This window comes from Schistocerca cancellata, chromosome 4, assembly GCF_023864275.1.
Source record: "Schistocerca cancellata isolate TAMUIC-IGC-003103 chromosome 4, iqSchCanc2.1, whole genome shotgun sequence".
In the NCBI taxonomy this organism is placed as follows: Eukaryota; Metazoa; Arthropoda; class Insecta; order Orthoptera; family Acrididae; genus Schistocerca; species Schistocerca cancellata.
The window spans coordinates 157,695,571-157,983,928 of NC_064629.1; the positions used below are offsets into that span (position 1 = coordinate 157,695,571).

The 288,358-nt window shown below is 44.1% G+C and overlaps 1 pseudogene; it reads right to left on the reverse strand.

Annotated features, from left to right (window-relative positions):
* Positions 1-163,951: 163,951 nt before the first annotated feature.
* Positions 163,952-164,069, reverse strand: LOC126185467 (5S ribosomal RNA; annotated as a pseudogene).
* Between the last annotated feature and the right edge of the window lie 124,289 nt (positions 164,070-288,358).

Below are 288,358 nucleotides of genomic sequence, written 5' to 3' on the forward strand. Positions count from 1 at the left end.
AAAACCACTTAATGTGGCAGGACAACGATCTGAACCCTCCTTCTCCACAATTCGATTCCATTCCCTTAACCATTCCGATCCCTCGTAACATTCACATGAACATTATTGTTTGTATGGAACGGACTGATGGACTTAAGACAAAGTCACACCCAGGGGTACATACGGGCATCCCACATTGCCGCCCTCGGAACGGTCCCAGTAAAAGTAAAGTGCGCAGCATGTTGATGATTGTATTAAGGGCTTGTTTTTTTCTGTATTGTATTTGTACTGTAATGGATGATAGGATGGGAGGAGTGAATCACGGGCTAGCGCATGGCCTTCTTAATAAGAGCAAGCAGAGCTTAACGCCCTAATCCTACGGAGTACTCACCGTCGACAATATCATATAACTCCACTAGACGGAACGGTGTCGAAAGGTTTGGGATTCAGCACGGGAACGGTGGAACAAGGTCTGGTAATCTGCAACCCAACGTCACCATTTTTCTTCCCCTCGCCGATCCATTGCTGGTCATGGAAGCTTTCTCTACATCTGAATTCTATGCGACTACCTCCAAGATAGGAGCTGCCGCGCAAGCTTGCGTCAGCATTGTCTGCTTGGGAAGCAGATGGTTTGTACTAAAGCAATTTAAAGTGTTGCACTGCTCTGTGCGTAATACAAAACACAGATCTCTTCTAATTTAACAGGACAGAAGTTTTAAAAACTATGTTTGCCGTTCTCCAAATACGAACTCAGAGAGCATTTTTTGCAATAAATCTGTCAGTTTCTGCCAATAACGAACGGCAGGGGATTCGTAAGATACAGTGTTACAGCACATTCTCGCAATAATCTTACCAAACGGAGAGAATAAAAGCCTTATTGTCCTCTATGTAAATCTGCGCACTTTGTTTGTTAATATCTAGAGCTGGGTGAAAGACAGCTTATGAAATTTTGTTCACTACTGTCGCAGGAAACGCCTAGAACAGTCGTTGGTCGAGGTTTCATACAAAGGAGAAAGTGTTTTCTGGCGGAGTATGCAAGTAGGTCAGCTGTTGCAACAGTGGATCTTGACTTTGCCACATACAGCTCGTTTCAAAGACATTGACACTGGACTCTGAGCTTACATTCACGCTTTACACAGCTGCTTCAGAACGTCCCCATTTCACGGGGCTGACGTATATTTGCTGCGAGATACTGCAGATAACTCATCGTTTGCTCGTCTTTGAGACGAGAGAGCTTTTATGACAACAACGCTACAACCGGAAAACAATGGCATTCATCGGCTACATTCCCGACTAAGAAAACATTATCCGGTATTATTTTAGACAACGATACTATGGGTGGAAACGCTAACCACGTTAAACTTATCCATTTAATTTCCGTATTGTGTTAATCCCTACATTCTCAACTGTATTACATTTTACAGTATTTATGAATTCTGCTGTTGCTGTAGCTTAGTGAACGATTTCACATTCTGTGTAGATATTTGATCAAAGTGAGTGAATCCTAAAGCAGACTACTAATTCTGTACTCAAACGCTACCCAATCTTGCTTCTAATTCATGCAAATTTCCTTTTATTGATAGAACTTTAAGGTAGACAGGTGGTTTAAGTGGAACTGGCTGAAACAAATTGGATAACTCCCTTCACATAGCACTCCTAAGTGTTGCCATGCCGGAACGTCTATTAGTAAACTTCTTAGCTGCTTACAGATATGCTTGTCGTCCTCTTCACTGAAATAAGTTAAGTACGTATCTCCCACATCAGTCCTACTGTGTATCGATGTTTCAACAGACTTCCGGTTCTCAGGGACCGCAGCCCCAGAATCCAGAGAGGTTTCATGCAGTTCGGTTAAATATATAAAATCTGACTCCTGTAGTGGCATTTACTCCAACGCAATTCATGTAATGGCAATTACTGATAAGGAAGGGACACGAAAATCGCTTTTCTTAAATGGTATGTATGTTCAGAATTCAAATGTTAATTTCCCAAAGCAGTTCGACGCAACTCTAAAAAAATCTCGAGGAAATCGACTTTGAAGTTTTTCGATCGTCTTTAATACCCTACAGTAAAGTCACTTTTTCTCCAAAAGCAGCGTGTGAGAATGCCCACTTACCATGTGGGTGGCCCAATTCGACTTTTGGTTGTACCATCAGCGTTTCTGTGAAGCGTAAAATACGTAATAACGAAGAAAAATTTAACTTGTGTTTTTCTCCATTTGAACATGCTTCATTAACAATCTTTCATAAAACATTGATGATGAAGAATTTGTGATAATAAATAAGAATTTGTAATCATAAGTAAAAAATCGTCCATTTAAAAAAATTACAATTATATATGTTTTAATTAGCATATGATTGATGAATTTTGTATTAAAAGTAACGTAGGTTTTCGAACTGAATGGAAAGAGAATGGAAAATATAATGAATGAATCGTGACACTTACAAGCGACTACCAGTCTCTAGCACTGCATATTTTTTACCCATCTTTATGAATTTTGCGCTTCCTGGAAATACTAGAACATTCACCAGATGAGAACCGAACCCAGAAGCGCCACGCGGTGGCATGGTCGGGGGGGAGGGGGGGGGAGGCATTCTATGACACAGCCACGCTGCCTGTTGAGAAAAGGCATTAAAAAGAGTCGGGAAACTTCAAAGTCGATTTTGCTAGAGAACTTTTGAAAATTGCATCGAACTTCTATGGAAGACTGATATTTGAATTCTGAACATCACGTACCATAAATTTAAAAAATTAAAAAAAATCTGATTGCCATTTGGCCTCCTTATGAGACGAAAGCGACATTGCATCTGACTGAATGCCAAATGTTTCCTTCTTACACTACCGTAAATTACAAGCTATTATACTTGACCGAGCAACGCTGCACTTAATAACTCTAATATTTTGGATGCATTGCAATTATATCTATCCGTAATGCAGTTTGTGTCAACAATTTCATGTCACTGTCGTCGCTCGCCTATGGCTCTGGTCGTTCGCCAGGAGTTAATTGTCGTGGGCTGCTTTCCGATAATCACGAAAATATGTAAATGATATGGTTAATAGTGTAGCATCAGCACGTGGCTTTAAGGGATCACATTAGCGCTTAACTGCAACAAAGCCAATACGTACCATTTATGACACTGAACTCTGGTAAAAGCAAAATTTTAATGTCCAAGGCAGGTCAAACAGTCAGTGAATACAAGCATCTGAAGATTTTAGATCGGGTTGATTTGGGAGGAGGAGACCCAACAGCGAGGTCATTGGTCTCATCGGATTAGGGAAGGATGGGGTAAAAAGTCGGCCGTGTCATAACAAAGGAACCATCCCGGCATTTGCCTGAATCGATTTAGGGAAATCACGGAAAACCTAAATCAAGATGGCAGGAAGCGGGATTGAACCACCGTCCTCCAGAATGCGAGTCCAGAGTGCGAAGGTTTTAGGACTGACGGTGATGCAAACCTTTCTTTGACGTTCAAGATCGTTCGAGAACTAAACGCTGCTATCTTGACTGTAAGAAGATATCCGCTGCCCTGACGCTGAAACGCGAAGCTTATTTACTTTGTGACAGTTTGGAGCATCTCTGTGAACTCACCAAGAGTATTCTCAGCTCAGAAAAGAGCGGACATGCAGATCCGCTGTGTCAGTTCGTGTACTTGCTGTAGGTCTTTGTTCAGGTGTTTCAGAATTCTAATTCTTCCACCCCTGTACATACACTCCAACACGAGATTTTTTGTTGGTGGTATTTACTTATTCATATGAAACTGCCACGTTCTTTCATTGAACACTATGCGGGAAAACGACTTACACGTGGATAAAATTTCCTTCAGCGTTATACAGAAAGGTGCACACAATTCATTTTAAACAGGCTTCTAACTAAACTGAAGGAAGTTGAGTGATAAACCTCACTTCTTCTAATATAAGCAGAAAGATTTCCTTGTGGCACCCTCCTTCTATTCTATAAAGAAGTTCCTCGCAGTTGTTGAGAACTTTTATCTGTAATGTGTTATTTATTCGTAGACTGTCTCACTATTTTTCGTGTTATATTAATCCTTTACCGTATTTTGTTTATAACATCTGTAATTAGCGTTCTGTAAAATATGTACAGACTCCTTCCACAACCAGGTAGCTTTGGCTGGCATGGTCCCACGGAACTTGATAAATAAAGATAAAACAATATGAAGATATGTTGTCTGAGATACGAGTGTGGCTCTTGAGCATAACCAACTCATTGTTTTATTAACCTTCTTGCCACAGGGTGGAATGTTAGGACACATGTAATAAGGCCGTGTCGTACACGAGATTTACCTAAAAACTGTTTTTCATTTTATCAATCAGGTTCATTTGGTTGACCTACATAACACACACTAGCGTACACTAGGACTGTTTCCTGTGCAATCGAAAACAAACAAGACGTGTCGGATCTAACACCGTCTTGTGGTAGGAAGGTTAATTTAGTCGATAAAGATTTCTCTTCATGGACACTCGGGTATTCTGTCGCAGTATATATTACTGTAAATGTGAAATTCCCCTTCATAAACTCCGCGAGTTTCAGATTTCTAAAATGACCTTGACTTAGCCTTCTCCTCTGACAAATGTTGATCTGTGTCTGCGAAACGCAGCAGCAACGCTGAAGTTTCAAGTGCCACCTTCAGCTGAACGCCCTACCATGTCTTTGCGAATGCCAGTTAAAACAGAAGGATCAGCGCAGTGAGAGTGGCAAATAACCTTCAAAAGACCTTGCCAGAGGCGGCTGCAGAGAATCTCTACCAGAGTGTAAACTGCAGCTCAAAACAGATATTTCGCACTATATTAATTGTACTGAAAAGCTGAATGAAGTAATGATTGTGCATTTCAGATGAGCATCTAAATTTAACAGTAGATTAGTCAAAAAATTAGGAGCTGTTTATGGTTTAAATTTTATAAATAGTTACAGATGACAGGAGAGTGTACTTAAGTGATAGCTTTTTTTTTTAACGCACAGTAGTTGCAATAGTTCGACACTGAGTCACTGACGAGACGCGGCAGGCAGACCACGCGAGAGCCTCTACGAGGTGGGCCCGTGGAGTGAAAAACAGAAGCGAGGTGAGCTGTGCGAACGTGTGCCAGCTAGCGCCGGCGCGGTGTCGCAACGTGTTGTCCGCGAGGCCTACAAAACGGTCCTTGACATCCGAACCTAACCTAAACCTCCGTCTGCGCAATCGCTGCGCCGGCGAAACCGGGAAATACGAGTATGCTGCCCATTGCCCGCTGCCCGCTTCCTCGTGCGAGGTGACCACCGTCAACTTCGTCCGGCACATAGCCATTGGCCGGTGTTCACTGTCCACACATACTTGACTTCTGAGTCGACAGTACACACCTTATTTCAGCAGTTTCCTAGCGACTACTGCTCTAATTTTTGCACACGATGTTTTTACCGAGCACTCTACTCAAAGTATCATCAAGTATTTTTTGATTTACAGGAAAGATATACGCAGTTGCGAGTATGAACCACCTTCGGCTGTGTATTAGAATGACGACAGTGCGGATTTGCGCTAGACCGGGACTCTACCCCCGGATTTCCCGCCTTAGCGAGCGGTCGCCTTAACCTTTTCGGCTATCCGTGCACGTTTCATGGCCAGTTACAATCTTCCATATGTCGTCGTCCTGGTGTCACAACCTGCACTTGTACGTTACGTATATTCCCGTTCATGACGGACATATTTATCAAGAGTGCATGTCCGAATGAACATCGAATCGTACTTCATAACACAGGCATTGCTCCTTCGTATTTATTCTCCAATACCTGAGGTGGCAGGGATAAATACAGGGAGCGAAAGGCTATTTACAATTTGTACAGAAACCAGATAGTAGTTATAAGAGTCGAGGGGCACGAAAGGGAAGCAGTCGTTGGGAAGGGAGTAAGACAGGGTTGTAGCCTCTCCCCGATGTTATTCAATCTGTATATTGAGCGAGCAGTAAATGAAACAAAAGAAAAATTTGGTGTAGGTATTAAAATCCGTGGAGAAGAAATAAAAACTTTGAGGTTCGCCGATGGCATTGTAATTCTGTCAGAGATAGCAAAGGACTTGGAAGAGCAATTGAACGGAATGGACAGTGTCTTGAAAGGTGGATATAAGGTGAACATCAACAAAAGCAAAAAGAGGATAATGGAATGTAGTCGAATTAAGTCGGGTGATGCTGAGGAAATTAGATTAGGAAATGAGAGCTTAAAGTAGTAAAGGAGTTTTGCTATTTGGGGAACAAAATAACTGATGATGGTCGAAGTAGAGAGGATATAAAATGTAGACTGGCGATGACAAGGAAAACGATTCTGAAGAAGAGAAATTTGTTAACATCGAGTATAGATTCAAGTGTCAGGAAGTCGTTTCTGAAAGTGTTTGTATGGAGTGTAGCCATGTATGGAAGTGAAACGTGGACGATAAATAGTCTGGACAAGAAGAGAATAGAAGCTTTTGAAATGTGGTGCTACAGAATACTGCTGAAGATTGGATGGGTAGATCACATAACTAATGAGAAGGTATTGAATAGAATTGGGGAGAAGAGGAGTTTGTGGCACAACTTGGCAAGAAGAAGGGACCGGTTGTTAGGACATGTTCTGAGGCATCAGGGGATCACAAATTTAGCATTTCAGGGCAGCGTGGAGGGTAAAAATCGTAGAGGGAGACCAAGAAATAAATACACTTAGCAGATTCAGAAGGATGTGGGTTGCAGTAAGTACTGGGAGATGAAGAAGCTTACACAGGATAAAGTAGCATGGAGAGCTGCGTCAAACCAGTCTCTGGACTGAAGACCACAACAACAACAAAATGGTTCAAATGGCTCTGAGCACTATGGCACTCAACTGCTGTGGTCATAAGTCCCCTAGAACTTAGAACTACTTAAACCTAACTAACCTAAGGACATCACACACATCCATGCCCGAGGCAGGATTCGAACCTGCGACCGTAGCGGTCGTGCGGTTCCAGACTGTAGCGCCTTTAACCGCTCGGCCACTCCGGCCGGCCCCACAACAACAACACCTGGCCCTTGACTCTTGATAAATATGTCCTTCCTGGACGGGCAAATACGTAATGTACGAGTGCAGGTTATGGCAGCAGGACGACGACATATGAAGGTTTGGGTCGGGCTACGTCTCGTGAAATGGGAAGTCCGGGCTCGACTCCCCGTCGAGTACATATTTGCACTGTCGTCATTCTAATATACAACCGAAAGTGGTTCATATTCGTAACTGAGAATATATTTCCCGTATTTCTCGACGGCTGTAGTCGCTGCAGTGCCTGTTTCTTCGGACATACACCGATGAGCCAAAACATTAAGACCACCTGTTTAATATCGTGTTTTTTCACCTTTGGTCGCGCGGGATTAGCCGAGCGGTCTTAGACGCTGCAGTCATGGACTGTGCGGCTGGTCCCGGCGGAGGTTCGAGTGTGTGTGTTTGTCCTTAGGATAATTTAGGTTAAATAGTGTGTAACCTTAGGGACTGATGACCATAGCAGTTAAGTCCAATAAGATTTCACACACACAAAAACATTTTCACTTTTCAAACACAGCACAACAGAGATTCTGTTTGGCATGGATTCGACAAGCCGTTGACAGGATTCCAAAGTATGTGGCGCCACATGCCTACGCACAGGTCAATAAATCCCCGCAAATTACGCGATGACGGTGTACGGGCACGCAGCTGGCGCCTGATGTGTGTTCCAGTGGGTACAGATCAGGCACATTTGCTGGCCAAGACATGAATGTGAGTGCGCCATAATCCCCTCAAACCACTGTAGCACGATTCTGACCTTGCAACACGGACACTTATTCTGCTGGAGTATGTTATCGCCGTAGGGGGAGACTTGGAGCATGAAGCGATGCTGGTGGTCCGCAATAGTGTTCACGTAGTTCACTGCTGTCACGATGACCGTCACAGATTCTATGGAAGCCGTAGCATAATTTAGCCTTCACCGGCCTACATCTATGACGCGGTGCGTGTCTCATACAGCTATTCGCCTGGATGACGGCGTGTAACGATCCAGCCATCGACCTGGTGTAACAAGAAATGCAATTCGTTCGACAGGCGACACGTTTATATTGATCCACGGTGAAAACTCAGTGTCGCCGTGCCCACTGCAATCATAACTTACGACGTCGTTGGATCAACACAGGACCACGCAGGGATCGTGTGATTTGGAGCTCCACGTTCAACAATGGCGTTTGGACGGTGTGCTCCGAAACAGTTGTGCCTGCACCAGTATTGTACTCTGGCGTCAGATCTACCACAGATCGCTGCTTATCCTGGATTATACAGTGGGGGATTCTCCAACCTCTACGTTTTGTGGCCGGCCGGAGTGGCCAAGCGGTTAAAGGCGCTACAGTCTGGAACCGCGCGACTGCTACGGTCGCAGGTTCGAATCCTGCCTCGGGCATGGATGTGTGTGATGTCCTTAGGTTAGGTTAGGTTTAAGTAGTTCTAAGTTCTAGGGGACTGATGACCTTAGAAGTTAAGTCCCATAGCGCTCAGAGCCATTTGAACCATTTTTACGTTTTGTGGTGAGACGTGATCGTCCAATACCAGACGGCCTACTCGTTATTTCACCGTTCTCCAACCACTTTCTGTAATTACTCACAACAGTAGTACGTCAACAGGCGACCAGCTTCGCCGTTTGAACTATTCTCCTTTCCAGCCGCAGGGTCATTACAGTGTGCCCTTTGTTAGTGGATTTCCGCATTTGCAGCCCGTACCTTCGCTATAATGACTGCCCATTCGTCTCTCTTCCGCTTACATTCTTTCCTTACTGCGTCACGTACTCGCAACACCACCAGGAGGCATTTAACCTCCCTGTGGGCAGTGGTCATTGTTGTGACTTCACAAGACAGCCAAGCTACTAGGAGAATAAGCCGAAAGGCACGCGTTTAAGCTCACGCATGCTGGCGTGAGGTCTGGAACAGGTAAAGTAATTATACTAGCAAAAAAGGTACGTTGCTTCTGGAATACTTAACTTTAATCCATAATTGGTGAACATCGGTCTGACGGTACATGCATCACAAGATAAATAGCAAATGATAATGGCGCCTTGCTAGGTCGTAGCAAATGACGTAGCTAACTATCGTCTCGGCAAATGAGAGCGTAATTTGTCAGTGAACCATTGCTAGCAAAGTCGGCTGTACAACTGGGGCGAGTGCTAGGAAGTCTCTCTAGAACTGCCGTGTGGCGGCGCTCGGTCTGCAATCACTGACAGTGGCGACACGCGGGTCCGTCGTATACTAACGGACCGCTGCCGATTTAAAGGCTACCACCTAGCAAGTGTGGTGTCTGGCGGTGACACCACAGTCATAATGTACGAAGGAACAGAGCATCGTACTTCTTAATAACGCAGGCTCTGCTCTTTCGTATCTTTTGAGTTTTGGATGACATTACTCAGATTTAATAGCCTCTTGGTCAGTATTTATCAAACGAAAAGGTACGTCTCGTTGAAATATCGAATGACAGACGATGCCTCCTCCTTTCAGAAAGGTTAAATCCAAAAAACTAGAAATAAACCAGTGAACCCATAAACACTGAGCCACAAGAACAAAGATATAGAAAACTATCGGCATCATATGGAATTAGGCAACGGCCTTGCCGCAGTGGATACACCGATTCCCGTTAGATCATCGAAGTTAAGCGCTGTTCGGCCTGGCCGGCACTTGTATGGGTGGCCATCCAGCCGCCATGCGCTGTTGCCATTTTTCGGGGTGCACTCAGCCTCGTGATGCCAATTGAGGACCTACTCGACCGAATAGTAGTGGCTTCGGTCAAGAATACCATCATAACGACAGGGAGAGCGGTGTGCTAACCCCAAGCCCCCCCTGTCCGCATCCTCCTCTGAGGATGACACGGCGGTCGGATGGTCCCGGTAGGCCACTCGTGGCCTGAAGACGGAGTGCTTTATCATATGGAATTACCGGGAAAAAGACAGAAGTGTCCATTAAAGAAATCCTAGCAAGAGAACAAGTCGAATTAAATGTTACAAAACATAAATGAAAGCACCCAGAAGACACGTTAAACAATGCAAGAGAAGAATATCAAGGAAATCAAGAGTAAAATGCAAAACGCCACAAATAGAAACAATAAGACAAAGTATCAAAAGCTAATGAGCAATTCTGACAGGGAAGTTTCCTGGTGGTTTAGTCATATTGACAGGAAAATGCCAGAACTTTTCAATCTCGCAGTTTAGATTGATCGTGTCACTGCGGGAAGAAATTAATCCTCGTCTTACGACTGAAAAGATTTGCTACACATACTACAGTAGCGGTCGCCCCCCCCCCCCCTCCTTTCAGGCGTAGTAGCAAACAAAATTGTAGTTACAGCACTAGGCTCGTGTTCGGAAGAAGAAGGGCTAAAATGCCTATCCAGCCACCCTGACACAGCTTTCCTGCTTTTATCCAAATCACTTGAGGCCAGGCCGGCCGAGGTGGCTGAGTGGTTCTAGGCGCTACAGTTTGGAACCGCGCGACTGCTACGGTCGCAGGTTCGAATCCTGCCACGGGCATGGATGTGTGTGATGTCTTAGGTTAGTTAGGTTTAAGTAGTTCTAAGTTGTAGGCCACTGATGACCTCAGAAGTTGTCCCATAGTGCTCAGCGCCATTTCAACCATTTTTGAACTTCAGGCCAGTCTTGGGACGATTCCTTGAATAAGCCAGTCTTGCCCTATTCCTGTCCAACTGAGCTACTGAAGCTAATATGAGGTCTTTGTTGTGAACGAACCGTTAAACTGTAACTTCCCTGCTTCAATATTTTTAGGAAGCAACGTGCTCCCAGCCCTTCACGCAGTTCTTGTGTAGACGCCCGGTTAACAAGTGTGCGGTAAAAACATTTATTTGTTAAAAAGTTAATGTTTACTAACACTTTTAGTTCATTGTGGTAAAAGTTTGATTCTCTTTCAGTGTATTCTTTATTATGTTGCAGCTTTTTTTCTCGTTGTTTTACGTAAAAACTCATTTTATGCTCTCTTTTCAGCATGATCACTGGCTTTTACGTTCCCGACAATTGTTCTCTTCATCCTCCTTTGTCCCCTTGCTAAATGGTACAAGACTCCATTTTTCATCATGCTGACACGAGTAATCTTGAGACCTAATAATATTCACTTTCAGTCTGTCTGCTTGTAGTTGGAATATTCTCTTGTACAGAGCATCCTCATTTCCTCTTCTCTATCATCGCTACCATCTGTTTTCATTTGTATTTCCCGTAAGATACTGAGATAAAACTCGATAGTGTCCTGTCTTTATAGATTGGACACGAAGCGTTAAGAGAACGTAAAATACCTGGTTTTGCTAACTGTTAGATATGTTCAATTTGATTTCTATAAAATAACTCTCTCCTCTTCCAGCTGGAGAATTTACCAATGAAGTTTTCTTCAGCACATTTATCATCGAGGATGCTGTTTGATTTCCAATAGCTCTTACCGTACTGAACTTGTATCTGGAATTTAATTTTAATGTTATGAACAGTCGAACTTCATAGCCATGTACGCCGATATTTTCCGAAATGCAAAACCAACCGACAAACTACGGAGACTTTTTGCGATTATGAAAGAAGAACAATCGGAGCTTATTTAGGTTCAAAGTCCGCCCCCGTTAGCTGAGTGGCCTCTGTAATAAAAAAAAACTGAATTAATGGATCAACGACGAAGTGAAACGGGTGTCTTGCGACGTCCGCCCCGAGCACATGAAAAGAACGAAAACGGACAAAATGAGATTTTAAAAAAAGTGGTCAGCGTGGTGGAATGCCACGCCAAGGGGCCGGGGTTCGATTTCCGGCTGGGGCAGGAGATTTTCTCCGCTCAGGTAGTGGCTGTTGTGTTGTCCGCATCATCATTTCATCTCCGGCGTGCGAGTCTCCCAATGTGGCGTCGAATGCAAGAAGTACTTGCGGCCGATCTTCCCCGAATGGGGGACTCCCGGCCCACAATGCCGTACGCTCATTTTCATTTTTTTTGTAGTTAAAATGAAGAGGTTAAAATCTGTGTCCGGTTTCTCTGATTTTGCTTTTACATCAGTTCCCTAAATCGATTAAGGGAAATGCCGAGTTAATTGTTTTGTAAGGGCACGAATGATTCCCTTCCTCTGTCCGAGCTTGTGCTTCGTCCCTGATGATCCCATCGTCGACGGTGTGTGACGCCCCAGTCTTCCTCCTTAAGTTTAGAAGATACTGGCTCTCTTCGTCTGTGTAACAGAACCAGAAAACTGCGGCGGCGAAGTATCTCGTTTCTAGGTTAACAGCTCTTAAAATATCTTGATTGTTTACTGTTCCTTGAACGTGGCAGGTTGATCTCGTGCTTGTGATCATCACTTAATATAAACGTTTGACTCATTGTGTTTTGCTTCCATGCCACTGTGAACTCTATCACGTCTGTCTCCGAAAGTTTTAGTAGCAGCTTAACTGATTACAGAATGAAGTCGGCAAACCTCACTTTAAGTCTCTCTTGTAGTCTCGTCGGCTCTTCCGTAAAGGTCTTCTGTTACAACTCTCTAATTCAAGTCGCTCTTGTTCCTTGGCAAAACGACAATCTAGTTGTAACACAGCAGTTACGCACTTTGTACGACATCTGCGTGAAGCAGTATCCAAGTAATGTGGACAGAACTGCGCCAACGGAGACAGCTGTATTTTAAAATGATGGGCACATAATGTGAAGGGATATGCTCCGGGTCGCCCCAGATATATCAACGAGGATCGAGTTACAAAAACACGTCCCATCATACCGATTCGGATATTCCGTGCTCTTTTCTAAAACATTTCAGGTGGATTTCGAAACGATTTTGTATGCAATTTTCTTATCCATCTATTCAGACTGATCTACTGCTCCGAGTCTAATGGCATCGATATAATAAGATTTCAATAGGACGCCAATGAGATGACTTACATGTCCACCCAGCCCGTTCGCCGAGCGTCTTAACGCGCCCGTTTCCGGGACGGGGAGGTGTACTGGCCCCGGATCAAATCCTACCACGCGGATTAACGACGAGGGCTCAGTGTGTCGACCAACGTGGATACAGTTTTTAGGCGGTTTCCCATATCCTACTAGGTGTATACCAGGCTGGTTTCCATGGTCCGCATCAGATACACGCTACGTAAACAATTAAAACACTTTTTCACACTTGCACACAGAATTTACTCAACACACAGAAAGATTGGGATTGGATTGGATTGTTTTGGCGAAGGAGACCAGACAGCGAGTTCATCGGTCTCATCGGATTAGGGTAGGATGGGGAAGGAAATCGGCCGTGCCCTTTGGAAGGAACCATCCCGGCATTTGCCTGGAGCGATTTACGGAAATAACGAAAGATTGGGTACACTGCTTCTGTCGTGGGAGGTGAACAGGAGACTAAAGACCTTGGCTGTTTGGTCTCCTTACACACATAATCAGCATCAGCACTAACATGTCCCTACCCCACACCAGATATCCTGCCGCGGAAAGTGGACCTATAGTTTAATGTGAAATCCAAACCACACGTCGTCGTTGGTGAATCTTCACTGCATGAAGAGGTGAAGGCTAGGGGCAGATAGAAACATTTCGCGGTCCGACCGAGATTGAAACCGAGAGGTAGCATATTGGACTCGCATTCGGGAGGACGATGGTTTAAAGAAGCGTCCGGCCATCCAGATAAAGGTTTTCCATTATTTCCTTAAATCTTTCCAGGCAAACGTCGGGATGATTCCTTTGAAAGAACACTGCCGATTTGCTTCCTCATCCTTGACACAAACCGAACTTGTGCTCCGTCTCTGATGGCCTCTATGTCAACGGGGCGTTAAACCCAATCTTCTTCCCTTCCTTTTCGAGATTCGATACCGCAACTTCTCTCTTTCCAGGCTCGCGCTTTACCAATAGCGACTGACATTACACTACACCCATCAAAAAAAGTTTTGCATCACCCCGGTTCCCAGAACTCCTGAAGACAGACGTTGACTGTGGATATTGTATCACAAACACAGTCCCTTTGACTGCTCAGAGACGTCAATAAACCCGCATAAAGATGTAAACAATCATGGATAATCAGCGCCTATTAGACGGAGAGGGTCCGACAGCCGATCAGTTCCAGTCATTCCTCCAGGAAGGCGGTACACGGCTCGTGTTGTCTGTAGTTCAACCATGCCTAAACGGTCAATAACGCTGTTCGATCGCGTCTGCATTGTTACTTTGTTCCAGGAAGGGCTCTCAACAAGGGAAGTGTCGACGCGTCTCGGAGTGAACCAAAGCGATTTTGTTCGGACATGGAGGAGATACATACAGACAAGAACTGTCGATGACATGCCTCGCTCAGGCCGCCAAAGGGCTACTACTGCAGTGGATGACCGCTACCTACGGATTGTGGCTCGGAGGAACCCTGACAGCAACGCCACCATGTGGAATAATGCTTTTCGTGCAGCCACAGGACGTTGTGTTACGACTCAAACTGTGCGAAAAAGGCTGCATGGTGCGCAACTTCACTCCCGACGTCCACGGCGAGGCCCATCTTTGCAACTACGGCAGCATGCAGCGCGGCACAGATGGGCCCACCAACATGCCGGATGGACCGCTTAGGATTGGCATCACGTTCTCTTCACTAATGAGTGTCGCATATGCCTTCAACCAGACAATTGTCGGAGACGTGTTTCGAGGAAACCCGGTCAGGGTGAACGCCTTAGACACACCGTACAGCGAGTGCATCAAGGTGGAGGTTCCCTGCTGTTTTGGGGTGGCATTATGTGAGGCCGACGTACGCCGCTGGTGGTCATGGAAGGCGCCGTAACGGCTGTGCGATAATTGAATGCCATCCTCCGACAAATAGTGCAACCATATCGGCAGCATATTGGCGTATTCATGGACGAAAATTCGCGCCCCCATCGTGCACATCTTGTGAATGACTTCCTTCACGATAACGACATCGCTAGACTACAGTGGCCAGCATGTTCTCCAGATATGAACCCTATCGAACATGCCTGGGATAGACTGAAAAGCGCTGTTTATGAACGACGTGACGCACCAACCGCTCTGAGGGATCTACGCCGTTGAGGAGTGGGAGAATCTGGACCAACAGTGCCTTCATGAACTTGTGGATAGTATGCCACAACGAATACAGGCACGCGTGAATGCAAGAGGACGTACCACTGGGATTTAGAGGTACCGGTGTGTACAGAAGTCTGGACAAGCATCTCTGAAGATCTCGCTGTATGGTGGTACAGCAAGCAATGTGTGGTTTTCATGACCATTGAAAAGTGCGGAAGTAATGTTTACGTTGATCTTTATTCCAATTTTCTGTACAGGTTCTGGAACTCTCGGAATCGAGGTGATGCAAAACTTTTTTTGATGTGTGTAGTAAGGCAAGATTCCAGTCATAAAAATGTGACCACTGCATATGTTCGACATAAACATGCAGTAACCGGTCACAGACAGCAAGTGGCAATACTAACATTGAATGGTATATAAAGCGTGTCGGGGAGAAGCTGAAATCACTGCAGTCGTTGTCGTAATGCGGGAACAGAGCGATTTATCTGACGTCCAAAAGGCCATAAACATTGGCTTTAGCCCCACGAATGCAATAATTTCCGAAATGCGTAAGTCTGTAAACTGATCGCGTCCTGCCGTGGTTAAAGTGCACCACGCATGACGAAATGCCTCTCCCTGAAACCGGCGACCAGGTAACTGTGGTGCCCAACGAGCCATAGATGCCAGGGGTGAACGACGTCTGCTGGGATTAGTACGTGCGAATAGACATGCAGCTGTTCAGCAAATGACCGCTCATACCAACCAAGAGACTACCAACAGTGTGTCCTCAACGACTGCTGAGCGAACGTTGCTCCGTATGGGCCTCCACAGCAGGTACCTGCTTCAAGAGCCCACGATGACTGCTGTCGTCGGCGACGAAGGCTGGTATTTGCAAACCAGTACCTCAACTGAAAGTCCATTGAGTGGAGACAGGTAACCTTTTCAAATGTATCATATTTTATGCTCCATCGGACAGATGGCCGTTGGCGTGTACTACCGGAACGTCTGAAAGCAAACACACTATAAAAATCCTCAGATGGGTCAAGGCCAGAGGAAGGAGTATTACGGTCTGAGGAATGTTTTCATATCATTCGCTGGCTGATCTCGTCACTGTTGAAGGCACAATGGATCGAAATAAGTATGCATCCCTCCCTGGGGACCATGTTCACCCTTACATGCAGTTTGGTCTTCCTCGGAATGATGCCATCTACCAGCAGGACGATGCAACTTGTCACACAGCTCGCAATGTACGTGCGTTGTTCGAAGAGCACTAGCACGAGCTTACCATACTGTCCTGGCTCCCATACTCCCCGGATTTAAATCCAATCGGGAATTGTGGGACCATATCGATCGGGCTGTCGGACAGTAAACTTATTTAAATTTTCCTACTTTTTCCTTAAACGTTCCAGGCCGATTTCACTCCTGATAAACGCCGAAACAGGGAAGCATCCCATTCCCTACGATTATTTTACGCAGAGTGGCGTATCTATTCATTATAAAGTCCCCGCCGCATTTATCTGTCTGTATGTGAAAAGCGATGTTAGGGCTTAACGTCCCATCGACAGCGCGGCCACTAGAGACGCAGCACGAGGTCGGATTACGAAAGAATGAGGAAGGAAATGGACAGTGCCCTTTTAAAAAAAACCATCCCGCTATTTTCCTGGAGCGATTTAGGGATATCACGGGAAACCTAATTCTGGATGCTCGGGCGGGGAGTTTAGCCGTCGTCGAGATTCGTGTGCCGGCCGGGGTGGCCGAGCGGTTCTAGGCCCTATACAGTCTGGAACCGCGCGACCGTTCCGGTCGCAGGTTCGAATCCTGCCTCGGGCATGGATGTATGTGATGTCCTTAGGTTAGTTAGGTTTAAGTAGTTCTAAGTTCTAGGGGACTGATGACCTCAGAAGTTAAGTCCCATAGTGCTCAGAGCCATTTGAACCATTTTAAAAGCTGATGATTTTGATGTGATGATGACGACTTCGATGGTGATTAATGTGGAGTTCTTGTTTTACTGCTAACTAAAATGATATGCGCTGTTCATTTGTCTGAGGATGGTCTTCAGAAGTCTGATGACCAGGTCCCTGTGATGCAGGATTATGGAAAGAAACAGTGAGAAGGATCGAGGAACTGAGATGAATAAGTAGCTGGTTTTAGGGGTACTTACTGAAGTAGGAGGCGTTTATAGTTGCGAATGTGAAGGTTAGGTTAAGAAACAAGATATGTTGTACGTTGGAGGAGACTGGTTGCAGTAGGAAGGGATGTACTGCACAAGGTTAAGAGAGGTAATGATTATACAAGTGCGTCTAGGTTGGTGAAAACGAAGCAGTGATGGTTTCTATAAAACACAGCGGTGACATTCAGATGTAAAATGGGACAGGCGTCTACTTTTTTAGAATTGTGGTGACTAAGCGGACGATGTCTTCGGCAGTGTATTAGGGACGTAGGGAGTTGGCTGGGTGGAGTGACGTTTAAATGGACTGATAGAGGCTGCGAATTCCTGTTTCGTGGGAGGTGTTTTAGCCTAACACTTATAGGAAGAGATTGGGAGGGACTGATTACAAGTATTGCGTTGGGCAACTCGCTGGTTTTGAGCGTGAACATAAGCGCCTGCTCACGTTCTTGCTGGCGGGCAGAGCAGTTGCGGCGTGGTGGGGAGTGAGAGCATGGTTCATATGGTTCAAATGGCTCTGAGCACTATGGGACTTAACATCTGATGTCATCAGTCCCCTAGAACTTAGAACTACTTAAACCTAACTAACCTAAGGACATCACACACATCCATGCCCGATGCAGGATTCGAACCTGCGACCGCAGCGGTCGCGCGGTTCCAGACTGTAGCGCCTAGAACCGCTCGGCCACTCCGGCCGGCAGTGAGGGCATGCGCGCTTATCATTTGGTGGGGCAACGCGGGAGGAGCGCCAACTTGGAAGTAGGGGATGGCCAGTATCGACAGCGGTGCCATCTAGTAGCAGCAATGGAGAGTTGGAATTGTCTAACACAGACAGTATCTTCGCACTTCAATGTTTAGTACATCGTAAGACGATTAGTGTACAAAGATTTCGGAAAAGGAAAATGTGAAATACAATTGCGAGTACTAGAGATTTAAAAACTTACAAGGAAGATGTCTGTGCAGGAAGAAGAGGAAGAGAAATCAAGCTGGTGTGCCGTTCGGATAGCTACAAAATTGCTCTACTTTTAAAAAAACTGGCGCCCTTTCACGGGTAGTGTTTTAATAAAAGAATACTTGGCAGTTGCAGCTGAATGCTTACATCCACTTCAAGTAACACAATTTTGCGTGATGCCATTATCAAAAATACGAGGGGCGTTTAATAAGTAATGCAACACTTTTTTTCTGAAAGCAGGTTGGTTTTATTCAGGATTACCATATTATTACCCATTCTTCTGGCTACAAAACCCTATTTTTCGACATAGTTTCCTGTCCATGCGATTACTTTACGCCACATTACTGGGAAGGGCTGTATGCCCGCATAGTAATCTCTCCATCATTCACATTCTACACTATGTGATCGAAAGTATCCGAACACCCCCAAAAACATACGTTTTTAATAGTAGGTGTATTGTGCTGCCACCTACTGCCAGGTACTCCATATCAGCGACCTCAGTAGTCATTAGACATCGTGAGAGAGCAGAATGGCGCGCTCAGCGGAACTCACGGACTTCGAACATGGACAGGTGATTGGGTGTCACTTGTGTCATACATCTGTATGCGAGATTTCCACATTCCTAAACATCCCTAGGTCCACTACTTCCGATGTGGTAGTGAAGTGGAAACGTACAGCAAAAAAGCGTACAGGCCTACCTCGTCTGTTAACTGACAGAGATCGCCGACAGTTGAAGAGGGTCGTAATGTGTAATAGGCAGACATCTATCCAGACAGAGGAATTCCAAACTGCATCAGGATCCACTGCATGTACTATGACAGTTAGGCGGGAGGTGAGAAAACTAGGATTTCATGGTCGAGCGGCTGCTCATAAGCCACACATCACGCCGGTAAATGCCAAACGACGCCTCGCTTGGTGTAAGAAGCGTACACATTGGACGATTGAACAGTGGAAAAATGTTACGTGGAGGGACGAATCACGGTACACAATGTGGCGATCCGATGTCAAAAAAAATGTTCAAATGTGTGTGAAATCTTATGGGAATTAACTGCCAAGGTCATCAGTCCCTAAGCTTACACACTACTTAACCTAAATTATCCTAAGGACAAACACACACACCCATGCCCGAGGGAGGACTCGAACCCCCAGCGAGACCAGCCGCACAGTCCACGACTTCAGCGCCTCAGACCGCTCAGCTAATCCCGCGCGGCGATCCGATGTCAGGGTGTGGGTATGGCGAATGTCCGGTGAACGTCATCTGCCAGCGTGTGTGGTGCCAACTGTGAAATTCGGAGGCGGTGGTGTTATGGAATGGTCGTGTTTTTCAGGGAAGGGGCTTGCACCCCTTGCTGTTTAGCGTGGCACTATCACAGCACAGGCCTGAATTGATGTTTTAAGCACCTTCTTGCATCCCACTGTTGAAGAGCAATTCGGGGATGGCGATTGCATCTTTCAACACAATCGAGCACCTGTTCATAACGCACGGCCTGTGGCGGAGTGGTTACATGACAAAGGGTGGGCCAACACCATACTGAATTTCAGCATTACCGACGGAGGGCGCCACTATCTTGTAAGTCATTTTCAGCCAGGTGTCCGAATACTTTTGATCACATAGTGTACATATCAGCAGTGGTAAATGAGAGCACCGTGGGAGGTCCTGTGATCGATGGATGAGGGAAGTTCAGAGACAATGCGGTGAAGTAATAAGAGCCTAGTTTTTCTAATCGAGGTTTCTGGAATGCCACATCTTTCGTATTTCGTTCATCTGGTAGAGACATAAACGCGTGGAAACGTTTATTCGAGAGGCGGACGCTTCCCACGGCACAGCGGCGCCGGAGGACGACACTGTTGTGTATCTGCATGTTGCAGAGCGCTGTGGGAGCGCGTAACTGCAATTTGCGCAAGCGAAAAAGAAACCGGCCGCGCCGGCGAAAGGAGCGCTGCCTGGCGGCGGCGGCGGCGGTGGCGGACACTTTCTCTCGGCCGGGTTTCAGCCGTGGCCTTGCTGCGCAGCGCAGGCCGTACACCTGCGAAAGCGCCGCATCAGCCCACACGGTCTGTTCTCCGCCAATACCAGGAAGCAGGGCTCACTCGCAGCGGGACAACTGCTCGCCTAACGATAAGTGGTTTCGATAAGGAAATCGACTGAGACCGTACCACCGGAACTGTCCAAGAATTCGGCTCAAGGAATTTGAGGAAACCGTGGAAATTTTTGCCGCGTCATGTACGAGCTAGAACTCTTATCTTTCGCAGATGTTCACTATCTTGTTCCTCAGCAGCTAAATGGCTGCAAGGACTTTCTTTTCTTTAATGTTACACTGTCTAACAAAAAAAGTGAAGTACCCGGAAGATATGGTCCAATGTCCATTTAAATTCGTATAGCAGAGCGGTTCTAGGCGCTGCAGTCTGGAACCGCGCGACCGCAACGGTCGCAGGTTCGAATCCTGCCTCGGGCATGGATGTGTGTGATGTCCTTAGGTTAGTTAGGTTTAAGTAGTTCTAGGTTCTAGGGGCCTGATGACCTCAGATGTTAAGTCCCATAGTGCTCAGAGCCATTTTAAATTCGTATACTTGCACATCTTCGGATTGTATGAAAATGATTGAGTTGAAGTTCTCTGTGAGAGGTAAACGGCGACCACAGTGCATTAGGTTTGTTCGTGTTTAGTGTTGTTACCAGGCCTGGTAGAGTATATAAGGGGCGTGAGTAGCGTCAGATGTAGAGTGATCAGTGTGCAGGACGCAGAGATGATGGCAGCCGTGTGAGACAGCATTGTCATTACATGAAAGAGTTTGAAAAGGGTCTCATTGTGTGTCTCCAATCGGTCAGCTCGTCGAATGCTGCAGTATCCAGATATATTGAATGTTTGGATGTGTCTGTGGCTATACTACTTTATCTTTTTTTAGTTATATATATCCTCTCTTATTTGAAGAAAGCAGAATTTCTTTTCGAGAAACATCCGTAAAGTATGAAGTTGCTAACGGAATGCTTGTGATAGTTAAGACCAACCTTCTACATCTACATGTACATCCATACTCCGCAAGCCGTCCGACGGTGTGTGGCGGGGGGTACCTTGAGTACCTCTATAGGTTGTCCCTTCTATTCCAGACTCGTATTGTTCGTGGAAAGAAAGATTGTCGGTGAGCTCTAATCTCTCTGATTTTATCCTCATGGTCTCTTCGCGAGATATACGTAGGAGGGAGCAATGTGCTGCTTGACTCCTCGGTGTAGTTATGTTCTCGAAACTTGAACAAAAGCCCGTACCGAGCTACTGAGCGTCTCTCTTGCAGAGTCTTCCACTGGAGTTTATCTGTCATCTACATAACGCTTTACTAAATGATCCTGTTACGAAGCGCGCTGCTCTCCATTGGACCTTCTCTATCTGTTCTATCAACCCTATCTGGTACGGATCCCACACCGGTGAGCAGTATTCAAGCAGTGGGCGAACAAGTGTACTGTAACCTACTTCCTTTGTTTTCTGACTGCATTTCCTTAGGATTCTTCCAATGAATCTCAGTCTGGCATCTGATTTACCGACGATTAATTTTATATGGTCATTCCATTTTAAATCACTCCTAATGCCTACTCCCAGATAATTTACAGAATTAACTGCTTACAGTTGCTGACCTGCTGTATTGTAGCTAAATGATAAAAGATCTTTCTTTCTATGTATTCGCAGCACATTACACTTGTCTAAATTGAGATTCAATTTCCTTCGTCTAGAATGATAATCGATAAAATGTAGTTGTGGAGGTCTTCAGTCTAGACCGCCGGCATGGAATTAGATGCGTCCTCTTCTCAGCAATAAAACTGTGCGTCTCGAGTCAGGATCGTAATAAAGTTTTAGAGCAGAGATGTAGAGATTTTGACATTTCCTTCGCCAGTGCAACATCGGGGTGGTGTCTTTTGAAAATGGGTTATTTTTGGGGGAGGGAGGGGGGGTCAGAGTTCTGTTCCCAAACCCGGCCACGTTGTCCTCTCCCCCAGCCCCACCACCACCAGCCTATCCCATAAAATGCCTCCGACTGTGGGAACGAGGCTAATGGATCTTTAAAATCCAATTAAAATCCAGTCTTCATGAAAAATTATACACGAAAAGGTTTACGACACCGGCCGAGAAGGACAACAATGGATTAAGTGCCTTTATTTCTCGCTCAGGAGCTCTTTGCGTGCCAATTTAGATACAGAATAAAAACAGAATGGGGATTCAACATTTTCCACACCAGGGCTAAATAGGGAGAGTGCCTCGCTCGGTCCCGCATACTCACCTTCCGCCATTCCTAAGCCTCCGCTTGGAGTAGTCCTATCCATAATGTTTCTCTCCTCAATGTCTCCAGACACTACTGTACTGCTATGCCGTGTGGTTGACAAGCCTCGTACCATAGTAATGAGTGTACAAAGGCCATCTTCACGAAGGAAACGGCGAACTGTTTGAGTACTACTCTGCATCGTGTTTCTGGTTGAAGGTCCCGACGCAAATGAATTGGTTTCTGTCATTTATTCCAAATGGTTGTTTTCAGTATGGGACGATTGTCGTAGGCAACAGTTGTACACGGGCGACATTGCCCGATCTCGTTCGAACACCTCCCGTTGTTCGTAAGCTTGTACGTAGTTGGTAAATCATTCTTTGATACAATACGACGTCACTCACTACCTCACGCTACAAGTCACCAGCTGTTATAAATGCTTGGAATGGGAGTTATTCCGTTGGTAGCATTACTGAGACGCTGAACTACATTCACTCGTGTCGAAATTAACAAACAGCAGCTCTGCGCACCGATGATTTCTGGAGCTTAAACTCCTGAGGGAACGTTAAGTTATCAGTGAAAAGTGTATCATTTGACTCCAGTGACATTAATGAATCCTAAATACAGTCAATCGTGCCATGCAAATATGTGGGAGTAGCATTGTGTGCATATATGAAGTTGAATGACCACATACCCTAGTAGGTAAAGAAAAGGGCATGCTTCGATTCATTGGCGTGATTCTGAGAAATTTCAGCTTCCTGATAAAAAAAGGAAAATGCATACAGAACACTTGTGTGGCCCATACTGTAATACTACTCTAATTTATGGGATTCATATCAGGTAAGATGAACTCTGCAGGTCTAGCACGTACAAAAAAGGGCAAATCGTATCAGCGTTCATTGATTGGTAAAAGAGTGTGACACATGTGTTGAGAAATCTGAACTGTAGAACACCTGAAGATACACGCTTTACATCTCACGAGAGACTTCTAGAAAACTCGAAGAACTGAGAACTGAATTAGAGGGTAGAAAAACTTCGAATATTCTCCAGCTCCCTGCATATCGACCCAATAGAGATGTTAGGGGAATAACAGCTAACACAAAGACGTATAAGCAGTCATTATTCACGCGCTCATCCGTGACTGGAACGGAGAGGAACCTTAATATACGCTACAGGAAAAAGTACTCTCTGCCAATCACTTTATATTGGTCGCAGCGTTGGTGTATGGAAATGTCTTTTTTTCTTCCTATTGTACATTGAACGGCTAGAATCCAGGATACTCCAAACACTACATCCTCAGCAACAAACGGGGTGAACACTGTCAAAATTTCGAAGGTTGTTCAGACATATTTTCAGTGGGATTTGGTATGAGGTTCTGTTGTCGGTGGTCGCTCGTTTCAGAGTAAAAGTTATTTTGCTTTCTTCGCTTTGTTACCTCAGATGCCTTTGTTTCTGTGCAAACACCTTCGCAATATTGAAAAAATATGTATTATGCAGTCACTAAAAAGTACAACACAACTCAGAGGAATCCACAAACCTCAGAAAAAAAAGCAAGTAGTAGTGAATGCAAGCTTGTGGGCGAAGAGTTATGTAGGCAGTACTGTTTTCAACAACAGATACCGTGGCTGAATGGAACAAACTTGCTGGTCAAATATTGCAGTGGAGCGAAACACGACTTTCTAGAAATTACACGATGGAGTTTTGTTCGAATTTTCATAACCAAAAGGAGAGTGTGAAATAGACAAATGGGGTATAAAATTGACCAGCATGCGGTCTAGTTTTGCGAGGAAAGATTTAATTGCTTTAAAGTAATCACGGTAATTTAGAAAAATTTAATTAATAATTTGAAGGAAAATTACACTATGTATCTTTGTCCAGTTTTTCTATCCAAGCGAAGAATGGTAAAAAAATGGACAAATGGGGTATCAAACTGACCAGTGTGAGGTCTATTTTTCCAAAATAGGCTTAATCGCTTGAAAGTAATCAAAGTAATTAAGGGAATTTAATTAGTGGTTTAAGGGAAAAATTAAATATTCCACGAACAGCTCCTGATAGCTATGTTAATGCAGTGTTAAATAGTTCATCTCCTTAAGGTCTACTATTTTGCACATAAAAAGTTACACTGGAATAGATATTGTGGCGGTCTTTCTTCCATTTTGACAAAAAAAAAACTACAAAATTACAGCATATATTGAAACTTCTCTGCTTTCCCTTAATCTACACGAGCGACTGATATTTAAATATATTTCCTGACTGCTGAAAACAAATTGGAAAAATTTAAAAGACAGTGAGTCAAATGTTTCTAACTTTTAAATGGGCTAATAAATCGAACGAAATGCAACTACTCTGCAACAGACCACCAGAGATCTCGGGTCCCTTACACAAAAATACTCAGAAAACATCCCTAAAAAACCTCAGAAAATGTATATATCAGGATATCTCCGCTCGTCATCTAATTGATTTTACTACTGTGTGAAGAACATTTTTATAGACTTTGGTATTTGCAAAATTTGAGAAGATAAACTCTTCGAAAAGACTGATTATTTGTGTACTGTCTAATCAAAAGTACCCTAACACCCCTATGTCATCGGTTGAAGGCGCTTCAGTCTGGAACCGCGTGACCGCTACGGTCGCAGGTTCGAATCCTGCCTCGGGCATGGATGTGTGTGATGTCCTTAGGTTAGTTAGGTTTAATTAGTTCTAAGTTCTAGGCGACTGATGACCTCAGAAGTTGAGTCGCATAGTGCTCAGAGCCACCCCTATGTCATGCGGAATTGAACACTAGATACCACGAGAGACGGACGCGCTAGTATAAAATGAGGCGAGGAGTATTGTGTAATTAGTAGACAAGCAGTAACAGCAGAATGGGTTGGTCAGGAGAGCTCAGTGATGATGATGATGTTCGGTTTGTAGGGCGCTCAAGTGCGCGGTCATCAGCGCCCGTGCAATATCCCAGTCTTTACACAGTCTTATTTTAGCCATGTCCACGAATGACGATGATGATGAAATGATGGGGACAACACAAACACCCAGTCCCCGGGCAGAGAAAATCATCAACCCGGCCGGGAATCGAACCCGGGATACCGTGATCGAGAGGCAGCATCGCTAGCCAGTAGACCACGAGCTGCGGATAGTGGAGCTCAGTGACTTCCCACGTGCACTGGTCATTGTGTGTCACCAGAATAACAAATCCATCAGTGAGATTTCAACTCTTCTAATGCCACCCGAGTGGATACACCAGTTCCCGTGAGATCACTGAAGTTAAGGCCGCCATATGCTGTTGCCATTTTTCGGGGTGCGCTCAGCCTCGTGATGCCAATTGAGGAGCTACTCGACCGAATAGTAGCGGCTCCGGTCAAAGAAAACCATCATAACGACCAGGAGAGCGGTGTGCTGACCACACGCCTCTCCTATCCGCATCCTCAACTGAGGATGACACGGCGGTCGGATGGTCCCGATGGGCTACTTGTGGCCTGAAGACGGAGTGCAGTGCCACCCGAGGCGACTGTTGGTGATGTGATTGTGAAGCAAAAACGCGAAGGGGCAGCCACAGCTAGACCAAGACCAGTGCAGGCCTTGTATACTGACGGACGGGGATCGCTGAGCATTGCGGAGGGCGGTTGTAGAAAACCGCACCAAATCAGCGGGAGGAATCACTTTTGAGCTAAAAAGTGCTACCAGCAAAACAATGACTGTGCATAGGGAGTTAGAAATAGTGTGGTACAGCGGTCAAGTAGCTCCTCGCAAGCCACACTTTCCTGTGGCCACTGTTAGGCGACAATAGTGGGTGATGGAAAAGACTGATTTGGAGTGATCCATCACGCTGTACCTTGTGGCAATCTGATGGAAAAGTGTGGTTTTGCGAATGCCTGAAGAACTTTACCTGCATGAGTGGTTGTGGGGGGGGGGGGGGGGTTGTTTGGGGAAGGAGACCATACAGTGAGGTCATCAGTCTCATCGGATTAGGGAAGGACAGAGAAGAAAGTCGGCCGCGCCCTTTCAAAGGAACCATGCCGACATTTGCCTGGAGTGATTTAGGGAAATCACGGAAAACCTAAATCAGGATGGCCGGACGCAAGATTGAACCGTCGTCCTCCCGAATGCGAGTCCAGTGAACTTTACCTGCCATTATGTGTAGTGCCAATAGTGAAATATGGAGGACGTTACTGTTACAGTATGAGGGTGTTTATCGCGGTTATGAAACGGGCTCCTAACTGTGCATAAGAATGCGCTAGACGTTGAAGACTGGAATTCATTTTACAGCTTTGTGTACTGCGTACAGTAGAGGAACAGTTAGGATACGAGTATTGTTCGTTTCAGCATGACAATGCACCTAGTCGTAAAGCAGCATCTGCCAGGCAACTGTTTGTGGGCACAACGTTCCTGAAATTGACTGTCCTGTCCAGAGTACTTTTCTGAATCGTATGGAATAGCTTCAGGACGAACTAGAACGTAGATTTCGCTTCAGAACCCAGCGTCCAACATCGCTACCTCCATAGACATTCAGACAACTTAGTGAAAGTGTCTTCCCCCCTCCTCCCCCTCCCCCTCGCACCAGCGAAGTTCGAGCCATCATAAGGGCGAAGGGAGGTCACTCTTCATACTAATATCAATTAATATATGTCCAGATACTTTTAATTGAACAGCTTACACCATAATGTGTCAAAGTGGTGGCTCATGTGACAGCAGAGGTGCCATTCGACAGCAGTAAATGGCAACGACGCGTCGTTAGTCGCTGCACCGGAAGTCTAGTTTGCCGCCGGAAGCGAGAGTCCACCTCCACCTGGCGACTTTCCCCCGGGTGCGCCAAATACTCGCCAATTAAACGGTCCAAACGTCAGAGGAATCACGCTGAGAGGCCTCGTTATCTCTCATACTACGTAACTGCGACGCTCTTTGTGTCCCCGTGTTACAAATGACCACTGCACTCACCTTTGCAGAGGTTACAGTAGGTACATTACAATGCATGGTTTGGTTCTCGTGAGTTGTATGCTGATCTCAGGTGAGATGATGGATAACATCTAAAGCTCTATGAAGCTATTCGAGGGTAATTGTTGTATATTGGAAAGCCACAACACTTAACAATTTAGTGACATGCAGAGGATCGACTATAAAAAAAAATGGCTCTGAGCTCTATGGGACTTAACTTCTGAGGTCATCAGTCCCCTAGAACTTAGAACTACTTAAATCTAATTAACCTAAGGACATCACATACATCCATGCCCCAGGCAGGATTCGAACCTGCGACCGTAGCGGTCGCGCGGTTCCAGACTGAAGCGCCTAGGCCGGCCGCGGTGGTCTCGCGGTTCTAGACGCGCAGTCCGGAACCGCGCGACTGCTACGGTCGCAGGTTCGAATCCTGCCTTGGGCATGGATGTGTGTGATGTCCTTAGGTTAGTTAGGTTTAAGTAGTTCTATGTTCTAGGGGACTGATGACCACAGCTGTTAAGTCCCATAGTGCTCAGAGACATTTTTTGTAGCGCCTAGAACCGCTCGGCCACTCTGGCCGGCGATCGACTTTCGGTACAGTGGCTAGCAGCTGACCAACTATATTATATGATATAGGACCGGTTATTATTTGATCTCATAACTTTGAACAATCGTTGCAGTCAAAATCATTAAGTATGCAGTGATACGCATGCAGAAAGACTGAAGGTGGAACGACCTCATGAACAACTACTTTTAAAAAAGGCAGGTACAAATGCAATTCAACTATGAAGGAGGTACTTTACAACTCCCCTGTTCCACCGGATGCTTTAGTCTTTGTATGTCCATCTTTGTAGGAGATGATGGTTGGGACGTCGGCTGATCAATTTGAAGTAAACAGCAGTACACCTTCAGCAGTAAATTTTGATCACTTTATTAAACTACCAATTTCGATGTTACATTGCATCGTCATCAGGCCCCTTGACAAAACTAGATCGGATAAAATCCAGTTGCATGCAGTCATTATAGGAACCATAACAAGATAACCGATGTCAGCAGATCTCAGAGGGGCCTAAGGATGATATAATGTAGCATCGAAACCGGTAGTTAATCAGGAGTTCAAAATTTATGCCTGAAACTGTACTGCTGTTTCCTTCAGATTCTTTAGTCATTATACGATCCCCACCTGGTGGAATTAATAGAAGAGACAGAAAAGAATCAACGCAGGGATGAAGATTACGTCACGGGATCATTTAATTAGAGCGAGAACGTCACCATTTCCAGCGATAGAAGCTACGAGAGCGGCGTTCTGTGTGATGGGGAGTCGTAATGTTAAAATTCCGAGAGCGCTGTTTGCCGTAATTCGAGCGACATACGAGTATTACCTCCTCCCACATACTGGTCTACCTTACGAAGCGACCGTGAGGCTAAGATCGTAGAAAATGGATTTCATTCCGAGGCTTTCCTGCAATAGATTCCTGAAAGGATATTAAAATAGGGGGATGTAGTTACAGTTCAACTTATTAAAATTCATCCTTCTTGTGGACCGAGCCGGCCGCGGTGGTCATGCAGTTCTAGGCGCTGTAGTCCGGAACTGCGCGACTGCTACGATCGCAGGTTCGAATCCTGCCTCGGGCATGGATGTGTGTGATGTCCTTAGGTTAGTTAGGTTTAAGTAGTTCTAAGTTCTAGGGGACTGATGACCTAAGATGTTAAGTCCCATAGTGCTCAGAGCCATTTGAACCATTTTTTTCTTGTGGACCTGGAACAGTGGCTGACAATACAAGTAATGGAACTGGTACACCACAGCCGTATTTTCAACGCATTTATTATTCAGTTTCAACGCTACATTTGCGTTCTCTTCAGGTTCAAATGGTTCAAATGGCTCTGAGCACTATGGGACTTAACATCTGTGGTCATCAGTCCCCTAGAACTTATAACTACTTAAACCTAACTAACCTAAGGACATCACACACATCCATGCCCTAGGCAGGATTCGAATCTGCGACCGTAGCGGTCACGCGGTTCCAGACTGAAGGGCCTTAACCGCATGGCCACACCGGCCGGCTCTCTTCAGGTATTACTATAAAACACATATGTACTTCCAACCGTTGGCTTATGTTTCATAGCATCCATACAATAATTAGGTGTCGTGTACCATTATTCGTCGGGAGTGTATATTCCGAACGTGTAGTCCCACGTTTTCCTTAACCGGCTGCAGATTTTCAAAAACAGGAGTATTTTCCTGTTATAACAACACTTCTTGTAGCATATCTAAGTAATTTTCGGAACTAACAATACTGTAAATAAATAAGGCGCGATTAGCCCTCTGCTGAAAATCCCTGCCCTAGACTCACGCCAGAAGGGTTTAACTCTCGAAGGCCACATGGAGTTTTATACAATCCCAGTAAATATATAAGGGGCGTTCAAAAAGAAACGAGCCGGAGTCTGGAATGCGCAAACCTGTGACAGAAGGGTAATATCGTGGAAGTTCACAGCCCGTAGCTAGGGGGCACGCGTGCACGTCACGTGACTATACAAAGCCAGGCAGCAGCATGCATCAATCGTCCAACGCTGCCAGTCGCGTTGCAAACAGTGACATGGAGGCGTCAAAATACGAGCAAGGAGATGTTCGTTTTCTGACAGCGGAAGGAGTAGGAGGAACGGACATTCATCGACGAATGTCACTAGTGTACAGCGAAAACTGCATGTCCCTTGCAAGGGCAAAGGCGTGGTACAAGCGCTTCAGGGAAGGACGGGTTTCGTTAGCCGATGATGCACGGTCTGGAGCACCACACTGCGGAAAAAGATCCTGCAAGAACGGGACAATCGACGGCTGAAGAGAGTCGCTAAACGTGACAGAAGTGCAACACTTCCGCAAATTGTTGCAGATTTCAATGCTGGGCCATCAACAAGTATCAGTATGCGAACCATTCAACGAAACATCATCGATATGGGCTTTCGTGAACCTTTGGTGACTGCTATACACGAAGCTTTACGCCTCGCCTGGGCCCGTCATTGGACTGTCTGGTCGGACGAGTCTCGTTTCAAATTGTATCGAGAGAATAGGCGTGTTCAGGTTTGGAGACAACCTCATGAATCCATGGACCCTGCATATCAGCAGGGGACTGTTCAAGCTGGTCGGGGCTCTGTAGCGGTGTGGGGTGTGTGCAGTTGGAGTGATTTGGGACCTCTGGTACGTCTAGATATTACACTGACAGATTGTACATTCAGCCGGCCGAAGTGGCCGTGCGGTTAAAGGCGCTGCAGTCTGGAACCGCAAGGCCGCTACGGTCGCAGGTTCGAATCCTGCCTCGGGTATGGATGTTTGTGATGTCCTTAGGTTAGTTAGGTTTAACTAGTTCTAAGTTCTAGGGGACTAATGACCTCAGCAGTTGAGTCCCATAGTGCTCAGAACCATTTGAACCATTTTTGATTGTACATTCCGACAGACTTGGGTAATACCAGTAGTACAATGCGACAACCCCCACGTCTAGAATTGCTACAGAGTGGCTCCAGTAACATTCTTCTGAGTTTAAACGCTTCCGCTGGCCACCAAACTCCCCAGACATGAACTTTATTGAGCATATCTATGTCTTGCAACGTGCTGTTCAGAAGAGACCTCCACCCCATCGTACTCTTGGGGATTTATGGAGAGTCCTGCAGGATTCATGGTGTCAGTTCCCTCCAGCACTACTTAAGACACTAGTCGAATCCATGACACGTCGCGTTGCGGCAGTTCCGCGTGCTCGCAGGGACCCTACACGATATTAGGCAGTTTCTTTGGCTCTTTAGTGTATAATGTTGAAAAATGCTCAATTTTCAATTATCTATCGACCCCGTCAATTCTAATTCGATTACTCATCATGAAATTTAGGGGTGGTTTCCTCAGAACCAGAGGAGTGTTGACTCAAAATACTCCTATGTTAATCATTCGTTTTAGGTTGTACACAAGTGGTCTGTCAAATACGAGCCGAGTGGTTGGCCGCGTCTGAGGACTTCCCATTGTTAGTTGGACAAAATGAATAAACTGACTGGGTGCTGCAAACAGATACGCAGGCGAGACTTTACGCACGACCTGATAATTTTCTCGTATATATTTAGTTAGACTCGTCTGTCGGAAGACAGTAGCGAGGACAGTTGCGAGGATACGGAGGTGTCCCACAGTGTGCTGGGACAGCCGCTCGCTGCGCTGATCGTGAGGGAGACCCTGACCTGAGGGTGTTGAGACACAGGACATTCACCCACGCCCACGCTGCCGCGGCCGGTGGGAACCGCGCCGTTGCTGGCAATGGGGGCCGCTTTCCCAACTACGCCGCAGCCAAGGCTGATGGGAGGACGCCCGTGCTACGGCTGCGGCAGCTCCGGCGCGCGCCAAAGGCCACCCCGCAGCCGGCACCCGCCTCACATCTCTCTGCACTGCCGATCCAAAACTACACTAGTGGCCATTAAAACTGATACACCAAGAAGAAATGCAGATGATAAACGGGGAATTCATTGGACAAATATATTATACTAGAACTAACATGTGATTACATTTTCACGCAATTTGAGTGCATAGATCCTGAGAAATCAGTACCTAGAACAACCACATCTGGCCATAATAACGGCCTTGATACGCCTGGGTCTTGAGTCAAACAGAGCTTGGATGGCGTGTACGGGCACAGCTGCCCATGCAGCTTCAACACGATACCACAGTTCATCAAGAGTAGTGACTGGCGTATTGTGACGAGCCAGTTGCTCGGCCACCATTAACAAGACGTTTTCAATTGGTCAGAGATCTGGAGAATGTGCCGGCCACGGCAGCAGTCGAACATTTTCTATATCCAGAAAGGCCCGTACAGGACCTGCAACATGCGGTCGTGCATTATCCTGCTGAAATATAGGGTTTCGCAGGGATCGAATGAAGGGTAGAGCCACGGGTCGTAACACATCTGAAATGTAACGTCCACTGTTCAAAGTGCCGTCAATGCGAACAAGAGGTGACCGAGACGTGTAACCAATGGCACTCCATACCATCACTCCGGGTGATACGCCAGTATGGCGATGACGAATACACGCTTCCAATGTGCGCTCACAGCGATGTCGCCAAATGCGGATGCGACCATCATTATGCTGTAAACAGAACCTGGATTCATCCGAAAAAAATGACGTTTTGGCATTCGTGCACCCAGGTTCGTCGTTGAGTACACCATCGCATGCGTTCCCGTCTGTGATATAGCGTCAAGGGTAACCGCAGCCATGGTTTCCGAGCTGATAGTCCGTGCTGTTGCAAACGTCGTCGAACTGTTCGTGCAGATGGTTGTTGCCTTGAAAACGTCTCCATCTGTTGACTCAGGGATCGAGACGTGGCTGCACGATCCGTTAAAGCCATGCGGATAAGATGCCTGTCATCTCGACTGCTAGTGATACGAGGCCGTTGGGATCCAGCACGGCGTTCCGCAACGCCGGTCAACTGCTGTTTGTGTATGAGAAATCGGTTGGAAACTTTCTTCATGTCAGCACTTTGTAGGTATTGCCACCGGCGCCAACCTTGTGTGAATGCTCTGGAAAGCTAATCATTTGCATATCACAGCATCTTCTTCCTGTCGTTTAAATTTCGCGTCTATCGCACGTCATCTTCGTGGTGTAGCAATTTTATTGGCCAGTAGTGTATGTCTAATGTTTAACTACACCAAAACGAGCTGTAACTGTACAAGGGACGTTCGATATGTAACCCAACGCATTTTTGATCTCACCCAATTTCAGTTAAAGAAAACGCGGAATTTGTTGTGGGACATCCTGGAATATTTCCGCTTCAGCCCCTACAGTTTCACAAAGTTCCCCTAGGTAGCGGAGCTATACGTAGGCTTCAAAATGGCTTCACCAACGAGGCTGTATTCCGAGCAGAGAGCTGTCACTGAGTTTCTTTTACCGGAAAAGCAGAGCATCACAGGTAGTCGTGGGGGCTTGCAGAATCAATTTACGCAAACCAGGTAGTCAACAAAAGCACGGTGAGTCGTTGGGCGAGGCGTCTGTCATCATCGTGACAAGGTCGCACAAACCTGCCCGATCTCCCGCGTGCCGGACGGCAGCACACGACCGTGGCTCCTTTAATATTGGAACGAGCACAGAAAGACCAGTATAGTGGTACCTTGTGGCCATACAAGATCCCTCAGTAAGATGACGTAAGGCCGTCGCATTGGACGGAGACTGTGTTCAAAAATAGGGTTTTATAGGCAAAAGAGTGGGGAATAATATGGTTTATTGGAATTCTGAATAAAACCAACCTGATTTCAAAAAAAAGTGTTGAATTACATATTCAACGCCCCTCGTAGTCAGACGGTGGAAGGTTTTAATTGCCATGCTACTTTGTCGAAAGTTGACATTTTGAGACTGTGACTGTGTAAAAAATGCAGACTGATTCTTGCAGAGGATAAAACAGCAACTGTCCACTTTATATAATGCTATTTTTCACACAGGTAGTGCCGTAAACTCTTTCGAACCGACATGTGCTCCATCAGACGCTGTTGACGTTAAGATACACATTTGTTGTTGTTTACATTTCATTTCAATTCTTATTCCCCTCGTAGTGAAAATTCCTTAGCGTGATGGTGCAGTCGAAACTCCTGACTCATTACATTGCAATTGGGACTGTTCAGGCTGTACTGAAGACTGCAAGAAGCAGTTTTGTATGTTTATGTACGCACGTAATGTAAAGGACCGCACAGACAATTTGCAAAACTTAAGGTGTGTGTGTGTGTGAGAGAGAGAGAGAGAGAGAGAAAGTGTGTATGTGTGTGTGTGTATGTGTGTGTGTGTGTGTGTGTTTGTCTGCGAGTGGTGCTTGTGTGTGTCTATGGGTGGTGCTTTGCACGATGTGCGTACATATATCGGGTATCTGTGCCATTGCGTGTGTGTGTGTGTGTGTGTGTGTGTGTGTGTGTGTGTGTGTGTGTGTGGTGGGGGGGGGAGGGGTTGCAAATAAAATTATTTTTAAAGAGAAATTTTGGGTCCCATTCGATAGAGCAGTCCAAGGTACCCTAGTGCGACATTTTTTATCGGTATGTGTTAACAGGGAGAGTAAATCACGGAAAACAAACAGCAATCCAGCAGCGATACAGTAGCGTTGCATGAGTAGTGGTGGTAGAGAGCAGTGAGCGCGGGCAATAGCAGTGCCGGCGCTGCCGGAGTGCTAGTTTTTCGTCGAGTTTTACTGCCTCTTAATACGTACGTATCGATGGAGCAAATGTCGCAGCACACTAATCTCGGATCGATCTATCGAATGGCATTTAAAATTCCGCATTAAGAGTAATTTAGTTTGTAACGGGAAACTGCTGGCTCTGGGCGTCCCATGAAGGAAGCGACGAGCACTGTTTGTTTGGGCTGACTCCACCTACACAGTGCAAAAACGAAATTGCAAATATTCTTTGACATTGTAGAGCAAATGTGCCTCACGACTTTTATAAGAGCCGAGGGGTAGCCGCGCGGTCTAAGGCGTCATAGGCGTCATAAGACGGTACGCCCCCCCCTCCCCCCAACGTAGGGGGTTCGAGTCCTCCATCGGGCATGTGTGTGTGTGTGTGTGTGTCGTCCTTAGTGTGAGTTAGATTAAGTAGTGTGTAAGATAACCTCAGCAGTTTCCCATAAGGCCTTACCACAAATTTCCAATTTTTTTTAAAGAGAGATGCCCTGTATATCAAGGAAGTGCTCCATTTAGTCTTTGTAGTGTTGCGCAAAAAAAAAAAAAAAAACGCTTGAAACACTTGCGCCAGAAATTTAGTGGGTTTTAGCAAGCCTAGATTTACTAATGGAGGAGATCGAGCGGATACTACAACGCACACAAAATATTACATCATTTTATTAAAGGTTGAAGAATATAAAATACTTAACTTGGAAACAGTTCTTGTCCACAGGAATGTCTACATATTTCTTATTGTCACCGAACACTGTACCTTATCATTTGATACAACACAGAATTATAGTCACCTCTTAACGTACAAGTGACTATAAACTTCGTCGTGTAGTTCTAATTTCCAATACAGCTCGCGCTGCTGGATCTGCCTAAGACGATGCTGGTGTCGTAAGAAGACTGGGGGGAGCGGTGCTGTACTCTGACGTGGGCAATCTCGTGGCGCCGTGGCGTATGGAACCTTTTAAGGGCGTGTCGGTGCCAACGTCTCTCATATTAGCTGCGTCAGCCAGCGACTGTCCCTAAAGTTCGCGGAGGATACGGTAGCCGATGCGCAGTGACCAGTTACGTCTACATGCATACTCCGCAAGCCACCTGGCGGTGTGTGGCGGCGGGTACCTTGAGTACCTATATCGGTTCTCCCTTCTAATCCAGTCTCGTATTGAAACTTCCTGGCAGATTAAAACTGTGTGCCGGACCGAGACTCGAACTCGGGACCTTTGCCTTTGGCGGGAAAGTGCTCTACCAACTGAGCTACCCAAGCACGACTCACGCCCCGTCCTCACAGCTTTACTTCTGCCAGTACCTCGTCTCCTACCTTCCAAACTGGGGGCTGTGGCTAAGCCATGTCTCCGCAATATCCTTTCTTTCAGGAGTGCTAGTTCTGCAAGGTTCGCAGGAGAGCTTCTGTGAAGTTTGGAAGGTAAGAGACGAGGTACTGGCGGAATTAAAGCTGTGAGGACGGGCCGTGAGTCGTGCTTGGGTATCTCAGTTGGTAGAGCACTTGCCCACCAAAGGCAAAGGTCCCGAGTTCGAGTCTCGGTCCGGCACACAGTTTTAATCTGCCGGGAAGTTTCATATCAGCGCACACTCCGCTGTAGAGTGAAAATTTCATTCAGTCTCGTATTGTTCGTGAAAAGAAAGATTGTCGGTATGCCTCTGTGTGGGCTCTAATCTCTCTGATTTCATCCTTATTATCTCTTCGCAAGATATACGTAGAAGTGAGAAATATACTGCCTGACTCCTCGGTGAAGGTATGTTCTCGAAACTTCAACAAAAGTACATACCGAGCTACTGAGCGTCTCTCTTGCAGAGTCTTCCACTGGAGATTATCTATCACGTCCGTAACGCTTTCGCGATTACTAAATGATCCTGTAACGAAGCGCGCTGCTCTCCGTTGGCTCTTCTCTATCTCTTTCAACCCTATCTGGCACGGATCCCACACCGGTTAGCAGTATTCAAGCAGTGGGCAAACAAGTGTACTGTAACCTACTTCCTTGTGCGCAGCTCGTGGTCATGCGGTAGCGTTCTCGCTTCCCGCGCCCGGGTTCCCGGGTTCGATTCCCGGCGGGGTCAGGGACTGGGTGTTGTGTGTTGTCCTTAGGTCAGTTAGGTTTAAGTAGTTCTAAGTTCTAGGGGACTGATGACCAGAGATGTTAAGTCCCATAGTGCTCAGAGCCATTTGAACCTCCTTCCTTTGTTTTCGGATTGCATTTCCTTAGGATTCTTCCAATGAATCTCAGTCTGGCATATGCTTTACCGACGGTTAATTTTATATGGTCATTCCATTTTAAATCACTCCTGATGCCTACTCCCAGATAATTAATGGAATTAACTGCTTCCAGTTGCTGACCTGCTATATTGTAGCTAAATCATAAAGGATCTTTCTTTCTGTATATTCGCAGCACATTACACTTGTCTACATTGAGATTCAATTGCCATTCCCTGCACCATGCGTCAATTCCTTGCAGATCCTCCTGCATTTCAGTACAATTTTCCATTGTTACCACCTCTCAATATACTACAGCATCATCTGCAAAAAGCCTCAGTGAACTTTCGATGTTCTCCACAAGGTCATTTATATATATTGTGAATAGCAACGGTCCTACAACACTCCCCTGCGGCACACCTGAAATCACTCTTACTTCGGAAGACTTCTCTCCATTGAGAATGACATGCTGCGTTCTGTTATCTAGGAACTCTTCAATACAATCACACAATTGGTCTGATTGTCCAAAGCGCTGAGCAAGTTCATTCGTTTGTTCAGAAGGGGAGGTCTATAAGTGTTCTCTACCTTTCGGTCGATCACCGATGATAGAATTGAGGCGCGCACCTAGCAATCTTTCTCAAATGATTTTACAGAAACTATTCAATAAAAAATTTCATTTTTGCTTTACTTACAGCTTTATATGTCAGGATCATGATGACGTGTCCATCATTTTGTTAATGGTCATAGTTATTACGATATTTACGTTGAAGTAAGACACTGCGCGAGATTCGGAAAAGTGTGTAATGAAAAACAGAGGTCACTATGATTTTGCGTTCGGCGCTTATTACATAATATGTTGTTGCATATGAAATGTAGGTAACATTGAATTTTTCTTTAGACGTGGGTAGAGATACCTATCTGTCACCGACCACGAGAAAACTGATCTGTTGTAGTACATTCATTTGCGATCGCGCCGCGCCAGCGATGAAGCCTGAGTGAAATATCCGCAACGTTCCTCATATTTCATAAACGGTTTCATATATCGAAACGAGATTTTGCCAAATGATATCCTGCAAAGAGGTGAGTTTTTTACCATATCGTTACAATGTAAAACTTTATCATCTACCGTGTTATTCCAATAACTACCGACTTTTTTCGACTTCGAGATATTGCAGTGCCGTCTGTTATTCTGATTACGATGGGAAATTCCTTTGGACATGCATGCATGTTCAAAGGAATAGGCACTGCAGCGATACAGCCGGTATGACATACATTAAATGAATTCGCAGCTGCGAATAAGGACAACTATCAGCTGTATAATGGAATGACGACAGTGAAAATTTGTGCAGGACTGGGACTCGAATCTGGATTTCTCGCATATCGCGAGTTTTTTTTTTTTTTTTTTTTTTATTACAGAGGGTAGCTAACCATCTGACCGAACATCATTTGGCCATCCAGACCCAAACTTCCATACGTCGTTAACCATGCGTAGACGACGTATGGAAGTTTGCGTTCCTTGAAAACAATGTCGCCTTCTCTCCATGGATTCCCGTTTGAATTCCCAAAGCATCTCTGTGACACTTACATGTTGTTCGAACCAACCGATGCCAAATGTAGTAGCCCGTCTCTGAATTGCTTCGAAGTCTTCCTTTAATCTGACCAGGTATGGATCCCAAATACTCGAGTAGTACTCAACAATAGCGTCCCATTGTGGTCTCCTTTACAGATGAACTACACCTATCCAGAATTCTCCCAGTATACGAAGTCCAACATTTCCCTTCCCTATCACAATCCTCACATGCTCGTTACATTTCATATCGCTTTGCAACGATGCACCCAGATATTTAAACGGCGTTACTGTGTCAAGCAAGACTCTACTCTACTCTATTAGAACATTGTGGTTTTTCTTTTAGAAGCCGACCTCGGGGAAGATCAGTTTGGGTTCCGTAGAAATGTTGGAACACGTGAGGCAATACTGACCTTACGACTTATCTGAGAAGAAAGATTAAGGAAAGGCAAACCTACGTTTCTAGCATTTGTAGACTTAGAGAAAGCTTTTGACAATGTTGACTGGAATACTCTCTTTCAAATTCTAAAGGTGGCAGGGGTAAAATACAGGGAGCAAAAGGCTATTTACTATTTATACAGAAACCAGATGGCAGTTATAAGAGTCGGTGGGCACGAAAGGGAAGCAGTGGTTGGGAAGTGAGTGAGACAGGGTTGTAGCCTCTCCCCGATGTTATTCAATCTGTATATTGAGCAAGCAGTAAAGGAAACAAAAGAAAAATTCGGAGTAGGTATTAAAATCCATGAAGAAGAAATAAAAACTTTGAGGTTCGCCGATGACATTGTGATTCTGTCAGAGACAGCAAAGGACTTGGAAGAGCAGTTGAACGGAATGGACAGTGTCTTGAAAGGCGGATATAAGATGAACATCAACAAAAGCAAAACGAGGATAATGGAATGTAGTCTAATTAAGTCGGGTGATGATGAGGGAATTAGATTAGGAAATGAGACACTTAAAGTAGTAAAGGAGTTTTGTTATTTGGGGAACAAAATAACTGATGATGGTCGAAGTAGAGAGGATATAAAATGTAGACTGGCAGTGGCAAGGAAAGCGTTTCTGAAGAAGAGAAATTTGTTAACATCGAGTATAGATTTAAGTGTCAGGAAGTCGTTTCTGAAAGTATTTGTATGGAGTGTAGCCATGTATGGAAGTAAAACATGGACATAAATAGTTTGGACAAGAAGAGAATAGAAGCTTTCGAAATGTGGTGCTACAGAAGAATGCTGAAGATTAGATGGGTAGATCACATAACTAATGAGGAGGTATTGAGTAGAATTGGGGAGAAGAGGAGTTTGTGGCACAACTTGCAAAGAAGAAGGGACCGGTTGGTAGGACATATTCTGAGGCATCAGGGGATCACAAATTTAGCATTGGAGGGCAGCGTGGAGGGTAAAAATCGTAGAGGGAGACCAAGAGATGAATACACTAAGCAGATTCAGAAGGATGTAGGTTGCAGGGAGATGAAGAAGCTTGCACAGGATAGAGTAGCGTGGAGAACTGTATCAAACCAGTCTCAGGACTGAAGACCACAACAACAACCCATCCGTATTAATATATATTTTTCTACATTTAGAGCAATCTGCCGTTCACCAAACCAAGTAGAAATTTGGCCTATGTCATCTTGTATCCTCCTACAGTATCTTAACTTCGACGCATTATCATATACCACAGCAACGTTAGCTAACAATAGCAACTTCATGCCCACCCTGTTCGCCAAATCATTTATGTTTACAGCCCCGACCCCTTATGTACAGCCCAAAGCAGCAGCATTTCTGACAGTGAGTTGTGTATGAGGCACTGCGGCGTTGTAGAGCGAGAGCAGGACTAGGCGACTGCAGACACCATATGGATTGTACCGACACAGCTGCAACATTTACGATGCCGCATCGATTCGTCGGGTTACTTGAGTGGGTACGAGCAGTCGCCGAACCCAGCGAGCGGCGCTCTTCCTCATGTTCGAAATGTCGCTCAAGGAAAGTGACCCAATGTTCACATTTCTCACGATCTGCTCGATTGTGATACGCCGGCCTTCGAGCAGCAGGGTCTTCACTTCTCTGGCGATTACCGGTTCTTCCCAGAGAGACGGTCTGCCACTTCGTTCTTCTCACTCGTACTTCTTTGACCACACTGGAAGCATCTGTGGCGTCACTATGTCATATGATGATACATTGTCGGCGTACATTTCCACAAACTCAGTGTAGGGTGTTGTAGCGGTGTTCCGCTTCAAATATAGAAAATGATTTACCGCACGATACTCCACTTTACCAGTAGACAGCAACACTGTTTTACTTCCTCTAGCAACATGCTACAGTTTTGTGGAACGGTGATTTCTATCTGTACCAGGCCGACAAACAATTAACTGCAAATGAAAACAAAAATAATAAATAATCCCCAGTCTTGCGTTATTACTACAATAATGACTTTGAAGCTTGTAAAAATTTTAAAACGTCTTTAGCATATGCGGGATTACTCAAAGAAAGTAAAATGGCGCGCTCATAGGATATTCTGCTCTCAGACGATGTAATTCTTGCAAAAACTATTGCTTATGCCTCTCCCATTTTGTATATGCAAAGAGGATGTGATTGATGTCACCTTTGGTAGTCTTTAGTGCAGTCACAGAACGGAGTTGGAGTAATTCCAAGGCGGTGAAAGTGCGACGAGAAACGTCCGTGGTTGAATCTATCTATCACCCACCTACGTAGGCGAACATCGCGAAACCGGAGTCTCCTTGAAATAACAGGCTGAACACAAATATAATACCTTCTCCTGAAGAAGTGAGGGTGAGAGGGGGGGATTACTAAACGAGGTGCTACAGCGGTTGATGCACGGGACTAATTGACGGGAGGACTAGAGTTCACGTCCCCGTCTAGCCTTCAAGATTTAGGTTTTCCATAATTTTCCTAATCAGTACTAACTACTTCCTTGCTCATCCCATTGAATAAACCACTACAGATTATCTTGTCCAATTGAGAGAATATAATTAGTGAAATTCGTGGTAGGATACACTGATGAGGCAAAACTTTATGACCAGCTGCATGATAGCTTGTTTGTCCGTCTTTGGAACGAAATACGTCACTGATTATTCGTATCAGGGACCCGACAGCTTGTTGGTAGGTTTGTGGAGGTGTGTGGCGTTAGGTGTCTACGCACAGGTCATGCATTTGGCGTAAATAACGTGCTGCTGATTTGCGTACGCTGTGATGGCGCCGGTACGTTCCATATAATTTAAATCAGGCGAATTTGGTCGCCAAGATATCAACGTGAGTTCACCATAATGCTCCTCGAACCACTGTAGCACGGTTCTGGCTCCGAGTCACTGACAATTATACTGCTGAAAGATGACATTGCCGTCGTGGAAGAATCGAACATGAATGGATGCATGTAGTTCACAGCTGACAGCGTGTCTTCCTTTACTGCCACAGGTCCCATGCAAGCACAGCAGAATGTCTCTCGTAGTATAATACCGCTTCCACCAACCTGCGCCGCGCGGGATTAGCCGAGAGGTCTAAGGCGCTGCAGTCATGGACTGTGCGGCTGGTCTCGGCGGAGATTCGAGTCCTCCCTCGGGCATGGGTGTGTGTGTTTGTCCTTAAGATAATTTAGGTTAAGTAGTGTGTAAGCTTAGGGACTGATGACCTTAGCAGTTAATCCCATAAGATTTCACACATACTTGAAAATTTTTGAACCAACCTGCGTCTGTGGTGCTCTGCAAGTTTCCAGCCTCCGTTCACTTCGATGGCGGCATTTATGGAGACGACCATCGACCTAATGTAGTAAAAATGGGATTCGTCCGAAGAGCCGACACGTTTCCAATGATCGACGGTCGAATTCCGATGGTCCCGTGCCCACTGCAACTGTAACTGACGATGTCTGTCGTTGGGCCAACATCCGAATAGGTAGGTGTGGTCTGCTGCTGAACTCTCCATGTTCAACAATGTGCGATGAACGGTGTGCTCCGAAACACTTGTGCGTACACCAGCCTTGTGCTCTTTCGGCAGAGATGCCATAGATCACCATCTGTCCTACTTTACACAACAGAGAAGCCTCAGACCCCACGTTCTAAAAAAAAAATGGTTCAAATGACTCTGAGCACTATGGGACTTAACATCTGAGGTCATCAGTCCCCTAGAACTTAGAACTACTTAAACTTAACTAACCTAAGGACATCACACACATCCATGCCCGAGGCAGGATTCGAACCTGCAACCGTAGCGGTTGCGCGGTTGCAGACTGTAGCGCCTAGAACCGCTCGGCCACTCCGGCCGGTCCCCCACGTTCTGTGAAGAATCGATGATGTCCAACCATTTAGCACCTAGTGGTAGTTTCACTGTCCCTCTACCTTTCTCCATAGATGCTCCCGACAGTAACACGTGAACATTCAGCTAGCTTCGCCAAATTCGATATACTCGTTCACAGGCTCTGCTTAATAATAATCTGCCCTTTGCCAAAGTCGCTTATGTCAATGGATTTCCCCCTTTGCAGCCCATATCTTCGCTAGGATGATCCACCGTCCGTGTCTACTCCACTTATATGCTTTTGTTGCCGCGTCACGTGTCCGCAACGCCACTAGGGGACATCCAAAGTCACGGTGGGCAGTGGTCATAATGTTTTGGCTGGTCAGTGTATGTGTTTGGAATGTTATTATGAATGTGCGACAGACGACTGTAATACAGTATAGCTACATGAAAATAAGAGAAATTAAAAATTCCGAGAAAATATGCACAGTTTGACTGGCGTATAAAATATTTTTGTTAGTTCCGGACCTATAATGGTAATTATAATAGAGGATGCAGATCGTAGCTGTTTCGCCAGGAGGGTTGTATCTAAGCTGAAAAGCTCTTCGTGTTGCGCGAGAGAAGCCGCTTTCACAGCAGCAGAGGTCACGTGAATCGGAACAGCCGCAGCCTTGGCGCGCAAACCTAAAGGTTGTGGTGGATACCGAGGCCCAACTACGTCGTTGTTTTTGCCATTACTAACAAATTATTGGGTCAGTTCAACGGGTGTGGTCGCGAATTATCAAGAGTAAGACATTCTGCATTTTGTGTCCAAAGCTACAGTGGACTGGAGTGGGACTGTTTGCGCCGACTTCATGGCAAATGAAATATGTTCTGTAAGGACGCAAGATATGGTGATGCGTGAGCCTACTCCCGCTGTGGGAAACGTGGTAATACTAGGCAAAACAGAACTCAAGATCTGGCTAAAAAGGCAGCACAGTTGTGATTACGCCCGAGAAATAGGGAATGGAGTAGTAACAGCGTTCAATGTTTTTTGAAGTAATGTGCTGTCACCCACTGCGCATCTGTACGCTAACGTACAGCGTAGCACAAGAATTAGACATAAACGAGTACCTTTGTTTGACAATAGACGTCGCATACTTTGACAAAATGTATTAACGGTGCAATGTGTATCCACGTTTTATCAGAATAAACCACTAATGGCTGTAATTCTGATGCTTCGTTACCATAAAAATTTAATGTAGTGTGCGCCTGTTAGAAGGCAACGGCCTTTCCGCAGCGCCTACACCCGCTCCCGTGAGATCACTGAAGTTAAGCTCTGTCGGGCGTGGTCGGTACTTGGATGGGTGACCATCCAGGCCGCCATGCACTGTTGCCATTTTTCAAATGGTTCAAATGGCTCTGAGCAGTAGGGGATTTAACTTCTAAGGTCATCAGTCCCCTAGAACTTAGAACTACTTAAACCTAACTAACCTAACGACATCACACACATCCATGCCCGAGGCAGGATTCGAACCTGCGACCGTAGCGGTCGCGCGGCTCCAGACTGTAGTGCCTAGAACCGCTCGGCCACCCCGGCCGGCTGCCATTTTTCGGGGTGCACTCAGCCTCGTGATGCCAATTGAGGAGCTACTCGACCGAATAGTAGGGGCTTCGGTCAAGATTACCATCATAACGACCGGGAGAGCGGTGTGCTCACCCCACGTCCCTCCTATCCGCATCCTCAACTGAGGATGACACGGCGGTCGGATGGTCCCGGTAGGCCAATCGTGGCCAGACGACGGAGTGCTTTTTTTATGCGCCTGTTAGAAAGTGTACCATCTCGTTCACATACGTGTAGCAGTGGGGAGGGTGGAGGTTTGTCAACCGCAGATGGTTGACAAGTCTTCCGCAGTCTGCTGAATACGGGCCGTGTCTCCAGGGCGAGCCGAAGTCCTCTATTTCCTTCGTTGCTGTAAGTCGGAAAGTAATTTTGAATGGAGTATGGTTCTTTAGTGTGGTACCACGCCTTTATACGCCTATACAGATGAGGATGAGTATCGACCATTCAACTCGGGGAAGATAAAATACCTGAACCTGGTTCGTGGAATCTTTAATCAAACGGCTATTAAGGGGTGGACGGGGATTCCAACGCTGTGTTTACTTTCTAACGTTGGTGAAGTCGTTAACGATGCGTAGGCCTCTCCGTCATGTTTTACCCGATTTCGGACGCATCATTTACGGATCATGTAGTATGTAGCCTAATATAAAGATACATCTGTATGCGACTTCACTTTCTGTAAAAATGCTACATACTACTTTCCTCCTATGTTCTCTTTCGATGCATATCATTACCGCCATCAAGCGAATATCACACACATATTCGTGGTTTGTTCTATTACAAAATGCGTTTCAGTCCTTATGGATCCATAATCAGGCGTAATTTGATTTTCACATTAGTCCCCTAGCACATGACCGAGATGAGGGCGTAGGAAAGTGCGTACCTATAATGAGAATGTTTTGCGTTTAATTTTGGAAAGTTTCTTTTTTTTTTCGTTCTCTTAGATTCGCAGATTTCGAAATTGTACACATATCCATCTCGTTACAGAATCGCAAATTTCTATGACATCATCTCGCTCAAGAGTAAGGTAACTAATGTAAGAAGCTAATCACATTTACCGGTGGAATCATAATGACCGAAAGGCGTTCGATAACAAAATTAAGCACGCATATTTCTCCATGAAGGCGTTCGGTATTATACTTTCTGCTTATTCAGTACAGACAAGCCTTTAAATCCGAATTATGGACACGATTAGATACATTCGATGTACAGTACTAAAATTTGTGATGGTATTCGTTCCTTTGAACATAAAAAACGTTTATTCTTCTGTTTTAGAGACGATGTTTGGTTTGTGGAGCGCTCAACAACGCGGTCATCAGCGCCCCTACAAATTCCAAATTTTTACACAATCCAATTGTTACGCAGTCCAATCTAGCCACCGTCACGAATGATGATGATGATGATGAAATGATGAGGACAATACAAACACCCAGTCCCCGGGCAAAGAAAATCTCGAACTCGGCAGGGAATCGAACCCGGGACCTCACAGGCAGCAAATCTAGCCACTAGACCACGAGCTGCGGACTATTCTGTTTTAGACGAGCCTGTTGGCTTTCACATGACTTACCTGGTCAAAAGTACCTCTCCAAATCTGCAGGTTTACAAGTATTTTTTTTTTTATGTGGATGATTATCCACTTCTTTCATTGGACACCTAAATCTCAAACGCTGTTAAGGCTAAGAATAATATTTTAGTATGAAGTATCAATATTATGAGACAATCAGACCAGTGTAGTTGTAAAATGCTTGCAACATCAACACTTGAATTTCGTTGTTGGTATGATGAAGGTGGAAAAGAGAGGGTGGGAGGGCGAAGGGGGAATGGTAGTATGTACTCAATAGGTATCTGTTTAGATGTTCACAAACCCACCACCTCGTAGGCCTGTAATACATGAATACTTATAGTGGACGAAATAGTGGTCTTCATAGATACGAACATCGTGGCGATGAGAAGAAAGTAGTTAATGTGGAAGAAACTAGCGTCATAAAACCATCAGGACTATCAGTCAACTCAGAAAGACACTAGCATCTAAACGGGGTACGCATGTATTATGTTGTTCGTTAACAAGTTCCTGGAAGCTATAAAGATGTCATATTATTTTCTGTTTTTCTTATTTTCCCTTCTGTTATGTATTTAACGTAGTAAACTGTTTTATCTTGCTTCCCACAATAAAACCAAAAACTCTCAACGATCTTTAAGTGAGAAGATTGTTCGCTGGAATCTATAATTTAAATTTAAAAGTTCAGTGAAGCGACTTGATGGGTGCTAGAAATGTTGTTTCTAAAGAAACCTTATAGCGCCCCGCTGAGAGTAATTAAGAAGAAGAGATACAACACAAGAAAATAGTCGTTCTTCCATCCTGTTCATGGAGTCTTTTCCAAGAAGAAATGTATTGTGCTAGCGGTATAACTTGAGAAACGTTGTGAAAGGTCGTTGCATAAAGTACGAGTGAGGTACGTAATCAACAATACCTGTTCTACTGGTAAACTGAAACAGGACCGTTGGGCTCTCAGTTATGTGGGTGGCCCACGTGTCTGAAACACACTTTCGAATCAGCCATTCAAAGACCGTGAGCTTTTCCCGCAGTACGTCTCTACTGTACTTCCTAAGCCGCCACATGGTGCGTGGTCGAGGGAGCATTGCAGAACAGTTTCTTAAGTCCTTCCCATGTCAATCCCAACCCTTCCCTTCCCTGCTTCACTTTTCGATAGCGTGGAAGGTGCAGTACAAGTCCGACTCCTTGTGCGCCTCTCTCTAATTTTATCATCGTGGTCATGATTCCGGAAGGCGTTCGATACAGTTCCGCACTGTCGCCTAATAAACAAAATACGAGCCTACGGAATATCAGACCAGCTGTGTGGCTGGATTGAAGAGCTTTTAACAAACAGAACACAGCATTTTGTTCTCAATGGAGAAACGTCTACAGACGTTAAAGTAACCTCTGGCGTGTCACAGGGGAGTGTTATGGGACCATTGCTTTTCACAATATATGTCGGAAGTTCCATGCGGCTTTTCGCGGATGATGCTGTAGTATACAGAGAAGTTGCAGCATTAGAAAATTGCAGCGAAATGCAGGAAGATCTGCAGCGGATAGGCACTTGGTGCAGGGAGTGGCAACTGACCCTTAACATGGACAAATGTAATGTATTGCGAATACATAGAAAGAAGGATCCTTTATTGCATGATTATATGATGGCAGAACAACACTGGTAGCAGTTACTTCTGTAAAATATCTGGGAGTATGCGTTCGGAACGATTTGAAGTGGAATGATCATATAAAATTAATTGTCGGTAAGGCGGGTGCCAGGTTGAGATTCATTGGGAGAGTCCTTAGAAAATGTAGTCCATCAACAAAGGAGGTGTCTTACAAAACACTCGTTCGACCTACACTTGAGTATTGCTCATCAGTGTGGGATCCGTACCAGGTCGGGTTGACAGAGGAGGTAGAGAAGATCCAAAGAAGAGCGGCGCGTTTCGTCACAGGGTTATTTGGTAAGCGTGATAGCATTACGGAGATGTTTAGCAAGTTCAAGTGGCAGACTCTGCAAGGGAGGCACTCTGCATCGCGGTGTAGCTTGCTGTCCAGGTTTCGAGAGGGTGCGTTTCTGGATGAGGTATCGAATATATTGCTTCCCCCTACTTATACCTCCCGAGGAGATCACGAATGTAAAATTATGGTGATTCGAGCGCGCACGGAGGCTTTCCGGCAGTCGTTCGTCCCGCGAACCATACGCGACTGGAACAGGAAAGGGAGGTAATGACAGTGACACGTAAAGTGCCCTCCGCCACACACCGTTGGGTGGCTTGCGGAGTATAAATGTAGATGTAGATGTACAAGATCTGTATTTAGGAATCGGGTAGGTATGTTTCTTCGAGTCTTTTCTCAAGAACTGTGGCGGCAGAAAACAGATACTGCCACAAAGTTAACTAAAATAAATTTGCCAAATTATGAAAAATAGTTAACACTGAACTATGGGATGAAAGCTAGGAAAGGGAGAGACACTTCAGCCGTTCTAGCTTAAGTCATTTCTACTATGATGGTGGTATTGTTTTAAGTAAACGTTGTAGTCGCCTGTCGGTTCAAATGGCTCCGAGCACTATGCGACTTAACCTCTGAGGTCATCAGTCGCCTAGAACTCAGAACTAATTAAACCTAACTAACCTAAGGACATCACACACATCCATGCCCGAGGCAGGATTCGAACCTGTGACCGGAGCGGTCGCTCGGCTCCAGACTGTAGCGCCTAAAACCGCACGGCCACTCCGGCCGGCTCGCCTGTCGGCTTTCCATACGAGAACACCGAGCACGTCTGAGACAATGTCACTGTACAAATATTCGAGTAATGCGGTTTCATATCCCTCTCAAGACATTTTGATCAACACTTTATTTGGTTTCCTTAATCACTTACCGCGGATTCCCAGACTGTTTCATAGAGAAGTATACGCTCGATTTCCTTCACCATCCGAACTCAAATAGAGTTACCGTTTCTTCTCTGAACACCTTGACGTGGCAGGAATGTCAAACTCTACACTTCCTTCCATATGGGCATCCTAAAGCTATATCCTCCAATATCACATTTCCAGCTGCCTTCCTTTTCGCTTAAAGTGACGTTAGAACTCACTTACACAGTTGTCACCAGTGAGGTGGTCTTCTAAACTATGGTAGTGAGTTGCAGAAGAAATGTTCTTCACCAGATCTACCCGAAAAGGTCGAAAAGAGTTAATATACAGTGTACTAAGACCAGACGGCACAAATACCGGACGAGACATTCGTATTCGGGTGGAGCGAGTTTCAATCCTTCCCTCCTCACTTAGGTTTTCCGCTGTTTCCTTATACCAGTTATAGCGTTTCAGACCGTGTATCGGTTACTTCAATACGGAATCAAGTCATATGTCGGATAGTACGACACCTTTTGCTGTGGGTTGGGTTCTGCTATAAAAGTTGTTATTCTTAATTGTCGGCATACAAATCCCGGGAGTTAAATAATACAGTACGCGATAATTTTTTGCCACGTATACTTGCAAAATTTTAGAATATTCAGTTATTATTCTAACGATTAAAGAAGAAAATAAAAAATTTTTATCGAAGTGAAATTGCAACCATGTTTGCGACACGCAGATATTTAAAAAATAATAAATTGAGAATCCGAAAATCCGTCTAAACTATTACAAAATACGAACTGGACGTAATATAACTAAACACTTAGCTTCAGAATCAAAATATTTATAAAAATTTATTACCTGAGAATTTATAGCTCATCAGATAGCGTAGATGATGGAGTATTCACAATGCGATTTAAATTTTGTCGAACTTGTTGTGTTGGGTTTTAATCCAAGGACAAATATGTAAATTGCACCTTAAATAGAAAGTCAAAACAAAATAAATTTTCTCAGATGTTGAAACTAACGTTTTATTTGTATTTTTATAGAGCTAGTACAATATATAAAACTTAGAAAGTTACTTTCAGACAAAAGTAAACATTAGAAGGTTATCTTGTCTCCGGAGTTTGGAAACAACTTCTGAGTTGAAGCTCCTTGTACTGTTAAAACCAGCAACGATAAATTATATTTTTATAGGTAATGATCATTACAAAGGTGTAGAATTGTTACGTGAAAATCACAAACATCTCTTTTCTACAAATATTTAACATAAATCTTGTCTTTCGTTGGTGTCCTGTGCAAGTAAGTTAAAATGTAAACATTATACTAACTCTGGGTCAAGTGCCCCCTGTTTGGCACTGAAACTCCAGAGAATGAATGTATTAGAATGAAGAGGTGCTTCTTTCTTTAGCTCGCTGTGTTGCGCAGTATTGGCACCTATGGTGTGATGTTCGTTGCCTTGAGGTATATGTGGAATCAGATGCTTGAATAAACCACGAAGGTTACCTAAACCGATATTCGGTATTTTCTATTTCTGGCAACCGACTATACTATTTTAGGAGCCGCATCGTGGAGACTGCGAAATTTTAAGTGACAACTACGCTATTTCGACATCTCCAAGACCTCCTAGGTCAGAGGTAACTGACCTGTGACTACTAGTTTTCCTTCAACTATGTCGGAATAAGCACAGCTGATCTCCTGTCAGGTGCAACAGCACGTGCTAATTCCTGTCAGGAATGAGAGTTACTATCATACGATGCGTCCAAACGCCGTGAAAGGTTCTCCTAAAATGCTGCGGCCGGTATCTTGCACCATGGTTGCCCCATTCTAAACTTCATCCTTGTACTCCAAAATCGTATGCTAAATTCGAAACCCCCTCTGTTTTGTCTCACACAGGGCTAAAAAACTACCGAAGACTATCTAAGCACGCTAACTATGGTAGTTTTTGTCACTTAAAATCGTAAAAGCGTTACCTGTACATTAGGTGTGTTGCATACCTATCGGGCGTTACGTCATTTCGAACGCTTTGTTTGCATTTGTGATCTATGTCTTACTAGATTCCATTAGAAAATGGAAGCGGTGAACCGTCTAAAAACTGAGTTTGTGTATAGAAAGGGCCGCTTAACTTACGGAATATTTTTGTTCTACATTGTTTGACATTGTTTGTTCATGTAAACTTGTACTTGTATCAAAAGCAACTGATTTGGTTACGTAAATGTGCAGAAGTTATGCGAGCAGGTAATTGTTTTTGCTTATAAAATGCACTTTATATTTTGTAAGGATATAAAATACACAATGGACTAATAATGAACACTGTGTGTTTCTAACTATGTGCAAAGCAAACAGACGAACAAAAACCAGTTCCTCTCTCTTACATTCACTTATGTTTCTTTCCCTACCAGTGCTACCAATACTCTGCAATTTCTGTAGTGTACCAAAACTACAGAACCGTAGTTTTGGTAGAGCGCAACTCCAGTCTCACAGACAGAGAACACATGACAGTCGATAATCCGTCCGTCGGACGGAGCATTATGGTCGACAGCCTCTAACGGAACACCATGGAATTGCTCTCACTAACACCCCAATGTAATCTATAATACACAGTGCCTAAGCAAATAAACGGCAGCTGTAACGGAAAGACCTTTTTTCTGCCCTGCCGATTTCGACGGCTGTTCCATGAAACATTAAAATTTCTTTATATAATGAGCTTCTGGAGAATTTCTGCCCCGCTCCAGCAATTGTGTGTCAAGCCTTAGTAACGTAGCAGCGTGTTAGAAGGACGTGCACAACCTACAGCTGGCACTACGAATGTGGATGACTCTCTTTACACGCGGTAAAACACCGATGTCTCTTTAAAAGGTGTTGACAAAATCAGATTCTTCCCTTGAGATTAGAATAAACGTGTTTCATCAATAAAGGCTCCGCTGTGGAATGGACACAGACCCTCGGATTCGAGCGAATAAATTCAAACGACACAACAGTTGGAGCGCTACACTGCCATCACTTGGAGAATTGCTGCGAATACAACCAGAAGACTTTAACGAGCTGTAATAGGAGGTACGTGAAATGTCGGCTGATGTGAGCGCTTACGGGATCGAACCAGTGGTATGGCATCTGCAAGGGAGACTGTGTGGATGCGCGGTGGCTGGCGAACACGAGCACTGGCTGCGGTTCAATAACTTCCGTGCACACCGCATCTCACGCCGAGCACGCTTGCATGGACTTTGCACGCAACCGGAGGAATGGCGTCAGCTGATAGACACAAAACGAGTATCAGCTTTATTTATTTTCTGTAAAAAATTAATCTACTCTTCTTAGTTCTTTAAGATTCTACCATTCGTGTTTCGATACATATGGGCCCGGTATGTTATATTATAAAATACAGAGAGTAAAAAATCACCCACAACTTGTACAGAAGCTACAGTTTTAAGAAGCAGTCTTTGAGGAAGGAATGAGGACGGGTTGTAGCCTACCTACGATGATATTCAACCTGTACATTGAGCAAGAAGTGAAGGAAACCAAGGAGGGATCTGAAAAGATAATTAAGGATAGTGTGAAAAAATAAAATTTGTGAGGTTTTCCGGTGACAGTGTAATCCTGTTAGAGTCGGGAAATTACCTGGAAGATAAGCTGAACGGAGTGGATAGTTTCTTAAAAATAGGTTGCGAAATGAATATCAACAACAGTAAAACAAGGGTAATGGAATGTAGTTCAATTAAATCACTTTTTGTCGAGGGAATTAGATTAGGAAATGACACTAGAAGTAGTAGAAAAGTTTTGCTGTTTGGGTAGCAAAGTAAGTGAAGATGGCCGAAACAGGAAGGATATAAAATGCCGAACGGCTATAGCAAGAAAAATATTTCTGAAAAATAGAAATTATCTGAAATCGAATATGAATTTAAGTGTTATGAATTATCTTCTGAAGGTATCTGTGTCAAGTGTAACTTTGTACGGCACTGATACGTGGACGATAATTAGTTCGAACGGGAAGAGAATAGAAGATTTTGAAATATGGTGCTACAGAATAATGCTGAAAAATATATGGATAAATCGAATGACTAACGTAAACGTGCTGAATGTAACTGAGGAGAAAAGGACTTTGTACCATAGCGTGAATAAAAAAGGAATAGGCTAAAAGGATATATCATCTCTGTGCTCTGCTAGTGTTCACAGGGCAGTTCACTAGGTTTGCATAACGCATGCATGTACGTTTCATTACCTTTGGACAAATCAGGAAGCGTATACTCATCACACAGTGTCCTATGCCACCAAAGCCCTTACACGATAATTTACGAACGGAAGTATATAGATATACAACAGTTTCGTATTTTATTATTCGCACGTGAGTTCCCTACGAATAAATTCTATATTAGCTTGCTAGTTCGCCCGAATCATTAGAAATTACTGTTGAAATGTGTTAAATTTTCTTATACGACAGAATAAGAAACAGTAACGTTCATATCAGTTTACTAAAAAGTACTCTCTGCTATGGTACCTGAAGGGTGTGAAAATTAAGGAAACTATCAGTTTAGTAAGTAACGTTTGCAAAATACTAACACGAATTATCCACAGAAGAATGGAAAAGCTGGTAGAAGCTGACCTCAGCGAAGACGACTTCGGATTCCGGAGAAATGTTCAAAATTGTTCAAATGGCTCTGAGCACTATGGGCCTTAACTCCTAAGGTCATCAGTCCCCTAGAACTTAGAACTACTTAAACCTAACTAACCTAAGGACATCACACACACCCATGCCCGAGGCAGGATTCGAACCTGCGACCGTAGCGGCCGCGCGGTTCCAAACTATAGCGCCTTTAACCGCTTGGCCAGCACGGCCGGCTCCGGAGAAATGTAGAAACACTCGCGGCAATAGGTTAAGAAAAGGCAAACCGACGTTTACAACATTTGTAGACTTAGAGAAAGCATTGGACAATATTGACTGGAATACTGTCTTTCAAGTTCTGAAGGTGGCAGGGATAAAATACAGAGAGCGAAAGGCTATTTACAATTTGTACAGAAATCAAAAGGCAGTTATAAGAGTCGAGGGGCATGAAAGGGAAGCAGTGGTTGAGAAGGGAGTGCGACAGAGCTATGGCATATCCCCCATGTTATTCAATCTGTATATTGAAGAAGCAGTAAAGGAAACGAAAGAATAATGTAAAGTAGGAATTAAAGTCCAGGGAGAAAAAATAAAAACTTTGAGGTTTGCCGGCGATATTGTAATTCTGTCAGATACAGCAAGGGACTTGGATGAGTAGTTGAACGGGAAGGACAGTGTGCTGAAAGGAGGATATAAGATTAACATCAACAAAAGCAAAACGAAGACAATGTAATTTAGTCGAATTAAATCAGGTGATACTGAGGGGATTAGAGTAGGAAATCAGACACTTAAAGTAGTAAATAAGTTTTACTGTCTGGGAAGCAAAATAACCAATGTGTGGTTGAAGTAGAGAAGATATAAAATGTAGAGTGGCAATGACAAGAAAAGCGTTACTGAAGAAGAGAAATTTGTGAACATCGAGTATACATTTAAATGTCAGAAAGTCTTTTCTGAAAGTATCTGTATGGGGTGTAGCCGCGTATGGAAGTGAAACAGCCGGCCTCTGTGGCCGAGCGGTTCTAGACGCTTCAGTCCGGAACCACGCGGCTGCTACGGTCGCAGGTTCGAATCCTGCCGCGGGCATGGATGTGTGTGATGTTCTTCGGTTAGTTAGGTTTAAGTAGTTCTAAGTCTAGGGGACTGATGACCTCAGATGTTAAGTCCCATAGTGCTTAGAGGCATTTGAACTATTTTAAGTGAAACATGGACGATAAACAGAAACTTTTAAATGTGGTGCTACAGAAGAATGCTGAAGAGTAGATAGGTAGATCACGTAACTAATGAAGAGGTACTGAATAGAACTGGAAGAAAAGAAATTTGTGGCCCAACCTGACTAGAAGAAGTAATCGGTTGGTAGGACACATTCTGAGACATCAAGGGATCACCAGTTTAGCACTGGAGGAAAGCATGGGTGGTAGAAATCGTAGAGGGCGACCAAGAGATGAATACAGTGAGCAGATTCAGAAGGATGTAGGTTGCAGCAATTACTCAGAGATGAATAGGCTTGTACAGGATAGAGTAGCATGGAGAGCTGCATCAAAGCGCTCTTCGGACTGAAGACCCTAACGACAACATGTTGCGTACACTGCTTTTTGTCGATATCGAGCTTCGGAATGACGGTAATTAGCTGCATTGACGTCATGCATGGAACAAGCTGATATCGCCAAGAGAATGGAAATGATCGGTATGCCGCACGGGTTTACCGAGGGGTGTTATTAATCCGTGTGGTCTCCCTAGCACATCCTTTACTGTTGGTTGTATATGAATAGCACGTCAGCTAGTTCGTTGCCTGGATACGATGCCATTACATCACTACAGCTGTAAAAAAAGAAAAACAGTTAAGCGAGAGAATATTCCTATTGTCATTTAGAACCCAAAAAATTGCCGCTCTTACGTCGCTACTCCTTGGTCGTGATGCCGTCTCCTTACAATTACGTGTGCAGCAGTTACCGACGTGACTTCAGGTGTTGGAACACACAGGATGAACAAAATACGAGGGCTGTTCTGAAAGTAAGGTCCGATCGGGCGTGAAATGGAAACCGCAGTGAAAATTCGATGAAGCTTTGCACAGATGTGTTGGGCAGCGTCTCTAGTATTCCTGTAGATCGCATCACGTCGCTCTTTTTAGTTCTGAGCGCACAGTGAGCACCTAAAGATGCCAAAAAAATAGTGTCCCCTGCCAAGTATGACGGCGTGGTGGGAGATTTCACCTGATGGCCTGCAGCCCACGTAATATAACTGTCATGTTTTCCTTCTTCATGACAATTCTCGGCCGCACTCTGCAATGAAGACGCTCCTGCAGCGTTTTCGATGGGAAGTGTCTGATCACTCACAGTTGGCTCCCTCTGAGTTTAATTCTGCTCACATGAACCGCTGGCTATGATGACAGCATTTTACCACAGACAACGAGCTGTAGACCAACGTAGTAAATTGGTCGAATGCACAGGCGGCTTCTTTCTATGACTAGGGTATTGGAAAGTTGGTGCAACTCTACATAAGATGTCTAAGTCGGAGCAGCGACTATGTTGAGTAGCAGCTGGAGGGTGTACCTAACTGTTGCAAATAAAACATTTTTGATTTTCGTAGTGGTTTCCATTTCGCACCCGATCCGACCTTACTTTGCGAATGGAACTCTTACATCTGGTCCGGAAAATAATTCAGGAACCTACAGACAAGTTTCCGAACATACATCTTCCTTCCCCAGGTTACATGATGTAAGTGAGTAAATGTATAGCCACGTTCGACTCCCAGTATCCGTTTGCCCTTCGATGCTCATTTATTTTTCGGAGCCCGCGCTGTTTTCCTGTGAAACACAAATTCCCTCAGCATTTTGCGTCTCTAATAGATGAGATGGCCGACGAGATCTTAACAAATCTAGAGCATAACTCCAAGCCTTGCTTAAATTTAGATCTCCGTCCCAGTTTTTAAGTTCCCTGACACCTTTATTTCGACAGAATCCTCAATTATGATGTCCCGTCGCATTTAATTTCATTATTATAGTCTAGACGCACACAACTCAAGCAACCGGGCAAATCAACTGTCACCGAGCTCTGCCTCGATTATAATCATGAAATGAAATACGGTGCGACCAGAATCGTGGTGCAAAGGCCAAGTCTGTCGAAATAAAGACGTCGGAAAACCTCAAAAACATGCCTAGACACGGTGCCACTGCGTCACTACAGCTGCTTTTCTTTCTTTTTTTTTTTCAAAAAGAAAGTTAAGGTATGGAATGTGTGCGGAAATTGCTGAGAAAACGTGCCATTCTGCAGAAAATTAGTGCGGCGTCGACAAAACTAGTGAGCGTTAAAGTGTGTGGGAGGAACGCTAGGAATCAAACTCGCCCATAAACAGCGGTGCGAGAACAATAACACAGGGTGATTCAGAAAGAACGACCCGATTTCAAAACCCCATATGTATGGATAAAAACATATTACAAACGTGGAATGAACTGCAATATACTCACAAAAACTTAAAGTTTTAGCTGTGCTATTTCAAACGTTCTATGTGACCACCAGCAGCAGAACGAACAACATCTAGACGCTAGCTAAATTCGTCGTAAACTTTACACGATGTGTCTGATTTTAAAGAAGTTATGGCGGCTGTTATTCTGTTTTTCACTTCTTGTATGACACACGGTTAAGGAGAGATGAACCCACTTTCCTTCATATATCTCCACAACAAAAAATCGTTTTGCACTCAGCTTCAAATACCGGTTCTCTAAATTTTCCCATTAGTGTTCCTCGATAAGAACGTCACGTTCCTTCCAGGGATTCCCGTTTGAGTTCCCAATACATCTCCGTAATGCTTGCGTGTTGGTCGAACCTAACGGTAGCGAATCTAGCAGACCGCGTTTGAATTGCTCCGATATTTTCCTTTAATCTTACCTGCTGAGGTTACCAAACTCTCAAACAGTACTCAAGAATAGGTGGCACTAGCGTCCTATATGCGGTCTTCTTCACAGATAAACCACTCTTTCCTAAAATTCTCCCAATAAACCGAAGTCGGCCTTTCGCCTTCGTTACCACGATCCTCACATGCTCGTTTCATTTCATTTCGCTTTTTCAACGTTACGCCCAGATATTTAAACGACGTGACTGTGTCAAGCAGGGCACTACTAATGCTGTATCCGAAACTTTCGGGTTTGTTCTCCTACCTATCAGCATTAACTTACATTTTTCTTCGTTTAGAGCTGGCTCCCATTCATCACACCAACCAGAAATTTTGTCTGAGTCATCTTATACCATCTTGCAGTCACTCGCCTTTGATACCTTCGCGTGCACCACAACTTCATCAGCAAACAACAGCAGATTGCTGCTCACCCTGTCCGCCAGTTCATTTATGTATACAGGATGTTTCATGAGGAATGGTAAATATTTTAGGAGGTGCTAGAACTGACGAATTTCAATAAAAACGCCATGTAACATGTGTCCAATTTTTATTGACTACAGAGATACAGCTGTTAGTATGAAACCCAAACAAACTTGAAGTAAAGGCAAATGAGGATGTTCATAGTTAATTTTCAAAACTTCCACCGCCAGTTTCAATGCGCTTTTGATTTCTCTCGATAACAGCAGGTATAGCTATTCTGAGGTCGTCTTTGCGTTCTTTTAAGAGGGATGCACTACTCATAATCCGAACCATCAAATCAGCCCTGGCGGTTACATTTTCTTTGTAGACTTCGCCTGTCAACCATTCCCACAGGCAAAAGTCCAATGGGGTAAGGTCCGGGGACCTTGGTGGCCAAGAAACGTGCCGTATCTACCGATCCATCTTTCGGGGAGTCTTAGGTTTCGATGATCTGTCACTTGACGACTACAATGTGCAGGAGCCCCATGCTGGAAGAACATTCGCATTCTTGTAGCCAAAGGAATCTTTTCCAATAATGCTGGGAGATCATTTCCAAGAAAGTGTAGATAAGGGGGCCATGTAAGACGATGCGTTAACAGTACAGACACAATCAACTAATTGTCTATCAAACCACACCACACATTTATAGAGCAGCGTCCTTGAAAATGTGTCTCCATAAAGGCATGTGGGTTTTCTGCAAACCACTGATGTGAATTACGAGTGTTACTAATGCCGTCACGTGTGAAAGTGGCTTCATCAGTCAAGAGTAAAAGTAGGATTACCTGGCGATTTTCCAAGTATCCAATGACAAAATTCCAATAGTCTATCTTCATCTCTTGCTCGGAGGCGTGGAATGAGCTGTAAATGATACGGATGGTACTCGCGCATAAGTAATGTCCGCCATACTCTTGTATGTGGAACACCGATACGTGCAGAAATTCTGCGTGTGCTTGTTGAAGGACTACGTTAAACCGACTGAATAATGTTTTCTACTTCTTCCACAGTCTGTCCGTTTACACGTTCAGATGCGATATGACTGCTGGGCACTGTACTAATGTCCGCATTGTATTGAACACACGAGTAAACACTCTTGAAATTGGTAGTCTGCGGTTAGGAATTCGTATGCCCTATTCTTCAGAAGGCAGCGCGGGATTAGCCGAGCGGTGTAAGGCGCTGCGGTCATAGACTGTGCGGCTGATCCCGGCGGAGGTTCGAGTGACCTTAGCAGTTAGGTCCCATAAGATTTCACACACATTTGAACATTTGAACGTTCTCCAGAAGCAGCAGCAGTGTTTCCGTTACAAAACCCATACACAAATATCATATCGGCATACTCAGCATGTGTAAATACGTGCGGCATTTTTACACGCTACAGTAAAGTAGACTTGACCAACAAATCACAATGAAAACTTCAATGTAAACTAAAGCACAACTGCCGGCCGGTGTGGCCGAGCGGTTCTAGGCGCTACAGTCTGGAAACGCGCGACTGCCACGATCGCAGGTTCGAATCCTGCCTCGGGCATGGATGTATGTGATGTCCTTAGGTTAGTTAGGTTTAAGTAGTTGTAAGTTCTAGGGGACTGATGACCTCAGAAATTAAGTCCCATAGTGCTCAGAGCCATTTTTAAAGCACAACTTCACAACGTGAACATCAACATTCTACTGCTGACATTGGATAAATACGCACATAGCAATCGGTGTACCAACAAACGAAACGAAAATTCATTGAACTCAGCTGCATCTCTGTAAAAAATGGTTCAAATGGCTCTGAGCACTATGGGACTTGACAGCTATGGCCATTAGTCCACTAGAACTTAGAACTACTTAAACCTAACTAACCTAAGGACATCACACAGCACCCAGTCATCACGAGGCAGAGAAAATCCCTGACCCGCCGGGAATCGAACCCGGGAACCCGGGCGCAGGAAGCGAGAACGCTACCGCACGACCACGAGCTGCGGACTGCATCTCTGTACTCAGTTAAGTTGGAGACATACCATATGGCATTTTTATTGCAATTTGTCTATACTACCACCTCCTAAAATATTCTCCATTCTTCCTGAAACATCCTGCATAGAAAATAACTTCCCTGGGGCATTCTTGGCGACACCCTTGTCTCTGAGAAACACTCGCTGTCGAACGAACGTACTAGCTTCTATTACTTAAAAAGTCTTAGAGCCACTCACATATTTGGGAATCTGTTTCGTATGGTCGTACCCTCGTTGATAGTTTGCAGTGGGGTACGGTGTCAAATGCTTTATGGAAATCTAGAAATAGGGAATTTACCTGTTGCCCTTGATCCATAGTTCGTAATATATCACGCGAGAAAGCTTTGCGATGCTTTCTAAAACCGTGCTCATTCGTGGACATAAGCTTTTCGGTCTCGAAAATTTATTATATTCAAATTCAGAATATATTCTACAATTCTGGAATAAATCGACGATAAGGACATTGGTCTGTAATTTTGTGAGTCAGTTCCTTTACTCCTCTTATATACGGGAGTCACATGCGCTTTTTCCCAGTCAAATGGTTCAAATGGCTCTGAGCACTATGGGACCTAACTTCTGAGGTCATCAGTCCCCTAGAACTTAGAACTACTCAAACCTAACTAACCTAAGGACAACACACACACATTCATGCCCGAGGCAGGATTCAAACCTGCGACCGTAGCGGTCGCTCGGTTCCAGACTGTAGCGCCTAGAACCGCTCGGCCACTCCGGCCGGCTTTTCCCAATAGCTCGGTACTTTGCCCTTGGTGAGAGATTCCCGAGAAATACACCCTCTGAGCGGCTGATGAGTGAGGGCGCCAAGTCTGGAGAGACACGTGTCCACAGCCGCCGGACGTTGGGAAGGAGCGGACAGGCATTAACGCATCGGGAAGCTGATTATACCGGCGCCGGCCGTCTGCCACCCCGTTGAGAGACCATCCTGTCCGGCTTCCCTCGTCTGCGTGCACTGCGGTTTCGGCGACAAACAGAAATCTAGATTACTCTGAATTACCTTCCTCGAAACCATTCCGCCTATTCGAACCACCTGATTACTAGAAAAATAAAGATTGTACTCATTTATTCTTTTATTAATTACATTTTTCAGTTACACTTTTCTCGATTCAAAGCGATAGCAACATTTTTGACCCTTTCGCTGTCATGAGCGGTCTCCAGTAGTTTGTCTGTATCGTTCCTCACAAGAGTAAACATTATGTCCGGAAGCAATTCTTTTATTATCACTGCTATTGCATATTTTTACGTTCATCTGGATCATTGTGATTGTGTTAATTACTGGTTTGGATCCGTCCATCAGTATACGTCCGTACGCGAGATTTCCACACTCCTAAACATCCCTAGATCCACTGTTTCCGGTGTGATAGTGAAGTGGAAACGTGAAGGGACACGTACAGCACAAAAGCGTACAGGTCTACCTCGTCTGTTGACTGACAGAGACCGCCGACAGTTGAAGAGGGTCGTAAGGTGTAATAGGCAGATATCTATCCAGACCGTCACACAGAAATTCAGAACGGCGTCAGGATCCACTGTAAATACTATGACAGTTAGGCGGGAGGTGAGAAAACTTGGATTTCATAGTCGAGCGGCCGCTCATAAGCCACACATCATGGCGGTAAATCCCAAACGACGCCTCGCTTGGTGTAAGGAGCGTAAACATTGGACGATTGAACAGTGGAAAAATGTTATGTGGAGGGACGAATCACGGTACACAATGTGGCGATCCGATGGCAGGGTGTGGGTACGGCGAATGCCCGGTGAACGTCATCTGCCAGCGTGTGTGGTGCCAACAGTAAAATTCGGAGGTGGTGGTGTTATGGTATGGTCGTGTTTTTCATGGAGGGGGCTTGCACCTGTTGTTGTTTAGCGTGGCACTATCACAGCACAGGCCTACATTGATGTTTTAAGCACCTTCTTGCTTCCCACTGTTGAAGAGCGATTCGGGGATGGCGATTGAATCTTTCAACACGATCGAGCACCTGTTCATAATGCACGGCCTTTGGCGGAGTGGTTACACGACAATAACATACCTATAGTGGATTGGCCTGCACAGAGTCCTGACCTGAGTCCTATAGAAAAACTTTGGGATGTTTTGGATAGCTGACTTCGTGCCAGGTCTCACCGACCGACATCGATACCTCTCCTTAGTGCAGCACTCCGTGAAGAATGGGCTGCCATTCCCCAAGAAACCTTCCAACACCTGATTGAACGTATGCCTGCGAGAGTGGAAGCTATCATCAAGGCTAAGGGTGGGCCAACACCACACTGAATTCCAGCATTGCCGATGGAGGTGCTCGACGAACTTGTAAGTCATTTTCAGTCAGTTGTCTGGATATTTTTGATCACATAGTCTATGTCGTAATTACGGTGGAGAATATACAGCACATTATACATAAGCTCTGTCAAAAGTAAAACTAATTTGCAAGGCCTATGTATAATGTTCTGTATGTTCTCCATCGGAATGACAACACGGCATGAATGATAAACTAATAATGGAACACGATTTATAACCAAAAAAGATTTTTTGAATATCAGAAGATGAGACTTTCGGCTGTCGAAACCAATCATCAATACTAAACATTAATTAATTCGATCTTCACTATAAAAATTTTTGAAGTTTAATATAGATCGTTCCTTCCATTTTCTGAATACGAGAAATTTCAATGATATGTAGGGAATATATCCAATGAAATTGGATATATATCTTTCGTTTGACTAATGTTGCAGTAGTTTTTCACACCAACAACGCCATTAAATACTACAGTATGTACTATCAAAAAGCTCGTTTGACTAGTCAAGAATTTATAAGACTGGGTAAGACGTTTGTGGCGAAGTTTATATATGACAAATTGGTCGAAAAATGCATATACGACATAGAGAACATATTTGCAAAAGTGAAAACAATCAGTCCACATTCTGTCTCCATCTTAAAACGAATTACCGTTATGTTTCAACTACACAGAGTTCTCAGAGGCTGCCACATGGATATACAGGAAATTGGATATTTACACGCATTTACAGAGAAACCCTTGCATTGCTTTAAATGGAAAAACTTATTTAAATGTATGAGTTTTATCCAAGAGTTTAAAGAGATAGCCAGCCGGTGTGGCCGAGAGGTTCTAGGCGGTACAGTCTGGATCCGCGCGACCGCTACGGTCGCAGGTTCGAATCCTGCCTCGGGTATGGATGTGTGTGATGTCCTTAGGTTAGTTAGATTTAAGTAGTTCTAAGTTCTGGGGGACTGATGACCTTAGAAGTTAAGTCCCATAGTGGTCAGAGACATTTGAACCATTTTAAAGAGATACTTAACATTCTGTAACATTTCCAAGAAGGATATCTGGATAATAGTCTTAATTAAGGTTAGGATCCCATTATATATCACACTCAAAGACCTGTAACAGTAGGGTATAGTTTTATTTTAACCATTTTAAAATAATGGTTAAAGTAACTGCAATATCCATTTCGCCATGTTGCGTTACGCAGTTACATACATCAAACAAAATCAGGTTCGATGAATCAGACGTTATTTTGTTTAGAGCATTTTAGTGAGCAATCCGTGTATACCTGGGAGTGAACGTCATCTATTATACTGAAAATTATTTAGTCAGTTCAAATAAGTCTTACACTGTATGAACGATTATTTTATTGAGCGCGTGTGTGATGCAGTGTGAGCCCTCTGTTTACATAAGCCAGCAATTTCCATCTGTTAGATTGTCAAATACTGTCAGTTAGTCGTACACCGTAGCCATTCGTTATTTTAGCCATTAGGCTACACGATCACGCGTCATTGACACATGTCGTCAACTACGTGTCTACTACCTGAATTCTTACACTGACACACACAGGCACTGTAGTACCGTATTTGTCCGTCGACATCTGGCAAGTGACTTTCAGTTAAAACGTCTCTCCTCTACGGAGATATGCAATTAAGAACCAAAGAAACTGGCACACCTGTCTAATATCGTGTCGGCTCCCCGCGAACACGCCGAAGTGCCGCAACACGACGAGGCATGGACTCGAATCATGTCTGAAGTAGTGCTGGAGGGAACTGACACCGTGAATCCTGCAGGCCTGCCCATAAATCCGTAAGAGTACGAGGGTGTGAAGATCTCCTCTGAACAGCACGTTGCCAGGCATCCCAGATATTCTCGATAATGTTCATGTGTGGGGAGTTTGGTTTAATTCCGGATGTGTGGGGCGTCGCATTGGCCTGATAGAATTTCCCATGTCCGTCGGAATGCACAATGGACATGAATGGATGCACATGATCAGACAGGATGCTCACGTACGTGTCACCTGTCAGAGTCGAATCTAGACGTATCAGGGGTCCGATATCACTCCAACTGCACTCGCCCGCCCCCCCCCCCCCCCACCATTACAGAGCCACCACCAGCTTTAACAGTCTCCTGCTGATATGCAGGGTCCATGGATTCATGAGGTTGTCTCCAAACCCGTACACGTCCATCCGCTCGATACAATCTGAAGCGAGACTCGTCTGACCAGCAACATGTTTCCAGTAATGAACACTCCAGTGTCGGAGTTGACGGGCCCAGGTGAGGCGTAAGGCTTTGTGTCGTGCAATCAGCAAGGGCACACGAGTGGGCCTTCAACTCTGAAAGCCCGTATCGATGATGTTACATTGAATGCTGAATGGTTCGCACGCTGAGACTTGTTGATGGTCCAGCACTGAAATCTGCAGCCATTTGCGGAAGTGTTGCACTTCTGCCGCGCGGGATTAGCCGAGCGGTCTCAGGCGCTGCAGTCATGGACTGTGCGGCTAGTCCCGACGGAGGTTCGAGTCCTCCCTCGGACATGGGTGTGTGTGTTTGTCCTTAGGATAATTAAAGTTAAGTAGTGTGTAAGCTTAGGGACTGATGACCTTAGCAGTTAAGTCCCATAATTTCACACAAATTTTTTTTGTTGCAGTTCTGTCACGTTTTACGATTCTCTTCTGCCGTCGTTGGTCCCATTCTTGGAGGATCATTTTTCCACCTCAGCGACGTCGCAGATTTGATGTTTTGCCGGATTCCTGATATTCACGGTACACTCGTGAAATGGTCGTACGAGAAAATCCCCACTTCATCGCTACCTCGGAGATGCTGTGTCCCATCGCACGTGCGCCGACTATGACACCACGTTCAAGCTCACGTAAATCTTGATAACCTGCCATTGTAGCAGCAGTAACCGATCTAACAACTGCGCCAGACACTTCTTGTCTTATACAGAGTGTTACAAAAAGGTACGGCCAAACTTTCAGGAAGCATTCCTCACACACAAAGAAAGAAAATATGTTATGTGGACATGTGTCCGGAAACGCTTACTTTCCATATTAGAGCTCATTTTATTACTTCTCTTCAAATCACATTAATCATGGAATGGAAACACACAGCAACAGAACGTACCAGCGTGACTTCAAACACTTTGTTACAGGAAATGTTCAAAATGTCCTCCGTTAGCGAGGATACATGCATCCACCCTCCGTCGCATGGAATCCCTGATGCACTTATGCAGCCCTGAAGAATGGCGTATTGTATCACAGCCGTCCACAATACGAGCACGAAGAGTCTCTACATTTGGTGCCGGGGTTGCGTAGACAACAGCTTTCAAATTCCCCCATAAATGAAAGTCAAGAGGGTTGAGGTCAGGAGAGCGTGGAGGCCATCGAATTGGTCCGCCTCTACCAATCCATCGGTCACCGAATCTGTTGTTGAGAAGCGTACGAACACTCCGACTGAAATGTGCAGGAGCTCCATTGTGCATGAACCACATGTTGTGTCGTACTTGTAAAGGCACATGTTCTAGCAGCACAGGTAGAGTATTCAGTATGAAATCATGATAACGTGCTCCATTGAGCGTAGGTGGAAGGACATGGGGCCCAATCGAGACATCACCAACAATGCCTGCCCAAACGTTCACAGAAAATCTGTGTTGATGACGTGATTGCACAATTGCGTGCGGATTCTCGTCAGCCCACATGTGTTGATTGTGTAAATTCACAATTTGATCACGTTGGAATGAACACTCATCCGTAAAGAGAACATTTGCACTGAAATGAGGATTGACACATTGTTGGATGAACCATTCGCAGAAGTGTACCCGTGGAGGCCAATCAGCTGATGATAGTGCCTGCACACGCTGTACATGGTACGGAAACAACTGGTTTTCTCGTAGCACTCTCCATACAGTAACGTGGTCAACGTTACCTTGTACAGCAGCAACTTCTCTGATGCTGACATTAGGGTTATCGTCAACTGCACGAAGAATTGCCTCGTCCATTGCAGGTGTCCTCGTCGTTCTAGGTCTTCCCCAGTCGGGAGTCATAGGCTGGAATGTTCCGTGCTCCCTAAGACTCCGATCAATTGCTTCGAACGTCTTCCTGTAGGGACACCTTCGTTCTGGAAATCTGTCTCGATACAAACGTACCGCGCCACGGCTATTGCCCCGTGCTAATCCATAAATCAAATGGGCATCTGCCAACCCCGCATTTGTAAACATTGCACTGACTGCAAAACCACGTTCGTGATGAACACTAACCTGTTGATACTACGTACTGATGTGCTTGATGCTAGTACTGTAGAGCAATGAGTCGCACGTCAACACAAGCACCGAAGTCAACATTACCTTCCTTCAATTGGGTCAACTGGCGGCGAATCGAGGAAATACAGTACATACTGACGAAACTAAAATGAGCTCTAACATGGAAATTAAGCGTTTCCGGACACATGTCCACATAAAATCTTTTCTTTATTTGTGTGTGAGGAATGTTTCCTGAAAGTTTGCCCGTACATTCTTGTAACACCCTGTATAGGTGTTGAGGACCGCAGCGCCGTATTCTGCCTGTTTATTTATCTCCGTATTTGAATACGAATGGCTGTACCAGTTTCTTTGGCGCCTCAGTGTACATAAAGAATGTACGAATGCAGCTTGTAGATACATGGTTGACGACATATGGAAGTTTGGGTCCGGCCGTGAGGCGCGCTCGCATAGCTTAATTGTAAGGCGGCCGCTCGTGATAAGCAGTCCGACACAAATTTTCACTGTCGTCTTTCCATTATACAGATGATGGTTGTCCACGTTTGCAACTCCGAATACATTTCGTGTATTTAAGCACGCTGGGTGACGGGTGATCAGAAACCTGCTTGACCAGAGTGGGAGTCGTGTGTCGTAACGAGAACGCCGCCTCTCCTGGCGCGATCTTGAGGCTGCGCACTTTCTTCGCTATCCGGTCGGTGCTCTGAGGAAGGAGAGGGGCTGAAGTTCACGGGTGGCGGCCCGCGGGTTTTCCGCAGGGCCACCGTGGCCGTGACACGCCCGGGGAAAGCGGCGAAAGTGAGCCGGGCCCAGAGAAAGCGGCCACGAGCTCGCGAATTGGCCCGGGCCGCCAGCCTGCGGCGTTCCCAGACCGGCTGGTCGCCGCCGTCGGTAATGCAGCTACCGCCTGTCACGCACCAGCTGCCTCGCTGCAAAATCCCGCGCCGTCCTCCCCACACACCTAGCCGTCCACACGCTCTCCACTTAACAGAGAGGAAACAAGGTTAAAGACGTCGAGGTCATGAGGGATGGAACAGTTGCTCTATCGGAGAAAGTTGGCAGGAGGAAGCGGACGTGACCAGAGAACCATTTCACAACTTGTCGTAAGTGATTGAGGAAAATCAGAGAAGGCTTCAATTGAGGTGATCAGATGGGAACCTGAGCTCCGCTCCTGCTGATTAACAGCTAGATGTCACAACGGACTCATGGTCGAAAGGAATAGTTTTCAAAACCAGATCTTACAATTTATTTCCTTAATCATATCTACATCTACATCCATGTCCGCCCCCGGTAGCTGAGTGCTCAGGGCGACTGACTGTCAAACCACAGGGCCCGGGTTCGATTCCCGGCTGGGTCGGAGATTTTCTCCGATCAGGGAGTGTGTTGTGTTGTACTAATCATCATCATTTCATCCCCATCGACGCGCAAGTCGCCGCAGTGGCGTCAAATCGAAAGACTTGCAACAGGCGAGCGGTCTACCCGACGGGAGGCCCTCGTCACACATTTCATTTCATCTACATCCATACTCCGCAAGCCACCTGACGGTGTGTGGCGGAGGGTACCTTGAGTACCTCTATTGGTTCTCCCTTCTATTCCAGTCTCGTATTGTTCGTGGAAAGAAGGATTGTCGATATGCCTCTGTGTGGGCTCTAATCTCTCTGATTTTATCGTCATGGTCTCTTCGCGAGATATAGTAGGAGGGAGCAATATATTGCTTGACTCCTCGGTGAAGGTATGTTCTCGAAACTTCACCAAAATCCCGTACCGAGCTACTGAGCGTCTCTCCTGCAGAGTCTTCCACTGGAGTTTATCTATAATCTCCGTAACGCTTTCGCGATTACTAAATGAGCCTGTAACGAAGCGCGCTGCTCTCCGTTGGATCTTCTCTATCTCATTTATCAACCCTATCTGGTACGGATCCCACACTGCTGAGCAGTATTCTAGCAGTGGGCGAACAAGCGTACTGTAACTTACTGCCTTTGTTTTCGGATTGCATTTCCTTAGGATTCTTCCAATGAATCTCAGTCTGGCATCTGCTATACCGACAATCAACATTATATGATCATTCCATTTTAAATCACTCCTAATGCGTACTCCCAGATAATTTATGGAAGTAACTGCTTCCAGTTGCTGACCTGCTATATTGTAGCTAAATGATAAGGGATCTTTCTTTCTATGTATTCGCAGCACATTACACGTGTCTACATTGAGATTCAATTGCGATTCCCTGCACCATGCGTCAATTCGCTGCAGATCCTCCTGCATTTCAGTACAATTTTCCATTGTTACAACCTCTCGATATACCACAGCATCATCCGCAAAAAGCCTCAGTGAACTTCCGATGTCATCCACAACGTCATTTATGTGTATTGTGAATAGCAACGGTCCTACAACACTCCCCTGAGGCACACCTGAAATCACTCTTACTTCGGAAGACTTCTCTCCATTGAGAATGACATGCTGCGCTCTGTTATCTAGGAACTCTTCAATCCAATCACACAATTGGTCGGATAGTCTATATGCTCTTACTTTGTTCATTAAACGACTGTGGGGAGCTGTATCGAACGCCTTGCGGAAGTCAAGAAACACGGCATCTACCTGGGAACCCGTGTCTATGGCCCTCTGAGTCTCGCGGACGAATAGCACGAGCTGGGTTTCACAGAATCGTCTTTTTCGAAACCCATGCTGATTCCTACAGAGTAAATTTCTAGTCCCCAGGAAAGTCATTATATCCACACGAATGAAGTGCACGGATTAAAAAGCGTGTAAGAAAACAGATGTAGTCTTTCAGCGGTGTTGTTCAATCCATACGTCGAAGAAGCAATGGCAGAAATGAAGAAAGTTCCAAGAGTGGGATTAAAATTTAAGCTGAAGGATACCAATGTTAAGATCCGCTGATGACATTGCCATCTTCACAGAAATGAAGAAGAATTATAGGATCTGTTGAATGGAATGAACAGTGTAATGAGTACAGAATACGGACTGAGAGTAAATCGAAGAAAGACGGAAGGAATGAGAAGTAGCAGAAATAAGAACAGTGAGAAACTCAGCATCACAATTGGTGATCACGAAGTGTATGAGAAGGAAGTTTTCTATCTATGCAGCAAAATAAACTATGACGGTCGGAGCAAGGAGGAGTAAAAAACAGTCTAGCATTAGCAAAAAGCACATACCTGACCAGGAAAAGTCTACTAATATCAAACACAGGTCTTAATTTGAGAAAGAAATTTCTGAGAATGTACGTTTGGAGCGCAGCATCGTATGGAAGTGAGACATGGACTATAGGAAAACTGGAACAGAAGAGAATAGAAGCATCTGAGATGAGGTGCTGCTCAAGAATGTTGAAGTCAGATGGATTTGTTAAGATAAGGAATGAGCAGATTCTCCGAAGAATCGGCGATGAATATATGGAAAACGCTGACATGAAGAAGGAACAGAATGACAAGACATCTGTTAAACCACCTTCCATGGTTCTAGAGGGCGCTGTAGAGGGTAAAAACTGTAAAGGAAGACAGAGAGTGGGATCATCCATCAAATAATTGAAGACGTAGGTTGATGATGATGATTGGTTTGTGGGGCGCTCAACTGAGCGGGTATCAGCGCCCGTAGAAATTCCCAATCTTTGCTCAGTCCAAACTTGCCACTTTCATGAATGATGATTCAATGATGGGGACAACACAGCCGGCCGGAGTGGCCGAGCGGTACTACCCGCTTCAGTCTGGAACCGTGAGACCGCTACGGTCGCAGGTTCGAATCCTGCCTCGGGCATGGATGTGTGTGATGTCCTTAGGTTAGTTAGGTTTAAGTATTTCTAAGTTCTAGGGGACTGATGAACTCAGTAGTTAAGTCCCATAGTGCTCAGAGCCATTTGAACCATTTGGACCATACAAACACCCAGTCATTTCGAGGCAGGTGACCCCGCCGAGAATCGAACCCGCGACCCCGTGCTCGGGAAGCGAGAACGCGACCGCGAGACCACGAGCTGCGGACACGTAGGTTGCACGTGCTACTCTAAGATGAAAAAGTTGGCAGAGGAGAGGAATTCGTGACAGGCCGCATCGAACCAATCTGGTGACGCAAACAAAAAAAATCATCAGTATAATTGTCCGTCTTCATGCTATTTTTTTAAATTATACACCTTAATACGTTTCGTCTACCAGACCATCCTCAGTATCTGTGAGATAACAAATAGGACAAATGAGAACTAGTATTTTACAAGTATTACAAAAACATGTGCACAGGATGAAACCAAAACATACCACATTGAAAATCTCATACGATGTATCTCGTCGGTTCTCAAGTACACTACCGCCGTTTAGAGATGCACTCTATGTTAAATGACAATGGCCGTTAGGTGACGTTATATGCAGACAGATTTGTCACGTTCAAAATCAGATTAACGTCTATAGTGTGACGTATACGTTCCTTTCATGAAGAAAATCTAAAATATAATAAAACGGAATACAGTGACAAAAGCATAATTTAACTTATCGTTCAAAATTATACGAGGGAGAGCATAACGTCATTTATCCCTCTACTGTAAAGTATATGAAAGCTATTTTGTAACCTCCTTTTTTCTTTCGGTAAAATGAGGATATGAAACGATGGCGTTACTATTAAAATAGATAGTAACGACATTAAAATATTAATTATCCAAGGTTTTCCAGATGATTCCAGAATAATACACAAATTGTTTCCACGGAAAAACAGTTACAAGTTCGTCCCCTTATCTTCTATGCTTGTGGTCGCAGAACTGATGATTACTGGTAGCCACCGTACTTCAAGGAAAACACTGCTTTAATGGTTATAAGCCAAGCACCTTCAAGAACGACCGTCAAACATCTTCCTTAAGCATAGTGAGTATAATAAGCGTAGACCGCGTTCCGGCTAGAATGCGGCAATGCTATAGCAAGAATGAACACTTAGTGACTATTTATGGACAATCCAACAAAAGGGAGACTTTTGCAGATGATGCACTTCACTTGTTTGCGACATAACCTACAAAAATGACTATCGAGCCTTTAGGCCTAAAACTATTAATGTATTGCTACCGAAGAATTTCTGCTGTGCACATGAAACGCTTTGCTGTACATAAAATATAGACTGGACATAGAAAAAATACCACATACCGCATAGAACATAATACTAAATACTATTTCTCAATTCAATTTAAAAGTGACACCCTCTCTAACATGCATATGACAAACTCTGCTTTTTTTTTTAAGTAAGTTGGCACAAGAGTGCTGAAACGGGCCTCAGTTAGAAATAAGAAAACTTTTTTCTGCAAGAATTTCGACCCACAGTCATCCCCTGTGTTTCATCGGTGTCTAGCTTGTGTACTGTTTTGTCATTAGTGTCCGCTCTATCCCGTGGGGAATGAACAGTAACACCCCTCCGCCATATTAAAGGTATATGCCGGACGGGTACTCGAACCTGGGATCTTTTCCTTTAATGGGCAAGTACACTGCCGACTGACCTATCCAAGAACGTCTCACAACCACCCTCATAGCTTTACTTCCACTTATACCTCTTTTGCTCTTCGAAGAGCACATTTCCTCGAAAGAGCAAACGTCCTAAGATCGAGTCGCGGTCAGACACTCAGTTTTAATCTGCCAAGAAGTTTTAAATCAGCGCATCCTCGTCTACAGAGTGAAAATTTCATTCTGGAAATCTATCTCAGAAAAAAAAACTTCAGTGAATTTGGTGACAGATTTTGAACTTATCCTGCGGGTACTACATTCAAAATATCCTCAATCTGCAGAAGTAATATTTCCGTTGGCAGCTGATTGTTCAATTAAAGTCAGCGGGGAGAGGTGGGAAAGAAAACTAGACTGATAACTGCAAAGTATAAGCTAGTGACTTGGTGGAGGAAATGTTAGATGATTAAGTGAGTTGATCATAGTTAGTGACACGGTAATTCCAAAAATGAAGACACGAAGGACGTTACTCCACAATGCACCTTTTTTTAAAAAAAAAAAATCCGAACCTTACACATCCAGCGAAGTATAAGCTAGTGACTTGGTGTAGGAAATGTTAGATGATTAAGTGAGTTGATTATGGTTAGTGACACGGTAATTCCAAAAATGAAGACACGAAGGACGTTACTCCACAATGCACCTTTTTTGAAAAAAAAAATCCGAACCCTACACATCCACAGACGGCGGAAATACCTTCTTCGCATCCTTCACTAAAATACGAAAATTTTGACGCTAAATATTTTGTATTCCTATCTTCAAAAATGGTTCAAATGGCTCTGAGCACTATGGGACTTAACTGCTAAAGTCATCAGTCACCTAGAACTTAGAACTACTTAAACCTAATTAACCTTAGGACATCACACACATCCATGCCCGAGGCAGGATTCGAACCTGCGACCGTAGCGGTTGCGCGGTTCCAGACTGTAGCGCCTAGAACCGCTCGGCCATCCCGGCCGCCTCCTATCTTCAGTCTATATTTAAAATGTATACTTGTGATCTGATAAGAAGTGATGTTCCTGTTAGTTTACAAATATGAAACGAATCGTGACTAAGGGGAGCTACAACGTTTCAAATGTATCTTTGCAGTGTGTAATTGTTTTCCATTATCGTATAGAGATAACGTAATATCTTAGAAAATAGAAAAACACAAACATTGTCAGGCAGAACGCCGTACGTTCAAAACTAAGGACAAGGTACTGCTCATGGCCAGGGTTCCTCGTCTGACAATAGGAACACTACGTAAACATGTTTTTCAGACGTCAAGAGCATATCGGTGGAGGCGTTGCACAAATTACTCGCCTTCAACAGTCACTAGAACCTAAGTTCAAGGGAGAGACAGTCGCTGGAACTATCAACACCCAGAACTATTAGCCACCCTCAGACATTCTGCTAAACGACACTGGAAAATCTGCTCTGCCTTTTCTGTGTATCCTACCTTTATAAGTTCTATATTACGCTCGCGTGAGCAGCAGTGACAAGGAAGACCAGAATCTACTCTACGTTAAGTCAGTCTCAGGATTCAGTTCCTGTGCTTCACTTTAGATGTATAAAGAGCTGACCAAGAAAAAAATAACGTCAACCAATTTCTTTCCTAACTGCATTCTGGAATTGTCGATATTTCAAGTTTTGCTGATTGCTTGTGTTACCGAAGTGATTCTCCTTTGCATAGGTAACCGTAACGGAGCAGACCTTCCCACTTTGAGAGTTTGGAGCACTTTCGTCAGCCTGTCACATGTTAATTAGTTAAAAGGAACTGCCACACTTACCACGTAAACTGAAACAGTCCTGAACAGTACATAAGTAATGACTGTAAGGAATATACATATTTGTTTTCATTTATCTGTCAGAGAACTCTAGAGGGGCAATGAAGTATGAATTATTGTATGTTATTTGTCGACCGTACACAGTCTCACATCAACTCTCCACTCTCTCTCTCTCTCTCTCTCTCTCTCTCTCTCTCTCTCTCTCTCTCTCTCCATACCTAAACAGGAAGAGGCAGAACTGATTTTAACGCAAATGTGACGGACAAATATTCTCAAGAGAAAGAGAATGAAGAGAGTGGAGACAGAGCAGAATATGCGTGTGTTAATGCACCGTCATCTTTAAAAATACGTTTACTTCATTGGTTCTGTTGCCTACCAGAATTTTGAAACTATTGCTGGCCCGGTGATATTTACAGTTCTAAGGCATCGACAAAACTGACGTAAATTGTTGTTGCTGTTTTTTGGCGAGGAGACCAGACAGCGAGGTAATCGGTCTCATCGGAATAGGGAAGGAAGAGGAAGGAAGTCGGCCGTACCCTTTCAAAGGAACCATCCCGGCATTTGCCTGGAGTGATTTAGGGAAATCACGGAAAACCTAAATCAGGATGGCCGGACGCGGGATAAACTGACGTAAGTAGTTAATAGATACGGACTATAACTGAATGCAGTAACTGTATAGGACGCGCACTGGAATAAATGAACTAACACATTCTGATCTCATCCAATTTTGTTCTGTACAGTAGCTACTGCCGATTAGTTACTGAGCGAGTATCCTAATGAAACCTAAAACAAATTTGTAAGAATACGGGAATTTGGCATACAAAGTAGCGACAACGTGTAAAATAAAACGCATTTGATGTATTTCAGGTATACCAGCTTCCATTCCCCTTAGTACACTGGAGGTGAGACAAATAACTGCGCTATGGTTTATAGCGTGTCAGACACGTGATTCTGTGTAATTATAGGAATCAATAGTCTCTCTGATAAACGTGTACTGTCGAACTGGAACACGTAGTCATAACCACTTTAACGTTGATTGTAGGTCCCTCTTCTTTAGAGTTTGTTTTCTGCTTTAGTACATCATTTTCTCTTTACTCATCTGAGACAGGCGTACTGATTAGACAGAGAAGCAGTACGCGGGTACGGTTCCCGGCCAAATATCTTCTTCACATTTGCTGTAGTTTGCATTCCCTCTGTATTTCAATGCTGAGATAATATTCGTTGAAACGCTACGTCCTTTCTCGCAAAGAACCATTTCAGATGTGAGCGTATGGCCTCCAACTGTTTACGACGAGTTCAATACCAATCCGGAAAAGGAAGGACACTGGTAACAGAAATACAAATGCTGCTAGCGTAACTACGCAGTGATGGTCATCTATCCAATCGCCTGCAGATCCTCCTTAGCTGATTGCAACCTTGTTTTGCGTTGTGTTCATTCTTCGCCTCCTTAAAATTTATGTTTCCCGGAAGCCAATCCCGCTAAGCTATTCGAGTAAGCGGTATGTTCACCTCAAGGTCTTTTCTACAGAACGCCAAGAAAAAGCCTTGTTGATAGGCAACACAAGTACTTGTGTTGTCTGCGTGTTGCGTCGAAATATCTTGCAGGCGCGTCGCAGTTGAATCTTGATTTCTCACTTATGTTACTCGGAAGTTCACTGTACTGTTGGTGTTCAATTAGGAAAGCAGGTAATATACGTGCCAAGTGTAATGAATCATTCACCATGTTACCAAGATAAAATTACAAACATGTGATGGTATAAGTGGATGTCTAGGTTAAAAAAATACGTGAGACTACAAATACCCTTACTTTGTCTTCTTAATTCCCCAATGTAGTTATCACGTTTCCATTGAAGCTTATGAAGTTAATGAGTCTTATTCATTGTCGACATGGCAGATGTTTCCATGGCGGGGTGCGCTTTCTAAGAAGTACCAGCGTAACTTTAAGCGAAGGGAAGGAATGTCTGCGAATCGTGTGTACTCTGATCTGTAGTCATGTTTTTATTGTTAGCCTGTTGTATTTATAGGGCGTTAATTGGAAACTAGTCGCTCTTTTGAATAAATGTGTATGGGCAAATCCGTAAGAACCAGACTCAGGTTGGCAGATTTTCCAGACTAACAATAGTTCATCCAGCGCACTAGTTCGACCCAGGTCTAGCACACCTACCCAGTTCACAAGCTAGACTCCTCGCGTTACTGTATAGGAGTAGGTCACTGAACAGAGAAATTGGCTCGACCTGAAAGGAACGATCACACTATGGAGATGAAATGCAAAACGGTGGAATGAACGTGAGGATACACAGAATAAGAGAATTATACATTACGCTTTGAAAGCCATTAGGCAGATGTTAACTGAAATGAATAAAGCAGGAAAATGGAGGAGTGTGAGGGAACATACAGTAAATTCCATTTCTGAGAGTGTGGTAGTACTACATTTTAAAAAGTAATAAGTTGATCAATATACGAATGTAAAGGGAGCAAAACAAGAAAAACATTAACGCTATGCAAAAAACTGTTCGTATGTAACAGTTTGCATTTAATAAATTAAGCAAGTAAAATAAAAATAGTACCTGGCAGGACAACTTCAAGAGGTGTTAAACATGCAAAATAAAACAAGTACCAAATTAAAATCATTTCTGTTTATCTTATTGATATTTCTTAAGATCTTCACACATTCTATGGTTATATTGATAATTCTTTCTTTTCATTGGTTTGTTTCTCACTCTCCATGACATACCTCCTGAAGTAAGGATCCTCGTCAAGTACTAATTTTATTTTATTGGTTTTGTTTATTAATCTAACTGTTATGTAGACATGCTGCTCCAGTTTTGTGTTAAAGTTGTTTCCTGTTTACTCACTTTATATTTACTTATTGTTCAATTTTTTACTTTCTCATTGCATTACCACCACACTGTCAAATATACTGTGCATTTGTGCTTCAATCTAGATGTGTATCTTTTCCAATGTCGTTTACAAACATTGTAACAACTTCGGCGACAATAGTCTGAAGACGGACTTGTAAGCCGAAAACATAATACAATTAATGCTGCAGTACAAAAACAATCTAGCCCATTTCATTTAGCAATAGGCATATAATACACATATCAAATGGTTCAAATGGCTCTGAGCACTATGGGACTTAACATCTATGGTCATCAGTCCCCTAGAACTTAGAACTACTTAAACCTAACTAACCTAAGGACATCACACAACACCCAGTCATCACGAGGCAGAGAAAATCCCTGACCCTGCCGGGAATCGAATCCGGGAACCCGGGCGTGGGAAGCGAGAACGCTACCGCACGACCACGAGCTGCGGACTATACATATATAAAAAAAAACTTTTGCATCACCTCAGTTCCGAGAGTTCCGGAACCTGTACAGAAAATTGGAATAGAGATCAACATAAACATCATGTTCGCCCTTTTTATTGCTCATGAAAAACACACATTGCATGTTTTACCATCATACAGCGAGACCTTCAGAGGCGGTGGTCCAGATTACTGTACACACCGGTACGTCTGATACACAGTAGCACGTCCTCTTGCACTGATGCATGCCTGTATACGTCGTGGCATACTATCCGTTAGTTCATCAAGGCACTGTTGGTCCAGATTGTCCCACTCCTCAACGGCGATTTACGTAGATCCCTCATGATGGTTGCTGGAACCGCGCGACCGCTACGGTCGCAGGTTCGAATCCTGCCTCAGGCATGGATGTGTGTGATGTCCTTAGGTTAGTTAGGTTTAAGTAGTTCTAAGTTCTAGGGGACTGATGACCACAGCAGTTAAGTCCCATAGTGCTCAGAGCCATTTTTTGAACCTCATGATGGTTGGTGGGACACGTCATTCAGAAACAGACATTTTCAATATATCCCAGGCATGTTAGATAGGGTTCATGTCTGGAGAACATGCTGGCCACGCTAGTCGAGCGATGTCGTTATCCTGAAGGAAGTCATTCACAAGATGTGCACGATGGGGGCGCGAATTGTCGTCCATGAAGAGGAATTCCTCGCCAATATGCTGCCGATATGGTTGCACTATTGGTCGGAGGATGGCATTCACGTGTCGTACAGCCATACGACGCCTTCCATGACCACCAGCGGCGTACGTCGGCCCCACATAATGCCACCCCAAAACATAGGGAACCTCCACCTTGCTGCATTCCCTGTACAGTGTGTCTAAGGCTTTCAGCCTGACCAGGTTGCCTCGAGACACGTCTCCGACGATTGTCAGGTTGAAGGCATATGCGACACTCATCGGTGAAGAGTGGAGCCACTGTGTAGCAATTCTGGATGTGTAAGGTGTCGCATTGGCCTGCTGGAATTGCCTATGTCCGTGGGAATGCACAATGGACATGTATGGATGCAGGGATCAGACAGGATGCTGACGTACGTGTCACCTGTCAAGAGTCGTATCGAGACGTATCAGGGGTCCCACATCCCTCCAACTGCACACGCCGCCCACCATTACAGAGCCTCCACCACCTTGAACAGTCTCCTGCTGACATGCAGGGTCCATGGATTCACGAGGTTGTCTCCAAACCCGTATACATCCATCCGCTCGATACAATTTGAAACGAGACTCGTCCGACCAGGCAACATGTTTCTACTCATCACCAGTCCAGTGTCGGTGATGACGGGCCCAGGCGAGGCGTACAGCTTTGTGTCGCGCAGTCATCAAGGTTACACAAGTGGGCCTTCTGCTCCGAAAGCCTATATCGATTATGTTTCGTTGAATGGTTCGGACGCTGGCACTTGTTGATGGCCCAACATTGAAATCTGCAGCAATTTGCGGAAGGGTCGCACTGCTGTCACGTTGAACAGTGCTCTTCAGTCGTCGTTGGTCCCGTCCTTGCAAGATCTTTTTCCGGCCGCAGCGATGTCGGAAATTTGATGTTTTACCGGATTCTTGATATTCACTGTACGCCCATGAAATGGTCGTACGGGAAAGTCCTGACTTTATCGCTACCTCGGAGATTCTGTGTCCCACCGCTCGTGTGCCGACTATAACACCACGTTCAAACTCACTTAATTATCGATAACCAGCCATTGTAGCACCAGTTACCGATCTAACAACTGCGCCAGACACTTGTTATCTTATACAGGTGATGAAGACCGCGGGGGGGTATTCTGCCTATTTACATATCTCTGTATTTGAATACGCATGCCTATACCACTTTCTTTGGCGCTTCAGTGTGTTTGTTTTGTTATAAGTACAATGTGGTACAATAGCAGACAACGAGAGAATTCTGTTATGGGGGATAACATTTTCGATGGTTTTTTTCACTATGTTGTCACCTTAGTGAAGAGAATGCTCTCATTGCCATCGTTATCACGAATCGGATAGTCTTGCCTTTGCCGGACTATCTGTCCATGTTATTTTTTCGCTTCACAATTATTTTTCTCTTTGATAACATCTCAAATGGCTTGCTTTGGGATGGCATGGTATTCCATTCGTAAAACATATTGCTGTCATCCTTGTCTTTAATATTTTATTTTTTCATTAATGGCAATGTTACAGAGTCTTCTTCCTGTTGTGTTATTTCTTATGTTGCATAGCGTTGCACTTACCTTAACTAATGAACTTCATTTTACTCACCCGAGGACTTTACACTAATACAGCGTCGATATTTTTCTTATCAGACTTTTGCTACGATGTGGAAGTGTTTACATAGCCCCAATGGTCAACATTTACGTTCCTTTTTTTATCTGACAAGCAGTATCATCCCAAGGTATTTAAACCATGTGTTTCATTATAGGATGAGATTATCCCGACATATTTTGAATAACTACAATCCAGTATATCTAGGAATCATTCTGGATCCTTGACATTCAAACAACAGTGCATAAAGTTATCTAAGAAACTTGGCTCAAGACGCCAGCCAATACTCGACGGTCTGATGCAATCGCTCTTGTGCATTCTGCTGGAGAATATTTCGCTTCCGTGTGGGGAAAACAGCGCCCACACAACAAATACTGATGCGCAGCTTAATGATGCATGAATGTTATCACCGCTCCTGTCAGGTCTACTCTCAGTCAGTAGCTGCCTGTCTTAGTTCATATTGACCTAAAGAGGAAAGCAGCTATGATAAACTTGCTCAAAAAAGATTACTTCTCATAAAAACTCTCCTTCGTATGATGCCCCACAAGATCCAGCAACAACTCGTTTGAAATGACGCAGATCACCCTGGATTTATTTAGAAAGTATCGGTTCTTTTACATGACCTCAAATGGCGACAACGCTGAAACGATCATCCACCCAACAACGCTCGCCTGCTCCAAGATCCAACAAAGAAGGTGGAGGGATTCGAAAGACCATGCCACTTCTGGTCGAGGCTGAGTCGCTCTGGGACTTTTAACTTTTTTTTTTTTTAAATGTTAAGGATAATAAGTTGCCGTCTCTTCATGTAAGAATAGATGATGAATACAGCTAGCCGCTAACTTTGTGTAATGTCTTGTCTGTATAGACGTGTATCTGTTGCCTTTAAGATCCCCTCACCTTCACACATAAATCTATACAGTAAAGTAAGGGCCTCCCATTTGTCGGCTGATCCGTGATAAGACAGGCGAAAAGTTAGACTAATGGAGGGTTATTAGTATTTTCTCTATTTTCATTCGCTCTCTCTCTGTCTCTCCTTTATCTATGTACAGTTTTTAATATAATATTTCATTACATGAAATCAGCCAAATAGAATCTTTGGTGGAGTCCTTCGTCTTGGTATTCAGCGGCTGGCTTGCTGTAAGAGATCTTTATATTTATTATTACTGTTAAGCACTGCATTCAGTCGGGAGAATCAATCGTGTGGACAATTTGTTCCTTTTACGAAAGATTGCGAATTCCAGATGTGTACGAAGCCTTTTTGGACGATTTAACACAGACTCAGTGATTGCAGGCTCTCTTCGACACAGCTGAAACTTCCACACTAATTACAGGGCCAACGTGATCATCAAATGATTCAGAAAAAAACTCATTCGTTCATTCTCTCCAGAACAAAAAAGTCACAAACCTTATTTATGAAGGAAATTGTGTATTCAATCCATCTCCATTATATGTCCAGATCTCCGGTGATTCCAAGTCTTAATTATTTTCCGTTTACAGTCTCTTTCTCTTCAACCAAACCGCTAGCGGCACAAATGTTAATGGCTCGCTTTAGCGAGAAGAAAAGCAAAATATGTATCTCTCAGAAACACGTCAATCCCTCAACAGATACTACAGAAGCTGTCCTAGTTACCGCTCTAACAACCATGGAGAATACATATATGCATCTCTGTTATTTCAAAGAATAAACGCACTAGAAAATACTTTGGCGTCGTCGAGCTGTCGCCACATATGTTACGAGAAAATCAGATCAGATACTTTTCCAAAGTGAATGAATGTGGATGGTTTGATTGGCAATGATTAACTGGTGCGTGGTAGAGGGTATTTTCTGTGGGGACATTACAGACTGGCCACGGAAGACGTGGTTACACCACGAAGAAGCGGAGATTCTGTCCATCTGCTGACTGCGACTGCGGGCAAACAATAGATCACATTGTTAAGGAGTGCCCGCTTCGAGCATCTGACGGTGATTTGAGGACTTTACACTAAGTGACACAAATTGCTCTTGACTGGTTGTCACATTTTGACATTTCCATTTGATTGTAGGTACTTCTGTGTACTTGTAAAACCATACCATAAATAAAAAATAAAATCGATGTCGAATGATCTGCAGCTTACAATATCTGCGCTTTGGTTTTCGCTGTACGCATTTTGAAGTAGAAGCAGTTATTGCGATCTTACTTTGCATTTCGATAGCTGTACGCAGTTGAAACTTCCTGGCAAATTACTCGTAAAACTGTGTTCCGGGTCAAAACCCAGAGTCTTGGCTTACAAGTGCGTTGACCTATCCAAACCACTCACATCTTCGATTCCGCCAATAGCTCTCGTTCGTTTTCTAAATTCACAAGAGCTCTCCAAAGTAAGCAGCTGTACTGACACTCTTGAAAGAAAGGATATCGCAGAAAGTATGAAGACGAATCCGGCTAGAATTGAAGCTAGTGATAGGAGCCTGGAAAGCTCTGTTGGCAAAAATATTGTCTTCGAAAATTAAGGTCCTCGTCCACCACACAGTGTTTCACAATAGCGCATAAGCCGCTGTAAGAGTGAAGGATGTGTAGAGCTTTTTCGACTGGAGCCCAGTATGGCTTGAAGTCGGAGAAGAGTAGAGTGTTGAGTGAGATACCTTGGTTCAGCTCTCTACTTTTAGGTTCCGGTCTGTGAAATTTCTTAATTAAATCACCTGAATACAAACTAAGCAAAGACAGGAAGCCTTAAGACGGTAGCAATATAAAGAAGGGCTATACGAGGGAAACAGACTCGAAGGCAAGATTGTAGAAAAAGAAAAGGAGGTAGGTAAAGATGAGATGAGAGATATGATACCGCGAGAAGAATTTAACAGAGCACTGAAAGACCTAATTCGAAATACGGCTGTTCTGAAATGGTGCAACTTTATACGGAACTGAAACGTAGCCGATGAACAGTTTAGACAAGAAGAGGATAGAAGCTTTTGAAACGTGGTGCTAGACGAGTATGCTGAAGGTAAGCACTTACTAGAACTGATAAAATGAGAAATCTGTAGCACAGCTTGACTAAAAAAGAAAATCGATTGACAGGACACATTGGCCGACCGAGGTGGCCGAGCGGTTCTAGGTTCTACAGTCTGGAACTGCGCGACCGCTACAGTCGCAGGTTCGAATCCTGCCTCGGGCATGGATGTGTGTGATTTCCTTAGGTTAGTTAGGTTTAAATAGTTCCGAGTTCTAGTGGACTTATGACCTCATAAGTTAAGTCCCACAGTGCTTGGAGCCATTTGAACCATTTTTGGACAGGACACATTCTGAGACATCAGGGAATCGTCAGTTTGGTGATGGCTGAAAGTGTGTGTGTCGCTGTGTATGTGTGTCTGGAGGGGGTAAAAATTTTAGAGGGAGACCTAGTCTGCAATAGTCATATGGAGATGAAGAATCTTTCACAGGAAAGATTAGCGTGGAGAGGCGCGTAAAACCAGACTTCGCACTGAAGACCACACACTTGCAAAACTACAAACTGAATAAAGTAGATGACAACTTCGTCTGTACTTTATAAGCTCTCTTACATCAAATTATCAGTGTTCCTGAACAGCTCTTCAAGACATATCTCAGATATTTTGACTGTGGTATCTTCCTTAAAATGTTCCGGCATTTGAATATGATTGCCTATAAAAAGATTTGGTATAGGTTTTGAACATTATCTGTGATTCCAACCTCACAGGGGACGCACCCAACGATGCCATATGACCATACTTTCATTTTGTCAATTTTCGTAATATGTATTTTTTATCTGTGTCTAATTTATAGTTGTTATAGTGGAATTGCATACACATCTGAAGAATCAGTGTATTGTTTTAAGCCAGATAACCATCCGTTCGGTCAGATGAGCGCCTTCATTTTCGGCCACATACCCACTGATCAGCCAGAATATTATGACCACCTACCTAATAGGTGGTATATCCACCTGTGGCATGCATAAAAGCGGTGACGCGTCATGGTATGGAAGCAATGAGCCCTTGGTTGGCCGCTGGAGGGAGTTGACACCGCATCTGCACACGCAGGTCACCTTATTTCAGTGAATTCCGAGGAGGGAGCGATGAGCTCTGACGCCACGTTCAATCATATGCCAAATGTGTTCGATCGGTTTCAGATCTGGCAAGCTGGGAAGGGGTGACGGGGGCGACAGCACATCAAATGGAACTCGCCACTGTGTTCCGCGAACCACTCCCATCAGAATCCTGGCCTTCTACATCTACATCTACATACATACTCCGCAATCCACCATACGGTGCGTGGTGGAAGGTACCTCGTACCACAACTAGCATCTTCTCTCCCTGTTCCACTCCCAAACAGAACGAGGTAAAATGACTGCCTATATGCCTCTGTACGAGCCCTAATCTCTCTTATCTTATCTTTGTGGTCTTTCCGCGAAATGTAACTTAGCGGCAGTAAAATTGTACTGCAGTCAGCCTCAAATGCTGGTTCTCTAAATTTCCTCAGTAGCGATTCACGAAAAGAACGCCTCCTTTCCTCTAGAGACTCCCACCCGAGTTCTTGAAGCATTTCCGTAACACTCGCGTGATGATCAAACCTACCACTAACAAATCTAGCAGCCCGCCTCTGAATTGCTTCTATGTCCTCCCTCAATCCGACCTGATAGGGTTCCCAAACGCTCGAGCAGTATTCAAGAATCGGTCGTATTAGTGTTTTATAAGGGGTCTCCTTTACAGATGAACCACATCTTCCCAAAATTCTACCTATGAATCGAAGACGACTATCCACCTTCCCCACAACTGCCATTACATGCTTGTCCCACTTCATATCGCCCTGCAATGTTACGCCCAAATATTTAATGGACGTGACTGTGTCAAGCGCTACACTAATGGAGTATTCAAACATTACAGGATTCTTTTTGCTATTCATCTGCATTAATTTACATTTATCTATATTTAGAGTTAGCTGCCATTCCTTGCACCAATCACAAATCCTGTCCAAGTCATCTTGTATCCTCCTACACTCACTCAACGACGACACCTTCCCGTACACCACAGCATCATCAGCAAACAGCCGCACATTGCTATCAACCCTATACAAAAGATCATTTATGTAAATAGAAAACAACAGCGGACCTACCACACTTCCCTGGGGCACTCCAGATGATACCCTCACCTCCGATGAGGGTGACATAACACATTGTCTTGTTGAATAATACAACTTCCGGCAGGAAACATGATCGCCATGAAGGGGTGTACGTGGTCTGCAACCAGTGTACGATACTCCTTGGCCGTCGTGGTGCCTTGCGTGAGCTCCACTGGACCCATGGATGCCCAGGTGAATATTCCCCAGAGCATAATCGAGCCGCTGCCAGCTGGTCCCCGCCCTGCAGTACAGGTGTCAAGGAGCTATTTCAGAGACGACGGATTCGCACTCTTCCATCAGCATGATCATGCAAGCTCTCCCACTGTGCCAACGTCCAGTGCCGATGGTCAATCGCAGTTGCTGATGTGTAGTGTTAACATTGGCACGTGCATCGGTCGTCGTCTGCTGAGGCTCACCGTTAGGAATGTTTGGTGCACTGCGTGTTCAGACACATTTGTACTCTGTCCAGCATTAAAGTCTGATGTTCGTTTCGCCACAATTCGCCGCCTGTCCTGTTTTACTAGTGTTCCGGACCTACGACGTCCGACATCTGTTATAAGGGGTGGCCGCCCGACACCACGACGTCTGCCACGTCGTTTCATATTGGTTTCACCACGTGTTGAAGACACTCTCCACAGCACTCCTCTAACCCCCTACAAGTCGTGCAGTTTCCGAAATGCTCGTTCCGAGCTTCCTTGCCGTCACAATTTGTCCTCGTCCAAATTCAGATTGCGCGCCTTCGCCATTCTACACATGGACAGCACACACACCGTTACTACATGCACCGTGTGTTTGTCTGAGTAAAAGCCATTCCTAGGCAGGTGATGCTGCTATCGCCTGGACAGGTTTATACAGGGTGAAAAGTATTTAAACCGACAAACTCTGGGAGGTTGTAGGTGACATCAAAACAAATATTTTTCCCTAATGTCATTTTTTCCTATGAGGATTAATTAAACCGGTGGAGGCTGTATTACGCTCTTCAGTTGTTAGAGGCCGTATTACGATTTTCAGTTGTTAGAGGGCGTATTACGTTCTTCAGTTGTAGGCAACTACCAGTGTAGTAGTGCATTGTCTCTCTTTACTAATGGAGCGATACACCTGGAATGAGTACACTGACATGGTTGGTGCGTACTACGTAGCGCACCACAACGGACGAGCTGCACAGCGGGTTTATCAGCAGCAATATCCTAATCGCCGTATCCTGCATCATACGACCTTTGCTGCCGTGTATCAACGTCTGCGTGAGACCGGGTCATTTAGCAGATTACCTGGACAGGGACGCCGTCGCACGGTAAGAACGTTGCAATTTGAGATAGCTGTCTTGCAGCATATGGAGCGGGATCCTTCAATCAGCACTCGCGCAATTGCACGTAACATGGGGACGAATCAGACGAATGTATGAACAGTCCTTCGAGAGCAATTGTTACGTCCATTTCACTTACGGCGTGCCCACAACCTGGAACCAGCTGATTATCCACCCAGAGCACAGTTTACTCAGTGGTACCTGGAATAATGTGAAATGCATCCTACATTTCCATCCTCTGTGTTGTTTACCGATGAAGCAACGTTCGGGCGTGATGGAGTCTTCAACATGCACAGTTCGCATGTTTGGAGTGAGGATAACCCACATGCTACAGTTACTAGAGCTCATCAAGTGCGGTTCTTCGTTAATATGTGGGTCGGTGTTGTTGGGGACTGTTTAGTTGGGCCGTATCTCCTACTTAGGCCATTAAATGGCTGGCACTATTACAATTTTCTCGCCAGAGCATTGCCAGAATTGCTGGAAGACATCCCGCTCCCCACAAGACAACGCATGTGGTTCTAACATGACGGGGCGCCGGCACATTTCAGTCATCGTGTGCGTCGATTCCTGGACCGACGGTTCCCAGAAACGTGGATTGGCAGAAGTGGTCCTGTACCATGGCCTGCTCGATCCCCAGATATGTCCCCTCTGGACCTTTGCGTGTGGAGAGAGATGCGCAACCTTGTTTACGCAACTCCTGTTGCATCAGAAGAGGATCTGGTTGCCCGGATAGTAGCGGGAGCAGAAACAATTCGGGATACTCCTGGGGTTTTTGCCCGTGTCATACAGAACATGATCCGACGGTGTAACCTTTTTTTACGTGTCAATGGAGGCATTTTTGAAAATCTACTGTAATTGAAATTGGATTGTGTTCATGTGATGTCTCTTGGTCATAAGGAAATGGAAAAGTGTTTGTTGGTTTAGTTAATTTGCCGCCAGAGAAATCTTCCTCTGCCGGTTTAAATACTCCTCATAGGAAAAAATGACATTAGGGAAAAATATTTGTTTTGATGTCCCCTACAACCTCCCAGAGTTTGTCGGTTTAAATACTTTTCACCCTGTATAGATAGTAGGTCGCTGGTCATAGTGTTCTAGCTGATCAGAGTACGACCGCCATATGGGTTCCGCTGTCACAGAAAGGGAATGTGACGTTGGGCGGAGTGTCATCGTTGGTGAAGACTCAATTAGCGCGGACTTTGCGCGCAGCTCAGCTGTGACAAGCGGAGCGACGGCCTAACCCACATTTCGTCCCAGGGGCGCTGAACTCCGCCTTCCGAAATAGACGCACCCGTTTGTGCAACAGCGCTATGCACTGCAGCTTCCCGCTGTTAGCTTAACCCAAAATGCGGACGCTGGATTGCGAGGTGCATGCACTCACGGTGTACGATGCTCAGCTGCGTTAACTTACAGTAATTTGTTTTTAGATTTCGCTCTGTGAAGCAGAGTAAATCGTTTGTTAAGCCAGACTTCTGTGTGTTTCTTACCAAGTAGTATCATCTGACGCAATACCTCACTGAAACCTATGGTTTCTTCCTTGCCTGCGTCAAGAGAGCCAAAGGAAAAACGTTTGTTTTCAGTAACCCAGTGTCGTTGCGAAATTATAACCCCACTACCTAACTATTAATACACACTGCACATTTCCTTACCTAAGTTATACCGTATTTGCAGATCAGCAGAGAAGCAGCACTAAACAAAGGAAATAATGTTTTCAGATAACAGAGGCCCGGAATACAAAATCAAAGGATACATTTCTCTTGTGGCCGAGCGGTTCTAGGGGCTTCAGTCCGGAACCGCGCGACCGCTACGGCCGCAGGTTCGAATCCTGCCTCGAGCATGGGTGTGTGTGATGTCCCTAGGTTAGTTAGGTTTAAGTTGTTATAAGTTGTAGGGGACTGATGACCTCAGATGTTAAGTTCCATAGTGCTCAGAGCCATTTGAACCATTTGAATTTGATAGATTTCTCGACCTGGCTCGGAGATTGCTTTGATATTATGTAAATGCCGTGCATAACGTAATTGTGGAACTCTTTTGTTCATAAGACTTTTCAAGGATATAAGTGTAAAACTCAGCATTCTGTTTATTATACGGTATTAATTTATTTAGTTAACTGTTTTTCGAATTACAAACCAGTCATGAATGAAGCTGACTATCGTCGTCAAAAAGGACACAGTACTGGTCAACAATATTTAGAAAGTTGCACTTGGAGAGTGAGGTTCAAATACGGAGTAAATCTCATCTTTGATAAAGCAGTAATAACATAATTGGAAACGTTAAGGCTAAGCAAATGAAAAATCTAGAGAAGACAAACCAAAAAATGTTAAGGGTAAACATCGAAACATCAATGTTAGGAGTCTGTGTGTTTATAGGCTCTTAGGTGTACCTCTTCTCTTTTGTTGAGTATAATTGTTGCTCATGTCATCCTCATTTCTTTCAGTGTCTAGTGCTAATAGTTTCTGGTTTGTTCTCTTCAGATTCATTTACAGTTTGCATTTAACATTTTCAATTGCATTACTGTTACATCGTCGAAGATGACATTTACCCTGTGTTTGTACCTCACTGTCCGTGTGTACTATCTCTTTCAGTGTTGCTTAGCAGTATTCCATCCTCTATGATGACGACAGATATTTATAGTCTGATGATGAATTTGTGGTCGAAAACCGGTTGACCACACAAAATAATACTGTTGAACACCTATTATTTTGTGCTTTCAATTCATAATTATGTAATTGTTCTACCAAGCAGTGATGGAACAATCAATTACCTTTCTACGGCAATTATGTTCCTTGCCTATGGATAAACTTAAGTACATGTTATTGTGCTTCAAATTCCTTCACTTCGTCTACTTCTCGGACCCCAGTTTTGATTTTATCACTAATCCTATTTGTGCTACTACTCATTGCATTCTTCTTTCTCTCATTACTCTCAGTCCACAGTGCGTGCTGAGTAGGCTGTTGGTTGCAATCGGAAGGGCTCGGAATTCTTCCTAACTTTCACTGATGACAGCAGTGCCGTAACGAAACCTATCGTTGACATCCTTTCACCCTGTATTTTAGTCCCACAAGCTAAATCTTTTTTGTTATTTCTATCATTGATTCTTAGTTTTATAGACGCAGCAGCTGTCGTATACTATCAGAAGTAAAAATAAATTCCGGTGGTTTTCATTGTAGCTTTGGTCATTTAAGATCATAATCACGTTACCCGTACGTTAGGCGTGTTGCATACCTTTCGGACGTTACCTCATTTTGATTCTTTGTTTGCGTATTCGCTCAGTGTCTTACCAGAATCACCTGGTAACTGGAAGCGATGAACCATCTAGATAAATGAGTGAGGATATTCAAAGGGCCACCTAACTTACACGGTTACATAATTATCCTCCTGTCTATTACTTAAAAGTGAACGGTATTTATAGCAAAATTGAAACAGTTAATATTTAATTCAGGTTTTATAATGAAAATGATGATTTGTAACGTGTAACAGAGGGCTGTTGTAGTAAAACTAAAAACATAAAACAATACAGACTTATTACACAGCGCTACAAAACGTAATTTACTCGGAAAAAGGTAAAATTTCTTAAAAAGGCCAAAAATCAAATATCCCTTTAATACTTCCCCGAACGGACATAAAGCATGTTTCTGTTACCGCTAAACAACTTTCGCACGAACCAACTATAACAGGAATTCTTACCTTTGATCATGATGAAGAGCGTTCTGTTGAGTGCAAAAAACAACAATGATAATATAGTTTTAGTTATTTTTGGGCGTGTAAACTGTACTTGCAGAAGCGTAATTGCTTTGGCTACATAAAAACGTAGAAGTTACGCGAACAACTAATTTTTATTACTTATAAAATGCAGTTAATGTTTTGTAAAGATATAAAATACACAATGGCCTAACACTGAACGATGTGCGGTTCTAGTTTCTTGCGAAACAAACGAACGGATAAACAAAAACAAAGAGAAGTCGTCGGCCCCGCCTTTCTCTCTCACATGTTCATTTATTTTACATTCCTTGCCAATACTACCGGTAATTCTACCATTTACTACGTCGTTTATGTATTGTACCAAAACGACCAAACACTACTTCTGATAGAGCGCAACTCTGGTTAAGGCTACCATCCAACTGATAACCACTGTTCTTCATTTCAGTTACGGTTGTGTGTTACCTATACGTTAGTGGTTACTTTCCACGATCCGGTAATATTGTAGTCGTCAGATTACACTTAGAGATCACTGTTATGTACACTCTTTGACATAAAAATCGACCGGCGGCCGGTCGCTTCAGAGGCTAAGTCCGCTCCGATCGCGACATGGGACAAAAAAACTGGCCAACTCGCTAATTCTCTAAGTCCGGTTATCTGCACAATCTGGCAACACTGTAGACTGCGGCACTTTCTGGAGGAAAACTTCTCCCATGATAGAGAAACCCTAGGTTGATTACGCCTGTGGTCTAGCGGTTGCGTGCATTGTTTCTGTTCATAATGTCAGCGGATCAAGAGCAGTTGGCATAAAATATTTTTATAGCCTCTTCTGTCTGAATGCAGAAGACGTGAATGTAACACCAGAGCAGATTCAATCTATTTCGCTTTCTGACACACCGATATCAAAATTTTATCTAGTAACGATTTTGCGGCAGATTTCCTGCAGACTGTCCTCTGGACGCCGTATGCGACAAAGCTCCGGGATCCACTGGCTGGCTACCAGCAGCGGATGTGGCGACAGCAGCGGCGCTGCACTCCCCCGTTCTTTATCGAAAGCGCCTGCTACCGCTCATCGCTTTTGATGATTTAAAACGCGTTATAATTAAATGTTGCTCCACAGAAAATTTCTACAATCTCCATTCACGCTCAAAAGCAACGGAGACAGACGCCCTGATTAGTAGGCGGGTATTATATTACATTAATCGGCAAGAGCTGAGTATGGCCCGAAATTAATTTTATAGACGGGAACGAAATTAAACCACCTGGCTACATTCGATGAATTTATAAATGCTTCATACCTCGTTTCTTTTCCATTCCAACTCAATTATTTGTGCAACTTTTGGTCAATGTTCGGATGTTTTCGTCAAGCCAGAGTGAGTGTTTGTGGTGTAAAGTGTATTACAGTTCTTGTTTCATTCCTTATGGTAAGTCTATGCGATAAACTGTGTGAATACCTTGCAATGCAAGCTCTGTAGCAGTGCAGGAACACTGCACATTTGGAGTTCCATGTATGGGTTCATGAAGTATTTAATGTTGATCGGAAGTGATAGTTAAGGTCATCAGATTGAAACCGGAAAAATTTGTCTTTTTGGAGGTTTCAGAGAACGGAAAGGAATTGCTAACGCCGGTGTTAGAAAACGTCTACAGTTAAATCCTATTGCAAAAATTTAGAAGAGGGGAACTATATTAATCAACATGTGCACTTCATAAACAATCTTCTGACATGTAAGACCTATATGACGAACAAAGCTCAAATTTATATCGTTGACAGTCGGTTTGAATCTTTTCAGGATCTATTTTACATTGAAGCACCTTGGCATTTGCAAAGCAGACATCCATGGTATTAACTTAATTTACTAAGTCGAAATCGGACGGAGATTGATGTTTAAAGGCATTCATCAGATTTCGTATAAGGAATTTTTACTAGCAGTTTGCAACTCCATTAATTAAAATGGAAAATAAAAGGTTGTAGTCAGCGGCTTCTACCGTGAGTGGAACTGCTATGTCATATAGTACAAGCACTGCAACGCACAAGGGAACCTCTAACGACACACTGGCGGCAAGAGGCGGACTATCGTCACTGCGATGTTGCCTGAGCCTCAAAACGCAACCTTAAACACACAAACAGAGGAGGAGGAGATTACTGTTTTAACGTCCCGTCGACAACGATGTCATTAGAGACGGAGCACAAGCTCGGATTAGGGAAGGATGGGGAAGGAAATCGGCCGTGCCCTTGCTAAGGAACCATCCAGGCATTTGCCTGAAGCGATATAGGGAAATCACTGAAAACCTAAATCAGGATGGCCGGGCGCGGGATTGCACCGTCGTCCTCCCGAATGCACACACAAACACCTGTTACTTATGTGAAGAACGCCGTTCTTGGAGTCCAGAAATTAAATATACTTTCTAATTGTGTCATCTTACAGTGGATTATATCGTACGAGACCTCGATGTGGAAAACGAATGTCAAATGAATTTAGCGAGGTGATGCCGGCCTTCACCGGAAGTAAATGCACTATCAAAGTGTTGAAAAATACTTGCTACGACGCTGCCATTTCTCGGCTCTCTTACGAGGCAGCTCTTCAGCGAAATGCTTGACGTGATTCTCCGATACGGTTCTTCAGAGTGGAGACGCGCGCGCACGTTTGGTTTTTGTTATGTGTCGACAGAAGTGCCGACACAGTGTTATTTTGAAGGGGCCGAATAGGCACGCTATAAGCTCACCCAGAATATCGTGAAGTCTGAAACAGGATGCTCAATGAATGCTAATAAGAAAAGTACGTTGCTTTGGGAATACTTAACTTTAATCCATCCTTTTGGTATACATCGTTTATGGTGAATACAAGTAAGACTCTCTCCAGATATGATTAACTGCGCCTTGCTAGGTCGTAGCTATGGACTTAGCTGAAGGCTATTCTAACTGTCTCTCGGCAAATGAGAGGAAGGCTTCGTACGTCTAGTCGCTAGCAATGTCGTCCGTACAACTGGGGCGAGTGCTAGTCCGCCTCTCTAGACCTGCCATGTGGTGGCGCTAGGTCTGCAAGTACTGACAGTGGCGACACGCGGGTCCGACATGTACTAATGGACCGCGGCCGATTTAAAACTACCACCTAGCAAGTGTGGTGTCTGGCGGTGACACCACAGTTTTTATGCGGCGTTCTTCCCTGATGGTTTCTGACGTCGCCTTGTGGGCTATGTATACATTTGAGACATTCAATTGTCATTGATCCAGAATGATACAAGTTTCAGCTTCCGTCGTGGAAGAAGGCTGTTGACGCCGACATTATATCATTTCAACGTAGGGAAAGCAAAACGGATCATTCAATGTTTCTCATTCAACATGAAGTATGTGAGATAATTTTCCGTAACGTTCATAATCATCTAAAAATACAAACGAAGTAAAAATACATCGGAAGCTTATTCGAATTGAATATAATGTAAGATACCAAACGCTTTGCACCTCGATGTCGAATTTGTCCACGTGCAATCTTTTGCAGCATACACATAGAATGTCATGATTACCACGAGAATGAAGAAATATGTTGGTAAGGATGGAAGCAAGAAGAGACGCAGTCAACAAATATTCGATTCCTCATGGCATTCATTTCATCTGAGACGTAAGAAGAGGTAAAGCGGGATATTACTTTCGTTAACACTAAAGATATGCCGCACATATTGATATCGAGGAAGTCTGCGTCTTCATACGTTTCCTCCTTGAAATCAGTATGCTCTATTATATACTAAGTAGCCTGATCATTGTTTCTGTAATGTTACCCTCTTGTTTGACCCCGTAACGATGAACAGATTCCAAATGCATGTCTCTGCATGAAAGTAGCTGTTCGAACCCTTCCTGGGTTGTTTTTTGTGTTTTATTGCTTGGAATTCCTGAAGCAGACCACTGTGCCTTCCCCCCTCGTGGGTTAGGTGTCAAAACTAAACCGAGTTTTATCCAATGGCGTAATTTATTCAGACAGCATCAGCACAAGACTATCAAACAAAGCCTTACATTTACAGTTGCAACACTCTAACCAGCACTGACCGAAGTGTAATCCACGGTCATGGTCCGAAATTAGCAGCAGTCTGCTATTGTGGCAAAGTCCGTGCTACACTTTCGATTCCGCAGCACCATTTTATCTTGTAACACTGTGTAGTTGCAGAGTTGTGCCAACATGTCTGTCCTCACACTGTCAACTTTATGTATCTCACTTCTCCTGTAGCGTTGATCACGAGGAGCCGAAGTAAATGAGTGTATTCTGCATGACGTAACATTCAGTATTCCCTTCTTTATTAGCCACTCTTCATGTGCATCGATACCAAATAGGAATGTGAAAACTCTTGCGAGTGAGAGAATGACAATAACAATCGTAACAAGAACAAGCAAATAATGAATGATGTTTATTCCAACGCAGAACGTGAATGACTTTAAATATAAAAATCTATATCTATATCCATATCTATTGATCGTTGAGTTGGCACAATGCATATATATTCTTAGCATTTAGTTACTGAATTTAGTTCTGGATGTTTGCAGAGAAAAGGAAAAGTCAGTACTTCTCGCTAGTGTAATATAATGTGATGCAGAAACTACCCTTTCCTTAGAACACGAAACAAGCAGGTCCCCAAGTAGGTACCAAGGCACTGCTGCATTCTGTTCCCTGACATTGCTCTGATGACGGTTAATGCAGATAGTTCCGATTATGAAACGCAACACGTATTGCAGGTTAGTTCCTAGGATAGTAACATTAAATTTGCGTTGAAGACGGCACATGAACGTGACGACTATCCACATTACTCAACAATATAAAAAGACAATGTTATGGGAATTTAGCAGGATTACTCAACATGAATTCTGAAATTGGGTGACTGACCGCACAGGTGCTAAACGTCGTCAAGAGTATACGATATCCTAATCGCATTAGGAATATGAAGATCGTCTTCGACAGCTCGCAACTTTCACATTGCTATCTCCACCCTACTCCAGACAGCTCTCGGTGGAGTTGCACTACGTTGCCGATGTAATGCAAGGCCTTCAAACCGACTACAGACCACATATTGAAAAATACAAGCGAATTCTCTTGCAGCGTAAGCTTATTGTAACTAATCTAAAAATTATTGGAGAGGAACATTGTCCTATTCAAAAAAAGTAAAATGTTACACACTGTTGACGTCAAACGGACATTATCTATGTCCTGTCTTGTGTCCTACTTATCTATAATATCAAGTGTACTATCAAAATTATTATATATAATTGATGATAATGTAATGCATTGATACTAGATGGTGGGTTCACAACAGTATTGATGCGAAAATAAAACAGAAGTTCCCAAAAGTGCAGTTGTGCATTTTCGTACGTTTTCACCTCGAGATGTACGGTCGTGCTCAAAAGTATCCGAACGACCTGAACTGCATTTCGCCTCATTCGCATGCAACCGGCATAACGCAGCTGTCTGGCAGGTCCTTTAATCGTTCCTTGGTACAGTCGTTTGACTATTGAAAATGGTTCCAACAAGTCACCACTAGAAAACACTGCTCTGTATCGCAATAACTCAAGATGTAAAGTAATACCACGATACTACAAATATCAGGGAACACCTTAACACAGATAAGACTGTCCTTAAGGCTTATAAGCTCACATTTATTACAATAAATGACATACCTTAAATGTTACCACTCTCATTATTACGTCAGATTGGTAATGCACGTAGTAAGTTCGTCGTATTCATGATTTCCTCTTCAAAGTAACATACCGTACTTATTATTTAACACAAAATGACATTAAAAATTTAAGTTATTCACGAGCAGCTAGTTGAGAATATGTATGAACTTCAAATGACACGACGAACCGTCTTGCTCCGCATATGGATTCAAACCCAGCTCATGCAACTAAGCAATTTATATATATCAGTTATTTATACACGGCGTCTTCCTTACGCATACAATTATGGAACGAGGCACTAAGGAAGAAACTAAGATGATGCCCGGGAAAGCTGTATTTCACGGCCATCAATATCAAAGCAAGGTGGAGAAATCAAAATTATACAACTGACAAAGTAGAGTAGACGCTTCGATAAGAAGTAGAGCTTATCAAAGTAATGAATAAATCGTAGGAAAAACCGAAAATACTCTTAATTGTTCCACACGTCCACTGTTCATACATGCAGAAGATATATTTCACAGTCTGGGTAAGGCATTTCAGCACTCGGCTTCATAATGGAATTCAGTAAGTTAATGTAGGCCTCTCCGTTGAGAATTCCCTCTGTTCTCCAGAGAGGACCTGCCTCATGAGCCGAAATATAACTCCATACAGCTACAGAGAATCGTCCACTTCTTTGTCTTTCGTTAAGATACATTGGCTGGAAGCATTGTCCTTGTGGGCAGTGTACCTAACGCAAAAAATATTTGCGTGTTAATACAAATATTCACAAATTCAGGGGACATATTTACTTATCAGATGAGGGATCAACTTCTAAAATCATGATACAGGGAACTGTTTATATTTATTATTTTGTGCCTACTACAAATTTAAAGTCACTAACAGCATAAACTAATAAAGTTATGGAGAAAATTTAGTGTGACTCCTGAACAGGGGCGTCGCTACTGGAAGAAAATATTTTTTTCATTCGAAAAGGTTACTCTAGTCCAATCAAAGTCGATATATTCTGCTGCAAAAGCCATGCGATCAATCCTCTGATAGTCGGTCAATGGCTGCTTCATAGCAACTCTCCGACAATATAATCCGGCGTCTTTCAGTCTCCTCGCAACAGTCTTCCTGCTGCCGGGAAACTGAGATATCTCTTTCAGGCCACGGCAACTGAGGAATGGATTAGCACGTATATCCTCCAAAACACGTTGATCATCTGCTGCAGTAGACACACGGGGCCGGCCACTTCCTCTTTTCCGCCCTATATAGCCCCTTTCCTGGTATCCTTTCCACCAGCGTCTACCTGTTCTTGCCGGTACTCCACACTTTTCTCCAGCTTCTGATGCCGAGTAGTTGCCATGCTCAATCAGCGCAACCACACACACCCTACTCTCTCGATTCCACTGCGACTGCATTGCGACTGTCGCCCTTGTGACGTTACCACGCGTTTTATAAAGAGAACCATTTACAGCTCAGTGGAGAAACAAAGACTGAAAAAATAAAATAAATTATTTTTTCAGTTATTGGCACACAAAAATATGAACTTCGTTAAAATGCTTTGTCAAGAATCACTGTTAAGAAAGAAACGATAATCATTAGGGAAGATATTAAACGATGTTGTTGTTCATTTAGGTCAGACCACAAATAAGCAATGAAAGGTAAACTAAGGTTTATGTCCCATTCATGTAATCCATTTGACTTATTACTTGAGTAACATGTTGAAAAAACACCGCGCCCTCTTGACACTGCCACTCGCAGCATGTGACGTGATGAGCAGTGTGCCCAGACACGTGGTGTTTGTGTTGACGAAACAGGAACGCTGCGCCGGCCACTGTGATGTAGAAACAGCACTCGGTCTTAACCATGATCACATCACTCGACTACCCAAAAACTGATTCCCATTCTCAAATCCAACGGAACTAGTGAAATCTGCGTTACCCGACTTTTTATCATCATAAAACACCCTTCCCATACACTACCAGACTCGAAAGCCTTCATGAAATGAGTTTTTCGAAAAGTATATAAATCACTTCTGCATCTTGTGACGTAATACATGGGTATTGTTACTGCCCACAGTGTTGTATTCCAGGACCTGCTGACAGCAGGCCCTTGTTCAGAAGTGGTCTTCTGTATTTTCGAATCGCTGCTCAAATGATTTGATGCTCTAAAGCAAGTCAGAGCTTTATGGGTGTCTAACTTACGGTGTGACTAACACTCGATATAACGCTTTAAGAAATCTCTGAGGCCGGAAACATTGAGAAAAGTTCGAAAACATTTCAGTGAGACGATGGTAGTCTTAGGCGTGGTTTCCAATGTGGGCAGCAAATTAACTGCTGCGGCAGAAGTAAGAAGGATATGAAATGTTGTCTGGAAATAGAAACAATAGCTTTATTGAAAAAGAAAACCTGCTACATCCAAAAATGAATTCAAATATCAAGGCGTATACTCCGAAAGTATTTCTCTCCGTTTCTGCTGTTATTTGATGATGTAGGGAAGCACGAACAGTTCTAATACATGGGCTTTAACCACGATACGAGTCACAGAAGTGGGAATATTACTCAAAGAGTTAACAATTAGGTTTTCTGCTCTTTTAATACATGTAGGCATACCGCCATATCTGTCATTCGGACTGCATTGTATCCGCATCCGTTCGTGAAGAATTTCTGCTAAGGAAACGGAATCTTCTTGCTACTAACGTAGTCAAGGACCACAACGTCGTACGCCTTTCTAGGCAACTGTGTTGGTATGAGAATGATTTGCGGTTGTGGGACTACATTGTATCTGCTACATCCAGTTAATATTTTCTTGTCATTTCGATCACATATTGTCAATAATTATCACAGAAGGAGTGGTTTTGAGTTAGGAAACTTATTTCAGTTCAAAATGGTCGCTTCATGCAGAGGTGGTCATACTCTTCATGTTTCACGTTGGGAGCTGTATACGTCAGCTACGATTATGGTAAGGGTAGTATTTACTACTGTGCGAAAAAGGCAGTGCTGCAGTAAAGTGCTCAATTTATATAACTATAGCTGTTTTTTTCATTAGTTCCAGTTTTTCTGCGGAAGCTTGATCTTATCAATTCCTTCCGCAAGTGCTCTTTTTTAAGTTCTAATGCCTAAGGGACCAAATTGCTAGGGTCATCAGTCCCTAGACGTAGAAACTACGTACACTAACTTAAATTAACTCATTCGAAGGACAACACACACATCCATGTCCGGGGGAGGACTCGAACCTCCGGCAGAAGCAGCCGTGAAATCTGTGACACGTCGCACCAGACCAAGCGGCCACACCGGGCAGCAACTACTACTCTAAAGGTCAAAACTGAGAGACTATTCTTAACTCTCCGTATCATATGTGTTTCGAAAACCTCTCAGGATTTGCGACAGTAGTATTCTTCGCGAATACCAATTTACAACAACAACAAAACAAGGCTAAGTCCCTGAAGAGACTAGAATTATCTGTCACGGACCCGAATTTGTGTTGTTTACATCATCTTGGTGTCAAACAAGACGGTAACAGTCACTGAAGCAATAAACGAGGTTATTATTGTTGTATTAACTATGGCAGCTATATCCTAGTCATGTATAACAAATTTCACTGAAGCTGATGAGTATAAGTACACAATTCATTGGTAGATTTCAGCGGTGTAATGTGCTATCGGGTTGGCGTCTGGCAGCGCAGCTTCACTAGGGCGACAGAAACAAGCTGTGGATAGCTGTGAGGCCTTTCTGTCCAATGCCTTACTCATATTACTGCTGTTTTTGGTACTTGGCAGACGTTTAGAAAGGGTTTGGCACGCCTGTGGTCATTCACTGTCTCTCAGGACTGGTGCCGAAGGACCATGCTCAATTCCCAAAATATTTTCTTTTTATATTGACGAGTAACCTGGGTGGTCGTATCACGTTCATGTGCCATCTACATCGCAGATTTAATATTGTGATCCTAGGACCTAACCTGCAACACGTTTTGTATTTCATAGTCGGAACTATCTGCATTAACCGTCATCAGAGCAATATCAGGGAACAGAATGCAGCAGTGCCTTGGTACCTACTTGGAGACCTGCCTGAGTCGCGTACTAAGGGTAGTTGCTGGTTCACATTGTATTACAGCAGCGAGAAGTACCGACTTTTCCTTTTTCTCTGCAAACATCCAGAACTAAATTCAGTAGCAAAATGCTAAGAATATATTTGCATTGTGCCAACTCAAAGATCAACCCATTTTTACAGATTTTTATATTCACAGCCATTCTCATTCTGCATTGCAATAAATTTCATTAATTAATTGCTTGTTGTTGTTACGATTATTATTGTCATTCTCTCACTTTCAAGAGTTTTTACATCCCTATTTAGTATCGATGCACAAGAAGAGTGGCTATGAAAGAAGGGAATACTGAATGTTACGTCATGCAGAATACACTCATTTACTTCGGCTCCTCGTGATCAACGCTACAGGAGAAGTGAGATACATAAAGTTGACAGTGTGAGGACAGACATGCTGGCACAACTCTGCAACTACACAGTGTTACCAGATAAAATGGTGCTGCGGAATCGAAAGTGTAGTACGGACTTTGCCACAGTAGCAGACTGCTGCTAATTTCGGACCATGACCGTGGATTACACTTCGGTCAGCTGCTGGTTAGAGTGTTGCAACTGTAAATGTAAGGCTTTGTTTGATAGTCTTGTGCTGATGCTGTCTGAATAAAATACGCCATTGGATGAAACGCGGTTTAGTTTTGAGACCTAACCCACGAGGGGGGAAGGCACAGTGGTCTGCTTCAGGAATTCCAAGCAATAAAACACAAAAAACAACCCAGGAAGGGTTCGAACAGCTACTTTCATGCAGAGACATGCATTTGGAATCTGTTCATCGTTACGGGGTCAAACAAGAGGGTAACATTACTGAAACAATGATCAGACTACTTAGTATATTATAAAGCATACAGACTTCAAGGAGGAAACGTATGAAGACGCAGACTTCCTCGTTATCAATATGTGCGGCATATCTTTCGTGTTAACGAAAGTAATATCCCGCTTTACCTCTTCTTACGTCTCAAATGAAACGAATGCCAGGAGGAATCGAATATTTGTTGACTGCGTCTCTTCTTGCTTCCATCCTTACCAACATATTTCTTCATTCTCGTGGTAATCATGACATTCTATGTGTATGCTGCAAAAGATTGCACGTGGACAAATTCGACATCGAGGTGCAAAGCGTTTGGTATCTTACATTATATTCAATTCGAATAAGCTCCCGATGTATTTTTACTTCGTTTGTATTTTTAGATGATTATGAACGTTACGGAAAATTATCTCACGTGCTTAATGTTGAATGAGAAATATTGAATGATCCGATTTGCTTTCCCTACTTTGAAATGATATAATGTCGGCGTCAACAGCCTTCTTCCACGACGGAAGCTGAAACTTGTATCATTCTGGATTAATGATAATTAAATGTCTCAAATGTATACATAGCCCACAAGGCGACGTCAGAAACCATAAGGGAGAACGCCGCATAAAAGCCAATCGTGCGCGCGCGTCTCCACTCTGAAGAGCCGTATCGGAGAATCACGGCAAGCATTTCGCTGAAGAGCTGCCTCGTAAGAGAGCCGAGAAATGGCAGCGTCGTAGCAAGTATTTCTCAACACTCTGATAGTGCATTTACTTCCGGGTGTAGGCCGGCATTACCTCGCTAAATTCACTTGACATTCGTTTTTTACATCGAAGACTCGTGCGATATAATCCACTGTAAGATGACACAATTAGAAAGTATATTTAATTTCTAGACTCCAAGAACGGCGTTCTTGACATAAGTAACACCTGTTTGTGTGTGCATTCGGGAGGACGACGGTGCAATCCCGCGCCCGGCCATCCTGATTTAGGTTTTCAGTGATTTCCCTAAATCGCTTCAGGCAAATGCCGGGATGGTTCCTTAGACTGGGCACGGCCGATTTCCTTCCCCATCCTTCCCTAATCCGAGCTTGTGCTCCGTCTCTAATGACATCGTTGTCGACGGGACGTTAAAACAGTAATCTCCTCCTCCTCTGTTTGTGTGTTTAAGGTTGCGTTTTGAGGCTCAGGCAACATCGCAGTGACGATAGTCCGCCTCTTGCCGCCAGTGTGTCGTTAGAGGTTACCTGGTGCGTTGCAGTGCTTTTACTATATGACATAGCAGTTCCAATCACGGTAGAAGCCGATGACTACAACCTTTTATTTTCTATTTTAATTAATGGAGTTGCAAACTGCTAGTAAAAATTCCTTATACGAAATATGAAGAATGCCTTTAAACATCAATCTTCGTCCGATTTCGACTTAGTACATTAAGTTAATACCATGGATGTCTGCTTTGCAAATGCCAAGGTGCTTCACTGTAAAATAGATCCTGAAAAGGTTCAAACCGACTGTCAACGATATAAATTTGAGCTTTGTTCGTCATATAGGTCTAACATGTCAGAAGATTGTTTATGAAGTGCACATGTTGATTAATATAGTTCCCCTCTTCTAAATTTTTGCAATAGCATTTAACTGCATTTCTAACACCGGCGTTAGCAATTCCTTTCCGTTCTCTGAAACTTCCAAAACAACAAATTTTTCCGGTTTCAATCTGATGACCTTAACTATCACTTCCGATCAACATTAAATACTTCATGAACCAATACATGGAACTCCAAATGTGCAGTGTTCCTGCACTGCTACAGAGCATGCATTGCAAGGTATTCACACAGTTTATCGCATGGACTTACCATAAGGAATGAAACAAGAACTGTAATACACTTTACACTACAGGCGCTCACTGGCTTGACGAAAACATCCGAACATTGAGCAAAATTTGCACAAATAATTGAGTTTGAAAGGAAAAGAAACGAGGTATGAAGCATTTATAAATTCATCGAATGTAGCCATGTGGTTTAATTTCGCCCCAGTCTATAAAATTAATTTCGGGCCATACTCAGCTCTTGCCGATTAATGTAATATAATACCCGCCTACTATTCAGGGTGTCTGTCTCCGTTGCTTTTGAGCGTGAATGGAAATTGTAGAAATTTTCTGTGGAGCAACATTTAATAACAAAGCGTTTTAAATCATCAAAAGCGATGAGCGGTAGCAGGCGCTTCCGATAAATAACGGGGGAGTGCAGCGCCGCTGCTGTCGCCACATCCGTTGCCGGTAGCCAGCCAGTGGATCCCGGAGCTTTGTCGCATACGGCGTCCAGAGGACAGTCTGCAGGAAATCTGCCGCAAAATCGTTACTGGATAAAATTTTGATATCGGTGTGTCAGAAAGCGAAATAGATTGAATCTGCGCTACCATTACATTCACGTCTTCTGCATTCAGACAGAAGAGGCTATAAAAATATTTTATGCCAGCTGCTCTTGATCCGCTGACATTATGAACATAAACAACGCACGCTACCGCTAGACCACAGGCGTAAACAGCCTAGGTTTTCTCTATCATGGGACAAGTTTTCCTCCAGGAAGTGCCGCAGTCTACAGTGTTGCCAGATTGTGCAGATAACCGGACTTAGAGAATTAGCGAGTTGGCCAGTTTTTTTGTCCCATGTCGCGATCGGCGCGGACTTAGCCTCTGAAGCGGCCGGCCGCCGGTCGAGTTTTATGTCAAAGAGTGTACGTTATTTAACAAAAAAATCAAAATAATATTCACTGTCTTAAGCATCAGTCTTTGTCGTCCGCAGTTCGGTACGAAAGAGTAGCGCGTGCGTGGGCTACAGCAGTGAGAACCACGCAGAGTATACCCATATCTGCTTTCGCGCCAGATACCTGATACTTCCTTTCTTCGCACCTCGCGTGTCACTTACGCGAAGAAGCCGCGAGGCGGAGTGTAACGCCGTCGGCCGTTGTGAGCCGAAAGCGAGCAGCTCGGCGATCAACTTTGATGGCTGCGCACGGCGCTCGTCAGTGACGTCTGATTCGCAGACCCGAACTGGGTCACGCCGACTTCCTGCTTCTCATGTGAGCTCTGCCCACCGCGCCACGCTCCTAGCTGCACTACCTGCGTATGTCGCGTATCGCTTCCTACATTCGCAAACATCAACTGTTTGCAGTAGTTAACACACTAACGTCTGTGAAAAATGAATTACCGAGTAACAATGGCTGCAATAAATCCTGTCTGACACAGTCGTGTCGATTATCTAAGGGTAACTTTGCAAAGTCTAGATTTCATTATAACTTCATTCTTCGAGAGCTCCAAGATCACCAGTGATATCTGTACAGATATCAGCTTCAAAAGTGAAATTCTCGTCCGGTCCCAGTGATTTACGATGTCCGTGATTCTCCTGAGTAGCTTCAGACCAATGCTGAGATGGCTTTCTCTCCGTAACACCCTCATAACATCTAGTGACGTATCTGTCCAGTGAACGTCACATCATAGCGTAATCACTCACAAAAAAAAAACGGTTCAAATGGCTCTGAGCACTATGGGACTCAACTGCTGTGGTCAGAAGTCCCCTAGAACTTAGAACTACTTAAACCTAACCAACCTAAGGACATCACACACATCCATGCCCGAGGCAGGATTCAAACCTGCGAGCGTAGCGGTCGTGCGGTTCCAGACTGTAGCGCCTTTAACCGCTGGGCCACTCCGGCCGGCTAATCACTCACAACTAACCGAATTTCATCTACAGGGTGAAAAGTATTTAAACCGACAAACTCTGGGAGGTTGTAGGGGACATCAAAACAAATACTTTTCCCTAATGTCATTTTTTCCTATAAAGAGTATTTAAACCGGTAGAGGAAGATTTCTCTGGCGACAAATTAATTAAACCAGCAAAAAGGCCAGAGGGGACATATCTGGGGATCGAGCAGGCCATGGTACAGGATCACCACTGCCATTCCACGTTTCAGGGAACCGTCGGTCCAGGAATCGACGCACACGACGACTGAAATGTGCCGGCGCCCCGTCATGTTGGAACCACATGCGTTGTCTTGTAGGAAGCGCGACGTTTTCCAGCAATTCTGCCAATGCTATGGTGAGAAAATTGTAATAGTGCCTGCCATTTAATGGCCTAGGTAGCAGATACGGCCCAGTTAAACAGTCCCCAACACCACCGACCCACACATTAACGAAGAACCGCACTTGATGAGCGCTAGTAACTGTGGCATGTGGGTTATCCTCACTCCAAACATGCGAATTGTGCACGTTGAAGACTCCATCACGCCCGAACGTTGCTTCATCGGTAAACAGCACAGAGGATGGAAATGTAGGAGGCATTTCACAGTGTCCCAGGTACCACTGCGAAAACTGTGCTCTGGGTGGATAATCATCTGGATCCAGGTTGTGGACACGCTGTAAGTGAAATGGACGTAACAATTGCTCTCGAAGGACTGTTCTTAGATTCGTCTGTTTCGTCCCCATGTTACGTGCAATTGCACGCGTACTGATTGAAGGAACCCGCTCCACATGCTGAAAGACAGCTTCCTCAAATTGCAACGTTCTTACCGTGCGACGGCGTCCCTGTCCAGGTAATCTGCTAAATGACCCGGTCTCACGCAGACGTTGGTACACAGCAGCAAAGGTTGCATGATGCGGGATATGGCGATTAGGATATTGTTGTTGATAAACCCGCTGTGCAGCTCGTCCGTTGTGGTGCGCTACGTAGTACCCTCCAAGCATGTCAGTGTACTCACTCCAGTAAACAGAGACAATGCACTACTACATTGGTGGACAGCAGTTACCTACAACTGAAGAGCGTAATACGGTCTCTAACAACTGAAGAGCATAATACGGCCTCCAACGGTTTAAATACTCCTCATAGGAAAAAATGACATTAGGGAAAAATATTTGTTTTGATGTCCCCTACAACCTCCCACAGTTCGTCGGTTTAAATACTTTTCAACCTGTATACTCGCTACCTTGCGGTCGCCATCCTCATTGTTTGAATCCTGAATCATGGTTGTTCGCCATTACATGCGCTCTGCGAGTTAAGTTAACGAAGTTGTCGATTTTGCACTGCTTACGGCGCCGAAAGCGAGCTTGCTGCCCTGAGACGAGTACCAATCCAGACTTCCCTCGCGTACGATCACCTATCCAAGGCCGCAACGTGCACTTAACAGCAGTGAAAGTGCGCCGCTGCACTGACTTGTCCCGTGAAACCTCTCTTTGATACAACTTGTTCTCGTTGCATCGCGAAATGTATCTCCGCATCACGTTCACCTCCCGTTTTCTCGAGCACTGAATTGCAAAAAAATATTTACTTTGAACTGCTGGCATATTTCTCATCTGTGACTTTGATGTCAGCAGTATGACGTTAACAAGGTCTGGATGTATGGCTCGGAGAAGTAATTTAGGATTCATCTACCTGCTACGCTCATTGCACCTTATTACCGATGGAATACTACTGATTTATATATACGAGTAATGCCGCCACATGCCTTTTTTATTTTCATCTTCTCTATTTTTGAAGTATCGCTTGATTCAACTTCCGAAGTAGCACTAGTCTTTCACTTTTACTGAAGGAATTCTACGTGATTTTTCAAAATTCTGTATATTTCAAGAAACTATTTTATTATGAAATTTTTTTGATGTTCGTAAAAGCTGGTTATCATCAACTAAACCCTTATGCGTAGTATCGTAAAAGAGATCATAATCACTGAATCTTGTATTCTCCTGAACTCAACCCTTAACTGTTTGAAAAATTAGATTATCACATTTACTTCCTAAAATTTGTTTCATATAAGTCCTATATAAAACAAGTAATCATTACTATGTCATTTTCAACCTCTATTTTCATAGACTGCTTTCGTGAACATTTTACTTCCAATTCAGGGTGTTTTCGTAAGAGCGTGCAAAAATGCAATAGGACATAGAGAATGCTCCACTGAACAATTTGAGGTAGGGAACCTGGGGTCGGAGAAGCCAGCTTAAACAGATATGGAAGTAAATTTGTCTACCGCTTTGTCAAACATTACTGTTTTCCAGCTTATTTACAACTAACATGCGTACATGTTTACACATATTGTGCTGTTTATTTACATGCACATTCTTTATTTCCTGCAAGGAACCAGAAGGACGAGTCTGATTAGCAGGAAGCCGTGATGCAGGTTTTGTGTACTGTACTTGTCCATAAGGTGCCTCTGTTGTATAGTATTCACATTGACCCATGAGAAAGGGGACGGGCTGACAGCAGATAAAAACCGCTTTTCGGTAAAAGGTCACATGTCCTTGAAAGAGGTTTTAAAATACACAAAAAGAGATGAAAATATGTTTTTTTTTTTTTTTTTTATTTACTATCGGGCTCCATGGAACCGTAGGTAACGACTCAAAGTCAGTAAAGTGGAGGAAGTGGGAGAGAGAAATATAAATGGATGGTGTAAGGGGTAACGTTGTGACTAGGTTTGGAAAGAGGGGTCTGTCTCGGGGAGGATTTCATTATTGGGGAGTGGGAGTTGGTTGAAATGCAGGAAGGAGATGGTGTATAGGGCATGTAGGTGCATGCGAGGTGGAATGTAGATGTAGTGGCGCAACACGGCACCGGGAATCGTTGAGGAAGGGGCACAGATTTCTTGTTCCCAGAGGGCATGTTGATATTTTTAAAACTATCGGGAATCCGATATCTCGATAATTATAAAATATTGTGGGCTCTCGATATATTGAAAGAAATTATCAATATATTGAAAGAAAAATATCGACGTACCCGCCTATAAAAATATCTGCTGCACATTGTAAATATACTGCCGGTTTTAGAGTTATACATTTAAGTATCGATGTATTATTAGGTATTCTGTGCGTCAAAAAGTAGCAGCCTGCCTGCCCCCTTAGAGCAAGAACACTTTGCTGACAACGGTAACTGCATGTAAGTGGCACAATAAAAGGTGTTCGATAGGTCTGTCATTCGGTTTCGTCACATATCGGATTTCTCCGGAACACTTCATGTCGGATTCCCTCATTTTTTCATTTCTGCCAACGCCAATGACCTAGCAGATGTAGTGTCAAAAGTATGTGGTGAAGCAGTTTCTGTCGGTAGCGACGGGCGCCTATTACGGCAGCTTCACGTCCCTCCCCCCTCCCCCTCCCCGCCCCCCCCCCGCCCCTTCCCAGTGCAATCGCACTTCCTCTTTTATGCCAGCAATACTTGCTTCACACAGTGAAAGAGAGAGAATCGGCGTGATGAAAGGTCAAAAAGTAGTAAGACTCCTTCACACAATGAAAGTAAAATTATGTTCTAGTACAGTTTCAAAAGAACAACTTCAAATTTTACCGAAAACTGTGAAAAAAGTGCAATATAAAATTTAAAAAAAAAAAAACGCCACTGGATATTGCCATTTTGATATCGATGTATTGGATGAAAAATATCGGCGATATTTATTGATATCTTTTGGGAAAAATATCGGTATATCGATTTGTCGATATTTTATCTGCGTCCCTAGTACGGATAAGATGATGTCTATTGGATAGCACGGAACGGATATTTCGATATAAGATGTCTCTTGCGTCATTTTCAGCTAAACAAGGAGGTGTTTGAGGGGCAGGTTTAGATGAGTAGTTCGAGGCGATCGAAAATGAAATGGGCTTGATTTTGATAATGGATGACGTAAGTATTGAAGTGGAAAATAATGCGGGTGTCGAGGGTTATCTGCCGTGGGAAGTGCGGTCTTTCAAAACTATATGTGTTTTGCAGGACTAAGGTTACGTACGGGTATTCAGTGGTGAGTGAAGGGCGGAGGGAGTTGTTTGCGTGGAGCGGTGTATCTACAGTTCGTACTGGGCACAGTGATTTCAGGTTTTTGTGGAGTACAGGTTGCACTTGTGGGAGTACGTAGGGTGAAACTGGTTGCAGGTCTTGCAGGTAGATGGGGATTTTAAACTAAACTCCGCCCGAACAGGCCTTGGAAGGCCCAACGGTACCGACCGGCCGCCATCAGCCTCAGCCGACAGGCGTCACTGGATGCGGATATGGAGGGGCATGTGGTCAGCTCACCGCTCTCCCGGCCGTATGTCAGAATATGAGACCGGAGCCGCTACTTCTCAATCAAGTAGCTCCTCAGCTTGCCTCACAAGGGCTGAGTGCACCCCGCTTGCCAACAGCGCTCTCGGCAGACCGGATGGTCACCCATCGAAGTGCTAGTCCAGCCCGACAGCGCTTAAGTTCGGTCATCTGACGGGAACCGGTGTTACCACTACCGCAAGGCCTTTGGAAGATGGGAAATTTAGGTTGGGGCATAGTTTGTAAAGGTGGTGTTGCTTGCAGTGAGGACAGTTTGGTGGGCTCTTGCAGTTTTCGCTTAGGTTTGAAATGGTTCAAATGGCTCTAAGCACTATGGCACTTAACATCGGAGGTCATCAGTCCCCTAGAACTTAGAACTACTTAAACCTAACTAACCTAAGGACATCACACACATCCATACCCGAGGCATGATTCGAACCTGCGATCGTAGCAGCTGCGTGGTTCCGGACTGAAGCCCCTAGAACCACTCAGCCACAGCGGCCAGCTCGGTTAGGTGGTTGTTATGTTGGAGGCATCGTTGACATAGATACACTTCTGTAGTTATCGAGACGTTTCTACAGAATGCTTACTGTGGTAAATGAAGGACTCACTTTTTTATGAGTTTGTCTGTGATGTCGTGTGATTATGAGACTGCTCTTACTAAGAATCGAGGTCCTTTATCATTCTGAATGCGTAATGCCTTGCGCTCGTTGAATTCTGATTGAGAGTTCAATTCACTTTCCATTTCTTCGTCTGTGTACTCTGGCTTACCCTTACTGATTAATACCTCAAACTCTGGTGTCGGTGTGGAGGCTGTGGTTGTTTTGGTGGACGGTTTGTGAGGCTTGTTATGGTTGCATTTACTGTAAAAGAGGGGATAATTCGGAGTAGGGTTGAATGGGAATGTGGTTCAAAAGTGGTTCAAATTGCTCTGAGCACTATGGGACTTAACATCTGAGTCAATCAGTCCCCTAGAACTCAGAACTACTTAAACCTAACTAACCTAAGGACATCACACACATCCCTGCCTGAGGCAGGACTCGAAACTGCGACCGTAGTGGTCGCGCGGTTCCAGACTGAAGTGCCTAGAACCGCTCGGCCACAGCAGCCGGCTGGGAATGTGGCTCGTTCATTTTAGCGGTTATGGAGTTTCGCTTGGGGATGAGTTGCTAGATGTGGATTGATGGTATGTATCGCTGAATACGATTGAGAAGTGTCTTGGGGTTTAGAAATACGGGTTCACATCTGCTTAACAAAAAGGAAGAGGATCGTACTGTGTTTCGTCGTTCTGAAATAACTTCGACCTGCATGCCGTCAGTGTCTGATAGAGGTAACTGAGTGCTTTTGGTTTCACCCTCACGCCCAGTTGTTCTGAGCTGCATGTTGATTTTTGTAATAGGTTTGGGTAGTGTTTGGAACGGAGGTTGTGCGATGACTGGAGGTGATAATGTTTTCTTGCGGGTAGCAATATGAGCGTCGTAGTTGCTGTTGTGACTGGCGGCGTTGTGGCTGCTTCTGGTGATAGCGTGACTGCCGCCGTCGCTGATGATGTTGCGGATGGTTCTGCGATGTCTGGCGATGATGTTGCTGTTCCTGGGGACCGTTGATGGTGCACGAGTGTTGTGAAAAGCCCTGCGAACGTCCGACAGTTAGTCGTTGCCCATGTTGCTGTCCAGGTAGCTGGTGGTGTCGTCTGGATTGCGGCTTTTGTTTCTGTAGCAGCAGGTTCGGGTGATGTCCTCATTCAGATGGGTTGGTCGTCTTAGCTCGATCAGGCGATGAAGGTAGCGTTCGCCGCGCGTGATTAGCCGAGCGGTCTGAGGCGCAGCAAGTCATGGACTGTGTGGCTCGTCCCGGCGGAGGTTCGAGTCCTCCCTCGGGCATGGGTGTGTGTGTTTGTCCTTAGGATAATTTAGGTTAAGTAGTGTGTACGCTTAGGGACTGATGACCTTAGCAGTTAAGTCCTATAAGATTTCACACGAGAAGGTAGCGTTCGTCCGCGGCAGGAGAAGCTGACCACTTGGCGTCGGTGTGAAGATGGCTGGCGATGAATATAGTGGCGATGGCGACAGTCCGACGCGATGATAGAGCGGTTTTAACTAACAGATTTCGAATATAGAAGAATAGTTTCCAACTCTTCGGCTACTGAGAGTTAAGCGACTCCAACAGTTGCCGCGGAGATTACTAGTGCACGTCGCTAACTTTATTCCAAAAGTTGGCGCCGAGTCTCATGCGCATAGGTTGCAGCCTCATGAGCGCTTTCTGTCACGTTTAGCGCCATCTTCGAACATCGCTCTAGCTGTGGCGCGCAGGCGCATGCGTGATTGTAATACTAAACGCAGGCCCTCTGTCGGAATGCACGCCTGCAGAGTTGAAATTCAGGTGTCAAATTAATGAAATTAAATGTAGCTAGACGTTTCACTAGGGATATTTGTTTTCTTTCTGATGATATTAAAGAAACCATGCTATGAGACAGGCGAAATTCCCTCAGACTTCAAGAAGAATATAATAATTTCAATCCCAAAGAAAGCGGGTGTTGACAGATGCGAAAATTACCGAACTATCAGTTTAATAAGTCACAGCTGCAAAATACTAACGCGAATTCTTTACAGACGAATGGAAAAACTGGTAAAAACCGACCTCGGGGAAGATCAGTTTGGATTCCGTAAAAATGTTGGAACACGTGAGGCAATACCGGCCCCTACGACTTATCTTAGAAGAAAGATTAAGGAAAGGCAAACCCACGTTTCTAGCATTTGACAATGTTGACTGGAATACTCTCTTTCAAATTCTGAAGGTGGCAGGGGTAAAATACAGGGAGCGAAAGGCTATTTACAATTTGTACAGAAATCAGATGGCAGTTATAAGACTCGAGGGATATGAAAGGGAAGCAGTGGTTGGGAAGGGAGTGAGACAGGGTTGTAGCCTATCCCCGATGTTATTCAATCTGTATATTGAGTAAGCAATAAAGGAAACAAAAGAAAAGTTCGGAGTAGGTATTGAAATCCATTGAGAAGAAATAAAAACTTTGAGGTTCGCCGATGACATTGTAATTCTGTCAGAAACAGCAAAGGACTTAGAAGAGCAGCTGAACGGAATGGACAGTGTCTTGAAAGGAGGGTACAAGATGAACATCAACAAAAGCAAAACAAGGATAATGGAATGTAGTCGAATTAAGTCGGGTGATGCTGAGGGAATTAGATTAGGAAATGAGACACTTAAAGTAGTAAAGGAGTTTTGCTATTTGGTGAGCAAAATAATTGATGATGGTCGAAGTAGAGAGGATATAAAATGTAGACTGGCAATGGCAAGGAAAGCCCTTCTGAAGAAGAGAAATTTGTTAAAATCGAGTATTGATTTAAGAGTTAGGAAGTCGTTTCTGAAAGTATTTGTATGGAGTGTAGCCATGTATGGAAGTGAAACGTGGACGATAAATAGTTTGGACAAGAAGAGAATAGAAGCTTTCGAAATGTGGTGCTACAGAAGAATGCTGAAAATTAGATGGGTAGATCGCATAACTAATGAGGAGGTATTGAATAGAATTGGGGAGAAGAGGCGTTTGTGGCACAACTTAACTAGAAGAAGGGATCGGTTGGTAGGACATGTTCTGAGGCATCAAGGGATCACCAATTTAGTACTGGAGGGCAGCGTGGAGGGTAAAAATCGTAGAGGAATATCAAGAGATGAGTACACTAAGCAGATTCAGAAGGACGTAGGCTGCAGTAGGTACTGGGAGATGAAGAAGATTGCACAGGATAGAGTAGCATGGAGAGCTGCATCAAACCAGTCTCAGGACTGAAGACTACAACAACAATAACACTCCTTAATAACTAAATCCCAGAAGGGTCCCATCGTGGCTGCGATTTCCATGACAGAGTAATTCATAGAGGGTCCTGTGGGACATACGATGCTTCGCAATGGCTCACATATTGTGTTGCGAAAGGCGAGTGTGGGGATCAAATATTGTGCATGTGGTGTGACCAATGTAGGCTTTGCCACACTGGCATGGTACCCTGTAGACTCCAGCATTCTGCAATCTCAGATCATCCTTTACCAAACAGAGGAGAACACAGGACTTTGTAGGTTTCCGGAAGATAGCTGTAGCGTAATGTTTCCTTAGGATTCTGACTAATCTTTACGAAATGTTGTTGATATATGGGAGGAACGTCCTGGAATTGCGCAGCTCCTTCTCCTCTTGATCTTGAGTGGTCACGTTTCTTCCTCCTGAAAGCAGAGCTGGTCTGATATGGAGAATATCCAATACCTTTGAAAACATATTTGCAAGGCCTTCTATATCAAACACATGTGTCCTGTGTACCAACGTTGGAGCGCGGGATTAGCCGAGCGGTCTTAGGCACTGCAGTCATGGACTGTACGGCTGGCCCCGGCGGAGGTTCGAGTACTCCCTCAGGCATGGGTGTGTGTGTTTGTCCTTAGGATAATTTAGGTTAAGTAGTGTGTATGCTTAGGGACTGATGACCTTAGCAGTTCAGTCCAATAAGATTTCACACACATTTGAATATTTTTGAACCAACGTTCGAAGGACGTCCAAAGTTCGTGAAGGGTGGTGACAGTTAGACGCCTGAAAATACAGGCCCGTATGTTTGTGCTTACGGTAAACCACAATAACCTATCTGTTTTCCAACCCACCAGGACTTCAATATACGGCAAACATCCTCCACTGTCATCGTAAATTCTAAGTTTTCGTGGAATGAATTCTGTTTCTGCAAAAATCGTAACAGTTCTTATTCACCATGGGGCCCACAACAAAAGTATCATCCACATATCTCCAGGAGACTTCTGCCGAATAGAGTGCCCTCTCCAATCCTCAGAGCCTTCCATAGAAAAGTTTGCCACCAGAAGGAAGTAAGGTATAGCCGTAGCAACACCATCAATTTGATCAAAATATTCACTGTTGATGGAAAACTGGTTTGAGGAAAGGCTTAATGTAATAGCGCTGTTATGTCGACTTTGAACTTGCAGCCAATGAGTGACAATGACTCCACGATAGAAACCCTAGTGAAGAACAAGACAGCACCGAAATTTACTAACAAGTGCGATTTATTAAGTTTTAGTGACTTCAGTCTATAAATAAAACCAACAGAGTTGCGAATATGAAGCGAGCACTTTTTCACAAAAGGTGTCGTACGTAAAAGGTATCGTTCTAGAATAGGGGTCAGATTCCACTGGATTACTCACATATTGTTACCCAATGTCATGTGATACATAATAGTATACATTTTGAGCATAGGAATATTACTTCATAATAAATGTATCCGCATTAAGTCGTCTTTTATTTTGTCGTTTTATGCAACAAGTAAACGACCTTTGGTCTCACACAAAGTGAAGTAAACAGTATACATTTTAATGTGTTTTGCATTAAAGTTCAGATTGCTATTGTGAAATTGTAAATTAGGCTAACCTGATAATAATGTATACCTGTTGTTATAGTGTACACAAAATTATTTTTGTTAAACGTGTACGAAATTATGAACGCTATTAACGATTTTTCTTTCCTTTCTCAGGTACGTAACTTTTCACCAAAGTGCCGTTGTAACTGACTCTCCGGTGGTAAGTACACAGAATTTTCTGACAAATATACAGGCAGCGGGTGCCAACTGTCCTCGACATATTAAATAAGCATTGTGGTAGTTCAGGAAGCGGTCGCACGGTGCTTTATTATGATGGGTCATGACCCATTGTGGCCATTATAAATCGGGGAAGATTGCTTGAGAAAGTATTTAGTTCACATAGGAATTCATGACCATAGAAACAAGGCGAAAATTTCAAAAGATAAAGTCGGACTACACTGAATCAATCACATAATAACTGATAGTTTACCTCAAAGAATGAAAAAAAATCGGGTTTGTGCCGGGTATATCGGTATTAAAACCAATAATAATTATTTGTAGAATATCCACAATTGCATGTTTTATGCTCTTTAATATCAACGTTATCAAGATAGTTCATGGTTTATGTATGTGTTTTTAATTGTAAAATGGTATAAGCCTAATGGTGAGTATCTTCCTATACGTTCAATAATACATTTTCTTTGTATTTCTTCATATCTAAAAGCGGACAGATGGAGCACACTTATGTGAAATAAATCACTAACATTCAATTCAAAGATGTGTTTATGTACTAAGATTTCTACACAGCGGGTGCATACACATTAGATGATCGCTTTTAATGGCTGTTTGTTAAATAACTCACATGCATCAGTGTAGTAACTAAATAAGTCCTAGAGATCGTATTTGCGGGAAACATCGACGAGAATGTTAGCTGGTAAACACGTATAATAACAAATCCAGATTATTATAAGGTGTCTTCAGTTCCAGTTTACGATGTACATAATACAGTCCTTTGGGCTGCTGGGCCTCGTTTCTCGGATAATTCACCGCTTAAACAGTAATTTTTTGTTGCAGAGACGTTGTACTTAGTGCACTGGTCCTCTTTAAGCAGTTAAGGAGAAGAACATTGACTTCACAGAATATTTACTATTTCTCATTGATTCCCCGCCCCCACCTAAAAACAGTAATGTCGTTCAAATAACAACATTAAAATGTGACTTTTACCCTGGTTCGCTGAATATGCACTGGCCTCAAAGAAGGCTTACACGGTATTCAAATGTATTACATGAAATGCCCACGGACGCAAAAGTAACTAAAACAAATCTACCTCTACACAAAATGTTATACTACCTTGATGATTATTCAAAAGAAATATGTAATTTGACGGAAAGACAACAATATTAACTTAAACATGTTTCACAGCTCGAACCGTGCACGACAGAAATGTTGCCAAATATTCGTTTGAAACACAAATTATCAGCATATTCTGTATCTGATATAAAAAGAGAGAAATGAAACAGTCAGTAGGCCAAACACTTTGGTAACATCATGGTTAGTCCAAGCAGTTTTTGTAGCAACTATTTCAACATTTTGAGCACTTGATCCTGACCAGAGCTCTGGAGTATCTAGGTAGTTATCCCATTCAAACGTAATCTACGCCTCGTGCTACGGTACAGAACAGTTACTTGGGGTGAGATGGGATGAGTCCTTAGCCACGTCCCAACAGTAAGACATTTTAGCTGTTATCTCTCTATTCATTGTGTGTAATATAGCGTCACGCCTCCAATAATAATAATTATGATAAATTATCTCCACACTTATACCAAATAAAATATATTTTTTGCCTCTAATTTTCCTTTCGCCTAAAGTCATTGGTACTGAATTCCAGTAGACTTCTCAAATTTTTATACTGTGGTAGCTCTTCTTGCAGCGCTCGTTAACACTGTGAATAGAATGCCTAATGTAGTTCGCACCACATTCGGACGTAATATTGTAAACGTGATAGACTCGAAGCCTAGGTCGTGTTTGGCTGGGCGTAATCTGTTCGTATTTATGGAAAATGCCTGAAGATTAGTTGATCCCCATGGTTCATTAACATCCGTCAGCTCCGTCTGGAGGCCGATCCAAGGAAAGGGAGAGAATCCAAAAGTCTATCGTTATCTTCATTATCCTGAGACTTCAAACTGTGTCATGTTCATTGAGAAATGGAGTGAATACGATGTTAAAACAGGCTTAACCTTAATAAATGTAACAAAATTGTTCGACAACGGAAACAGGACAAGACTTTGGGTGATATTACGACAAACAGGATACACAAAACCTCTGGTAGAAGACATAAAACGACGTTATCAGATCACAAAAGTCATGACTAAAAGCCATTCGGACTCATCCAAACAATAATAACTAATAAAGGATTAGGACAAGGCTGGAGATTATCAGTGGCACGTTTTAATATATACATAAACAATGTAATGAGACCCTTGGAACGGCTAGCACAATAATAACTTTAAAGCGAAACACAATAAAACAGGCTGCGCGTGTAGGCATTAAAGAGAACTTGCGAAGAGCCTCATTTGAACAACAACAAACAACATGCGAAGACTTAAAATTGAAAACATCTCAATAGAAGACTAGGACTTTACAATGACAATGGTAGAGGTGGGCCTTACTTTCGCCTCTCCTTCTCCCCGCCCCTACCCCACCCCGCGGGGCGGAATTGGTTAACTATACATATTTACGTCTACGATTAACCCATATGAAAGAGTGAAAGGGTGTTCGAATCGCTTGCGAGACATGGAATCGACGTGGGACGTGGGTACCAGGTCCGTTTTCATCTAGTCGGATGTCGTAAACAACCCAAAAACCACCTCCAGTCTGACCGGCACATCGTCAGTATACCGAGCATATTCGATCAAGGATGAGTGCGCCTCCCCGAATCCCGGAAGCGGGGTGCAAACCCACGCAGCTATCCTGGCAGATTTCTAGATTGTAGACCGTGCCATGTTGTAAAATGTTGTACCAACGGTTCAGTTGTGGGTTGGCAGGAGAGCCAACACCGTATTATTAGAGGAAGCCGAAAGGCACGCGTTTTATTAGACTTCAGAAAAACGAACGTTGCTGGTGGAATACTTAACTTTAATCCATTAATGATGAACGTCGCTCTTGACTGTACATGACTCAGTATCAATAGTAACTGGTAATGGCGCCTTGCTAGGTCGTAGCAAATGACGTAGCTGAAGGCTATGCTAACTTTCGTCTCGGCAAATGAGAGCGTATTTTGTCAGTGAACCATCGCTAGCAAAGTCGGTTGTACAACTGGGGCGAGTGCTAGGAAGTCTCTCTAGACCTGCCTTGTGGCGGCGCTCGGTCTGCAATCACTGATAGTGGCGACACGCGGGCCCGACGTATACTAACGAACCGCGGCCGATTTAAAGGCTACCACCTAGCAATTGTGGTGTCTGGCGGTGACACCACAGGTTCTGTATCAACTACGCTTGACATTCATCAGGATATTTTATATGATGAAGGCTTGAAATGGTGGCTGAATCGTTGGTATACCATTTTACAACATAAACGGTCTACAGTCCAGAAGCATTTTACGGGAAGAGTCATAGAAGTTAAACTAAGAATTTAGTTACAAAAGTAAACCAGGCGGGAAGATCTAAAAATATCATCCAAAATGTCAAATTCAGAGAAAAAAAGAGTCAGAGAAGTTATATTAAAAGATATATATAAAAAATTCGAAACAAGGAAATGCTTACTACCTGAGCCCCCATCTTACTGTTACACGCTTCTGTGAACGGGAACGCGTTATGCAGATCTTGGTGCCTCTCGCGTCCATCTAGAAAAGATAACCTGAAGATGCCTAAATAAGGCGAAATGCGTCGTTGAAAAATAAGAAAACTAAAATTGCAACCTAGACTGTTTTTAACCAATACAAGGAAACACTCTAAAATAGAAAAAAAGTTACGGACACAATGTGCAAAAGCAGAGTTCGGTATTACGGCCACGTAATATGGATAGATGATTCCAAATCGATAAAACATGTCTTCAACACTTTTGACTCAAAACTGAAAACAGGAATGCTGCATGAATGTCACAAAGGATCTAGAGGAAACGAATATATAACCGAAAGTCGCGATAAACCGAATCATATTCAGAAGAGCTGTAGTGACGTTTGAATCTTTCCGAAAAGAGAAATCGTCAGATGAACGCCACGCTAGACATCGTGAATCTTAAAAAATAACTGGCGTAAACGAGCAAAACTGGGACAACAGTCATAATGGTTATAAGTTGATCAGAGAAATACCGGGTGATCAAAAAGTCAGTGTAAATTTGAAAACTGAATAAATCACAGAATAATGTAGATAAAGAGGTACAAATTGACACGCATGCTTGGAATGACATGGGGTTTTATTAGAACCAAAAAAAATACAAAAGTTCAAAAAATGTCCGACAGATGACAATTCATTGTATTAGAATAGCAATAATTAGCATAACGAAGTAAGACAAAGCAAAGATGATGTTCTTTACAGAAAATGCTCAATATGTCCACCATCATTCCTCAACAATAGCTGTAGTCGAGGAATAATGTTGTGAACAGCACTGTAAAGCATGTCCGGAGTTATGGCGAGGCATTGGCGTCGGATGTTGTCTTTCAGCATCCCTAGAGATGTCGGTCGATCACGATACACTTGCGACTTTAGGTAACCCCAAAGCCAATAACCGCACGGACTGAGGTCTGGGGACCTGGGAGGCCAAGCATGACGAAAGTGGCGACTGAGCACACGATCATCACCAAACGACGCGCGCAAGAGATCTTTCACGCGTCTAGCAATATGGGGTGGTTTTTTTTATTCTAATAAAACCCCATGTCATTCCAAGCATGTGTGTCAATTTTTACCTCCCTATCTACATTACTCCGTGGTTTATTAAGTTTTCAAATTTATACTTTTTGATCACCCGGTAAATAAGTTAGGAGATCGCTTAAGATACAAAACCATTGAGTTCGATAAAAAAAAAGTCTATAAATGGGAAAATCGGAGGAAAAGAGAGTCAGAGGTTATATCAAGAGATCAGTTACGAAAGTAAACAACATGGGAAGATCTTTTAGAAAAATAAAAAATAAAAATATCTCCATTAATAGCACAAACGGGAAAATAGAAAGAAACAGGAAACTCATCCAGAAAAAAAAATGAATAATCAAAGATACCCGAAATAATTACAAGTATGTGGACCTACAGAAAAAAGAAGCAGCGGGAGCCCCTTAAAAAGAGGGCAGGATACGGAAGATGTATGAAAACCGAACAGACAGTTATGCCCACACCTTGCTTATGTACCGCGGAGTGTTCATTAATAAAGGAGAATGCAGCGTGTGTGCAGGCGGTGGGATCCCGTGCGTGCAGTTGTTTACTGGCGCTAGCGCTGGCAGTGCAGCACGGTGCAGGCAGCTCGGTGAGTAGGCCATGGCGGCTGTGGGTCGCGGAGGCAAGGTTCCGCAGCCCAACCAGCTGGCCGCGAAGGCCGCGCCTCCGCGCTTGCCTCAGCTCCGGCCTGCACTGTACGTACACTCCACTGCCTTACTATAATCACGCTACTACTGACTTACTGTCACAGTTTACTGTTAAGTCCTTCTGACGCGAAACTATTTTTCTCTGAGCGTCAGATGACCACCGTGTCATCGGGAACGTTTTCCTAGAATCACATCTCTACACCCTCAGAGTCGCGCTGTGCCAGCACCTAACACTGCGTCCCCGTCCAACATATCACGAGCAGAGTTTTAAGACTACCGTAGGCTACCGTGAACTATCGTCAGCAAGCGTACACCACCGTAGTCTTCCAAGAAAATTTTTTCAGTTGAAGTCGTACACGTGTTACTTATATGTTGTGCGTATTGCATACCTGTCGGGCGTTACCTCATAATAATCGCTTTCTATACGTATGCGATCAGTTTCTTACTAGACTCCTCTAAAAACCGGTAGTGATGAACCGTCTAGAAACTGAGTGAGGATACATAAATGGCTGGGTAAACTACAGAACTTTTTGTTCTACATAGTTATCTTCCTGTCTGTTACTTAAGAATAAATAGTATTTATAATTATCAACGTTTAATTCAGGTTTTATTCGAAAATTGTTCATTTGTAACGTGAAACAGAGGGCTATCATAGGAAAAATAATGAAAACAATATAGATTTTTCATATAGTGCTAAAAAACGCAAATTTGCCAACAAAAAGGTTAAATAAAAAAACGAAGTACAAAAATATATCAAACATCGCTTCAATACTTCCTCTAACTAACATAAAACGTGTTTCTGTTATTCATAAACAACTTTAATATTTATCAATAATAACACGAATCTCTTGCCTTTTATCATGATGAAGAACGTTATATAAAGAACAAAATAACAACAATATTTATATATATCTTTTTGTTTGTGCATTTAAATTTTACTTGCATCAAAAGTAATTTCTTTGGTTACATAAAAGCGCAGAAGTCAAGTGATCCTCGAATTTTTATTACTTATAAAATGCAGTTTATATTCTGTAAGGATATACTATACGCAATGTACTAATACAGAGTGATGTGTGGTTCTAATTATATGGAAAAAAACAACCAAGCAAACCAACAAACGAAGAAAAGTCATCGGCTCTCAGTTTGTCTCTTACACATTCATTTATATTCCTTTCCCTACCAGTACTACCGGTAATCCTATCATTTACTTCGTCATTTATGTAGTCTACCAAAACTACAGAATCCAATTTTTGTAGAGCGCAGCTCTAATCATTTCCCTGGATTTCTTTCGAGAACGCAGCATTGGACACCAGACCTCGACACCTCAGCTCTTCTCACAGACATTGTCTTTCGTTAGCTATAGTTTTGTCTCTGATCTTCCGTAAACTTTTAACTACTCTTACGGATCGAAAGATCACACTTTTATCTTGAAATTGTCATAAAAAGCTAAATCCCCATTTACTGGCCCTGTTGGGGGAATTCAGTACCGACCGGCCTCCGCGTAATCCTCTGAAGATGGCGTTTTTCGGATACGGTATGGAGACACATGGAGTCAGCTCATCACACTCATGCCTGATGTCAAATACCCAGGTCTTTGAAACGCTAATCCCATAGAAGTACCTGCTCAGTTGGCATCAAGAAGCTGACTAAACCCTGTCCCCCTCCCCCCATCCCTGGCAGTACTGAGAATCTAGCTGGATCCTCCACATAACAGACATGCTCATCACTTAGCTATGGAGGCAAACTGATTTTGTCATCCCTCCATCTTATATTTTTACGGATTTATTCCATGCCGGACTAGTAGTTGCACTATTACTACCAGCCTATAATACCTATATAATGAGTGATTCAGCTGCCGCTACACATGGGCTTTATGCAACACCGACAGAAACCACGTGCGAGGTTATCGTATTCTCTCGCTCGCTACGCGCGAACTGTTAGTCTTACAGAAAAAATAAACAGGAGCTTTCGCAGAAAATTTAATATACTTAAAACGTACAAAAATAACCTTGAATAACTCGAAAACCATGGCTTCAATTTTACACAGAGTACGCGAAGGAACTTGCCCCCCTTCTTGCAGCGGTGTACCGTAGGTCTCTAGAAGAGCGTAGCGTTCCAAAGGATTGGAAAAGGGCACAGGTCATCCCCGTTTTCAAGAAGGGACGTCGAACAGATGTGCAGAACTATAGACCTATATCTCTAACGTCGATCAGTTGTAGAATTTTGGAACACGTATTGTGTTCGAGTATAATGACTTTTCTGGAGACTAGAAATCTACTCTGTAGGAATCAGCATGGGTTTCGAAAAAGACGGTCATGTGAAACCCAGCTCGCGCTATTCGTCCACGAGACTCAGAGGGCCATAGACAGGGGTTCACAGGTAGATGCCGTGTTTCTTGACTTCCGCAAGGCGTTCGATACAGTTCCCCACAGTCGTTTATTGAACAAAGTAAGAGCATATGGACTATCAGACCAATTGTGTGATTGGATTAAGGAGTTCCTAGATAACAGGACGCAGCATGTTATTCTCAATGGAGAGAAGTCTTCCGAAGTAAGAGTAATTTCAGGTGTGCCGCAGGGGAGTGTCATAGGACCGTTGCTGTTCACAATATACATAAATGACCTGGTGGATGACATCGGAAGTTCACTGAGGCTTTTTGCAGATGATGCTGTGGTGTATCGAGAGGTTGTAACAATGGAAAATTGTACTGAAATGCAGGAGGATCTGCAGCGAATTGACGCATGGTGCAGGGAATGGCAACTGAATCTCAATGTAGACAAGTGTAATGTGCTGCGGATACACAGAAAGATAGATCCTTTATCATTTAGCTACAAAATAGCAGGTCAGCAACTGGAAGCAGTTAATACCATAAATTATCTGGGAGTACGCATTAGGAGTGATTTAAAATGGAATGATCATATAATGTTGATTGTCGGTAAAGCAGATGCCAGACTGAGATTCATTGGAAGAATCCTAAGGAAATGCAATCCGAAAACAAAGGAAGTAGGTTACAGTACGCTTGTTCGCCCACTGCTTGAATACTGCTCAGCAGTGTGGGATCCGTACCAGATAGGGTTGATACAAGACATAGAGAAGATCCAACGGAGAGCAGCGCGCTTCGTTACAGGATCATTTAGTAATCGCGAAAGCGTTACGGAGATGATAGATAAACTCCAGTGGAAGACTCTGCAGGAGAGACGCTCAGTAGCTCGGTACGGGCTTTTGTCAAAGTTTCGAGAACATACCTTCACCGAAGAGTCAAGCAGTATATTGCTCCCTCCTACGTATATCTCGCGAAGAGACCATGAGGATAAAATCAGAGAGATTAGAGCCCACACAGAGGCATACCGACAATCCTTCTTTCCACGAACAATACGAGACTGGAATAGAAGGGAGAACCGATAGAGGTACTGAAGGAGCCCTCCGCCACACACCGTCAGGTGGCTTGCGGAGTATGGATGTAGATGTAGATGTAGAACGCATCCAAATACAAAATTAAATGACATTAAATTTGCTACAAAACAGTCCTGTTGATTTTTTCTACAGGACTAATAGTTTGCACATAGCGAGCTAGAGAATATGAAAATGTCGCATGTGGTTTTTGAAGGTGTTGTGGGTTGCATGAAACCCGTAGCCAGGATCATCTGAATCACCCTGTACACGGGACAGCCACACGAAAATGAGACAGATGGAAAGAAGTAAGTAAACTGTTCGTTATATCAGAAGTAATTGCTGTAACTGTTGATACGTTTATCCCACTGTGAGACAAGATGGTCAATGCCTTCATGGAAAAATGTTTTGTGGTTGCCTACGGAACCATGACGGCACCTAGGCGTGCGCCTCTTCGCCCGAAACAAATCAGTCGCCACGAATGTCTTTCTTCGGTGCTCCAAAAATATGGAAGTCGCACGGGGAGAGATCGGGACTGTATGGAGGATGTGTAAGGCCTTCCATCAGAACTTCTGCAGCGCACTCGAAACAAAATTGGCGACATGTAGGCGGGCAAATGGTTTCGTAGGCAGCCCCGACCATCTTTCCGTGAAGTGACTGACGGTCTTGTCTCACACTGGGATAAATATATAAAGGCCATGGCGATTACTTTTCAAATAATAAACAGTTTACTTACATTTTTTCCGTCTGTCTCGTTTTCATTTGACTGCCCATCATAAAACGGCAAAAAGTGGCTTAACACAATCCTTATATATAGTTTTGAGGTTTAGGTGATGGATTCTTGGGATGGGTTATTGTACGTGTAGCAGATATATTGAAACCTGTGTAATAACTCCATGAATGTATTTTTTAATGTTTGACACGCTTACGAGTTGTGTTATACACTGGGCTGCAAATGGTAAGGACAAAAGTAACTTTCGCATGATTTGTCATTGCCAAGTTACATACACTATGTGATTAAAAGTATCCGGACACCTGGCTGAAAATTACTTACAAGTTCGTGGCGCCCTCCATCGGTAATGCTGGAATTCAATAAGGTGTTGGCCCACTCTTAACCTTGATGACAGCGTCCACTCTCGCAGGCAACCAGGTGGTGGAACGTTTCTTGGGGAACGGCAGTCCATTCTTCACGAAGTGCTGCACTGGGGAGAGGTATCGATGTCGATCGGTGAGGCCTGGCACTAAGTCGGCGTTCCAAAACATCCCAAAGTAGTTCTACAGGATGCAGTTCAGGACTCTGTGCGGGCCAGTCCATTACAGGGATGTTATTGTCGTGTAATCACTCCGCCACAGGCCGTGCACTATGAACAGGTGCTCGATCGTGTTGAAAGATGCAGTCGCCATCCCTGAATTGCTCTTCAACAGTGGGAAGCAAGAAGGTGCTTAAAACATCAATGTAGGCCAGTGCTGTGATAGTGCCACGCAAAACAATAAGGGGTGCAAGCCCCCTGCATGAAAAACACAAGCACACCATAACACCACCACCTCCGAATTTTACTGTCGGCACTACGTACGCTGGCATGTGACGTTCACCGGGCATTCGCCATACCCACACCCTGACATCGGATCGCCACATTGTGTACCGTGATTCGTCACTCCACACAACCTTTTTCCACTGTTCAGTCGTCCAATGTTTACGCTCCTTACATCAAGCGAGACGTCGCCTGGCATTTACCGGCGTGATGTGTGGCTTATGAGCAGCTGCTCGACCATGATATCCAAGTTTTTTCACCTCACGCCTAACTGTCATAGTACTTGCAGTGGATCCAGATGCAGTTTGGAATTCCTGTGCGATGGTCTGGATAGATGTCTGCCTATTACACATTACGACCCTCTTCAACTGTCGGTGGCCTGTCAGTCAACAGACGAGGTCGGTCTGTGCGCTTTTCTGCTGTACGTGTCCCTTCACGTTTCCACTTCACCATCACATCGGAAACAGTGCACCGAGGGATGTTTAGTAGTGTGAAAATCTCACGTATAGACGCATGATACAAGTGATATCCAATCACCTGACCACGTTCGAAGTCCGCGAGTTCCGCGGAACGCCCCATTCTGATCTCTGACGGTGTCTAACGACTACTGAGGTCGCTGATATGGAGTATCTGGCAGTAGGTGGCAGCACAATGCACCTAATACGAAAAACATATGTTTTTGGGGGTGTCATCATACTTTTCAGTGCATTGTGTAGCTCGTTAAAACTTGGAACATATATAGAAAAAACTTCTAAAGTATAGTACAACAGGTTACTCCAGGAAATACTCAACGAGACAAACAGAAATGACCCTTTTATTCAAAGACAATAATTACACTGAAGTCATTGCAGATTATGATGGTCCTCTCGACATTACAAAGGGCGTGATGTGGTGCTTAACAGGGCGTGCAACACGTCCCCCCAACGCATCCCACACGTGCTCGATGGGATTTAAGTCGAGGGAACGGGCAGGCCAGGTCATTCCCAAATAGTCCTCGTTCCAAGAGCCGCTAATCTGCACTATTCTATGAGGTCGCGCATTGTCATCCATAAAACGGAGACGTGGTAGAATGTACGAGGATGAGTCAAATAAAAACGTTAAATATTTTTTAAATATTATTTATTGTGCAGAAGTGGTACAAAGCTGTATCACTTTTCAACATAATTTCCCCCATGCTCAATTCAAGTCCTCCAGCGCTTCCTCCCATTGCGTCTTTGAGTCGTCCAAACATATGGAAATCACTTGGAGCGAGGTCTGATGACTATGGTGGATGAGGAAGACACTCAAAATGCAAGTCTGTGATTGTTGCAACTGTTGTACGGGCAGTGTGGGGCCTTGAATTGTCAAGTTGCAAAAGGTCACCTGCTGACAGCAATCCCCGTCGCTTTGATTTGATTGCAGGCCGCAGATGATTTTTTAGAAGATCTGTGTATGACGCACTGGTGACAGTGGTCCCTCTATGCATGTAATGCTCAATTATGATGCCTTTTTCGTCCCAAAAGAGAGTCAGCTTGACCTTCCCTACTGATGGTTCTGTTCGAAACTTCTTTGGTTTTGGTGATGAGGAATGGCGCCATTCTTTGCTCGCTCTCTTCGTTTCCGGTTGGTGGAAGTGAACCCAGCTTTCGTCGCCAGTAACGATTCTTGCAAGGAAGCCATCACCTTCTCGTTCAAAGCGCCGAAGAAGTTCATCACAAGCATCAACTCGTCGTTCTCTCATTTCAGGAGTCAGCTGCCGTGGCACCCATCTTGCAGACACTTTGTGAAACTGGAGCACATCATGCACAATGTGGTGTGCTGACCCATGACTAATCTATAAACATGCTGCAGTGTCACTCAGTGTCACTCGGCGGTTTTCCTTCGCTATGGCTTCAACCGATGCAGTGTTCTGTGGAGTCACAACTCGTTGTGCCTGACCTGGACGAGGAGCATCTTCCACTGAAGTCACACCATCTGCGAACTTCCTACTCCATTCGTAGACTTGCTGCTGTGACAAACATGCAGCACCGTACTGAACCTTCATTCTTCGATGAATTTCAAAAGGTTTCACACCTTCACTACGCAAAAACCGAATAACAGAACGCTGTTCTTCCCTGGTGCAAGTCGCATGTGGGGCGGCCATCTTTATACTGATACTGCGACGGTATGTGTGCATCTGCACTATGCAGCCACCTAAAGGCCATTCTGCACGCTGTTTGTAGCACGCTTACCAACTTATAGGATAACGGCGAGAAATTTCGATTTGTTATTACAAATTTAAAGTTTTCATTTGACTCACCCTCGTATATCTGAAAAGACGCACCTGGGGAATGAATACAGGGTTATTACAAATGATTGAAGCGATTTCACAGCTCTACAATAACTTTATTATTTGAGATATTTTCAAAATGCTTTGCACACACATACAAAAACTCAAAAAGTTTTTTTAGGCATTTACAAATGTTCGATATGTGCCCCTTTAGTGATTCGGCAGACATCAAGCCGATAATCAAGTTCGCCCGCATCTCGTGGTCGTGCGGTAGCGTTCTCGCTTCCCACGCCCGGGTTCGATTCCCGGCGGGGTCAGGGATTTTCTCTGCCTCGTGATGGCTGGGTGTTGTGTGCTGTCCTTAGGTTAGTTAGTTTTAAGTAGTTCTAAGTTCTAGGGGACTTATGACCACAGCAGTTGAGTCCCATAGTGCTCAGAGCCATTTGAACCATTTGATAATCAAGTTCCTCCCACACTCGGCGCAGCATGTCCCCATCAATGAGTTCGAAAGCATCGTTGATGCGATCTCGCAGTTCTGGCACGTTTCTTGGTAGAGGAGGTTTAAACACTGAATCTTTCACATAACCCCACGGAAAGAAATAGCATGGGGTTAAGTCTGGAGAGCGTGGAGGCCATGACATGAATTGCTGATCATGATCTCCACCACGACCGATCCATCGGTTTTCCAATCTCCTGTTTAAGAAATGCCGAACATCATGATGTAAGTGCGGTGGAGCACCATCCTGTTGAAAGATGAAGTCAGCGCTGTCGGTCTCCAGTTGCGGCATGAGCCAATTTTTCGCGGGCTACGCGTGAAACTTGCCCGCACGCGTTCAACCGTTTCTTCGCTCATTGCAGGCCGACCCGTTGATTTCCCCTTACAGAGGCATCCAGAAGCTTTAAACTGCGCATACCATCACCGAATGGAGTTAGCAGTTGGTGGGTCTTTGTTGAACTTCGTCCTGAAGTGTCGTTGCACTGTTATGACTGACTGATGTGAGTGCATTTCAAGCACGACATACGCTTTCTCGGCTCCTGTCGCCATTTTGTCTCACTGCGCTCTCGAGCGCTCTGGCGGCAGAAACCTGAAGTGCGGCTTCAGCCGAACAAAACTTTATGAGTTTTTCTACGTATCTGTAGTGTGTCGTGACCATATGTCAATGAATGGAGCTACAGTGAATTTATGAAATCGCTTCAATCATTTGTAATAGCCCTGTACATTATCACAATAACGTTTTTCCGGCGAATGTACCCTGCTCTAAGACTTAGAGGTCAGTACACCCATTCAACATCATGCCTCACCACACCATAACACGACGACCACCAAATCGATTATACTCGACGATATTCCTGTGTGTATTACGTGTTCGCACCTCTAGTCATTTGCGAGTACGTCGATCACTGGCCTGTACATTGAGAAAGGCCTCGCCTATAGTTCGGAATTATGTCACAATGGTTCAGTAAACACAGTACATTTATGTTGTGCTTGATCAGAGAAGCTGCCGAGAGAACTGCAGCATTTCATTAAAAAAATGGCTCTGAGCACTATGGGACTTAACATCTGAGGTCATCAGTCCCCTAGAACTTAGAACTACTTAAACCTAACTAACCTAAGGAGATCACACACATCCATGCTCGAGGCAGGATTCGAACCTGCGACCGTAGCGGTCACGCGGTTCCAAACTGAAGCGCTTAGAACCGCACGGCCACACCGGCCGGCTGATTGCATAGGACACGCGTAATGAGCGTGACAGATGGATTGCTGGAATCGCATTGAGACTGATTATGCTCAAGAAATGCAAAAATTGTCAGATACTTCATGTGTGTACAGGAGCTAGACAAAAACATGCAAACATCGCGAGAAATATGTGCTTGAACATAAATGTAGATGCTGGCCAAGAGTGCAGGTTGCGCGTAAGAACAGTGTTAGTGCATCATGTCAGCGCTAAGTGAATTCCAAAATGAGCAAATTGTTGGTGCTCGTATCGGGGTGATTCCGTAATCAGGGTAGCTAAAGTATTTAGTGTCTCAAGAGACACTGTAGGGAAGATCTATACCGCATACAGGGAAAGCACAAAAACATCATCCGGTAAGGCACAGCGCATGCGAAAATTTCTGTTGAGTGATCTTTACGGATGGTCATTGAAGACGATAGTGACAACAATTAATGAACTAGAGCTGTAAAAGTCACTCTAGACCCGAATGTCTCACTCGAGGACCAAAACAACACGAAGGGTGCTCCATAAATAGGGAATTGGAAGACGAACTGGAAATCCAGAATCATTCATCAGTGATGCAAATCTCCGTAACAGGAAAAGGTTGTGCTGAAGCTGTGAAACCTGGACTATGGAGCAATGGAAGAAAGTCATTTGTTCAAATGAGTCTTGTTTCGCATTGTTTCCAACTTCTTGACGAGTTTACGTGGCGGAGCTTGGCTGATTATTTGGGCAGCCATATCGTGGTATTTCATGGGCTCCGTGGGTACTCTGCAAGGCCGTATTACTGCCTAGGATTATGTGACCATTTTATCTGTTGTGATACTTTGTGTTTTGACATCAGAACCCCTTTTCTCACAAACGCGTGATGCTATCTGCCTCCGTCATCGTTACCTAAACTTACCACTGTTTTGCAGGAAGAATGGTATATGAGTCCCTTGGAAAACATACAGGACCTGTATTTATCCACTCCGAGACAACTGTAAGCTGTCTTGAATGCCAAACGGTTCCCTACATTGTACAGGAATGATAATGTGTCGCGGTTTTCGTGCTTCCATATTTTTGTCGAACTCCTTGTAGTTATGCGTGTCTTTCTAGGGTTGACAGTGTTGGATATAATAACAATGCCAGGCTATCTGCGTTATCAGAAAATCTTTCCACTATGGCAAACAAAAGGATGACTGGAAGAGATGGGGCGCTATGATTCGGAGTGGTAGCTTCCGTCGCCGAGTGATCATTGTCAGTGATGGTCTCACAAGTGATCCCCATCTGCGTTCACGGAGAGAAATGGCCCTTTGGTTACTACAATGGACTTGTATGCGGAAGATCCCTATTCAGCCAACCAGATTTAGGATTTCGTTATCCAACTCATGTAAGGTCAATGGTAGTACGGTTACTTCGAAAAGGCCACGGCCGAATACCTCCTTCTTTACTTTCCAGGCTAAGCTTTCGCTCGGCTCCTAATGATTGCTCATTAATTGTTATCTTCGTTCTTCCTCCTATAAAATGAGAGTGGTCGCAATATTGAAGACAGTCTGTTAAGTTTTTTGTTTGTTTCTTTCAATGAGAAATCCGCAACAGAATTGACTTCCGAAGTCAGTGCAGAAAGGCAAGGGAAAAAAAGGAATTAATTATTTTATAATGTAAGAGAGTGAATCATGGTACCAGCGATTTGAGATTCCGTTTTAACCTCTTACGCCTTGATATGACGCTGAAGAGCGTCCAGTATCTTCTATACCCTCTAAATGAACGATGTGAGCATTACACATTGAGTTCACAGCCCCAGGTGGATACTTGGTTCACAGTCACGGAACTGTACTCGGGCGGACGTGTATTCGTCTCGCCATTGTTCCAAGAGCGTATCGAATACTGAATGTCTCACTGCAGGGGTAGGAGCGTACTGCAGGGAATACCATTCTCTCCGTACTGTAGAAGCCTTCAGGGATTAAAAAAACTGCAACTGAAGTAGTTTCTCACAGGCAAATTCACTTCTGCGTCTTCATCGTCATCATCTTCATCATCATCACCTATATTGTCTTCTTCTTCTACTTATTTTTCTTCTTCTACATCTACATGACTACTCTGCAATTCACAATTAAGTGCCTGGCAGAGGATTCATCGAACCACCTTCAAGCTACTTCTCTACCGTTCCACTCTCGAACAGTGCGCAGGGAACAAGAATACTTAAATCTTTCGGTGCGAGCTCTGCTTTCTTTTTTTATGATGATGATCATTTCTCCATATGTAGGTGGGCGCCAACAAAATACTTTCACACTCTGAGGGGAAAATTTTTGACTGGAATTTCAGGATAAGATCCTGCCGCAACGGAAAAAGCCTTTGTTTTAATGACTGCCACACCAATTCGTGTATCATACCCATGGCACTCTCTCCCTTATTTTGCTATAATGTAAATGAACTGCCCGTCTTTGAACTTTTTCAGTATATGCGAGTGCAGTCTTTCTCGGCGTATTCCAATGATGAATTCTTCTCGGGTTGTCAGCCGAGTGGTGGCGTCGTCTTGTCGCAACGTTTCGATGAGTTTCGTACCCACCATCTTCTGGCGAAGTGTCGGGATGCTGTGTTCTTCATATCTATATAGCTGCTATATGCGATTTTTTTACATGCTTCTAAATGAGTTCTAATTGCGTTGTTTAATACATTAATGGCATAATTTAGTGGGAATTCCTCTTGGATATTTTTCATTTGCACACGCTTCACGTTTTTCCGGTGGAGAGTTTTGTTAAGTTATCTGTCTCACACGAGTACGCGCCATTGCCGCATCATACGCGATGATCACTCAACATCTTACGGTATGCACACCCCTTGTATACCCTACCAGACCTGGTAACAACACTAAACTAATGGTCTCTGGTTGCTGTTCTACCTTCACAGCAACTCATCATTTACATACCCGCCGATGGTGTGTACCAGTACGAAGCGGGTGCTTCACTTTTTTATTAGGCAATGTATTTTCTTTTGCATGGGTATTTAGCTGTGGTTAAGACCTGTCTCCAATGGAATCCTCACAATTTGACCGAATCTCAAAAACAGTGTAGTATGAACTCGTGTAATGTAATGCTCAAAAAGTTCGGCCGAGAAAATACAAATGCCTCATACAACACAGTAACAGCTGGAGAAACTCGGCTATATTCACAAGAGGCGAAAAGTAAGCGACATTCAGTTCGTAGGGTGTCCACGGTGAGTCAAACCCAGCAAAAGTCGCTGGCTCGTAAAGTATTTCCAAGTAAATGATCGCTTCTTTAGACTAAGTATGTCACGATAACTGCTCTAGACGATGACGTAACAGTTAATGCTTGATGGCACACAACAGTTTATTTCCATAAGTCGTTGATGAAATCACGAATAAAAACGAAACTGTCTCATCGTTCTACATAATGACAACGGCAGCTGTCGCACAGTGCGTCGAACAGCAGCTTATTTTACGAAGAAACATTGAATTAATGTTTGATTGCTCATATCGGGGCTCATTTCGAAGCGGAAGTCATCCATGAAGACAATCCTTCTCCAGTCAATGAGACTCCAGGTTCCGATGACCAGCGAACACGTTTCTGGAGACGGCCTGGACAGCGGTGAGATGTCAACCTGGCTGTCACCCATCATACGGTCCGACAATCAGGAATGAGGATCATTTGTTTTCATAGCAGAACACCTTCGGTTGTCACCTGCGGGATTCTTACAGCACAGAGGTCTTCGACGATAGTCTACGCCCCGTTTGTTGCCCTTCATAACAAGCCATCCTGGGCTTACATTTCAGCAAGATAATGGCCGCCCGCACTCCACGAGAGTTTCTATTGCTTGTCTTTGTGCTTACCAAATCCTACCTTGGCCAGCAAAGTCGCCCGATCTCTCATAAACTGGGAAAATTTGGAACATTATGGTGGGCAGTGCCCTCCAAAATCTACCTATTCCCATCCCATTCGGGTAATTCCTGTTTTTTTTTTTCCAGTGTATTTCTTGAGTTAGTTCAAAGGCATGCAGTAGTATATAAATTTTAGAGGCGGATATTTTAAGAAGCAATAACACGACTTGTACTAGCAAATGAATTTCTTTCGTTTCTTTTATCAGAGACTCCCTGTTTTAGGGCAGGAATTTCTCCTACGGCTGGGGTAAGTAGCCACAGCTGTAGATAAATAATCACATTGGACAAACCATTAGTCATCCCGTGGCGACATGCCATTATTAACGAATAACACTGCCTCTAGGTTTTATAACGGGCTCGGTTCACTGAGGAGGATATCCCGCAGGTTTCTTCAGGAATGCTCTACCCAGGTGAAGCCACTCATTGTTAATTAGATGCCTTAGAGCTACCTAATTGCTAGCATGTTGATTACTGCGTTGGACCCGCTGTGCAAACAGTCTCGGACATTTTGTGGGATTAAGGTCGGGTGATGTAGCGGGTCAGTCGACGTGCGGTAGAGCAAACTAGGAATGTATGTGTGCATCTCTGCAGATACAACTGCTGTCATCTTGAAAGACGAGAGTTTCCGCACGATACCCATCATGAAAATGAAGCAGAAATGGCAGCACTTGGTCACCGGGAATACTGAAATTGACATTATGGTTCATTTTTCACTGTGCCGTAGGACTGAAACTATACTTTCGTAGCACACAAGTTATAAGACCAAAAACATCAATTGCAGGAAGCCGTTATCTACCGATATGTAGTTCCCTGTCATTTTATTATAACAAACCGTAGATAAAACGACGCGTTTTCGCGAGATCCTCAATTTTCTGATCCTTTAAATCAGTTTATATTCGTACCACGTACTCTATAGGAAATAAAGCCCACCACATATGATGTTTAACGCCATTCGATATGGCGGCTGCCATGTTCTGCTTGTGACGTAAAACGATGCCGCATCACATTAGCCACGTTCCTCTCCACGGGGCAAAATTCTGACATGGCAGATTCACGCTGTAGCGTCACCAGTTACTCATACACGTGCGTTTTAACGTCCCGTGAGAGGACGGGTTAAAGGAACTATGAAGAGACGATGATTGTATCAGCACGACAATTAACCCTGTCATGAAGCAGCATCTGTGATGCAGTCGTTTGTGGACAGTGACATTCCTGAAATGGACTGGCCTGCCACAGTCCAGATCTGAACCCAATGGAACACTTCTGGACGAGTTAGAACGTCGTCTTAACTTCAATCCCCAGTGTCCAACATAACTACCGTCTTTGTTTTGGGATATTCAGAAAGAATAGACTGCCATTCTTCCACAGACGTTCAGACACTTGATTGAAGGTTCCTCCAGTAGAGTTCAAGCCATCATAATGGCGAAGGGTGGACACACGCCCTATTAATGCCCACTAAAAGATGTCTGGATACTTTTGATCAGATAGTATAAGGGTGGAAATAAGACGGATATATCTCCATCTACATAGACCGCCATTCGGAGTGTGACGGAGGGTACCCTATACCACCAATAGTCATTTCCTCTTCCACTCGCAAATAGAGGGAGAAACGACCATCTACATGTCTCCTTATGAGCCCTAATTTCTCATATCTTATCGTCGTGGTCCTTACGCGTAGTGTATGTTGGCGGCACCAGAATCGTTCTGCAGTCAGCTTCTAATGCAGGTTCTCTAAATTTTCTCAGTAGTGTTCCTCGCAAAGAACGTCATCTTCCCTCCAGGGATTCCAAATTGAATTCCCGAAGCATCTCCGTTACACTTACATGTTGTTCGAACCAATCTAGCAGGCCGCCTCTGAATTGCTTCGATGTCTTCTTTTAATACGATCTAGTACGTATCCCAGACACTCGATCAGCACTCAAGAATAGGTTTCACCAGCGCCCTATACGCGGTCTCCCTTACGGATGAACCAAACTTCCCAAAGATTCTCACAATATACCGAAGTCGACCATTCGCATTCCCTATCGCAGTCCTTACATCCTCGTTACATTTCATATCGCTTTGCAACGCTACGCCCAAATATTTAAACTACGTGACTGTGTCAGGCAGGCCACTAATAGTGCTGTCTGTATACGAATATTACGGGCTTGTTCCTCCTACTCATCCGCATTAACTTATATTTTTCTACGTTTACAGCTATCTGCCATTCATCACACCAATTAGAAAATTTGTCCAAGTCATCTTGTATCCTCCTACAGTCACTCAGCTTTGAAACCTTACCGTACACCACAGCATCATCAGCAAACAAGTGCAGATTGCTGCCCGCCAAACCATTTATGTACAGGGTGATCAAAAATTCAGTATAAATTTGAAAACTGAATAAATCACGGAATAATGTAGATAAAGAGGTACAAATTGACACGCATGCTTGGAATGACATGGGGTTTTATTAGAACCAAAAAAATACAAACGTTCAAAAAATGTCCGACAGATGACGCTTCATCTGATTAGAATAGCAATAATTAGCATAACAAAGTAAGACAAAGCAAAGATGATGTTCTTTACAGGAAATGCTCAATATGTCCACCATCATTCCTCAAAAATAGCTGTAGTCGAGGAATAATGTTGTGAACAGCACTGTAAAGCATGTCCGGAGTTATGGTGAGGCATTGGCGTCGGATGTTGTCTTTCAGCATCCCTAGAAATGTTGGTCGACCACGATACACTTGCGACTTCAGGTAACCCCAAAGCCACTAATCGCACGGACTGAGGTCTGGGGACCTGGGAGGCCAAGCATGACGAAAGTGGTGGCTGAGCACACGATCATCACCAAACGACGCGCGCAAGAGATTTTTCACGCGTCTATCAGTATGGGGTGGAGCGCCATCCTGCATCAACATCGCACGTTCCAGCAGGTGTTTATCAGCCAGACTGGGGATGATGCGATTCTGTAACATATCGGCGTACCTCTCACCCGTCACGGTAGCAGTTTTTATGTCCAGCGCCATCTGTCGGACATTTTGTGAACTTTTTTTGTTCTAATATAACCCCATGTCATTCCTAGCATGTGTGTCACTTTTTACCTCTCTATCTACATTATTCCGTGGTTTATTAAGTTTTCAAATTTATACTGACTTTTTGATCACCCGGTATACAGGGTGTTACAAAAAGGTACGGCCAAACTTTCAGGAAACATTCCTCACACACAAAGAAAGAAAATATGTTATGTGGACATGTGTCCGGAAACGCTTAATTTCCATGTTAGAGCTCATTTTAGTTTCGTCAGTATGTACTGTACTTCCTCGATTCACCGCCAGTTGGTCCAATTGAAGGAAGGTAATGTTGACTTCGGTGCTTGTGTTGACATGCGACTCATTGCTCTACAGTACTAGCATCAAGCACATCAGTACGTAGCATCAACAGGTTAGTGTCCATCACGAACGTGGTTTTGCAGTCAGTGCAATGTTTACAAATGCGGAGTTGGCAGATGCCCATTTGATGTATGGATTAGCACGGGGCAATAGCCGTGGCGCGGTACGTTTGTTTTGAGACAGATTTCCAGAACACGAAGACGTTCGAAGCAATTGATCGGCGTCTTAGGGAGCACGGAACATTCCAGCCTATGACTCGCGACTGGGGAAGACCTAGAACGACGAGGACACCTGCAATGGACGAGGCAATTCTTCGTGCAGTTGACGATAACCCTAATGTCAGCGTCAGAGACGTTGCTGCTGTACAAGGTAACGTTGACCACGTCACTGTATGGAGAGTGCTACGGGAGAACCAGTTGTTTCCGTACCATGTACAGCGTGTGCAGGCACTATCAGCAGCTGATTGGGCTCCACGGGTACACTTCTGCGAATGGTTCATCCAACAATGTGTCAATCCTTATTTCAGTACAAATGTTCTCTTTACGGATGAGTGTTCATTCCAACGTGATCAAATTGTAAATTTTCACAATCAACACATGTGGGCTGACGAGAATCCGCACGCAATTGTGCAATCACGTCATCAAAACAGATTTTCTGAGAACGTTTGGGCAGGCATTGTTGGTGAAGTCTTGGTTGGGCCCCATGTTCTTCCACCTACGCTCAATGGAGCACGTTATCATGATTTCATACTGGATACTCTACCTGTGCTGCTAGAACATGTGCCTTTACAAGTACGACACAACATGTGGTTCATTCACGATGGAGCTCCTGCACATTTCAGTCGAAGTGTTCGTGCGCTTCTCAACAACAGATTCGGTGACCGATGGATTGGTAGAGGCGGACCAATTACATGGCCTCCACGCTCTCCTGACCTCAGCCCTCTTGACTTTCATTTATGGGGGAATTTGAAAGCTCTTGTCTACGCAACCCCGGTACCAAATGTAGAGACTCTTCGTGCTCGTATTGTGGACGGCTGTGATACAATGCGCCATTCTCCAGGGCTGCATCAGCGCATCAGGGGTTCCATGCGGCGGAGGGTGGATGCATGTATCCTCGCTAACGGAGGACATTTTGAACATTTCCTGTAACAAAGTGTTTGAAGTCACGCTGGTACGTTCTGTTGCTGTGTGTTTCCATTCCATGATTAATGTGAATTGAAGAGAAGTAATAAAATGAGTTCTAACATGGAAAGTAAGCGTTTCCGGACACATGTCCACATAACATATTTTCTTTCTTTGTGTGTGAGGAATGTTTCCTGAAAGTTTGGCCGTACCTTTTTGTAACACCCTGTATAGGGAGCATCAGCGGTCGTATAACACTTCCCTGGGGCACTACTGACGATACCCTTGTCTCTGACGAACACTCGTCGTCGAGGACAACGTACTGGGTTTTATTATTTTAGAAGCTTTCGGGCCACTCACATATAGGTGAACCTATTCCATATGCTCGTGCCTTCGTTCACAGCCTGCAATGGCTAGATGACAGACTGGCACTTAGTGACGAGAGGTGGTGAACTCTCACTTGATGACTGGTGAGGTGAGGTGGGCGGCCCTAGTGCGCGGCCCTGCAGCGAGCGCGGGGGCGTGAGGTGGAGCGCGCAGCGGGCGCGGGGTCAGTGGCCGCGCTCTCGTAAGCGCGGGACACCGTGTTTCCCTTCCCTGGCCGAGCTGGAAACTTTCACTTGAGCGCTGCTGGCTCCTGCCGCCACGGCCCCACACTTCGTCTGCGGATCGAGGACAGCTGCCGCTGGCACTGCACAGCGGATACAGGCCTGCTACTCTCGCGGACGATTGATGAAGACGCTGCTCGCACTTTTCTCTTCGGAAACTAGATATTTCTCGGCCTGGCACAGTGACGGCATAGGTGTGAATCAAATTTTGTTTTTGTTACGTTGGTAAACCTAATGCAACAACGTAATTCCTGTGTCAACGTCATTAGCGGAATAATTTTTTGTACGGCTTTTAAAACTGTTTTCCATATTTCGTTCAAAAGAGCAGTCATAGAATTATTTATCCGCCTCTGTAGCTGAGTTCGTTAACGCACGTCTGTGCGGGGAAAGCCGGTTCGAATACTGGTAAAATATAAGTATTTACGTGAACCCGTATAATGCAATTAGTCCAATTACGCAGCTGAGCGGTCTGCACAGATCGCCACCATGAGGAGGACCTGGGTTCGTTTCCCGGTATTGCCAACGATTATTCGTTAGTTGGAGGACTGGTACAGGGTGTACTCAGCCTCTTGACGCCAACTGAGGCGCTATTTGAATGATAAGTAGAGGTTGCAAGGTCTAGCAAGTCGGCAACACAGCCGGTAAAGCGGTGTGCTGACCACACGCCTCCGTATCGCATGTGAATGAGGCCGAACAGCACAGGAAGACACAGCGGCCGATCGACATCCCTTGGCCCTTCAGGCCACGGACGAGGAACTCTTATAACCTTGTTCGTACCAAAATCATCCTTCAAGTGTAAAATGTATTAACCCAGTCAAATGTAAAATACATGAATAGTGTTAAATAATCTTCATATACTGCAGTATACATAGTGGGATCAAAACTGGAGGATGGAACCTGAAAATAAACAGCGTAGCAGGATTTTTTAAAACTATGTTAATGCATTCTATTATTGAAGGCACTATTAGTCACTTTGGAAGGTTTTGATTTAGTTTTTTTGACACAACAGTAAGAACGGTAGCCGGCCGGAGTGGCCATGCGGTTCTAGGCGCTACAGTCTGGAGCCGCGTGACCGCTACGGTCGCAGGTTCGAATCCTGTCTCGGGCATGGATGTGTGTGATGTCCTTAGGTTAGTTAGGTTTAAGTAGTTCTGAGTTCTAGGGGACTGATGACCACAGCAGTTAAGTCCCATACTGCTCAGAGCCATTTGAACCATTTTTAAGAACGGTACCATACAGGCAGACGTAAATAATTTTATGTTATCTGACGACCTACTGATCTAAACTAGTAAGGATGAAGGCATATTTCATCTGCATCTCTTGGCAGCTCTTAAATATAACCTTTTTCGAATACTTGCCAGCTGCAGGGCACACTTGCACACATAAATCAGACTTTATTTCTTCAGTGCTCTCCAGAAAAGCTTCCACTACCACTTCCTATATACTGTCCACACATAACATTTCCAAGTTGTCCCGCTCTCTTCTTGTGTAGCGCAAAAACTCTACCAACGGTGGAGCACGTTCCCTATGCCGCTAAACAGTTCTTTTCCCTTCTGATTTAGATAAATACATCTCATGACAAGCATACGTTTCAAGTCTGTTATGAACTCTAGATGTTATAAAAGAGGGGTCATTGTCACAAATTTCGCAAAAAATTTCCAATTTACGAACTCATCATAAAGATAATGACCGCTGTTACTACTATAAACTAACGCTTAAACTTAGCTACACGATATGGTAACATCTATTAAGCAATAACTAAGGGATTTTCTGCTTTAGGGAGGAGCTGTCAAATCATATAAACTCCATAATTTTGTACATGAGTTGCATACGTTCAACCAGGTGCTGGAAAGTTTCTTGAGGAATGGCAGCCTGTTCTTCAGGGAGTGCTGCACTGAGGAGAGGTATCAATGTCGATCGGTGAGGCCTGGCAGGAAGTCGGCGTTCCAAAACATCCCAAAGGTGTTCTGTAGGATTCAGGTAAGGACTCTGTGCAGGCCAGTCCATTTCAAGGATGTTACTGTCGTGTAACCACTCCGCCACAGGCCGTGCATTATGGACACATGTTCGATAGTGTTGAAATATGCAATCGCCATCCCCGAATCGCTGGCAGATGACGTTCACCGGGCATTCGCCATACGCACACCCTGCCATAGGATCGCCACGTTGTGTACCGTGATTCGTCCCTCCACTGTTCAATCGTCCAATGTTTACGCTCCTTACCCCAAGCGAGGCGTCGTTTGGCATTTAGCGGCGTGATGTGTGGCTTGTGAGCAGCCGCTCGACCACGAAATCGTTTTCCCACTTCCCGCCTAACTGTCGTAGTACTTGTAGTGGATCCTGATGCAGTTTGGAGTTCCTGTGTGATGGTGTGGATAGATGTGTGCCTATTACACATTACGACCCTCTTCACTGTCGGCGGTTCGTGTCAGTCAACAGACGAGGTCAGCCGGTACGCTTTTGTTCAAAATGGTTCAAATGGCTCTGAGCACTATGGGACTTAACATCTGAGGTCATCAGTCCCCTAGAACTTAGAACTACTTAATCTTAACTATCCTAAGGACATCACACTTTTCCATGCCCGAGGCAGGATTCGAACCTGCGACCGTAGCGGTCACGCGTTTCCAGACTGAAGAACCTAGAACCGATCGGCCACAACGGCTGGCGGTACGCTTTTGTGCTGTACGCGTCCCTTCACGTTTCCACCTCACTATCAGATCCGAAACTGTTACCCAGGGATGTTTAGGAGTGTGGAAATCTCGCGTACAGACGTATGACACAAGTGACACCCAATCACCTGACCACGTTCGAAGTCCGTGAGTTCCGCGAAGCGCCCCATTCTGCTCTCTCACGATGTCTAATGACTACTGAGGTCGCTGATATGGAGTACCTGACAGTAGGTGGCAGCGCAGTGCACTTAATTCGAAAAACATATCTTTTTTGGGGTGTCCGGATACTTTTGATCACATAGTGTAGCTGTGCGTGCATACGTCGGAGTTAAGCGAATTCACACGTGGGCTAGTTGTTGGCGCTTCTATCGAGGATGTTTCCGTAGCAAAGGTAGCCGAAGTATTTGGTGTTTCAAGAGCATCATATCTAAGATTTATACCGCATACAGGGAAAGCACAAAAACATCGCGCCAAGTCTCATCGCCGACAAAAGTGTGCCTTCAGTGATCTTGGCAGACGACGAAGAGGATTGTGACGTAAAATAAGAGGACAACAGCTGCAGAAGACACTGCAGATCTGAAAATCGCACTCGCGAACCCTTCGGCACCAAAAAAATACGAAGGGAGATCCATAAGCAGGCAACTGCAGGGTGATCTGGAATTTCAAAACCTCACGTTGGTAGCAGAAATACCGGTAACAGGAAAGCGTGGTGCCTGGGCCATAAAACATGGACCGTGGAGCAATGGGAGAAAGTCATTTGGTTGGCTGAGTCACGTTGCACAGTTTCCAACATCTGGACGAGTTTACTACCCAAGAGTGAACCAGGGCGGGGGACGCGGTGGTGATTGGGGCTGCCATATCTCGGTATTCCCCGGGCCCCATTGTTGCTCTGCAAGGCTGCATTACTGCGAAGGATTATGTGGCTGATCAGGTCGATCCCATGGTACAATTTGTTCCCCAGTGGTGACTCTGTGTTCCAAGACGACAGAGCTGCTGTGGACACAGCTAGTATCGCCCTGGAGTGGTTTTGTGAGCACGAGGACGAAACGTCGCATCTCCCATGGCCACCATAGTCACCACATCTCAGTATTATTAGGCAATCGTAGTATCCTTTGAAGAGAATTGAACGTAATAGTTCTCCTTCTCCTTCATCATTGCTTGGACTTGCCATTATTATGCATGTAGAATGATTTAAGTTTCGCTTGAAAACCATAAAGGATCTATATTTATCCATTCCGAGACGACTTGAAACTGTTTTGAATGCCAACGGGCTTCCTACATCCTATGAGGCATGCAAACACAGTCCACGCCAATACGGAGTCGCCACCAGCTTGCCTTGCTGGCGACTTTGATCCATGACTTCGTGAGGTCTGCGCCACGCTCGAACCCTACCATTACTTTTACCAACTGAAATTGAGTCTCATCAGACCAGATCACGGTTTTCCAGTCGTCTAGGGTCCAACAGAAATGGGCACGAGCACAGGAGAGGCGCTGCAGCCGATATCGTGCTGTAAGCAAAGGCACTCACGTCGGTTGTCTGCTACCACAGCCCATTAACGTCAGATTTCGCCGCACGTCCTAACTGATACGTTATTCGTACGTCCCACATTCATTTCTGCGGTTATGTCACGCAGTATTGCTTGTTTGTTAATACTGGCGACTCTACGCAAACACCCCTGCTCTCGGTCGTTAAGTGAATGCCGTCGGCCACTGCGTTGTCCGTCGTGAGAGGTAATACCAGAAATTTGGTATTCTGGGCACATACTTGACACGTTCTGTCTCAGAACATTCAATTCCCTGACGATTTCCGGAGTGGAATGTCCTGTGGATCTAGCTCTAACTACCGTTGCGCACTCAAAGTCTGTTAATTCGCATCGTGCTGCCGTAATCGCGTCGAAAACCTTTCCACTTGAACCACTTGCGCACAAGTGACATCTCCGCAAATGCACTGTCCTTTCATACCTTGTGTACGTAATGCTGCCGCCGTCTGTATATGAACATATCGCTATCCAATGACTTTTGTCTCCTCAGTATAATTCGACTTTATAGGACGCCTTCCGTTTCAGTAGTGCACCAATTGAATGGATATGTGAGCACTTGTGGTAGCCGGTTGAGATCTTCATCGTGGCGTTAACGGTTTCAGAAGGATCCTTCAAGGAAATAAGCCAATACCGCATTGTATGTTAACAGCCGTGTAATGGGCACACCACGACAGATTTGTATAAAACTAAAAGAAAACTGATCAAGTCCTTTTGCATGTCATCAAATTGTTGTCATGTCATCAAATTGTGGTTGTTATTCTGCAATCTCTGTAACGCTCGAAATTGCTGTCTTTTGGCCGGCCGGAGTGGCCAAGCTGTTCTAGTCTCTACAGTCTGGAACCGCGCGACCGCTACTGTCGCAGGTTCGAATCCTGCCTCGGGCGTGGATGTGTGTGTTGTCCTTAGGTTAGTTAAGTTTAGGTAGTTCTAAGTTCTAGGAGACTGATGACCGCCGAAGTTAAGTCCCATAGTGCTCAGAGCCATTTGAACCATTTGCTGTCTTTTGGAACCCAAAAACGTACCCAGGCCTTCTTATAAGAGTCCAACGGGATAAAAACGTGTTGATTTTAGGAAGGCACTATTGGGGTGAGAAGCACGTGTTCTGCGTTTTATCTAGCCGGGTTTGTATCTGCAAACGACCAGGAAAAGCAATGTGTGTGCAAGCCTAACACCTGCTAGGAAAATAATCAGAATGTCAACGTACCATGAAGCAGGCCACAGCGCCAGCTGACCCATTCCGGCAGTTCTTTACTGTTAATCCTGTGCCCTTTTTTCCTATATCTAAGAACAAGAAATTTCGCGTAAATTATAACGCGTAAAAATTAACGACACAACGTGAAAACAGCGGTTTCTACGAAATGTAATAAAATTTTCTCACCTCCCGTTTAGAAATGTCGTAAATCTGCGGAAAATAATTTATTAATATTGGTAATTGATACTTATTTAATGTTGGCATTGTGCCACGACCTTTTTTTAACGGGGATAAGATTATTATTATTTCTGCAAAATTACGAGTGTCAGGAAATGTGACATCGGTAGTTAAAACTGTTACCTTTATTCCAAGAAATTTCCAGTTATGAAACACTTGAGTTCACTGATTAAATATTTGTCTTAGATTTAGTAGATAAATGATTGGCCAAAGGGTAGTGTGCGGACATTTTTTAATTTCATTTTTATGTAGATACATATTTTTTCCCTTAGATACAATGATTCTGAGTTATTCTAATAGAATTAAAATTTTATGTTCAAATATTATGTGCTACATTCATATATACCAATTCATGTGCAGCATATTGCCTGTTCTTGTATCTATACAACAGACTGAAGGATAATAGTAAATAAAATTTAAAAAAATTCAATTATTCAAAAACAGTCTTAATCGCATTTATAATCATCATACCGCCAACTGGTTTCAATCCGACGTAGGGTTCATCTTCTGAGTGTTTACACTGTGAAATTATATATATCCGTCAGACAGAGTCCATTATACATCAGCTAAAATTACGTAAATTTAAAATATGTTACCCATTGATCGACTGCTGGTGGTGTCACTCCTGTATAGTAATAGGAGATGTTAAAAACGAGATGCTTGCTAAATCAGGAATTTATAAATTGACTTGTAAAGATTGTAGCAAAATTTACATCGGGCAAACAGGAAGAAGTTTTAATACCAGATTTAAAGAACATACTGCTGGAACAGCACGTAATAAATCAGTCTTCGGACAGCACTTAGAATGATGGATATTCTAGAGAGCCTGGAAATTTTTATTCATAATAAACGGAATCCGGCAGCGATGCTGAATGAACAAGTACAGAGTCACGATAAAAAATTCGAAAATATTATTTGTACACAATGATGCTACTTTTCCTTTTATTATTTTAATACTTTAATTCCTTTAATGAGTAATACAGACGTGTCGTAAACTTTTATCCTATCTTTAGATTTTTAGGTTATTCTTGATTGTCGATAACCTCAAATAAGTGACAACTTCTCTGTGGATGAAGAGCCATGACATACCACTACCACGGCAACGGACGCCGTGGCCAGGGCAAAGATAATACCATACGAACACACCAGCTGCTACCATGACGACGGCGTCCTCGCTACACAGACTTGAGGGCGCCTGATATATGCTTTATAATCCATGGCAACGGCGTCCTCAACACAGGGAGTAGAGGGCGTTTTAGTCCTTCCATATTAGCCGTTTTAGTAAATTGACCCAATGCTTTCTACGTAAATGTACCAATAGATATATTATAATACAAGACTACGCCAGTGTTTGTGTGTCACAAATTGTTTTACTTTATGTTGTGGCACATAATGTAATATACTTTTACGAATTTTACGAGTTGACTACGGAACATTTGTTATTATTTTATAATTAACACTATAATTGTAACTCTTTTTAAATGAAATGGTTCCATTTTCTGTTATTTACTGTCACTTAAATTTATGTTAAACCAAGATGACTAGTAATTACGTACAATAAACTGTACTAAATGCCGTTGATCGCCGCTGGGGGTGTTGTCATCTATTCACGTGATCTCAGCACGCTATTTAAGCCCATACGAAGGGTTAGTCTCGCATAGTTTCCTGCCGTTATGTAGACAGGAGTGACACCTCCAACAGTCGACCAATGGGTAACATATTTTAAATTTACGTAATTTTAGCTGTTGTATAATGGAATCTGTCTGACGGATATCTATAATCTCATAGTGTAAACGCCCAGAAGATGACCCCTACGTCGGGTTGAAACCGGTTGGCAGTATAATAATAATAAATACGATTAAGACTGTTTTTGAATTGATTAATCATACTAATCGCTGCTCCATCTCCACAACCATGTTGTCCAAAAAAAATTAAAAAACTGAGAGAAACTTAATCATGCATCACCTTATAACAACAAAGACTGCTTGAATCAAAAGATTAGTAGTGGAATAACTGCTTTAAATATTCAGGTGAAGATCTGAAATGCTTTAAATGAACAGAATTCCTTGTTAATACACGACAATATGACACTAAAGTTCAGTGAAGGATTCAGAAAAGGAAACTATCCCAGGTAGTATACGCAAGGTAATATAGGGTCCACATTGCTTTTAAGTTAACACTGTATATTGAATCCAAACATTTAAAAACTGCCTTATGCCTTACAATACTAAATGAGTAGTTTGCGTCGCAGATCGCCTACATAAGGACGGCCGTTGGGAATCAGCCTTGCTGCTCACCATCAAAGCTCATCTTCACCGTGATCCTCTTTGATACAGAACCATATCCTTGCAATGGTTTCCCGAGTTACATTCCTTTGATAACGGTACAAATTCACCCAACCGCTTGTTTTATTATTCTTGAATAGTGAAACATACATGTGTGTGTCAAATCCTATGGGACTTAACTGCTAAGCTTACACGCTAGTTAACCTAAATTATCCTAAGGACAAACACACACACCCATGCCCGAGGGAGGACTCGAACCTCCGCCGGGACCAGCCGCACAGTCCATGACTTCAGCGCCTTACACCGCTCGGCCAATCCCGCGCGGCAGTGAAACATACACTGGTCAGCTAGAACATTATGACCACCTACTTAATACACTCCTGGAAATTGAAATAAGAACACCGTGAATTCATTGTCCCAGGAAGGGGAAACTTTATTGACACATTCCTGGGGTCAGATACATCACATGATCACACTGACAGAACCACAGGCACATAGACACAGGCAACAGAGCATGCACAATGTCGGCACTAGTACAGTGTATATCCACCTTTCGCAGCAATGCAGGCTGCTATTCTCCCATGGAGACGATCGTAGAGATGCTGGATGTAGTCCTGTGGAACGGCTTGCCATGCCATTTCCACCTGGCGCCTCAGTTGGACCAGCGTTCGTGCTGGACGTGCAGACCGCGTGAGACGACGCTTCATCCAGTCCCAAACATGCTCAATGGGGGACAGATCCGGAGATCTTGCTGGCCAGGGTAGTTGACTTACACCTTCTAGAGCACGTTGGGTGGCACGGGATACATGCGGACGTGCATTGTCCTGTTGGAACAGCAAGTTCCCTTGCCGGTCTAGGAATGGTAGAACGATGGGTTCGATGACGATTTGGATGTACCGTGCACTATTCAGTGTCCCCTCGACGATCACCAGTGGTGTACGGCCAGTGTAGGAGATCGCTCCCCACAGCATGATGCCGGGTGTTGGCCCTGTGTGCCTCGGTCGTATACAGTCCTGATTGTGGCGCTCACCTGCACGGCGCCAAACACGCATACGACCATCATTGGCACCAAGGCAAAAGCGACTCTCATCGCTGAAGACGACACGTCTCCATTCGTCCCTCCATTCACGCCTGTCGCGACACCACTGGAGGCGGGCTGCACGATGTTGGGGCGTGAGCGGAAGACGGCCTAACGGTGTGCGGGACCGTAGTCCAGCTTCATGGAGACGGTTGCGAATGGTCCTCGCCGATACCCCAGGAGCAACAGTGTCCCTAATTTGCTGGGAAGTGGCGGTGCGGTCCCCCACGGCACTGCGTAGGATCCTACGGTCTTGGCGTGCATCCGTGCGTCGCTGCGGTCCGGTCCCAGGTCGACGGGCACGTGCACCTTCCGCCGACCACTGGCGACAACATCGATGTACTGTGGAGACCTCACGCCCCACGTGTTGAGCAATTCGGCGGTACGTCCACCCGGCCTCCCGCATGCCCACTATACGCCCTCGCTCAAAGTCCGTCAACTGCACATACGGTTCACGTCCACGCTGTCGCGGCATGCTACCAGTGTTAAAGACTGCGATGGAGCTCCGTATGCCACGGCAAACTGGCTGACACTGACGGCGGCGGTGCACAAATGCTGCGCAGCTAGCGCCATTCGACGGCCAACACCGCGGTTCCTGGTGTGTCCTCTGTGCCGTGCGTGTGATCATTGCTTGTACAGCCCTCTCGCAGTGTCCGGAGCAAGTATGGTGGGTCTGACACACCGGTGTCAATGTGTTCTTTTTTCCATTTCCAGGAGTGTAGAAGGTATGTCCACCAATGGCACGGATAACAGAGGCGACGCGTCGTGGCATTGCTTCCAATGGGGCCTTGGTAGGTCGCTGGAGGGCGTCGGTACCACAACTGCACACACAAGTCTCCTAATTTCCGTGAATTGCGGGGACGGGAGCTATGAGCTCTGACGCCACATTCAATCATGTCGCAAATGTGTTCGACCGGGTTCAGATCTGGTGGGCTGCGGGGCCAGGACATCAACTGGAATTCGCCTCTGTGTTCCTCGAACCACTCCATCACACTCCTGGCCTTGTGACATGGCGCATTGCATTGTTGAATAATGCCGCTGCCGTTGGGAAACACGATCTTCATGGAAGCGTGTACATGTTCTGCAACCAGTGTACAATACTCCTTGACCGTCATGGTGTCTTGCACAAGCTCCATTGGATGCCCACGTGTATGTTCCCCGGAGCATAATTGAGGTGGCACCAGCTTGTGTCTGTCCCGCAGTAGAGTTGTCAAGGAGCTGTTTCGCTGGAAGACGACGGACTCTCGCCCAGCCATTGGCATGACGGAGAAGGTATCGGGATTCATCAGACTGTGTAACTCTCTGCCACTGCGACAACGTCCAGTTCCGCTGCGCCAACGTCCAGTAACCTATGAAGTCGCACCGTGCAGAAGGCGTAAGGCAGTTTTAATGAAAGACTGGGGAAGTCCAGCCGCCACAGCACCTTCTCAAGATAGTCGTAGCATACCCAATCGAAAATATGGTCTAAGTCCACTGACGCCAAAGTCCTGCACTCCAACAGTGCGATGACACCACGGTAATCAACGAGCGCCAACTGGATGTTTCTGTTACCACCAAGAGACGTCTGATCCATATAAACAACAGGACACACCGAATGTGGGCAGCCAAAATCCTCGTAAAGATCTTGAAATCGCTGCTGAGCAGCATAAGAGGCCGGTAACAATCAACTCCGCCATCCGACAGACTGGTTGGGAACCGATATAAGGATGCTGTTGACAAAGGCAAGTGTCATCTACGCTGCAGGGATCATCAGTTCTCCGTGCAGCGTAATCCATCGTGGAATCAGAACTCTGTGGGACGTCAAATAGAACTCTTATCAGGAGGCCATCTGGGCCCGGCAATTTGGTGGTCGCCTCTGTGCAGAGGGTGTCGGCGACTTCCTCCATTGTAATGGGGTCCACGAGGAACGCTGCCGATCCTCAATAGATGGCCTAAGGCAGCAAGTGGAAGACTTCACTCGTCTCCAGAGCGTTGCGGTCTTCTGTCGTGTAGAATGTGGTGTCACCGTCAGACACCACACTTGCTAGGTGGTAGCCTTTAAATCGGCCGCGGTCCGTTAGTATACGTCGGACCCGCGTGTCGCCACTATCAGTTATTGCAGACCGAGCGCCGCCACACGGCAGGTCTAGAGAGACTTCCTAGCACTCGGCCCCAGTTGTACAGCCGACTTTGCTAGAGATGGTTCACTGACAAATTACGCTCTCATTTGCCGACATGATAGTTAGCATAGCCTTCAGCTACGTCATTTGCTACGACCTAGCAAGGCGCCATTATCATTTGCTATTTATCTTGTGATGCATGTACCGTCAGACCGATGTTCACCAATTATGGATTAAAGTTAAGTATTCCAACAGCTAAGATCTTATTTTGCTAGTATAATTACTTTACCTGTTCCAGACCTCACGCCAGACTGCGTGAGCTTAACGCGTGCCTTTCGGCTACCAATCATAGTGGCTTGGCTGTCTTGCCAAGTCACAACATAGAATATCTCAGTAGTCGGCATCAAATATTCGGTGATGAGGACGAAGATGTGGAGAGCAAATGGAAAAAATTCAAAGGCATCGTTCAATATGTCCTAGACAATTATGTTCCGAGTAAGGTTTTAAGGGATAGGGAAGATTCCCCATCGTTTAATAGCAGTGTTAGAAAAGCGTTACTTAAACAAAGAGCACTTCATCTCATATTCAAGAGAAGTAAAAACCTAGCTGACAAACAAAAGCTGAACGAAGCGAAAATGAGCCTAAGGTGAGCAATGAGAGAAGTATTCAATGATTTTGAAAGTAAGACGTTGTCAACCAACCTGAGTAAAAACGCTAAGAGATTTTGGTCATATGTAAAATCAGTTGTGTTGTTGTTGTGGTCTTCAGTCCTGAGACTGGTTTGATGCAGCTCTCCCTGCTACTCTATCCTGTGCAAGCTTCTTCATCTCCCAGTATCTACTGCAACCTACATCCTTCTGAATCTGCTTAAGTGGGTCAAAATCATCTATTCATTCTCTCAGCGACCACATCGGCACCGAAATGGAAGATAACGTAGACAAGGCCGAAATATTGTATTCGATCTTCCAAAGTTGTTTCACCGCGGAAGATCGTAACACTGTCTCACCTTCTAATCGTCGTACGAACGTCGAAATGACAGATATTGCGATAACCGGTCGCAGAATTGAAAAGCAGCTACAATTGCTTGGTAGTGGAAAGGCGTCAGGACCGGATGAGATACCTATAAGATCCTATAAAGATTATGCCAAAGAACTTGCTCCCCTTCTAGCAGTAATTTATCGTAGATCACTTGAGCAACTAAAGGTACCAAACGACTGGAAAAAGCGCAGGCCATTCCCGTTTTTAAGAAAGGCCGTAAGGCAGATCTACACAATCATAGACCTATATCGGTGACGTCAATCTGTTGTAGAATTATGGAACATGTTTTATGTTCAAGAATTATGACGTTTTTGGAAAATGAACATCTCCTATATAAAAATCAACATGGAATCCCCAAACAGAGACCCTGCGAAACTCAGCTCGTTCTGTTCCTCCATAAGATCCACAACGCAGTGGACACCGGCCCTTAGGTTGACGCCGTGTTCCTTGATTTCAATAAGGCATTTGACACCGTCCCGCATATGGAAAAAATACAAGCTTAGGAGTATCGGAGCAGACTTTCTTGCAGATAGAACTCAACAAGTCGCTCTTAACGGAACAAAATCGACAGATGTAAAGGTAATACCCGAAGTACCACAGGGAAGTGCGATAGGACGGTTGCTGTTTACAATATATATAAATGATCTAGTAGAAAAGGTAGGATGCTCTTTAAGGCTATTCGCAGATGATGCAGTTGTCCATACCAAAGTAACAACGTCAGAAGATAGTAAGAAGCTGCATAAGGACCTGAGGAGAATTGATGAATGGTGCAGGCTCTGGCAGTTGAACCCGAACATAAATAAATGTAACATATTGCGCATACATAGGAAAAGAAATCCACTACTGTACAGCTACACTATTGATGACAAACAGCTGGAGACAGCGTCTGCGGTAAAATATCAAGGCTTAACTATCCGGAGCGATCTCAAGTGGAGTGACCTCATAAAATAGATGGTGGGAAAAGCAGACACCAGACTCAGATTCATCGGAAGAATCTTAAGGAAGTGTAACTCATCCACGAAAGAAGTGGCTTATAAGGTGCTTGTTCGCTCGATTCTTAAGTATTGTTTATCGGTCTGGGTTCCCTGTCAGGTAGAAATGATAGAGGAGATAGAGAAGATCCGACGAAGAGCGGCGCATTTCGTCACGGGATCATTTAGTTGGTGAGAGCGCGTTACGGAGATGCTAAACAAACTCCACCGGAAGACATTACAAGAGAGGCGTTGTGCATCATGGAGAGATTTACTATTGAAATTTCGGGACACCACTTTTCAGGAGGAGTCGGACAACATATTAATTTTCCCCACATACATCTAGCGTATTGACCACGAGGAGAAAATTCGAGAAATTAGAGCCAATACAGAGGCTTACCGACAATCATTCTTCCCACGCACTATTCGCGAGTGGAAGAGAGTTGGAGGGATCAGATAGTACTGTCCGCCACACACCATTATATGGGTTGCGGAGTATGTTGTAGATGTAGATGTGAAATTTCGGTAATGATCCAAGAAAGCATGGCAATATCCTTTTGGGCCATCAGGCACCAGCCATCTGGTATATCCAGCATGGGGATCAATGGTCTTTCACACTGCAACGTTCACAGGTAGTGTAATGCATGGCCAGTAGTTCACCCCCTATCCAATATCGACTGTGTGCAGACACAAGCATTCCCTCAAAATGGCGTTGTGTAAGGTGAGTGATCTTTTCTTGCGATCGCTGAACCACATGCTGCCGTCCTTGCGGCGAGGCGGTGGTTCGGCTTATAATTCCCATAGCAGTATAAAATGATATTCCATGTTGTGTCATAGACAACACATGGCCTTTCGATCGTGTGCCATACTGCTAGAATCGTAGATCTTTCGAAGCAATAACACATTGACTTGTTCCACATCATATCGATAAAATAATCGGGTAAATGATCTACGGAACATGCCATTACTAAAACTAAACTAAAACTAAGACATCTTCTTAAGAGAAAAAGAAAGAAGCTTCCATGAAATATCTAACTTTTCCTGTAGACACGAAAGTAATAACCGGTGTGCACAGGTAATTGTAATATAACCATCCATAATCATGTTGTGCATCAGATATTCATTGAACAGCATTACTAACATTCCCAGATGTAACTCAGATGATGCGATTATTTGCCGGGAAATTTTATCCTATAAAAGATTAAGTAATGTCAAGTAATGCCTTGGTAGAACAACGACCTGGTGAGAGGAATGTCAACTGGTTCTTAACGTAGATAAAAGTAATTTTGTGTCCTCCATGAAACGTAAAAAATGTAGTTACATTTTCGTAAATAGTTATTAACGCTAGCAATATGAGGGCATTTTTCATAACGTGCATTACCAAGGGGAAGAGAGGAAGTTTATGACCGCAATAAAAAAAATAAAAAAATCGTTAATTGTTGTTGACTTATATTGACAACATAGTTTTTGAAGAGGTGCTGATGTGTAGGTAGGGTCTAGAAACTTAACATGTATTTTAGCACACTCTTAGCAGTATCATCGCGTTTTTAGCAACGTGTACTTCCAAACTGGGGGGTACATCATGAACACCACAAAAGAATTTAAAAAATGCTAGTTTCATCAGTTGTTGTTGACTTTTATAACATACTATTTAAAGAGATATTGATGAGTAAGTATAGTCCTGAACCTTAAAGAATTTAATATAACTTTCGTTGTAGGGAAAGACAATAAACATTTTTTCAAAATTTTAAAATACAAAGTAAGTGACTAGATTATAATATTTTCAAAATGTGTACACAAAGAACCCCCACCCCTTCCTTGATGTTGCGAGGGTTAACCATAAAGTAAGTCAGTCATGTCATACAAGTACCTAAGAGGAACTATGCAGAGATAAAATTGCAATCGGCCGGCCGGAGTGGCCGCGCGGTTAAAGGCGCTACAGTCTGGAACCGCACGACCGCTACGGTCGCAGGTTCGAATCCTGCCTCGGGCATGGATGTGTGTCATGTCCTTAGGTTAGCTAGGTTTAAGTAGTTCTAAGTTCTAGGGGACTTATGACCACAGCAGTTGAGTCCCATAGTGCTCAGAGCCATTTGAACCATTTGAAAATTGCAAACATCACGTAAACTATTCACAACCCTTGATTTATTGGCAGGATATTGGAAAAAATCTAGTTTGTTCACGAAAGGCTTTACATAGAAAACACTTGTGTAGCCTATAATGGAGCGCTGCTCAAGTACGTGAGGTTCATTACACGTTACATTGCTGGGGAATATCGAACATACCCCACAAAACTGAAGTATGATAGGTGTAGGTACACGTAACTGGTCTTATCATCCGTAAAAAAAAAATGAATTTCACAAAATCGTAAGTGTTAGTAGTTCATTTCAAGAATATTTATTCTGACTGCAAAAGTTGAAATGCAACGTTTTTTCGGTTGCGTGGGCGAAACCGATATGCCAGGAGTACAAATGGAGCTCAATTTAAATTTTCTCTCGATTAGTAGTTTTAAGCTCTTTCAGTCTTATTGGGCGCTCGGGTGTCAACAGAGAATTGTGTGCGTTGGGTCAAGAGCCCTGAATCAAAGGCGCCTTTTCGTAGCGACAGCAGCCCAAACTGCCACAGCGCGCGGATGCGCAGCGCAGGTTGCATACGCACTCTGGCGCCAGGAAGCGGCTCGCATTACAGTGGGGTGGCGCCTGCAACATCAGCAGCTGAGTCCGGCCGCGCCGTAGTAAACGCGGCCATATGTTGTCAATGAACCCGGATCGAAGTAGGCGTGGTGTGTTACCATAGCGACGGCTCGGCCGGGCGCGCCGGGGTCGATGGCCCGACTTGTAAACACGAGCAAGGGGCGCGCGCCGCTCTGACGTCACGCGGAGGGGTGGACGACCTTGCGCAGCAGAGTGACCTACACTTCGCCCACGCCACGTGCACAGCCCACGGACCAAGGAAAACTGCCGAAGCTCGCAGGAGATGATGCCTGCCCGCAATACTGCACGCCCTTGTCGCCATCGACAGATCATTTTAAACATACGCTACGAGTCTTTTACATTCATCTAGACCAGGGGTTCCTACACTTTGCTCTGACACAACACTTTGAGAATCCTGGTATTTTGATGGAACTCCTTGTATATTTTGAAAGATAATAATTTTTTTTTAAAATGAGAGAAAACCTTTTTGATTCAGTTATAACGTCAATTTTAGATCGTAACTAACAACACAGAAATCATCATAAAACTTAAAAAAGTAATCAGTGACCTCAAAATATTTAAAAGGAATAACGCCATATTATAAATAATTTTTGGTGGAGCACTTCCCACGGGACAACAGTTTTCTGCGGAACACAGTTTTGGGAATTCCTGAATTAGGCAAAAAAAATCAGCATTCGTATGTAATCATTTCATCGAGAGAAAATGAGATGTCATGAAACTTTCAGTTGTTTTTACGGTGGAGCCATAACTCATTAATAGCAAGGTTTAACAGAAAGCAGTTACTGCCGGCCGGTGTGGCCGAGCGGTTCTAGGCGCTACAGTCTGGAACCGCGTGACCGCTACGGTCGCAGGTTCGAATCCTGCCTCGGGCATGGATGTGTGTGATGTCCTTAGGTTAGTTAGGTTTAAGTAGTTCTAAGTTCTAGGGGACTGATGACCTTAGAAGTTGAGTCCCATAGTGCTCAGAGCCATTTGAACCATTTTTGAAAGCAGTTATTGCATAGCAAAAATTTTTATGGTCTACTATAAACAATGAAGGAAAAATTCGGAACAATAATTTTTATTTGAGTGAAACTGTCATGTCTTACCACCAGCAGAGAATAATCTCTATTTGTGTGTTTCATCTTAGCCCTTCCAATGATGAGCCGTTTAGGAAGGCATGCATGTAACTTCTTGAAACAAGATACAAAACAATGTAATACGAGTCTGTAAAAAGGATACTGACAATTAGGCACTCTTTAGTTACCTTCGTGACCACAACCGAATATCAACAAACTTAAAAAAAATGGTTCAAATGGCTCTGAGCACTATGGTACTTAACTTCTGAGGTCATCAGTCCCCTCGAACTAAGAACTACTTAAACCTAACTAGCCGAAGGACATCACACACATCCACGCCCGAGGCAGGATTCGAACCTGCGACCGTAGCGGTCACGCGGTTCCAGTCTGAAGCGCTTAGAACCGCACGGCCACACCGGCCGGCAACAAACTTAAAAACATGCATGACTATCATCATAATAAACAATGTCTAGAAAATTTCCAGATATGCAAACGACAACGGAAAAACGCACTTAATGGCCAGGCTGACATTAAACAGTCCTTATCTGTTTTGACTGGCCAAAGATCTAGCACCAGAAAAAAATTACACCTTGGACACACACCACCATACCAGCACACGTCCTAACGGAAATGTACTAAAACATGAGAAACAGATGATAGCTCGGAACAAACACACAAATCCCCAAAAAAAGAAGCTCCAGTACTCGTGAGTTGACAATACTTCAGACCGGTGTATAAATGCGGCAAACATCGGACACAACAGAAATGAAGATAATTGATAAAACCACCCACAAACTAGTCACTGACCAGGAGGAAAAGGGTGAGACAAGATAGAAAGAGTGAGTAAAGGGGCGACGTAAATTGCCAATAAGTGGTAAACCAACCACATACGTGTACATCCACGCAGTCTGCTAACAAACAGTTATTAAACTGATGCCTTGTAAATCTTATAGGTAACCACTACCGTCCGTGTTTCCACACAAATAGCGAAATGTGTCTGGTTATAGCACAGAAATAACTAAGCAGTCGCATGCAAACGCTTTTTCTAGTCTCAACCTGATTATAAAATAGTTCTCCACCATATTCTAATTCGGAAAATATAGTTTGTATGAAGGAAATGGAATAATAATGCCACTTAAGAAATGCGAGTGACTGGAGGGAAAAGAACTGAATGGCGCATCGACTGTGACGCCAACAGCAGAACAGAGGTCGTCGACCCTACAGCAGCCGCACACGCAGGGTGCGACGTTCTGACGGGAACCACTCGTGTATCGTTTCATTTTCTGACTAACAAAGGAGACGATTATGGAAGTGCACAACAAGATTAGTAAAGAATATGTGAAAAGAATAACTCGTTGACAGTCATCAGATAAGTAGAAAACCGTTACACCTGTCTATAATTTTTATTTTTATTACTATTATTGTTACTAGTACAGGTGTAACAGAAAGAAATGATATTTTTTGCGTTTCACGTTTAATTTCATATGTATGCAGTTTAATTATAACATGAATAGATTACTAGCATCTACAAAAAATTGAAACAAATCACTCGTACCATTAACATGCATAGCGTTTGTTCATTTTCTTTTTATGCACGTGAAACAATTCTTTTAGAACAAAAACTCTTGAATCCTGTAGCAATTGTTGCAATTCTGCTGATTAATTTTTCCAGTTCACATATAAAAGCATTTCAGATAATATATAATGTATCATAAAGAAAATGTTTTGCAAGAATAACTAAAAATAGTTCACGCTTTATAAAAAAATGTCCCTCAGGATACAAAATGTTTACTGCTATAATCGGACTTTTTATCATCATATTTTATAATTATTAATTCCTTGTTTAGTGTTAATAATTTGAAGGACATAAAATTATGCTTAAGCCATGCATCATCACCTGCAACACCTTGTAATTCTTGTATTTCAATTCAACCAAATATGTAGTTCTAAAAAGGTAAAAAGGTAAAAAAAAGAAAAAAGCACTGCTAGCAATAAAGCACAGTCCATCGTGTTTCTTACACACATTTCTGATCGCACTTATTTTTAACTTTTGTGAAACGGTGACACGATTAATTCAGCGGAAGGCAGTAGTTTTCTGGAGAAGAGGACGCATGAAAACCTCTCATGCAATTCACATATACACGACCTCCAACAGAATATGTATCTTGCTATCGTTACTGTTGAGACTATGTTTCCTGGCATCTCCGTTGAGGGAGAAAGAATATTTACCCCAAACGGGAACATTCCGGGTCGTAAGTGTTGTTAATTCGTGACATCATCCGGGCTGAATTTTCTGAAGATACAGGCGATGTATAACACAGATGTTGTAGTCATCAATAATGTATACGAGCCTCGTCGGGCTAAAATGACAAAATATTTGTCTCTGTCTGTTCGGGAATCACGAAATGTGCATAAGGGTTGTGGACTCGGTGACATATGGAAGTTTGGACCGATCTTGGAAGCGTGTTCGGATAACCGAAGTTGTTAAGGAAACCGCTCGCTATAAGCCGGAAATCTGGGTTCGAGTCCCGATCCAACATAAATTTTCACGAGCCACAAACAGCTGAAGTCAATCCAGATTCGCAAAATGCGAATCTATTTCGTGAAGTGGGTAGAATACTAGACACTGTTGCAGCGATTGATATAGCACGCTGGTTGGACTCACAACTCACATTCGGGAGGACGGCCGTTGAAATCCCCGTCCGCCATTCGGAGTTAGGGGTTTTTGTGATTTTCCCAAATCTTTGAAGGCAAATGGTGGGATGATTCCTTTAAAAAGGACATGGCCCATATTAACCCCCTCTCTTGCACAGTCAAAACTACTTCTCCGTCTATAATAATGACATAGTCATCGACGGAAGACTAAACAATAATTATCTTTCCTTGCAGCCACGCAGTTATCTGCTATGTGCAGATAAAGTAAGCAGGTTGCAGCTCGGCTGTTTTGCATGTTGCAGTTTCGCTACTGCGGCAACATGTTCATTCTTCGCACCAGTTACTTTAGTTTTCCTGAGCTATAGCTTTTTTGTTATTTTTTCGATTTGTGAAATCCACTTCGAGTAGTTGAGAAAGAAAATCATTTATTTCTGGTGACTGTATACGATGAAAGAATACCATGTGATCTCCAGTAGTAAGCTATCTAGCTACACGTGTAGACGCACTGACGATCCTTTCTTGCATTGTCTCTTATTTGCAAGTGAAAGCGCTTCATAACCAGGCTCACGGTATTCACCAACATGGAAACGTAAGCAGTACGGCCTTTCGTTTACGTACACTGGCCCGGGAAAGAGCATGTTACTCTGGAATGCGGTAACTGATTTCTATTTAGATACAAAACAGGTGTTTTCTTGAGTTTCATGTCCTGGATCTGGAAGGCTTCGTAAAAGCTGCCCCGTTGTCTTGTGAACTGTAGCTGTAAAGAGAATTGGGAGAAAGCGCTACTGGCAGGTGTTATTAGCCGTTTATCAAGTTTTGTAGCCCCGAAAGGGGCTCAGTAAGAGAGATTATTTCTATAACTACGTTGTCAGCCAGTCAACGCGTGGTCACGATGCATATTCGTTAGACTCACAAAGCACCTGATCCTTGTCTCTAGTGTCTAAACCAAGTACAGCTTTATCCCTGTGACAGCCTACGTCTTACCTGACTGTTTACGATTCGGAGAGACAACTCTGTCTCTAATAATGTCGCTGCCAACTGGAGATTTTACTTACTAGCAAATACTTGACAAGACGAAGTTGTATGAAATGAAGTTAAGCATTTATGGAATACGTAGTTCAGTACGTGCCTGGCGCAATTCTTATTTAAGAAAAAGAATGCAGAAAGTTAACGTAGACTGTTAGAGTAGTTCAAAAAACGACGTCACATCGTATGTATGGGGAGAAATTACAGAGGGTGTCCCACAGGATTAGATAATTGGCCCTCTAATGTTTCTGCATTGTGTTAATGATCTACCATTTTATTTGAACGAAGAAGCAGAATTAGTCCCGTTTGCAGCCGATACAAGCATTGTTGTGAAGCTGGGAAAAGAAGTGTCAACAGAAAAACCAGTAAATTTTGTTTTTGTGAAAGTTACTGGCCTATTTTGCATAAATGGTACAGCTTTCAACATTGAAAAAATACATATCATCATGTTTTATACTGTAAAAGTATCGCATCTCCTACTAACTTAACATACCAACAATAAAGAACAAATAGAGTAGAAAGTTCTAAGTCCTTAGGTGTGTATATTGACGATAACGTTAAATGGAAAAACATACAGTAGGCATGCTAAAATGTTTAGGTTCGGTTACTTTTGCCATAAGAATAATTGCGAACTTTGAGAATACAGTTGTCTATTAGCTAACATATTTTGTATATTTTCTTTCACTGACGTCTTACGGGGTAATATTCTGGCGTAGTTCCTCACCCAGGCAAAAATTATCCATTGCATAAAAAAGTAATTAAAATTGTATGTGTGGTTTTCGCACGTACATCTTGCAGGTATCTCTTTAAGCAGGTATGAATATTAACTATATCATCACAGCACATTTATTCACTTATGAAAGTCGTTGTCAACAATGCATCTGAGACTGAGACTAACAGAAATATTAAGAAGTGCAACACAAGAAGGAATGATGATACCTACTAGAAATATGTAGCCATAGATATCTTTGACAATCTATCCATGAAAGTAAAATGTCTGATAGATAGCTGTAGTGTCTTCAAATGTACATTCAAGATGTTTCTTCTTGACATCTGCTTCTATACTATAGAGGAATTCTTGAATAGAAATAATTTGTCATTTATACAGAGAAAAATTTGTAAACGGGCATCATGTTACCATATAAATACTTGCCGTCACATACAAGATATTATCAGCTTGTCTTCTTGAAAGAACACAAAAACTGCTAGAACCCAAAATCTCAGATTTCCAAGCTGGTTTCAGACCAAACAGATCATGTCCAGAACAAATTTTAAACTTGAAATTGATTACAAGGATGAGACAAATGCGATGGAAGCCTACAGTATATGTCTTTGTCGACTTTAAAAAGGCATATGATTCAATTCACAGACCCACACTATTTAAAATTCTTGAAGAACAAGGACTGGATAAGAAGACACGGAACATCATAGAGCAGACATTAACAAATACAAAATGCAAAGTGAAATTCATGGGAAAACTTTCAAAATCATTTGAGATAAAAACTGGGGTTAGACAAGGTGATAGATTATCACCTCTGTTATTTAACTTAGTTCTGGATAGAGTCATGGCAGAATAGGAAAAAGAACTCAAAAAAGAAAAGTACTGGAAACCAATATCACTGGGAACCAAAAAAGATGACCTACAAATCCCCTACTTAGCCTACGCAGACGATCTTGCAATAATGGCAGATTCTAGTGAAATGGCAGTCAAACAGATAGAAACCTTAAAAGAGTGTGCAGAAAAGTTGGCCTACAAATATCTTTTGAGAAAACGGTGTTTACAACAACAAATCTAGAAATTTCTAAGTTACAAACCAAATATGGAGAAATTAAGAGGGTACCATACTTTAAATATTTAGGAGAGATAATTTCTGAAAAATACTCACAACAAGAAAGAATATTAAAAGCTCGTAGGGGTCTAGGGCTGGTCCAAAACATTTACAATAAAAAATGTCTATCTATAAATACAAAAATTAAACATTATAAGTCGGTAATTAAACCAATAATGCTATATGCCAGCGGAACCTTGACACTTAAAAGAAAAACAGATATGGAAAACCTGAAGAAAGAGGAAAGGAAAATCATTAGGAAAATTCTGGGACCAAGATGGACCAAAGAGGGGTATAGATTACAGAAAAATTCTAAAATTGAAGAATATTCTAACATAGAGATAGACATGAGGAAGAGGCGTCTAAAATTCTATGGCCACATAATGAGACTTCCCGATCACAGACTTACAAAAAGAATAGTAAGATACGTAGCATCCCTTGTTAATGGAGGAGAATGGATCAAAAATGTAAAGAAAGATCTGGAATTAGCCAACATTACTACTGAAGACATGAACAAAAGAAACAATTTCAAACTTAAAGTTGACAAATGGGAGGTCAAACCAGAGACAAAAGCGCCGAGAACTGGAACAAAATGGAGCGAAGAAAGAAAAGCTGAATTCTCGCAAAGAATGAAGACCTGGTGGGCAAACAAGAAGAATAAGAAGCCCCAGAAGTGGACCATCTTTACTTAGCGTCTTCCATGTTGGGAGCTTTACGACTAATAATAATAATAATAATAAATACTTTTTCATTTTTTATATCCTGTATGATGTTCAAATGAAACATTCACGTCATAACATTTATCGTGAATGCGATCTGTGAAACATTAATTGTGCATTGATTAAGGAACAGCACTAGTATTCAGTACTGGCGAACTCTAAATTGCCGTCCTGCCGTACTCGACCTCTGGAGTGATATCTGGAAGAGTTTCTTTAATTTTAGCAAACTGGCACCTCACTTCTGTTGTGCCTTACGAGGAACTGATTCAATTTTGATGATTTTGCGAAATATAGTGTTTGACCTCCGCTGTTGATGAGAGAGAAAGGAAAGAGTGAAATGCAGTGCTGCCACGGACCCATCAAAGGGTTACCGAGTTATACGTCCCTTTCCGACTGAAAGGCTCTGCTGAAAGTATCTTTTTCCCTCACTCCATGAACTACTGTAGGAAGGCTCTGAATTTAATCACTGATATTTGCGCACAATATGGTGATCAGGAAATGTATGCAGACTCCTCCGAATTACTTGCGGCAAAATCCTACGGCTAATAATTCGTTCCACCACGAACCAAATTCTTTATCTCCGGGTCTAGCTCTTCAGTGCTAATGACCTCAGAACGAAGGCAGCCAGTAATACTGAGTTCCGTAAACATCTAAAATTTTCAAATACTGATGACTGTGAAACATTTAAGTAAAAGGGAAATAATGCAGAAGGAAGTCACTCGCTTGAAATGAAAACTGGAAATTCGCCAAACGCCGCAATCGTGTTAGCTAATGAATTCCATTGAGAATGTCTAGACATTGAGTATCTTTTAGTCGGAGAACTCTCTTAGTCGCCTGCTGTGTTGCTATTTGTAAATGTGTTGAGACATCTTATCACAAGGACAGGAGCACTATAGAACTACAGACTTATGAAATTTGGAAATTTGTGGTAAGTTCCTAATAGACCAAACTGCTGATGTCATCGGTCCCTAGGCTTATAAATTACTTAATCTAACTTAAACTAACTTACTCTAAGGACAACACAAACACCCATGCCCGAGGGAGGACTCGAACCTCCGACGGGGGAACCGCACGAACAGTGGCAAGTTGCCTGAGACCGCGCGGCTACCCCTCGCGGCAAGGATTTTTGATTTTCATGATTCCCTGAAATATTTTATTGCTACCCATCTTTCCTTAAACAAGCGAGAGTTACACCTCTAATGATCTCGTGGACGACGAGACGTTAGACATTAACCATTTGCAAAAGTTCAAAGACATTAGTAGTAACATTCGAGAATATATTTTTAAAGAATTACAAAGTACTCTCTTTAAGCGCCTTGCGCCAAACTTGTTAACTTGTATCACGATTCAGAATCGAAGAGTGTACTTCCTTTTATTTCAGTTTTACACTAACAGAGTTGATAGGAAACGTTATTACCAGATTGCTTCAGTCTGTGCTGAATCATTTAAGACAGGCAACATTTCAAGTGGGCTAACAGTTATCATCTGCCACGAAGGAACTAGTCGAAATAAATTCTCAGCTTTAAGATCCAAAGGAACACCTTAACGCGGGTTGTAGTTTTTCACACACACACACACACACACACACACACACCAAAATTATTAGATATTCTACGGTAACGAATGTTGCCCTACAGTCCATTTCTTTCAATAAACATCTGTTGCCAATAATGTCGGGAATGAAAGAAACTCCCATAAATTTTAATGATCATTTTCAGTAGTAAGGTGTTCCAAAATCTCTGCCTATAAAACTGATGTCGTATCCAAGCACTCGCACTAATATCAGTGAATCTTGAGTCTGCACATTTTTCTTAACCATTTCATTTACATAGAAGCTCCCAGAGATATATGTACATCTGAAACTAGTGAATTATTCATGAAATTCGAAGGTTACTTTTCGTCGCCTGCGAAGATTTATATACACGCTCTGTTCTTTGTTTATTCACATGAAAGGAAGAGGAAACAAGCACATCTGTACAAGGCCGTTTGTCCTGAGCTCTGCTCGTCCTGAGTTACACAACAGGAGGGCAATAACAAATGAGAGGCAAACCTCATTTACAGATTTACGCCCTCACCGTCTCTTTTTCATGTAGGAGTGCTACTTCGACACTTTCCTGTCGATTCTCAATCACAGCTGTGCATAGCGCCGAGAATATTCTTTTGGGAAAGAAATGAAGAACTGAGGGAAGAAGGCGAAGTGGGAAAATGAGCTTCGTTCAGAGGAATTGGCATCTTAGTGACAGAATCAAACAGTCCGCATTGCTTCTTTTTTTCCTTTTTTTCATGAAGATAAAAGCGTACACACGACCAGGGTTTCGGGCAGTAAATCACATTTCCAGGCGCTAAAGAAAAGGGGAAAACTGAGAGGGATTCTTCATAAAATTAATTAACATTAAAAGGGCCCGTACAAATGTGAACATCAGATTATACCTTGATTCCGTACCAGAAAGTCATGCCAATCATGTAAAAAATCCACAGATTGATCAAGTGAGTCAACCAGAACCACAATGAGTAAACGGGGCCTAACTGAAGAAACATAAATATAGCGGCGAACACGCACACATTGCCACCCTAATGTAACCTGTGAACCAACTGCGAACGGTTAGACATGTGGCATGGGCTTGACAAATTAAAATGAAGGCATAAAAGCGGTAGAATGATAATTTGTGAAGCTCAAAAGTAGCTTACCATATAAGTGCCCAGCCTGCCGTATATCGAGGAAGTCCAGCAAGACCGGTCAACAGATCTGCACTGTTTCGTCAATCTTTGATGACACCGAACGGAATGATACAAAATTCAAGATCCTAAATCTTAGATGATACTGAACGGGATGATACAATATTCAAGAGTCTAAAGTACAAGGATAAACATCGCCTTCAAATTACCAACTCGAAATAATGAGGCAGCGACCAAGAAAGGCGGTGATGATATTAGCCCTTCTCTACATATTTGTCCTTCAATGCGAAAGGTTCCTTCCGAACGATGGATGACTTAGCTTAGAGCTTGGTTATAGAAGTTTACGTTTTAGCTGTTCAGTCGCGTCCCACCTCGAAAATTATCTCGTCATCATTCTGGAAATACTTACCACGCAGTGGCTTTTTTATCCGAGAGAAGAGGGAGCAGTTAGTGGGTCCACGTCAGGAGAATACGAAGGATGAGGCCAAATTCTGCAGTCCAAAGGGGCAGCATGTGTGACTGTCCTGAGCAGAATGAGATGGGGCGTTTTCGTGGAACAGAAATACCACCGTTGGGTAGCTTACCACAACCTTCGTCAGGAGATTTCAGTAGCATGTTCCTGTGACGGCTTACCCCTTGCAACCAATAAACTGCCAACGCCGTAGCATTTCAGTCATAAAAAGCACTCAGCATCGCAATGATCGATGGTAGTTGGTCTTTGTAATTTTCGGAGGGTTCTGAACCCACTTATTGCCATTGCTTGGTCTGCTCGTTCATCTAGAGATCACAGAGACACGCCTAGCACTTGTCAATGTCAAACAGGCGGCTAAAAAATTAATCTGGGTATGCCTTATTCAACTGCAATATTTCCGAAAAAATGGTTCAAATGGCTCTGAGCACTATGGTACTTAACACCTGAGGTCATCAGTCCCCTAGACTTAGAACTACTTAAACCTAACTAACCTAAGGACATCACACACATCCCTGCCCGAGGCGGTTCCGTACTGAAACGACTAGAACCGCTCGGTCACAGCGGCCGGTCAATATTACCGCTGCAGCCCGATGCGGCGGGTTTTTTTAATATAAGGGGCGATCAAAAAGTTGTCGTTGGAAGGCCACACAGTCCATAAACGGTATGCCAATCAGGCAAAATCGCCGTCTCGTCTCCTTCTGCGTGAAGAAGACCTAACTGCCTGCTGCTATTTTAGGAGTCCGGAGGCGTGATAATTGCATGGGAGGAGATCACTACTGTAGGACTGTTGCTCTAGTGTCTCTCACTTGAGTTGGAGTAACTTCTGCGTTACGATATTTGCGATATGGGGACGTACGTTATCACCCGAAGCAGCAGCATACGTTGGCGTACCATTTAACAACGGTGGTTTTCGACAGACATGCTGTTCCATACACATTCTTCATTCTCTGATGGATGTGTACCGGTGTTGGTCATGTTCCGACGCATTTGGTAATAACGACACCACTGTTCACGTTTATTTACCGCACGCACGCTAGAAGAGTATGAATGCCACACTAATCCCTTGTCTACATGTCGATGCTTATATACCCGAATCTAAGTGCGCTACGTCGGATATACACTGTACCAACGCCCTCAAATGGAAACTTTTTGATCGCCCCTTCTAGATGTGAATACCTACGGAATCCAGTGGCCGGCGACCTTTTTCATGTCCAATATGTCGTTCAAGATGTTGAAAACAGATCAGTGACTGGTTTTCACTTTTCCCCCTACCGTCTCGATTACGATAGGATGGTCTTCCAGCGCCAGGGCCTCTACAACTGTTCGATTCCTGGTGCTGCACAGAGAGATTGCACTCCGTCATCAGGCCCCAAGTGGTCCATCGGGTCCATCCGACCGCCGTGTCATCCTCAGATGAGGATGCGGATAGGAGGGGCGTGTTGTCAGCACACCGCTCTCCCGGTCGTTACGATGGTTTTCTTTGATCGGAGCCGCTACTATTCGGTCGAGTAGCTCCTCAAGTGACATCACGAGGCTGAGTGCACCCCAAAAAATGGCAACAGCACATGGCGGCCCAGATGGTCACCCATCCAAGTGCCGGCCACGCCCGACAGCGCTTAACTTCGGTGATCTGACGGGAACCGGTGTATCTACTGCGGCAAGGCCGTTGCCCCACAGAGAGATTGGCTACACTAATATTTCGCTCACGACGTTTCTTTTCCCAAAGATGAAGTTTCAGTGTTATAACAAGGAATAATGTTCGTCGACCGAGCGAGGTGGCGCAGTGGTTAGACACTGGACTCGCATTCGGGAGGACGACGGTTCAATCCCGCGTCCGACCATCCTGATTTAGGTTTTCCGTGATTTCCCTAAATCGCTCCAGGCAAATGCCGGGATGGTTCCTTTCAAAGGGCACGGCCGACTTCCTTCCCCGTCCTTCCCTAATCCGATGAGACCGATGACCCCGCTGTCTGGTCTCCTTCCCCGAACCAACCAACCAACCAACCAATAATGTTCGTCAGTATGTTCAACTTTATCTTGTAGACGACGGGTAATGGTTCTGTTGGGCCTTATAATCTATAAATAGTCCGTTTTGTTCTCGAAATCTAGATGAGTCATGGGGAGTCATTGTCATCGTATTCTTCGTATGCAGTTAACGTTCATGTTTTGCGTTATGTTAAATCTACATCTTCATTTACATCTACATGCATACTTCGCAATCCACCATACGGTGCGTGGCCGAGGGTACCTCGTACCACAACTAGCATCTTCTCTCCCTGTTCCACTCCCAAACAGAACGAGGGAAAAATGACTGCCTATACGCCTCTGTACGAGCCCCAATCTCTCTTATCTTATCTTTGTGGTCTTTCCACGAAATATAAGTTGGCGGCAGTAAAATTGCACTGCAGTCAGCCTCAAATGCTGGTTCTCTAAATTTCCTCAGTAGCGATTCACGAAATGAACGCCTTCTTTCCTCCAGAGACTCCCACCCGAGTTCCTGAAGCATTTCCGTAACACTCCGTGATGATCAAACCTACCAGTAACAAATCTAGCAACCCCCCTCTGAATTGCTTCTATGTCCTCCCTCAATCCGACCTGATAGGGATCCCAAACGCTCGAGCAGTACTCAAGAATAGGTCGTATTAGTGTTTTATAAGCGGTTTCCTTTACAGATGAACCACATCTTCCCAAAATTCTACCAATGAACCGATGACGACTATCCGTCTTCCCCACAACTGCCATTACATGCTTGTCCCACATCATATCGCTCTGAAATGTTACGCCCAAATATTTAATCGACGCGACTGTGTCAAGCGCTACACTGCTGATGGAGTATTTAAACATTCTTTTTCCTATTCATCTGCATTAATTTACGTTTATCTATATTTAGAGTTAGCTGCCATTCTTTACACCAATCACAAATCCTGTCCAAGTCATCTTGTATCCTCCTACATTCACTCAACGACGACACCTTCCCGTACACCACAGCATCATCAGCAAACAGCCGTACATTGCTATCCACCCTATCCAAAAGATCATTTATGTAGATAGAAAACAACAGCGGACCTTCCACACTCCTCTGGGGCACTCCAGATGATACCCTCACCTCCGATGAACACTCACCATCGTGGACAACGTACTGGGTTCTATTACTTAAGAAGTCTTCGAGCCCATCCCATATGCTCGTACCTTAGTTAGGAGTCTGTAGTGGGGCACCGAGTCAAACGCTTTCCGGTAGTCAAGGAATATGGCATCCGTCTGATACCCTTCATCCATGGTTCGCAAGATATCATGTGAAAAAAGGGAGAGTTGCGTTTCGCAGGAGCGATGGTTTCTAAAGCCGTGCTGATGCATTGACAGCAACTTCTCTGTCTCAAGGAAATTCATTATATTCGAACTGAGAATATGTTCGAGAATCCTGAAACAAACCGATGTTAAGGTTATTGGTCTGTAATTTTAAGGATCCGTCCTTCTACCCTTCTTATATACATGCGTCACCTGCGCTTTTCTCCACTCAAGGAGATCTATCGGCTGATTTCTCGATATTATGCTGTAAGACAAAAAAAGAAAAAAGAAGCAACACTAAGGAATTATCCGAAAGAGATGGGAATCGGTGTACACGTATAGATACTTTCAGAAAAATTGGATGATTTATTCGAGAGAAAGAACTTCACAAATTGAGCGAGTCAATGACGCGTTAATCCACCTCTGGCTCTTATGCAAGCAGTTATTCGGTTTGGTTTTGATTGACAGATTTGTTGAATGTCCTCCTGAGGGATGTCGTGCTAAATACTGTCAGATTGATGGGTTACATCGTCAGAATTCCCAGATGGTTGGAGAATCATCTCATAATGCTCCAAACGCTCTCATTTTGGGAGAGGTCCGGAGACCTTGCTGACCAAAGTAGGGTTTGGCAAGCACGAAGACAAACAGTGCTCTCGCCGTGTGCTGGTGGGCATTATCTTGCTGAAATATAAGTCCAGGATGATTTGCCATCAAGGGCAACAAAACGGGGAGTAGAATATCGTTGACCTACTGCTTTGCTGTAAGGGCGCCGCGGATGACAAAGAAATGAGCCTTGCTGTGAAAAGAAATATCACTCCATACTATAACTCTTGGTTGTCAGGCCGTGTGGCAGGCAACAGTCAGGTTGGTATACTACCACTGCCTGGGGTGTCTCCAGACACGTCTTCGGTGGTCATCGGGGCTCATTTCGGAGCGGGACTCGTCACTGAAGACCATTCAGCTTCAGACAATGAGATTCTAGGCCAAAGGCGTGTCTGGAGAGGCCGCGGACACCGGTCGGATAGTATCTTGACTTTCTCTCGCCATCACGAGGAGTGATGGTCGTTGTCATTCGCGGCAGCCATACAGCTCTGCTGTACGTCGACGATATGCGAGGGTCACTCCAAAAGAAATGCACACTATTTTTTAATCCATCTTTTATTCTAGATGTTTGAAAGTTTTTCAGTGTGTAGATACCTCCTTTAGGAACAATATTTTCATTTCTCCACACAATTTCCATCCTTCTCAACCGCCTTACGCCATCTTGGAACCAGCGCCTGTATACCCGCATGGTAAAATTCTGGACCGACCGGTTGGAGCCACTGTTTGGAAGCGTTCACAAGGGAGTCGTCATCTTCAAACCTTGTTCCACGAAGAGAGTCTTTCAGTTTCCCAAAGAGATGGTACTCACATGGAGCCAAATCAGGACTGTAAAGCGGGTGTTTCAGTGTTGTCCATCCGAATTTTGTGATCGCTTCCATGGTTTTTTGACTGACATGTGGCCGTGCATTGTCGTGCAACAATAAAACATCCTGCTTTTGCCGATGTGGTCGAATATGACTCAGTCGAGCTTGAAGTTTCTTCAGTGTCGTCACATGTGCATCAGAATTTATGGTGGTTCCACTTAGCATGATGTCCACAAGCAAGTGTCCTTCGGAATCGAAAAACACGATAGCCATAACTTTTCCAGCAGAAGGTGTGGTTTTGAATTTTTTTTTTCTTCGATGAATTTGCATGATGCCACTCCATTGATTCCCTCTTCGTCTCTGGTGAAAAATGATGGAGCCATGTTTCATCACCTGTCACAATTCTTCCAAGAAATTCATCTCCACCACTCTCGTACTGTTATAAAAGTTCGCTGCATACCGTTTTTATTGTTTCTTTGTGAGCCATTGTCAACATCCTGGGAACCCACCTGTCACAAACCTTTTTTAACGGCGACGCTTTCAGTATTCTGCAAACACTTCCTTCCCCTATCCCAACTTAGCGTGACAATTCGTTGACTGTTATGCGTCTGTCAGCAGTCACCAATTCGTTAACTCTCTGCACATTGTCTGGAGTGTGTGCACTACGAGGCCTGCCGCTGCGAGGACAATCCTCAATATTGCCGTGCCCGCTTTCATCACGTAACCTGCTTGCCCAACGACTAACTGTACTGCGATCGACGGCTGCGTCTCCATACACCTTTTTCAACCTCTTGTGGGTGTTTCCCACTGTCTCGTTCTCACAGCACAGGAATTCTGTGACAGCACGTTGCTTCTGACGAACATCAGATGTAGCAGCCAACTTGAAGACATGCTCTGACGGCGCCACTCACGGGAACAGGTTGAACTTAGTTTGTAAACAAGCGGGGAGGATGTATCTACACACAGTAAGACGTTCACACATGCAGAATGAAAACTGTATTTAAAATATTGTGTGTCCGCCGCTCGTGGTCTCGCGGTAGCGTTCTCGCTTCCCGAGCACGGGGTCCCGGGTTCGATTCCCGGCGGGGTCAGGGATTTTCACCTGCCTCGAGATGACTGGGTGTTTGTGTTGTCCTCATCATTTCATCATCATCCAGGAAAGTGGCGAAATTGGACTGAGCAAAGATTGGGTAATTGTACGGGCGCTGATAACCACGCAGTTGAGCGACCCACAAGCCAAACATCATCATCACATCATAAAATATTGTGCATTTCTTTTGGAGTGACCCTCGTACTACGCCCCATTTGGTCGCCATTCGTGACAAGCAATCCTGGGCTTATATTTTAGCAAAATAACGCCCGCTTAGACATGGCTAAAGTCTTCGCGCTTGCCAAGCCTATCTTGGCCAGCAAGTCTCCGGATCTCTCCCCAATTCAGAAGGTTTGGAAAATTATGGGTAGGCTTCAACAACCATCACGCACCTACTGGACAGAATTTGGCACGATATGCCACAGGAGGACGACCAACAACTCTGTCAATCAATGCCAAGCTGCATAACTGCTTGCTTAAGGGCCAGAGGTGCACCAGCGCGTTATTTATTTGCTGAATTTGCGACACTCTTTCTCTTGAATAAATCACGCAATTTTTCTGTAATTATAGTCGTTTGTTTGTCTCTACATGTGCATCAATGTTCAAATGTGTGTAAAATCTTACGGGACTTAACTGCTAAGGTCATCAGTCCCTAAGCTTACACACTACTTAACCTAAATTATCTTAAGGACAAACACACACACCCATGCCCGAGGGAGGATTCGAACCTCCGCCGGGGTCAGCCGCACAGTCCACGACTGCAGCGCCCCAGACCGCTCGGCTAAACCCGCGCGGTACGTGTGTATCACATCTACCGATTTCCGTCCCACCTTCGTGGTGCGGATTCTGTTCCGAGACACTTTTCTCTTTAACGCTGGACTACTAACGCGTTGAGCCAAAGTTCGGAAACAGTGCTCCAGCAGATCCAATAAATACTTTGGTGGCACATACCACATATATACTCTGCCATTGCACACTGCTTGGCGGAGGTTACATAGTACCATCATTATCGATTTTCCTTCCTATTCGATTCACGTACTGAGGTAGAGGAAAAATGACTGTTTATACGTCTCTATACGTGTCCGTCGCCGGACGCGGTGGTCTAGCGGTTCTGCCACTGCAGTCCGGAACCGCGGGACTGCTACGGTCGCAGGTTCGAATCCTGCCTCGGGCATGGGTGTGTGTGATGTCCTTAGTGAAGTGTCGGCAGAATTGGCAACACTGTTTTTAGAGGAGGCCGAAATGCACGCTATAAGCTCACGCGGGCTGGCGTGAGGTCTGAAAGAGTATACGTAATGAATGCTATAAAGAAAAGTACGTAGCTTCTGGAATACTTAACTTTAATCCACATTTGTAGAACATTGCTCTTGATGATACAGAAGTATTATAGCAATTGAATACGGCGCCTTGCTAGGTCGCATAAATGTAGCTGAAGGCTATGCCAACTATCGTCTCGGCAAATGAGAGCGTAATTCTCAGTGAACCATGGCTAGCAACGTCGGCTGTACAACTGGGGCGAGTGCTAGTACGTCTCTCTAGACCTGCCGTGTGGTGGCGCTCGGTCTGCAATTACTGACAGTGGCGACACGCGGGTCCGTCGTATACTAGCGGACCGCGGCCGATTTAAAAGCTACCACCTAGCAAGTGTGGTGTCCGGCGGTGACACCACACTTAGGTTAGTTAGGTTTAAGTAGTTCTAAGTTCTAGGGGACTTATGACCTAAGATGTTGAGTCCCATAGTGCTCAGAGCCATTTGAACGTGTCAGTCGTATTTTTTTATACCTACGCGAAATGTACGATGGTATCACAATGATGGTGGTATAGTCTACTTCGAGCACAGGTACTCTAAATGTACCCTATGGTGTCTCGCGGGAACTGCGTCGTATTTCTTCCAATGATTCGCATTTAATTTTCTCGAGCATTTCTGTTACCCTTTCGTGTGTACTAAGCCGACTTATTACGTTCATAGCAGCGCGTCTTTTAATTCGTTCGCTGTCTGTGATGCCTACTTCATAAGAACTCCAAACACCGGAACAATTCTTTAGAATTGGTCGCGCTAGCGTCTTGTATGCGATTTCCTTTATAGATGCATCGCATTTTCTCAGAACTCTTCCGACAAATGTCTCATTACTAAAATATAAAATTCATCGAAAAAGCTACGATTACAGTGCTATAGCGATTTTATGTCCTTTACTTCCCAACCTTGCGAAACTCTTTCCCGTCCTTACAACTATTTTTTTTAATTACATATGAACAGCTGTAGAATATCACTAAGAACGCGGTGTGTATAGAGTTGTCTCAGATTTGTGTCTGTTGAGGAGGAGGTAGGAAGGCGCAGGACTACGTTATCAGGACGGGAAGCGTGCCGTGACGTCCCCACAAAGCGTGAAGGCTTCTCCGGCGGAGTTCAACAAACCCTAACCTGCGCTTTCGCTTTCCTTTCTGGCGGCTTGCGCAGTAGGCGGACAGCCCGCTCGTCCAATTGTCACCGTCTCCCTCCCGTCTCAGCTGCTCGGAATTCCCGGGCCCGACACGACAGGGTGCGTGTTACGGCCAATTCAGAGTGGAATGGCGAGGAGAGCCTGCTTCAGACGAGAATGAACATGAGAAGTTTTGTTGGCGTTCCCTAGCAACCCTCAGGAAAGCGGTTCGTGCAGTAAACGTAGAACCTGTCTGTCTTCTCACTATTACACCACTGCAACAGTAACAAAGGTTCATTTACTTTATTATTTTATCTGTCAGTCTAAACCCTCAAAGGAACTTTTTTCAGTTAAGGGTAAAAAGAAAATAACGATAATTTGAAAGTCTAAAATGTATTACTTGACCTAGTAAACGCGTTAAATTATTTGGGAACCTTCTTCAATGTACCAAACAATCCAAAAGACGAGATTTAGAAGGTGTTCCAAATAAAAAAAGTCATATTATGCCCTGACATATTCCTTAAAGAGCAGAGCATAAATGTCTCTAGGCGCCGGCCCGGGTGGTCGAGCGGTTCTAGGCGCTACAGTCTGGAACCGCGCGACCGCTACGGTCGCAAGTTCGAATCCTGCCTCGGGCATGGATGTGTGTGATGTTCTTAGTTCTTAGGAGAGTTAGGTTTAAGTAGTTCTAATTTCTAGCGGACTGATGACCGCAGAAGTGCTCAGAGCCTTTTTTTTTTTTTTCTAGGCAGTGCTTGATTTGTGACGGTACACATCAGTGCTCCTTACTGGTACATGTGACGGAAAAGAAAATCACAACTGCAAATTTTGTGCTGTAGTACGATGGAACTTTATTTTTCACCAGTAAAAATTCTGTATTCAAACTCCGAAAATACGCAGAAAAGAGTAAAAACGATTTTTTAAAAGTCTTAAATTTCAACCCCCCCCCCCTCCCCCTCAGAAGATCTAAGTACTGGAACCCTCTGTTTTGCAAATCAAGCACTGCCTCTAGGAAAACCAAAATACACTTCTGTAAGTCACTCACACAACTAGTTCTGTAATATCCATGTGAAAGATGGAATATGACAAAGAAAGATGAAGAATTCCTCAAGATATCGAGAGGAAAGTACTACCGAAAAGTTTTGTAGCAATGACGGTCTCTGAGAGAGGAAAATAAGAATTTCGATGAAATAACTAGAACTGCACGAATTATTTAAAGATACTAGTATCGTAGCTAAACTAAAAGCTGAAAGGATTAAGTATACTTGTCATGTGATGAGATTATTAGAAGAGATAGACAACAAGATTGGGGTAGATGGCAGGAAGACAAAAAATGTGATTTTTTTGAGCATTTGGAAGAGGACTTCATTTTTTTCTAAATTTACTAATTGGAAGGGAATTTTAAAAAATAGACAAGTTTGGAAATATTGGTCAGAAGCAAAGAGCTTGCATAGTTTGTATTTTTTGTAATAATAATAATAATAATTACACTCTAAGAAAAAAATTGCGCACCACTAAGGAATTATCCGAACGTGATGGAAATTCGTAAATGTGGTGTATATGTATACACGAACAAATGATTACGATTTCAAAAATTTGGATGATTTATTCAAGAGAATGAGCTTCATAAATTGAGGAGGTCAACAGCGTGTTGGTATACTTCTAGCCCTTACGCAGTCAGTTATTCGGATTGTCATTGACTAATAGAGTTGTTGAATATCCTCCTGAGGTATATCGTGCCAAATTCTGACCAACTGACGCGTTAGATCGCCAGAATCCCGAGCTCGTTCGAGGGCCCTGCCACAAAGCTTCGAATGTTCCCAATTGGGAAGCGATCCGGCGATCCTGCTGGCCAAGGTAGGGTTTGGGAAGCACGATGACAAACAGTAGAAACTCTCGTCGTGGGTGGGAGGGCATTACCTTGCTGAAATATAAACCCAGGATAGCTTGCCATAAAGGACAACAAAACGGGGCGTAGAATATCGTCGACGTACCGCTGTCTATAAGAGTTCCGCGGATGACAACCGATGGTTGTATCTCACCACTGTCCGGAGCGTCTCCAGAACGTCTTCGGCCTGTAATCTGATTGACTGGAGTGTAACTGTCTTCAGTGATGAGCCTTGCTTCGAATTTGGCCCCGATGGTTTGGGAAGACGTGAGACGCCCCGGAAAGCGATGGGACACTAACCTGATTGTCGACCGTCATATGTGCCAACAAGGAATGGTCGCCTGTGGTGCCATTTCTTTCATAGCAGGACCCATTTGGTTGTCATCCACGGGACCCTTACAACACAGCGGAAGTCTACGATATTCTACGTCCCGTGTTGTTGCCCTTCATGCTAAGCCATTCTAGATTTACACTTCAGCAAGATAACGACCGCCCGCGCAGAGAAAGGGTTTCTACTACCTGTCTTCGTGCTTGCCAGATCCTGCCTTGGCCAGCAAGGTCGCTAGATCTCACCCCGATTGAGAACGTTTGAAGCATAATGGGCAGGACCTCCTACCATCTTGGGATTTTGACGATCTGACTCGCCAGCTGGACTGAATTTGGAACAAAATCCTTCAGGGGGACACCCAACGATTCTGTCAATCAATACCTATCTGAATAACTGCTTATGTATTGCCCAGATGTTGACCAACGCGTTATTGACTTGCTCAGTTAGTAAATGTCTCTCTCCTCAATAAATCATCCATTTTTTTAAATTGTAATCATTTGTTTGTACATGTACATCTCATCTATCGATTTCCTTCCCATTCGGATAATTCCTTCGTGGTGCTACGCCTTTTTTGTCTTTGATGATGATGATGATGATGATGATGATGATGATGATGATGTTTGGATTGTGGGGCGCCCAACTGAGCGGTTATCAGCGCCCGTACAAATTCCCAACCTTTTCTCTGTCCAATCTTGCCACGTGCATGAATGATGATGAACTGATGAGGACAACACAAACACCCAGTCATCTCGAGGCAGGTGAAAATCCCTGACCCCGGCGGGAATCGAACCCGGGACCCCGTGCTCGGAAAGCGAGAACGCGACCGCGAAACCACGAGCTGCGGACTTTTTTGTACTGTAATAACAATAAAAGTAACAGTAATAATTATTATTACTTATTATTATATTTTATCATTTACTTCAATGTCTCTTACTACTCGATAGCACTAAGGGGGGAAGGGGTGAAGGGTAGATTTTCGGAGTTCAACAGAACGTGCGCTCTCGCTACCTTCCAGACGGCTTGCGCAGTAGGCGGACAGCCCATCTCGTGAAACTGTCATGGTGTCTCTTCCGTTTCAACTGCTGTCTCAACATGACAGCGTGCGTGTTACATCCAATTTCGTGGCAAAATGGGGAGAAGAAGCTGCGTCAGATGAGAATAAATATAAGAAGTTTTGTTGTCGTTTCCTCGTAACTCACAGGACAGCAGTGCGTGCGGGTAAATCCAGAACATCTTTCTGCTGTCTGTCTTCTCAATGTCACTCCATCACAGTAGTAACAAAAATTTATTTACTGTGCTGTTTTATCTCTTAATCGAAATCCTCATAGGTCTCTTCCAAACTTCGCCGTTTCTCACTCGTCTCGACTACTCGGAATTCCCGGCCCATCACGACAGGGGGCGTGTTACCACCAACTTCGGGGTAGAGTGCCGAGAAGCTGTTTCTCGCGAGAATAAACGTGAGAAGTTTTTTGTCGTTCCCTCGCAACTCACAGGAAAGTGGTTCGTGCAGTAAAAACGGAACCTACGCCCACTGTCTGTCTTCCCACTATTACTCCATTACAGTGGTAACAAAAATTTGATTATTGTATTGTTTTATGTGTTAATCAAAAGCCTCAGAGGAACTTTTTCCAGTTAAATGTAAATAGAAGATAATGATAATTTGAATGTCTAATACGTATTTCTTGAGCCAGTAAACGAATTAAAATATTTGGGACTTTCTTCAGTGTACCAAATAATTGGAAAGACGATATTTAAATTAGTATTCAGAATGCAAATAAATCATATTATCCCTGCCAGGTGTCTTAAAGAGCAAAATTATCTCTAGGATAACCAAAATATTTTTCTATAAGTCACTTATACAACTAGTATAACTGAAACCTGGAATCTGACAAAAGGAAATGAATTGCTCCAGACATCAAGAGGAAAGTACTGAAACGTTTTTTGATGCAGTGAATGACCCTTGCAGAGGAGAAGGGCGAGTGCAGTAAAAAAGTTAGGATTGCAAGAGCAGTTTAAAGTTTCTGCTACAGTAGCAAAGGTAAAAGCCAAAAAGATTACGTATACTGTTCTTGTGATCAAATCATTAGAAGAGAAAGTCATCAAGACTGTGGCAGATAAATTCCTCAGAAGGAGGAAAACCACAATGACGATCGAGAATGTGATTGTCTGAGCATGTGGAAGACGACTTAATTACTAATTGGAGGGAACATTGTAAAAACAAGAAAGTTTGGCTAAATATTGGTAAGTGAGGAACAAAGAACTTGCATAATTTGTAAGTCTTTTGTAATAGTAATGATAATAATAATTACTATTATCATATTTTATCGTCTATCTGAGTGCCTCTCACGACTCGATAACGTTGTGGGAGGGAGGAAGGAATGTTAGACTTTAGCTTTCCGACAGTGCCAGCTCAAAAATAAATGTCCTCAGTCATTCATTGATGTTATACGAGATCATACAGGATGTTTCACATATGACGCGAGCCCAGTGTCGGGTGTTGATCGGGAACCAATAGCAGTGCGGCAGTCACCGATCGCTGGTGACGTTCTGGTCTGTTCTTCGGACTTTTCCCGGTGGTGTAGGGGAAGGTCGGGTAGTACCGACACGTAAGCTCTCTCCAAATTATAATTTTCACTTATGGCTGTATTGGAACATTATTCACAATAAACAGTACTGTGATACGTTATTTATAGAACTGTAAAACTCCATCTCGTAAGAATAAACGATCGAAGAGTTTTTAATACTTTTGCATGTTGATCGTTTAAATTTTTGGATGGTTGTATCAGATATGAAATTGCAGTGAGCAAAAAAAAGTAATTTTTGTTACGAAAATGGTTTACTTGGACCGTACATGGTTATAAACTAAAACGTGTTCATTAACTGATCTAGTTTGTCCAAGAATCTGTCAACTTGTCCCTTGCTGAACTTACTGTTCGTTGCAAACTCGTGGATTCAGCTGTTCTCAATCTTAAGTTTTCAGGAAGTTTCATAAAATCGTAGTAAAAGAATGGAAATTTCCAATTCTTCAGAGAGATGCACTGTGTGGTCTTCATTTAGTTTACACATTATGGTCTGTCTTGCCGAAAACATTCTAACCATATTAATGAAACTGGGCATGCTTTTAACAATATAGAAGATGATCTAACAATACTTCGTAAACTAAAGAAATGTCACAAAAGGAATCTGTTTTAAGAGTCGAAAATTTCATTCACAGCAGAAAACACGTGCAGAACGTACTCGTAGAACGTAAATGAGGCGACGTAAATGACCGTACACCACACTAGGCACAATAACTTTCATTGTCGTTTATATTATATTGTACACAGAGGGGTTTAACATATGCAATCAGTATTTTCTAGGCAAAAGAAAAAAAATTAATGGAAGTTAACAGAAAGTATTCATGGAAATCTAGGAAATGTTGCTCTCTTTATGGGCCTTTAATTTCTTTTCATCCCTGAAATGCAACATATAAAAATTTTTCATGCCAGGGCCAATATTCCTCAGTTTTTGAAGCAGTGCTTCCTTCACATGAGTCGTGTACTCTACATGGTGCTTCCAAATACGTGTGTCGACTTCATGCCTCAAATGTTCATCTGCGGTGACTGGCTTTTTTGTGGAATCCCGAGCGTGTGATAGTCCTTCTGACATTTCTTGATGGACCAACAGACTTGCGATGCTGCGCCAACTTTTTAACAAGGTTTACCACTTACCTCTGTCCGCTGGGACAGTACCTCATCTTTCCCCATTTTCGAGGTAAGCTGGAACTCTTAGCCGGCCGGCGGTGGGCCCCAAAGGTTCTCGACATCTTCTTACAACTTTGCCAATCTCACTAAGAGATATTCCTTCCTCTTGACAGCGCGAAATAATCGTCCTCATTTCTGCTGCCGTGTTCAATTTTTCTGTCCATTTCTGCTCGTCCACCTGCAATTCCCGCAGCTATGAACTTACAGCAGGTAACTGATGCCGATGAGATCTACAGACTTCCCTCTACCGTGCTGCTTTCCTCGTCCGCGTCGTGTGTATGAATACGTTTAATCACGCTCGAAAACATACGACCGGACAACCTTTGAATTTCAGACAGATTTTTTATTCTGTTACCGGGCTGTGGTCAGAGCATAGTATCGCTGCCTTGAAAAGCAGAGGTCGAACCTCTCGTCGGCAGTGGTTTTGGTTTGTAAATGCGCTGGTAGGCCGTTGTTGTTTCTGCATACAGAAAGAGAACTTAAGGGGGGACGTACGCGAAAGCGACCAAAATTGAGAATAAATTTTTTATTGTATCTTCATTTACTTGATGGTATTGAAATTTCGATTCCTTAATATTACGTTCCAGTACAACTGCTAACTGTGATAAAAATAATTATTAACAAAAACTTGTACGGTGCCACGACCCCTTTGTTGTTCTGTATTTCCTCATATTATTTATTCCTACAGCGTCTTCTACCAGTTTTATGCAGTCACAATATTGGGAATATATCTGTGTTTAGCAGATCCAGAACTTCTAGAAAGGTGTGTGCATGGAAAACTCAAAATCCTAATGAAAGTTACAACTCTCTGATAGGAAAATCATACCCCAAGACAACATTTGTTTCCACAGCTGCTGATGATATTGCAGCGAATGATGCTTGTTTAGTTTATAACTGTGTTAATCTCGCAGACTACGGACTCTATGGAGGCTAGGATTTGATGCAAGAGCTTTCAGACTGTCGATATTGAAGGAAATCGATAACGGAAGGATTGATGCAGCTGACATTATTGTTACTTAGTTTGAAAATCAGGTTAACCTAAAAGGACAGGCAAAGAAAAGACTGCTTGAGGTTGAAGAGGAGAATGCATACGGTTTGCTGTAGTTCACCCACATAAGGTGAGACGTAATACAAACACTGTCAAATCTTTCATTCAGGTTTCCCGTAACTTGTCAACTTTATGTAGCTATTCCTCACAAAACACTGACATTATAGTACTTAAACTTGGCATGCAATTATTCAATGCTATAGTGAAACATTCTGTGGAAGGAATTTCCATTTACTATAGTAATAAGGTATTCATGTAAGAGAAAATCCCTACGATATACGTTTCTTCTCACAGAAATTTGGAGAGCTGTAAAAATCTAGCTAAAGAAGATATCAATATTCTTTTCCACAGATATCTGTAGTAATGGTATCTCAAACTTTGTGAAAAAATAAGTTAATTTCGTTCTGACAGATTTTACATAAAAGGTACGTATCTACTCAGCTTGTTCAAAAAATCTAGTTCCTTATAATAAAAAAGTTTAACTTCGATAAACATGAAAACGTATGTTTGTATCCATATAACATCCCTTAAAAGCTGTGCCAAATTTAATTACACTGCCTTGAAAAGTTTGGATTTTATAAGGTTTTTTTTTTTTTTTAATGGTTTAATGGCTCTGAGCACTAGGCGACTTAACATCTGAGGTCATCAGTCGCCTAGAACTTAGAACTAATTAAATCTAACTAACACACATCCATGCCCGAGGTAGGATGCGAACCTGCGACCGTAACGGTCGCTCGGTTCCAGACTGTAGCGCCTAGAACCGCACGGCCACTTCGGCCAGCATTTTTTTTTTTTTTTCCAAATTATTGCAACTTCGTATACGTCTCCCCATTAAATTGAGATAAATGGGCGCGGCTGCATTATCAGCTGTGAAAGAAGCAATAAGTGACAAAAGGAATTGTTACCAACTTTTGACTGAGTAAAGAATCTGATCATTGGTACTGGTGCATTGACAAAAGCGAATGGGACTGGCTAAATGGATGCGCAGATAAAACTTGCAAAAAAACCAAAACCAAAAAAAACTGTGATCTTGAGTGTGTTGACTGCATGTTTACATAGTTCGGAACAGTCAAACCCTTTGGCAAAATGGACAGAGGGAGACATTGTTAAGAAGTAAAGCTAAAATCGTTGGTAATATTACAGATTTGTTTTTTGAAAAAGCGGTGTCATATGCACAGAAATACTAGCTCCACATACCAATTGAAATACATATGCGAGAAATGCACCGAATTGTTCCTGCCACGCTCCAATATGCCAGGAATAACTTTCGCGGAGATCAGCTCGCGAGGCAAGGCCCGGTGAGTCCCGAGCAGTGAGGCTGAAAGTGACGTCATCTACACGCATGCAGTCGCTCGCGCAGCGGCCCTGGAGCTCGAACGCCGCAACACGCTGCCAATATCTGCAGCTATTTGCCTCCTGCACCGGAATATAAAATACCTGCACTGATTAGCCTTCACTCTGGTTTGCTCCGCAGACAGTGGGTGTCGAAAGATACTATGTTTAAATGAAGCGATGGGATCTGAGGCTACAGCGTTCCGCCAGACCGTGAACGGGTCGAAGGTCGTAGACAGGCTGGTGTCGGAATCCGGGTTCCGTTTCTGATAGTGCTCGCTTCTCTTTCAGTGGAAATTCCTCAGTCACGCCGAAAGAACAATAAAATATGCTAGGCTATTAGGACAGATTTCATCTTCACCGAAAATTTCGTCTTATATACTGTCTCTTTGATCCGCCAAAAGTTTCTTCATACCTCGGTCAATAAAGTGAATGGGTGAAAGCAGTATATCACGTCCATTACGTAAGAGTATTTGAGTAAAAAAAAAAAAAGCCTGCATTCCTCTAGGTGGGTGCTGGATAACGGCTATAATAGCATTTCAGAAATTTGTATTCAGTCTGTATCCTTAAAAAAAAGCGTTGTAACTTTTCCTTTTGGAATGAGGCCATCCTCCTAACATTAAACAAGTGAATTATTAAAAATGTAGGTTTTATGTGGTGAATATTTTACCAATGTGTGTTTCTTAAAGAACAGCTGTCTGCGAAAAATATAACTTTTGAAAAGCTACAGCTTTTATACCAGCCATTTTAATCTTAGCTGCTATCGACGTGCTCTGCAAGTCACATTATATATATATATATATATATATATATATATATATATATATATATATATATATATAACCTTGAGTGCATAAAGCATGGTATGGGAAATCATAATCGGAAGCTTTTGTGATCATATTCAAAGTTTATTTCCGCAATTCACCTAATATAATTAAGGATTTGATAACGTCGCAGAATTTCAAAGCAGCCACTCGAAAGGGAGCACAAGTAGATTTTTTCAGAAGTATACGCTTTCAAAGTCTACAATCATTTATCATTCTACAAATAAATGGTCGGATTATTGTAGTCTAGCCGCATACTCTTTGCAGCAATGTTAGCGAATAGAATCTTGTGAAGACGTGCGTTTAATGAACGCTAATTATGGCTTAGTTAAGTTACTTAATGTAGGCTATTGTGGCAATGTTTTTTATGATGCATAGCGAAATAAGCAAAGCTGCACACAGCCCTAAAAGCCCGCATAGCATTCTTTCCACGCAATCTACGTGCTAAACAAGTAAACCGCAAGTACATTTTGCGCACTGTATTTGTTCTTTAAAGATCATAACTGTGCGTGATTTCTCCCTCTGCTCGCGTTTCGAAGAACTGATTATATGGTTATCTGAATTACGAAAAAAATGAGAACAGAAAATACTTAGCGAGCGACTCCAAAAACAAAGAAACACGATTAAAGTTAACATTACCGTTCCTGATCACAGCACGTTAACCTACTAATTTCCACTATTTGCTAAGGGATCAACTTTTTTTCTTTTGTTTTTTATCACCTGTGATGATATATCCTAAACTTGTTATGTTTTTGTGGAAGTAGAAGTGTTTTGCAATCCTACCTACATGGTAAATTTTAACAGGAAAGTCATCATTCCAGATCCTTATCCAATGTCTTTAACAATACAGTTGTGCTCCAGCACCGTGTATATGTGCCAGGAAAGTAGCGCATGCAAGCCGTTTGCCACACAAACGCTACTTTCGAACAATTATTGTAACAATGTTTTAGCTGTGGGATTCACGCTAAATGCGTGATGAGACCCTTTCTTTGCGCGAGGAGCAAGGCTGCTCCTGCATCTGTAAGACGGCCATTGTCTGCTTTTTTTTAACGACGGTTCCGGTCTTTGTGCCGCCGTCTGTCGTAGTTTTCTCACAGCCAATAGTTCTCCATCGTAAGGATAGAGTCGGTGATGAAGGTTCATGACTTGTCGCACCGCATCGTAGTTGTAAGATTAACTACGTTTATTATAAGAAAATATTGGTCTTCAACATTCTTTTAAGTGCTGCTATGCCAAGCATTGTTACTAGACATCATATCGACGGCTTTTGTGTCCCATCAAGGGTGATGTGTCAGATGACTAATTGAATGTGTGCATTAATTGCATCTGTCATAACATCAAACTAATTTCAAATGAGACTCATTATAAAACTACGTAACATTCTACAATACAAGATTAATATACATGAAGAGCGTATGCGAAGTATTTATCGTCAACTCTGCTTCCCTTATTCGCACAATTTTACAACCAAAGTTGCTTTGCCTGTAGAAATTTAAGTCAGGAATAGAGGGTTCTTGTAGAAATAGTGGTCTCTTCAATGATACATCCGTTGTGAAATTAATTACTATATGCCTTTAAGAATCGAGAGCTATTACTTGACCATAATACTGAAGAAAAAATGTACAAAATAGTTTTTACTATAGTGATTAATTTTAAAACTCTGTGATGCTCGTCTGGCACAAATTTTCATATGCTACTGTTCCCATGCCTAATACGGAGCCGGCCGTTGTGGCCGAGCGGTTCTAGGCGCTTCAGTCCGGAACCACGCGGCTGCTACGGTCCCAGTTTCGAATCCTGCCTCGGGCATGAATGTGTGTGACGTCCTTAGGTTAGTTAGGTTTAAGTAGTTCTACGTCCAGAGGACTGATGACCTCAGATGTTAAGTCCCATAGTGCTTAGAGCCATTTGAACCATTTTTGAACCTAATATAGATGACGTCAGAAACATTCACAGTTGTGACAAAAATTTCGGAATATACAAATAATTTGTGATACAGCTGTACGGAAATACTGACATTACTTCTCGAGTATTTGTGAAGATCTTTAGGGGAAACGAGTAAAATGTACATCAAAAGTATCTTCTCCATGAAAACCAGCTAAACTCTGAAAACATCGATATGTGAAACCCAATTGGAAATTTTCTCACACGACATATTGAAAGCGATGAATAACAGCAGTCATGGAGGTACAGTACTTCTTGATTTGCGAAAAGCTTTTGACTCAGTACCACACACACATTTACTACTGAAAGTACGATCGTATGGGGTAAGCGAAACTTGTGACTGGACTGAGCATTTCTTGGTAAGGAGGAGGTAGTACGTTATCTTGAACAGAGAGTCACTGACAGGTGTAGAAATACCTCAAATGTGACCCAAGGAAGTGTGTTGGAACCCTTGCTGTTCATGTTGTATATTAATGACGTGGTGGAGGATATACAGTGTTACTAGTAACGTGACTTTTCGCAGATGATGCTGTCAGATCTTGATAAGATTTGAAAATGGTGCAAAGATTGCCAGCTTACTTTAAATGTTCAGAAATGTAAACATCTTTATTTCGCATCCCGACGTGCTAACTTTAAGTATTGAGTCTAGAAATATAGTACAACCCCAAACGTATCGCTCCCATAGGAATCGCGAAGACAGAATTAGACTATATGAAATGTATTCGCAGTTGCGAATACGGACAACCATCACCTTTATAAGGGAATGACAGCAACGAAAATTTGTGCCTGTCCGGGAATTAAACCCGGATTTCTCGCTTTACGCGAGCAGTCGCCTTAACCGCTTTGGCTACCCATACGCGAGTCACAGCCACATCCAAACTTTCATATGTTGTTGTTCCTGTGTCACAATCTGTGCTGGTACACACATTATGTACTTCCCGTACAGGGGAGGGCATTTTAACTGAAAGTCGCTGCCCAGTGTCGGCGGATAAATACAATATTCCATATCCTCTGCCGTTAAGAAATGGTTCAAATGGCTCTGAGCACTATGGGACTTAACATCTGTGGTCATCAGTCCCCTAGAACTTAGAACTACTTAAACCTAACTAACCTAAGGACATCACACACATCCATGCCCGAGGCAGGATTCGAACCTGCGACCGTAGCAGCCGCGTGGTTCCGAACTGCGCGCCTAGAACCGCTAGACCACCGCGTGCCGTTAAGAAGGTCGATGCAGTGTTCCTTCGAACAAGCATGCATGAGCTACGAAAAAGAGAAGAAATTGGCAAAAACTAAACAATAAATTGTTTTAATGAGGTGGTTTACCTTTGGAACCGATAGGACATACAGTTTTCAACCATCATGTAATATATTTGAAAACAAATTACCGTTTTTCCCAGACAAGACTCCATATCTCGAAACTTCCATGAACAGATTATAGTCCTACATAACAAGCAAAACTGGCCTAAAATTTAATAAATTTTGTATCAAAACTACATACTGGACCAGTTGATTCATTTTGAAACCACTCGTAAAAGCAGTAGCGCAAACTCAGATTCGCATTACAATAACTTTAGATATAATTACTTGCACTGTCAGTTTTCTCCTCAATGTGACCCCTATGTCCGCAGCTCGTGGTCTAGTGGCGATCGTTGCTGCCTCTGGATCACGAGGTCCCGGGTTCGATTCCCAGCCGGGTTGGGGATTTTCTCTGCCCGGGGACTGGGTGTTTGTGTTGTACTCATCATTTCATCATAATCACTCGTGGCGGTGGCTTGATTGGATTGGGTAAAAAAATTGGACTGTGTAAAAATTGGGACTTTGTAAGGGCGCTGATGACCGCGCAGTTGAGCGCCCCACAAACGACACATCATCATCATCATCATCATCATCATCATCAATGTGACCACTATACGTAAAACCGCATGTCACAGTCACAGAGCTCAGTCTACTTGCCGACTGATGCTTTGGACGCTGTAAGTGAATGCTACAGTGCACTACATTCGTAGAAGTTCCTCAGCGTACCACTGTGTCTTGCAACAACATCGGTGGTTTCCTGCTAAAGGCACTGGTAGTCCAAGAAAATTTAATAAAGTGGTGGTTTCAGACAGAAACTACTGGTATTCAGAGGGTTAAGCAATCATTCTTCCTGCGACCCATAAATGAATGGAACTGGTTCAAATGGCTCTGAGCACTATGGGACTTAACTTCTGAGGTCATCAGTCCCCTAGAACTTAGAACTACTTAAACCTAACTAACCTAAGGACATCACACAACACCCAGTCATCACGAGGCAGAGAAAATCCCTGACCCCGCCGGGAATCGAACCCGGGAAGCCGGCCGAAGTGGCCGTGCGGTTAAAGGCGCTGCAGTCTGGAACCGCAAGACCGCTACAGTCGCAGATTCGAATCCTGCCTCGGGCATGGATGTTTGTGATGTCCTTAGGTTAGTTAGGTTTAACTAGTTCTAAGTTCTAGGGGACTAATGACCTCAGCAGTTGAGTCCCATAGTGCTCAGAGCCATTTTTTGAACCCGGGAACCCGGGCGCGGGAAGCGAGAACGCTACCGCACGACCACGAGCTGCGGACTGCAGAAAGTACTCAGAATGGGAATAGTGCCTGTTACGGATGGCGGTTATCGCCGAAACAACCGTTTTTCATTTACATCGGTTTTTTCCACGCCAATGTACCCTGCCTGTTAAAACCACTCAAAATAACTGGTTTCTGAAATAAACGAATTTCGGTTTTTTGTCCCTATAAACATAGAAATCGAACAAATATTGAAAAAAATTTGACTCTCTCAGATTCGAGATACATAGAATCAAATTATTCAATTAAATAGGCAAATGAAAGAAAACTTTTTCCTTCCAGCGTTCGTTGTTTTTCTCGAAAAGTGATAAGTGGCTGGATACTAAAAAAACAAAAAGTCGCAAGTAATCTCCTACTGATTCTAATTTTTTTGAAACTCTACTCTAACACCGTGTTGTAATCGGGGATCATACCATTAATTGGGCATTAAGAATAGTCAGTGCTAAAGGGTGAAAACAAAGGTTTAAGAACTCTGTTTTTCGTGTATAGCTGTGCGTTTTTAATGGCTTCAAGCAGATAAAAGCATATATGTACACACGAGCAGCTGATCAGCTATTTTCTATTGTTTTTTGTGCACTGTGAATGAATTTTTTATGTTTTGATTTATTACTGGTACCATAATTTCGTTTCTCTTTTACTATTTCATAGAAACGCCAGACAAATCAAAAATGTGTGAAATCTTATGGGACTTAACTGCTAAGGTCATCAGTCCCTATGCTTACACACTACTTAACCTAAATTATCCTAAGGACAAACACACTCACCCATGCCCGAGGGAGGACTCGAACCTCCGCCGGGATCAGCCGCACAACCAGACAAATCTTTAATCTTTCAAGGCAAATGAAGCATTGTACTTCATTGCTACATCACTTCTTAAAAATATTTCCAGTGTAGGGTTAGTGCCATTCTGCAGTACAGAAGACGTCTAGTGACGACGGCGAGCCGGCCGGGTTCTAGGCGCTTCTAGGCGCTTCAGTCTAGAACCGCGCGACCGCTACGGTCGCAGGTTCGAATCCTGCCTCGGGTATGGATGTGCGTGATGTCCTTAGGTTAGTTAGGTTTAAGTAGTTCTAAGTCCAGGGGACTGATGACCTCAGATGTTAAGTCCTATAGTGCTCAGAGCCATTTTAACTTTTTTTTTTTTACGATGGCGAGAAATTTATCTTATAGACCAGGTGGGAGCAAGTCTTGCACACTGCATATACGCGTTCGTTGCTCGTTTCTGTCGACATTCTTAATAGTATTTCCTGTAACAAGGACTCCCATTCGGGAGGACGATGGTTCAATCCCGCGTCCGGCCATCCTGATTTAGGTTTTCCGTGATTTCCCTAAATCGCCGGGATGGTTCCTGTGAAAGGGCACGGCCGGCTTCCTTCCCCGTCCTTTCTTACTCCGCTGAGACCGTTGACCTCGCGGTCTGGTCTCCTTCCCCAAACAACCGACCAACCTATAACAAGGTAATATTTCAAACGAATGCAAATTTTAGGAATTACAATTAGTCCTTTTTTAAACAAGATTTATTTAATAACGAAAAATTTTAGCACTGCCACTGTGGCTAATTGATATTTGGGATTTTTAGCTCGGTTATTAGTAAAAAATAAAAGAGGCTTGTTACAAGCGACACCACGTACCGAAAAATACCGGACATTCAGAGCTAAAATACCAGTATCGGTTTGAACCGTCCGTAATGGGTGTGCGCAAGTGGGTTGAAGCCCCCGGAGGCTGCGGCGTGTCATTTGGGTCGCGCGCGGCGCGTGGGCGCAGTCGGGGTGCACAGACGGGCGGCCGTTCACCCCGCACACGCCGCGCCGCGCCGCGCCGCGCCGCGCCGCGCGCTTCGAGAGACGCCGCTTCCTACTTCCTGCTTCCTGCCCCGTCTGACGCCGCCCGCGTCGCCTCTCTGCAAATGAGCCCACACACCGCTGGGAATACGCGACGCGCCGGCCCAGAATCGCCTGTCGCAGCCTCCGCCAACGCACGCTGACCTAACGAGGCACCTGATACACCAGCCGAGCTGACTGCAACATCGAGTACAGCACGTATGACTCGAACTGACTTTGTAATGCAGGCTAGACACAGTGGACACGTAAATGGTTAGGCTCATACAGCTGTACACGATCTACACTACTGGCAATTAAAAATGCTACACCAAGAAGATAAGCAGATGATAAACGGGTAATCATTGGACAAATATACAGGGTGATTCAAAAAGAATACCACAACTTTAGGAATTTAAAACTCTGCAACGACAAAAGGCAGAGCTAAGCACTATCTGTCGGCGAATTAAGGGAGCTATAAAGTTTCATTTAGTTGTACATTTGTTCGCTTGAGGCGCTGTTGACTAGGCGTCAGCGTCAGTTCGAGCTGAGGGAACAGCCAATTCTCTAACATCTCCAGATACTGTAGTCCAGTTACAGTAACACCTTCGAAGAAAAAGGGACCAAAAACTTTATTGGCTGAAATGGCACAAAAAACGTTCACCTTAGGCGTAACTACCTGAACGTCAACTACCCGAGGCGATGGATAGGCCGCCAGGCAGCCCGTGACAGAGCACTTCATCACTGGCCTCCAAGAAGCCCTGATCTTACCCCCTGCGATTTTTTCTTATGGGGGTATGTTAAGGATATGGTGTTTCGGCCACCTCTCCCAGCCACCGTTGATTATTTGAAACGATAAATAACAGCAGCTATCCAAACTGTTACGCCTGATATGCTACAGAGAGTGTGGAACGAGTTGGAGTATCGGGTTGATATTGCTCGAGTGTCTGGAGGGGGCCATATTGAACATCTCTGAACTTGTTTTTGAGTGAAAAAAAACCTTTTTAAATACTCTTTATAATGATGTATAACAGAAGGTTATATTATGTTTCTTTCATTAAATACACATTTTTAAAGTTGTGGTATTCTTTTTGAATCACCCTGTATTATACTAGAACTAACATGTGATTACATTTTCATGCAATTTGGGTGCATAGATCCTGAGAAATCAGTACCCAGAACAACCACCTCTGGCCGTAATAACAGCCTCGATACGCCTGGGCATTGAGTCAGAGCTTGGATGGCGTGTACAGGTACAGCTGCCCATGCAGCTTCAACACGATAGCACAGTTCAAGAGTAGTGACTGGCGTATTGTGACGAGCCACTTGCTCGGCCACCATTGACCAGACGTTTTCAATTGGTGAGAGATCTGGAGAATGTGCTGGCCAGGGCAGCAGTCGAACATTTTCTGTACCCAGAAAGGCCAGTACAGGACTTGCAACATGCGGTCGTGCATTATCCTGCTGAAATGTAGGGTTTCGCAGGGATCGAATGAAGGGTAGAGCCACGGGTCGTAACACATCTGTTAAAAAAGTGCCGTCAATGCAAAAAAGAGGTGACCGAGACGTGTAACCAGTGGCACCCCATACCATCACGCCGGGTGATACGCCAATATGGCTATGACGAATACATGCTTCCAATGTGCGTTCACCGCGATGTCGCCAAACAAGGATGCGACCATCATGATGCTGTAAACAGAACCTGGATTCATCCGAAAAATGACGTTTAGCCATTCGTGCACCCAGGTTCGTCGTAGAGTACACCATCGCCGGCGCTCCTGTCTGTGATGCAGCATCAAGGATAACCGCAGCCGTAGTCTCCGAGCTGATATTCCATGCTACTGCAAACGTCGTCGAACAGTTGGTGCAGATGGTTGTTGTCTTGCAAACATCCCCATCTGTTGACTCAGGGATCGAGACGTGGTTGCACGATTCGTTACAGCCATGCGGATAAGATGCCTGTCATCTCGACTGCTAGTGATACGAGGCCGTTGGGATCCGGCACGGCGTTCCGTATTACCCTCCTGAACCCACCGATTCCACACTTGCTAGATGGTAGCCTTTAAATCGGCCGCGGTCCGTTAGTATACGTCGGACCCGCGTGTCGCCACTATCAGTGATTGCAGACCGAGCGCCGCCACACGGCAGGTCTAGTCTAGAGCGACTCCCTAGCACTCGCCCCAGTTGTACAGCCGACTTTGCCGGCGTTGGTTCACTGTCTACATACGCTCTCATTTGCAGAGACGATAGTTTACCATAGCCTTCAGCTACGTCACTTGCTACGACCTAGCAAGGCGCCATATTCAGTTCCTATAAATCATGTCTTCAAGAATGTCTTCTGAACAGATTATATTGTGACTCATGTACCGTCAAGAGCGACGTTCATCATTAATGGATTAAAGTTAAGTATCAAACTAATTTCGTCCGCTTTCTGAATTGTCATTCGTTGTCATGTTCCAGACCTCACGTCAGTATAGCTCTTCCCTCCTCACGCCAGCCTGCGGCCTCCACTCGTAATACGGTGTTGGCTCTTCTGCTAACACAAAATTCATGACCTCAGATGTTAAGTCCGGTAGTGTTCAGAGCCATTTGAACCATTTTTGTCATATGATAGGGGACTCTTATTGACGCACCTAATTTGTACGACTGGTAAGTGAATGAGATATGCCTCCTTGCCCGATATAGGTGTTCGTATGAACGTGAATGTGATCACTCTCAGGGAAATGATGAACACACAATGGTTCGTCACATAAGCTGAACAAGTGAGCGCAACAGTTTCACAATCACATAGCGCTGTGAGAACGTATGTTTTTAACGTTTTTGATGTTGCGTTTCGTTTTGGAAGTCTCGACTCTTGAATTCCTTTATTGTAACATAGTTCTCACCAGTTTATTTGTTGTTTCCGTTTCTGAGGGACGTCTGTGTGCTATTCGCCTGCTTTCACTATTCATCATATTTACTTGTGACTGTAACGTATTCTTACCATATGACTCATATTCTATAACCAATGTATTGTATGAACCGCCAAGGCTACAGAAAGAGAACAAAAATTTCAGTGAGCAGACGGACAGTTCATAAAATTCTGGAAAAAAAATGGCAGGTGAGAGTTTTGAATACGGATCGGCCGCTTGGCAGTCCAACACTACGACCACTTACCCACGACGCCGCTGCTATTTTGAGGCTGCTCCTTATAACACTTCCCGTTCTTGACCGTTCACTGTTCCTATTTTGCTTTTTTTCCTGTTTTCATGCTTGATCTGTGTTCAGGTTTTGACGGGCTATCCACTGGGGCCTCTTACCACTAAATCTGAGGGGGGAGGGTGGTGTGTGCGATGGGGCTTTCTTATGTATTTGTTCAAAATGGTTCAAATGGCTCTGAGCACTATGGGACTTAACTACTGAGGTCATCAGTCCCCTAGAACTTAGAACTACTTAAACCTAACTAACCTAAGGACATCACACACATCCATGCCCGAGGCAGGATTCGAACCTGCGACCGTAGCGGTCACGCGGTTCCAAACTGACGCGCTTAGAACCGCACGACCACACCGGCCGGCTATGTCTTTGTGTTATAAGAAAAAAGAACATAGTATCAAACACCGTGCCGCCTCGAATATGTGATGTCATGAATGATCAATACCCCTCTGTAAGAGTAACACGTGTATGTATGAATATATCGCATCGGATTGATGATAAAGATTTCGCGAAGCGAGTGCAAAAATCTCGACCGGTGAGGTCGGCAACCCTCATTCGACAAAGGTCATAGGCTACGGCAAGACTGCACACAGTTGTTCACGGAATGTATACTATGTCTGTTCCTGTGTGAAGATAAAGCTATATGGAAGGAGCGACGTGTTTCAACCACGTCAGAGACGAAATGTGAACCGTGGTCAGGAGATTCTAATTTGGGACACACGTGTTATTATCCCTTCTGGCGAAACTTGAACGAAATACACATTCTCTGTCGTCTTTAAATAGAGAGGCTATGGCAAATCTTGAGCACTAGACTCTTCATTCCTCCAGATGTACTGGAGAAACATCCACACCGGGAGTAGAGTCGCTATCGCAACTGACTGCGGTCTTCTTGAGGCACGAACGCCGTCAGAATTACGAGGAGCCTCCCTTAGACAAACTGGCGCCGGCGCATCTTTAATCGCTCTCTTCGCACGGTCCGCGTGGAGGTGTTGTGATTGACGTCCAGGGAGCCATGCCTACGAACCCAGCTATGACGTAACAGCAGGGTCAACGCCCGTTGGCCAATCAATACTCGCTTGTGCTGAGCCGGCACAGGCAAACCAGGGTCCACGTGGCCCGTTGCTTCCCGGCCATCCCCTTCAAGCAACACCCGCACCATACCGCCACCCCACGCCCCCTCTATCTCTCCATCCGACACAGAACGTCATTTGACCACTGACCTGCCTTTCATTATTTGGCAGAGGTAGACTGATAACACAACGAATAAATTTATTGCATTTTAATGGATCAGTTATTTTAAAGACACGGATGTTGCTATGGTGTCTGTGGCATGTAAGCGTCTAGACAGTAAATAGTCAAATTTACGCTGTTCTGGCTACCCGCAAGTAATAAACAAATGAGCATTGTATCTACAACGCTATTTTGGTAAACCCGTCGAGAATGTTTGTGATTTTCTCTCAAGAACTGATTTTCTCCTTGTTAATTTTCTTTCATAACCGGAACACTCAGGGATCTAGCCCATTAACAATATTTTTAATGTTCGTATACTATCGCTTTAACACTAGAACAAACAGGCGATAAAAGATTGATACACTAATTCAACTTAGGCGTAGGACATACTACTGAATTTTTAGACCGGTATCTTTAGCCTGAATCTATCCAACCATGTACTATGAGTTATGTCGAGGACAAAAATCATGTACAGTTCTTTGTTGAAAGAGCGGGGGAAAAGATATGGTAATAAATAAGGCGGGGGAAGCTGTGGCGTACAGTAGTGTCGTTAAAGGACACGTGTCCGGTTATTTGGGAGACACCCTGGAATCTGATAGGATGTGATTAAAGATAAACTAGCGATAACTTTTTAATGAAAATTTTAATCAAACTCCGCGCCGACCTATAATGACGTCGGAATTGACATCGGTGAGTAGCGTGCAAATATCGTTACGGCAGCTATCTTAGCTGATAATGAGCAGCGGTTAGACTCATTTATTGACCAAACAAAAATCTATATATTTTTCTCCTTTTATTTTCTGTAAAGTAACATGTGAGTCACTGGCGGGCCAATATAGCATATGAAAAGACATAGGCAGATTTGCTACAGAAGAAACAACTCGTATCGGCTTTTTGTCAGAACAGTCATATCATTGCAAAAGAGCGCATTTGTTCTTGATGCGTGTCTGAGACAGACGTAGGAAAACTTGTTAGTATAACTGAAACGTACATGTTTCGTACCTGAACAAATAGAATAATTGCGAAAAGACGAATTCAGTAGCCCGAGGTGAAATTATACACAGTCCTCAAGAGACATAAATCATCTCGTTTTCCATTCAGCCCCTTTTTCATCCGATTCTGAACCTAGTGCTCTTCCAATTTGTCCCAAGCCGTTGAACTGTGTAGCCAGTTTTTTTCTTCTAGCTATACAAATTTCACCCGGCGCATTGGTGGAATGGTTAAGACATTGGCCACCTTTCGGGAGGACCTAGGTTCCGAACCCCGTCTAGCCACCCAGAGTTAGGTTTTCCGTGGTTTCATTAAACTGCTAATGAGTAAATGCTTGGATGTTTCCTTTGAAAACCAGAAGACCAGTTTCCTTCAACATTCCTTATAATCCGGGGCTCGAGCTCAGACTCTGACGGTCTCGCCACCGAGGAGACGATAATCTCTCGTCTTTCTCTTTTTCTTTTTATTTCGCCAGCACCGCATCGTGGAAGGGGTCTTGCTTATTTGTATTGTACACGTTGTCGAAAACGTTGTTGCTGTATCTCGCACCGTTTGTTAAATATCGTCTCGCTCCAGAGAGAACGCCTGTGCGAAAATGGCAATGGTTAAATTTCGCGTCTGTAGCACGTCATCTTCGTGGTGTAGCAATTTTAATGGTCAGTAGTGTACATAGAACCAATAGGTGATGGAGATTACAGAGAGATGGCGTACGTGTGTGTCCGCCGGGACCTTTTCTTGTCTGACAGCAAATGTCGTAGTAAATGTAAGAGTCGTCAAACGAAAACATAAAATCAAGTGCCAGGACGCTTCTACGACGTGAAAAGGTGCATATGCTCGTGCACCCGTAGGTTCCATTCACACATCACTCTCCTAGCAGCATGCCCTGTGCCTGCGCCGAGACTTAGGGTTCTGTCTCATTCGAACGAACTCAAATGCTACTCCGTGACCGACGCTCTGTGGATCAAGCAATTTCAGCACATTATCGGAGAACATCCAACCTTTCCGCGTGACTAAACTATGCAGTATACCATCGATCGGCGCCCTCGCGACGTTGGAGGACTGCGACGTGTTGACATGTTTCTGACGTTTGCTTCGTACTAGAATTGTGGCATGCCTGCCAATGAATGGGATTACAAGTTGTAGACATCGGAAGTGCCTCAGAGTGCAATAGGCATGTGCACACCGCAGCTGTTGTTTTCGGATGAGTCAACTTCAGCATGTCTTAACGCTCATGGTCTCACGCATGTAAGACGCTACTGTGATGACGTAACTTAAAAGTTTGTTGTGACCGAGCGACGTAGTGCAGTGGCTAGGGGAATAGGCTGGGGAGAGCGGAGCCATTTTAATTTAGGTTTTCAGTGGATCCTTAAACCGCTTACGGAGAATTCTGGGGCAGTCCCCCGTAATTCTGTTCCGTCTCTAATGACCGTGTTACCGATAGGACTTTTAGCCATAATCTTTTCCACGCGTTGTTGATCAGCATTACGGGAAAAAAATTAAAGGTGATGGTTTGCGGTAGGGCTTTTGATAAAATAATGATATAATAGAGATTTCCCCAGAAAATATCGATATATATCGAAGACATTCTCTTCCCCTATATATCGATGTGTCAGTATCAAAATGGCAACATCGATTTTTATTTTGTATTACTTTTTTTTTACTATCGTTGGTAACTGTTTGAAATTGTAGTAGAACTTTTTACTTTCACTGCGTGAAGGAGTCTTACTACTTTTTGACGTTTTATCACTCGCAGTCTTTCTCTTTGACTGTGTGTAGCAAGTATAGGTAGCACAAAAGAAGTAGTACGATTGCAGTTAGGGGTGGCGGTGTGAATGGAATAACAAGATTTCTGGTGCGGAGAAATAGCACACCAATTGCGTTGAAGAACAGTTTTAACGCACACATCGGCATTCTTCAAAAACATTTGCTGGAAATGTTGAACAAAGATCTAAACGACAAAATTGGTCATCACGGCGGGTGGAGAGGTGTGAGGGGCGATGCTGACGTAATCAGCGCTCGGCGCTACCAACAGAAACTACGGCGTTTAGCATCACCATCCAAATTTTCTAAATCGGCGTAAAAAAAGGTTTATTTGGACATGTAGCCAATGGCAAATTGAGAAAATAAGGTATGAGAGTTTAACTGGAATGAAATGCTGCATGAAGTGGACAATGTACACAGTTGTTGAATAACAACACAACAGTTGACCAAAAATGTATTGTAATACAACCTTTTCATCTGCACAAAGTCCCATTATTAACTCCCAAATTTTCAAATTAAGTGTTTTTCTTTCAGTTCTCGCTCTAAGAGGGATGGGTAAGCTGCTAGCTTGTTGATGCACAGAATATTCAATAATAAATCCATACTTAAATATACAACTTTAAAATCGGCATTATATTTTCAATGTACAGGCAATATTTTTATAGGCCGATATGTCGATATTTTTGCTTCGGTATATCTACACTTTTTGTCGCTATATTGAGATCTGATAATGATGTTCTTTGAATATCGATATATCGGATTCCCGATATTTTTAAAGATATCAACAGTACTAATCTGGGGCGCTACTAGATACAATATACGAGCTACACGTCTATGTATGGAGAACAATCTGAACAGGCTAGTTATGACCCCGAGCAACAGTCCCTCATTGAGGCAGCTCTACGTGTCATATTTCAGCAGAACAAAGCCCAGTCACACGTGTCAAGAAATGTGCAAACTATCATATTATTAACGTAATGTTGGGTTGGCAGAAGAACCAACACCGTGTTACTAGAGGAGGCCGAAATGCACGCGTTTTAGGTCACGCAGGCTGGCGTGAGGAGGGATGAAGTATACTGACGTGAGGTCTGGAACATGACAAGGAGTGAGTATTCAGAAAGCGGACGTAATTAGTTACATAGTTAACTTAAATCCATTAATGATGAACGTCGCTCTTGACGGTACATGATTCACAATATTATCTGTTCAGATTATAGTAACTGAATATGGCGCCTTGCTAGGTCGTAGCAAATGACATAGCTGAAGGCTATGCTAAACTGTCGTCTCGTCAAATGAGAGCGTATGTCGACAGTGACCCATCGCTAGCAAAGTCGGCTGTACAACTGGGGCGAGTGCTAGGAAGTGTCTCTAGACTAGACCTGCCGTGTGACGGCGCTCGGTCTGCAATCACTGATAGTGGCGAACCGCGGGTCCGACGTATACTAACGGACCGCGGCCGATTTAAAGGCTATCACGTAGCAAGTGTGGTGTCTGGCGGTGACACGACACGTAATATCAGCCCACCTGATTCCTACTACGATGCTCATAGAATAAAATATCACGCAAGAAACAGATGTGTCCTAAATTTTTGCGTGCACGCTTCAGCAGGTAACAGTTCTTTTCGTGCTGTCCGAATGACACGATATTGCGGTGGTGGGGTCTTCGTCGAAATTAGCGCTTATTCTTCTCGTGGGCTGACGTGAAAAAGTGGTACCGGCACACGGTGCCATGACTCGTTTTCGGCGGTGAAAGTGCGCCGCGAAACGGTACGAGTGGGCAGGCTTTCTCCCACAAGGCCATAGGTTATCTGTGTTTTCAAATGAACCGGCCTACTTACTCTGTGGCGATTAACACGCGCGGTTGACGAGCAACAAAGCAGGAGAGCTGTGTCAGAGCCAGCCCTGTATCAAACCTCCTGCAATAGAAAGCAGAACGTGCCAGCAATTCGCCATCGGTGCTGCTAATGCCTTTCTTTCATAAGTTAAGAGAAAGGTAACCGCTGCAGAACGCCCTAGTAGTGAACTAATACTGGTCGTATTTCTATCGCTACTTACAGACGGCGTGTTGAAGGACAATAATAATTTTTGAGAATAAAACAGTTTTAATTTTTGAGTGTATCCACTGTGTGGATCACTTGCGACAAGTTTTAACGGTATAACTGTGTGCCGGACCCGTAGTTGAACGAATTAACCGCGCGGGATTAGCCGAGCGGTCTGGGGCGCTGCAGTCATGGACTGTGCGGCTGATCCCGGCGGAGGTTCGAATCCTCCCTCGGGCATGGGTGTGTGTGTTAGTCCTTAGGATAATTTAGGTTAAGTAGTGTGTAAGCTTAGGGACTGATGACCTTAGCAGTAAAGTCCCACAAGATTTCACACACAATTTTTTTTTTTTTTTTTTTTTTTTTGAGCGGCTGGCTGGAGTAGCCGAGCGGTTCTAGGCGCTACAGTCTGGAACCGCGTGACCTCTACGGTCGCAGGTTCGAATCCTGCCTTGGGCATCGATGTGTGTGTTGTGTGGTGCCACCGCCAGACACCACACTTGCTAGGTGGTAGCCTTTAAATCGGCCGCGGTCCGTTAGTATACGTCGGACCCGTGTGTCGCCACTATCAGTGATTGCAGACCGAGCGCCGCCACACGGTAGGTCTAGTCTAGAGAGACTCCGTAGCACTCGCCCCAGTTGTACAGCCGACTTTGCTAGCTATGGTTCACTGTCTACATACGCTCTCATTTGCAGAGACGACAGTTTAGCATAGCCTTCAGCTACGTCATTTGCTACTACCTAGCAATGCGCTATATTCAGTTACCATAATTAATTCAAGAATGTATTCTGAACAGATAATATTGTGAATCATGTACCGTCAAGAGCGACGTTCATCATTAATGGATTAAAGTTAATATCAAATTAATTACGTCCGCTTTCTGAATTCTCATTCGTTGTCATGTTCCAGACCTCACGTCAGTATAGTTCTTCCGTCCTCACGCCAGCAAATGTTGTCCTTAGGTTAGTTAGGTTTAAGTATTTCAAAGTTCTAGGCGACTGATGACCTCAGCAGTTAAGTCCCATAGTGCTCAGAGCCATTTGAACATTTTTTTAACGTATTATCCAGCCTCCCACTGACAGTGTCTCTAGATTCAACATATCTGACACGTCTACAAAAGAAAACACGGGCATACGGGACATGTACTTAGGTTTGGTACTTGATTTAACGCAGCACATTTTCTTGGATAGAGAGTGATCCAAAGAGACAGAAATGAGTGTTACGGGGAGTGTAACAGCTTGGTTAATGTCAGTGTTGTATGTTACTACTATCAAGCATCGGGTAAAGGCCCAACGGCACCGACCTACCGCCGTGTCACCTCACCTGACAGGCGTCACTCTGTGCGGATGTGGAGGGGCATGTAGTCAGCACACCGCTCTCTCGGCCATTGCCAGTTTTCGTGACCGGAGCCGCTACTTCTCATTCATTTAGCTCCTCAATTGGCTTCACAAGGGCTGAGTGCACCCAGCTAGCCGACAGCGTTCGGCAGACCCGGTCGGTCACCCATCCAAGTGCGAGTCAAGCACGACAGCGCTTAACTTCTGTCATCTGGCGGGAACCGGTGTTACCATTGCGGCAAGGCCGTTGACAATATTATACGTTAACGACTAGGCAAACTGTATCAGTTATAGTATCAAATATTTTAGCAGACGGCGTTGTTACTTCGAGTGAATGTTGTATACTTCAAATTGCCGTAAAAATCAGTCGCATCTTGACAAAATATCAACTCGAGATACAGAGTGGAAACTAGCTCTTAATGTGGAGAACTGTCAAGCAGCACACTTGGCGAAACGGGAAAATACACTAACTTTCAGCTGAAAGATTGAGGCACAATGCGTGGCGAAATACAGGATGGATCCGAACTCCACCGACAAAATTTCGGACGTTGTTTCTGAATGCTTTGGCATAATCGACCTGTGGTCTGCAGTGATTTCATGCCTCTGTGTATCTTTGTACCTGTATTGCATAGCAATGCAGCTGTCGAAGGAATGGGCTGAGAGTCTTGTTTAGAAACAAACTTGTTCCATTTACTCACTATGCCTGATGTTGACGACGTTAATGCCCACGTTACTCTTCGCTCTCAAGGTAGTAAACAGCGTGTGGTGTCACCGCCAGACGCCACACTTGCTAAGTGGTAGCCTTTAAATCGGCCGCGGTCCGTTAGTATACGTCGGACCCGCGTGTCGCCACTATCAGTGATTGCAGACCGAGCGCCGCCACACGGCAGGTCTAGTCTAGACAGACTCCCTAGCACTCGGCCCAGTTGGACAGCCGACTTTGCTAGCGATGGTTCACTGACAAAATACGCTCTCATTTGCCGAGACGATAGTTAGCATAGCCTTCAGCTACGTCATTTGCTACGACCTAGCAAGGTGTCATGTTCAGTTACTATTGATATTGTGAATAATGTACAGTCAAGAGCGACGTTCACCATTTATGGATTAAAGTTAAGTATTCCACCAGCTACGTACGTTTTTTCTAAATTCTAATTTCCGTGACCTGTTCCAGACCTCACGCCAGCCTGTGTGAGCTAAAACTCGTGCCTTTCAGCTTCCTCTAGTAACCCGGTGTTGCCTCTCCTGCCAACCCACAACACAGCGCTACACAACAGTATGTATAGGCTTACTGATGAAGAGCTGGCCGCTGTACACCTCCTACGTGTCTTCGCTGAATCCAGTGGAAGAGCAGCACGACGATATGGTGCTTATGTGAGCTGTTTCTACACCGACGGAAACCACGTCACAGAACTTCTGCATCTGTCTGAGGATTGTTCCATTAGTAGTAGTAGTAGAAGGGTTTTGTGGGCGCACGACAGCAAGGTCTTCAGCGCCCGTTCAGTATCATAGTGAGACGGGGGTCAAGAAAGAAACTCAGAACATTTACATCAAACGGAACATAAAACACGGGGAACAATCATGGAAAAATATGTGCTCACCCACACCGAAGCGTGGGATGAAGCAGGGCGTCAGCAGTAAAACATGGACAACAGAGGAAGAAAAAGGTAGAGGGAGCTAAAACAATGGAGCAGATGGAAGTGGCTGGCTGACCGCAAGGAAAAAGGGAGGAGTCAGCCACTCTGTAATACACTAAAACCGCCAGCCTAAAAGTTTAGGCCAGTTTCCAGACACATCACAAAACTTAATTTTCACAATGAAGAAACTGTCATGTGCATTCGTCAAAACGTTCGTGTTCCGTTAGTCCCTGTTTTGTCTCGAACGTTTTGACGAATGCACATGACAGTTTCTTCATTGTGAAAATATTTTCGCTGAAGCAGTTAGTTGGGGGAAAAAACGAATAAATCGTAATTAATTTATTTCTCTGTAAAAAAATCCACTCTAGAGCACGGATCCTGAAAATCCAAATACTCAGAAACTGTCCTTCAATTTGCAGATTTCGGCATACGGATCGGAACAGGCGAGACTAGCCTGGGGTTTTCGGGGAGGGGGAGGAGGAGCGTGAGGGAGAGGTTCAGAATATTGTATGGGGTGCGTCTTGCAACCTGTGACACACGAAAGGAAACAGAAAACGTCACGACAGGCAGGTACCTACGGTAACGTTACTCGTCTACTTGCTGGAGTTGACAGTAAACAAATGGTAATAGAAGGAAAAACGCACACTGGTCTTTTTTTTTTCTAATTTATTGGCTTTCGGGAAGTGCCCATACAGCCCTCTGAATAGCATATGTAATTTATGACGATACGAACGTAATGACAACAAACACCAAGTCCTCGAGCGGAGAAAATCAACGACGTAACCGGTAATCGAACTCGTTTAGCAATCCAACGCGCTGACCGTGCTGCTACCGAGGTGGACGCCAATGGTCTACAGCTGAAGTTTTTGAGTGCAGTGTACACGAACGAAGAGAAGATAGAAGTGCTAATCATCTCTGGAAAATGCAGGGTGTTCGGAAATTCAAACGTTACAAACTTCTAGGACTCGTAGAAGGGAGTGAGTACATGATATTTTCAATAGGAACCCATGTCCGGGAACGTGATCCAACGACGTTACAGAACGTATGTATATCCGGCCGCTGTGGCCGAGCAGTTCTAGGCGCTTCAGTCCGGAACCGCGATGCTGCTACGGTCGCAGGTTCGAATCATGCCTCGGGCATGGATGTGTTTGATGGCCTTAGGTTATTTAGGGATAAGTATTTCTAAGTCTAGGGGACTGATGACCTCAGATGTTAAGTCCCATAGTGCTTAGCGCCATTTGAACATATATATATATATATATATATATATATATATATATATATATATATTCTGATGCTCTTATTTATCACTGCACTGCACGTATCACTGGTTCACGGTATCAGTGACGAAATTGAAGAAACAATACAATATTCATAATTATCGAAGTGTATATATATATATATATATATATATATATATACGCGCGTTTAGTGGCATCTCTGTGTCTGTGATACAATATCCACAGTCAAGGTCTATCTTCAGGAGTTCTGGGAACCGGGGTGATGCAAAACTGTTTTTGATATATGTATATATATCAAAAAAAGTTTGGCGTCATCCCGGTTCCGCAGATCGCCCCATTCTGCTCTCTCAGGGTGTCTAATGACTACTGAGATCGCATATGGAGTACCTGGAAGTAGGTGGCAGCACAATGCACCTAATATGAAAAACTTAGGTTTTTGGGGATGCCCGGATACTTTTGATCATATAGTGTAGATGGGATATCGTGTATGTAAACATCAACTGAAAAGCCATTTCATATAAATGGCTAAGCGCGTGTGTCGAATTTAAATACCAATAATGGAGCAAGAAGTGGCGTTCCGTTTTCAAGCGAATGTTTATGTAGTCACGCAGACAAACTTGTTAAATGTTCTCTTTGCAAAACGCGTAATAGTTCTTTGGATCCTGGGGTGTTTTGACCAGCACATTTCGTCATCCTTAGCGCGCTGTCAACACGTGCGTGAGAAGGTCAACGTCACGGCCAGCATTATTTATTGTGGTGTGCCAGCGGAGCACTCGAAGGAATACGGAGGCGCAGCCTGTCGGCTCGAGGCCTGCCGACCCGCCGGCCATGGCTAGGAAGGGCACGCGCGCCGCTCAAGGAAACCTCACCACCGGAGCTTCCTCTTCGTACCCAGCCCAGTCCCTTTCTCCAGATCACCAACGTCATGCTCACTTCCCTCCTGCAGCCGATTGCTCCACATCGCTCTCCGAGCATTCTGCAAAATTACGTTTCCCTGGAGCACCAACTTCTCGCGTCCTTTGTTCTCTTCCGCCTTTCGTTGTGCCGCCGGCGAGCAATTGCACTGCAGTGCTCAATGCCTCAACGCCGCGGCTGCCAGCTGAGGGTTGCAGCAATTCGCGCTGCCCGTCCAGTCTGGTTTCGAGAAAGCTGCGATGTAAATCGATTGTCGGAATGTACTCTGCATCGCGATGTAGTCACGGAGCAGTATGAAGACGATATCCTCTATGTGGTGTACAGTGAAACCATTTTCTGCAACAATCTTCTATTTAATACTGCACTAAGCGACTCAGATACTCACATCCTTTTTTTCTCTTCGAAAATATTAGAGTGTGGTTCTGTATGGAACGGAGACCTGTACAATTAACATGAAGCACATAAAAAATTACAAGCTTTATACATGGACTTCTGGAGAAGATCGGCAAGAATCTCCAGGAAAGAAAAGATAAGGAACACCGAGGTAATAAGGAGAATAGAAATAAAAGAAAGAATATAAGTCGTAATGGATAAGAAGAAATTACAATGGTACGGGCATGTACGACGAATGGAGAAAACCAGAATACCAAAATTGAAACAGGGGTGGGAACCGGATGGGAGAAGAAGAAGAGGACGACCTATGGCCAACTGGAGCCAAAATGTACAGCGCACAATGAGGAGAATGGGCGCAGAGGAAGAGGACACACAAGATCGAAACACCTGGAGGAATATTTTGAAAATATGGTTTAAGAACGTTTATTCTTTGTATTGTAATTTCCGAGTAAATTATTATGTTGGAGACAAGCCTCTGTAATGAGGAAGAACTCAAAATAATAATAATAATAATAATAATAATGAGTATTGTATAGTTTCTTCAATTTCGTCACTGATACCGTGAACCAGTGATACGTGCAGTGCAGTGATAAATAAGAGCCTCGGAATTTTTTTCTTTTATATCTACACTCAGGCGTCAAAGAAACTGCTATAGGCATACGTATTCAAATACAGAGATATGTAAACAGGCAGAATACGGCCCTGTGGTCGGCAACGCCTATGTAAGACAACAAGTATCTGGCGCAGTTGTTAGATCGGTTACTGCTGCTACAATGGCAGCTTATCAAGATTAAAGTGAATCTGAACGTGGTGTTATAGTCGGCGCACGAGCGATGGGACACACCATCTCCAAGGTAGCGATGAAGTGGGGATTTTCCCGTCTCACAATTTCACGAGTGTACCGTGAAAAACAGGAATCCGGTAAAACGTCAAATCTCTGACATCGCTGCAGACGGAAAATCCTGCAAGAACGGGACCAACGATGACTGAAGAGAATCGTTCAACGTGGCAGAGGTGCAACACTTCCACAAATTGCTCCACATTTCAATGCTGGGCCATCAACAAGTGTCAGCGTGCCAACCACTCAACGAAACATCATCGATATGGGCTTTCGGAGCCGAAATCCCGCTCGTGTTACCTCGATGACTGCACGACAGAGCTTTATGCCCCGCCTGGGCTCGTCAAGACCAACATTGGACTCTTGATGACCGGAGACATGCTGCGTGGTCGGACGAGTCTCGTTTCAAATTGTATCGAGTTGATGGAGATGTACGGGTATGGAGATAACCTCATGAATCCATGGACCCTGAATGTCAGCAAGGGATTGTTCAAGGTGCTCTGTAATGGTGTGGGGCGTGTGCAGTTGGAGTGATATGGGACCCCTGATACGTCTAGATAGGACACTGACAGGTGACACGTACGTAAGTATCCTGTCTGATCACCTGCATCCATTCATGTCCATTGCTCATTCCGACCGGCTTGGGAAATTCCAACAGGGCAATGCGACATCCCACACGTCCAGAATTTCTACAGAGTGGCTGCAGGAACACGCTTCTGAATTTAAACACTTCCGCTGGACACCAAACTCCCCAGACACGAACATTATTGAGCCTATCTGGGATGCCTTGCAACGTGCTGTTCAGAAGAGTTCTCCACCCATACGTAGTCTTACGGATTTATGGACAGTTCTGCAGGATTCATGGTGTCACTTCTCTCCAGCACTACTTCTGACATTAGTCGAGTCCATGTCAAGTGTGTTGCGGAACTTCTACGTGCCCGCGGGGGCCCTACGCAACATTAGGCACGTGCGCTTTCTTAGGCTCTTCAGTGTATATCCCAAGGAGAATGGTCACACACTTCTTATTATTTTTAGCTTATTTAGCGTCAAATGTTGTGCTGCAGACGAGGATATCTATTAAATAATTGTAACCAATAGGTGTTTCTGTGGTGTGAGGGGACAGTTGCGAATATAAAGTTTATGTTTATATTACAAAAAAATGGCTCAAATGGCTCTGAGCACTATGGGACTTAACATCTGTGGTCATCAGTCCCCTAGAACTTAGAGCTACTTAAACCTAACTAACCTAAGGACATCACACACATCCATGCCCGAGGCAGGATTCGAACCTGCGACCGCAGCGATCGCGCTGTTGCAGACTGTAGCGCCTAGAACCGCTCGGCCACTCCGGCCGGCCTTTATATTACACTGCTTACCATAGAATGTCGTCTATCCTCAGTATAGTTCAGTAACTGCACTCTACTACACTATCCTTACTTGTTCTGTTAAATAAAGCAGTGTCTTCATTTCTATTGCATTTCGTTCCCTTTCCATGCATGATTCTGAAAACAAAGGACAACCGTCTACACTGACTAATTTTTTCCCCTACCCTAAGTTTCAGGATAGAAACACATTTTCAGGTGGATCCAGATTTGCTCATTTTATTACATTTACGTCAGAAGAGTAACCAGTATGGACGCTACCAATTCTGATACAATAAAAATATAGTATTCACATTCGTCGTTTTCTTAAGCATACACGTGTGCCGCAACGTCTTGAGTTATCTCTCTTAATTTTCTGTCCGTGCTACGAAATTTGCAGACGATGTATAAAATAAATGTGGGCGACGTTCACTTGGTGTTAGTCGTTCAGACTGCGTAGTTCCAGCACATGATTATAATGCATATCCCTTACATACCGTAGTAGTTTTGAAAGCATCTGTTGGCATACGCAGCTCATACCTATATATAAGTCGTTGTCTCATCGTATCTCTGCTGATGTCACCCAAAAAGTTGATATAATATTTTAGGTATAACTATTATCTTAACAAGAGAGAAAACACAAAACAGTGTTTTCACCGTACTGTATTAATAGGAGCAGTGCCTTGTGTGATCCCATTGCAGGAAAAATACAGGCGCGTAGTCCTAAAAGATATTAAGGAGAAACATCATTAGTAAACACTTTAGGCAATTCCTAGTTATAATTATTTTTAGAGCACAGTTAGCTAAAACTGTAATAAAGCTCCGAAAATGTAGCAAGCATCTAGTGATTTTTGAAACGTGTTCGTTTTCCCTTAATTCATTCATACATGTTCTATCAATTACTGTCATCATCTCAAGGCAGTTTATATCTATTAGGTTAGAAGATACAAAAGCCATTAGAACGCACGTATAACGATGCCATGGTGACATACTTATTTTCGACGGCCACTCGTATATAGAACCGCATTTTTTCACTGCTTGCGAAGACAGAATAAATTTCCATTCTGAAACTGCCGCAGGAAAAGTTAATCGCAGCAACAAGCAGAGAATCATTACAGGTAATTTCATTTTCAGCATCTATCTCACGCTAATATTTAGTAAAAGAAAATAATCGTTTCAAGCGGAAAACTTGTCTAATGAAACAGCAGCGCTACAGTCATCCGTGGTGCAAATTATTTGCCAGCGCGTGATGCAAGTGACGGCTTGTTCCACAGACTGTACCCCAGACGGGAGAAAGTTCACAACTGACCTCAATACCGCGTATACGTCACGATCTATGAGGCGCATTGGTTCGAACCCTGCTGCAAAAAGTCTACTGCCGCTTGCAGCAGCGCAAATCGACACGCCGGTCTCAGCAAATCACAGTTGTAATGGCAATCAAAGCAAATACACTCGTCTATTCTCTGTCTTATCCTACTAATAAACTTAACTCTTTACTTGAAAGATATTGTTACATTCGAAATAACGACTGTGATTTCCGGAAATAGCTCTTCCACAGCTGCCCACTATTTCCTCATATATTTGGCGACATTTGGGATAATTTCAAAGCCAAAGCCCCAGTGTCATTGGTCAACCATTGAGGAGATTCATGTTAGATATGCAACATCGTAACCAAATAAATTGGGAAGTAAGAGTAGCTGTGAAAGAGTTAATTTATGACATTTTATCAGCTACCTACCCATGACTTACTGAAAAAATGTAGAAGATAATGTAGAATGTGATGTTTGAATTGTTTGTGCGTACTGGTTGTTGTTTTGGTAGCAGTAGCAGTAGTATTAGTAGCAGCAGCAGCAGATATTGAAATTCTTTACTTCTGGTGAAGCATTACCTTATAAACTTAGTGCCAAATGGTAAGAGTTGGAGAGAAACAGTTGAAGAGCGAAAATGTCTAACTTTTAAGTGCCAAATATTACAATTGTCAGGAAATTCAAAAACCGATGTATCTCTTTTTCTACGTAAGTTTTTTGTATCTAAGAGATTGAGAAGGTATAATAATGCCACAGAATTATGCTGCTCACCTCATCATTGCAAAAAAATAATAAGAATAATTAGAAAATAAATAATGCATTAAGAGCGTTCTAGGTGCTATAACAGGAAATCGACTGGTTCTGAGTGAAATTGAGAGTTTTTTAGTTTCAAGTGCCGCTAATACTGAGGCATTATTTTTTTATTGAAGGTGATAGAAGTAAAGAAATAAAGCAATAATGTTTCAATTAGCAGAGCTGTAGTCAACAAAAACCATATCTCATATCTTATAAAAATTTTACAAAAGAATAACCAAGTTAAATTCAAGGAAAAAATATTTCAGTTCTGTCTTCTATTTCTCACCCAACTCCTATCTTGTGAGCAAAGCAAAGTTTACTGTAGAACTCACTGTGCTGTCCAGGCAAAAACGGCATTTCATAACATTTTCTAGGGGCAAGCTGTTTCATCTGTTCATTTCTCAAATACTTTTTTTCTCTTTTGAGACTCAAATTATCTCTTCCGTTGACAAAGATGATTTACTGAGTCGGCCGCTGTGGCCGGGCGGTTCTAGGCGCTTCAGTCCAGAAACGCGCTGCTGCTACGGTCGCAGGTTCGAATCCTGCCACGGTCATGGATGTGTGTGATATCCTTAGGTTGGTTATATTTAAGTAGTTCTAAGTCAAGGGAACTGATGACAGATGTTAAGGCCCATAGTGCTTAGAGCCATTTGAACAATTTTGATTTATTGACATAAACGAAAGCTCACATTTACTCTGTTTACAACACAAACTGTTCATCAACAAAGTGAAGGGGAGCTTGACGCATGACACTTGGAACTTCATAGGGAAGCATTACGTGGCACAAAGACTATGCACCATCTAGCAATGCATGTTTTAAAAATTTTCTCCATGATTTGGCAGTTGCAACAAGTCTAGGAACATGCAGCAGAGTACCAAGAACACAATAGTACAGAAAACGCGTTTTGTGAAAAAATAGCATTGACATTTCCATTCTTAAGCTGTGCAAAAGTACGCTTTCTTCACTAAAACTCCGGCCAGGGTGGCCGAGCGGTTCTAGGCGCTACAGTTGGAACTGCGCGATCGCTACGGTCGCAGGTTCGAATCCTGCCTGGGGCATGGATGTGTGTGATGTCCTTAGGTTAGTTAGGTTTAAGTAGTTCGAAGTTCTAGAGGACTGATGACCTTAGAAGTTAAGTCCCATAGTGCTCAGAGCCATTTTTTTTCACTAAAACGTCAAAACATCATTCCCAGGTGTAACATATATCAGAAAACATTTGTTTCAGTGTGGGCTACCTAACTGCCAGTCGTTAATGTCCCATAAGCCATAGGCGTGTAATCAACAACCTATGTGTGTCAGTTCATTGGATCCATATTGCAATCACTTCTGCTAATGAATTTTGAACGTCTGCTTATGCTATTCTCCATTTTCCAGTTGTTACATCAAAGCATATGTTGAATTAATCTGCCTGGGATTGGCTTACGCGAGTTCTGACACCTATGTTAAATATAAGCCTTGATGACCGGACGGAGATTTGAAGAACAGTGCTCTCGACTTCAAATAAAGCGTTTGACTACCGTGTCAACTCACTTGATACCAAATTCTTATACTTTTAAGCTTAAAATGAGTTTTGCAGAACTCTGTCTGCTATGCATCATGTTCTAAAGCCTTAGAAGCCTATTAAGTCAATTTCAACTGGTGAAGGTGATGGAAACACAGCAGTCGTCAGCATAAGTAAAATGAAAAAAAAGGAAGCCTATATGGGTAATGACAGCATTCATCACATACACCATCGGTACATAACACATAAAAATAAAGGTCATGAAACTGAATTCATGGTTTCTACAAAAGTCAGCAACGTATACCCTATTGGCCCAAACAGAAGGGTACCAGCTTCAATATATTTTCATCATTTCCATATGAAAGTTGTCACTTCGGCTCTCGTCTACTTTGATAATGCTGTTACCGTTAAGGAAGTCTGCCACTTTTTAGTTTTCCTCTGCCACTGATATAACATTCACTGTACTACCTGTATCGGCTTTGATGACAATCGCGTTGATCGCATTCAGCATTGTATTAACGTCTTTCACAGTTTTTTGATCATTGTCAATTATATATATATAACAGCCGGCCGGGGTGGCCAAGCGGTTAAAGGCGCTACAGTCTGGAACCGCGAGACCGCTACGGTCGCAGGTTCGAATCCTGCCTCGGGCATGGATGTGTGTGATGTCCTTAGGTTAGTTAGGTTTAAGTAGTTCTAAGTTCTAGGGGACTGATGACCTTAGAAGTTAAGTCCCATAGTGCTCAGAGCCATATATCACAGTTAATTTTCTCTTGGGCTGTCTCATTATATTAATGTTGGCAACTGCTAAATTTTCATCACCTTAATCATTTGAAAATGAGTTAAGATTCGATATAGTAACCATGGGAATCACAATAAATAGTGCAGTCAGTGGTGAAAACGTTGTCACTTTAAAAAATCTGTGAGACTGCGAACCAACGATAAATACAATTGCGCACTAAAAATTGTGTTTCTCCCTATATAAATTAGCAGTAAATCCATGTAGGCAACTACTCCTTAAACGTACATCGGTGGCTTAGGGTTTCAGATATCTGTTGCGTAGAAATTTGTTTTTTTCCTTTTGTGTCGTGCCTCCGTGTTTCTTTGCTTCAACTACTGTAAGTATACATTAAAACACATTAATGCAACAAGAATATAAACAAGTTACCAGAAGGAATCGATGTAGCAAATTATAAGGTCTTAACAGCTCTTCATTCCATCTGCTTCCTACGCTGGACCATTACCCTATGTCCTGAAACAGTTATAGCAATCCAACTTTTTTGTCCAGTATTGATGACGCTGACGTTTCTTTGAAGTGGATAAACATTTGAAAAAATGGTAATGATCCCCAGCGCTCTCAGATGGTCGCAGATTTTAATCTAATGTCGCCCACACGTAAGAACACATAGCCTTGCTGCAACTCACTTGCACGGATGAGTGTCACAAATCAGCTAACAGAGCCTTAAATGGCAGTTCAGTAGTCATTTTGTAAAAGGCTTGTTATATAATTACGTTTTAGTTATATCGTTTTCCTTTCTTTTTGCTCCTTCTAAGCGTACGGAAGAGGAAATAAGAACGAGATGAGACGTACGCTTTCTCTGGTGGTAAATTATTTATTGCAGGAAGCGACAGCTTTTCCATCTCGAGGCGAATGTCGTAAAAGCGTGAGACTTTCAAGACATTTAATAGTTACAGCAGTGTTTTGGTGCGAGGAGCAGCAGAAGAGCTTCACAAAGAGTGAGGAGAGTAATAAACTGTCACAGCATTCGCGTGCACTACTTTAGGAAAATCAAAATAGAGAGACTTATTTATTTTTAATGCAGGCTCAGTTTCTCACGACTGCGCAACGTTTTCATTTGGAAACAAAGCGTCTTAACACTTCAATAAATTCAATAGGCAAGCATTGTTGTGCAACGTAGCTCATTTATAGAAAAGACTTGTATAGTCCATAATACCATCTCCTGTAATTAGATTTCAATTTTTGTTTAGTTATTTCTCATTTCAGGAAGAGTTTCGTGACGTATCAGTGACTCCACAAACACACTCATAATTTCAGCTGCTCTCTTACATACCACACAGGCCATTCGTAATAGTCAGTAGAGAGAAATTCTGATTAACTGTATGGTAATTGATGTACTGTAAAGATATTCTGAATTTATGTAAGGACATTTTGACTTTTTAGCTACGAAATCCAGGAAAGCCCTGGTAGCAATTTTCTCAGTTCTAGATGGCAATCTAAACACTTTTATCTATAAAATGCAGTAGCATTCTCTCTCTCTCTCTCTCTCTCTCTCTCTATCAATCTGTCTATCTACCTCTCTCTCTCTGTATATCTTAGCAGCTTCAAGGCAACGTACTGCAATCTTCGAAAGTGGTAAAACTTGCTTCGCGCACGGAAAGTCTTCCAAGAACACTTTGGTGGTTCTGATACGGCGCAGAATTCTTGGTTAAGGAGGTCGGGGGAAGGTTAAGGCGAGCCATCTCCATAGGGCCTTGCACAACACGAAGTGCAGATTTCCGCAGTACAGTCACTGCCTATTGAGAATAAGACACCACTGTTCCAAAGGATCCAGTAGCTAAGTAACGTATGAAACAGACACTGGATCCTAATACCAAGGCAAATCTCATGATAGGAGTAAGTTAAATGTCGCTACAACCTAATTATATCTGTGTTCGGTTTCCATGGTTGTGTTCTCGATTATGGACAAGTAGAAAACAGAAGAGAAAAGTACCTTAGCAGGTTGAGACTGATTATTATTCATTTCAGTGAATAGAATGTGCCAACTTTTAAGCACCTGAATAACTGTCGCAGTTTAAATAGCCTTGGAAAATAGTTTGCAATCTTGGCAAAGTAGGTCTTCAACCAAAGAGTGTAGTTCCACATAAGTAACTTTGAAAGCGGCTAGATAATTAGTTACAACAGTCTGTCCAGCAGCATGAGTAACGCTCTTTTTTCCACACTTTACGAGCAACCAATCTGCTTTCTGCGTTCGACACTAATGGAATGTCTAACTCTTATTTTTCTTCTTTTTTATTAATCTTATTACCTTGCAGCTACTACATGTTAAATTTGAATGCCTGACAAATTATAAGTGAATTACGAAGTATTTAAACAAGATGTGCCACATTATGTTTCGAATACGACGTAGGGCAATAGGTAGTTTTAAAGTTGAAAGTCGCAAATACGTTCAGAATACTAGATGAAAATACACTGATGTATGTAAAAATTGCGGTATAATGAAGTAAATGAAAATACACTGATGTATGTAAAAATTGCAGTATGATGAAGTAAATGAAGTAAATGTCACGAAAATTATGGGGCGTTCAGACGAGATTATGACACAGAAATTGTTAGATTTCCAGAACGATACTGTGTGTGTGTGAGCTATGGGACACGCTCTAAACGGCCTTGTGTCATGTCGCCTTAAGGTGCTGAAGGGGATGGCTGTACTTTGTGTATTGTTATCTACCAAATTAGAAGATATCGGTGTGTCTCATCGAGGCTAAAATGGCATCATTTGACCTAAGTGCAGTGACTGAATTGCTTTTTTCTTTTTTTCCGTCGTGAGTGTGGTATGCTCTATCCAGGAACCGCGCCATGGGCTTCACTCAACTATGTATCTGAAAGAGATAAGGACGAATAGTAAGCTCAATTGTAGAGAGCGAAATACGACGGCACTTCAGGATGATGTGTATTTCCTCACTTTGGAAGTTGTGAACAGTCAGCTTTCTCTGATGGTTGACAAAAAAAATGGTTCAAATGGCTCTGAGCACTATGGGACTTAACATCTATGGTCATCAGTCCCCTAGAACTTAGAACTACTTAAACCTAACTAACCTAAGGACATCACACAACACCCAGTCATCACGAGGCAGAGAAAATCCCTGACCCCGCCGGGAATCGAACCCGGGTACCCGGGCGCGAGAAGCGAGAACGCTACCGCACGACCACGAGATGCGGAGGATGGTTGACATATTTCTGTTATTTAAGCCGCGGTCGTGTCGTTGTACACCCGCACTCCTTGCTACTACGGCTACTTGTGGTCATTGTCCAAATATAAACCTGACAATGAAACTAAAACTTTTGGAATACAATGGACTCTCCGGCACATATCGACTGTGAATCAGTCGCCTTTTCCTACGAGTTTCTCTTTTATTTGGAATATAGTGACGGCCGGACATGTGGGAGAAACCATAGAGATAAGCTAATCTCTGCACGTCTTACCTTCCAGCGTACTATTTTTTACCTTAAACGACTTCCCTGTGCTGAATTTTGACTTAAAATGTTAGATAGCTTTACAATACTACTTCCGTGGCAATCTCTATAGCCGAAAGTCGCTAACGCACGAATGTGCGGGGCGCTCGACACAGACGTAAACCGGTTCGAATCCTGGTGGGGGATGAAATTTTCACAGCCAGTATTTCGCCAGAAACGGGAAGAGTGGTGGTGGCGTAAATTTGCAGATCGCCAATCTTTGCGCCAGTGTCCTGGATTAAATTCTAAACATTTCCCCTTGTCTAACAAAGTGAGGACACTGGCACTGTTGATGGCAACCCATCTGTTGGATGGGGACGTGAAACTCGGCGTGCGAGAGAAGGGGGCTATGTGATGGTACCGGGTTTCTCTCTCTCTCTTCCCTCTTCATCATCATACTATACAAACGTAACACTACATTACACATTCATCCATTACACTCACTTACACTTCACAATTCACATAAGACGCAACACTCATATATCCGCAAGAAGATGGGACAATGTGCGAGGAGCAAAACACCCTATCTGGCGGGTGGCTGAACCCACGCCTTAGATACCCCAACCAACAATGTTCAATGACATTTTCATTTTTACTGTTTATATGAACTTAAACATACACTACTGGCCATTAAAATTGCTACACCGAAAAGAAATGCAGATGATAAATGGGTATTCATTGGACAAATATACTAGAACTGACATGTGATTACATTTTCACGCAGTTTTGGTGCATAGATCCTGAGAAATCAGTACCCAGAACAACCACCTCTGGCCGTAATAACGGCCTTGATACGCCTGGGCATTGAGTCAAATAGAGCTTGGATGGCGTGTACAGGTACAGCTGCCCATGCAGCTTCAACACGATACCACAGTTCATCAAGAGTAGTGACAGGCGTATTGTGACGAGCCAGTTGCTCGGCCACCATTGACCAGACGTTTTCAATTGGTGACAGATCTGGAGAATATGCTGGCCAGGGCAGCAATCCAACATTTTCTGTATCCAGAAAGGCCAGTACAGGACCTGCAACATGGGTCGTGCATTATCCTGCTGAAATGTAGGGTTTCGCAGGGATCAAATGAAGGGTAGAGCCACGGGTCGTAACACATCTGAAATGTAACGTCCACTGTTCAAAGAGCCGTCAATGCGAACAAGAGGTGACCGAGACGTGTAACCAATGGTACCCCATACCATCACGCCGGGTGATACGCCAGTATGGCGATGACGAATACACGCTTCCAATGTGCGTTCAATGCGATGTCGCCAAACACGGATGCGACCATCATGATGCTGTAAACAGAACCTGGATTCATCCGAAAAAATGACGTTTTGCCATTCGTGCACCCAGGTACGTCGTTGAGTACACCACTGCAGGCGCTCCTGTCTGTGATGCAGCGTCAAGGGTAACCGCAGCCATGGTCTCCGAGCTGATAGTTCATGCTGCTGTAAACGCCGTCGAGCTGTTCGTGCAGAAGGTTGTTGTCTTGCAAACGTCCCCATCTGTTGACTCAGGGATCGAGACGTGGCTGCACGATCCGTTACAGCCATGCGAATAAGATGCCTGTCATTTCGACTGCTAGTGATACGAGGCCGTTGGGATCCAGCACGGCGTTCCGTATTACCCTCCTGAACCCACCGATTCCATATTCTGCTAACAGTCATTGGATCTCGACCAACGCGAGCAGCAATGTCGCGATCGATAAACCGCAATCGCGATAGGCTACAATCCGACCTTTACTTTGCCAAAAAGTTATCAGATACACACACTGCCATCCTTCGTTGCAGTAGTATTGCATTACGCTGATTATTATCGTAAAAGAAAAACAAAATAATGATAAGTGTACTGGTTACAAATCTAATCAACGATCGAAAACTGTTATGTAGGGACTTGAGAAAATAAGTTACAGATGTCGTCCGACGCTAAGACCATTGGGCAACAAGAGTAGCGCATTATCAGAAGAGAGAGTACTTGTTCGATGTTTCCTGCAAACGCAGTTCTGCTGCGGTACGAATATCGAGTGCCTCACAGTATGCGATTTAAATGGTGTGACAACGGAAAAAGTACTCCAAATTTGAAGTACACTAGACAGTACGATTCTTGTAGGCAATACGTCTAAATTGCATACAGATTCGCCGAAAATTCTGGCAGTATGTGGACCAAATGCAACGTCGCGTCCAACCGTAGTGCAATTGGGTCAACAATTTGACAAACGCAGCACAGACTCGGGTGACGTTGATCGAGAAGTGCAGATCCTGCACCGTGTGATTTCTATCTTTTCGGCAAGCCGAAAGAGCAGCTGGGGAGGAGCATATTTTTCAGCGATGTGGGAAGTTCACACGGCGGTTCTTGAATGGCTCCAACCAAGGTGGGGGTTCCTAGCCTTGGGGTTGGTTGTTTGGTTGGTTGGTCGGGGAAGGCCACCAAGCAGTTAGGTCATCGGTCCCACCGGATGAGGGAATGATGGGAAGGAAATCGGCCGTGCCCTTTCAAAGGAACCATCCCGGCATTTCCCGGCATAAAGGAAATCACGGAAAACCTAAATCCGGATGGCCGGACGCGGGTTTGACCCGTCGTTCTCCCGAATGCAAGTACAGTGTGCTAACCAATGCGCAACCTAGCTCGGGCTAGCGGTGAGGAAATGAACGATTTATAGAACGTTCCGAACGTTGTTTGCGGAGACTTGGTGACTGAGTTGAAGAAAAGTGTCACGTATTTGTGTCAGTTCCATCTGTAGTGCACTGTTCAGTAAAATTTACTTCTCCTGCCATTATTATGTACGAGTGTAACTTATATGAGAAAAAATACCACCACAGCTGGATCTTGAGAATGTCTTCATTCTATCACACGACCTGTTTCGGCAGCACATTACCGTCATCCACAGGCCCCACCACTGCCGAAAGAGTATTCGATTTCCTGTGGGATCCTTGTTACTAGCACAATTGAGTATAGAATCCTGATGAAAGCTAGCTCACGTGTGTTAGTAACAAGGATTCCACAGTAAATGCGCCAAGGAAATCAAATACTCTTTTGGCAGTGCTGAGGCCTGAGGATAGCGATAACGTGCCACTGAAATCAGTCGTGTGATAGAACCAAAACATTCTCAAGATACAACTGTGGTGGTAATTTTTCTCATACACCGGGTGATCAAAAAGTCAGTATAAATTTGAAAACTGAATAAATCACGGAATAATGTAGATAGAGAGGTACAAATTGACACACATGCTTGGAATGACATGGAGTTTTATTAGAACAAAAAAAATACAAACGTTCAAAAAAAGTCCGACAGATGGCGCTTCATCTGATCAGAATAGGAATAATTAGCATAACAAAGTAAGACAATGCAAAGATGATGTTCTTTACAGGAAATGCTCAATATGTCCACCATCATTCCTCAACAATACCTGTAGTCGAGGAGTAATGTTGTGAACAGCACTGTAAAGCATGTCCGGAGTTATGGCGAGGCATTGGCGTCGGATGTTGTCTTTCAGCATCCCTAGAGATGTAGGTCGATCACGATACACTTGCGACTTCAGGTAACCCCAAAGCCAACAATCGCACGGTCTGCGGTCTGGGGACCTGGGAGGCCAAGCATGACGAAAGTGGCGGCTGAGCACTCGATCATCACAAAACGACGCGCGCAAGAGATGTTTCACGCGTCTAGCAATATGGGGTGGTTTTTTTTTTTTTTTGTTCTAATAAAGCCCCATGTCATTCCAAGCATGTGTGTCAATTTTTACCTCTCTATCTACATTATTCCGTGGTTTATTAAGTTTTCAAATTTATACTGACTTTTTGATCACCTGGTATATCATCAGCTGAAGTCCCTCGTCCATGCAGTAAGATGGAAATCCATAAATTGAGTACAACTTACTTTTTGAAGCCCTCACATATTGCCACCTTTGTTGGAGGTGCGATCGGAAAAGTGACGAGTGAGTTTTATGACGCTAAGGAGAAAAATGACGATGGACGTCTACATAAAACCACGGTCAGATAAACTGCCCTTTCAGCTTTTCTTCATTATCTGATCAGCAATCAAGAAAGTTTAGAACCTTGTGCTTTTAAAACGTACGGCACGTTTCACAACTGTTATTACGTCACATTTATCAAAGACTCGATCACTCGTCACACTAGTGCAGGATAGAACATCATTGTATAATCCACTTTTGTACATTTCTGTTAAGTAGCAACTGAGCTGAAACGGACGTGGGTCTAAATTGTGAGTATGAAGCAAGACTTTCATAGAGTTTCAACAACGCGTGGAACTGATAAAATTCTTGAAAAATATTTAAATTCATTTGCGTCTGAGGACTAAAAATTCTTACTGTTTCTATCCGAGAGGTGTTAATAGAGTTTTTTAACAGAAATGAAAGCAGACACTTAAGGGCACAGGTGAAGGAAGGAAAACTTTGAATGCAATTGACAATAAATCTGCCTACGTAGCCGAGGTCATTAACGGGTGCCAGTGTGGTGTCCCTCCACTGGGAAATATCCAGTTCGAATCCCCTTTGCAGTCGAAATTTTCGTTGCTGTGATTTGGCTGGGAAGGACTTGGTAGCGGAAGATTGCTAGCCAGTGACTTGCGCTAAATTACAAACACTCTTTATGATGATTTGTCTCCCAGATGGAATCGTTAAAATTGCAGAAGAATAAGCTATACGCCACCACTATGTTTCATCCTTTCTCTCTCTTTTATATCTCTAATTGTTTATAACATCATAAATACAACATTGAATAGCACAGGTACTTATAGTAGTCGTTCACAGGAGGCAGATACACACTGATGATGATGATGTTTGGTTTGTGGGGCGCTCAACAGCGTGGTTATCAGCGCCCATACAATTACCCAATCTTTGCTCAGTCCAATTGCGCCACTTTCCTGGATGATGATGAAATGATGAGAACAACACAAACACCCAGTCATCTCGAGGCAGGTGAAAATCCCTGACCCCGCCGGGAATCGAACCCGGGACCCCGTGCTCGGGAAGCGAGAACGCTACCGCGAGACCACGAGCGGCGGACAGATACACACTACGTTGAGGTGAACAGAGTGACCCTTTCTCCTTATTGCGATATGTCACACGAACACTCACATATTGGATCACCACATCCTTTTCCAAACGAAAAACGCTTGGGTTAAATTAATACGAATGATGCCGTTAGCAACACTTTCGTATCTGTTTTCACATTCTTCTTCTCGGTAAGCACAAGGAGTAAAATATTACGAATAAGTTATATACGACCCGGCCTCAGAATACAATATTTTTGAAACATGCCACAGCAGAAAAGTGCGGTCGCCGTATTATCTGGTGCTCAGTTACGAGTCGCCGAAATAATGCAGATTTCGGCGTACTTCCTAATATATAAAAAGCGAATGGGTATCGCTACACAAATCTACAGAGTAATACACGTCCACCGTTCTGACAAACTGGCGAGTTCTTGAAACTGTGCGGTCAGAGAAACATAGAATCTCCCTTGGTGTGTCGCAAAACGTGCTCTGCAAAGTTTTACGAGTGTTTCTCGCGTATGAATTTCTTAATTGTTTCATTTTTATGACTCTAAGTAGATAAATGTGTTATCTTTCTTCATCTGCATCATTAAATCGCAACTGAAGTGAAAAGAATGACTTCTCGAGCCTAATTTGATAGCAAACAAAGCTTAACCGTGAAAATTAAAAACAGAATCTCTTATCACATCTACTATTTGCTGTTCTCAGCAAGCATATTTCCTATTGTCTATGATCAGCTCTCGTTTCCCGCCCAAACAGCAAGCTACGACCACAGGAGAAACCTCATAATCACGGCCACCTTGCCTATTCACTTAGACAGTACGCTTCAACTGCCCCTGACACAGATGTACGTCCGCATAAGAAGTAAACCGTCAATTGTCCTCCTCACGCTTGCTAGCGCTGTCCTAGATATTCCGTGTCGTCGCTGCTATTAAACGCTTGAAGAAGGCCTCCGTTCCGTTTATAACATTTGTTCAGTTTATTACACTTGGCTACGTTCCGAGATGATCAGTGGAGAATTACAGTCTGTTGATCGTATATTTTCTACAGTACTGCCTTTAAAGGGAGTGAGAAATTGAAATGAAGCGCTGTTAATGCCTGACGAAGGCAGGGAACATGCTTCAGCTTACCACCTATTTCTTTACTCTTACTTAAAGACAGAAGCTAATATTCTTTTTTTTTTTTTACTTCAGGAAGTAACTTTGTAGCCGACGCTATACATCGTCGAAACCTCTGTGCTAATGTGGTCAGTATCATGGGTAGCGACCGCAGAATATCACGTAGGTGTAGGAGATACTCAGAATCGATGCCCCTGACCGCTACGGGGCTTAAACCCACTACCTTTAACATTCTTTAGCAATCACGAGTAACTGTGTTTTTCACCCAAACGCCTGCAGGCAGTATCCGAGTATCTGCTTTAAACATACAAGGTATAGTATTTTATGAAATCCTCGTGATACATTTTGTGTGCGGATCAAATGACTTAATGAATTGTACAACTCATACGAAGCTCTGTGGATACACGTTTTTTAATATTAGTGTTCGGCGACACTAAGGTGTTTCGAGAGGTCACGTACTTTCTTTGCCGTTTCGAGTGGTTACGTCATACACCAACAGGAAGGAAAGCCTTCTGCTCGCTGACTCGCACCCAGCCGACCTTGCGTCTGGTTCCGCAATCCGTCCCTTATTCCGGAATTTGTTAGTAACCGGTTGCAACACTTCTCCTTAACCTTCCCTCCTTTCAGCGTAGCAGTCTGTGAATTTACCAATTTGTGCAATCACTGAACTTCCGGGATGTGGACGTATGTTAACACGCTCGTGCACCAAAGCCAAAATGGAACCTGTTCTGGCCATAACCTGGAGAAGGGCAGCGATCAAAGCTGATGTTGGCACAACATCCAAGACAGACATGCCAAACCATATGTTGGTTAAGTCAAAGAGGTAACTGAGACCTATATCATCACCGTATAAGAACGACTACAATAAAAGGTCTCATAGGGGGGGGGGATCTAAAATTTCATTCCAGTCATAATGATTCTGAACTATTTTTGATACTTCTAAATCGTTCGTGGTTTATTCTGAGACCGTAGTGCAACATAGACACGGCAGACTCGTGTATCGTAGTCCCTCTATTCTTCATCTCCAGCGCTCCAGAACTGAAAGGAGTTCCTCACAGTGGGCGCCACATCCATAAATTTATTAAACACATGAAACATTTTTCACAGAGGCTGTAGTTAAATTCCTTCTTCGTCCCACAACCACAGCCTGCTTTTCAAGCTACCATCATTGTTTACCTGCATAAAAAAAGGACAAATAAAACAGTTCATGCATCAGTCAAAAAAAAAATGTTCAAATGTGTGTGAAATCTTATGGGACTTAACTGCTAAGGTCATCAGTCCCTAAGCTTACACACTACTTAACCTGAATTATCCTAAGGACAAACACACACACGCCCATGCCCGAGGAAGGATTCGAACCTCCGTCGGGACCAGCCGCACAGTCCTGCGTCAGTCACTTTTTTATTTTGCCATTATATGTGTCGATTGTTCACTCCATCATCTTCAGGTGGAGAATTGTTTATTTGCATGGGTGCTGTTGGTGATGAGTACACACGTCTTTTCACTATCGCAGACCAAGGGCAGTGTAGGTTATTTTTCGTCTTTTGAGGGAGTATGCAGAAGTGCGCAACGCAATGTGGCATGGACTTGACTAATGTGTGAAGTAGTGCTGAAGGGAACTGATACCATGAATCCCGCAGGTCTGTCCATAAATCCGTAAGAGTACGAAAGGGTGGAGATCTCTTGTGAACAGTGCGTTGCAAGATATCCCCTACATGCTCAATAATGTTCGTTCCTGGGGAGTTTGGTGGCCATTGGAAGTGTTTAAACTCAGAAGAGTGTTCCTGTAGCCACTCTGCGGCAATTCTAGACGTGTGGGGTGTCACATTGTCCTACTGGAATCGCCCAAGTCTGTCGGAATGCACAATGGACATGAATGGATGCAGATAATCAGACAGGATGTTTACGTAGGTGTCACCTGTCAGTGTCGTATCTAGACGTATCAGGGGTCCCATATCGCTCCAACTGCACACACCCTACACAATTACTGAGCGCCCATCACCTTGAACTATCCCCTGCTGACATGCAGGGTCCATGGATTCATAAGGTAGTCTCCACACCCGTACACCTCCATCCGCTCGATACAATTTGAAACGAGACTCGTCCGACCAGGCAACATGTTTCCGGTCATCAACAGTCCAATGTAGGTGTTGACGGGCCCAGGCGAGGCGCAAAGCTTTGTGTCATGCAGTCATCAAGGCAACATGAGTGGGCCTTTGGCTTCGAAAGCCCATATCGACGATGTTTCGTTGAATGGCTGGCACGCTGACACTTGTTGGTGGCCCAGCATTAAAATGTGCAGCAATTTGTGGAAGTGTTGCACTTCTGCCACGTTGAACAATTCTCTTCAGTTGTCGTTGGTCCCATCTGACAGGATCTTTTTCCGGCCGCAGCGATGTCCGAGATTTGATGTTTTACCGGATTCCTGATATTCACGGTACGGTCGTGAAATGGTCGTACAGGAAAATCCCCACTTCATCGTTGCCTCGGAGATGCTGTGTCTCATCGCTCGTGCGCCGACTGTAACACCGCGATCAGACTCACTTAAATCTTGATAACCTGCCATTGTAGCTGCAGTAACCGATCTAACAACTGCGCCAGACACTTGTTGTCTTATATAGGCCTGTTTATATATCTCTGTATTTGAATACCCATGCCTATACCAATTTCTTTGGCGCTTCGGTGTACTATTAGTGATGATATATTCACTAGGAAGACATTGAAAATCATGAATGTACTTTGGCTGTTAAAAAATCCTGACTATAAATAATTTTGGTTCAAATGGTTCTGAGCACTATGGGACTCAACTGCTGTGGTCATCAGCCCCCTAGAACTTAGAACTACTTAAACCTAACTAACCCAAGGATATCACACACACCCATGCCCGAGACAGGATTCGAACCTGCGACCGTAGCAGCAGCGCGGCTCCGGACTGGAGCGCCTAGAACCGCACGGCCACCGCGGCCGGCTAAATAATTTTACGACGCAACACTAATAGTAGACTCACGAAGATGCGTGCTAGGACTGACCTTGTACTACAGTAATGAGAAATTTTAACAATTTTTATAAGTTTCACTTTTAGGATATGACGTTGCGCTCATGGATGGTATTATAATTTATGCTAAAGCTAGACTTGACTTTGTAAATGGCTTGTGTAATGTCTGCAAGATAGGGAAAACACGTATGTGGCACTATCCTGACAATGAAACTTTTAGCTGTATGCTTCTTAAAGGCTCAGCCGTTCACCAAACAGCGACAACCTATTACGCCTCGATGTGCATACGCAGTAACATCCAGAGTGAGCATCATGCTTCACACAGTTGTCTGCAGAAGAAGCTTCTCCTTAAAGTTATATAGTCAACACTTATCTCTGGAACAACGATACCACAGAACTCCTTCTGGTATATCGCAACTGCTTGTAATATGAGGAACATATGTGGTGTTCACAAAGAAGTTGCATTGCCTCCCCCTCCTTCCTCCCACTCACAAACCTCTCCTACTAATACAACGCGTAGAGCCAAAGCCATCATCGAAAAGCGTATACCACAACAGCTGTTACGAAGGCACTGAAGAGATGTCAAATGTCTCTTTTGCTTCCTGGAGTGGCAACTTCCCTCCGGCACTTAATTCATTAGTGGTGAGAAATAGGTGGCAGAGAGAGTCACATGTTTTACGCAATTGCTCTACACGCCTTTATCATTCTCTGGCTACGGACACTCGGTGTTTTCTGCAAACGTCGTTGGCATTCGAGCCGGGAGGGGAGCATAAAAAAGAGGAGACTGGTAATAACTTGGCTACTGCTGTCTCTGCTTCTGTTTCTAATTATCACTTTTCACTTTACTTTTTCGAATATGGTCACTGAGCATATACACTGGTTCCCACACATTACCGAAAAATTATCAAACATTCATAACGCAAAAAGTAAGTACATAAAATAACAGAACACAACAACTGCCGCAACATAAATAAGACTTGAAATCACAGCACTAAGTGAAGATTTAATATTAGAACTTAGATCATGATTAAAATATGTGAACTGTATACAGAAGTCTGATAAAGGACAATTCCATACGGGGCAGGAATATGATCCTCCTACGAATGCTGTCTGAAAAAATTATTAAATGTCATATTTCATTGAAATTCTGATGCAACATTCTGGTTTAGCCAACTTTATCGCAAAAGTATTTGTTTTTTCTCAGCAAATGGCCACCTCTCCATTGCGAAGTGTACTGTGCATAGCTGCGTAATGTTAATCAAAAAGTTAACTTCGCTAGTCGTTAAACCGTTACTAAAACTGCTAACTTTGTTAAACGTTAAGGATTTGTGAGGGTGGCACGGCTACATTTTTGTCATAATTAGTATGTGCCTTTTAATGATTAACGGACTCGAAGAAAGTAACGGAATTTAAGGTGTCCCGTTAATGTAATTTTTCTTTAAAGTTAACTTAAAAGTTAATCCGCTACTGGAAAAATAAACTTCGCTAGCTAACGATTAACGTACTAACGGCCTTGTGCCTGTCTATGGTTGTGTGTCGTTGCAACTGTTTGGGGAATAGGACTTTTTGTGAAATCTTAGATTGTCATATTGCAGCATGCTATCTAATTTGACGATTATGGACTTTATAACACTTTATTGGTTTCCACTCTTAAAAGTCTTCATCAGAAGTAAATATACAGGGAAGACAAAATACTAAATAACAGTCAAGTACAAAAATTAAAAAAGTAACACACTAAAAACGACCGTCATATTTTTACTTTTTCTCCTTTACTTGAACTTCTTAGTTATGTTGTTTAATCCTGTCAGGATTCTGTCACGACTGAAAATATTGATTATCGATCCATGGGGAAGTATCCCAGGGAAGAGCGCAGAGACATCTCTCAGCTAACTTGTGGTAGTCAAAAGTGTAATTCGCTCTGGCGGCAGGCGTGCTCTCTCCAACACGGCAGATGTCCCTCACTTAATTTCTCATCAGAGTGTTTACTTCCCGGCATTCAACTTATGCTACAATATCAAGTGTCCAAAGAGATCCTGCTCTAAACGATGAACATGTATCTCACTGCACGGATAATACACTGCAGCTCAGATTACTTCTGTTATGGGTTGCATATTACCAAACAGGTCGATATTGAATTTGAATGGAGACGCTACCGTATTCTCAGAACAGATTGGAAGCACAATGTATAATATGGGAGTAGATGATGTGATGGAAGAAGACGGATAGACAGGTTAGTGTTCAATTTACCTTTGGCAGCCTGGTCGTAAAAGAGGCTAGGTGGAAAACTGTGTGAAAGAAATCGGGTGAAGCTATTAGACTCGAGAAAAAGTACGATCTATCCTTAAACATTACAGTCCTCATACTAAATCAGATCACAAAATTTTGTATTAAGAAAGGAGTTTCAGACGATATATGAAAATGTTTCATACTAAATATGATGGGGAGAAAGCAAGCAGACCATAGAGGTCTCACCGATGATTACTGCGTTTTTCTTAATTGATAATATCTTCCCTTCTGATGACTCGCTATAACAGAAAGAAGTCTCTCCGTGAATGGCAATCGCAATGGTACTGTTCATACGTACGGCCCATAGTGGAGGCATTTCCTCCCGAATATTCCCTCCGAAAGTCTATAATTAAATAACTTACTGCTCGTATGTTATGCGACTCAAGTTATTAAAAAGATGTTGCTGATGCATAACCACATTTCTGAAAAGCGGGATGGATGTAATCCTTCACAGGGCCAGCAGGAAGGCTAGTACAGGGTGATCAAAAAGTCAGTACAAATTTGAAAACTTCATAAACCACGGAATAATGTAGATAGAGAGGTAAAAATTATTGACACAAATGCTTGGAATTACATGGGGTTTTATTAGAAGCAAAAAACAAATTTTACAAAATTACAGAATCGCATCATCCCCAGCCTGGGAGATAAACACCTGCTGGAACGTACGATGTTTATGCAGGATATCGCTCCACCCCATATTGCTAGACACGTGAAACATCTCTTGCGCGCGTCGTTTGGTGATGATCGTGTGCTCAGCCGCCACTTTCGTCATGCTTGGCCTCCCAGGTCCCCAGACCTCCGTCCGTGCGATTATTGGCTTTGGGGTTACCTGAAGTCGCAAGTGTATCGTGATCGACCGACATCTCTAGGGATGCTGAAAGACAACATCCGACGCCAATGCCTAACCATAACTCCGGACATGCTTTACAGTGCTGTTCACAACATTATTCCTCGACTACAGGTATTGTTGAGGAATGATGGTGGACATATTGAGCATTTCCTGTAAAGAACATCATCTTTGCTTTGTCTTACTTTGTTATGCTAATTATTGCTATTCTGATCACATGAAGCGCCATCTGTCGGACAGTTTTTGAACGTTTGTATTTTTTTTGGTTCTAATAAAACCCCATGTCATTTCAAGCGTGTGTGTCAATTTGTACCTCTCTATCTACATTATTCCGTCATTTATTCAATTATCAAATTTATACTGACTTTTTGATCACCCGGTACTTCAGTTATGTAACTTAAATGCAGTATCGAGCTTCGACATGATTGATCACCATATGTCAGCCTCGCTAGGTGAGCTACATTCTTTGTTAAATTCACTGTAGATTGCAAGAAGATTTGATGGCTTCCTCTGCTACAGTAAATTTTTCGGATCGTGAACACTATTTTTAACTTGCCAAGAACGTCGCCTATCCTGATGCAGACCCTATCACGGGTACGCGTCATCTTAGAATGCTTAGGAACGACTCGAATTAGTGTGTACTGGCGCTGATGGCACCACGTACTGAATCTGCTCTTGCGTAAAGACATATTTGTTTCCCAGACTAAAATGTAAGCCGGACCGCCCACCAGTATATTATGCGACCAGAAGACGGAAATATTTTCTGTGGAGTCTGCATGGGTAGTCAGAACGCCGAGATGGCCTGAACGCAAAAGTAGGTCAAGTGTCGTTATCTAGCAGATAACTAACTCCCGTTGGGATCGCGAGACATATCACGAGGACGCAACAGGGGCGTTCCGGAATGGGCCTCTTTGACTGCGACTTGCTTTGCAGCTTCATAATGCGATTGTAATTGATGCAGTATTCTGCGAATGAGTACGTCCACATTTGAAACCTAACTCGGCATAACATAAACAACGTGATGACGGGTATACTGAACAGTATTTGCGAGCTTAATTATTTATTCACGGTAAATGACAACAGCCAAACAGTTGCAGGATAAAGATTTATTAAAATTCTTGGCCACGGTTTCGGTATATCTAAATATACCTTCATCAGAAGTAAAATACACTAAAATCACATCCTGCAGTGGAGACACATAAAACAATTGTGCCAGAGGCGTCGTCAGTAGTTAAAACATCATCTCCATTTATACAGCATAATTATGGACAGAAGGTAATGATGCTATGCTGTGTTCGCATCAACCTTCTGTCCATAATTTTGCTGTATAAATGGAGATGATGTTTTAACTACTGACGACGCCTCTGGCACAATTGTTTTATGTGTCTCCACTGCAGGATGTGATTTTAGTGCATTTTATTTCTGAAGAAGGTATATTTAGATATACCGAAACCGTGGTCAAGAATTTTATTAAATCTTTATCCTGCAACTGTTTGGCTGTTGTCATTTACCGTGAAGAATTTCAACAGTTGCTGTTTCAGCCATGTTTGAAATCTTAATTATTTACTTGAACCGTGAAAAGAAACATGTATCTGCAGTCAGTAATGAAACAAATATACCGAAAAGTGCTAAAGCATAATGTTGGCAGCTCACCTTTTTACCTGTCTTTTATGACAGCATCAAACACGTTGTTTGACTGAGTACAGTACTTCTGATATACATCAACCGAGTAGAATTAGCAGTAAGCATGTAATGTGATATTCTTTAACATTTTGATCACGAACATTGATTTTTGTCGAGTAAAGGGAGACGTCTACTTTCTTTAGACTTTGAAATGATACCGAAGTGAAGAGAGAGGCGTACTGTGACCAAAAAACAGTGTGAATATCACAATTATTATCAGTGAGTCACTTTCTTTACAAACAGCATGTTGGATACAAAACGTAATCATTCTGAAGCTAGAACATAGTGTATTTTCATCTACGAAAATTCGCTTTAAAAGACCTCTGTAGTTTGGAAATGCTCTAGTGTTGGAAATATTTAATTCTGAGGATTATCCTTAGAAGATTTGTAGTCCCTTTGTTTTCGCAAGCTAAGGCAAATTTCGTCAATTACCCGTAAAACACCTTCATATTCGAAAAAGACACGCAGTACAACTATTATATTTTTAATATGGAAGGAAAAGCTCGGTAGGCGCTAGAGAGGCCACTGATAGGGAAATAGTGGTGCCTTGTATCCCATATGCCATGGAGTCATCGTCAGTTTGTTAAACGACGTCATCTTCAACACCTTCGCTGCAATTTATATTTCATGTTTCAACCTTTACTTTGATTATCAAGAGTTTCAACACCAGAAATACAAGTATGAATCACATAGACAGCGGCTTGCTGACATTCCTTGGGTGCAAATATAACTGAGAATCTGTCTTTTCGAATTCTGCAATAATTTTCTCCAGCCCCTTAACATACACCGGACCAATGCCTTTTTTCATACCCTTGAGTGTCCGGAACATCTGCAGGGCTACTGGCGCACAGTCACCGTTCGTGTAAAAGAGCTTTAACAGCAAAGCGCGCTCCTTCATGTAGAAAGTCATATTGGAAGTCTCGGACGCAAACTAAGGAACAGCAGTGTACCACTCGTCTGTTGGTGTGCATATTCTAACGCTTACAACTCCATCTATTGGTCAAATTTTCGTAATTTTTTTTCTATGACGTTTCCCCCTGTGCAAATAATACGAGTATGCTGTCCAAATTTTACGTCATTCTGAGCAGTGGTCGTCTTTCTCTAGCGTTTTGAACCTGGAACTTTTATTATGTACACCCTAGTTCTAGAAGCTTGTATTAAAATTGGTTAGTATTTTCACCGTAACAGACTCGGAAATGTTCTTGACTGTAGCATGTATATTTCGTTCGTGAAACTCAAGCAGAGTTCTTCTTTATATTGTTTTAAATGTCTTCCTGTGTACTTGTAATGTCTCTCGGCTGCGGCCAGCCCGCCCCGGATGGGGAATTGAAAATACAATAAAGGAAAAAAAAATCAAGCGGAGTACACTGCCGCGCCTCTGCCACCACATTCCCTCAACACTATACCTCCAAACAATCCACAACCTGCCCTAACGAAATTTTACTCGCGTTCCCTTACCCGACCATGAAATCCGCCCTCATATATACTCGTTCCACCAGAACTAGGAGATCGCTGCCACACATCCCTCGATCGGGCCTTCCTTCCCCTCCAATCCTTCCACTCAATTCTTAGGTTCGGAGCCGCATCCCTCTCCCCTCTTCCCCCACCCTTCTCCAAACGCTCACCTACACAAATCCCTCCTACGCACTATCTTTCAGTGCCAAGTTCCCCTGATACCCTTCTTCCTGTCAGTCTATTTCCACTCATTTCTTCACTCAACCATGTATCTCTTTCAACAAGTCACACATCGGACTGCGCGGGATTAGCCGAGTGGTCTAGGGCGCTGCAGTCATGGACCGTGTGGCTGATCCCGTCGGAGGTCCGAGTCCTCCCACGGGCATGGGTGTGTGTGTTTGTCCTTAGGATAATTTAGGTTAAGTAGTGTGTAAGCTTAGGGACTGATGACCTTAGCTATTAAGTCCCATAAGATTTCACACACATTTTTGAACACATCGGCCTTTCCGTTTTACTTTATGCAGCTGTCTATCAGTTTTTACACCTTCATGTGCGACACTCATTTTCCGTTCATCTATGTCTATATTTTAATTAATCATCATATCAACCTTTCAAATTTTAACTTATGCAGCCGACGCTCTGTATTTTTATTGTACGAAACGTTTATTTTTGTAAAACGCCATGTCCAGTTTTCAGAATATTTTTTTTTTCCTCTGATGTGGCTGAAGAGCGGCAAATTGTATCCGCCTATGGCCCATTCCCTGCCCATATGGGACATGGAGGAGGGGCGAGGGGGGTGGGGGGGGGTTGAAATAACAATGAAGAGAAGAAATCAGGCAGAGTTCAATATTTATGAATTACCCAAACTTCTTCTAAATAGGTGAGAAAGTTCAGGTCAAGGCACACACAAGCACATCGGTATTTGATGTCTTTGCGTGTATGAATACCAGCTAGTAAAGGCGCACCTGCTAGACAGACCAAATCCGTATGCTTTTAGCTCCTTTTTTTGGCGGGTTCAGAGATCTTAGCACATTATCTGAACCTGTCATTGAACTGAATGCTACGACTCAACCTAACGCTGTCCATCAACAAGTCTGCCCCTATCTTCGTACCGGAAGGTTTCGTAGCAACGGAAGCGTGCACAAACAGGCCGCACCTGCAGGCTGAAATGCACCTCCTTCATAGCGCAACAAGGTCTTACCGATAAATGAACCCGCGCGTACGTTGCCAAGCTGAGTTGTTTGCCATCGAAACCGGTGGCCGGTGTTGCCGATTCGCGCGCCCGCCTGAATGGGAGAAGGCTGAGGCTGGCGCGCTCCTTGACCCTGGCAACGCGCCGAAAACAAACGACCAGCGCCAAGGATACGCCTTACGCCGGCCACAGTGTCTTTGCCCAGACGCCCGCCGCGGACGCAAGCTCTTCCTCACGCGCTCCCCCTCTCACTGAGTCACCCACTCACTGCGTTCTCTACACTACAGTTCAACTTCTACAGAATATTTTGTTCATGCTCGACGCTTTTTAGGGGATTTCCTCAACTTGCATGCACGTCCAGTCCAAAATATGGAACACCTGCAGAAATGGCACTGCCTTTTCCTTATCTGCGTAGTAAGTTAGAATTTTCGTATCAATACTCATCAGTGGCACCTTGTGGGCACTCCAATTTCTTCCACTGTTAAGCGCATCGGATTAGATATTAGTGACCCCCACTAATCACTTTCGTGCGCTGTAGATGCGTAGAAGTGGTATCAGGCGGTCATGTGATGCTCCATCCCTAATGTAGGTCGTGGCAGTGAAGCTCCGTACCACACGGCTGAATAAGAGGAGCGATCAATACGTAACGCAACACATTTTTTTTCGGCAATTTCGGTTGAAAAAATTTAGAGTTTGTTATGGGACATGGCGGAAATTTGCGCTTCAGCCCCTATAGTTTCATGAAGTCCCGATAGGTGGCGGCGCTGTACAGGGCATCGCAGATATGCATAGGTGCTTGCAGAGTGTCTAGGGAGCCCTGGAAATGAAAAAAACAGCGGTGAGTCGTTCAGAGAGGCGTCTGTTACCATCGCAACAAGGTCGTACAAACCTGTCGTGCCGGACAGCCGCACACAGTGCAATGTTGGAACGTGCGGACACACTCGTTCAAGGTCATCGACTGATCACAATCAAACACCTGGCTGCGGAACTGGACGTCTCTGTTGGCAGCGCTGACACACTCGTCCTCTAGTTGCGGTACTCAAAGGTGTGTGCCTGCTGGATTCCTCGCCGTCTAACAGAAGACGATAAGGGAAACGAAGGACCATCTGTGCGAAACTGCTTGCGCACTACGACGCTGATAATACACTACTGGCCATTAAAATTGCTACACCACGGAGATGACGTGCTACAGACGCTAAATGTAATCGACAGGGAGAAGATGCTGTGATATGCAAATGACACAGACAATGTACTGACATGAGGAAAGTTTCCAACCGATTTCTCATACACAAACAGCAATTGACCGGCGTTGCCTGGTGAAACATTGTTGTGATGCCTCGTGTATGGAGGAGAAATGCGTACCATCACGTTTCCGACTTTGATAAAGGTCGGATTGTAGCGTACCGCGATTATAGTTTATCGTATCGCGACATTGCTGCTCGCGTTGGTCGAGATCCAATGACTGCTAGCAGAATATGGATTCAGGAGGGTAATACGGAACGCCGTGATGGATCCCAACGGCCTCGTGTCACTAGCAGTCGTGATGACAGGCATCTTATCCGCATGGCTGTAACGGATCGTGCGGCCACGTCTCGATCCCTGATTCAACAAATGAAGACGTTTGCAAGACAACAACCATCTGCACGAACAGTTCGACGACGTTTGCAGCAGCATGGACTGTCAGCTTGGAGACCATGGCTGCGGTTACCCTTAACGCTGCATCACAGACAGGAGCGCATGCGATGGTGTACTCGACGACGAACCTGGGTGCACGAATGGCGAAACGTCATTTTTTTGGATGAATCCAGGTTGTGTTTACAGCATCATGATAGTCGCATCCGTGTTTGGCGACATCGCGGTGAACGCACATTGGAAGCGTGTATTCGTCATCGCCATACTGGCGTATCAGCCGGCGTGATGGTATGGGGTCTCACTACTCTTGATGAACTGTGGTATCGTGTTGAAGCTGCATGGGCAGCTGTACCTGTACACACCATCCAAGCTCTGTTTGACGCAATGCCCAGGCGTATCAAGGCCGTGATTACGGCCAGAGGTGGTTGTTCTGGGTACTGATTTCTCAGGATCTATGCACCCAAACTTCGTGAAAATGTAATCACATGTCAGTTCTAATATAATATATTTGTCCAATTAATACACGTTGATCATCTGCATTTCTCCTTGGTGTAGCAATTTTAATGGCCAGTAGTGTATTGTCAAGGCTAGAGGCGGTTTTACACACTATTAGCGTAATGTCTCCTGGGTTCAAAAATGGTTCAAATGGCTCTGAGCACTATGGGACTTAACTTCTGAGGTCATCAGTCCCCTAGAACTTAGAACTACTTAAACCTAACTTACCTAAGGACATCACACACATCCATGCCCGAGGCAGGATTCGAACCTGCGACCTTAGCGGTCACGCGTTTCCAGACTGAAGCGCCTAGAACCGTGTCTCCTGGGGATACTCATTCTTTTCTTTGGTGTGCTTAACTTCGCTGCCATGACTGTCTTTTGTATGTTTATTTATTTAACATTGCATATTAGGGCCATCTGGTACTCTCTTACATCTAAGCAGGCGTTTTACACGGCACAGTTACATTAACGTGACCACCGCCTATGTTCGAGGTCAACGCGCAGTAACCACTCAAAGACAGCAGGTCGGATCACTAGCAGTCGAGGGTATACGAGACGGCTGAAATGGAGCAATTTATCTGCCGTCCAGAAGGGCATGATCATTGGCTTTCGGTCCAAGGGTGGAAGCATTTCTGAAAGGACAGGAGTGAACCACGGCTGTGTAGATATGTACGGGTAAACAGACGTGTAACTGTTGAGCAATTGACCGCCCACATGAACCAAGGACTACCAACAGTCTCTCTCAAATGATAGTTCAGCGAAGAGTTGCTGCACATGGACCTCGGCAGCTGGCTCCTGGTTCATGCACCAATGCTGACTGTTCATCAGCTATGAAGGCTGAAATTTTCACGCCAGTACCGCAACTCGACGTGCACAGATTGCGACACGTAACCTTTACAGATGAATCGCGTTTTATGCTCCATCGGGTAGATGACCATCCTCTAACAATTGTCGGAAAGGTCCACGCCAGAGTAGGGAGCGTTATGTTATAGGGAATGTTTCCGTAGCATTCCCTGGATGATCTCATCTTTATGGAACGCACCACGGTCAACACAAGTATGCATTTATCCTTGGGGACCATCTACAGCCCTGCATGTAGTCCCTTTTATCCTCGGCAAGATGGCTTCTACCAACAGGACAATGTAACGTGTGATACATTGTAAGTGCGTGGTTCGTAGAGAATCAGGAGAGACACTGTATGGCTTATTGGTCTCATGTTAAAACTGGCAAAGGTAGTCAAATGCAAAATAACGTTGAAGCTCATGAACAACATGCTGAACGAAAGGAAGTTCAGGGTCAAATTAAATGGTGAAAACAGCAAGTGCCATGCCCTAAAAAATGGTCTTCCGCAAGGATTAGTCTTAGCTCCGTGGCTCTTCAACGTCTATATAGCAGATTTGCCTGATCTGCACTCACGTAAATTTGCCTACGCAGATGATTTAGCTATTGCAGCGCAAAGTAACTCGTTTGAAAGCCTGGAATCAACACTAAATGAAGATCTAGCTACACTGAAAAAATACTATGACACATGGCGTCTAAAAATCAATGTGACAAAAACAGTAAGCACAGTCATGCATCTAAACAACAAGGAAGCGAGAAGAGAACTGCGCATGGTTATAAATGGTACAGTTGTCAGCCACGAGAATTTCCCAAAATATCTCGGTATTAAGCTAGATCGCAGCATGACTTTCAGACAACACCTAACTGATACTGCCCAAAAGCTAAAGACGAGAAATAACCTGCTCAACAGACTGGCAGGCACCACTTGGGGTTGTGATGCTGCCACCCTACAAACTGCTGCACTGGCACTGGTGTATAGCGCTGCAGAATACTGTGCCCCAGTCTGGAGCAGAAGTCCGCACGCCAAAAAAGTGGATGTACAACTGAATACCACTCTGAGAGCCGTCATCGGCACTGTGGCTTCCGGTGCTGGCAAACATCGTTCCTGCTTCCATACGTAGAGAGAAAGCAACCCAGGATGTAGTAGAAAAAACTGAAGCAAACCCAAGTCTACCCATACATGCCGACATGGGAGGACCCACGAGAATCGAGTCCAGGAAACCTATCGTCTGGAGCAGAACATTGGGCACAGAGGGTCTCGATGCTGAATGGAAGAATGCATGGCAGGGTCTCAGAAGAGGCGTCGTGGAAAACCATCACCTAATCCACGACCCAACCAAAAGGGTTGAAGGCTTCAATCTCAACAGGAAACACTGGTCGGCTCTAAACTGGTTTCCCACGGGAGTTGGACGATGCAGACGGCAAACAACCAAATGGGGCTATACAGACGATTTGTGTTGTGACTGTGGCGAGGTACGAACAATGGACCATCTTCTGGTTTGTAACAGTCATGGTTTCAGAGACGGCTCTCTGATGTCGCTCCACAAGTTAACGAACAATGCCAGGAAATGGCTCCATAATCTTAATGTTACTGTGTAATTAATTGTCTTCAATTTATGTGATTTTTGTTCCATTTAATGTAATAATGTAGTTTGCCTGACATAATTGTAATGTAACAACTGATTGGGCTGTTCGCACCATGGATCCTCAACCGAGAAAACTAACGTAATTGGCTACGGCACTGCCGTTGTCATTGCTCGACATCTCTGTCGGTACCTTCCGAACCGCATTGACTCTCTTCCTGCATGTCAATTTAGTGTTCCTTCAATTGAGGGTCGGCCAAAGTTCTTGGATACAGTGGTTCTGACTGATTGTTATGACCGTTTGCCACACAGTATTGAAATCGAAGCAAAGCAGCAGGGCTCAGAAAATATATATAGATGACATTACGCGTCACCAAATCACTGCTAGATCAGAGATCGGCCTCGGACAGTGCGAGGGGTTACGGGATTTAAACGTCGCCTGTAACGTCGTTTCGTGACTATGGAGCAGATTCGACGAGGAAAGAAAGTACGATTAAAGTCGATTATGTGATGCAACCTAGCGGTAGTCGTTTTCTCGATTTAACGCCCAAAGACGTATAACCAGCGCAGAACCTGCTGTAACTACTCGTACAGACCTTACGGCAGCTACGTCACACATCTCACTTCATATTGTGACTTAGGCAGGTTGCTTTGTATAATCGTCCACTCACTGTATGCATTCCTTTGACGTAGATACAGCGTGGCTTGGTGAACGTGGTGTTTTGTCCACCGTGAATGGACACAGGAATCGAGAGGCTCGGTTGCTGCGCCATTTCACTCCATACGCTGATGCGCCATTTAACCGTATCGTAACAGAATTGTTCTGCAAAAGTGCGGAACATGTACTGTCTTTTGACAATGCGGCATTCTTATTGCGCAATGTTCTTAGCGTGGGAGGACATATGTAACTTACCTTCGTATGTAAGGTGTCGTAGTGTACAGTCCTCGTTTAATACAGGTTCTTGAAGATTAGTAGCTAGTGATGGATCACACTGTTCAAATTTCATACGTCGATCGGTTAGACAGAGCTGAAGATAAAAGTGGGGCTGCATTGTGCATTGAACTATGGATACCCATTTCCGCGGTTCATAAATCACGACTGCATCAGAAGTTATCAAGCGGTAGCGGCGAGGTATCAGTTACACATCATAATGACAGCAATGAAGACAACATTATCCGCCAAGCATTAAAATAAAATTGTAATAATGACAAGCGTTTATTAACAAATTGATACCACCATATGCTTTCCGCTTAGTGCACGTCAAGTCGCGTGGGGATGTGAACACAGTCTATCTTAGAGTGTCTGCCAGCTGATTTTTCCCACCTCTCCTGTGAGTGAAACAAACCTGTGAACATTCGTGCTGCCCTTCCTTGTGTACGTCCAGTATTCCCTGGTAGTCCTATTTGGTAGAGGTTCCGTGGACTTCAGACATATTCCATGGCGGTTCGCACAAGTCTGTTGTAAGCAATCTCCTCCGTGTACTGACTGCACTACTGGCAGTCTATGGCCTGTTTTACGGTACACCTTGTGTTTATATCACTATGTCACAGGTGACACTTCTGCAAGGGTACCTTTCAGGAAGTGCATAATCGTCATGCAACACGTTGTCTCGGCGATCTTCGAAACTGACTTCATAGTGTATCTGAGTGTATTTGAAAGCTCTCCTGGGAATGTGGAGAGTGTCTTACGACGAGGAGAAAAGTTATCGGCTTTAATTAAAGCATCCTTTAAGTTCAGGCAATAATATAGTGCTTTAAGGGAAGTCCTTTAATTATTGAATCCTTAGCGTTCAGGCAACACTCGTGACTCATAGGGGTCAAGACGTATCAGTAATATATCATGTTCGTCATAGTCAGAAAGATAACAGTGTTGTTCGAGTTACAAAGATGCTTTCAGAGAAACCTGTGCTAAAGGAAATCACAGGTGGGTGCCCGTAGCAATCCTTATCTGACACTGGTGATTACTGCAACTGTTTTGAGGAAGAAGTAGTCTAGCGTAAACTTGAACAACAATGATAAGCAAGACACTCGACCTCATTCTTAAGCTCACTGTCACGAATAACAGTCGTAAAGTTTTCACAGTCAAAGAGATAAGAGACTCACTTGATGGCTAACATTTTAACTTTCTCACCAGGTCCTTTAAACATAATTTTCTTTTATTTGCAAAGTACGGCAAGCAAAATCTTAAGTGACCCTCAGAAATGACCTACTGTTTTGTCCCTGTTAGACAGATAACAAGCGGCTAGTTGGCAAACTATTACGTAGAATGCTGAAGTAGACAGTTTGCAGCGGGGCGCTCGTATGCGATTCAGAAGTTAAATGTTCGCTTCGTCCTTGCTTGTTTTAGGTCGCCCGCTTCATGTTTTACTGCACAAAATCTAGTCTTAAACTATCTGAGTACTTGGTGTTGGCCGCGTATGTATTTATTCCAATCTTCTGTTAGTCCATCTCCTCCTTCTATCCATCTATTACTTCCCCCTTTCATTGCCTACCTGCTGCTCCCCCTGTCTCTTCCCATCTCCTCCTCTTTTCTGTCTCTGTCCATTGCGTCCTCGCCCCTTCTCTCTCCACATTATCACTCTCATCCTAATAGCAGACGGGTGGTTCTTACCCTAAAGTATTTCTTTCCAGATTGTAGCTAATATGAGTACCAAATTTGGTTGACATTCTTCCAGGGGTTTAGGATGAGCTTTTTACCCGTGGCTTTCCTCGCACACGCACATGTCCAATGTATTTCGCATACATTTAACTTATTTCACACATACACTATGTGATCAAAAGTATCCGGACACCCCCAAAAACATACGTTTTTCGTGTCAGGTGTATTGTACTGCCACCTACTGCCAGGCACTCCATATCAGCGACCCTGTTTGAACACGGGCGTCTCACTGGTTTCTATGACATGAAGCACCAGCCATCCATCGATTCCTCCGGTTCGCCATGATGCGGAAGTTCATATCCACGACAAGATCAACACTCAGATGCGGGTGGCAGCGGTTTTTGCTGTTGCATTCGTGACTACGTATGGTCGGCGAAGCTACTGTTACATCAGGACATCCGATGGTCACATCCACGTTGGCACTCTCTTTCCTGTACAGCAGCGTCTATCTAAACTCGCCTCAACTGCCATTAGCTGAGATTCGAAGATCTCGCATCTAATGATCGCCATCAGAGATCGCTAAAGGAATATACTTTACGTCGTAACTCTTTTTGTCAAACGAGCGAACTTAATTTGAAATCGGAACCGCAACGTTAAAAATAGCTGCCGGTCTGGTAAGCACATTTGGAAGCCATTGAGACGTTAAAACTAGTGGCGGGCAGTCTTTAATTCAGAAACATTATATACTGGATGATATTTACAGACGATGCTTTTAAAATGAATAGTAGACGATGCGTGATGCTTTGGCCTTCGAATCGTGATAGCATGAACCTCATATGTTGCACAGAACCGTCAAAAGAAATAAATGCGGTTCTAGGAGTTGTCCTGCTGTAAACTCAGCTATCTGGTTCTTTCGTGCAGGAGAGAAGCATGGGAAGAACCTTGATCGTCCATTGATGAAGAGCGTAGGCACTGGTCTGGAGGACACCAGGTGATGATCCCTGAAGTTTGTCTGGTGAACGGTTCCCTTGCGTCGAGAAATTTGGGTGGCTACTTCGTACTGGAAAAGTCGAGTTCACACGTGTTTAATATGCAAAAATGAAAAACGCCTGACGCCAGAAGCACTGCTTTTTCGCAGTAGCAACAATTCCACGAAGACTTCAGACGTCTTTAGCTGCAGAACATATAATCTCGTCAACAGTCGTGGAAATCACAGTAGTTCTTCATTGCACGCCATACCCGCGGGGACGCTTCTCGTTTCACTGATTCGTAATACACGACCCAGTCACATTCATGTGACCACCGCCTATGCTCGAAGTCAACGCACGATAACCGCTTACGAACGGCAGATGGAAACACTAGCAGTGGAGGGTACATAAAGCGTAACAGGGGGACGCGGAAATCGGTGTAGTCGTTGACGCAATGCGGAAACGGAGCGATTTATTTGACGCCCAAAAGGGCATGATCTTTCGGCCCAAGGGTGGAAGCGTTTCCGAACGGGCTAAGTTTGTAAACTGTTCACGTGCTGCCGTCGTTAACGTATTCCGTGGATGGCAAAATGGCGCTACCGGAACCGGCGCTCAAGCAACAGTGGCGCATCATTGCTCTTAGATGATGCGGAGATGTGTACGGGCGAATAGACGTGCGGGTCTTGAGAAACTGACCGCCCAGATGAACCAAGGACCTACCAGCTGTCTCCTCAACGACGGTTCAGCTAACGTTGGTGCGTGTGGACCTCCGCAACAGGCGTCTCGTTAATACATCCACGGTTATCGTTCATCGGCGACGAAGACTGGAATTTGCACGCCAATACCGCAACTGGATATAAATCTCCGATACTATCCCTTTTGAACACCAAACACCTCAGCTCCGTAACTAAACGAAAGCATCCACCACACGAGCTTCAACAAAAAATGGTTCAAATGGCTCTGAGCACTATGGGCCTTAACTTCTGAGGTCATCAGTCCCCTAGAACTTAGAACTACTTAAATCTAATTAACCTAAGGACATCACACACATCCGCGCCCGAGGCAGGATTCGAACCTGCGACCGTAGCGGTTGCGCGCCTCCAGACTGAAGAGCCTAGAACCGCTCGGCCACTCCGGCCGGCGAGCTTCAACAATTTACTCACGTTCGGATTCTGTTAGCTCTGCCATAATGCACTCGCAACTACACAGAACACTGTTCTGAACACGTCTGACCCTTGCAACGTATTGCGGGCATTGCACAGCTGCCGTTCGTGGTCAGAGACAACAGCGTCGTCTTCAGGTTCTCGCTGTACTTCCATATCTTTGTGTTCCTCCCGCCGTATATTTCTAGTATTACAACTGTGCAGAGAATATACGTAAATGTGCGTTTCATGTCCATCATACAGTACCCACTTCATGAATCAAAACGTTGCAGTCGGTAGATGCGTCCACATTTGTAATCTGATAAGCTTGTAGCTATTATTACGGCGGCGGAGACAACAAAGCTCTTAAGTAACGAAATCGGAGGCCAAACAGAAAACGTTTCACAGCCTTGACAATATTTCGTAACCGACGCCATGTGTGAGGAACCTTGACAATAGCCTGTTCCAAAATGTTGAAAAATAGAGCGTACCAAGCCTCACCTACAAAATGAGAAAAACAAGCAGGATGCAACTCCCTTTCAGGAATGAAATAAAGGACAGCAAAAGCGTGTTCAACGACTGTGTTCCTTATTGCATCATATGGAAATAGCGGTACTTGACTCTGAGTCTTTTAGTAATCACAACGAAAACTACGGGTTTACACAGGTATCCAGCTGTCATAGTTATAGCAGCAACGCCAACAGCAACATTCTGACATGAACGAGGAAATATATTTAAGACAACTATATTAGCCACTGTTAAAATAACACGTTTCTAGGAATACTTCATAAAAAGTGCAGTATTACTACTTACCAGCTCTTTCTTCATTTGATTAACTGTAACATTTTTAAATGTACAAGTGTACTTCCAGAGTAAATGTAGAAGTCTTAAAACGACACTGAAAGTTGTTCTGGTAGAAAGTGATGCTAAAAGGTACCCTCGTGGGATTTGTCTTATGCGATATCCTTCCTATGTGGTCATATTGTCCTGCATGGAAAAGTTTTATATTTAGTGATTGTCGTATAGATACATCTCGTATTCCGTTGCTATACCAGAAATTACACGTCTACAGTAACGTTTCGGAATGGAAGACGAGATGCAGATTTAGACACGCCGCGCAACATTTCGATAGTGAGGACGTTTTAGAGGCGTTTCCGAGAGATTGTGCCCTACATTCGAGTCTTTTGTCGACTTTCATGTGTGTGTGTGTGTGTGTGTGTGTGTGTGTGTGTGTGTGTGTGTGTAGGTGTGTGTGTGTGTGTGTGAACGCGCGTGCGTGCGTGTATGTGTGTAGTTCTTTTTTTCATTCCGTTTTGTTATTGTGCACGAATGAAAGAAGGTAAACAGCTCAGTTGTTATAGACGCAGCGCAAAACAAACTTATTTACCAAATACGTATTAAATATAAAAGTTTTAGACCTCATAAAAATTGAATTCTCTGATCAGTTTGCGTAGGTGTGAAGGCAATAATGTTTGACGCGTTTTTATCTCTTTTCCTCTTTGAGCAACCATTGCTTTCCTCACTAAGGGGGTAGATGGAAGACTGATAGGTGGACAATATTTTTGTTTTATAGATCCATAGTGTGGAGATCCTCGAGCATACAGAATATGTAGTGAAACCATAAATTCGTAATACATAAGTATTTACAAAAGAACAGATATGCTAATGTTCCTTCTACCGGTCGCAAGTGAAATGGTTTTCAAAGATGTGGAATAAGTAAAAAATATTTTCATTTAAAAATCAATAAAAAATTTGAAACTTCCTGGCAGATTAAAACTGTGCGCCGGACCGAGACTCGAACTCGGGACCTTTGCCTTTCGCGGGCATGTGCTCTACCAACTGAGCTACCCAAGCACGACTCAAACCCCGTCCTCACAGTTTGACTTCAGCCAGTACCTCGTCTCCTACCCTCCAAACTTTACAGAAGCTCTCCTGCGAAACTTCCAGAACTAGCACTCCTGAAAGAAAGGATATTGCGGAGACATGGCTTAGCTACAGCCTGGGGGATGTTTCCAGAATGAGATTTTCACTGTGCAGCGGAGTGTGCGCTGATATGAAACTTCCTGGCAGATTAAAACTGTGTGCCGGACCGAAACTCGAGCTCGGGACCTTTGCCTTTCGCGGGCAAGTGCTCTACCAACTGAGCCACCGGAGCACGACTCACGCCCCCTCCTCACAGCTTTATTTCTGCCAGTACCTCGTCTCCTACCTTCCAAACTTTACAGAAGCTTTATTTCTGCCAGTACCTCGTCTCCTACCTTCCAAACTCCTGTGCAGGAGAGCTTCTGTAAAGTTTGGAAGGTAGGAGACGAGGTACTGGCAGAAATAAAGCTGTGAGGACGGGGCGTGAGTCGTGCTTGGGTAGCTCAGTTGGTAGAGCACTTGCCCGCGAAAGGCAAAGGTCGCCAGTTCGAGGCTCGGTCCGGCACACAGTTTTAATCTGCCAGGAAGTTTCATATCAGCGCACACTCCACTGCAGAGTGAAAATCTCATTCTGGAATAAAAAATTTGCCAGAAACATGTGAATGTGCCGACACTGGTGTGCATGAGTTGATTCTTTGGCTATTGTAGCAACGCATCGTAGAACAGAAACAGTTTACGACACTCACTTACACACGTCGCATTGCTACACTGACGATTTTCAGAAGTCAGATTATACGAAACAATCAGGGTATTTGATATTAGTAACAATACAGACATCAATTATTTTTGCTAGGTGATTCGTCAGAGGGGTACAAGACGCATCTCAAACGACAGAGTGAAGTTCCATCTTCTCAGGCGGGACGTGTTCTCAGGAGGCAACGTTGTCACAGGGGGCAACCCGCACAGCACAGACAAACGGCAGTGGCGCGGGACAGTTTCTACAGCGCCGCTTTCGGACATGCGTGTAGGCTTACCAATAAAAATGTCACGTTCTCACGCAAAACATGAGCTGCTCGCAGACGTTATGGAATGGTGTCAAGCCAGTGACGCACTAACTGATCACGTCACACAGCTACGGATCGAGGACACGGGCGCCTCTTCTCGCCAATAGGAACGCAATGGTTCCTTTCCGTAGACCACGTCAGCAACGTATCTCACGCTGTAAATCTGCTAGGCTTACTCATTTGGGAAGGACAAGGACGAAGCGCCCACGTTGACGATACGAATACAAGAAAAAGTAGCAACGTTAGGGAAAAAGGAAGTAAGTCTTGCATTTCACATCCAATCGGCGACGAGCGCGTTAGGTATGTAGCACGTGCTCGCATTGGGGAACCCAAGGAGGAAACTGCAGTGTTCCTTGCAAAGCAGCAATTCAGGAATTTTCCTTCGGCGATTTAGGGAAATCACGAAAATTTAAATCAGGATAACTGGACAGACTGCACCACCTCCATCGTCCGACAACAGAGAGTGAAGTTTATTTAATGACGCCTCATATTCCTTTCCTACAGCCTTTTTTCACCATGGCAGAGTCTGCTTCCTCCTCCCATTTTTTTAATGCGAAAGTGCTTTTGGGAGGTAAAAGGCTACTTCTTATTGAGCGCATAGCAAAGAGTAAAACAGTCACTGACAAAACTGTGCAAGTCGCCTGGATCAGTTGGAAAAAGTGAGTGAGAAGAGATTTGGATTTCAAAAGACACTAAGCTAATTTTCGCAACAAATGCACATCCACAAAGGTGCTTTGAAATAGTAAAAGTGAGGGATGTGAAGTAAGAATTGTTGAAACATCAACACGTCCTCATCTCTTCTTCTCTTCACTAGCGTTTATCCAGTATAGTACAGTGTCCCCTGTTTCAGTATTTGGCAAATTTTATTTTGATATTTAACTTTGTGGCTCCATGTCCTTCCTGACACGACGGTCGTCAAGGTAACCTAAGGGAGAGAAGTCGTGTACGCCATCTGTCTGTCTGTGAATCTTGTAAACATACATGTGTATCGTTTTTTCTGAGGAATAGAATGGGGAACCAGCCCAGTATTTACCTAAACGAACGTGGTAAACTGCCTAAAAACCACACTCAGGCAGGCCTGTTTATCAGACCACGGTCGTTCATCTTCAGCGTTGATTCCATCTGTGTCCGAATCATCTCCCTGTCTCACAATCTGGCACGCTGCGCGTTACTCACGTATTGTTGGAACATTCACGCTATCCTCGAGACTTGCGCATTCTGACTGACATCAACTCTCACATTCAAGAAATTTGTGACTGGAGTCTCTCAGGTTCGATCAAGAGATTATCGCAGCTGTAGATGGGAACCCCGCAGAACTCTCGCAATCACAAATGACGTAAGAAATCTGGTCACTGAAGAAGCGTGAGACAACGTGCATTCACCTGACGGGGAACTACGTCGAAACATACACTACTGGCCATTAAAATTGCTACACCAAGAAGAAATGCAGATGATAAACAGGTATTCATTGGACAAATATATTATACTAGAACTGACATGTGATTACATTTTCACGAAATTTCGGTGCATAGATCCTGAGAAATCAGTACCCAGAACAACCACCTCTGGCCGTAATAACGGCCTTGATACGCCTGGGCATTGAGTCAAACAGAGCTTGGATGGCGTGTACAGGTACAGCTGCCCATGCAGCGTCAACACGATACCACAGTTCATCAAGAGTAGTGACTGGCATATTGTGACGAGTCAGTTGCTCGGCCACCATTCACCAGAAGTTTTCAATTGGTGAGAGATCTGAAGAATGTGCCGGCCAGGGCAGCAGTCGAACATTTTCTGTATCAAGAAAGGCCCGTACAGGACCTGCAACATGTGGCCGTGCATTATCCTGCTGAAATGTAGGGTTTCGCATGGATTGAATGAAGGGTAGAGCCACGGGTCGTAACACATCTGAAATGTAACGTCCACTGTTCAAAGTACCGTCAATGCGAACATGAGGTGACCGAGACATGTAACCAAAGGCATCCCATACCATCATGCCGGGTGATTCGTCAGTATGGCGATGACGAATACACGCTTCCCATGTGCGTTCATCGCGATGTCGTCAAATACGGATGAGACCATCATGATGCTGGAAACAGAACCTGAATTCATCCGAAAAAATGACGTTTTGCTATTTGTGCACCCAGGTTCGTCATTGAGTACACCATCGCAGACGCTCCTGTCTGTGATGCAGCGTCACAGGTAACCGCAGCCATGGTCTCCGAGCTGATAGTCCATGCTGCTGCAAACGTCATCGAACTGTTCGTGCAGATGGTTGTTGTCTTGCAAACTCAGGGATCGAGACGTGGCTGCACGATACGTTACAGCCATGCGGATAAGATGCCTGTCATCTTGACTGCTAGTGATACGAGGCCGTTGGGATCCAGCACGGCGTTCCGTATTACCCTCCTGAACCCATCGATTCCATATTCTGCTAACAGTCATTGGATTTCGACCAACGCGAGCAGAAATGTAGCGATACGATAAACTGCAATCGCGATAGGCTACAATCCGACCTTTATCAAAGTCGGAAACGTGATGGTACGCATTTCTCCTCCTTACACGAGGCATCACAACAACGTTTCACCAGGCAACGCCGGTCAACTGCTGTTTGTGTATGAGAAATCGTTTGGAAACTTTCCTCGTGTCAGAACGTTTTAGGTGTCGCCACCGGCGCCAACCTTGCGCGAATGTTCTGAAAAGCTAATCATTTGCATATCACAGCATCTTCGTCCTGTCGGTTAAATTTCGCGTCTGTAGCACGTCATCTTCGTGGTGTAGCAATTTTAATGGCCAGTTGTGTATATACGAGGGGCTTTCTATAAGTAAAGCAAATCCCTTTTCCTCGGTTAGTTTGGGTTGAAAGAATGAGGAATTTGTTGTGGAATGTCGTGAAATATTCGCGCGGTAGCCCCCATAGTTTCATGAAGTTCTTATAGGTGGCTGCTACTCATAGGTGCTTACAGAATGTCTACGGAGTCCTAGCAGTGAACAAAAACATATTGAGTCGTTGGGCGAAATGTGTGTCATCATCGCAACAAGATCACGCTAACCTGTCTGATCCTGCGTGTGACGGCTGGCTGCACACACCTGTGTCTTTTGCAATATTGGAACGTGAGGACACTCTCGTGACAATCCAACACCACGCAGGACAACTGAATGTCTTTTTTGGTAATGATGACACACTCATCCACCAGTTGGGGTACTCAAAGTTTTAGGCTCGCTGGGTTCATCGCCGCCTAACTGAAGACCATAAAGAACAACGAAGGACTGTCTGGGCGGACTTGCTTGCGCGTTACGAGGTTGATCGTGACAATTTTTCGTCGATCATCATCACAGGCGATGGATATGGATTCATCACTGCGAATGGGAAACTGAACGGCAACCCATGGAGTATCGCCACACTACATCTCCTCCGAAGAATAAGTTCAAAGCCCCACCCTTAACCGGTGAAGTCAAGGTCTTCTGGAAATCTGAAGGTGCAGTTCTGATTATTTCCTCCCTCATGGTGCAACGATCAATTCTTAAATGTGTTGTGCTACCCTCAGGAAAGAGCTTCAACAAGTTCGTCGCCACAGAAATCCAAACGAACTTCTCTTTATCCATGACAGCACAAGGTCTAACATACGAGAGGAGCCCACAAAACCTCATTGGACTGTTTTTCCTCGTCCACTCTGCAGTCAGGATCTCGCACCTTCAGAATTCCATCTGTTTTGCTCAATGAAGGATGCACTACTGGGAAGTGCTTGGATGATGGGGAAGTTACTGCTGTAGCAAGACGTCTACCAATAAAGTGGTACCATGCGTGCATATAGGCTCTCCCAGTAAGGTGGCGAAAGGCTGTCGCACTGAACAGGGAGTATGTTGAATAATGGTTTGTTGCCGAAAGAGTGGGGAATAATACAGTGCATTGGAACCCTGAATAAAATCACTCTGCTTTCACAAAAAAATGTGTATCATTACTTATTGAACGTCTCTCGTAGATACACTTTCGGTACTTGGGAGGGCTCCCACGAAAAACGAATGATTGTAGGAAAATAAACCTTTGTGAAAACGTTTGTGAGGACTTGCAGAAGAGAAATAATGAATAACCCACTGAAAGAAAAACATTTTAATTTTCACATGAGAGGGTACCATTCGTTAGTTGCGTACCATGTGTAAGTTCCCGGTTACAAATTTTGCTCATTATGACGACCAGCTGCGCCCACGACAGTATGGAAACGTATTACAGATACCTTTTCATAACTGTTTGTAGCATTTTTCGAACTGTCGACCATGGAATGTGCAGCTGTCATGACACAGTTCATGCACTGCTTGAAGATCGCATATTGCGTCCAGCATTCTCAGCCAGGGAAACAATCAGTTCTTCAACAGTTTCTGGCGCACTTGGCCGTCGGCCTCTCCCAGGAGCAATTCCCAAATCTCCAGCTAATTTGAACTTCCGAATAATGTTCTTCAACCCCGTTATAGAAAGAGGACCTTCTCCGTATCCTTTAATGCGTCGATACTCGCGAAGAGCAACAGCACTATTTCCGTGTTTTTGATAAAAAAAGCTTTGTCCACACCCATGTTGGCTGTCTGGAATTGTCATGCATACTGGTGCTTGTATTTCAACACTATATACCGGTAACGGTACCTAACAGCAAGTCATGACCCTAACATTACTAACAATGCAAATTCTGCAGCGCAGAGCCTCAACATCATCGTATAAAGGGATGATGATGTGGTCCCATACTCCGAAGAGCGTAGGGGACGATGCGGGAGACCCGCACCACTGTACTAGGTAAGGTCCTAATGGAGGTAGTTTGCCATTGCCTTCCTCCAACCGTAATGGGGATGATGATGATGATGAAGACGACACAACAACACCCACTCATCACGAGGCAGGAAAAATCCCTGACCCCGCCGGGAATCGAAACCTCGACGCCGTGAGCGGGAAGCGAAAACGCTACCGCAAGACCATGTGCTGCGGACTCGCATAAAGTAGGGTATGGTAAATAGTTTTCTGTCTGCACTGGCTCAAGCAGCGAAAGTTTGATTATAGCCACCCTGTACATACATTGGTGACCAAAATTAAAGCAACAAATCGGTATTTCTCCGTCCAGTGTCTAATTCACGATATAATCATACAAACTGAAAACCAGATATCCGTACGATCGTGTTCTGCATGAAAGATAGCATTCCGGTCCGTGGACAACCATGCCAACGATGACGTCAGGACACCTATGAAAGGAGGTAGTGTTTTCCGGGTAGCCCCAAGTCCACGATCGCTGTGTACACAGCCACAGACGGTGCAGTTTGGCACAGAGAACATGCCTACCAGGCTCTCTGCTGTGGACAGCCTCAGAAAGAAAGGAATCAGGACAGTCGCAAACAGATTTGGTCCGATGGCTTCATGTGAATTGTTCTGTTGTTTCTCTGATATGGCGACAGTTTATACAGACAGAAACTGTTTCCGAAGACCACCAGGGCAGGGCCGATCACTCGTGACTTCTGAAGAGAGGACCGTTATTTGGCTGTAATGGTACAACAGTATCGCCTTAGTACTTCACGGCAACTATCGTGTGAGCTCACAGTATCCATTGCAAGTGTTGTATCGGGACAAATGGGTGAAGAATTCTTCGGCAGAGTGGCCTTTATTGTCGGAGATCTGCTGTATGTCTACTTTTGAGGCGTTTTCACAGAATGGAACGTCTAGAGTGGAATTTTCAACATGCCACCTGGACTGTCGAATAGTGGGCCAGTTTTGTAATCACAGATGAGTCCCGATTTAGTCAAGAGAGTGATTCTCGATGGATTCACATCTGGAGGGAACGTGGAACACGATTTCGGGATCCACAAATTGTGGAAAGAGACCGATATCATGAAGGATCCCTAATGGTGTGGGCTGGGATTATGTTTACAGCTCGCACCCCTCTTCATGAAGTTGTATGGGGGAATCGGCAAGGTTTAACTGCTTTCAGGTATGGTGACGAGATCTTGGGACTTCATTTGCGCCGGCCCTTGTGGCCGAGCGGTTCTAGGCGCTTCAGTCTGGCACCGGGCGACCGCTACGGTCGCAGGTTCGAATCCTGCCTCGGGTATGGATGTGTGTGAAGTTCTTAGGTTAGTTAGGATTAAGTAGTTCTAAGTTCTAGGGGACTGATGACCTCATATGTTCAGTCCCATAGTGCTCAGAACCATTTGAACCATTTTGAACTTCATTTGCGGTTGTTGCGAGGTGCTGTTGGCCCAGACTTAGTATTGAGGGACGATATGCTCGACCTCAAAGGGCACGGACTGTTGATGTTTGCTTGAAAGCTGAAGACATTGCACGCACTAGGCGCTACAGTCTGGAACCGCGGGACTGCTACGGTTCCAGGTTCAGATCCTGCCTCGGGCATGGATGTGTGTGATGTCCTGAGGTTAGTTAGGTTTAAGTAGTTCTAAGTTCTAGGGGACTGATGACCTCAGAAGTTAAGTCCCATAGGGCTCAGAGCCATTTTTTGAACATTGCACGCGTGGCGTGGCCTGCTCGCTCTCCCGATTTGAATCCCATAGAGCATGTCTGCGGTGCATTCGGGAGACGGCTTGCATCACGTCAGGGTTGTAGCCTATCCCCGATGTATTTTGAGCAAGCAATAAAGGAAACAAAAGAAAAGTTCGGAGTAGGTATTAAAATCCATGGAAAAGAAATAAAAACGTTGAGGTTCGCCAATGAAATTGTAATTCTGTCTGAGACAGCAAAGGACTTGGAAGAGCAGTTGAACGGAATGGACAGTGTCTTGAAAGGAGGATATAAGATGAACATCAAGAAAAGCAAAACGAGGATAATGGAATGAAGTCGAATTAAGTCGGGTGATGCTGAGGGAATTACATTATGTAATGAGATACTTAAAGTAATAAAGGAGTTTTGCTGTTTGGAGAGCAAAATAAGTGATGATGGTCGAAGTAGAGAGGATATAAAATATAGACTGGCAATGGCACGGAAAGCGTTTCTGAAGAAGAGGAATTTGTAAACATCGAGTATAGATTTAAGTGTGAGGAAGTCGTTTCTGAAAGTATTTGTATGGAGTGTAGCCATGTATGGAAGTAAAACATGGACGATAAATAGTTTGGACAAGAAGAGAATAGAAGCTTTCGAAATGTGGTGCTACAGAAGAATGCTGAAGATTAGATGGGTAGATCACATAACTAATGAGGAGGTATTGTATAGAATTGGGGAGAAGAGGAGTTTGTGGCACAACTTGACAAGAAGAAGGGGCCACGGTTGGTAGCACATGTTCTGAGGCATCAAGGGATCACAAATTTAGCATTGTAGGGCAGCGTGGAGGGTAAAAATCGTAGAGGGAGACCAAGAGATGAATACACTAAGCAGATTCAGAAGGATGTAGGTTGCAGTAAGTACTGGGAGATGAAGAAGCTTGCACAGGATAGAGTAGCATGGAGAGCTACATCAAACCAGTCTCAGGACTGAAGACAACAACAACAACAATGCATGTTGAAGTCGTTCTGTATTCTTTACATGGTTTCTACTTTGCTATCACCTATTTATACTGTTTTGTAACAAAATAAACACAACCTTGCAAAATTTCCGTTTGTTGCTTTAATTTTGGACACCAGTTAAATACTCAAAAATGGTTCAAATGGCTCTAAGCACTATGGGACTTAACATCTGACGTCATCAGTCCCCTAGAACTTAGAACTACTTAAACCTAACTAACCTAAGGACATCACACACATCCATGCCCGAGGCAGGATTCGAACCTGCGACCGTAGCGATCGCGCGGTTCCAGACTATAGCGCCTAGAACCTCTCGGCCACCTCGGCCGGCAGTTAAATACTCCGACGGCCACTATACGTAAAGCCTCAACTAAAAGTTTCCCGGCGAGTGTTTCTGTACTTCACGCATTCCACGATTCTAGTAGCCCCGACTGATCTGCAGGGTGAAACATATCTCAGAGAATGTGAGAGAGCGTATTTTCGGCGTTATATCGAGGAAACACGTCAGGAGGCGGATGTCGGACTCGCTCGGAGTGGTGAGTCGTGGCGCAGTGGAGGAAATGCTTGTGTGGAAGCTGCAGTAATTGCGCGAGAAGGCCACGCCTTGACCTTTGTGTGCTGCGCAGCGCCAGATGCGTGTCCGACGCATGCGGCCCATCTGCATCCAGGACCCAGCCAGCCGCCTCCGCCATATCACTGACCGCCCCCATTTCGCGCTTTCATTGCACAAGCCTCACGCGACCTGCTGCTGTTCCCTGCTTCTCTTCCGTTATGTAACATCTCAGACTCCGCAACGCGAAGGAAGAGATGCCTTTCCCTGGAAAACATCTCGTTCCGCTTATCATTCCTTTCGGGAAACAAAACCTGCTCTGTACGGGAAATTGTATCGTGAAAATCCATAGTCTGGTCCCATGTAAACTGGAAAAATAAAAGCAGTCCTGTTGTTTATTTCTTGTGTAACACATAAAAATCTACAAGTTCCCAATCGTAATTTTCACAACAAAAATCTAAAAAGAAAAAAAAAGACCACACTCACAAATTTGTATCATTATTAGATACCCAGTTAACAGCGTCAGCTGTAGCTTCCACGACGTCGTCTTATGAAGTAATATTGAATGATGTGATTCACTGTTTGTTCTACTGCACTAGACATTGAGGTCTATCGATGATTTACAAAATTTGTAAGGAATAGTTTGTCTAAAACAGCTTCGCACGTGCACAGAAACGCATCCTCATTCTCTGCGCTGGGCAAGTCCATCCCTTTGTTCCGAATGAGCGGCCTACTTAGTTTGCTACCTCGCCTGCTGACTTGTGTGTCAGTTAGTATTGGCCTTCTCTGCCGTTTATGCACTGATACAGGGCGATCCATATAAACCTGAACTACTACTCCTACTCCAGCGGAAAAGGCTTCGAAAGACACAACGGTACCGTCCGATCGCCGTGTCATCCTCAGCCCATTGGTGTCACTGGAAGCGGAAATGGGGGAGGGGGGGGGACACGTGGTTAGGCCACAGATCCTAAGGACACATCCTCTGTCCGAGGCAGGATTCGAACCTGCGACCGTAGCAGCAGCGCGGTTCCGGACTGAAGCTCCTAGAACCGCTCGGCCACAGTGGCCGCCTAGGTAGGGAGGAACCCCGCGGGCAAACACCTTTGACTACGCCAACTGGTGGACGACTGTGTCAGTATTATCTATAGAAACGTCCAGTTGTGCAGCGACGTGTTTGGCTGTGACCCGTTGATCACCTCGAATGAGAGTGTCCGCACGCTCCAACATTGCAGGAGCCGTAGCTGTGTGCGGCCGAGCGGCACGCGGGAGATCAGACAAGTCTACGCGGCCTTGTTGCAATGATGACGGACGTCTCGCCCAACGACTCGACGTGCTTTTATTCACTGCCAGGCATTCGTAGACATTCTGAAAGCACTTTCGAATATCTGCAATGCTCTGGTTTTCCGCCAAAATAAACTTGATGATAGCTCTGTGCGTCGGATGCACCTCCTTTACAGACGCCATTTTGAAGCCGCCACGAATTGGAAGTTGATGAAACTATAGAGGAGATGAAGCGTGAATATTCCACGATGTCCCACAACAAATTCCACATTTTTTCAACCGAAACTGTCCGAGAAAGAAAATGTGTTGCATTACTCATTCAACGTCCCTTGTAGAAAAGGAGCTAACACTGATCCTTGCGGAGCACGTATTGATAAAGTATGATTTACTAGTTTTTTTGTGCTATTGCGACTGAAGAACTAATGTTTCATCATGTTCTGCAAGAGTCTCGCAATTTTTTAGCATAGCAAACTCATAGAGAACACGATGGAATATCTGTACTTCAGGGTCACAATGTTGTTGTGTTGTTATAGTCTTTAGTCCATAGACTGGTTTGATGCAGCTCTCCATGCTACTCTATCCTGTGCAAGCTTCTTCATCCCCCAGTACCTACTGCAACCTACATCCTTCTGAATCTGTTAAGTGTATTCATCTCTTGTTCTCCCTCTACGATTTTTACCCTCCACGCTGCCCTTCAGTACTAAATTGGTTATCCCTTGATGCCTCAGAATATGCCCTACCAAACGATCCCTTCTTCTAGTCAAGTTGTGCCACAAATTTCTCTTCTCTCCAATTCTATTCAATACCTCCTCATTAGTTATGTGATCTACCCATCTAATCTTCAGCATTCTTCTGTAGCACCACATTTCGAAAGCTTCTATTATCTTTTTGTCTAAACTATTTATCCTCCACGTTTCACTTCCATACATGGCTACACCCCATACAAATACTTTCAGAAACGACTTCCTGACACTTAAATCTATACTCGATGTTAACAAATTTCTCTTCTTCAGAAACGCTTGCCTTGCCATTGCCAGTCTACATTTCATATCCTCTCTACTTCGACCATCATCACTTATTTTGCTCCCAAAATAGCAAAACTCATTTACTACTTTAAGCGTCTCATTTCCTAATCTAATTCCCGCAGCATCACCCGAATTAATTCGAATACATTCCATTATCCTCGTTTTGCTTTTCTTGATGTTCATCTTATATCCTCCTTTCAAGACACTGTCCATTCCGTTCAGCTGCTCTTCCAGGTTCTTTGCTGTCTCTGACAGAATTACAATGTCATCGGTGAACCTCAAAGTATTTATTTCTTCTCCATGGATTTTAATTCCTACTCCGAATTTTTCTTTTGTTTCCTTTACTGCTTGCTCAATATACAGATTGAATAACATCGGGAATAGGCTAAAGCCCTGTCTCGCTCCCCTCCCAACAACTGCTTCCCTTTCATGCCCCTCGAGTCTTATAACTGCCATCTGGTTTTTGTAATTAGCCTTTCGCTCCCTGTATTTTACCCCTGCCACATTCAGAATTTGAAAGAGAGTGTTCCAGTCAACATTGTCAAAAGCTTTCTCTAAGTCTAGAAATGCTAGAAATGTAGGTTTGCCTTTCCTTAATCTATTTTTTAAGGTAAGTCGTAGGGTCAGTATTGCCTCACGTGTTCCAACATTTCTACGGAATCCAAACTGATCTTCCGCGAGGGTCACGATAGCAATCCCGAAATCACTGAGATGAAAAAGAAAAATTAAAAAAAAAGAGCGGGCTGTTGAAGGGCAGCACTCTTCCTTAATTACGTGTTGACAGACTTGCTCCACACAGGTTACCGGGTGGGGGTAGCGGGATTTGTGGGCGTGGCTTTGGCGTCGTGCAGGAAACGATAGCACACGCGGAGAGAGAGCGAGCGCGGGCGCGCCACTTTCCCTTAAACATTAAGGCCGCCGCCTGGCCTTCTTTCCGCTCAAGTTTAAAGTCAACTCTGTTGTGTCCACCACCCACCGTCAACATGCAATTCATTTCGGCAGCTATTTCGCTAAGACGGCGCTCACGTCACCGCCGCCTTTGTGAGGACTGGTCGCAGGCGGCTTACTGCAGAGTTCTACTTTCCAGCGTAGATAAGATTACGACTCTGAGATTAAAGATTAGAGAGGAGAAACAAATGCATGACCCCTTTCTGCGTTACGCAACTGGTATCTAAATTCCCACGTGTTGCGACGCTCGCACCTTTTTTTAGATACTATGTTAATATATAAGCTGCACCACAATTGGCTAACAGATCTAGAACAGCTTTCGGGAAGAAGATGCTGCAAATAAGTCCAGCGGCTTCTCTTGAAGTCGTTCAGTGTTCGGTTCAGACTGTACCGCAGTACACGGATCGACTCTACGCGCGTAAGACGCATTACACGGATCGCCTCTGTGCCCAAGACACGGTGCATCGCCGAAGGAAATATCGTAAGTGATGTTTCATCTACTGAAATCACCATTGTGCATAAGTAGTAAAAGTTGGACACGAACAACTATTTTTCTTTCTTTTTCTTTAGTCTTCTCCTCGTCTTGGACGGACTTCAATGTACTCAAAGTTTTGTAAATTTATTTTAGTTAACTTTGCGGCTGGATGCCCTTCCTGTCGGCGTTGTTGCAAGTTACAGTTACCTAAGAGGGGGAAGTCGTGTACTGTGCGCCATCCGTCTGTGAACTGTATAAACATGGTTCTATGCATGTCCGTATTTTAACACGTTGCGGACGGACTTTTGTTTTGCGCGCCATCCGTTACGGGCAGATACCGAGATAACTCGTGTTTTATACACGTGGATGCGATCTCCGCTCCGACTATTCGGGTGTTTACACCAGTATACGTGATTGCCTTCATGTACCTTTTGCTTATTTAGCATTTCTGCTGCATTTTTATATTTTACATATTTTAAAAATGTATGAATGTTCCACATCTCTCCCTAAACCACTATACCGATTTCAAACAGACATATTACTTTCTGTCTGGAAAGAATCGCCATGGCGGAAGAACCACCTACCTATCAAAGGGGTGGGGGTGGCGTGGAAAAGAATTGTAACCCACGAAGCGCGAATACCCAGATTTTATTCATCCGTGTTTGAGAATGAGGGCACTTAGTGACTTGCAAAGAACTTAACACTTAATTTCAAACCATTAAGAAACTTTTTCTCCCTGCCAATCGCCACAATATCATGAAACGAGAAACATTTATCTCTTACTAAAAAAGTGGTTCAAATGGCTCTGAGCACTATGGGACGTAACGTCTGAGGTCATCAGTCCCCTAGAACTTAGAACTACTTAAACCTAACTAACCTAAGGACATCACACACATCCATGGCCGAGGCAGGATTCGAACCTGCGACAGTAGCGGGTGCGCGGCTCCAGACTATAGCGCCTAGAACCGTATCTCTTACTACGTTTTCGCTTTTCGTGCAGAAAACTGCCGCATCAGGCATTATGTTTTCATTTATTACTTCATTACTACTAACTATATTCGCGACACATTTTGCAAAAAAAATGGTTCAAATGGCTCTGAGCACTATGGGACTTAACTTCTGAGGTCATCAGTCCCCTAGAACTTAGAACTACTTAAACCTAACTAAACTAAGGACATCACACACATCCATGCCCGAGGCAGGATTCGAACCTGCGCCCGTAGGTGTTGCGCGGTTCCGGACTGTAGCGCCTAGAACCGCTCGGCCACTCCGGCCGGCACACATTTTGCAGACAGTATTCACACATACCACTGAATGCACAAGCAAAATTTTGTCATTGTACTACAAAGAGTTCACTTATTATGGCATTATAAACAATGAGATGCATGAAACACTGCAGCATCATGCATGACGTTTAAATTTATTACTTCTTTGCTACTAACTCTGTTCGCGACACATTTCGCATACAGTATCGATATATATGCCCCTGAATGTGCCTACAAATTGTATCATTGTGCGACATATAGTTCAATAGATATCGTATCATAAATATTTGGATGTGTGAAAACGAAACTGCAGGGCGAAATTCGCTAGAGACACAGGTGAAATACGTGTGCAATTATGTGTGAAATTTATTGAATACGTTATGTAATCAAAAGTATCCGGACACCTGGCTGAAAATGACTTACAAGTTCGCGGCGTCCTCCATCAGTAATGTTAGAATTCAATATAATGTTGGCCAACCCTTATACCTGATGACAGATTCCACTCTCGCAGGCATACGTTCAATCAGTTGCTGGAAGGTTTCTTCGGGAATGGCACCCCTTTCGTCACGGAGTGCTGCACTGAGGGGAGGTATCGATGTCGGTTGGTGAGGCCTGGCACGAAATCGGCGTTCAAAAGCATCCCAAAGGTGTTCTGTGGGACTTAGATCAGGACTCTGTGCAGACCAGTCCATTACACGGATGTTATTGTCGTGTAACCACTAAGCTACAGGCCGTGTATTATGAACAGGTGCTCGATCGTGTTGAGAGATGCAATCGCCATCCCCGAATTGCTCTTCAACAGTGGGAAGCAAGAAGGTGCTTAAGAATTTGAGTAAGCCTTTGTTGTGATAGTTCCACGGAAAACAACAAGGGGGGCAAGTCCCATCCATGAACAACACGACCACACTATAACACCACCGCCTCCGAATTTTACTGTTGGCACTACAGGCGCAGGCAGATGACGTTTACAGGGCATTCGCCATACCACACCCTGCCATCGGATCGCCACATTGTGTACCGTGATTCGTCACTCTACACACGTTCTTCCACTGTTCAATCGTCCATGTTTACGCTCCTTAACCAAGCGAGGCGTCGTTTGACATTTATCGGCGTGATCTGTGGCTAATGAGCAACCGCTCGAACATGAAATCCAAGTTTTCTCACCTCATGGCTCTCATAGTACTTGCAGTGGATCCTGATGCAGTTTGGAATTCCACTGTGGTGGTTTGGATAGATGTCTGCCTACTACAACTTACGACCCTCTTCAACTGTCGGCGGTCCCTGTCAGTGGCTGGTTCAAATGGCTCTGAGCACTATGCGACTCAACTGCTGTGGTCATAAGTCCCCTAGAACTTAGAAATACTTAAACCTAACTAACCTAAGGACATCACACACATCCATGCCCGAGGCAGGATTCGAACCTGCGACCGTAGCGGTCGTGCGGTTCCAGACTGTAGCTCCTTTAACCGCTCGGCCACTCCGGCCGGCTGGTCCCTGTCAGTCAATAGACGAGGACAACCTATACACTTGTGTGCTGTACGTGTCCCTTCACGTATCCACTTCACTATCACATCGGAAACAGCGGACCCAGGGATGTTTAGGAGTATGGAAATCTCGCGTACAGACGTATGACACAAGTGGCACCCAATCACCTGACCACTTTCAAAGTCCGTGAGTTCCACGGAGCGCCCCAGTCTGCTCTCTCACGATGTCTAGTGACTACTGAGGCCGCTGATATGGAGTACGTGGCAGTAGGTGGCAGCACAATGCGCCTATTATGAAAAACATATGTTTTTGTTTGTGTCCCGATACTTTTGATCACATAGTGTATATGTGACATGTGGGTATGCAGGAAAAATCGTCCTCCTAAACCCCTGGATGGATTTCAACGAAACTTGGTAGGGTATTATTTACTATCTGGGTAGAAATACTGTGGGAGTAAGAACCAGCATCCTCCCATTGGAGTTGGGATGATAACATGAAGAGGGAACGGGGGAGGAAGATGGACAGACAGAGTGGAGGAAAATGGACATGGATACTGATATGGGGAGAGGGGGAGGAGGAGGAGGAGGAGATATCCACAGGAAGAAAAGTGGAATTGATGGCTAGAGAGAGGGAGAGGAGGGGAGGGAGAGGATGTGGACTGAGCGGGGCGGGGGGGGGGGGAGGAGATGGGCACAGAGAACTGGGAGGAACAGATGGACAGAGAGTTGGAGGAGTAGCAGATGGACAGAGAAAGGGGCCGTAGCAGATGGAGAGTGGAGGAGTGGTGGACAGAGAGAGGGAGAGAAGGGAACGGATAGAGAGGTGGGCGGCAGAGATGGGCAGAGGGATGAGCAGGGAGATGGGCTAATAGAACTGGAATAAATACATACCCGGACAACACCGGGTACTCAACTAGTTTCAAATAACTACTGTTTTCGTCCTAAAGTTCCTCCTGCTTTTAGAGATTGCCCTGTTCAGAAAACGGAAAGAAACGAACAAATCTTAATGACTTACGGAGGTTCTTGACTCTGATTATTCAGATGTTTCTAGCGAGAGTAAAAATCCGAATGGTTGCGTGAATGAATTTTTTTTAATTGTTCTGAGGACGATTCCAGTGACGGTGACATCATTAGACGCGTAAAGAACCGTAAGGTGGCAGTGTTTTCAAGCGATTCCGATGATAGTGAAGAAAGCTGTGTCTGTCTGTCTGCTGTCCTCTCGTTGTCCTCTCGTTTTGTGTCGTATTTTCTGAGGCGAGAAATGGAGATCAGCCGAGTAGTTGCCTGAACGAGCGTGTGGTAACCCGCCTAAAAATCAAACTCAGATTGGCCAGTGAAGTAACCACGGTCGTTAAACCACCGCACAGGTTCGACCCGGGTCTAGCTCCCCGTTCGGTCTGGTTGCACTTAGTCCTATACGAGTAGTTGGAACCAATGCTTTTCTGATTCATGCAAATATATTTAATAATGGATGATGTATTATCATGAGTTCTCAAAGTTACAACATAATGTTATATAGACGGCGATTAGTGTAACACAACGCTGTAGAGTATGAATATCTTCGTATTCTGTAGTTGAAATCATTTCAGCGGTTATTCTGTTCCTTATAGCGATATTCACGTCGGGACCGATTACCCTGGCGCAGTGATGGAAAGTTATCGGAGTCGTATGCGAGACAAGTTGGGGTTCGAATCGTCGTTGATCATCTTCGGTTAGGATTTTTCATGGTTACTTTAGATTAACGCGCGTATGGTTCCTTCTACTCAGGGTTTGGTCCATTACTTTCCTCATTCTTCTCTAAAATAACAGCTGCTCGACCTCGACGACGACACATTTAATTTTTTCATGCTTCCCTACCACAGACGTTGCGCTGACTATAACTTCTCCGTGGTCTCGGGGCAGTGTTGGCGTCTTCTGAAGTGCAGGTCGCTGGTTCGAACCCTCGCCGGCACGGTAGCTCAGAGTGTTCGGTCAGAGGGCTGCTTGCCCTCTGCAATAAAAAAACTGAGTAAAGGGGTCAACGATCAACTTGAACAGATGTCTTGTGACGTCCGCCAAGACCAAACGCAACGAACTATATCGAACAAAATGAAAAAAAGAAAAAAAATACCTTTTCGAGCACGAGAGTGGATTTTAAATGTTTTGTTGCTCCGTGTGTACTTTCGATATGTAGGATTGAAATACGTTCATAATGATTAGAAATGAAAAATTTACATTCTTAAACAGAAAGATGGTTGTCTTTAAAACAAATAAAGTGGTAAAATAATTCATAATAATAATAGTAATCATAATAACAACATAAAACTGAAAAGCAAAGCTTCGCTCAATGTTTTTGGAATAACTATTTTTGCGATTGTTAATGGATTTCAGTGATAGCACAACATACATTAAACTATAATCTGTGATTATAGCTGTCGCGATACGTATCAAGAAGTAATAACGTTTGGCTTGACGGAAGTAATATCCTGAACGTGAAACATTTTTCTTTGTCATTGTCACTTTCGAGATAAAGAAGGAAGACATTTTGTTCAAAAATGGCTCTAAGTATTATGGGACTTACCATCTGAGGTCATCAGTCCCCTAGACTTAAAACTACTTAAACCTAACTAACCTAAGGACAGCACACACATCCATGCCCGAGGCAGGATTCGAACCTGCGACCGCAGCAGCACCGCGGTTCCGGAGTGAAGCGCCTAGAACCGCTCGATCACAGCGGCCGGCAGATATTTTGTAAATGATATCGTAGTCGCCTTTTGACTGCAAAATTTATGCATTTGTACAACCTACTATTGCAATTTTGGCCGAGTGGTCATTACGAAGTGGAAATCTCTATGCTTTAGCCCACGTTAAAACCTAGAAATCCTCTGGCATACATGCACGTCATCGTCACATCAGTAAGTTAAGTCTTCAGCTATTTGAATGTGTCTACGTTAGATAAGAGCTAGGTTGTGTACAACGTAAACGGTTCCTCATGTTACAAATAGCCTCGCCCTCGTTTAATGTAGATGCATTTCTATACTTAAAGGTCCAAATTATGAGTGTGACGATGACATGGATGTATTTAAGATGATTTTAAGGCCGAAACTACAATAACGGGATGTACAAATAAACAAATTTTACAATGAAAAGGCGGCCATGACGTCATTTACAAAATTTCTCACGACTGTGTACCCTAGCTACGTGAAGTTAAGCGGGAGGAACATAGGCGTTTACAGTCCCGTAGAATGATGAGATAATTAGAAATGGAGCGCAAGCTCGGATTGGTGAAGAATACGCCTGGAAATGAGCCGTGTGGTTTTCAGGAGACCGTCTCAGCAGTAGCCTTAAGTGATTTAGGGCAACCGCGTAGAATCTAAGTTTGGATAGCCGGACGGAGATCCATATCATACCGTTTCCTAAAGAGTGACCACTGTCGCTTTCTGTGTGTTTTTGAAGGTCCGTTCGTTTACTTTTTTCTGTGGAGTCAGTGAAGACTCTCCTTCAACTTTCTCTGCTACATCGAACTGAGTGCCGACATGCAGCTCCTTCAGGTGCAGTCTTACTGGCTTCTGCGTTTAGCGTCGCGGTCACATCAAGGCCGCTTCAGACCCCAGCAGTGTGCTCGGATTTTGCAAGAATGCGGAAGACATATGTAGCGGCCTTCTCCAAGAAATCGCTCCGACCTTCTCCTACCCTGATTTAGGGAAACTGGTAAGTAATTAACTCAAGATAGTGACTTCAAGAAATGAACCCGTAGCAAACGTAGCCCGTGGGTTAACGTGCATTACCGTGCTTCATGCGCCTGGTGCAGTGGATGAAGTGCCTGTGAAAGAAGGAAGAAACCTTTGAAGTCACGTTGACATCGTGATCATTAGAGACAGATTATGACCTCAGTTAGAAGAGGACGAAAGAAGATTTATAGCTTGAACCAGCCAGATGTTTCTTGGAAGTGATGTACTTGAACGACAACTGGGGAACTGGACGTGGATATGAATCACGCCCCTCCCTACTAAAGGTTCAGTGTCGCAACCGATGAATCACTTCTCTCAGTAATCAGTAGGACAATAAGGACTGCCACACGATCCCTTAGCTGAGTTACTCTTTAAAGTGGTTCAAATGGCTCTGAGCACTATGGGACTTAACATCTGAGGTCATCAGTCCCCTAAAACTTAGAACTACTGAAACCGAACTAACCTACAGACATCACACACACCCATGCCCGAGGCAGGATTCGAACCTGCGACCATAGCAGTCGTGCGGATCCGGACTGAAGCGCTTAGAACCGCTCGTCCACCGCGGCCGGCTCTTTAAAGTGCTGAAAGATGGTTTTAGGCACTGTGTGAGTATCCTACAACCTTACGCAGTTTTTACTAGGACCGTAAGTTCGTCGTTGAACAACTATTATGAGACACGCCGAATGCAAATGACATAAATAACAGTTTCAGTGAAAGTGAAGTCTCAGAGATGAAATCGATGTCGGGTCTCATATGGATAATTTCGTCTGCTCACATTGCATTCTTTTAACGGGATATTCCGTGGAGATAACACATGTGGCATTCTCCTATGTTTGTATACGTTACCGATAAGGAACATCTTAAGGCGATCATGTTTTCGTTTACCGCTTACGGTGACTGTCTTCATATCTCACAGAAATAGAGGTCAGATATGAGATGTTTTGTTCGGCTTCTGGCGAAAGGGTATGCGTGTCATGAACAACAAAAGACGTCAGCAGGTCGTTTAAGGAGATCCAAATAGTTCGTGATAATACATGATGCAACTGTGAGTCATTCTCACTGTCTGTGAGAGCACAAAAAGAATTTATTTAGCTCTGTGAAGGGGATAAATTCAAAACAACATTTTTTTCTCACCTATCCGAACTGAGTCAGGTGATAGGGAAGTGTTTCCAAACTGGATTATGATGGGTATCTTTCCAGGTAAGACAGCGGCTTCTCCTCACAGTTTCCAGTAAATGCTTATGTACGCAATTTAACGTGGAATCCGAAGTAAGTTAAATGATAGTAAAGTATCTCCAAACTGGATTTTCATGTGCAGGGTTGCAAGTAAGATAGCGGCTTCTTATAGTAATTTCTAGCAAATGTTTATGTACACTTTTCAAAGCGGAATGGGAACTAACACAATGTTTCTTCCAGCAAGGAGTACATACAACCCGTGCACGGGCAGAAGGGCGCCAAGTTTGCTTTAGACATCTACATCTACATGGATGCTTTGCAAATCACACTCAAATGCCAGGCAGAGGGTTCACCGAACCACCTTCACCATAATTCTCAATTCTCTCAAACAGCGCGCTGAAAAAAAAAGAAACAAATACCTGTATCTTACCGTGCGAGCTCTGATTTCCCTTATTTTATTATGATGATCGTTTCTTCCTATGTAGGTCGGTGTCAACAAAATATGTAGCTTTCGGAGGGGAAAGTTGGTGATTGAAATCCCGAATCATTCGTGACACTCTCTCCCTACCTCTCGATAATACAAAACATGCTGTTCTTCTTTAAACTTTCTCTATATACTCCGTTAATTCTATCTGTTAAGGATCCCAGACCGCGCAGCACTACTCCAAAAGAGGAGGGACAGGCCTAGTGTAGGCAGTCTTTTTAGCAGATCTGTTGCATCTTCTAAGTGTTCTGCCAATAAATCGCAGTCTTTGGTTCGCCTTCCCCACGCCATTTTCTATGTGTCCTTTCCAATTTAAGTTGTTCGTAATCGTAATTCCTAGGTATTTAATGAATTTACCGACCTTCAGATTTGATTGATTTATCGTGTAACCGAAGTTTAACGAATTCCTTTTAGTACTCATGCTGATGAAATCAGAATTTTCATTATTTGCTGTCAATTGCCACAATCTTCGGGAACGCCATATATCACTTCTGTTTTACTCGTTACACTTAACGTTACTTAACAATATTTTTCAAATTTCTGCAAATTCACCAGCACTGTTCTTATGTGTACCTTAAGCACAAAATTTCAGTATGGCTTAGAGAGAATTTCACTGACCGAAACAGTACACAACGAACTCACTGCCCTAGGCTGCGAATGCATTCACGTAAATCGAATAAGTGAGTTCGGCACAGTTAGACCTTCATACAGCTACACAGTTTAGCTGACCGACACTGTGAACTCACGCCATCTGTTAAAGATGAAGTTATTTCTTCGTATGGTCCTAAATGTAGAGATCTACAACACGCCGCGCATCCGTCGACAATGCCACAACTGCCAACGCTTTGCGTATGCCGGTATTTGATCCGCGCAAATGCGCTGGTGGCTACACAACTCAACAATGCAAACTCCCCCACACAACACCACACAAATGCGCCAACTGTGGTGGGGCCCTTCCGGCCAGCTACAGGGGGTGCATTGCCTACAATAAGACTCTGAGGCGCAATATAGCAAACCATGCCAAACCTATCCCCATCACAGCTTAACCGTGGTATAACACAGCCGCAACCGATCTAATGGGCAGGATATGTACCGTACCACTGGTAGGGTGGACCGTGCAGTAACTTCATGATGTGATACATACATTTCTGAACTTTCGTACAAGGAAAATATTATAAAAGCCTTTTTGTGTCTCACTTAGAAATTTTAGTTATGCCCCATAAGGGTCATTTACCTATTTCGTAAATATTTCAGAATATAGCGTACAATCCACACTCATAAGGTACTTCGATTCGTATATACATTGCACTATGATGCTTGAAGATAGTACTGCATGACGAAGTGATCGTGCTCAGCCGCTGCAGGAAACACTGATTATCCTTCGAATTTGTGTAATAAATATCTTCGAATTCAGTTCGGCACCAAGCTGCTTTGAGGTTCTCTATCGAATGGACACATAAAATTAAAAGTTTAATATAATTTTGTTTACTGTTAGAATCAAAACGATGTTTACCGTTCACAATGGACGTGTTACCAAATACTACAAGCACAATCCTTGGTTGGGTTTATTCCACAGATTTGAAAATATCTGCAGCGAAGTGGTTTATTGATAGCCTAGGTAATGGTTCAAATGGCTCTGAGCACTATGGGACTTAACAGCTATGGTCATCAGTCCCCTAGAACTTAGAACTACTTAAACCTAACTAACCTAAGGACAGCACACAACACCCAGTCATCACGAGGCAGAGAAAATCCCTGACCCCGCCGAGAATCGAACCCGGGACCCCGGGCGTGGGAAGCGAGAACGCTACCGCACGACCGATACCCTAGGTAATCGATGTTGTAAAGTATTTAAGTATCAGACATTTATGAAAGTTAAACATGACCCTTGATTTAGAATTTGATACTCTCCGCAAAGCTTCAAATGTTTTTAAAATAGATTTATGGTTTATGCTTTGTTCTTTGCAGACTTAACTTCCATCAGTAATGATTTATCTGTCAATATAATATAATAATAAATTCAGTCACCATTTTTTATCTGCTATTTCGTTTGCTATGTCTGCACATGAAATCGTTGATAATCGGTAACATTACCAATCAAGCTGCAAGTTCTACTAGGTCGTGCTGCATTACTGGTCTTGTTGTCTGCATCCGTTCTCTACAAGCGCAATTGCTAGTGTTCGTGGGTAGCGAATGCAAACAAAGCGTCATTTTAACAGCCTCGTGAGATATAGTTCTCATGCGCAACACTAGCTCGGGCTCCAGCTAGTAAACCGTAACACATAAAGGACAATTACTTGCAGTGAAACATTATACACGTGCCTATTTAGCGTGTGAGGAACTGACAAGGCAGCTGTAAACCACGCGCAGAATAGAGGTGGACAGGCTAAATTAAGTTCCGTTGCAGTTTTTGCAACGACACGTGCATGCAACTCATTCAGATGTATTCAGAATTACACAATCCCCACGGGGAGACAGTATGACAAAAGCAAAAGTAAGAAATACATCTTACTGCAGTGGACGCCAAAGACACTGCGAGACTGGGACACCTCTTACGGAGTGCAGCAAACAGGCTAATCTGAAATGTATTGACTTGTGTGTAGTTCCTTCTGTCCCTTCCCCATTTCGTGGCTCACCCCTTTCAATTCTTCCTTCCCCGTCTGTCATACCTGTCGAACAAGTCAATTTAAAGTAGCCGTGACAGTGAGATGTAAATGAATCTTCAGCTAATGAATTTCAACAGACGTCTTCAGAGTATATTTCTGCTTCTTTTCAGATACTCGGCAATCCACCGTAATGTGCATGGTGGAGGGTACCCTGTACCACTGCTAGTCATACCCCTTCCTGTTCCGTATACACATAGAGCGAGGGAAAAACGATTGTCTATACGCCTCCATATGAGCCCTACTTTCTCGAATCTTATCTTCGTGATCGTTACGCGTACTATATGTTGGAGACAGTGGAATCGTTCTGAACTCAGCCTCAAATACCGGTTCTCTAAATTTTCTCAATATTGTTCCTAAAAGAAAGTCGCCTCCCCTCCAGGGATTCCCATTTGAGTTCCCCAAGCATCTCCGTAACACTTGCACGCTGTCCGAACCTATCGATAACAAACCTAGCTGCCCGCCTCTCAATTGCTTCGATGACTTTCTTCAGTCCGACCTGGTACGGATCCCAAACACTGGAGCAGTACACAAGACTAGCTCGCACTAGCGTCTTGTATGAAATCTCCTTTACAGATGAACCACACTTTCCTAAAATTCTCCCAATAACTCAAAGCCGACCATTCGCCTTCGCTACCATAATCCTCACATACTCGTTCCATTTCATATCACTCTGCAACGTTACGCCCAAATATTTAAACAATGTGACTGTGTGAAGCAGGACACTACTGATGTCGTGTCCGTGTTTGTTTTTGCTACTCATTCGCCATTAACTTACATTTTTCTACATTTAGAGCATTCATCACACTAACTGTGCGCCCTGATAGCTGAGTGGTCAGCGTGAAGGATTGCTGTCCTACAGGCCCGGGTTCGATTCCCGGCTGGGTCGGGGAATTTTCGCCGCTCAGGGACTGGGTGTTGTGTTGTCTTCATCATCATTTCATCCCCATCCGGCGCGCAGGTCGCCAAATGTGGCGTCGAATGTAATAAGACCTGCACCAAGGCGGCCGGACCTGCCCCGCAGCAGACCTCCCGGCCAATGACGCCAAACGCTCATTTCCATGTTCCATCACACTAACTAGAAAATTTGTCTAAGTCATCTTGTGTCCTACAGTCCCTCAACGTCGATACCTTACTGTACACCACATCATCATCAGCAAACAACCGCAGATTGCTGCCCACCCTGTCCGCCAAATCATTTACGTCTATAGTGAATAATAGCTGTCTTATCACACTTCCCTGGGACACTGCTTGATGTGTTGGCAGAAGAGCCAACACTGTGTTGCAATAGGAGGCCGAAATGCACGCGTTTAATTCACGCCGGTGGCGCTAGGTCTGAAACAGGATACGTAATGAATGCTATAAAGAAAAGTACATAGCTGCTGGAATACTTAACTTTAATCCATCATTTGTATACAGCATTCTTGATGATACAAGTGAGACTCTCTCTAGAAATGGTTAATGGCGCCTTGCTAGGTCGTAGCCATGGACTTAGCTGAAGGCTATTCTAACTATCTCTCGGCAAATGAGAGAAAAGCGTCGTCAGTGTAGTCGCTAGCAAAGTCGTCGTACAACTGGGACGAGTCGTAGTACGTCTCTCTAGACCTGCCGTGTGGTGGCGCTCGGTCTGCAATTACTGACAGTGGCGACACGCGGGTCCGACATGTACTAATGGACCGCGGCCGATTTAAAGCTACCACCTAGCAAGTGTGGTGTCTGGCGGTGACACCACACTGCTGACTGTACCCTTGTCTCTGATGAACACTACCTGTCGAGGAGAACATACTGCGTACAATAACTTAAGAAGTCTTCGAGCCACGAACGTATCTGTGAATCTGTTCCATGTGCTCATACCTACGTCAACAGCCTGCAATGGGGCACCGGTATAATTTTTGTTTCAATGCATGTACGTTACGAGCACAGCTTCATCAACATGGATTCTGTCTCCTACTATCTTAGTAATCTACAGGAAGAGTGTTCGGTGCCATCTACCACCGATTACTTGTCTTTATGCGACAATATAAAACAAATATCCCTTTGATCACGTATTGCTGTGTCTTTTCCAATACGGTTCGGTACGTGAAGTTTTTGATAGAAAGGTCAGTAGATTGGTATAATCTGTCTTGTTCGCCACGTACAGTGTGGCGAAGTTCCCAGTGAGTTTTGAATAATACAGGGTGATTCAAAAAGAATACCACAACTTTAGGAATTTAAAACTCTGCAACGACAAAAGGCAGAGCTAAGCACTTTCTGTCGGCGAATTAAGGGAGCTATAAAGTTTCATTTAGTTGTACATTTGTTCGCTTGAGGTGCTGTTGACTAGGCGTCAGCGTCAGTTGATGCTAAGATGGCGACCGCTCAACAGAAAGCTTTTTGTGTTATTGAGTACGGCAGAAGTGAATCGACGACAGTTGTTCAGCGTGCATTTCGAACGAAGTATGGTTTTGAACCTCCTGATAGGTGGTGTATTAAACGTTGGTATAAACAGTTTACAGAGAATGGGTGTTTGTGCAAAGGGAAAAGTTCTGGACGGCAGAGCACTTCATCACTGGCCTCCAAGAAGCCCTGATCTTACCCCCTGCGATTTTTTCTTTTGGGGTATGTTAAGGATATGGTGTTTCGGCCACCTCTCCCAGCCACCACTGATGATTTGAAACGAGAAATAACAGCAGCTATCCAAACTGTTACGCCTGATATGCTACAGAGAGTGTGGAACGAGTTGGAGTATCGGGTTGATATTGCTCGAGTGTCTGGAGGGGGCCATATTGAACATCTCTGAACTTGTTTTTGAGTGAAAAAAAACCTTTTTAAATACTCTTTGTAATGATGTATAACAGAAGGTTATATTATGTTTCTTTCATTAAATACACATTTTTAAAGTTGTGGTATTCTTTTTGAATCACCCTGTATATTGTGGTTTTGTTTGGTAAATTCTTTGTTACGAAACTAAGGTCTCTGTAGTTGTGTACAATGACTGATGGGGAGCCAGCTGAGGATATGTTTGGGTTCTGTGTAGCTGCGTGTGTACTTGGGTGTGATGCAGCCGCAGGGTTCTTTGTGTTGTCCCCTGTGTTGTTGGTGTTACTACTTGAGGTTGACGGAGTTGGCAACAGCACTCGGCGGTTACCTCGTAATTTTGTGGGCTCACTTGTCTGTGGCCTTTTCGGGGTTTGTGTCGTGAATCGACCTGCTGCCACGGTCCGTCTTCTGATTCTTGTGTGTCCTCTGTCGTCTCCGGTTCCGGTTCTTTCGGTGCCTGAGCCGCAGGAGGTGATAGAGGGGGTATGTCTAGGGTATTCGCGGCAGGCACTTGTGTGTGTGGTCTTGTGTTCGTGTTTATGTAAGGTCATCCTCCTCGAGCAGCTCGATCAGGTCTTGTTGCCCGGTGATCTGCCGATCCGTCAAGAGAGCTGCCGCCTGGAACGTGACGCGTGGGACGGAGACACTGGCGGGGTTAGCCGGCATATCTTCTGCTTGTGCTTCAGCCGTGTTGCGGGTAATTGGGTGTGATCGACTGAGGTGATCCAGCGTCTCCCCAGCGCAAGGAATTTTATTAGGTAGGGAGGGATCAGACATCGTTTGCTTTTTTCTGAGAAGAAAAAAGTTTTAAAATGTGCCCTACGTAAGTTGGAAGTCCCTGCGACCTGTCAGCGTAGAGTGCAATGCGCGGCGCTTGTAGGAAGCGCGGGAGGAGGAAAACGCCTGCAACAGGGAATGACCGGTGTGTACGGGTCCCTGGTACTGTCTTCGAAGTCCCCAAACAAGGAACGGGAGAGTCCCGCCGGGAAAGTGTGCAACAAGAGTTCCAGAAGTTAAGAGTCGACGACTCTTATCCGCTGAGAGATTGAGAGCGTCAGTAGATGTTAACGAACAGCAGTTGCGTCTTAGCTTATTTGCAATCATTCCGTAGAGCTACCCTCGGGCAGCTACGGGCTATGCAGAGAGCAGCGATCCACTCGAGTCGGCTGCTCGACTATAAATGGTCCCACTTAGTAACTTCAATTCTACTGTGAGGCACGCTCAAAAAGTTTCAGTTTGATGGCGTTGCTGCAGCGTATAACAAACGGAGGACGGCTCCGATGCAGGTAGATAAGCCCCGACGTGTTGGCAAGGGATTAATATGACATTCTCGTCTTTCCGACGTACAAGCGGGACACGCGGAAACGTGAACTATGGCGATGTTATTACCAAATGCGTCCAAACAGGACAACGTGCTATTATTCTTTTCTTGGCTGCCGAGGGACAAACACTGTAGACATCTATTTGAGAACGACGAATGGAGCAGTATATTTGTCGAAAACCACTGGTGTGGAATGGTGCACCAAGTTTCGTGGTGGTCGCACTGGTCTATGTGGGAGGCCAGCCGCATCCGCAGAAGCTAGGCCAACTCAAATGGCAGACAGTCGAACAACCGCTGTATAGTCCTGATCTCTCCCCATGCCATTATCACGCCTTCGGTACCTTAAAAAAGGCCTCGAAGGGTCGACAATTCCTATTGGATGAGGATGTGCAACTCCTAGTTACGGACTTCTTCAAACAGCAGGACTCACCAAACGGGTATTTTCAAGCTGTTACGTCGGTGAGATGATTGCCTCAATGCTCACGGCGATTGTTCCTGATTGGCATACCGATTATGGGCTGTCCGGTCTTCTAACCGAAACCTTTTGATCGCCGCTTGTACTTTCCAATCTCTGCTGCACAAGCACTCTCGCGAGAAAGTAAATTGAGGTAAGGTCGTTGCAACTGAAATTAACGAACAGTGCGAGGTGACGCTGTGGTAGATGCAATGGACTCATCTTTTGGAAGACAGAACTTAGAATCCCCAACCGCCGAACTAGTTTCAGATTTTCCATTGCTTCTCTGTATACTTTAAGACGAAAGCCGGGATGTTTCCTTTGAAAGCAACCCAGCCTTCCATTGCTATTCTGGCCCTTTTGCTCCGTCTCTAATGACCTTGTCATTAAAGAGGTGTTAAACCCAGTCTTATTTCCTTTCCAAATCAAAAGGATCCGGACTTGAATCTCCGTCTGAGACACCGTTTTAATTATTGAGAAAGTTTAACAACAGTCACATTTCGCTATATAGTGAAAGATTCAGTCTGGAAACAAAGCTTTGCCTGTGACGAAGCCGTTTTTCGCATTGGACAGTGTTGCATCATGAATCCCAAGACCGGTATTTATCAGACTTAAGGAGATGTTCATCACATAACTGTTATTAAGTGATTAAACTTTCATGCCACCTGGAACTGATGTCCATCATGAATGTCAATGTGAGGTGTGACTCTAAGAACACGAATCGACTATGCAATTGTTGTGGCATTAGACCAAAGAGCCTCTCAATTACATCTTGGGGACCGTGCTTGAAACGCATGTTTTGTCAGTCCATGAAGATTACTGTCTAGAGGTTGGTATGAAAGTATACGTCTACCCATCACATCTCAGACAAGCTCTGCAGGTGACAAACAGGGGCTCGGCCAGGCCATTTGAGGATTCGGATATTGCTCAAGGCGTTTGTTCAAAAATGTGTGTGAAATCTTATGGGACTTAACTGCTAAGGTCATCAGTCCCTAACCTTACACACTACGTAACCTAAATTATCCTAAGGACAAACACACACACCCATGCCCGAGGGAGGACTCGAACCTCCGCCGGAACCAGCCGCCAAGGCGTTTGTGTTAGGGCTTGCATTATGCGTCTGGAATGTGCTATTTGATACCGTGAACATGAAGATTAGAAGAACAGAGTTTACCAATGTTACCAATGCTGGATTCCCTCCATCAATTAGCAGATCAATCCCGTTAAGACATCCAATAGCTCCCTTCACCATCAGCGTAGGAGCTGGAATAGTATGGGTCTCGAGAATCGCCGCTTTCAGTGACCTTTCTCCACATTGTCTACGGAGACATTCGTGTTGATATGATAGCCACAAACAGAAGCGACACTGTCACTTAACCCCACAGAATGCCACTCCACTCAATATACCACTTGACACTACATCGGCAAATCTCTGTTGTCTGTGGCAGGTTGTCAGCGGTAAACAATGCATGGCATCTCGAGAGCTCAACCCAACTTTCTGCAACCTGTCCTCAAATGTTCATGACGGTAATCAGTAAAATCTGCACGTATTTCGGCTGTTGCTGTACGTCTATTTGTCAGAGACAGTCGAAAGTCACACGATATTATGTCATTGCTTTATAGCTCAATGTGTGTGCCATCTGTCAGCACGATGCTCCTGAGTCACTCATGCCAATGATTCAACTTTTTTTCAAAGTCCGAAATATGTACATATTCCAGTAATGTTCTACAAACCCAACAGCCATGATGCAGTCACACCATTCAACCCCAGTAGGAATGCATAAAACGTATCGCAGTTGCGGATATAGGGAATCATCAGCTGTATAATGGAATAACGATAAGAAAAATCGGGACTAGAACCCGAAATTCCCGCTTGTCGCTGCGGTCGCATTACCATTTGGCTGTCTGAATACGACTCCCAGCCACACCCAAATTTCCATCTACAGTCAACAATGTGCCTACAACCTTTACCCGTACATCTGTTATACATAACCTGTACATGACACTGCAATATCATATCTATCCGCCGGCAGTGGGCAAGCGACTTTCAAGTACAATGCCTCGCCTGTACAGGAATATACACTACTGGCCATTAAAATTGCAACACCACGAGGATGACGTGCTACAGACGCGAAATTTAACCGACAGGAAGAAGATGCTGTGATGTGCAAGTGATTAGCTCTTCAGAGCATTCACACAAGTTGGCGCCGATGGCGACACCTACAACGTGCTGACATGAGGAAAGTTTCCAACCGATTTCTCATACACAAACAGCAGATACCGGCGTTGCCTGTTGAAACGTTGTTGTGAAGCCTTGTGTAAGGAGGAGAAATGCGTACCATAACGTTTCCGACTTTGATAAAGGTCGGATTGTAGCCTATCGCGATTGCGGTTTATCGTATTGCGACATTGCTGCTCGCGTTGGTCGAGATCCAATGACTGTTATCAGAATATGGAATCGGTGGGTTCAGGAGGGTAATACGGAACGCCGTGCTGGATCCCAACGGCCTCGTGTCACTAGCAGTCGTGATGACAGGCATCTTATCCGCATGGCTGTAACGGATCGTGCAGCCACGTCTCGATCCCTGAGTCAACAGATGGGGACGTTTGCAAAACAACAACCATCTGCACGAACAGTTCGACGACGTTTGCAGCATCATGGACCATCAGCTCGGAGACCATGGCTGCGGTTATCCGTGACGCTGCAACACAGGCAGGAGCGCCTGCGATGGTGTACTCAACGACGAACCTGGGTGCACAAATGGCAAAATGTCATTTTTTTTCGGATGAATCCAGGTTAACGTGATGGTATGGGGTTGGTTACACGTCTCGCTCACCTCTTGTTCGCATTGACAGCACTTTGAACAGTGGACGTTATATTTCAGATGTGTTACAACCCGTGGCTCTACCCTTCATTCGATCCCTGCGAAACCCTACATTTCTGCAGGATAATGCAAGACCGCATGTTGCAGGTCCTGTAAGGGCCTTTCTGGATACAGATAATGTTCGACTGCTGCCCTGGCCAGCACATTCTCCACATCTCTCACCAATTGAAAACGTCTGGTCAATGGTGGCCGAGCAACTGGCTCGTCACAGTACACCAGTCACTACTCTTGATGAACTGTGGTATCGTGTTGAAGCTGCATGGGCAGCTGTACCCGTACACGCCATCCAAGCTCTGTTTGACTCAACGCCCAGGCGTGTCAAGGCCGTTATTACGGCCAGAGGTGGTTGTTCTGGGTGCTGATTTCTCAGGATCTATGTATCCAAATTCCGTGAAAATGTAATCACATGTCATTTCTAGTATAATATATTTGTCCAATGAATACCCGTTTATCATCTGCATTTCTTCTTGTTCTAGCAATTTTATCGGCCAGTAGTGTACATAATGGATGTAAGACTACAGGTTGTATACACATGGTTGACGACACTTTTTTTCACTTTTTTTTCACTAGCTGCTTATATTTTATGACCCACCGTCTAATTTCTTATGGTGGGTCGTATGTTGCCACTTAGCCGCTGTGACTGGGTCCGGGGTCCGGAGTGACTGAAAGTAACACCACACCGGCTCCCGTCCCCACTCACACCGTTGCCCGTGTCCCGCCACGTGGAGGCGGGCTCTATTTGTTTAGATCCATTTTATATCTTTTTTTTGTGCAGCATTAGAAAAACTTATAACTATTACAAAATCAAGTGAGATATTAATAAACAAAACGAAATTAAGTATTTAGAAAGAAGGAAGGAAGAGAACTGAATAGAGAAGGGATGGGTATAATATTGCCCGTCACCTGGTTGTGGGCGGCGCCCCGGGTCTTGGAATGACCCTCAAGACGCTGGCCGTCGCTCACCATGCCTTTAACATCTACCATCCTAAAAACTAACTTAACTAGAAGAGATTAGGGTACGTTAAAGCTAGAAACTAAGACTAAGACCTCCATGTCCAGCCTGCTATTTACGATATACAATAGAGAGGTAACTGATTTTGTGCTTGGCTCAAAGTTGATAATGAAAGGGTACTTGTGGTAAAAGTAATAAGGTAATGACGCAAACGGTTTGTGTTGAGCCTACAGGGCTCCTAGTAGAGTACATCAGGCGCAAGCACCTCCCGGCCCCGCCAACAACACGACCTGAACGGTGGTTTTCCCCGATCTACCATAGGTATCCGTCGGGTTGGGCTCAAAAGAGAGGAACCACAGTTAAGATCCTTCCATCCAGGCCGTGCGCCGCCTCTTACCAGGGGGCTTAGGTCCCTTGAAGAGGTGCCTAACTTTAAGCTTCAGATCAGAAGTTGTTAGTGTAGTGGCGGTTGAGGTATAGGCTGTGTAGGTTGGTTGTACAAACAATTCACGCTGAGCCAATGAGACTTACAATGACACGTGGTGTGACAGCAGCTTCCGGCCTCGCCAGCAACACAGCCTGAACGTGGTTTTCCCCGATCTACCATAGGTATCCGTCGGGTTGGGCTCAAAAGAGAGGGACCACAATTAAGATCCTTCCATCCAGACTGTACGCTGCTTCTTAACAGAAGGCGTAGGTCCCTTGAAGAGGTACCTAGCTTTAAGCTCTTATTAGATATGAAGATGCTGTTAACTATTTACATATAATGTGCAATCTGTTTTTAGGACTGTGTGTGACTTGTGCACCTCTTGTCGGTTGTTCCACTCTGTTCTTTGCAGTTGACTTGGTTGACACTATGGATCATCCGCGCTGGACGCTTCAATATCTGTGTTGGTGACCTGGTCTGTATCTGTTTCTTCTTCATCACTCGTGGTGCTAGCCATATCTGTGTCCACCTGGGCATCGTGATGTCTGTTTGGACCGACTTGCCTTCGGTAGGGTCTGTTGCGCAAGTATTCTATTTGTTGGATCTTCGAGATTTCGTCAGTTAGTTTGTTGAGTTCAGTCCACCTTTCCGGGTCGCGTATTATGGCATGTAGTTCGTTCTGTGTGTTCAGGCGATTTATGTGTACTGTGTGTCTTGTGTACGTGCGTTGTCCGCAGAAGAAGACAGTAGGTTCAGGGGAACCTTCTTCCCCGCATGTGCATCTATTAGTCTGCTGCAGACTCACGCGGTACAGGTGCGTGGGATAAGGGCCATGTCCTGTGATGAAATGTACCATACCGCGGCTGGGATCGATATGTTTTAGTTTTAGTCTTTCCCGGATGTCAGGGAAGAAGTTGTGTACACGGCGGCCCTTATCGCTGTTGGCCCACTCGCTCTGCCAGGTATCCACTCGCCATGCTCTGAGTTGGCGTGTTGTCTCAATCGGTACATCAGTGATCTGCCGAACCTTGTCTATTCTCCCCATCCTAAGCCAGTACACTGCTGCGTGGTACCTGATGGTGATATCTATGAGAAAGATTCCCATGACGACACATAGTGCGTCATTTGATGTTGTGTTGAATTCCCCTGTTAGTCGAAGTAGAACACTTCTTTGGCCTCGACGTACAGTGGTTCTGTTGGTTGAGAGATTTAATCTGTGATCCCACGTACTGGCAGCAAAGCATAGTACTGACTCGAAGAGAGCGCAATGGTATGTTCGTGTCACTGACAGGGGTAGTCTGAATTGTTCCGAATTTAGCCTAGCCAGTTTGTGTAGTATCTTTTCTGCTTTGTTTGTGCATATTCGCATGTGTTAGTAGAAGTTCAATCGTTCATCAATGTATACTCCTAGATAGCGTGTGACTGCTAGTCTTTTTATGTTTGTGTCCCCGATTTTGACTGTTGGGTTCCTGCGCAGGATACCCTTTAGCAATGTGTAAGTTGTTTTGTTTCCTGCTATCTTTAATTTATTATCTGTGCACCATTGGGTTATTGTCCTAAGTGTTCCATTGGCTCTTTCCTCTAGCTGGGCACGGTTGTTTGCTGAAACTACGACGAGTAGAACATCAGCATAAGCGACAACTCCATCTGTCAAGATGTGCTCCTCTAGTAACTGTAGGAGCGGTTCTATAACTATGCCCCAGAAGATGGGGCGGCAGATCGACCCTTGTGGACAGCCTTTGGTAATTCGTTTAATCACTTTCTGGTTGTCCACTTGCCAAACGACCGTTCTGTCTCTGCAATAGTCCATGAAACTAATATACAGAGACTCCGGTACCTGCAGGTGTCTGAGCCTCTTGAACAAGGCCGGCCACCAGAGGTTGTCGAAGGCACCTGAGATGTCTATCATAATTGCAAGTGTGTATTTGGAGGGTGTGTCGCGTACTATTTGGAGTGCTCTGTTAATTGCGTCGTCTATAGACTTCCCTTCCCTTCCCTTCCCTTCCCTGTTGGCGACACATGGAAGTTTGAGTCTGGCACGGAGTCGTGCTCGGATAGCCAAAGTAGTCCCCGGACTGGGTATTGGTGTTGACCTCATCATTCGCCGGCGCGGTAGCGCAGCGTGTTCGGTCAGAGGGTTATCTACTCTCTGAAATAAAAAAAAAAAACTGAGTGAACGGATCAACGGAAGAACCTGAACGGGTGTCGTAGGATGTCCGCCCCGAATAAATACAACGAACAATATAGAACAAAATGGGATAAAAAGAAAGGTAACGCGACCGCTCGCTATAAGCGGGAAATCCGCGTTCGAGTGTTGTCCGGCACAAATTTTCATTGTCGTCATTCCATTATACAGCTGATGATTCTCCATATTCGCAACTGCGAATACGTTTCATGTATTTCACAACTGCTGTAGTCGCCGCAGTGGCTGTTCCTTTTGACATGCATGCATATCGGAAGGAACATTGCATCGTAATTCGGAATAACACAGGCACTGCAATATCGTGTCACTAGGAATTGTTTCTTTTCTGTACTGATGGTTCAAATGGCTCTGAGCACTATGGGACTTATCAGCTGTGGTCATCAGTCCCCTAGAACTTAGAACTACTTAAACCTAACTAACCTAAGGTTCAAATGGCTCTGAGCACTATGGGACTTAACTGCTACGGTCATCAGTCCCCTAGAACTTAGAACTACTTAAACCTAACTAACCTAAGGACAGCACACAACACCCAGCCATCACGAGGCAGAGAAAATCCCTGACCCCGCCGGGAATCGAACCCGGGAACCCGGGCGTGGGAAGCGAGAACGCTACCGCACGACCACGAGATGCGGGCTAACTAACCTAAGGACATCACACACATCCGTGCCCGAGGCAGGATTCGAACCTGCGACCGTTGCAGTCGCGCGGTTCCGGACTGAGCGCCTAGAACCGCTAGACCACCGCGGCCGGCTTTCTGTACTGAAAATAAACTCGTATTAGGATGAAATTTTAGCCAACATCTCCCACAGGCATAAGAATACGGGAGTATTGGTAGCGTACAGTTAAAACATACACGTTATAACACTTTCCGCTCCCGTCACTGTATTCTGACTGCTGTCTTCAACAAGGCGTATCACGAGCAGGCGTTTGCAGTGCTGTGGGAACGGTCACGGAGACATCTTCGTTCCCTGCTGTGCCAGAACGACGTTAGAGATGAGCAGACCCGACGTACGCACTAATTGAGTTCTGCCTTATTTCCCCGGCGCGGAAATGTAGAGCTCATTTCCTGCCCCGCTTATACGAAACTACTTAGCGCCAACGTCGTCGTCATCATCATCTTCTGATGGCAATCCCCTGTCGCTGAAACCACTCTGCCTATGCTATGGCATCCTCTTCTCTCTCTGATATTTTTGATTCTTTGCTGCTTCTAATATATCTTCGATTATTCTCGTTCGTGCTCTCCCCTTGTTTATCATTCTCTAAATTTTTCCTTCCAATGTGTATGTTAAAAGTTATTAAATCTCAATAAATGTCCAAGAAGTTTCGTTTTCATTTTTGTGGATCGTTGCTAGGGGGATTTCCTGCTCATATATCTCTTTCGTAACATTTCTATTGATCTTTCCGCCCATCTGGTCCTCGTTAGCTTTATCTAAATCCGTATTTTCATCGTATCTAATAGGTTTCTGTCTGTTTTCAATAGTTTCAGGAAATACATGACACTTGGCTACATTAGAATAATTTAGTGATTTGCTGCCGGTTTCGGCCACTCACCATCAATTGGCACAAAAAATTGGCTACTGCAAGTAACATGTCAATCATGATGAACCATACAATCGTATGAACGGTCAGTTTCATGAGCAATATTATACAAGACCAACACTTTTCATACATCAACGACCTTCTTCATGCACACACAAGAGTTTCCTGTTGTGTGTGCATGAAGAAAGTTGTTGATGTATGAAAAGTGTTGGTCTTGTATGTCATTGCTCATGAAACTGACAGTTAATCCGATTGTACGTTTCAGCGTGATCGACATGTGACTTGCAGTAGCCAGTTTTTCCGTGCCAGATGATTGTCAGTGACCGTCCCCGGTAGCAAATTAACAAATTGATCTAATGCATCCAAGTGTCATGAATTTTCTGTAACACGTATAAGCGGCTAATAGTTGCCTGAAAAAACGCTTGTTTTCAGCAGTGTCCAATTTTCGTATCTATACAGGGTGTTATAAAAAGGTACGGCCAAACTTTCAGGAAACATTCCTCACACACAAATAAAGAAAAGATGTTACGTGGACATGTGTCCGGAAACGCTTAATTTCCATGTTAGAGCTCATTTTAGTTTCGTCAGTATGTACTGTACTTCCTCGATTCACCGCCAGTTGGCCCAATTGAAGGAAGGTAATGTTGACTTCGGTGCTTGTGTTGACATGTGACTCATTGCTCATCAGTACGTAGCATCAACAGGTTAGTGTTCATCACGAACGTGGTTTTGCAGTCAGTGCAATGTTTACAAATGCGGAGTTGGCAGATGCCCATTTGATGTATGGATTAGCACGGGGCAATAGCCGTGGCGCGGTACGTTTGTATCGAGACAGATTTCCAGAACGAAGGTGTCCCGACAGGAAGACGTTCGAAGCAATTGATCGGCGTCTTACGGAGCACGCAACATTCCAGCCTATGACTTGCGACTGGGGAAGACCTAGAACGACGAGGACATCTGCAATGGACGAGGCAATTCTTCGTGCAGTTGACGATAACCCTAATGTCAGCGTCAGAGAAGTTGCTGCTGTACAAGGTAACGTTGACCACGTCACTGTATGGAGAGTGCTACGGAGAACCAGTTGTTTCCGTACCATGTACAGCGTGTGCAGGCACTATCACCAGCTGATTGGCCTCCACGGGTACACTTCTGCGAATGGTTCATCCAACAATGTGTCAATCATCATTTCAGTGCAAATGTTCTCTTTACGGAAGAGGCTTCATTCCAACGTGATCAAATTGTAAATTTTCACAATCAACATGTGTGGGCTGACGAGAATCCGCATGCAATTGTGCAATCACATCATCAACACAGATTTTCTATGACCGTTTGGGCAGGCATTTTTGGTGATGTCTTGATTGGGCCCCATGTTCTTCCACCTACGCTCAATGGAGCACGTTATCATGATTTCATAAGGGATACTCTACCTGTGCTGCTAGAACATGTGCCTTTACATGTACGACACAACATGTGGCTCATGCACGATGGAGCTCCTGCACATTTCAGCCGAAGTGTTCGTACGCTTCTCAACAACAGATTCGGTGACCGATGGATTGGTAGAGGCGGACCAATTCCATGGCCTCCACGCTCTCCTGACCTCAACCCTCTTGACTTTCATTTATGGGGGCATTTGAAAGCTCTTGTCTACGCAACCCCGGTACCAAATGTAGAGACTCTTCGTGCTCGTATTGTGGACGGCTGTGATACAACACGCTATCCTCCAGGGCTGCATCAGCGCATCAGGGATTCCATGCGACGGACGGTGGATGCATTATCCTCGCTAACGGAGGACATTTTGAACATTTCCTGTAACAAAGGGTTTGAAGTCACGCTGGTACGTTCTGTTGCTGTGTGTTTCCATTCCATGATTAATGTGATTTGAAGCGAAGTAATAAAATGAGTTCTAACATGAAAAGTAAGCGTTTCCGGACACATGTCCACATAACATATTTTCTTTCTTTGTGTGTGAGGAATGTTGCCTGAAAGTTTAGCCGTACATTTTTGCAACACCCTGTATAGGACCACTCTCCAGTTGGAAGCCGTGACAAATTGTTTGTTGTCTTTTCTGTACTAACCGTCTTTTCACTAGGATTTGTCTTCTTTCGCCGGCCGGGGTGGCCGACCGGTTCTAGGCACTACAGTCTTGAAATGTGCGACAGCTACGGTCGCAGGTTCCAATCCTGCCTCGGGCATGGATTTGTGTGATATCCTTAGGTTAGTTAGGTTTAAGTAGTTCTAAGTTCTAGGGGACTGATGACCTCAGAAGTTAAGTCCCATAGTGCTCAGAACCATTTGAACCATTTTTTGTCTTCTTTCACTGTTGCAATTATTTTTATGATTTTGTATTACCATGCTGCATCTCCTATCACCTGTAGTTATATGACGAAATAACAAAATTTATTAACTTTTTCGTTTTATTTCTTTGAAGATGGATGTCAGTTGCTCGCTGAAAATTTAGAAAGTATGTTTTGCATTTATGTTCTTTACGTCCAGCAGTCATATATCATTTGAGCGAGCAAATGGACAGGATGTGAATGACGTAGAATGCATTATTCAGTTGGTACAACGTATTCCTACAACAAGTACACACATAATTTATACAGCCACCGGTGTTTCACATACAAGAATATGGCGGACATTACATATGCACGGTCAGCATCCTTATCATTTACAACAGATTCAACACATTTGTGAAAAAGATGAAAATAAAAAACTGGAATTTTTTCGTGGGTGATTGTAAATCACAGAGTAATCCCATCAATACTGTTTACAGATGAAGTTACTTTCAATCGCGACGGTATTAACAATACTCGTAAGCCACATCGGTGGTCAGATGAAAATCCACAGGCTTTTGTGGAGACACATTTACCAGAACGTTTCTCTGTAAATGTGTGGTGTGGTATGACTGTTGACTGAACGTGTTCTATTACCGCATCGCCTTATAGGGCACCTTTATCTAATACCTTCTTGAAAACGAGTTTCCAGTTTAACTGCAAGGGTTCGTTTGGACACAAGGATCAGTATGTTCTTCCAGCATGACGGAACCACTCCACATTGTATCTCTGTTGGTCCATAGTGGACACTGAAAACTCCACACAATAGCCGTCATGTGACACATCATACGACCCTAGCATTCCCTGGAAAAGTGGTCACATTTCTTGGCAACGAAGATCAGCGGACCTTACCCCTGTCGATTTCTGCATATTGGGATTGGGATATTCCTTTTTCTAAATCGATTGGACAACCGATCGCTCCATACGTGGAACAACGCAACGTAGTAAAACATTTGTGTAAAAGTAATCTGCGACTCTTCAAAGGTGAGTTAATCTCCGGCGAAACATATGGTTCTAACTTCTTTAGCGAGGGATCTTGTCTCACTCACTCTCTTCTGTTTTAGCTTCCAATGCAGACGCACGCTTTGATGATAAGTGCGGTACTTTTAATTTATGCATAATTTGTGACAATATATTAGCTAAGACATCAAATTTTCTTATTTAAATAAGCCATTGAACTTACCTTGGCCAAACGCGTATTTATCTGTTTCAATGTCAGTTTCAGAGGAGGCAACGTGGAAGTCTTGATAAAGTGATGCAACTGTAGCAGCCTTTGCATAATCATTCATAGAACCTTCCTTCATTATCTTTCCATGATCTACGAACTCCGATTACACTTTGTTGTATGCATTTTCTTCTGACCTTCATCACCGACACTCGGTCTAGCATCACCCTATTAATGACTGACCAAGAAAACCAGCTACGCCGATTTTTAAACACAGTCTTTTATTAATTTCATTTTCCTTACCAAAACGTCTCATCTTCCTTATAATTTTGCTCCTCCCATCAATTCAATTAGTAAACATTTCTTTTGATGATTAACTCTGACCCGGTGCAGAAATATTATAGGAGTTTGAAAGGCAAAGTGTAGAAAGAAAAAGAAGAAACAAAAGATAAGAAATGATCGTTCGAATCATGAATAGAGCTGCACCATAAAAGAACACCAAGACGTCCTCAGAAAAGCTACAAGCGGTGTTATCGAAAGAATTCGAATGTGTACTGAAGTCGGAGATGGAATTTATGAAAATCAACTTTGAACTTAATCATTTTCCTTTGCTTGACACCTTGTGTCATTATGTGTATGGGTCACGTTCTAACAGCCGTATCTCTGAAACCAGTAGATATTTATCACATGTTGTATTATTCGCATTAGCCTATACTGCCACTGCCCAAAATATTTCATATTTCTCCTGAAATGCTGTGCATATCACGTAAGGAACGGTGAGTTTGTTAGCATGAATACTGACGATAGAGTGAGAGCTGGTCTGTTGCGTTAGTGCGGGTAGGGTGCAGTGTGCTTAGCGAGGGCTGCGACCTCGTCATGCGCTCCAGCGGCCAGCACGGGGGGGAGTGCACGCGCTAACTTCCTTGCGTGTTCTAGCGCTGAGGCCAGTAGCTCACATAATCTAACACTCGCCCTAACTTGCATTTCCGTACAACCCGCCGTCCAACCCACGCTTGAGTGTCTTTAGACAACTCACAGTTGTGCACTTTGTGGTGTCACCGCCAGACACCACACTTGCTAGGTGGTAGCCTTTAAATCGGCCGCGGTCCGTTAGTATACGTCGGACCCGCGTGTCGCCACTATCAGTGATTACAGACCGAGCGCCGCCACACGGCAGGTCTAGAGACTTCCTAGCACTCGTCCCAGTTGTACAACCGACTTTGCTAGCGATGGTTCACTGACAAAATACGCTCTCATTTGCCGAGACGATAGTTAGCACAGCCTTCAGCTACGTCATTTGCTACGACCTAGCAAGGCGCCAGTACTAGTTACTATTGATACTGGAGTCATGTACAGTCAAGAGCGACGCTCATCATTAATGGATTAAAGTTAAGTATTCCACCAGCTACGTCCGTTTTTCTAAAGTCTAATTTCCTTGTCCTGTTCCAGACCTCACGCCAGCCTGCGTGAGCTAAAACGCGTGCCTTCCGGCTTCCTCTAGTACCCGGTGCTGGCTCTCCTGCCAACCCACAACACACTTTAATTTTCCTTTAATACACGGTCCAGTCACGTTAATGTAATCGCATATGTTCGACGTCAACGTGGCATAACCACCCACAGACGGAAGGTGGCAGCACTAGCAGTGGAGGGTATATAAAGCGTGTCGGGAGGACGCGGAAAACAGTGCAGCCGTTGTCGCAATGCGGAAACGGAGCGATTTATACACTGAAGAGGCAAAGAAACTGGTACACCTGCCTAATATCGTGTAGGGCCCCCGCGAGCACACAGAAGTGCCGCAACACGACGTGGCATGGACTCGACGAATGTCTGAAGTAGTGCTGGAGGAAACTGGCAACGTGAATCCTACAGGGCTGTCCATAAATCCAGAAGAGTACGAGGGGATGCAAATCTCTCCTGAACAGCGCGTTGCAAGGCATCCCAGATATGCTCAATAATGTTCATTCCTGGGGAGTTTGGTGGCCATCGGAAAAGTTTAAACTCAGAAGAGTGGGGTGTCGCATTGGCCTGCTGGAATTTCCCAAGTCCGTCGGAATGCACAATGTACATGAATCGATGCAGGTGATCAGACAGGATGCTTAAGTACGTGTCACCTGTCACAGTCGTATCTAGACGTATCAGGGGTTCCATATCACTCCAAATGTACACGCCCCACACCATTACAGAGCTTCCACAAGCTTGAACAGTCCCCTACTGACATGCATGGACCATGGATTCATGAGGTTGTCTCCATACCTGTACACGTTCATCCGCTCGAAGCAATTTGAAACGAGACTCGTCCGACCAGACAACATGTTTCCAGTCATCAACAGTCCAATGTCGGCGTTGACGGGCCCAGGCGAGGCGTAAAACTTTGTGAAGAGTGGGTCTCCGGCTCCGAAAGCCAAAATGGTTCAAATGGCTCTGAGCACTATGGGACTTAACTGCTACGGTCATCAGTCCCCTAGAACTTAGAACTACTTAAACCTAACTAACCTAAGGACAGCACACAACACCCAGCCATCACGAGGCAGAGAAAATCCCTGACCCCGCCGGGAATCGAACCCGGGAACCCGGGCGTGGGAAGCGAGAACGCTACCGCACGACCACGAGATGCGGGCCCGAAAGCCCATATCGATGATGATACGTTGAATGGTTCACACGCTGACGCTTGTTAATAGCCCAGCATTGAAACCTACAGCAATTTGCGGAAGAGTCGAACTTCTGTCACGTTGAACGATTCTCTCAGTCGTTGTTGGTCCCATTCTGGCAGGATCTTTTTCCGGCCGTGGCGATGAAGCCATGGGTATAATAAGTTTTATTTTATCTTGTTAAAATTTTTCGTCGTTAGAGACTTGTCATTTTACTTTAAGATTGGTCTCTAGTATTTTCCAAAATTGATTCACAGGTCTGAAGATGGTTATATAAATATAACCGAAACCGGTCACCTATGTTATTGAGACATAAGTGTTGTGATCAAGACTGAACTTTTGTTAAAATATAGCTGAATGTTTGTTTGTCTTGGCTCTGAGCACTATGGGAATGAACATCTGAGGTCATCAGTCCCCTAGAACTTAGAACTACTTAAACCTAACTAACCTAAGGACATCACACACATCCATGCCCGAGGCAGGATTCGAGCCTGCGACCGTAGCGGTCGCGCGGTTCCAGATTGAAGCGCCTAGAACCGCTCGGCCACACCGGCCGGCCAATGTTTGTTTGTTTGTTTGCAGGTCCATGTCCACAGCTCTGGTACAGACAGAAATCCTGACGTCACAGTACCGTAGCACGCTGATATGGGGGCTTAAAGTGGGACGGTCCATTTACAAAATGGACATGAGCTGCGCCATATTGTTGGGGCCCCTCCAGTGGTGGGCTACAGTACTGTGAGGCGAGTATTTCTATCTATACCGGAGCTGTGGACTTGAACCAACAAACAAACAAAAAATTACGTAACTATTTTTTCAAGGTGATGATTAAAAGTTTATGAACAACCCTCGTCCCCTCTCGTTACGTCTTCCCAATACGAGATTTTTATTAGTTTATGAGTGGGCCACCGAGAGAGGTGACGCAATCGGTACGACGCCAGAGTCGAATTCTTTAGGACAAGATTTCAATTGCCCGTCTGGTCATTATGTTATAAATCCTCCAAATAGAGCGAATGTAAACGTAGCGGAAGCTCAGAAAACTGATGATCAAAAAAGTTACAAGTCGAGATCTCGAACATCTAGAGACAACGTAAGAGCGACTGGGCTTAGCTCAGGCAGGTGGTTCCCGCGCTGTGTAGTGTTGTCGTGCAATGACCGTAAAGAACTGTCTGGCAGCGGCGGGAAGAACGAGTCCGATTTTCACGGCTGATCGGGTGAGGATGGTGCAGAGCCCTGTGAGAGTGGCTGGAGCCTGCGGAGGTCGCAGTCAGGAAGTGTGAGTCACGCGAACAAAGGTCAGTGGACAGGCAGTCAGCCTCCAGGCGGCGGCGCTCTGCCTTGGCTTGACCTCCACACGATGCGCCGCTGCCGCTGCCGCCTGCCTCGACGTCGCCTTCGCTGCGTGCAAATTCTTCCTGCTGCCACCGCCACTGCCGCGGCGCTTACACGCTTCGTATCACCCTCATCTCGACCACCCCCGGAAAACTCTACAAATGTGAGACGTAAGCCGCCGCGCGAGTATACAGCCCTGACGAACAGCCCTCGGGCTTATAAACGAGAAACTGCGCTACTTCGCACCGCGTTAATGAATTTCACATTCGTATTCTGGCGACATCGCAATTATTCGGTCCAAAAGCAGGTAATTTGAAAGAATCCTTGCGTATCGAATTCACGTATGCACTACGAGCGATATACAGAGTGTTTCCGTTAGAGCGAGCAAAAATTTAACAAGACATAGGGAATGCTCCACTGAATACACTACTGGCCATTAAAATTGCTACACCACGAAGATGACGTGCGACAGATGCGAAATTTAACCGACAGGAAGAAGATGCTGTGATATGCAAATGATTAGCTTTTCAGAGCATTCACACAAGGTTGGCGCCGGTAGCGACACCTACAACGTGCTGACATGAGGAAAGTTTCCAACCGATTTCTCATACATAAGCAGCAGTTGAGCGGCGTTGCCTGGTGAAACGTTGTTGTGATGCCTCGTGTAAGGAGGAGAAATGCGTACCGACTTTGATAAAGGTCGGATTGTAGCCTATCGCGATTGCGGTTTATCGTATCCCGACGTTGCTGCTCGCGTTGGTCGAGATCCAATGACTGTTAGCAGAATATGGAATTGGTGGGTTCAGGAGGGTAATACGGATCGCCGTGCTGGATCCCAACGGCCTCGTATCACTAGCAGTCGAAATGACAGGCATCTTATCCGCATGGCTGTAACGGATCGTGCAGCCACGCCTCGATCCCTGAGTCAACAGACGGGGACGTTTGCAAGACAACAACCATCTACACGAGCAGTTCTACGACGTTTGCAGCAGCATGGACTATCAGCTCGGAGACCATGGCTGCGGTTACCCCTGACGCTGCATCACAGACAGGAGCGCCTGCGATGGTGTACTCGACGACGAACCTGGGTGCACGAATGGCAAAACGTCATTTCTTCGGATGAATTCAGGTTCTGTTTACAGCATCATGATGGTCGCATCCGTGTTTGGCGACATCGCGGTGAACGTACATTGGAAGCGTGTATTCCTGATCCCCATACTGGCGTATCACCCGGCGTCATGGGATGGGGTGCCATTGGTTACACGTCTTGGTCACCTCTTATTCGCACTGACGGTACTCTGAACAGTAGACGTTACATTTCAGATGTGTTACGACCAGTGGCTCTACCCTTCATTCGATCCCTGCGAAACCCTACATTTCAGCAGGATAATGCACGACCGCATGTTGCAGGTCCTGTAGGGCCTTTCTGTAAACAGAAAATATTCGACTGTTGCCCTGGCCAGCACATTCTCCAGATCTCTCACCAATTGAAAACGTCTGGTCAGTGATTGCCGAGCAACTGGCTCGTCACAATACGCCAGTCACTACTCTTGATGAACTGTGGTATCGTGTTGAAGATGCATGGACAGCTGTACCTGTACACGCCGTCGAAGCTCTGTTTGATTCAATGCCCAGGCGTATCAAGGCCGTTATTACGACCAGAGGTGGTTGTTCTGGGTACTGATTTCTCAGGTTCTGCTCACCCAAATTGCGTGATAATGTAATCACATGTCAGTTCTGATATAATATATTTGTCCAATGAATACCCGTTTATCATCTGCATTTCTTCTTGGTGTAGCAATTTTAATTGCCAGTAGTGTAATTTGAGGCAGGGAACCTGGTGTCGGAGGAGCCGGTTTAAGGAGATATAGAAGTGAATTTGTCTACGGCTTTGTCTAGCATTACTGTTTTCCTGCTTATTTTCAACTAACTCGCGTACAAGTTTACAAGTATTGTGCGGTTTATTAACATGCACATTCTTTATTTCCTGCAAGAAAACAAGGAGGACGAACCTGATTACTAAGAAGTCATGATGCAGGTTTTGTTTACTAGAAGTTCGTGCAAAGAGTTCTATGTGAGCTGTTGGCTGTTCGTGCGAGGATATGGATACAACATGATGGTGCACCGCATGTCAGCAACCATCTCAATGCTGTATTTCCCGGTCGCTGGACTGGAAGAGGAGGTCCTATACCATGGCCTGCGTGATCACCTGTCCTAAGTCCCCTTAATTATTTCCTATGGGGCTATCTAAAGTCACTTGTGTAAGAGACCCTGGTGGTCTCGGAGATAGAATTAGTTGCCAGAATTGTAGCTACCTGTGATTTGATTTGAAGCGCACCAGGGATATTTGTCAGGTTGCGTCAGGACCTTGTTCGCCGATGTCATGCTTGCATTAACGTTGATGGCAGTCAGTTTCATCATATTTTGTAAGATGTAGTACAAATGGTACGTTCATTCTGTCATTGTTTATATTTTCAGTTAGCTGTAACTAATGTAAATAAAAAGTACACAGTAATGTGATTTTATTCCTATTATCTCCTTAAGCTGGCTTCATCGACCCCAGGTTCCGTACCTCAAAATGTTCAGTGGAGCATCCTCTATGTCCTGTTAAATTTTTACACGCTCTTACGGAAACGCCCTGTATACTGAATGGCTCACTGTCGATGCAGCGAATCTGGATGTTGTTTCCTGCGTTGCCAAGGGAATATCACATAACGGTGAAAATAGTAATGACTGAATCTGCCTTGATGCCTAACAAAAGTACACTTTCGCGGCGGAAATTAATTCCTCGAATATGTACACTAGAAAAGTGCTTAGATTTTTGTTGGGAGTACGGCTTGTTGCCAAATTCAGAGCAAAACAATTACACCTTGTACGGTAAAATCTGTGGTGTCGAGTTCCCGTTCGAGCTGTATTGCATAAAATGTAAGAAAAGGACGTCAATAGGGAAGAATACTTGGTGTGACAGATCAAAGTTGAGTATTGCAAAGAATGTTATTATCGTCTCCTGTTGCGAGAGAAGTTATATATTACAAGCCAATGCTTCTGAAAGTGGGGTGTCTATCAAGAATATTTGTGACTATTGCGGATTCTAGCGCGAAGTGTGTTATCTCATTGTCACAAACAAGAGCTCACAACAAAACAGTAGAAATTGAAGAGTCGCACCTCGTGACTCGTAAGTACGGCGAAGTACGTCATCTGAAAAACGAAATCGAACACATTTAGGTATTTTGTGGCATAGAGAGTGAATCGGAGAAGTTCTTTAACCTTTGCGCGTAACCTCTGGGTAAGACAACTTTAGTATGCCCGATAAGATATCTTATTTCACATGGGACGAGAGTCATAACAGTAAGGTGGACGTCGTATCGCAATTTGCGAAAGGTAGGTATCGACCCACTCTGTAGAGTTCGTTTCATCCGAGGATCCATCTGTCCACACACAAAACATTGAGCGTTTATGGAAATCCTTTAAGTCCTCTATTAAGAGAGAAGGTCGTCCGAGGGAGAGAGGTGGAGTGTGTATATTCTAGTACTTATATTTCCGTAATTTCCGCCTGTCAGGGAAATATCTTCCATCTGAAACCCTCCCCCTATTTCTCAAAGATATTGTCCGAGTTGATCCTGGCTATGGAAAACAATGCTACCGGCTACCTATACTACACGTGACGTTGTTCACGGTAAGGATGTCGCTAACGAGTGAAGTAAGTAAAATTACTCATTTTCTTTAGTACATCGCTGTAACTCGAACGAGTAATATTATGCTTCCGTTGATTATTTCCTTCAGTACACAATGCGTTCGTCTTTTGTCGTCTGTTGACAACAATTCGACAGAGAGGCATTCGATATATGACGCTCGTAGTACACTCGCTACTTTGATACCAGAGACTTCTTCCAAATTACCGAAAATCTAAAAGATTTCTGTGTGTTCCATATGCCGATTAAAACCTATATTCGTCAATACCTTTACTACCAGTTGTAAAGGACTGATTAATCGTACAGTTCAGTTTAGCAACACAGATACACGAGACTTCAGATATCTACTGATGATGCCAGTGAGTTGTACCATTATTGATCACGTCCTTAGCATAATATACACCCTCTGATCGAAATTATCTGACGTCAGTTAGCGGACATTAATATGGGAGGTGTCACCTTTGTGGCTGCTCGTACTCTGCAGGGAACATTTCCAATGAGGTGTCTGAATGACAGCCAGTTCTTCATCACAACCAGACCAGGTACTGATGTTGGACACTGGGATCGCCGGCCGGAGTAGCCGAGCGGTTCTAGGCGCTTCAGTCTGGAACCGCGCGACCGCTACGGTCGCAGGTTCGAATCCTACATCGGGCATGGATGTGTGTGATGTCCTTAGGTTAGTTAGGTTTAAGTAGTTCTAAGTTCTAGGGGACTGATGACTTCAGAAGTTAAGTCCCATAGTGCTCAGAGCCATTTTTTCGACACTGGGATCCGGAGCGAAGCTGACGTTCTGACTCATCCCAAACGTGTTCCATTGGGTTCAGGTCGGCACTCAGGGCAGACTAGTCCGTACCAGGAATGTTACTGTCCACAAACCATTATCTCACAGATAACAGGCTGCATGGCCATGCTGATACAATTAATCATCGTCTCCTAATCGTCCCAGTAGTGAAGGCTGTAAAATGAGTTCATATCCTACCACATCACACGGTGGCAGGTAGCATCCTCCAGGCATTCGCCAAACCTAAACCGTTGCACCGAATTACCACAGGATATAGCGTGATTCATCTCTCCAAATCATCGTTTCCAGTCAGCCACTGTCCACTGTCCAGCGACGTCTCTCTTTACACAGCCTCAAGCGTCGCTTAGAATTGACAACAGAAGTGAGTGGCTTGTGACGAGCTTCTCGACCATTGCAACGCATTCGTTTTAACTCCTTATGCACAGTCATTGTGCTAACTGTACTGCTGCTTTCGCTGATTTCATACTTGCAACCACCCTCCGCTATGCTCGATGGTCCCTCTCCGTCAATTCCTGAGGTCAGGCTGGGCTTAGTTTGGCTGTGGTTCTTCTTTCACGTTTCCACTTCTCAGTCACATCACCAAGAGTCGACGTGGGCAGCTTTAGAAGGCTGTAAACGTCTCTGATGTATTCGTTACATCCAGTAACTAGTCCACATTCGAAGAGACTAAGCTCTCGTGAGCGACTCATTCTGCTGTTAGGCCTACTGCTTGTCTGCTGACAACACAGCAGCCCATGCCTCATTTTATACCGTGGGATCCACTTCACGTGACAACTAGTTGTCAATTTTGCACTACATAGGTGTGTCCGCATAATGTATGCACCTCAGAAAGTGACCTTTTGCGAAATAACTGGATGCTTTGAATGACTTTTGATTAGAGCCCCATTGTCTTACGTATTTAAAATTTCTTAAGTTTCTCAAAATAACTGCAGACGGAATTTATGATAGTATGTCATTCCATCACATAAACAAAGGATGGGGAAATTAGCGAAGGTATTAAAGAGTGAGGTAACGGAGGAGGAGGGGGAGCGGAGGAGGGGGGGGGGGAGGGGACAGAGGCTTGTCTTTAGTAGTACTGAAGAGAGTACAGTCATTAATCTGTGGAAATGAAGGAATAAATCGACCGTATTTGCATGATTCACAACCACACCATTTGATCACTGTGAGACTTTGATGCTGGTGCCACGTGAGATAAAAGCCTCTAAATTCACACAAGAAGAAGAATAAACGAGAAGTCGTGGATAAGTGGGTTCGTGTTAGGGTAAGGCTATGTGTAAAATTTTCCATGTCAAAAGAAGTGAAACAAAAGGAGCGGAAAAGACATTAAAGTTGAGAGAAGAGAAGGTGGTAGGAACATTCCTCTGCATTGTGCCAGCGGCTAGTGTGGAGAAGTGCACGTCACCACCGCACATCAGGGCGCTCAAGGCACGTGTGTTTCCGTGTGAACCATAATATAGGAGCCTGTCAAAAAGTTTCCTTCTGAAAGCGTTGCCGCAGCGTATATGCAAACGAACGCGACTCCGATGCGGGTATATAAGCAATGACTTGTAGACAAGAGGTTGGTGTGGCTTTCGAACAAAAACTTTTTGATCGG